This window comes from Vipera ursinii, assembly GCF_947247035.1.
Source record: "Vipera ursinii genome assembly, chromosome: 4".
NCBI lineage: Eukaryota > Metazoa > Chordata > Lepidosauria > Squamata > Viperidae > Vipera > Vipera ursinii.
Window position 1 is genome coordinate 18,365,745 of NC_139514.1, and position 284,097 is coordinate 18,649,841.

At 38.8% G+C, this 284,097-nt stretch overlaps 7 protein-coding genes across 12 annotated transcripts; 4 read left to right on the forward strand and 3 right to left on the reverse strand.

Moving 5' to 3' along the window:
* Positions 1-5,905: 5,905 nt before the first annotated feature.
* On the forward strand, positions 5,906-10,834 carry RAB39A (RAB39A, member RAS oncogene family; the record flags this gene model as incomplete). The annotated part of the gene is made up of 2 exons (XM_083362815.1): positions 5,906-6,237; positions 10,290-10,834. 2 exons carry the CDS (start codon positions 5,906-5,908, stop codon positions 10,714-10,716), a joined length of 759 nt encoding a protein of 252 aa, XP_083218941.1. The 3' UTR covers positions 10,717-10,834.
* A 9,729-nt stretch (positions 10,835-20,563) lies between these two features.
* Positions 20,564-51,481, forward strand: CUL5 (cullin 5). Of its 2 annotated transcripts, XM_083361864.1 has the most exons (19): positions 20,564-20,942; positions 25,835-25,944; positions 26,552-26,651; positions 27,738-27,914; positions 28,961-29,102; positions 29,829-29,974; positions 30,056-30,136; positions 31,588-31,681; positions 34,589-34,719; positions 36,077-36,184; positions 37,350-37,414; positions 38,089-38,221; positions 39,386-39,517; positions 40,088-40,211; positions 40,414-40,589; positions 40,698-40,859; positions 43,286-43,404; positions 45,784-45,907; positions 47,686-51,481. In XM_083361864.1, exons 1-19 carry the CDS (start codon positions 20,919-20,921, stop codon positions 47,878-47,880), a joined length of 2,343 nt encoding a protein of 780 aa, XP_083217990.1. In that variant the 5' UTR covers positions 20,564-20,918; the 3' UTR covers positions 47,881-51,481. The 2 variants fall into 2 exon arrangements, with proteins under 2 accessions (XP_083217990.1, XP_083217991.1); XM_083361865.1 differs by lacking the exons at positions 45,784-45,907; positions 47,686-51,481 and adding an exon at positions 45,199-45,758.
* An 8,076-nt stretch (positions 51,482-59,557) lies between these two features.
* On the forward strand, positions 59,558-75,333 carry ACAT1 (acetyl-CoA acetyltransferase 1). The gene is made up of 12 exons (XM_083362834.1): positions 59,558-59,723; positions 63,311-63,358; positions 64,238-64,355; positions 65,644-65,739; positions 65,931-66,031; positions 67,296-67,439; positions 67,708-67,858; positions 68,485-68,580; positions 71,401-71,514; positions 72,274-72,338; positions 73,273-73,430; positions 74,782-75,333. The coding sequence occupies exons 1-12, from the start codon at positions 59,688-59,690 to the stop codon at positions 74,900-74,902; spliced, it is 1,248 nt and encodes a 415-aa protein (XP_083218960.1). The 5' UTR covers positions 59,558-59,687; the 3' UTR covers positions 74,903-75,333.
* Positions 75,334-77,025: 1,692 nt separating this feature from the next.
* Positions 77,026-95,629, reverse strand: NPAT (nuclear protein, coactivator of histone transcription). 4 transcript variants are annotated; one of them, XM_083362837.1, is made up of 18 exons: positions 95,400-95,629; positions 92,744-92,862; positions 91,526-91,586; positions 90,935-91,007; positions 90,396-90,436; positions 88,923-89,153; positions 87,984-88,062; positions 87,450-87,594; positions 86,727-86,818; positions 86,558-86,645; positions 86,178-86,277; positions 85,376-85,501; positions 82,882-84,486; positions 81,725-81,840; positions 81,526-81,628; positions 80,625-80,682; positions 78,732-79,818; positions 77,026-77,751 (listed from the first exon to the last, which is right to left on the reverse strand). In XM_083362837.1, exons 1-18 carry the CDS (start codon positions 95,434-95,436, stop codon positions 77,674-77,676), a joined length of 4,239 nt encoding a protein of 1,412 aa, XP_083218963.1. In that variant the 5' UTR covers positions 95,437-95,629; the 3' UTR covers positions 77,026-77,673. The 4 variants fall into 4 exon arrangements, with proteins under 4 accessions (XP_083218963.1, XP_083218964.1, XP_083218962.1 ...); XM_083362838.1 differs by having other exon boundaries at positions 77,026-77,748; positions 87,984-88,065; XM_083362836.1 differs by having other exon boundaries at positions 87,984-88,065.
* A 139-nt stretch (positions 95,630-95,768) lies between these two features.
* Positions 95,769-165,826, forward strand: ATM (ATM serine/threonine kinase). Its single transcript, XM_083362835.1, has 64 exons — positions 95,769-95,882; positions 97,721-97,832; positions 97,913-98,025; positions 99,045-99,190; positions 99,918-100,082; positions 100,257-100,422; positions 101,109-101,347; positions 101,973-102,136; positions 102,604-102,773; positions 103,313-103,684; positions 105,482-105,676; positions 107,593-107,688; positions 111,059-111,281; positions 111,592-111,717; positions 114,385-114,510; positions 115,430-115,519; positions 116,651-116,810; positions 118,387-118,586; positions 119,382-119,464; positions 119,544-119,699; positions 120,056-120,131; positions 120,245-120,375; positions 120,591-120,711; positions 121,528-121,710; positions 122,486-122,646; positions 122,951-123,197; positions 124,246-124,364; positions 125,657-125,783; positions 126,405-126,604; positions 127,215-127,389; positions 128,349-128,513; positions 128,872-129,004; positions 133,159-133,248; positions 134,488-134,659; positions 134,768-134,909; positions 135,886-136,062; positions 136,718-136,892; positions 138,217-138,304; positions 138,610-138,759; positions 139,674-139,782; positions 140,897-140,985; positions 141,068-141,170; positions 141,602-141,750; positions 142,267-142,371; positions 142,876-142,995; positions 144,230-144,464; positions 145,410-145,577; positions 145,794-145,913; positions 146,046-146,263; positions 146,759-146,966; positions 148,817-148,921; positions 150,066-150,224; positions 150,451-150,589; positions 151,057-151,139; positions 151,292-151,432; positions 152,075-152,191; positions 156,371-156,520; positions 157,715-157,880; positions 159,250-159,336; positions 162,369-162,483; positions 162,714-162,777; positions 163,988-164,124; positions 164,205-164,382; positions 164,858-165,826. The coding sequence occupies exons 2-64, from the start codon at positions 97,761-97,763 to the stop codon at positions 164,957-164,959; spliced, it is 9,261 nt and encodes a 3,086-aa protein (XP_083218961.1). The 5' UTR covers positions 95,769-95,882; positions 97,721-97,760; the 3' UTR covers positions 164,960-165,826.
* A 663-nt stretch (positions 165,827-166,489) lies between these two features.
* Positions 166,490-189,730, reverse strand: LOC310640636 (protein MFI). Its single transcript, XM_083363051.1, has 10 exons — positions 189,723-189,730; positions 188,657-188,704; positions 187,633-187,750; positions 186,111-186,203; positions 185,040-185,093; positions 181,222-181,422; positions 178,522-178,655; positions 173,412-173,582; positions 172,894-172,949; positions 166,490-166,811 (listed from the first exon to the last, which is right to left on the reverse strand). The coding sequence occupies exons 2-10, from the start codon at positions 188,683-188,685 to the stop codon at positions 166,729-166,731; spliced, it is 939 nt and encodes a 312-aa protein (XP_083219177.1). The 5' UTR covers positions 188,686-188,704; positions 189,723-189,730; the 3' UTR covers positions 166,490-166,728.
* Positions 189,731-205,230: 15,500 nt separating this feature from the next.
* On the reverse strand, positions 205,231-268,977 carry EXPH5 (exophilin 5). 2 transcript variants are annotated; one of them, XM_083362640.1, is made up of 6 exons: positions 268,785-268,977; positions 245,998-246,155; positions 240,430-240,610; positions 220,048-220,105; positions 214,759-214,870; positions 205,231-212,271 (listed from the first exon to the last, which is right to left on the reverse strand). In XM_083362640.1, exons 1-6 carry the CDS (start codon positions 268,901-268,903, stop codon positions 207,518-207,520), a joined length of 5,382 nt encoding a protein of 1,793 aa, XP_083218766.1. In that variant the 5' UTR covers positions 268,904-268,977; the 3' UTR covers positions 205,231-207,517. The 2 variants fall into 2 exon arrangements, with proteins under 2 accessions (XP_083218766.1, XP_083218765.1); XM_083362639.1 differs by lacking the exons at positions 240,430-240,610; positions 245,998-246,155; positions 268,785-268,977 and having other exon boundaries at positions 214,759-214,876; positions 220,048-220,074.
* Between the last annotated feature and the right edge of the window lie 15,120 nt (positions 268,978-284,097).

The window sequence follows — 284,097 nt, forward strand, 5'->3', positions numbered from 1 at the left end:
CCTTCGCTTTCTTGTGAAGGTTGTTGAGAGTGTGGTGGTGCATCAGCTCCCTCTGGTTCTGGATGAAGCGGATTATCTAGACCCGTACCAATCGGGCTTCAGGCCCGGGTACAGCATGGAGACGGCATTGGTCGCTCTGGTGAATGATCTCTGGAGGGCTCGGGACAGGGGATATTCCTCTGTCCTAGTCCTATTAGACCTCTCAGCGGCTTTCAATACCATCGACCATGGTATCTTGCTGCGGCGTCTCAGGGGATTGGGAGTGGCAGGCACGGTTCTTCAGTGGTTCTCCTCCTATCTCCTGGGACGTTCACAGTCGGTGTTGGCAGGGGGGCAGAGGTCGACCGCGAGGCCTCTCGCTTGTGGAGTCCCTCAGGGGCCGGTCCTCTCGCCTCTCCTGTTCAACATCTACATGAAACCGCTGGATGAGATCATTCGTGGTTTTGGAGTTGGGTATCATCAATATGCTGATGATACCCAGCTTTTCATTTCGACCCCAAACCACCCCAGTGATGCCCTCGACATGATGTCCTGCTGCCTGGAGACGGTTCGGGTCTGGATGGGGAGGAACAGGCTTCAACTCAACCCTGACAAGACCGAGTGGCTGTGCGTACCGGCATCTTGGGATATTCAGGATATCCCATCTCTCTCTATGGGGGGTGAGTTATTACCCCCTGTAGATAGGGCTTGCAACTTGGGAGTCCTCCTAGATTCACAGCTTTCTCTAGAAGACCATATAGTAGCTGTGACTAGGGGGGCCTTCGCCCAGGTTCGCCTGGTGCGCCAGTTGCGGCCCTATCTAGACCGGGATGCCTTACGTACGGTCACTCACGTGCTCGTGACCTCTCGTCTGGACTACTGCAACGCTCTCTACATGGGGCTACCCTTGAAGACCACTCGGAGGCTCCAGCTGGTACAGAATGCAGCCGCGAGAGTTGTGTTGGGAGTTTCCCGACACTCCCATGTTACACCTCTGCTCCGTGAGCTGCATTGGCTTCCAGTTGTCTTCCGGGTGAGATTCAAGGTGTTGGTAATGACCTACAAAGCCCTACATGGCATGGGTCCGGAATACCTTGGGGAGCATCAACTTCCCTCCGCCCAGTACGCTCCCACAGAGAGGGCCTCCTCAGGGTGCCACCGGTCAAAGAATGCTGACTGGTGGCCCCCAGGGGGAGGGCGTTCTCTGTGGGCGCGCCAGATTTATGGAACCATCTTCCGGTCGAGCTCCGGATGGCGCCTGACCTCCGCTCCTTCCGGCGCGATCTCAAAACCTACCTTTTCGAACAAGCTGGCCTGGCCTGATGGGATGGGGTTGGGTTTTATTAATGTGTTTTAACCTACTTTTAATGTGTTTTAACTTATTTGTGGGCATTTTATTTAATCGTTTTTAATTTTTGTATCTTGTTTTTGATATGTATTGCCCTGTTCACCACCCTGAGTCCTTCAGGGACTAATTAATTAATTAATTAATTAATTAATCTGCTGACATTTCTAATTTAGCACTTGGATTGTTAGTCATAAGAAAGGTATCCCTATAGAAATTCAGCCACTTGCCAGAAATAATACATATATCATCCTCTTATTACTTCAGAGCCTTTTTACAAAAATGTTTAGTTTTAGCTGATTCATCAGTGGAGTTCATTTTAACATGAAGGATACACAATTTTGGTGCAGTTCAGATGCAAAGACTTGGTCATTTATTGCTTCTTTAGTTTTGAAATACTCCTACGCAGAAAGCAAAAATAAAATACAAACCATGGCCAACTGTTTGATCTAAAAATCATTGTGAGCTTTGTTTACCTGTAATGAAATGTGGTTGTTATGTGCCACACAACTAACTGAATAATTAAAAGCTAGATGACTCAGCAAATAAATCAGTTTGATATATCAAATATTTGGCATATCACTCTGATACTTTCCAGATAAACTTATTTAGCTCATGTGATAAAGAAAGACACGTGGTCTTTGGTCTTTTGCATATCTTTTAGAGTAGATAAGGATGAGAGTAAAGAGAAAAATAATACTCTTGTGGATTCCTCCTACGTACCATTTTACTAGCAAGTGTCTTAAGTGCAGCAAATCCAGTTTTCCAATTGGGAACATTAGTTCCTTTTTTGTTCTGATATAACACACACTGCTCCATCCAATAGGCATAATACAGACTCTTTAAACCCCCATCAGGTCTTAGTGTTTGATGTCAAATATCAGATATATGATACAAGGTCTCCTGGAATATGTACAAGAGACTTTTGGCTGAATAAATATAATCATATTTGTTCTCACTGTTGTGGAGAAAATGTAGAAGGCAGGATACTTTATGTGCCATCTACAGCTTCTGGAGGAAGGCAGAACATAAACCTAATAAAATAACAAATAAAATGCCCGCAGTAGGAAGAAAGATGCAAAAGATTTTCATGCCAGAAAGGCTAACGTTTAATCTGGTTTGTGGCTCTGCCATATTTCACTTCCAAAATCAAGTACAAACCAGCAAGAAATCCTGTTTCCATCATGCCCTCCACCCAATGAGGTATGATGGCTCAGTGATTAAAGACACTGAGTTTGTCAGCTGGAAATCTGACAGCCCAGGTTTGAGTCCTAGGTTCTGCACGACAGGTGAACTCCTGTTCATGCCCCAGCTCTGCCCACCTAGCATTTCAAAAGCATGCAAAAGCAAATAGATAAACAGGTATTTATTATTGATTGAATATTTATTTATTGAGAAATATAAAAATATTTATTGAAAATAAATAATAATACAGAATAAAGAGGGATGTTTCATTGTTTAAAAGCTCCTTTATAAGGGAGATGAGTGGCTAAGAAGCTTGATATATAGATATCAAACACACACACACACTCACATGCACACATCATAGTATATGTGTGTATATCAAACTTCTTAACCACCCATCTTCCTTATGGAGGAGCTTTTAAACAATGAAACATGTCCCTCTTTATTCTGTATTATTTATTTTCAAACATGTATTATATACTTTTCACACACACACACAATCCCAAGTGCAGTTAATTTAACTCAAAACATTCAATAACCTTTCAAAAAAAAATCCCATCTGTTGAAAAGCCCCTAAAGCAACTTCAGACCGACAGCCCAAGGCAAGAATAAAAGTACAGCCAAGTGACTGATGATGATTAGTTTTCTTTTTAATGGTCACTGATGGTTGTTCCTCTTTTGATGTAGAAATGTTCCTTCTCTTACTGCATACTAATTCAAAAAGTGCAGACGGGGATACCAGCTTGCAAAACCTGAAACCAATTTGGATTTTACTTGCAGTTTCTTTCTCTCTGTTCCCGCCCCCCCCCCACACTTGTATTAGGCACACAACCAACTTGTTCTCAGAAAACAGACTGTTGTGTTTTGTTGCTGATGATGCATCCAGTTTTTAAGTGAGCGCACCAAGAGGGTGCTGAATGGATAGCTCCCCTGCCTTTAACCTCTGCTCCGTCTGCCATAGCCAAGTTGTTGTTGTTTTTCCCTACTTAAAAACAGCAGCATGGGTGTCAGAACATGTTGGCAAAAGCTTAAGAACCAGCCTACACACACACCATCCATTACACAGTGACAAAACAACTGTTCAACTTGTGATGCAATGGGCAAGGAGATGAATCAGGATAGGAAACAAAATAGACTCATTGTATTAATTATTGGGACATAGACAACGTGGGTTTATAATGCTGAATGCAATATGTTTAACAGAGGCTGGGCTTTCTTTTAATGTAGTGAAATATTAAAAAGCATGGACTGACATGGAATTTGAACTCCAGTCTGCACAGACACCTTCCCAAACGTGATACTGTCCAGATGTGCTGCATTACAGTGGCCATTATTCCCAACTCTACAAGGTGGAGACTTCCATTCAAGATTGTCCCAGGTTCTCTACCAATGAACATGGTTCTAAGAAAATCTCTGTCTAAGATCTTGAAGAGTGATGGGGGCGGGGTCTGTGTTTTAAAGTTTCTCACTGAATTTGCTTGTATTTGTGTAGTTAAAACCTTTTTTGGCAGCTACTATAGCATCAAACACATGCAAATAAGGAGATTAGGAACCAATCCCAAGCATACTAATTCTGGTCTTCTTTTTCATCCCTTCTTCCTTGTTCTCCACTTGTAGTAGACCAGTGTTTCTCAACCTTGGCAAGCTTAAGATGGGTGGACTTCAACTCCCAGGATTTTTAAACTTCTCATTGTTGAGAAACACTATACTGGACATCCCAAAGATGCTTTTTTTTCATGACGCAACAGGACTTTCTTATTTTTCTTTGAAGACTTTTCATTTCTCACCCAAGAAGCTTCTTGGAAGAGAAGCAAAACATCTCAAAGAAAAACAAGAAAGTCCAATTTCCTTGTGAAAAAAAAGCATCTTTGGGATAACTATTTATTATTTATTTTATTTTAATTCCATTTATATCCCGCCCTTCTCTGAAGACTCAGGGCGGCTTACAAGCTTAGCAGTAGCCTTCATTCTATGTATATGCCTGCTTATTAGGGCTTTCACACACACCCCAAGCGGCATTATTACAAAGTCAGCTTAATTGCCCCCAACAATCTGGGTCCTCATTTTACCTACCTCGGAAGGATGGAAGGCTGAGTCAACCTTGAGCCTGGTGGGACTCGAACCTGCACTAATTGCAGGCAGCTGGTGTTACTTAAGGAGGCATTAGCCCACTGCTCCACCAAGGCTCTATGACTTGGATGACTGAGAATTTCCATACACTTTTCGCTATACTAGACAATTTGTCTGCAGCAATGCAGTTGCTCTAGAACAGGGGTAGGCAACCTCGGCTCTTTTATGACTCATGGACTTCAACTCCCAGAATTCCTAAGTCAGCTATGCTGAGTCAGGAATTCTGGGAGTTGAAGTCCATGAGTCATAAAAGAGCCGAGGTTGCCTACTCTTGCTCTAGAACAAAGGCCCCCAACCTTTTGGGCACCAGGGACCGGTTCCATGGACAGCGATTTTTCTGACAACCAGAGGATGCATAGTTTTGGGCTTTGCTTGTTTGTGTGGACCAGTTGCTGGCATGCCAGAGCCCATTACTGGGCCATGGACTGGGGCCTGGGGACCCCTGCTCCAGCATATGTCAGAACCTCCAAGTCAGACCTCTCATTTTCCATCAGGCCATTGGAAATGCTCCTGAGCAAGCTCCTGATATTTTGCTGAGTGATGGATTTAGAAATCTTTCCTGACCTGTCCAGGTCTAGATCCTGAGCCTATTCCCAGGACCTCTGGTTGGATAGATGAAGTAATGTCTGAGCATAAACAAAGCGCCTTCTTCTGGCGAAGCACAGAAGCACAGATTAAAACAAATAGCACAGAAGAAGGGGACACTAAACCCTGCTATTTCCCATCCCACAAAGGCTGATCCCTTAGACCCACCCATCAGTCAAGAATGAACAGCTTGCCTTTCATTTTTTCTTTCTTTCTTTCTTTCTTTCTTTCTTTCTTTCTTTCTTTCTTTCTTTCTTTCTTTCTTTCTTTCTTTCTTTCTTTCTTTCTTTCTTTCTTTCTCTTTCAACCCAAGAATAAGGGCTCTGGACAAGCCCCGCCCTCCTCCTCCCTCTCCCCCTCCTGCAACCCACCAGGGACAGCCCCCTCCCCCCCGCTGCCCCCAGTCTCCCTCCTCGCAACTCGCAACGTGCGGGGACAAAGAAGCGCTGGGCGAGAAGCAGCGTGGCAAGACGGGCGGGCGGGACGGCGGACCAAAGGGAGAGGGTGAGGGTCTGCAGCCCGACCGATCACCCCCACGGCCTTCGGCTGACACCCGGGCCGTAGTGCGGGGAAGCCCAGCCGCCTCCGCCCGGGGAATCTCCCGTCTTTTCGGATCGAGCCCTCGCGCCAGATCAAAGGCACCTCCCTCCCTTCCTTCCTCCCTTCCTTCCTGCTGCGCCAATGCCTGGGATAGGGGCCGTCGGCGCTCGGTGCAGGCACCGCCCGAGAAGGCGCCCCAACCAGGCCAAGGGGAGCGGCCACCAGGCGGAGGGCAGCGGGGAGACCGCCATGGACGCGGCCATCTGGATCTACCAGTTCCGCCTGATCGTGCTGGGCGATTCCACGGTGGGCAAGTCCTGCCTCTTACATCGCTTCACCGAAGGCCGTTTCCCGGGCCCGATGCACTGCGATCCCACCGTCGGGGTGGATTTCTTCTCCCGCCTGGTGGAGATCGAACCGGGCAAGAGGATCAAGCTGCAGCTCTGGGACACGGCGGGCCAGGAGAGGTTCAGGTACAGCCGGCGCCGGCCCGGTGCTTCAGCTTCCCGCCCCGCTTTTGCTGGCTTCGCCTTCCATGGTCTCTCTCTGCTTCCCCCCCCCCCCCCAAGCGCCGAGTCCAGAGGAGAAATAAAACGGATTCCGCATCCTCCGGAGCGTCTGAGGATGTGCAGAGTGCCACTCCCTGGCCACGCCCACTTTTGCTACTCGCGTGTTTTGTGTGTGTGTGTGTGTGTGTGTGTGTGTATGCGCGCGCGGGTTAATTCACAAGTATGCTTGCGGCTAACTTTTTACTCGCTCTTTGAATATGCGGGTTCCTATCTGAGATTCCACAATCGGGGAAATTAACTCCGTCAAAGGGATAATTCGTGGTTTTCGTGTGATCCCCGAATTCTGTGCTTGTCTGGGTGTACGAGTGTGTACAACTAAGGGGGAAGGCAAGTGCAAACGCTTTGCAGCAAGAAATCTTTTTAAAGGAAAGGAAACCCTTATTTCTCTGCTTGGTAGACTAGAGTGGCTTCTGAAATGAGGTGAGCTTGTGGGCTGCTGGTCAAATGACTTTGTCACCAGCCCAAAGCCTCAGCTTTCCCCCAAGAGTTTTATTTGAACAAGCAAGCCTTGTTCTTTGCTTTGCTCCATCCTTGATAATTTCCGTGGGAAATTCCATGCAATGGGAAATGTTAGTGGGGGTTTGCTGAAACACTTTGAAATAGATCAATTCACCAAGTGGCTGTTAGTTCTATTAGCTATAGTTGTACAATGCTCAGAGACATAACTCTCTCTGGACACTAGCTGGCTGCAAAATACAAGTGAAACTTGAGCATCTGCAGTGGAGGAATGGCGTCACACATGACATCAGTTATGTAATTTGTACTCATTGTGGCATGATGACATCATCACAGCTTTGAGCTGTGATCCAGCTCGCAGCTTGGAGCTACTAGATCACAAGTGTCAAACTTACCACGTCATGTGACGTGTCGTGACGTATCACGACTCTTTTTGCATTGCCGGCAATGGGGTGGGCGAGGCTTCGGTATAATGAAATCAGCCCATGGGCTGGCAGTTTGACACCCCTGTATTAGATTCTCTAGAAGCAGGAAATCAACAAAATACTGTATGTCTGCCTGCCTGACTCATATTTACTTCACACAATATACTAAGTCCCAGTTAACTGAATTGCTGTTTGTGAAATTAATCCTAGCTTCTAATCTAATTTATTTATTAAGTTTACACATGTACAGGTAGTCCTTGACTTACAACCACAACTGAGCTCAAAATTTCTGTTGTTAAACAAGATAGTTAAGTGACTTTTCTTGCTGCAATTATTAAATATATCTGATTTCCCCCTTGACTTTGCTTGTCAGGCATTTGTAAAAAGTGATCACATGACCCTGGGACACTGAATCTGTCATAAATATGAGTCAGTTGAGGGATGCTGCAATGGTCGTAAGTGTGAAAAACAATCAGAAGTCATTTTTTTCAGTACAGTTGTAACTTTATTTATTTATTTATTTATTTATTTATTTATTTATTTATTTATTTATTATTTGGTTTTATATACCGCCCTATTCCCGAAGGACTCAGGGCAGTTTACAGGGCAAAGTTAAAAAACAATATAAGTTAAAATAGAGTTAAAATAAAATTAAATAACAATTAATAGCCCAAAAAGTTAAAAATTTAAAACCCCTCAGTCCAGGCCAGATAAATCAAAGGTCACTAAACGAACTGTTGTAAATTGAGGACTACCTGTATCATAGATTAACCACATGGAATGAGTTTGCACAACACCCTAGAGCACGGGTGTCAAACTTGCCGCATCATGTGATGTGTCGTGATGTATCGTGACTTTTTTTGCATTGCCAGAGCTGGGGTGGGCATGGCTTCCAGATGATGCAACCAGCCCGCGGGTCGGCAGTTTGACACCCCTGCACTAGACTAAAGGGTAGTGGCTGATTTGTGACTTGTGACTAAGCACAGTCAGGGAGAAATTGCCCTTTAACCAAATGAGAAAAAAATGCCAGGTTATTGAACCAACTAACCCTTCAGGTAAAATACCTGTAAATGCAGTTCTTACATATTAATAATATGCACACCTCTAATTCTTGCTGCCAAAGCCAGAGTGCAATCTTGTGGGGCTTAGATGATAATCTGAATTAGGCTTGTGGGTTTGTTTGCCCATTCCTGAGAAAGGCCAGCTTCTTTTCAGGTGCTACTCTTCGTTTGGGGAATTACACCTTTTTTGCTCTTTTGGTGGCTAACAAAGGCTAAAAGCATTTGAAAACTTTTTTTTAAATGCAGATAAATAGCACTAGGCACCAAATCAGCACAACAATGCAATAATAAAAAAAATATAGCAGTAGCAAACTGAAGCAAAGCTGGAAAGTGTCTGATTTCTTTCTTCTTCTTTTTGAAACAAAAAAGAAGTTTTATGGGATGAGACCTGTGAACAAATCATAGGTTATTCATCATCTTGGATGTGTGAAGCACTAGTTGCAGGGGTAGGCAACCTTGGCTCTTTTATGACTCGTGGACTTCAACTCCCAGAATTCCTGAGCCAGCTATGGAGTTGAAGTCCACGAGTCATAAAAGAGCCAAGATTGCCTACCCCTGCACCAGTGAGAAACAAAGGGATTTGAATACATGTAAAGAATATTTTGCTCATAATTAAGCAATTGTAACCAGTCATTCACAAGCGGAACTTTGGGAAAGTCCATTTTCCTTTTCCTTTCTTGACAGATACAGGTGCCCCTCAACTTATGACCATAAACTGGGACCAGAATTTCCATTGCTATGTGAGGCAGTCATTAAGCATGGTCATTAAGCAAACCTGGCTTCCCCCATTGACTGCTTTGATTATCTTAGGCTGACTGGGAAGGTTGGAAATGACGTTCAGCTGACCATAGGACAGTGCAACCATGGTACATACAGGACAGTTACCAAGCGCCTGAATTTTGATCATTGTGATTATGGGGAAGCTGCGATGGTCATAAGTGTGAGGACTGATCATAAATCACTTTTTCCATTGTAACTTCAAATCACCACTATTTTTTTCTAATAATGCTTCCAATGCCTTCCATGTATATCAGGTGTTATGTACTGGGCTCATTAGTAATACCACATGGGTTGCTGGAGCAGCTAACCGCTCTCCAGCAACCCAGACTACAAGTCTCCAGCGCTACAATTGGCTATCCCTAGGCGGCAATGGTTGCTTCAAACCTATTGGCTGCCACCTAGGGGCTAGACTATATATTGTGGCTAGTTGCAGCCATTTGCTCAGTACAGTTTCTGCACGAAATAAACGATGAGTTTCCCTGTGCTCAGTTACCTGGTCTTCATTCCTGTGCCAAAGAACCCGCTATTTAACAAGGGGTATCCTGGTTTAGGCTGGGTGCTTTGTTTTGCAGCCTTTTAGAGTCCTTTTTTTTAAAAAAAAAATAAAACTACTTTTTTTAAAAAAAATGTGTAGAAGTAGGAGTAAGGAGCCTGAGATACAACAGATACTCTAAAATCTAATACATTTTTATTTGATATTTGCATGAAGAAGTTGAGAAATTAGGCAGAAGACTAGACTGAAAATATCTATCCCAAAGGCTAATTTTAGTTAAGAAGCTGGCTTATGTATTTCAGCATCATACAGTATATGATCTGGAGATGCAATTCTCCAGAGTAGCTGGCACTGTTATCCAGGGCAAGTTGGACAAGACAACAGAATTGTCTGTTTTCACTTTAGTTCTATCCAGCTCTATTGGAATCCATAGACGTTGTGTGCATGTGGTGATATTGCACACCATTTCAGCATTGATGCAATTCAAGACCAAATTTTGCACATGTAGGGAAGGAACAGAGTATGCCACGTGACATATCGTGACATTTTTGGCCTTTGTGGAGCCGGGTTGCGCATCTGGCCCACGGGCCACCAGTTTGGCACTATTTTATTATTTTGAAAAAAGCAGCACGATCCTGCAGGTACTCCTTGTTCCCCCTCCCGCCCCCACTGCTTTTGAAATGTACACATTAAAAAGTGTAATATTTCCACTGAGCTTGTCTCTCCCTTTTTATTTTACAGGTCAATCACCCGTTCCTATTACCGAAATTCAGTAGGAGGCTTGCTGGTTTTTGATATCACAAACAGGTCTTCTTTTGAACATGTATCTGATTGGTTGGATGAAGCAAAAATGCATGTTCAACCTTTCCAGATTATCTTCATCTTGGTGGGACACAAATGCGACTTGGAATCAGAGCGCCAGGTTACAAGAGAGGAAGCTGAAGAACTGGCATCAGCCTGTGGCATAAAATACATAGAAACATCAGCCAAGGATGCCACAAACGTTGAAGAATCGTTCACTATTCTCACTAAGAACATATATGAACTTGTGAGAAAAGGAGAGATTTCAATACAGGATGGATGGGAAGGGGTGAAAAGTGGTTTTGTTCCAAATGTTGTACATTCCTCAGAGGAAGCTACCTCACTGGGAGAACAATGCCCTTGCTAAATCTTTTGCATGCCATGCAGCCTAACGAAGGGTTGGAGAATAAGGTAACTGTTTGCAAAAGATCATTTTAAAAGATGCATTAGATCAAAAATTAGTGATCTATGCCTTCTGAGATGCTTATAGCTCCTAAAATACTTAAGTGTGGCTTGCAGGATTCTATAAGGATCATAAGAATCAACAGCATTTGCTTAAAAAGCAAAGCAAGCTTCTAATAGTTAATTATGGGAGTCAGCCAAGTCAGTGGAAGCAAAAGTGCAGGTTTTTCTTTAAAGGAAAGGAAGTGAGAATTCTTTGGTTTTCATCTTTTGCAAGTTTTTGGAAGACATATATACCTATTTTCTACAAGGCCGACTCAGGTTGATTTATCATTTGTTGCTAACCATTTTTCTGAGATGTTGTAATTATGAATATTGTCAAGAAAAGTGAAGCATGGTCCTTCACAACCACCACGTGCATGAAATAGGATGTATCGATCATATGAATGCTCCATATTTTTTTCACTGTGGACCTCGGGGGTACCCATTCATTTATCTGTGTTTTAACTTTGCTCAAAAGAAGTGCCTGTCCAGGAGGGGCAACCTTTTGGGGATGGAAAGTTGGTGAGATTGGTGGTGGGGCAAGATTCACTAATTCATTCACATTCCCTTGTGCTTTGACACTCACTCCTCCTCCAATTGTGAGAAGTATCTTACACCAATTGTCTTTCCGAGGGATGACAAATCTTTAACCATCCCGAAGAGGCTACTGGGTTGGAAGAAAGTAAAATCTCACTCCCAAGTTAAAGATCCCTCTGAAGGTTATTCTGGTAAACAATGAAGTTGCACACAGGATGCCCATATTATCAGCATCATTAACTGAGGACCCATTTCATCTCCATGGGATTGGTTCCTCCAGATCGGTCCAACTGATGAAACCTCCTTCAGATCTGTGGAGATTCTCAGTCATCCAGGTCACGGTTGTCTCAATGGTGATTTTTTTTTCTTCAAAAGGCAACTGGACTGTTTCTCTTCCTTGGGGAAGAAGAAGAAGAAAACGATTTGGTTCTCAGGAGAGAAGCGAAACATTTCCTTGCCATCAGAACTGATGAAGCTTCTTGAATGAGAAGCGAAACGTTTTCTTCATCTCCTTCAAGGAAAAAAACAGTCCAGTTGCTTTTTGGAAGAAAGAAAAAAAAGCCCCTTTGAGATTTATTCAGATTTTGCCTGCCAAAGAATTTTGTCTGGCAAAGTCTAAGGGAGACTTTTGGACTGTGGCCCCCATCCTTTGGAATATTGTCCTCTATCGGTCGTCCCCCACACTTTGGCCTTCCAGAAGAACCTTATAACCTGAGTCTGCTAGCTGACCTAGGACCCTGATAGGGACGCTTAATGCTGGGGGTGCCTGAGGGGGTCAAAAGAAAGTCCCCACTCCCATGTCACCTGTTCTCTTGATATTTTTTTTAGTCTTTATTTAATCTTTCTTCATTTAAAATTCTTTCGTATTATCTTTTTATTATGCTGTAAGCCACCCAGAGTCACTGTTACAGTGAGACGGGTAGCATATATGTTTAATAAAGAAATGAAATAAATAAATAAATAATTGCAGCAGAACTAGAGGAGGAGCAAGAAGGACAATGTAAAAGTGGCAGTCATGATTTCCCACAGAGGAAGATAGGAGAGATATCACAGAACTAAGGTCATCAAAATTTAATTAGATGTCCTCTAGACAAAGAGTTCCCCAACCTTTCCAGCTCTGTGGACCGGGAGTGGGGGGTGGGTGGGAGAGGGGATGGTTCATTGTGAGTGGCGGGCAAGTATGCGCACTTCTTTTGTGTAAGCACCAGGCAAGCATGCCCGCTGCTCATGTAACTGGAGTGCACACGGACACACTTGGACACTGCTTGCCCGCAGCTTCAGTAGCCCAGTTTCGAACAGCTCATGGCTGGTTGTGGGGTTGGTATCCAACCTTGGTAACTTTTAAGACTTGTAGACTTCAATATGGCTGGCTGGGGAATGCTGGGAACTTGAAGTCCACAAGTCTTAAAGTTGCCAAGGTTGGACACCCGTGCTCTAGACCATCTGCAATAGAAACTTTGGAGTGTCAACCAAGATTTGGAGGGAACTTAATGCTATGATCCTTTGCATTAAATGTTGGCATCTAGTGAGAGCCAGGAAGCGTGCGTTTTCCTCAGTAGTCCCTGCCCTGTGGAACATCTTTCCCTTGAGATCTAACAGGATCCACTTTCTTAACCATAAAGAGGTAGTTTGACCCCAAGCAATATGATAGTAATAAATAAAAATAAATGATTGGAGATGGAATAATGGAGAAATCCCCTCAGTTGAGGCTGGCCCCTGCTGCACTCCACATTACTAAAGGGCTATCTAATCCCACTTTTTTTTTGAAGTAACATTAAATATGTAGGCCAAAAGAAGTTTTATGCTGCTCCAAATTCTTTCTTCCCCCAGAATGCTAATTATAATGCAGGCTGCTATAAGATGTATTGGAAGTACAGCTTCGAAACACCCAGCCAGGATGGACAAGTTTGGACCCTCTCAACTTCAAAGTCAGCTTAAATGCCAAACCTTATGTACATTAACTGTGTTCTACAAAACTAGACATTTTATCAGTTGCTGCATACAAAGATTGGAGAAACCAGTCCTTTATTTGCCAGTGGCTCTGTTTCACTTATAGAACATGAGAAATTGTCATTGGAGGATATTATTAGCCAAACACCCAACAAGCAAGGAAGCATCTTTTAAGTCAAAATCTGATAAGCAGTGAGCTATTTTCTACTCTTGCTTATAAGCAACTGCTTCTTAGAATTTATGTGAAACTGAAATGAACTATGGAACATGGGATTCCATTGAATTTCTGCTTTATTTCTGAAAAGCAGTGTAAAATGTGATACCTCTTCCTTCCATTTAAATACTTGGTTACACCTATCAAGTTCTTTTGCTCATTAAAATCCTCCATATATATTGAAGTGAAAAAATTCTCTCCTCCTTCCTCTCTCCCCCTTTCTCTTCTCTCTCTCTCTCTCTCACACACACACACAGATACACACACATACACAGAGCCATATATGCAAAAATTGTATGCTAGGCTAGAACTCACTGGTAGAACATCTGCTTTTCATGGAAAAGGAATGAAGTTCAATGTCAATCTCAAACATCTCCAGGAAACTGAATGACGTTCAATTCTGGTCACGTCACAAGCACATCCATGTTGTTTCTGTGGCAAGCTGATAGCAGCAGTCTGCTATTGTCTTGTTGCGGGAGAGTTTTACCATGACCTAGGTTAGGTTCAAAGGGACGCGGTGGCTCAGTGGGTTAGGACGCTGAGCTTGTTGATCAGAAGGTCGGCAGTTTGGCGGGTCGAATCCCAAGTGCCGCATAGCAGAGTGAGCGCCTGTTACTCGTCCCAGCTTCTGCCAACCTAGCAGTTCGAAAGCACGTAAAAATGCAAGTAGAAAAATAGGGACCACTGCGGTGGGAAGGTAACAGCGTTCCGTGCGCCTTTGGCGTCTAGTCATGCCAGCCACATGACCACGGAGACGTCCTCGGACAAGCGCTGGCTCTTCGGCTTTGAAACGGAGATGAGCACTGGCCCCTAGAGTCGGAAACGACTAGCATGCATGTGCGGGGGAACCTTTACCTTTACCTTTAGGTTAGGTTCAAATAAAGGACTGGCTTCTGCAATCTGCAAATCCTAGCCCTGGGATTTCTCAGTGGACTTCTTCCAAGTACTAACAAGGCTCAGTCCTACGTAGCTTCCAAGACTACTGAAGTTAGGCATGGAAAACTTGTCCCAAACTTTGGATTGCTTCTATTAGTTGGTCAGATGGAGCATAAATCAGCATACCGCATCTTCTTGTTCTTTGCAATGCTTATAATGTAATGCATACTGCACCAGTGGATTTTTTTCAATTGCAGTGCTTTGCCATTGTTGAACTTATATGTAGCAGAGAAACCAAAAAAATGTCACATTAGTAAATATTTTTGATATTTCTTCTGCAACTCTTATTAATAATAAAATGTAATAAACAATCACTTTCTGAATCTTTAAAGATCTACGAAAAAAGTACTGTTAAAAACAACACTTTTCTCAATTGTCTGTTATTCACAGTTATAATCCATTTGGCTTAGGTAGAAAATTGATTTTCCATTTAACAGTGATGCCAATAAAACATAAATCAACATAAACCTGCTTTCCAAAGGGATAAGGACCAATAAATTAGTCACACAGTCGTATTTTTGTTGCATAAACCAATAGAATGCAAAGATTTTTATTGAGCAGATAAAGATGACCAAATCATAATGAAAGATCTTTCAACTTAATGTCAATATCTATTTCCTATATGTCTTTCTCCGTTGGCTCAATCTATTAATCTAGTTATGAATATTACCTGAAGACTGACTTTTTAATTATTATTATTATTTATTAGTTTTCCAATATTACAATAGTATCTTTAAAAAGCAACGTGGTGTCTAGGTTACAATAGTTCCATTTCAGACAAATACATATTATTACAAATCTCCAAATTGTAACCAATACTTTCTCTTTTCCTTTATTACATACTATCTCTTATCTAAATTAACATATTTCTTATTGCTATCCATCAGTCATTTAATAGTTTTCTTGTATTTATCAATACTTTAGTATATTTTATATTTTAACATTCCATCTTTAAAACATCAAACACCTTATATATTTTTCTAGCTTTAATTTTACATTGATATTAAAATTAAAGGTTTAAAATTTCTCATTTTCATATTGCTAAATAATCTCCTTTCCCTTTACACAATTTTCTCCAATACCTAGTAATGTAATACACTTCTTATTTATCTCATTTCCATATCAATATTAGTAGTACAATATTAGAATGGTAGTCATTAGGATACCAATTGCAAGGAGGAGAAAGAGGAGGAGGACAATATAATATTCTTATTTCTCATTTATAGTTTCCACATATTAAAAATTAACCAAAATTTCTTCCGTTTCAACATTTAATACATCCTGTCATGTCACTAAATCCAAGTATATTAGTTACATTCTATAATTTTTAACATATATGCATCTTAATCCATACCATTTAAGGAACTCAATATTTCAGTGTTAGTATTCATACATCTGTGTTTTATTTTTATTTTTTTTAATTAGTATTTTTATCTACTCATCAAAACAATCTCTCGTAATCCCAAGTACAATCCTGTCTATTTTGGTATTATCTATTTCAGGCCTCTTAAGAATGTCCATATTTCTTCAAACTTATTCTTGCTTTCTTCCTTTGCCATGTCATTTTTCGCTTCTTTGCCTCAGGATCATCAAAGCATTCTTGTGTTGTTATATCATATTGAACTGGCCCTCCAGTCTCCACTTTTGAAGGATTGAAGAGTCTGTTAACAGCACCAAATCTTCTCATTATTTTCACCTCTTGATATAATTGTCCTGGTCTGCATAGATTTTTTCCATCTTTTTTCCATTATAATCTTCAAAAGTCTGTATTTGTTGAATATCTAATTCTTCTGCCAATGTATTTGATTGTTCAATTTCTTCTGTTAAGTTCTGTCCCAATAAAATATTAGTTGTAGTCACAGTTTGAGTTTGTTTCTTCAAGATGCTTTCTAGTTCTTTTCCAAAAGCTCTCATTTCATCGCCAGCTGAAGAAAGGAACTGATAAGTTTGGTAAGATATTTCCCACATAGCATAGATTTGTTTTTGAAACTCTTCCATAGTGAAGTTTCACATCTGGTGTTCAAGGTTAATTTTATCTTGTTTTTCTTAAATATTTTCTTGATTTTTTAAAGAGAAAGTCAGATTGCAATTTCAGGTTTAGCCACTGGGTGTCCCCCAAGTACTTTAAAAATTCTTTTCTTTTAGTCAGTTTCTTTTTTCAATGTTTTTTTTAAAAACACCCCTGGGCTTGCTCACTGCTTATTTGAAGGGAGGGTTGAATTTCCCCCTCCCTCTCCACAGGGGGGAAGGTACTTAACAGCTTATTTAGGTGAAAAGAAGAAGATTAAGGTATAAGAGAGGAATCTTACCCCCATCTCTTCCACGCTGCTTTAATGTTGCCTGATGGTAAGTTTGACTTCTGCTGTCTGCAGCCTAGTAACTAGCCATATTACTATGGCCAGTCTTTCATCTGCCAGTACGAAGGGAATGCAGGCACTAATGGGGGGGGTTGCGGCTCCCCGTGTTTCTGCAAAAGCCCCTTCTTTCTGGTCGCCCCTCCAGGGTGACTCTTCGGCCCTTTTAGGACCCCCCAGCGATGCGAAACTGGACGTGGAAGATGAGAGCCGTCCTCCAGACGTCTATGTCGGCTGACTTTGCAAACCGGAAGTCCTGAAGACTGACTTTTAATGCAGTTGCAGGTAATTAACCAAAACGTCTGCAAACTGACAAGATAGCTATAGGAAGCCTGGACAGTTGCTTTTTTGCAGCCTTAGAAAGGGAGACAATGGCAAATAATTTCTGAAAAGCGATTGCTTGCCAAGAAAGGTGAAGGACCTGCAAGGCAGTCTCTGAAAATAAGACAAGATTGAATGGAAGAGGGGGGGGAACAAAGGGTTTGCAGACTGGCAATAAAAGATAGCTATAGGAAGGATCAGTTTTTATATAAATGTTATTGACAATTTTCAATACAGCAATAAAAACTAATACAAATTAAACTCAGAAATTTAAAGTGCCAAGAAAGTGAAAGAAAAAAGCCAAGGAAACAGTGAAATGAAGAAAAGATAGGACACCTGATCTTATAAGTTTAGTAAAGTTACAAACAGATATCTATGTCTTCATCCCATATCCCATCCTTATGTATAAGCTGGAATGTTGGTGTTTCCTTTTCCTTGTATCTGTTCCACGAAATCATTATGAATATGGCACGAGATGAGGCTAGCAGGAAGAAAAATGTCAAGAAATGTCCAAAAAATCCATTTCAAAGGGCCATTCTCATCAAGGACCATAAAGCAGGTTCACTACTATTTGTTTTTTTTAATCTTGTCACTAAACAAATTTACATTTGAGGAGTATCCCTGGAAGACAAAAAAAAAGTCAACATGGAGCTACAACCACTTGATTGAAGTCCTACTGCTTTTCTACATTGATATTCTCAGCTGGGGCTTTGATCAGGCGGTCAGTCACCATCTTGACTTTTTTGACCTCCTTCTACAGATGCCCCTAGTACAACTTGTACAACTTGTATTGTCCATTTCATGAACTCAAAACTCCACTCACTCAACCTACACACACAGAGAGAAAATTATCTATTCAACTCAAAGTCTAATTGACTAAACCAGGTTTACATTCCAGAAGAACTGAGATAGATAACCCATTGTGCAACATTCCTCATTCTACATTATTGTAGACCTACCTAAAGGATAGACTATCAAAGCTAAGCCAGCCCTATCGTCCTACCTTTCATTCTGGTGCATTTCCCCCAGAATGCCTCTGCCCCAGTCAGTTCACAAGGGTACAATCTGTTATTCTGGAAATGATATTTTATTGTGACAAGTGCATGCTGCATCATTTTCAAAATCATAATTCTCTACATAAATGGAAATCTGAGTAAACTTTTCTGGTTTTTGTCCAGCTTTAGATGGAAATGTCATACTATATCTTTCATGAGTGCCAATTCACACAAATGCATGGAATAATGCTTATAAGCATATAATTAGCAGGTCTTACATGTTTCTGACCATAGACTGGCCAGAACTGTATATTAATATACAAATATGAGTCTTTGATTCATTTCTTACATCATTATACATAACTGAAATATTTGAACATAGAAGAAAGTTAGAGAACCGGATTGGCATAGTGGTTTATTTATTTATCAAATTTAGGGACCACCCATTACACTCACACAGTGCCTCTGGTTAAGGGGATTGACAATATGCATATGTTGCAGAATCAAGAGACTCAGACCCTGGAATCAAAAGAAGTTTGTTTTATTTACGCAAAGGTTCAGAGCAATCTAGCCGTAGCAACATCTGAACAAGTTCTTATGGAAAAGTAAGTACATATATTCTTCAAAAGCAGCAAAACACGGAAATGTAACTTATTAGCATTGATTGGTTACCCACATTACAGCCCCCTGTTGCTATGCTGAATTAGCTAAATATCTCACCACTTATCATTTATCAGGGTCACAGGTATCTTGCAAAAGCACCTAAGTTTCCGGCATCATGTTTGTGGTTAGTTGCAAGCGAGACATATGTGGTTAATTGTAACTGAGCTCTGTGCTTGACAAATAGGTGTGAAGACAGATGAGCTTGTGGTTTGACATTTTCCATTTCCTTGTTCTTTCCTAACTAATACACACATATCACTATCTATAAGGCTCATGCCAGTATTTCTCTATTTGCAATATTTTTCTTCTTTGTGTCCTTCTTTATGGCCTGCCTCACATATGTACCATTGTTGTCGCTGGATGTATCTGCATTTTAATACTTTGGATAGCAAAATTAAGGCCCTAGCCTAGTGTATAGGTACATAACGCTAAGCCATAACCTTTTTTGGAAAAGCCACCACTGATAAGGTTCATAGATCACCATCACCAAAATCCAGATGACAATTTGGATTTTTTTGCAGTCCAGATCTAGTAGCCAGTACTGTAGCCCCAAATCAGATGAATAGCTTACTGTTACAAAAAGCCCCAATAGTAGCAGTATTGAACATCCAAAGGTTTCCTGCTGAATCTATCTCAGCAAGAGTGCCCATATAGTAATTTAATCCAAATTCTCAAGGGAGCAAAAGGCGGCCTAATTTGGGGCCAGGTGGGGTGACTTGCCATGAATACTACAGAATATATGCAAGAGCACTTATGACAGTGAAACACCAACTCGCCAACTACGTTCTGGTGTCCTGTGTTGCAAGACTGCCTCATTGCTCAGTTCATGTTGTTGTTGTTAGCTGTGAAGTCGTGTCCGACCCATCGCGACCCCATGGACAATGTTCCTCCAGGCCTTCCTGTCCTCTACCATCTTCTGGAGTCCATTTAAGCTCACGCCTACTGCTTCAGTTACTCCATCCAGCCACCTCATTCTCTGTCATCCCTATCTTCTATTACCCTCAACCTTTCTCAGCATTAGGCATTTCTCCAGTGAGTCCTTCCTTCTCATTAAGTGGCCAAAGTATTTGAGTTTCAACTTCAGGATCTGGCCTTCTAAAAAGCAATCAGGGTTGATCTCCTCTAGGACTGACCGGTTTGATCGCCTTGCAGTCCAAAGGACTCGCAGGAGTCTTCTCCAGCACCATAGTTCAAAGGCCTCAATTCTTTGGCGCTCAGCCTTTCTTATGGTCCAACTTTCACTGCCATACATTGCAACTGGGAAGACCATAGGTAGCCTTGACTATACGTACTTTTGTTAGCAGGGTGATGTCTCTGCTTTTTAGTGTGCTGTCTAGATTTGCCATGGCTTTCCTCCCCAGGAGCAAGCGTTTTTTAATTTTTTGGCTACAATCCCCATCGGCAGTGATCTTGGAGCCCAGGAAAATAAAATAAAATCAGTCACTACCTCCATTCAGTTCATAATTCCCTGCATTTTTGTTCACTAAGGTAAGCGGACCATGCGCGCTTAAATTTGTCAGGCGAGTGCAAGCACAAATCGGAACCAGTTTCTCACCTGGCCTACCACTAACAACTTTTACTATTCACCCACAGGAGTAGGGCGACCAAAACCAACCACCCCAACAACCCACCGGAGACGGAAAGCGATGCCGACATTTCTTCCCGGGTTCCCCCCCGCAAGGAAAGGGAAGAATGGCCTCCGCTCGGTAGATGGCGCTATGGGACCGAGCCGCAGCGCTCTCTCCTCCGGCTGTGGACTTTCCTCTCCTCGGCACCGCATCATGCGGGCTTGGCCGGCCCCTCGCGAAGAGCCGGAACGCTGCCGCCGCCGCCGCTGCTACTCCCGCCACCAGACCCCGGAATCCCGCGGGGCTGCTGTGGCCATGAGGCGCTGAGAGGGACGGCCCTCAGGAAAGGCCCAGAAGGCCGAAGCCGCCGCCGCCGCCGCCGAGGAAGCGGACGAGCCGAGAGTCGAGCCTCGCCGCGCGCTCCTTCGCTCGCCCGCGGCCCCCTCTTGAGACCATGTAAACGGAGACCGGCTTCAGCCCGAAGGCCGGCCCCGAAGAGCGGGCAAGGCGCCGGAGCTGCTGGCTCGGGAAGGCCCCGCCGTGCTCCGCGACGCGCGTGGGCTAGGCGGGGGGGGGGGGAAAAGAATATGGCGGCGTCTAATCTCTTAAAGGTGAGAGGGAGCGAAGCGGGCACCCCCCTCGCCCGGCTTGGCCCGTCCGGCCACTAGCTCCAGCCCCGGGGCTGGAGGAGCTTCATGAGGGAAGGAAGCGCCGTCAGGAAATGGAGGAGGGACGGAGGGCGTCCTAATAAGTGGGGCTTGTGGGAGGACGTGGGGTTTGTATTCGTGACGGCGCTACAGCCCGCGTAGATGAGAAAGTGAGTGAGTGGCTGGGTTCATGTAACGCGCTAACCCCGATCTTGCCTGTGTGGACTCCGTTAACATCACCACAAAACCAACTAAGCTGACTTGAGTTTGTGCACACCTTGATAACACAAATTATCCGGCCAGAATTTTACTTAGTGCAGGGGTCTTCAAACTTGGCCCTTTTATGACTTGTGGACTTCAACTCCCAGAATTCCTCAGCCAGCTTTGCTGGCTGAGGAATTCTGGGAGTTGAAGTCCACAAGTCATAAAAGGGCCAAGTTTGAAGACCCCTGACTTAGTGTGTTGTGTACGCTCAGCCCCTGAAATAATGGTTTATGGATGAGAGTGCTATCGTTGTTTGTCTTCCATCGTGTATATATATTATCTCAAACATGGGTCCAAAGCAGTAATAAGAAATAGTATGGAATAACGCCAAAGTCAAATGTTAAAATGGATCATGCAAAAATATTTAAATATATATATATGAGATTAATTTGCCCATTCAAGGTTAGCCACCTAAAAATTCAATCAATATTTTTCGATCAAGTTGTGCTGAGCATTGTAAAAGAAACCACATGCATTCATGTGGCTCTTATTATATTGCCATCCTGTTCATATTCTTCTAAATCTAATCGGATGGATGGATGTTCATAAAATGCATTAGTTTCTCAAAATTTCAAGTGTTTATGAATAGAGTGGATATGCTTGAAGATGCCAATCTTATGCAGCTTGGCCATCTGTGAAAATATTGCATGGTTCTGGCTTTTAATCTGGTGGGAGGAGAACCAAATGGATTTTGAGAATTTATCTTGATAATATTCCAGATTATCTGGAAACAGAAGCCTACTGATAGTTGCTTCTAGATTTCTGAGTGTCCTAATTCTGGCTAGCTTAATAAAACTGTTAAAATGTTAATGTGCACAAAATAAAATTAATACCGTTCTTGGCATGTATCCAGCAACATGAGTTAAGGTTCCCAATAGGTGTACTAAAGTTCACACATCATGTCAGGCCATGACTTACTTAACCATGGTTTTAGAACACCTTACTATTGACATGATTTATACATGTGCTATGGGTTAATGTGATGCAGTTTGCAGGAGAACTGTTTTTAGGTGCTCAGAAGAGATTTAGGTGAGCAGGCCTCCCTGACATTGATTTTAACTTTCATGCATTAATTCCTCATGCATTGTGTTTCAAAATGGCCTACACTATTATTAATACTAGCTTTTAGAAATAATCATGTTGAATTATCTGAATTTACAAATTTTGTTAGCTATACGCAACTAAATCTAGATAAATATTTGTTATTATTAAAGGTAAAGGTTCCCCCGCACATGTGTGCTAGTCGTTTCCAACTCTAAGGGCCGGTGCTCATCTCCGTTTCAAAGCCGAAGAGTCAGCGCTTGTCCAAGGACCTCTCCGTGGTCTTGTGGCCAGCATGACTAGACGCCAAAGGCGCACGGAATGCTGTTACCTTCCCACCGTAGTGGTCCCTATTTTTCTACTTGCATTTTTACGTGCTTTCGAACTGCTAGGTTAGCAGAAGCTGGGACGAGTAACAGGCGCGCTCACTCTGTTACGCGGCACTCGGGATACATCTTTTTTAATATTGCCTTTTTCAAGGGTTTTATTTTGTTTCTACAGTGAACAGGCTGATTTGTTGGATCAAACCAATTAATTTATCTACTGTGATTAGTGAAAAAAAGTTGGCTGCTGGTACTAATTGAGTCTTCTTTCTGCAAGGAATGTTGAGTTCATCAACCCTTCCCCCCTTCCTCTTCAGTCTGTTGAAGATAGAGCATTTAGTCCCTGCTATCTTCCTGTCTCTTCCTTCCTTCATCTCCTCCCCCTTCATATTTTCTCCACCAATTATCTTTTGTACCCTTCTTTCTAGCGAAGGAAGCAAAGGTGTGTGTGTGTGTGTGTGTGTGTGTGTGTGTAAGTAATCATCATAGTGTCATTCGTTTTGGTTGAAATTCCAGAGTGTTAAATTAAAACATATTCTTATGGCTAACATGCGTTGGCTGCATTTTTATAAATATTTTTTTTAGAATAAAAGTGGAATCAACAGGCATATGCTGTGATGTCTTTTTTTCCCTTTTCCATGAAGCCCATATAGGTGGTGTTACTATAATATCACTTGTCCCAGTTTCTTTGTAGCTGTATTATCTGTACCTCTTTGTTTCTTTGCTTTATTTGTGGGTCCAGGTGGTCCTGTAAATTAAACAGCTGTTGTACTCCTTCTACCCTCCCAAGTTTCCTAACTTCCAAGATTTGAAAGGGAGAAGAAAGCAAGTAGAAACAAAGTTCTAAATTGGGCTGATATGAAGTCCTTGATTATAGCACCTCTTCTTATCTTCTTGCAGTAGAGCTACACTAGTGAAACAATTTTCAATTGCCAAGTTTGCTCAGTTTCCTAAGGTATTATGAAATCTGTTTAATGTCTTATGTGAACTCAGTTATTTTGGTTAGTAGACTTTGGTTTATAATTTAAGCATGTTTTACAAACTCATCCAATTGTGATTATTCAGTAAAATTGTATTAAGCCATATTATTAGTGAGAAATGTTGAACTGATCACACTGTTGAAAGACCAGATTTGTAGTGCATATTGTAATTATATTCAATAATCTTTGGAATTATTTTTCATGTCCATGTAGGCTCATAGTATAATCTATTTCTAGAAGTACATGCATCCTCACTATAATGTAGTAAACTTTTGAGAGCTAAAAATCCAGGAGTATCACTGGGATAATGACAGCATAACATGGCTATTTAAAGGAAAGAACATAACATTTATAAAATCTTCCACTATATTAATTTAGCTAAATAGTAGTCTTAGTGTTTACATTGTCTGCAGGCAGTGCTCAAAATATGGTAGCATTTTTTCTTAATCTTTGTGACAGTTTATGATTTATGTTCATTTCAACTACTGATATTTAATTACCAGTCATGAATCTTATTTACTAATGTCTCTTTTTCTGAAAAAAAATTTCAAGTTGAGCAATGAGCTTCTATTCAGAATCAGGTATCGGCGAAATGCTCAAATCAAACGAGGAAAGAAAGGCATTCTGAAACATGGTCTATAAAAGTACTTCATAAAGAGAATAGTGGAAATCTATTAGAAATCTTGTTGTGGGCAGTGTACAATGGAACAAGCTGGTGGAAAATTGTTATATAGGTACAGTATGTTTACCTGCACTTGCACAAAGAACCTAAGTCATTATTAAGTAACGATAGTTTACTTAATAATTTATAATGGCTTGTGTAAAATATCTGCATAGGTAAAAGGGGTTAGGCAAATTAATTCATTTCATGAAGATACTCTGAGAGTCTTATCTTAGATGTTTGTTTGTTTATTTGTTAAATAGATTTCTATGGCTGCCCAAGTCACACATGGTGATTCTGAACAGCATTAAGAAAATAATAATTCATACACTGTGTGCAGTGCTGAATTTGAATGTTCCTAGTAGACTTTCTCTGTCACATTGAGGGAGTTACCATGATGCTAATAGGTTGTAGAAAGGTAGCATGATCGTATATTGCTTTTGAAGGAGTATTTATGGGACAGAATCGGTAAAAGACCAAGAAGGATGATCGTATATGTAGAAGCAAATTTATAAATACAATAAGTGTAACTTGTCATTATTATATCTGAACATCTCACTGTGTGTGTTCCTTTAATTATGAATTTTTTCTTGACCCTTTTCTTAAACTGAAGATTTTTTTTTAAAAAAACTAATCCACAAAGAAAAACATGTAAAGAAAAACATGATAGGAGGAAATAATTAGAAATATATAGCAGGTTCCATGTTTTTCAGAGGCAGGTCTGTAATGAAATGATAATAATTGATATCACTGGTTATTTTTTGTCTAATTACATACTATTTTTGAATCTAAAATTTCAATAGAATGGCAACATGTTACAGCAATTATTAATCTTTTCTGTCTTTGAGCGGCTCAGATATCACTATATAAACATTATTACTGTCAGCTATTTAAAATGTATTTTCCTTTTCACTGTATATTATAATATGGAGATAGCAGTTTTTCAGAGAATGAGAACAATGCGACATTAGGTCTCTTTGTGTTTATATGGATCCAAAATGATTGCAAAACACTGCTGATATGTATGTTGGATTCATATAAAAATGGTAGATTCCTAGTGCTGTACTTCGTAGTATAACTATTGTCTAGTCATGAAGATTACAATGTTATTATAAGTATATTTGTTTCTTTTATCATTGTTTCATTATGATTTAATAATATTTCCCCTGGATAATCCAATTTTACATAATTATTTAGGTGGGGAATCATGAGCTAGTCACTCAGAAGAAATGAGAACTAATTTTCTTTCGTGATATTTTTAAACAGTGGCATATTTAGCACATTTGAAACAAAGCTGTTTATTGTTATTCATGTATATATATATATATATATATATATATATATATATATATATATATATATATATATATATATTTGCAAGGTATGCAAACAGCATTTTGTTTAATCATGGGATTTCACATGATAATCTTCTATAAATTATTTATAGTTGTCTAACTTCAGTCTTGTTCTAGTTTCAATACTATACATACTTGTTTGGAAATAAGTTCCATTGGGAAAGCTTCTGAATATTGCTGAGGTGTAATACTCATTTCCATTCAACTAAAATCTCTTTTTCTCCTTTTAAAGAATAAAGGATCACTTCAGTTTGAAGACAAATGGGACTTTATGCGCCCAATTGTTCTGAAGCTTTTACGCCAGGAATCTGTTACTAAACAGCAGTGGTTTGATCTATTTTCGTAAGTAACTTCTGAAATGTCTATTCCTTGGAATAGAAAAATATTTATTTTTTGTTCTGCAGTGTCTTATCAGAGCAGTTGTTCAAAGGAAGACTCTGTGATAGATTTCTCATGGGAATTTGTTTTAAATACTTCTGTGCTGACTGTTAAGGGCTGTTGAAGATCTTACATTTACAACCAAAGCAATTAAGATGAGGCATCATGTACTAAAAGGGATAATCTAGGGGGGGAAAAACAGCCTATTAACATATAGGATATTAACTTTCGTATCTTTAGCTTCAATTGTCATAAAAACTATGCTTGGGTTTTTATCTGCAAATGAAAAATATGAGAATCTGATTACTTCTTTAATTGACCATTCAAGCATTAATAGTGAATTTACATATTCATTTCTTCTAAGATGTGTATTAAATTTCAGGAAGATAATATTGTTTTCTCCTTTCCCCCACCTCTAGTTACGATCAGCACAGTATTGTTGACATTTTATTTAGTTAGGTTTTGGGGATTGTGCATTTTTGATGCACAATCAAGCAAGCAATTTATTATAAAACATGTAAAATAAACTCAGAAGTTATTTTAACTTGATTTGAATGTGCATCTTTTCTAGAGATGTCCATGGAGTTTGTCTGTGGGATGACAAAGGCCCAGCAAAAATACATCAGGCCTTGAAAGAAGATATCCTTGATTTTATTAAGCAAGCACAAGCTGTAAGTTAAACATAATTAGCAAATATTTTTAACAATATTTTTTTAGATTTTACATCCACATTTAAGAACTCCCAACACATTCAGATGCCTCTTGATAGAATACTGTGTATTATGCACAAAAAATACTCAGTATTGTAACAAGTACAACTATAGATAACTCAAACCAAATTAGTCACTGTAAAATCAGTATAGATGTTTGTCTTAATCTGGGCTCAATTAACAGGAGTTAGGTATGGCTAGTTTAGTCCATATATATTTCATATATATCAATATCAAACAAATTATACTGCTATCACCGTATACATGTTTGCTTGAGTTTAAGCCTCCAAAATACAATTAAGACTAACCTTTCAACTGAACATTCTGATTGTGCTGTATGTGTGTTTTGCCTGGGAAATTGTGTGCCTTTATTTTCTGAATAACTCTTGATAATGCTTCTATGTCAATAACATCTCATTTTAAAACTCAAATATTACAGAACCACATTTTTATATTGTTAATTCTTCATTTATATTCAGTAGCTTTTTACACATTTTGATACCCCTTCTCAATTCATTTATGTTATCTGTTTAGAAAGCAGTCTGTGAAAACATTAAATGCCTGCATTTTGATTGGTTAAAACTATAATTTTCTATTCAGATGCACTGGGACTAAATACAGCTAAGCATCAAAAATTCTCAGAACATGCTTCCAAGTAAGCATGCCTACTATCGTGCCATACAGCTAAATTCACAGTTTTGAATACTTTTCAGATTATTGCTTCAGTGGCTTGATAACTTCTAAGACTTACACATAAGAAGCTGGCATCTTAAGCTCTCTTTCATGTTCTTGATATATTTTTTTAGTAATTGTTTCTTTAATTTCAGGCACATTTTCTAAAAATATGTCATATTAATATGTTTGTGTTTATGTATGTGTGTGTATACGTATGTATATGTGTACACACACACACACACACACACACACACACACACAAGTTAAACCTCAATATCCAAAATGAAATGGTGGGGGAGCGTAATGTCTATTTGTTCACAAAGTGGAAATTCTTTGTAAATGTATTCATATTTGCCCTTCTCTTGCTTTCAGAGAGTGCTGAGCCACCAAGATGATACTGCATTACTGAAAGCCTATATTGTAGAATGGCGTAAATTCTTCACACAATGTGATATCTTACCCAAGCCATTTTGTCAGTTAGAGATTACTCTCATGGGTAAACAAGGCAGCAATAAAAAATCCAATGTAGAAGACAGTATTGTACGGAAGGTAAGTGCTGGGTTTCGTTGTAGCCTTGTTTCATGATGAAGCAGAAAAACGAAATGCTGTACCCCCTCAGTCAGTAGGGGGAACTGATGAGATAGGACTAAAGAGTATGCAGGGTTTGATTCATCCAGAATTCTTCTTCATGCAGATTTTTTTTTTTTAAAAAAGAAAAAGTAAATAGTAGGAGATGGGAAAAGTTAAGTCAGATGTAACAACCCTGAGGTTGCTGCTGTTGGCTGACATAAAGACTGCGACTTATTTTTAGTGCTTTTGAATTTTATCTATGGCAAGGACAAATTACAAACTTGCAGCTGTTTTCTTTTCAGAAATGAGTAATTTCAACGAGAGTCTTCACCTCCAGGGTAATTAAATACTAATTGTGCCCTCTACTTATAAATGCAGACTCAATTTTGAATTATTGAACCATAGACCTCATAGCCATGGCACACTTTTTTACAAAAATTATATCATTTTTTATCTCTTAGGAAGACATACATATCTTGAATGCATGTTTTCTGCCATTTTGATTAATTCCAGTAATTATTCAGCTATAGCATTTATTTTCTGAAGAGTCCAGATAGCTCTAGTGATACTGCCATCTTTTAAAGTGTGGTCACAGTGATTACCATTCTACTTTTCTTTCCACTGTCAAACATAGTTATTATTTCAGCATTTACTGTACGTAGTATTGAATATTTTGTATGCTTGTTTGCATGTGGTTATGAGTGATACGTACATACAAGTTGGTGACTGATAAAAATATATTGTAACGAAACATAAAGAATGAGGAAAATCCTTTGGTAGAAAGGTCTTTATGTAGTTTTATGCTGAGTTTCTTAAAATACATTTTTACTACCAGACTATTTTAATCATCAAAATAAACATTACTTTAATATGCTGATGTCAATATTTGTTACTGGTTGAGAGAGAAACCAAATTTATTTTAAATCTGCCAGATCTTTTAAACCTAAAAATAAAATAAAAGTTATGTTTTGTGTTTTAAAAATTGGTCCATCATGTTTGCTGTTTAATTATTATTGTATTTTTAGCTCATGCTAGATACCTGGAATGAGTCCATATTTTCAAACATAAAAACTCGCCTTCAAGACAGTGCAATGAAGTTGGTCCATGCTGAACGTTTAGGAGAAGCATTTGACTCTCAACTTGTCATTGGTGTTAGAGAATCTTATGGTATGTCTTGTTATTGTATATGAATATTATAGCATTCTTCAGGTAGGCTTACACTAGTAAAAAGATTGCTGACAAGTATACTTAATAGGCAAATAAGTATCTTTAATTTTATTAGAAATGCTTAGGAGTAATACATATGTACAAACATACATATATATGTGTGACTGTGTATAATGATTTAAGTCATTGCAATAAAAACCTCAGTAAATTCTTAAATTTCTTAAAACTGCCATGCCAAGTTAGAACTAAGTCTCTGTGTAAGTTTAAATTTCCAGGAAACTTCAGGGTTTTTCACATGCTTCAACTTTGTCTTTTCTCATCTGGTAAATAAGGTTTTACATCAAGCACTTCAGTGGAAAATTTTTTAAAAATTACATTATTGCTTTTTGCATAGGAAAAAAGTTACAAAATGGATGTAAAAATAAATTAAACCCCATGGTCTGGGAATATGAATTAATTTAAGGTAGTAGTTATGAATGTAATGTAGTCAGTCCAAAAATCTTCAGTTTACCTTCTAACTTTAAAACATCAAGAACAGCATCTTCAAAATAGATTTTATTATTTCCCAAATTGCTTGAGAGCCATTTTGACAAGTAGTAATTTTATATTCAAATTATTGTAGTTTATACCACTCCTGTTGTCATTGTCTTAAGAAGATTAAATATATTTCTTATATTCATAAGAATTGACTTAGCAATTACTTTAAGTTGATATTTCTTGTTACAGTTAATCTGTGTTCCAATCCTGATGATAAACTCCAGATTTATCGGGATAATTTTGAAAAAGCATACCTAGATTCAACAGAGAGATTTTACAGAACTCAAGCCCCTTCGTATTTACAACAAAATGGTGTACAAAATTATATGAAATATGTAAGTGAGAAGGTGTTCTTTTGAAGAGGTCTATTTGTTAAATATTAATATTTTAAGAGATGATGTTCTGTTTCTGCACAGGCAGATGCTAAATTAAAGGAAGAAGAAAAAAGAGCACTACGGTATTTAGAAACAAGGCGTGAATGTAACTCTGTAGAAGCAGTAAGTACTCTTTTAATAGTACCAAGAATTAATATGCTAAAAGGTTTAGAATATTACACTATTTATACAAATCTGAAAATATTTAACCTTGTTTTTTAAATATCTGATTGAATTAACATAGTAACATATATTGTATGCAATTAAAAGCAGAAATTCTATAAGGTGAGAGATAATTCTCTGTTGCAGAAGTTGACACAAGATAACTATTGCTATTTCCAAGTAGATTTTTCTGTTTCTGAAAGTGTAAACATATAGTTGCTCTTTCATAACCATGAGCAAATTTGTGTTTGTGGTTCTTTGTTGAAAGGTAACCGTGTTCTTTTAAGAAAACAATGCTATGCATTGATTGATTTGTAAATTTGAAAAAGTGTGACCATCACAATAAAGACGAATATACTACTAGTAAAATCTCGATACTCTCATGTTACACCTCTCCTGCGCGAGCTGCATTGGCTTCCGGTTGCCCTCCAGGTGCGATTCAAGGTGCTGGTAATTACCTTTAAAGCCCTACATGGCTTAGGCCCGGGGTACTTGTGAGACCACCTGCTGCCAATGTCAACCTCCCATCGCCTGGTTCACTCCCACAGAGTCGGCCTCATCAGGGTGCCGTCGGCCAGGTAGTGCCGGCTTGTGACCCCCAGGGGAAGAGCCTTCTCTGTGGGCGCGCCGACCCTCTGGAATGATTTGCCCCTGGAGCTGCGGACGGCCCCTAACCTTTGATCCTTCTGCCGCGACCTGAAGACATGGTTGTTCCAACAAGCGGGCCTGGACTGATCATGGTTTTTTAAATTTGGGTTTTATCGGCTTAAATTGTCCTTTATTTCTTGTTTAATTCTTTTTTAAATTTTTGTATTCGATGGTTTTAAATTTTTTTATTGTGAGCCGCCCTGAATCCTTAGGGAGAAGGGCGGCATATAAATTTAATAAATAATAATAATAATTGATAATTGTTACCTAGTTGGGTAATGAAACATCTGCAAGTAAATATTCAGAGAGCACTAAGAATTCTGTGGTATACTAAAGACTTTTATACATGCATTTTGGAATATGGTGTCCTCTCTCAGCCTGGTGCATTATAGGACATATGGGATATTAAATATGTTAGGAAACTGCCTGTCCTGGAAAAATCAGAAAGTATATTGTTCTGCTTGGTAGATCTGCTGACTTAGATACCAGAATTTTGATGCCACTTGTGTTATCTTGGCAGCTAAGGCTTTCATAGTCTCCTTCAGATCTTGGAAACTTAAGAATCACTATTTTATTTACCTATGCAGATGTGTTCTTAATATTGTAATACTTCTCCATGGTCCTTGCCATTCTCCTCTTTAGATATTGTATACATCTTGGGTGGGAGAGGTTAGACTCATTGTTTTGTAGTACAGCATGAATTTTCCCTTTCCATGCAAATGTATTGAAACAGTAGTATTTGACCACTAACTTTTTCCCCCCAGCTCATGGAGTGCTGTGTGAATGCTTTGGTGACCTCCTTTAAAGAGACAATTTTAGCTGAATGCCAAGGCATGATCAAACGCAATGAAATGGAAAGTAAGTGAAGCTTGAAAGTAAGAGAAATGGGTTCCCTATAGATAGTTGGAGTAAAAATGGATTACTATTCTTTTGTTATAAGAGACATAAGGAGAAAATACTACAGTACACTTAAAAGTTACTCTCTGCCCTATTACATTTTGGTTACATATGTTAATTTATAATGCAGTCTCATTTTCATTTTTGCCATTACTTATAATCTGCCCTTCTTGGAAGATGTTAGAGCAGTTGGTCTTTAAAACTGGTAGGTAAAATAGATAGGTCTGGTCTCATTAATGAAATAAGGATTCAGTTGACTTGTTCCTAGTCCAAATCATCTCTTGTATCACATATATCCATTTAATGCAATTCTTGTCTAGCCTTGTTCTTGAACATGAGTTAATCTAGTAACATCTGGGAACACAGTTCCCTTCTATACTACTCTATTATGTATTTTCTCTCTTTATTTAAATATATTGGTTTCCTATCTTGAGCACATGGTAGATCCAGTGGCCTAAATGGCCTCTTCCAACTCTATAATTTTAATCAGCCTTTCAGGATTACAAAGAATTTGCTGTTTAAATATACAAGTATGTCTTTAAGCCCTAGGAATCCTATTAAGCTATGCATCTTTTTGTCCAGGGCTTGTCTTGAGGCCGTTTTCTCTATATTATTTTCCTTTTTTTAATATGAAATTTGGGAAAAGTGAATTAGAGAAACTAAATGTTTATGTTACAGTTCATAAATATACCCTATGATTACACCATGCATTCTAGGTAATAAGAAAATTGAAAGGTGTTCCTGATTTGAAACAGTTACTATTACTTCAAAGTGCATTTCTAGTTTCCAGAGTGTAAGCATCTGACCTTAAAAATAAGTCTGGCTCCCTATCCTGACAGCAGTTGTTTGGCATTCATCCAGGGCTGAATATAGTAAGATATTCTACCTTATGCAAATATATTGCTTTCAGCTCTCAAGGGGAATGCAATTTTATGGAAAGTGGCAACAAGACAGCTTGGTGACCCAAATAGTCTTCATTGCATAGCTTTATAAAAGGCAACGTGAAGTTGGTGCATAAAGCAGCATTTCCCACATAGTGTCTTCTCCGAAGCTTGTCTTGAATAGTAAGCCATTAAACATTCCTGTGAAGGTAATTGGATATAATAAACAGGGCTGTGCAAAGCAGTTGCACTAATGCTTTTCAGAGCAGTCCTTGAAGCACTAAAGCAGCCATATTCTTTGGAAGGCTCATGTACCTGCTTTGAAAGCTGTTTGTCCTGTCTGCATGTGTAGCTCTAACAACAAAGCATCATGTGAATGCACAAACTGCCAGGACAGACTTCAAAGCAGCTTGGAGAGGGTCTAGTCCATTCTTTAAAATTCTTTGCATAGCCCCAAATTATGAGCATTGTGTCTGCTTCCTAATCCAAATGGTTTAATCATGATTTGTCTTACATTTACCTAGCAGAAATACATATCAATCTGCCACAAATTTGTTGAAAAAGCCAGCTCTTTGGTATCCTGTGAAGGACTTTTTTAGGATGGGCCAGCAGCTGTGTTTCTGGTTCCTGTCACTGACTCTCATACTAATTATTATATTGTTGGAATTAAACTGATTTATCTTTGAGCAACAATGCTGACTCCCAGTTTAATTATTTGTACTAAATCCTGGGTGACTTCAAGGACGTATATAGTTTTCTTGGTACAGAAGTAGTTTGCTGCTGTGTTTTTCTGGGCTTATTGCCTCCTTTCCCAAATATTAACTAGAACTGATTTTGCTTAGCTTTTCAACATAAAAAAATGGATATACATTCCTGAAAAATGGATATACATTCAGTTATGTTGAATTGATTATTACAGAGATGGTGTTTAATAAAAAAAAAAAACCTTGGTCGTCTTAATTCCTGAAAAACTGAGTTATGTCTGCTAAGCAGTCCATTTCTCAGAAATTAGCTGAATACCAAATTTTCTTAGCATGTAATACAAGAATGTCTATATAACTTCTAACCCCTGTTAATGATCACTGTATCTTTGCTGTTTTGATTCCTTTTATAATTTCTCACCTTCCATTTACTATTTGGGTTCATGTGAGTTTATTTGTATTATTTCTTCAGGCCTATATTCAGATGAATGTAGTTTATAAATCTTGATATAGTAACAAATACAAGTATCATTAAAGTGCTAGAAGACAGAGTAAAAATAGTCCTTGAGAAACTGGAATTTCTTAGTGTGTGTGTGTGTGTGTATGTATATGTATAAAAAGGTAAAGGTTCCCCCGCACATGCGTGCTAGTCGTTTCCAACTCTAGGGGCCAGTGCTCATCTCCATTTCAAAGCCAAAGAGCCAGCGCTTGTCTAAGGATGTCTCCGTGGTGATGTGGCTGGCATGACTAGACGCCAAAGGCGCATGGAACTCTGAAGTGTGTGTGTGTGTGTGTGTGTGTGTGTGTGTGTATAGAATCACTAGTTTCTGAGGATTGTGGTCTGTATTGTTTTATATGTATTGCAGTAATGAAAGTGTTACCCTGGGGGCGGAGAGAGGAAATTGGTTCAAGGACAAGAGCATGATTTTCAAACCAAGCTCTTAAGTTTGGTAGTTAGGAATTTCAGGAACCAGAAGCTTGTAACAGGCTTGTTATTTAATTTCAGATCAGACTTCCTAGAATTTCTTTCAGTAGTTTGTCAAGCTCATTAGAAAGTTAGGATAACATGAAATTAACATTCTTAAAAGAGAAAGTGTTCTTTAAGTCAAATTCATTGCTAGGGACTTTTTATGTAGTATTTTTGTCAACAGTGAACACTTTTACAAATCTCCTTGAATTGCTCATATTTGACAGTAAACCAGAATAGTACATAAAGAAAAGATTGGTGGACAGATGAATTATTGCTATGGATTGACCTGTGACTCTTCAATATGTTTTGTCTTCAGAATTACATTTAATGTTTTCTTTGATGGATAAAGTTCCTAATGGAATAGAGCCTATGTTAAAAGATTTAGAAGAGCATATTGTTAATGCTGGATTAGCAGATATGGTGGCAGCTGCTGAAACTATTACTACTGTAAGTGAGCACTTTCTATTTTTATCCCTTATCTCCTAATAGAATGTTTGCTAGAAATACCAAGAATATTTGGCAAAATAAAATCTTACATTGCTGAAATTAATATGAAAAAATGAACGTTAAAGGTCCACTAAATTAAGTAGGAAAGTATTACAACTTTAAAAATTAGACTGCAAAATCACAAAGGACTCTTCATTCAGGGTTTGGAAGCTAGACTATCTGAACAAGACACTCTTGCTTTTACCTCATACTGGAAAGCAGTATTTTATTTCTCTGGCTTGTTCTGAGAGCAACAAGGAAGAATCCTGGCTTGAAACATTTTGAAACATCCTTGCTTGCAGAAGTAGCCAAGCTATCAATTGGAACATAGTCATTGAAGTGAAGATTGGACGTAATGTAATGCCTTATATTGCTCTCCGTTCCTTTGCTTAGATATTCCTACTGTGAAGCCAGTAAGTTGGTAGCTTCATCCAGTGATTCAACCAACATCAGAGTGTTGCCATCCATAAAGAGGGAGCAACCTCGTGATTTTTTACTGTTTGTTATAAAACAATTATTATATCTGAATTAGCTGCCGAAATAGAACAACAGATAGCTGAAATAGATAAATGTGGATTTATCTAATCAGGATATGAAACAGGTCATTTCTCCAAGAAATATATTTTTGTGGCAACTTCATATGATTTTTTTCTATTGATTAAAAGAGACAGGTCAAAAAGCCAGTGAAGTAATCTAAGACCATTTATTCTATGTATCAAGATTAAACATTTTTATTTTTAATTTGCCATCATAGTTGCTCTATTCTGACAGAGCAGTTTAGCCAGAAATCTTCGCAGCTAGTGCAGCTAATTTAATGAAATTAAAAGTCTTCTGTGCTTCTCTCTATCCCCACAAATTTTGCTTAACATTTAGGCTGTCAAAGAGTCAATAAAAACTCTTAACACTACCATGGTATCTTATAACATCCTATGACTTTTAAATAAGTTTGGGTGTTCTGTTCTAAATCTGAATAGGTGGCAATTTGAATTGGGTAATCTGGTAGAGTTCATGCTGATGCCATGTGGAATCATGGTTAATGAAAACAAGAAAGTTGAAAACAAGTGGGAGAATGTCCCTATTGGGCTGGCAGCTGGTAACTTTTCTGGAGGCTAACTTTCACAAAGTGTGATTTTCTGGAACATAAACTACACCTTATTGTAATATTCATGGGCTCATGACTACTGTACCAGAAATGCAATTGAAAGAGGGTAGGAGTGGAAGGGAAAGAGGGAGGAGATTTCAGTTGATTATGATTGTTTGTTATTTTTTTTTCTCACAGGCTTGGCATTTTATTCTTTGTTTTGGTTTTCAATTTTAGGATTCTGAAAAATATGTAGAACAATTGCTTACACTGTTTAATAGATTTAGCAAATTAGTTAAAGAAGCTTTTCAAGATGATCCAAGATTTCTTACTGCCAGAGATAAAGTAAGTTACTAGTTGATTTTTGTTTCACTTTTTGATAATACGTGTTTACGTGTATTTGGTTTTTTAAAAGTGACATACAAATATTTTAAATAGTAGTCAAGATGTTTATGAAAATCGCGTCATGCTAGTAAATTACTAGAAATTGGGCTTTCTGTAGAGATTTAAGTGTTATAAGATAACTGCAAGTTTTTATTTATATATTTGCATTGCTGTACTTGTAATCTTGCTTTAATAATAAGATTCATCAGTATCTTCGTGTAAATCATTATTAATTAGAGAGTTCTCAATCACAGGGTTAAATATTATAACACTTCAAATTTCACAAACAATAAGCAAATGCCTCTAGTATGACATAATACCTTACATCTGGAAGCAGTGGTGGGATTCAAATATGTGAACAACCGGTTCTCTGCGTGGATGCCACTTCCGGAAGTCCATTCTGGGCCTGGGCAACAAAAAATTAGCTACCGGTTCTGCCGAAGTGGTGCGAACCGGCTGAATCCCATCATTGCCCGGAAGTAATATTTTAAAAGATCTTGATAGAGAAAATGTCTCAAATTAATAATGAAATGTAATGCCTCCTAATCTGGCAACAATAGTTACAAAAATTATTTTGGAACATTAGTTCATTACAAACTAAATAAAAGTAGTGATACCTTCCAGGGATAAGACATGGCCAACCTTCCCCCAGCTGGGAAGTTAAGTAGAAACAGACCTTGTTAGTAAGTGGATGAGACACCATCAGGGAGTCCCACTGAGATGTTTTTACAAGGGATCACAGAAATAATAGTTCTATTTTATACTTTATTTCACCTCGAAGATCTAGAAATATAAACAGATTCCAGCAGAGTAACAAGATACAGAAAAATATCTGAACTTGTCGGCTAATTTGGTGTAGGAACATACTGCAGGCTTACACCCGTGTCCCCTTCCTTTCTTTTGTATCCTTTTCCCCTTTCTCATGAGCAAAGGTTTGAAGCAGCAGTAACCTTCAAACGTCCCCAAAAGTTGTGAATCTTAGGGACATTTTCTGTGCTTTGCCTATTTTCCCAATGTGATACGGGAATTTTGTTCTTGAGTGATTGTTTTAAAATTACATATTTTTGTTTTTAAGAACGTACTTTGGTATGAAAAAAGTAAATTGAATGCCTTATTTTTATTTTAGGCATATAAAGCAGTTGTTAATGATGCTACAATATTTAAACTTGAACTACCATTGAAACAGAAGGGGTAAGTAATCTGAGTACTTGATAATAACAGAATTTAATTTTTGTTTATATTTTGAGTGAATAGTATTTTTCTTGTTTTTTTTTGTATTGCTTAAACATATTTATTTTTAATCTAGGCAATCTCCAAACTTTGAAATAAAGTGCACAGAAGCATGCACGTAGTACTAAACCGTAGATACCACTATTGAATAGGCATACCTATCTGCTCCTAAAACAGCCAAAATCCATTATTGTTCTAGTTCAATGCCTTTCCAAACTCCATTAGTGATAATTTTGGTGATAACAATTCTTTTAAGATTGTTCAAAAAAGAAATGTTTCTAGATATTTTTGCTTATTCACCTAGAACTATGATTGTGTTTTTGAAGCACATTAAATTGGCAATAATGTAGAAAATGTCTTGACAATTCTTTCAGGATCTTACAAAATTTTAAGTTTTCATTTCTCATGCATATTGAAGTGCTTTTCTGTAGCTTCTCATATATATTTTATTTTATATTTTTAATTATATGTAAAAATTAATATAGTCACTTTGAAATAAATGTAAAATGTGTGAAAATATTGATTATTACATAAGGCATTTCCCCTTACTTGTTCCTAAAAGTATGAGTTTATATAATGGCATGAAACCACACTGGTGATTCTGTATAACTTTTGGCTACTTTTTTTCCCCTTAGTGTTGGATTGAAAACTCAACCAGAGTCAAAGTGCCCAGAGTTACTTGCAAATTATTGTGATATGTTATTAAGAAAAACACCACTAAGCAAAAAATTAACCTCTGAAGAAATTGAAGCAAAGCTTAAAGAAGTGGTATGTTCTTTTTCTGTTTCTTTTTATTATTATTTGAGAGAAACAAATGTGAAGATTAGGTAATTTCTCCTCAATGCCTTTCTGCTCTCAGAACATTGCTCTGTTTCTTTAAATCTGAATTAATAGTAATGAGAGGTCAGTCACGATTAGAATGCAGTAACAGGTTGATTTAGTCCTTAAAATAATTGCTGATGAGAGCAAGGTGTCATCCATAATATAGCTAATGGCTATACATCATTAATAATGCAGTCCTGTTCTTGAACATTCAAAGGTTCTACTGAGTGTATGATATTCCCCTATGAAGTAACTTTATTTTTTTTAATCTTCACTGGATTTAAAGGAAACTTTCAATCCATTAGTTGTTGCCGAAGTTTAGTTCAAAAGTAAATTTCTAAAGAAGTAATTTTTCCTTGTTCTTAATATTGTTAACATTCTGTTCCTCCCTGAAGAAAGAGAAAAAGGAAGAGAGGAAGTCTGCTATATCTAAAATTAAATTTTATCTTAGAATATTGCATGCTCCAGGTTGGAAAGATGCTTTAGCGAATGGCCATCTTTCAAAATTGCTTTTTTAGAGAAACTATTTCAATAGATTTTATTTAAAGCTATGTTTTTTTTAAAAAAAATGTGATATAATAAAGTTTGTTATATTTGAATTTTTTGGAAATCAGATATTTTGATTTTTAATTAAAGGCGACTATCTGATCTTAATAGGAGATTGGTACTATGAAATTAGCGGAATTTCAGTATATTAATGTAAACTAATTTGCTCCTCAGAACATTTCCTATCACTAGTGATCACAATCCTTATTGGGGGAAAGGATTAGCAACTGTGTTTCATTTTGGTACTGTTCATATTCAAACATTTTAAGCCGTGGATATTGTATATTGCCTTTTGAACACAAACATATTTTTGCAATTTAAAATATCTTTGTGATCAAAAGACAGTAATATGGATGTATCATTGTAAATGAAGTGATGATATATTTTGTTCCATGGTAATCAAATAAATGTGTTGATACATGTAGAAATTTTTGAAGGGTGGGGTTAATACAGGAATACAGGAATATACTATTCCTGATAAAATGTATTCTGGAAATGCTGTTCTGCAATAGGAGTAAATACTAATGGCAATTATAAAAATATGTCTAATCCTTTTTAAAACAGCTATTGGTACTCAAGTATGTACAGAACAAAGATGTTTTTATGAGATACCACAAAGCTCATTTAACAAGGCGTCTTATATTGGATATATCAGCAGACAGCGAAATAGAAGAGAACATGGTTGAATGGCTGCGAGTAAGTTTATCAATCCTGCTGTCTACCCTTTTCTTTAGAAAGCATAGCTTTTAATTTAAAATCATACATACTATGAATTACTGAATTTTAAATTATCTTTGACCTAGTCTTTAGGTTCATGTTAGCAAGTAGTTTATTAAAAAAAATGGTAAAATAAGAATTGATCTTAGAACTTTGTATGTTAAGGTCCTAACGATGATTTAACAAAGATTTATATAGACAAAATAGCTTCGTTGGTCCGTGGTTTGAATCCAGCCTCTGTTGCTTTTCTCTGATGCATGAATGTAGTGAAGCACCAAATAATTTCTTTTCCAGTTTGGTACATTTTATGTGGGAAATGAATTGTTCTTATGTTAGTATGTGGATATTGCTAGTTGTAATACTAACTCAGAGCTGTACAAAACCACGCAGAGGGGCTTTTTAATGGTTCAAGTGGCGGGATTGAAGGGACACTTCACTTGCTTCGCAAAGTGTTTTTGCATGTTAACTAGTAGTTAATTAAAAGGTCACTAGTAAGTATTTGCTATATTTAAATTATATAATTATTGATTCAATCCTCTCTCTATGCAGGAAGTAGGTATGCCAGCAGATTATGTAAATAAATTGGCAAGGATGTTTCAGGATATTAAGGTGTCTGAAGATCTTAACCAGGCCTTCAAGGAAATGCACAAAAATAATAAATTGGCCCTCCCAGGTACTTTTATACTTGTCTCTTTTTAAAATTCTCAGTGTTATAGCAATCCAATATTATTTATAATTGTTTATCCTTTTTATCATTAATAAATCCAAATTGAATAACTATAATACAAATATGTGCATTCAGTTTCTTTGATTCTGTTCATATATTGATAGTTTTAGTGTTACTTGGCTGAGCTTTCTGTTTGTTTTGTGTACAGCTGATTCTGTGAATATTAAAATTTTAAATGCTGGGGCTTGGTCCAGAAGTTCTGAAAAAGTTTTTGTATCGCTGCCAACGGAATTAGAAGACCTTATCCCTGAGGTTGAAGAATTTTACAAAAAGAACCACAGTGGCAGGAAGCTTCATTGGCATCATTTAATGTCCAATGGAATTGTAAGCATGCATGCGTCACTTGCTTCCATTTTGTATTTCTGTTTGGTTTCGGCACACTGAAAGCATGAGTGTATTTAAGCTTACTTGGTATTGTTTGGTCATTGTCAGATAACTTTCAAAAATGAAGTTGGCCAGTATGACTTGGAGGTTACTACGTTTCAATTGGCTGTGCTTTTTGCATGGAATCAAAGACCCCGAGAAAAAATTAGCTTTGAAAACCTCAAACTAGCGACGGAACTTCCAGATGCTGAGCTTAGGAGAACTTTGTGGGTAAGTCTTCAGCTCTTCAATCATATTATAACAGCATTACATGCATATTAATGTGGGAAACAAAACACAAGTCTTAATCTTTTCTACTTTTTAAATAAAATCTATCTCTGAAATATGAATCATAGGAAGGAAAGATGGGAAGTTCATTACCTGTTATATAAATTATTGTATTCTTAACTCAATTTATAATTTACATTTTTCAAAGAAGCTACTATTTTGCTTGCTTCAGTTTGTTAATGCATGACAATCGTGCTCAGAACTACTGCATTGCTCTAAATGGGGCCTGACCAGAAAAGCAATATTAACTTCCTTTGATCTGAACTCGTATGATTCTGTTGTGCAGTCATGTTTAAACTTTAAGAATACTTAGGTTCTTTTTACATGCTATTAAATCAGTTTCTCTCATCTTATATATGCCCTTTCATTTTTCTATCTAAATGAAGAACTTTATAATTTCTGCCTGTTAAATTCCATTCTGTACATTTAAGCCCATTGCACAAGCTTGGCTAGATGTTTTTTAATCTTTACTCTGTCCTGCAAAGCATTAGCCCTCCTCTCCAGCTTTGCATTGTCTATAAAAATGTTAGCCCAAGGCCCAGAACAAAGCTTCTTCTCAAAGCTTCTCTCCAAACTGAAGTTAATAAACATTCCTGGCATGGAATTACCGTATATACTTGAGTATAAGCTGAATTTTTCAGCCCACTTTTTGGGCTGAAAAATTCCACTTCGGCTTATACTCCAGTCAACAAAAAAAACTTACCGAGGACTTGTGCGCGGCCGAGGCTTTGGTGCTTCCGGGATTGCGCGCACCTCTCCCAAGCCACTGCCGTCCGGAGACCTGCCGAGGTTTGGGGAGGTGCGCGCGCACCTCCCCAAACCTCCCCAAACGTCGGCAGGTCTCCGGATCTCCGTGCCTTGCCTGCCTGCTTCTTTCCGCTGCGGAAAGAAGCAGGCAGGCAGGTCACGGAGATCCGGAGACCTGCTGACGTTTGGGGAGGTTTGGGCACTGCTATGCTGGCTCGGGAATTCTGGGAGTTGAAGTCCACGAGTCATAAAAGACCCAAGGTTGCCTACCCCTGCACTACACCAAACTGGCTCTCAGCCCAAACTACCATTTCTGTGTTGTTACTTTCTGGTTGCTTATGTAGAAGCAATTGATAAATCCTTAAAAAGAAAAACCTGAGTACAGTGTGTGCTGTTTTATTGCATTAGACAGTCTAAAGTACAAAAGAGTGCAAAACCTAATCTAGTATCATATCTTTAAAAGACTGCATGAGTAACTTAATGTAACAATCTTTTTAAAGCATATTTAACAAGCTGATAAATAATTGAAACATTCTACCAAAATGCTTTTAAAGTATCTATTTTGTCAGCATATGCTCTATGAACAGTAGTTTTCCATATATTTTCACTATATTTTTTCTCTAGACCAGACATGTCAAACACAAGGCCCGGGGGCCGGATCCGGCCCGCAAAGTGGTTTCATGTGGCCCGCAAAGCCATCCTGGAAACTGAGGGAACGGCCCCCACTGCATTGGCCCTGGTGCAGAGACCCTCCTTCTGCCAGAGACCCTCAGATCTGTCCCACTCCTACCCAGGCCCTCATAGGCACCCTTGATGCAAACGATGTAGAGCTGGCCACGCCCACCCAGTAGGCCATATGCACTCTAGCCACACCCACCAAGTAGGCCACGCCCACCCTGGCCATACCCACCCGGCCCCTTGAGGGCAACCGCAATGATGATGCGGCCCTCAATGAAATTGAGTTTGACACCCCTGCTCTAGACGTATCTGGAATTGAAATGGGATGTTTTGAATAAATAAAATATATGTTCTGCCTTATTTAACATTTCTTTGCGTTCTTATTCTTTAAAAAGCACTGACTATTGCACTGATTCTGCATTCAGTTCAGATAGGTTATTCAGAATTATTTTCTTAAAGCTTGGATAAATGCATCTGTCACAAAATAGTTTCTCTAAAGTTTTTTTCATTTATATGTGAATAAAATAATATTTTGCTGATTCATTGCAGTAATTAAATTATAGAACAATTCTTAAGATGCTATATTTATTCATATTCATATTGATAGACCAATATTTTTTCATTTCAGTTATAGCTTTGTGAAATATATTTCAAGAAGTTATATGTTTTGTTGTCTTTTTGCTAATATATGCAATTTTACATTTATATTTTTGATGTAGTCCAAATTGGCTTGCTGATATCAGGTTATTATCAGGTTACATTTCAGAATAATCAAATGTAATATGTAAGGCTTTTCTTTAACATCTAATTAAGATAACTAAAATTAGTAGCTTTTGTTTATGAAATTAAAAGAATTTTGTCAATGAAGGCATGACAAAGTAACAATAGTTTCTCTATATTTGATCTGATTTTTATGGCCTTTTTCTCTCTCTCCTAATTTACAGTCTCTTGTAGCATTTCCAAAGTTGAAACGTCAGGTTTTGCTGTATGAACCTCAAGTCAATTCACCCAAAGACTTTACAGAGGGAACTCTCTTTTCAGTGAACCAGGAGTTCAGCTTAATGTAAGAAGTGATAATTGGCTTACTCCCAAATGTTTTATAGATACCCAAGATAACTTTCAATGGTTCAACTGCTCTTAAAGTTGAATTGTGAGATAATGTCATATTAGAATTAAACTACAATTTTTTACAGTTTGAAATTGTAAAATGTTTTGCTATGTCCGTACTCAGCTTTAGAAATACAAATCTTTCCTTTCCTGAAATTTTAGTTTGTTAAAAGAATTATATTGACTGGAGACTGGAATTTAAATATTTTTTGAATTCTTTTAAATCAAGCAGATTTAAATTATTTACAAGTTTTATTGAAATAAATTGCAACTATTTTCATTTATATATCTCTTGCTAATGAAGGATCTTTGCAAATACATTTCTTTAGTAAAATGACTGAACATCTGTAAAGCAGAACTGTAAAACATATGGTTGTATAGTGTAAGTAACTCCATCTCCCTTGTAGTCATCACTTAAGTACTCCAGTAATGCACTATTATCCTATGGATTGCCTTCCCTGGACCATAATCTTCTGCTTCTGAGAAAGTTATTCTTAATCTGCTAGAATTTTTAAAATAGTACTGTAGATAAAAATTATTAGTGATCGCAACTGGTCTCAATTGCAAGCTGGTTGTCAAGCACTTGAATTGTGTTCCTATGACTGCAGGGCTGCTGCAATGGCCAAAACTTCGAGGAAAAGTTATAAATCCCTTGCTTCAGTGCCATCATAACTTCAGACAATCTCTTTATGGCTTATTGTAAAAATATGAATGCCCAAAGAGATGAAATACTGTGCACAGTATAGTTTATATTAAATGGCCATTCATGTAGCAGCAGCGTTTTTTATGTTTCTAAGGTAGAATAATAGGACTCCTGAGTTCAGTTTGAATTCTGAAATTACATGGGCATAACCATGCAGTAAGGGACGCGGTGGCTCAGTGGGTTAGGACGCTGAGCTTGTCGATCAGAAGGTTGGCAGTTTGGCGGGTCGAATCCCAAGTGCCGCATAGCAGAGTGAGCGCCTGTTACTCGTCCCAGCTTCTGCCAACCTAGCAGTTCGAAAGCACGTCAAAATGCAAGTAGAAAAATAGGGACCACTACGGTGGGAAGGTAACAGCATTCCGTGCGCCTTTGGCGTCTAGTCATGCCGGCCACATGACCACAGAGACGTCCTCGGACACGTGCTGGCTCTTCGGCTTTGAAACGGAGATGAGCATCGGCCCCTAGAGTCGGAAACGACTAGCACACACGTGCGGGGGAACCTTTACCTTTACCTTTTTTTTTAACCATGCAGTATTCTTGGTAATAATACAGAGCAATTCTTTTTGATATGTTCTTACTTTTCAGTCTTTCCCTCCGCTCTGGTATTTTCTGATAGTCTTATATCCAGTTACTAACCTGGCTTGGCTCTCTTAACTGCCAAGTTAAATAGATTGTGCAGAGAAGAGACAGGCTCAGTAAACAGGCTTAGTTGTTTCCATGCACTTGCCACATTCTCTGCTGACACTAAGGACAATGTAGTCATTTGTGCAACCAAAATCATTTTGTTTGAAGTTTGCTCATAAATTGTTGCTTATATTGTCTTGTGGAGACAGCCCTGTGCCTAGTTAGAGTTCTCACTAAAGATAGGCCAGATGGCATGGAATAATAAAATTAAAGTACTAAGTACTAAATCCAGCAGTTCTCAGCTTGAAGTTTATTTTTGCAATGAACTGTTTTTCAATTTTACTTCTCTTTCATATATTCTGTTGAGATTGTGTTGTAACAAAAGTTTTGTAGGCAATATGCAATATTTGCAATTAATTATAGCGTTATGAAGAATACTGGAGAAGAGCCTAATGCTGGGAAAGATTGAGGGCAATAGAAGAAGGGGACGACAGAGAATGAGGTGGCTGGATGGAGTCACTGAAGCAGTAGGCGTGAGCTTAAATGGACTCCAGAAGATGGTAGAGGACAGGAAGGCCTGGAGGAACGTTGTCCATGGGATCGCGATGGGTCGGACACGACTTCGCAACTTAACAACAACAACGACGATATTGGTTATAGTATTAGAACACATTATTTTGTTAGTAAATATTAATTTTCTGTTAGTCTTCAGAGTGCTTTCATCCATAATAATACGTATAAATATAAAACAGTTAAATCTTTGTAAGCAAAATATTAACAAATCATGAAAAAGCCATTAAGTATTCAAATAAATAGAAAAAACAGGATTACTTTCCTAAAAATCATTGGAAATTGTATATAGATATAATTCTTAATGTCTATTCAGTTTCCATTTTCTGTAGTCCAATAGCTATGTCTCTCAAATCTTCAAGAACTTCCCCCCATTAAGATTAACCTATGTGCGTTTATTCTTGTTTTTTTATTTTCCCTTTGTTGTTTTTTTTCCAGAAAAAATGCTAAAGTTCAAAAAAGAGGTAAAATAAATCTTATTGGTAGACTGCAGTTAACAACAGAGAGAATGCGAGAAGAAGAGAATGAAGGGATAGTCCAGTTAAGAATATTACGTACCCAGGTATGTTAACTGATTCTAGGTTGTTGCTTTGTGTAATTCTGGAACCTGAGAGAGATGATTTGCAATTACAGTATGCTGTTCAAGAAATGGTATTTTGAAGCTTGACAACCCCCCCCCCTTCCTTCACAGCATATAAGTAGATGAAAAGTAGAATTGACACTATAGGCCAGGCATGTCAAACTCATGATGTCATGTGATGTATTTTTCCCCATTGCCGGCAATGGGGTGGGCGTGGTTTCAGCATGACACATCTGGCCTGTGGGCCAGCAGTTTGATATGCCTGCTATAAGCTGTGGAGATTGATACAATAACTGTCTCACTTTGTCATCAGAAGGGCTCCACAAAGCAGGCAGGTGGAAAATAGTCTTTCTGCTAAGTTACAAGACACAAGCTTAAAACAGGCAATCTCAAGGAGAGAGTTTGTGCAGATTTCACTATATACAGTGCAGGAAAGAAAGAGTAGCAAGAAATCCCGGTTTATTTTTTAGTACTTCCACTTAAAAGTTCTTAGTTGATAGGTTCAACAATGAAGATGCCAGAGAACCATTTTCAAGATGCAATGCATGTCAAAATTTTACCAAGTTCTAGCAAATGTGCTCCATCATTACTAGGCACATACTATATGGATGACATTATAAAGGCATTACTAACAGGTGCCTATTATAGAATCTGGTGTGTGGGGGGAACAGAGTGTAAGATATAAAGAAATATAAATTTGTAAATTGAAAAAAACCTAAAATACAAGTTTCTTGGCTTTGAGGGGTATGTTTGTATGTAGGTCTAGGAGAGGAATATATTGGCCATTTAGCAGATAGTCATTAGCCTGTAACTGGTAGCATTTCGCTCTGCAGTGCCATATTGATATTCTAGATACCTTTGTATGTTGCAAACTATAACTTAGGAAATGTTTGCCTTCAGCTGTCCAAATGACAATTCTGAGTGCTTCTTTCTGCAACCCTTCTATCCCATTTTGCCCATATGCTGGATATAAATAATGCCAGTGCTTTTTTTGTAAAAGAAAAAGGTGCCGGAACTCACACGTCATACAACCCGCTTTGCCTACCCTACAAGGTTCCATCCAAAAAAGGTGCCAGAACTCCGTTCTGAGCATTCTATGAGAAAAAAAGCCCTGAATAATGCTATCCCTACTTAGCAGAGATTAACTAAACCTTCCCTCAGGCTGGCACCTTCTGGTTGTGTTGACATTGCAGCCACCAGAATTCCAAGACCACATGGCTTAGTGAGTGCCAGATTGAAGAAGATGTAGAGAGGACAAGGAAAATGACCTTAACGGAAATATGCAGGCTGTGTTGCCTAATCCAAAGTGTCTACATGTATCTTTAACAAGGTCAATTCTTTATTTTCTGCATTGGAATAGCTAGTAAGACCAAACAAAAATTGTCTTCTATATTCGCTCACAAGAATCCAGTGTTATACAAGCAATAGACTTGTATGATATAAGGTTGCATTTTTTGGGTTATGCCATATCCTTGTAGCTTTTTCCTGCATGACTGATAACCGTAATGCTAAAAAATAACCATATGCAACCAGGCTGGTAAGTATGTATATAAATGGGTTCCTTTATCTAAGCTGGTCAGACTTTTTCAGTTATTAAAACAAACTATTCTAGTTTACAGAAGATTAAGACAGTGAGCTAAACAGACGCTTGTGCAATTGTATATATGGTATCTCTTTCAACTTGTTTGCTGGATCTATTTTGCTTGTTTTGGACAAATACATCCACAGTGCAATTTTCCCTTTTTCTCCCCCTTCTTTAGGAGGCTATCATCCAAATAATGAAAATGCGGAAGAAAATTACTAATGCTCAGCTTCAGACTGAATTAGTAGAGATATTAAAAAATATGTTCTTGCCACAGAAGAAAATGATAAAAGAGCAAATTGAATGGCTTATAGAACACAAATACATCAGAAGAGATGAATCTGATATCAATACGTTTATATACATGGCATAGCCTAAGGATTTACTGGAAAATGCCAAGAAATGTGCATTGGGAGTGGTTTGGGCAGAAAAAAAAATACAAGAAGACTGTGCTGTAAAAGGACTTCACCTGCATTACTTAAATTCCTGCCTTACCTTACCAGAGGACTTTATTTTGTCAGTCTCTCTTTTTTTTTCAGTTAGCATGATGGTGTTCCCCTCATCTTGTGCACATTTTTAACAGCATGTTGGTTTTGTGAGGAAACCACATTCATGGAGAGCCCGTTGTGAGAATGTTAGGATTTAATTTGCACCTGGAAGAGAACAGATCTGGGATTTTTATGTTACAGAACTTGCACAAAGAAATTTTTTCAGATATTCATGCACTGAAAAATTTGTTAGTTTTCATTTTCACATAAAAAAGAGAGAAGCAAATAGATCAGATGTAGCACTTCATACTTTGTTTTTTGGAACAATTGCCTAAATATATTATCCTCCTTTTGATCTCTTCCCCATGTATAATAGTTGAACCACACACAAATGTATCACATCTGTAGATACATATTTATCTGTTAGCTTAAACGTTTCAGTATGAAAATTGGATTGGAATACTGGGATACTAGTAATCCTAACAGGATATATTACATGTGTCACACAGTTTGCTTCATTCTCCCCCTCCCCCTTTATTTTTTTTTAAATATTCACTTTATTCATGGAAAGATCTGTTTGTGGTGGAAAAATATTAAATGTATTTGTTTATACATTTAATACTGGCATTCACTATTTTAGTATGCTTGCAGAAATGCAATGCATTAAACATAACCAGTACACAGTTCCCTCAAAATAGTAACATTTTGACAATCCTTTTATATACCTTTCATTATTTATTTGAAAATAACTAAACTTATGTTTTACATGTAATTATACTCTGGGGGGAAAAAGTGGAAGAAGGCTTTTTTTTGTCCAATTTGACCAGATGACAGATTGATCAATAGCATAGGCTGTTGACTTACTCTACCAACAACAGTTATACAATAGCCCCATAAGCTTAGTGGGATGTATCAAATCCACCACTAGTTGAAGGCCCTTTTCTCTTTTCCTTGAAAAAAAAATCTGCCTCAGATTTGAAGTGAAGAAACACATACTAAGGCTGTGAAAAAAACTACTATATAGAGAGGGCAAAAAGAATACAGAATTTCAGATTAAAATAAATGCTAGTAAAGGACTCCGAGTTTTTAGCTTCTCCAAATGATTTCCTATTGTGCCATATTGCTTGCACCTCTTTGCAAAACCATGTTTGACATTTTAGCAATGCATATGAGTTTTCTTATCTTTTAGTTGTTACATTGGACTATGGCTGATGATTGGTAGAAAAGTAAAATCCAGGCAGACTGTCATTGTGGGCCAAGGATTTAGCAGGCTGTATTTTACATAACAGACAGTACCAGAAGTATAATCCAGTGGAAATGGATATCAGTTCAAGCTGTAAGATTTTCTTTTTCTGATTTCTCGTCTGTACTCCCTTGTATGTCCCCTCCCCCAAATTGGAAACTGATCTTTGAATTCTGCCTCAAAACCTTGCACTGATGCACACATGCAGATTATAACTACCAACTGCAATGAATGTCCCAGGGCTAGGTTGAGAGAACCCGAACATGATACAGTGGAGAATTGCAGACATTCATGGTTAAAAAAAAAAGTAAGTAAACGAAGACAGGGTGCTGGCCTGAAGTTTCAACTTGTGTACTTATGTGCATTTTTTATTACTTGTAGAACAGAGATTAATATTTTTTAAAGTGTTCACTGCAAACTTAACATAGGATTGTTAAAATTTCAATTTGAAAATGTGAATAAAAGTCAGAAAAAAATTGTACATATTATCCAACTTTCAATATATGTTAAAGGAAAGAGAAGTAAAATTGATTTACCAGAAGTCTTTTGTACACGCTACAGGATTTCTAAAACTCCGCATTTGATTTGGAAATAAAGTTAGAAATGGGTAGAAAAAGACAAACTTTTTTTTAGAAAGTATGTACATATTTCTAAAATTCTTTGGTAGAGTCTATTTGACTTTGTTTCCTGTTACTTTGTCTTGAATGAAGCAGGCATGCGGCATTGAATATCCAACCAGCCCTAAACGTCATATTTGATGATGTCCAAATGCTAGCAATCTGAATTCCAGAATGATTTCATTTCTTAGCAGGACAAATCTTTTAAAAGTTAAATTTTGTGTCTGACTTCTAACTTCCTTTAGGCTTAATGAATAGCTCTTCAGAATTACATCTCTCTGCACTTCCTTCTGCCTCTTGAAAACAGATAACATGCAATGTAAGAGATCATTTTTTGAAGGGAAAATTGCTAGATACCCCAGGTATACATGGAATCATTTTAAGAATACTCATGTGCCTGGATGTTGCTAATGGAAGACTGTCCTTATTTACATTAAAAAAAATTGAGTATTCCTGTCTCACCTTTTATACCCATTTCATTCATAATTTAAGTGGGTTTAAGGCCAGAAAATAGAATGAACAATACGCTATAAACATTGTTCAATAATACTTATGCACATTGGAATACTTGCCATGTGAAACATGATTCAAAACGCACACCAGCAATTTTCTTAACAGCTGCAGCATCACATTTAGCATTTCTGCTTGGACATTTTCAACAAGGCTAACTTTGTTATGAAGGTAGATATATATGGCTTAAAAATATATGCAGAAGTGTGAAAACTTTCACATCTAAAAGTAAATGAATCAGTCATTGCAATATGGCACTTTTCAAGCTGATTTTTTTAGCTTTGGTATTTTTTTTGTTCCCTCCAAAGACCTAGAATAAAGAGGTGCTGCTTCTAGGGGAAAAAATGTCGCCACAAGCATTGCCACTGTGGTTTGTATTAGGTTATATTCTAAATGTGAAAAAATATTCTATGAAAAATAATGTGAGTTGCATTGATTTTCACTATACTTAGAAAATGTTTTGTCACAACTAATGAGATTCATACTCTATTTTGAAGTCTTCCATTTTTTCTTAATCCCACTGATGTCTTTGTGTACTATCTATTCATTTATTGTTTTTCTTGGAGCATAGTGTAGTTAAATTTAAGTTTTAGGGGTGGTTCTTTCCCATTTTCCCGTTTTTAAAAAAAAGTTAACATGACCTGAGTAATCATAAACTTTGGATTTTATTTGCATTACGGTATCAGTTGTGAAAGGTACACATATAAAAATACAGAGGGAAAATTTTAATAAGTTCATGGACAAATTTTGGTATCTTGAGTGCAAAATTATTTTCATGGAACTAGTTGGAATGCTGTGTTTGTAAATTCAAGGTTCTATGTGTGAAATAAAACAGTACTCAAGAACATTTTTGTTAATAGACTATATGTAGCCTGGAGTGCAGAACAAACTTGAGTTTCCAAGGTTGTAATATCTATCTACATATGGTAATTTACAGTTTGAATGTATGCCACTACATATGAGATAATGCTGTACAATTTTGACTGGTAGCAGTTTCTTCTTGTATGGCAGTCTGGCTGAACTATTTTGATGTACTGCTTAATTTTTGGATTTTATTTTTTAAGTTGTATAATTTATTTTCATGCAAATAAAATGTAATATAAAATATTCTAAAAACAATATCATGACTTTTTTGTTCTAAGGATTTCTTTCATTTATAATTCTACCCCACATCAGTAACTATTATTAACCAAGATCTGAAAATTTCCATGTTTTGTAGGATTAGGACCTACTTGATTAATGCTTTAGTAACAGTTTTGTTCACATGACATGCTAAACCATGATTAAGTAAGCTGATTAACTTAACCTAATTTTCTAGGTTCACACTGAACCATAAATTAAGCAGATGTCCTGGATTTGTAAATGACTTTAGATTACAGTATGGTTACCTAGTTTTTCTTTTAACAGTTCTTGAAAAGCAACCGACATATAGAATAACTTGAGTTTACTAGAAATAGGTGGAATACAAAATGTAGATTTTGAATCCCAGAAAGGGGACTATATCCTCAACAGACTTTCTTAAAATGTGCCTTTTCAGATGTGATATAACAGCTCTTCGTGAGAATTCAAGCATCAGCTTCTTCCCAAGCTAATAGTAAACTTCTAAAATGGAAGATAATTTTCAGGGTATTTTGTAACATGGTGCCCAGCTAGACAGCTAAGCAGGTCAGCCCTACTTATTACTTGGGTGGGATCCAAGTGGCAAATCCCTTTAATATTATAACTCAAGGCTTTTCAACCTTTTCACCCATTGTACCACTTTTAGGATATGGCAACATTCGAGTACCACCAGTTGCCTAGCATCAAAAACGTGATGACCAAAAAAAAAAAAGGAAAAAAGTGATGAAGTACAGGTAGTCCTCGACTTACAACAGTTCGCTTAGTGACTGTTCGAAGTTACAATGGCACTGAAAAAGTGCCCCCCAAGCCACAGCCGAGCAAGACACCTGCCTGCCTACTCGGCGGCGCTCTTCCTTCTGTCCGAGGTTTTCATTGTGAGCATTTCTGTTGAGGATTAGCAGCGGAGGTGGGGGTGTTTAGTTTTTATTTTCCCCCCCCTCTGCTGGGTAGTTGCAGCAGGTTTTGGTCACTTCACATGACCCTGGGACACTGACCGTCATAAATATGAATCAGTTGCCAAGCATCTGAATGTAAATCACAAGACCCTGGAGATTCTGCAACATACCAGCTGATCGGCGCTTCTTCTGGGCTCAGCAGAAGCGCCAGGATCAGCACCGAACTCCAGCTGGAGCCTGGCGCTGATCCTGGCGCTTCCACTGAGCCCTGCAGCTCCAGCCGTCTGTCATTCAGGCTTGTGCGGTGCTGCCACCGGTTCAGCTCATTCCCCTCCCCCGCTACCACTTTTCTAAGATGGTCGCGTACCACCTGCCAGGTGCCAATGTACCACAGGTGGTACCCGTACTACTGGTTGAAAAGCCCTGTTATAGCTAACAACAAAAAAAAGAGCATGGATGGATAGTCAGCAAAGTTTCGTTAAGGGTTACTAAAGATAGCAACATATCTATTTTAACCTGATTCTAAACTAAATTTATAATCCTTCCCTTTTAACAATCTTGGTCTTTAAGTCCTTAAAATAATGTTCTAGAGAATTTTATTTCATTTTTCCTTCATTCCTTCTCACAAGATCTTTCATAACTTTAACAGATCTCTTATAAATCCCAATTATTAAGACAACTGGTTTCATTTCTATATCCAGTATATCATCTTCTTTCTTAGCATTCTTGTAACCTTTTATTTTTAAATTCACTTTCAGATTAGTCATATTCTTCCATGTATTCATACATTATTTAAAATGGCAAACATTTTAAAAAGTAACTTCCGAGTCCATTGTTCACAAATATCCTTCAATACATCCAATGTTAAAGAATTTTGCTACATTCTGTGTTAGCAAGTAGGATTTAATTGTTCTTCTCATTTAACTGTAATATTTAGTTACTTCCAGTGCCCTCTGATGTCCAACCTTCAAAATAGTTTCCTTTTTTTTAAAGAATTCAAAATAACATCATTTTTCCACAGGAAGAATTCTTATAATTAATTTCAAAACTTTATTTCAAATCCAGCTGGACGCTTAGTTCATTTATAACTTTCTAAAATGAACACTCCAATCACCTTTTTACTGTTTATTCAAAAAAAATTCTAAGTCCTTGCCTTAAACTCATATTTAAAAAATTACTTAACTGAGGATTGAAAGAACCAGTGAATGTCATAAAATTTACCATTAATATTTGAAAAGTAGTAAAAAAAGTAATTCCAAAAGCGATTAAGAATTTTTTATTTTATTTTAATTCCATTTATATCCCGCCCTTCTCCGAAGACTCAGGGCGGCTTACAAGCTTAGCAGTAATGAAGTTCAATGAAATTTTATCTCTATATAGGCCAGAGGTTCCCAACCTTTTCTACACCCTGCACCCCTAGAATGCTTCTGATATATTCGCACACCCCTTACAAAAGTAATATCTGGTTATGCATATACACTATAATTTTGAAACTTCTAAACTCAAGTTTTCATACCCCCTGGAATATTGTCTTGCACCCCCAGGGGGTGCAAGCAACTCCAGTTGGGAACCCGAGATATAGGCTATGTTACAAGTTGCAGTCTCTCAATTCCCAGCTATTTGATTCACAAACATACCATAAAAACCTCAGATCCTACAGTATATTCATGAGGAGGAGCTATCCAGAGGACTACCCACAGAGAGCAGTCTCACCATTTATGGTGAGTTTTTGATGGCAAGGATCCACCTTCTGGTCCCTTATCTCAGCCATAATGCTCCTTCAGGGATGTCTACTTTGCCATATCCTCACTAGAATTCATTGAATCTTTTTACAGTTGGATAGTTACCTTGAGTGCTCATCATATTGGAAAGTCACGGAGTAAATCAAGTAGACACACACACACACACACACACGGGAGGGGGGAAGGAGAGCATTTACTGAATACATTCATAACTGGAACCCACTCTGCTCCTTTTTCAAAGGCCCTAAATATATGGCTTTGTCAGCAGGCCTTGGGATCACAAATGGAAATGGAGCCTATCAAGTGGCTAATCTAGGGGGTGGAAAAAGTTTTTTTTTTAACACTGTTAGTATATGGTGGAATTTTCCATCGTATTTTCCAATTTTTAAATGATGTAAGCTGTCTGGGGTCCCTTATGTGTGAGCTGGTGGCTATATAAATTTGTTTAAATAAGGAAAAGGTGGAAGAGATAGGATCAGAAAAAGGAAAGGAGGTGAGTTGTCGTGCAGGAATACAAGCTAATTTGAGGGCTAATCCACATGGAGCTCTGTTTCCATCTGTCCTGTTTGCCATCGTTCGCTCCCTAAAGACTCAAATGGAAGATCTGTAACTTGAGCTAGCCACGAACAAGGAGTGTATATGGGAGTTGGTGACCCTTTTGAGAGCTGTATGCAACGAAATTTCATTTTGATGTATGCCGATTGGTGTACATTCAAGGTGACAATAAAGTTGTATTATTATTATTATTATTATTATTATTATTATTATTATTATTATTATTATTATTGTTATATGTAAAATAAAGCTGCCATCCCAACAAAGTTTCCTGCCCAGCATTCTTCTAATATCTAAGGGGCTGCCACAAAGAAGGAAATCAACCTATTCTCCAAAGCACTTGAAGGCAGGACAAGACGGATGGAAACTTACCAAATAGAGAGCCTTCAGAAGTTTATTTATTTATTTATTAATTCAATTTGTATACCGCCCTATTCCCGAAGGACTCAGGGTGGTTTACAGGGCAAAATTTTAAAACAATACAGTATAAAATTAAGTTAAAATTAAATTAAATTAAATATGGCCCCGAGAATTAAAATCTCAATTTAAAATCGTTGCCAGTTGTGCTCCATCAGTGGAGATTTTTAAGAATAGTTTGGACAACCATTTGTCCAGAATAGTAAGGTCTCCTGCTTGAGCAGAGGGCTGAACTAGAAGACTTCCAAGGTCTCTTCCAACTGTGTTATTCTAGCAGAGGCTAAAAAAAAGCTGAACTGTTTTGTCAGACTCTTGGACTTGAGTGAGGGAATTGTACTATGCTGAACGACTGATTTATGTTTGATCACGATTTGAATCATCTTTGTTTTTATAGTTTTTATTGTCTTTTTCTAATTTGGCTAAAATAATATTGATGCAGGTTCAAACACTTTGTAAGTAATTCTTACATGAAGCATTGTGCTTTTATTACCCAATCCTCTTTTTATAACCTGTAATATGCTCCTCTGCTATCAGTGTGCAATCAAGTTTAAAACTGTGGTGAATTATGTACTAGAATGTAATTTGATAAAAACATGTAGAAAAAGAATGAACCTAGGGAAGTTTCCCTAACTGTTATCTCATTATTCTTTTGTTTCTAAAATCTGCTGTGATATCCAGGCTACTGTAAACATACTTGGTGAAGAGACCATGAGTAAATGATTAAAGCTGGAGCTCATTGTTTTAAGTGAAAGAACAGGGAATAATATAGATCCTCTACTAATTTCAGATTATGTGATTTTTATTAAACATACATGTGTGTGTGTGTGTGTGTGTGTGAGAGAGAGAGAGAGAGATCTGTATATATGTGTGTGAGAGACAGTATGTTAAATCACTTGAGGAATCAAAATGAAACTGCAGATTACATCACACTGTCTTATGTCTGCACAGCCCACTGATTGACCATGTTTCCTCATTTATTACATTTCCTGCATGATTTAATAGCCTCTATGTAGCTTCAGAATATGATGTAAGCTTCAGTGCTGCTGTTTTTATACATATCCACTGGGTTTCTGTATTTCCTTTAGACTTGAAAGATGTCAAATTTGGAGGGAGGAGGACAAGCAGACAAGCCATCTAGAGAAGAAAAGCCGTTAAGACCACCACTGTCTCTGGTTGATGCTTATTCTGCTGCATAAAAAGTCAGAGGAGAAACACCTTGCATTTAATAAATGTACATTCACAAATGTGCATTCACAAAACGGACAACACCAATCAGCTTGTCAGCTCAAGATAGGCTAGTAAGGAAACAGACTCCTCAAGAATAATGGAAACACTACTTTTTGGATGTTGTCCAGTGTGTTGGCAGTTTTAAGATTTCAGATTCCAATACCCAGAATTCTCCAGCCAGCACTGATGCGTACTGGCTCAAGAATTCTTGGAGTTAAAGACATCTTAAAGTTGCCAAGTCTGGAAAACACTGATCTAGGCTATAGTAACAGAATCTTGGAAGTCTGACTCAGTTTTCCCTTTCTTCCTTTTTATATCCCAGGAGGTTAAGGCAATGGTAGTCAGGATTTTTTCCTAATGTTTTACTTTCCAGGCTTAAAACATGTTTTTACATCTGTTACTGCATAATTTCTTCACCCTTTGACTGCTACACGGTGTGGGAACTCAGCCCCCAGAGAAGGAAATATTAAAAGGGCAGAATATTGTATTTCCTCAAAGGATCTTAAAGAGGCAGCAAAGCATGCCCAGTTTTTCTTAATACCCACAAGTCTCCCTCCCACAAGCAGAAACCAGCTCTGTAGAAATGTAGATTTAATAATCCATTCAGGAAGGTTGGGGCCCTCCAGCTAGAAGCTTAGGAAGACAAAAACACCTAAAATCTACATATGCCACCCAAACTCTAAGACAGTACATAATAGGATTAACCCACAGATGCCAAAGGGGTACACTCAGGTCAAAGTATATGACAAACAGGAATAGGAAACAACTCCAAACAAAAGCCCAAGAGATTATAAAACCCACTCCCTACTATATGTGCTCACTCTTTTTTTCTTCCAGAGCCATCTTTCTGTCTGGCTCTCCTCTTCAATAAACTGCAACCTTCTTTCTAAAGCAGTCGCCATGTTGTTTATTCCCAGCTTGGACTGAACCACGATGAAGATTTTTCTTCAGTGGCGTAGCGTGGGTTGTCAGCACCCGGGGCAAGGCAAGTAATTTGCGCCCCCTAACCCGTGGATTTTAGCACTCGAGTCTCTTCCACTAGCTCAGGAATTCTGGGAGTTGAAGTCCATGAGTCATAAAAGAGCCAAGGTTGCCTACCCCTGAGTTAGGTTCAAGGCAAAAAAGGGTCTCTGGAGAAGAGGGAAAATGCTAGTTTAAAACTGAAACAAGGCAACTTTAAAGTGCCTCAGCTGTGATTTAGGATGAGACAAAGAGAGGACATGGCGTTGAAAATGGTTAATGGGGCATGTTTGTTCCACTCTTAGTGGACGTCAAGATAAACCCCACGAGAGAATGACCTTACAACAGATGTGAATAGGCTTGGACTACGTTTGTAGATTGAGTGCATACATCACATGGAGCGCTGATGGGCTTCATCAAGATTTATGATCCCACAATTGGCTAGTTTTCTCCATCTTGTCCTAAACCCTGGATACCAACCACGGTTTATGGCTTAGCATGTGGCGTGGGGTTGACCCAACATGTTAGGCGACAAACAATGACTTTCAACTTACAATGCCTCAGCTTCCCAAGGTTATTCCAAAGCCGGAAAAGCCAACCAACCCACCCTGCAGCTTTGCCTGCTTAGGCTGAACCCCAGGAGTTCATACTTGCTGCGGCGCCCGACCTATTTTCTGCCCAGACGCTGCTTATCCAAGCCAAGCCGCCTCCTTCTCTTTGGCACCTCACCCCAAAGATTCGCCGGCCTAGCTGGAAACTCTCGCTGCTGGCGACGTGTGTCGGGGGGGCAGTCCCGATCGCCTCCTGCAGGGGGAACCGAGTGGCCACAGAGAGTCAATACGGCAGGAGGAGGAGGAGGAGGAGGAGCAGCAGCAAGCAGCCGCAGGTGCGGCAGCTGCAGTTGTTACCTTTACCTCCGGGAAAGGAGACGGGGGCGGGAGCTGGGTCGGGGGGGGCCGGGCTTGCAGGTTGAGAGCCAAGCAGAGGAGAGCCGCGGCAGGAGAAAGAGAGGGAGGCGAGACGCCGCCAAGCCTCCCCACCCCCACCCGAGAAAGGAAGCAATCCGCAGCCGCGAGAGGACGGGATCCCACTCTGGCTGGGCGCAGCGAATGCGGTTGCTTTCTACGCTCCGCTCGCTCGCTCGCTCCTCCGACCCTCGGTGAAGCAGAATCGTCCCCCTCCGGCGAGCTTAATGGGCGCCCCCCCCAGATGTTGCGGCCGGCCCCCCCTGCACCCCCCACGCTACGCCACTGTTTTTCTTTCAATAACAGCAAGGACTGAAACAAATGCCACAGACTCAGATTGGCAATCAGAATCCATATTGTTGGTTTCTGTTGAGTTTTCTGGCTGGGGGAAGGGCGGGAAGACATTTCTGCCTTTTTAAAGATCTTCTCCATTATTCCTTTGGAGAAATATATTCTGCCTTTTTAATATTCCCCCAAATATTTCTTTCTCTGGATTCTTCCCACAATATGTTATGCTGACAGGTTTGTGCTAATCTAAGAAGAGGCACAGAATATTTTTACTTGCGCGTGGGTACCTGCCTTTACATCAGAGTTGACTCCTGTGACTGCTTGGACAAGTCTCTGCAGTTTCTTTGGCAAAGTTTTTTGGGGGGGAAGTGATTTGCCAGTTTCCCACGACTCAAGAGAGAGGAACAAGCTCAAGGTCACGCAACTGGATTTATGTCTAAGGCAGGACTAGAGGCAGAGCTTTTACTTAGCAATAGGGACAAGATGTGAGATGCGGAGATCATCCCCGTTCTATTCAGCATTGACCTACACCTGGATCCTTCAGAATCTGTTAAGACTGGTGATTTTCACATTTGGCATACTGGCTGGGCAATTCTGGGAGTTGATGAACATAAGGTCACCACGTTTGAAAGAAACGGTGTTAGGTTTACACCAGGGGTCTTCAAACTTGGCCCTTTTATGACTTGTGGACTTCAACTCCCAGAATTCCTCAGCCAGCAAAGCTGGCTGAGGAATTCTGGGAGTTGAAGTCCACAAGTCATAAAAGGGCCAAGTTTGAAGACCCCTGGTTTACACAATCCACGTAGTCCAGCCACATTGTCTCTTGTAATCATAGCAACTTTAATCTTTTTTTTTTGTTTTAATCCTGCACGGCTTTCTTCAATTTCCTACTTCTACAGTGGTCTGACGTCACTAGCTCCCGCCGCTTTCCACAGGCTGGCTCTCTTCTACCGCCCGCCCTTTTCTCGCGCGCCTCCAATGATGACGCCTCAGGATCGTGGCTTCGAAGGGAGGGCGATTGGACGGAGACGGCCGTCCTCTCCGCCTTCCCGTTGGCCGGGCTAGGAGGCGTGGCGGTCGTGCCTGGTGAAGGTGACGGCGGAGCTTCTCCCTTCGGGTTCCAGTTGGTGAGGTGGTTGAAGTCGGCGCCGGGATGCAGTGCGGCCGGCAGGTAGCGAAGCCCCTTCTGGTGAGTAGCGGCCCGTGACGTAGCGAGGAGACCCGGATACTTGGAGTCTTTCCCCCCGAGAAGCCTGTTTGGGTCGTGACAGGTTTGGGGCGGCCCCTCCCTCCCTCGTCGTTGACCGCCACGCCATCCTGCCTCTAACTCAGGGGTCTTCAAACTTGGCCCTTTTTAATGACTTGTGGACTTCAACTCCCAGAATTCCTCAGCCAGTCACGCTGGCAGAAGAATTCTGGGAAATTTAATTTAATTTAATTTAATTTAATTTAATTTAATTTAATTTAATTTAATTTAATTTAATTTAATTTAATAATTTAATTTGTATACCGCCCTTCTCCCGAAGGACTCAGGACGGTGAACAGGGCAATACATAATAAAAAACCGGATACAAAAATTAAAAAGTAATTAAACAACAATGCCCGTAATAAATTAATACATATTGAAGTTAAAACCGATTATAAAAACCCAACCCCAACCCATCAGACCAGGCCAGCTTGTTCAAAAAGAAAGGTTTTGAGATCGCGCCGGAAGGAGCGAAGGTCGGGGGCCGTCTGGAGCCCAGCCGGCAAGCGGTTCCATAGGTCTGGCGCGCCCACAGAGAACGCTCTCCCCCTGGGGGCCACCAATCGACATTCCTTGATCGGAGGCACCCTGAGGAGGCCCTCTCTGTGGGAGCGCACTGGACGGAGGGAACATAAAAAGGGCCAAGTTTGAAGACCCCTGCAAGTCTGTCTAAAACCCTGCTGGCCGGAGGAAGAAGAGGTGTGGGGTGGGTTCCTTACTGGACGCCTCCCTGCGCGGTATGTAAGGTGTGCAACCTCTGGACTCGTTTGTCTGCCGGAGGGATGGAAGCGGGTCTCTTGCATTTAAGGAGCAGGGAATCTGCCCGCTTTCACGTTGATGGGAGAGCAAAGCAAAGCGTGACTTGCTTTGACAACGACAACGAAATAAATTTCTTGGACGGGGGGGGGCTTGGGACAAGGCGCGTGTCCAAACCTGATGTCTCTGCTGAACTTGGTTGGCTGGTTGATTGATTAATGTGCCACCAAAATGTTTTCAACACCTAGCGAATCAGATAGATCGATTTTGCTCCATGAGGATCTATCCCTCGCCCATACTTTCTAGCAAAGGGCCACTCTCCAGTTCGACCACCTTGCTGTGGTCATCCTCTTCTCTTTCCTTCCACCTTTCCCAGCCTCTTCCAGAGAAAGAAGGGGTTTGCATAATGGATCCAAAGTAAGATAACTTGAGCCTGCAAATTTGGGTCTCAGGCAAAAACTTTGGGTTGATTTGTTCAATGATACATTGGTTTATTTATATATATATATATATATATATATATATATATATATATATATATATATATATATATATATATATATATATATATATATATATATATATATATATATATATCCCCAACCACACACACACATATATATGTGTGTGTGTGTGTGTGTGTGTGTGTGTGTGGTTGGGGATGCAGTGGCTCAGTGGGTTGGGACGCTGAGCTTGTTGATCAGATGGTCGGCAGTTTGTCGGGTCGAATTCTGAGTGCCGCGTAGCAGAGTGAGCGCCTGTTACTCGTCCCAGCTTCTGCCAACCTAGCAGTTCCAAAGCACGTAAAAATGCAAGTAGAAAAATAGGGACCACTACGGTGGGAAGGTAACAGCGTTCCGTGCGCCTTTGGCGTCTAGTCATGCCGGCCACATGACCACGGAGACGTCCTCGGACAAGTGCTGGCTCTTCGGCTTTGAAACGGAGATGAGCACCGGCCCCTAGAGTTGGAAACGACTAGCACACATGTGCGGGGGAACCTTTACCTTTACCTTTATATTTGGTAGTCCACAGTATTCTCAGAAGTCTTTTCCAGCACCAAAGTTCAAATGCATCAATGCTTTTGCTGAAGTGATTTATAAATTCAGATTTCAGGAGGAGGAGAAAATGTCTTTCACAAAGCAATTGGAATCCAAGACTGGTGATATATTATTGGAAAAATATAAATGTTCCACAAAGTGACTGGTGGAAATAAGGAGGAAGAGAAGAGAACAAAGGGGCAATCTTTTGCTTCTTCCACAGTCTGTTTGGATTGACTGTGATGTTAGAGAGCACATATTTAGCATGCTTTATTTTTTTTTAAATGGAACAAGTTCTGTTTGAGGAAAGTGTGTGCAGCATATAGTATTTATGTTAGGAGAAGACTGAACTTGTTTCTTAGCTTCTGATTCAGCTGTTTAAAGAAAAATAAGATTGGCTTGAGGTGCTTTCTTAAATGACAAGTATATAGTGCTCATTGCTTCCACTCTTGTAATAAAAAAGGCAGTAATCTCATATGGTGGTCCCATGTGCACGGTATATTAATGAGACATGACACCTCCCCTTTTTGGTAAGAGGTGTTCTCTATTTCTTGTCTTGGTAGTTCTCAAAATTGCTGCTGTTGTGGTTCTGTTTCTATATCTGGGATCATTTATGAATAGGACTCTTGTGTTTATCATTTCTATGCAAACAGATAAAAAATTAATCAGTAAACCCTTGGTGCTGAAATGTTTGCTATGGCAAAACAGTTCAAATAAACTAAGACACAGAACAAGCCTCTAAGTTTTAAATAACAGAGTGACAATAGGATAAATAAGCAGCATTCATCCATCTAGGCAACACTCAAGGACATTTTTGCCATTTTACAGCAATGGTTGCTTAGCTGATAAGAATCTAAGATTTGTATTTATGTGGCAATCCTACAGGTATCTGTTTTAATATGTGAATAGGTTGAAAACTTTTGGAATTTGTGATGCAGGGTTAGGAAAGATCACACAGAACCACGGAAGCTCGCACACAAAAAGAACCTGTAAATAACAAGATTTGATCAATGGACAAGTACAAAATAAGTGCTAAGTCCAGACAAAGGTATCAAGTTGGAAGAAATGGGTGAAAGGTCAACAAGAACAGATAGTGTATCAGGATATTGTAAGGAAAATAACAAAAACAGCATTCTTCCATTAAGGTCAAGTTGAGAAATCAAGCTGCTGTGCAAGGTCTAATGAAACACACTGGATTCCTGACAATTAGCTGTGTAGCTCACAGGCCAAAAGAACCAACCAGAACTAAGAGGGCCTGCGTGGACATAGTGTGACATACCTAGAATTAGATACAACCCTAGGGGATGGCAAAGCAGAGGTCAATAAAAATTCTAGCCTTACAGAGGGTGAGGGCGGGGAAAATGAGCATCAGTAGCTGTGGGACAAATAGTGTATATGTTCATCCTCTGCTTTACTGTCATTTTGGGCTACTTTACCCAAGTGTAGGAAATTTTAATGTATTAATGAATGACTTTCATTGTAACAACTTTGTTCATGTTTCCTACTCTATATCCCCTGCCTCTTTGATGCCTGCTTATGGATTTCTATGCATTTTATATTACAAAGCATTATATATCTTAACAACAACTGTGTAACAGTTTACGTATCACTGATTCAGTAGCCCAATATCTTTCTGGATGCTCTTTAGTCCAAAAAAGGCTGACAGTAGTATAGACTTAATCTTTTTGTTCTGCAAGTTATGCCATGTTACAATAAATGCTGTAATCTCTTTTGCAGGCATTAAGATTTTCAAGCCGAAGCTACTCAGCACAACGTGGTTTAAATGTGAGTATTGCTAAAATAATATCATGGAATAGTGGCTCCAAACTATACTTATTTTATAAAGACATAATGTTACAGATGCTTTTGCTACTACAGGAAGTCTAGACTACTTATAATTTGACCCACATATATTGTCATAAAAAGTTTGCTTTTTTTAATCCTTCAAGCTATTAATACATTTAAATTATTATGCTTTTTGACCTTCTCGCAAAAGAGCAAAAGTATCAGACCCTCAATGTATTTCTTTCTTATGCTTTTATTTTTGGGTTCTGCCATTCTATTGGGGAGGACCGACCTAGGGGTCTTCTGTATTTCCTCTGCTTTGTTCTATCCTCTTTGAAGTATCTTACTTTGGGGTGTGAAAGGAATGTGCCTCCAGCCATCTACCTTATCTCCAGTCGAATGGGGAGAAGCCACAGAGAAACCTGACAGCCTTGAGAACAGCGCCTTATTGGTTCTTTCCCACAACAACTTAACACCTATGCATTGGTTCAGTTCAAGCTGGCTGGATGGACATTTGTGGTGGGGTTTGAAAGAGTTCATTTAATGTAACGTTTCATGCGGGAAATCCTCAGATCCTGCCTTACTCTCCTGCTATCAGTACCTTCCACTAACAGTTCCTGTTGAGACAATGTAAGTTTCAAGAGTTCTGCTTTCTTGGGAGAATTAATTGAGGCAGACTTACAAAAAGGGAAGCTTTCTATTCTAGGGTTTAGGTTGTTTAACAGCTATAATTTTGCTGAGAAGTTAATGTTTGCATTTGAATACATAGAGTTGTATTGCTTCTGTAACCAACAGTATGCACTGAATATTCTTAGAATCTAAAGCATTATTCTGAAATCACTTTTTTAGTTAAACTGATGTAGTGCTTTTGCTTATCAGGAGGTAGTTATTGTAAGTGCTGTCCGGACACCAATAGGATCTTTCCAAGGTTCCCTTTTCCCACTGCCAGCCACTAGCCTTGGCTCCATTGCAATTAAAGGAGCAATAGAAAAAGCAGGTACGTAAAGAAGCTCTAGTCTTGCTTTATTCCCATTATTTAATCTTCCTGATTTTTACCAGTGAAAATGATGGAGCTAGTTGAGATGGTGAAATGGATAGTTTTGATTAGAGGAAAGACATTAATTAATTTAACATTGATTAGAAACCCATTCTGTACTTATTGTGTGAAACAGAAAAAGTGAAATTATGATAATGGCAGAAACAAAGTTGCAGGTAGTCCTTGACTTATGACCGCAATTGACCCCACAGTTATGATCGTAAGTTATGATGGTAGTTAGTGGGCTATCATGTGACTGTGCCTAATTTTATGACCTTTTTGTGGTGGTGGTTAAGCGATTGTTAGTCAGTAAGCAAACCCATTCTTTACTATGGTACATTTTTTTGCCAGAAGTAAATTCTGGTTTCTGGCAAAATCCGAAATCACAGTCATGTGGCCATTGTTGCAAACAGTCATTAATGCAGGCTGATTGCCAAGCACCCAAAATGCAGTAATGTAACATGCTAGTGGGAGGAGTGGGGCAGCTGTCAAAACTTCAAGTTCGGGTTGCAAGTACCATTTTTGGAGTCCATTGCAATTTTTGACTGGTCACTAAGCGACCAGTGGAAAGTCAAAGACTACCTATAAACTGTAACAGAGTAAGGTCAATTTAAATTTATAATTGTTGTAGAAGAAAGTCAAAAGTAATTTCTTTATATTTCTTTTTGTTTGTTTCTGCATTTTTGACTTTCTTTGCTCTTTGCTTTTCTTTCTCTCTTAATTATTCTTGTTTTTTCTTTAAAAATTCAATACAATTATCCTTAAAAAATCTTATCAATTTTACCGGTAGCAACACCAAAGATAGCAGTTGTAACTGTATATACTTTAGTATGTGCTCCTAGATTCCTTCCTTTTTTCTCACTTTTTTTTCTGGATTATATAAAATAGTTGGTTTACTTGAAGGGGAAGAATCAGTCTTGACCTCCCTGTGTTTATCTGAAAGGTAAGAAAGAAATATGAATGTCAGTGCATTGAATTTTTAGTTTTGAACCAAGCTTTCTTAACAGAGCTTTAGATAGCAGAAGACTCCTCTAGCTGCATTCAGGTGAATGCAGTTGTACAGATGCTTAATATCTTTCAGAGGGAGTTTTTCTGGAAGCTTCTACCCTTGAATAGCTGAATTTTGCATATCCTGTTTCCTGAGGAAACACAGGTTACAGGTGTAGAGAATTAATTTTGAATCTTTATTGGATTTATGTTACAAGGCTATCCCTTTCATAATTATAAATATTTCTCTGATTGTTATTAGGTATCCCTTCTCAAGAAGTGAAGGAAGTATACATGGGAAATGTTATCCAAGCCGGAGAAGGACAGGCTCCTGCAAGACAAGCGACCCTTGGTGCCGGTACTAATTTTTTTTTTATTATTTGATATATATATCAGATTTATTTCAAGAATTAAAAACTTTTTAGATGAAGTTAAGTAGTTTTCCAATGTCCATTTGTATATGCTAAAAAAGGAGACATTCTCGTGATATATTTGCATTTTGCTTGCAGTTCTTTTTATTATTGTCTTCTTTATTTTTATTTAACACAGGCTTACCAGTTTCTACTCCTTGCACAACTGTCAACAAAGTTTGTGCTTCTGGAATGAAATCTATTATGATGTCAGCCCAGAGTTTGATGTGTGGGAGTCAGGTAGGATATTGTATACTTTCAGGATTTGTGGATATACGAGGGCAATTTGAAAATAAACCTCCATTTGGTTATCAATGACAGACACTCGCAGATACGGAACTTTTAATTAACATTACATTACTTTTCAACATAATTGCCATTCAAATTGAGGCACTTGTCATAATGTCTTACAAGATTTGAAATTTATTTTATTTATTTATTTATTAATTTAATTTATATAATTTAATTTATTCCTTAGGAGTAGTTGCTCGGCACCAAATCTGGGCTATGGGGGAGGGGGGTGGGTGATCAAAAACATCCCAACGGAACTGCTTCAAAAGTTCTTGGGTGCGTCTAGCAGTGTGTGGGTGAGCATTATTGTGAACCAACACCACACCGGAAGTAGTGCCATAGAAAATCCCACCAAATGTATGTGAAGACACCAAAGGAGTACTGCTAGTGAAGTTCATAGAGCATGGTTTGACCATCAATTCAGAAGTCTACTGTGAAACATTACAAAAACTCAGACGAGCCATCCATAACAAGTGTTGTGGCACGCTGACTTCCAGTGTGGTGTTGGGAATAGTGCTTCTACACCATATGTTGGTGACTGAATTTTTAAAAATGTGTAATTTATCCTTTTTTGGAAAGGCTATTTTTATAACTAATCAAATAATGAAAAATATTTTGGCATTTCAGAATTTACAAGAACTGACAACATTTTATGTACAATTTGATACTTTGTTGATAAATTACCATTTTATATGTTTAAGTGATTTTTAGATTTTTTTTCTGTTCATTTGGTACTTCTGTTTTTTATTTTGCTACACTGTTTTTGTGTATTGTTTTATTGTTTTTTCAAAGTGTTGCAGTAAAATAAAATAAGTCTTAACATTTGTTTACATGTATACATGCATGCACACTGATAATTTTAATATATGTCTTCCAGTTTTTGCCCGCAAGGAGATATAAAACTTAAATCCTTCCTTGCACTCGTAGACTTCTGTTAGTGCAGTGGGCTCTTTATTTAGGTCCTTTTCAATTTCAGCATCCTCAAAATCTTCTGCATAAGGTTGAGGGATCTCTGGAGTAATCTGGAAGTGGTGTGTTTCCCCTTTCTGCTGTGTATTGGAAACATTTCTGGTGGTGGAAGTGTACCACTGGATTCAGTTCCAAGTATCTTTTTTCACATTGTTACACCCGTGCGTGTGTGTGTGTGTGTGTGTGTGTGTGTGTATGTGTATGCATGTATGCGTAGTAAGCAACTGTAAAATTTTCTGAACAGGATGTGATGGTAGCTGGTGGGATGGAAAGCATGTCAAATGTCCCCTACACAATGACCAGAGGAACAACCCCTTATGGAGGAGTAAAGCTTGAAGATTTGATTGTCAAAGATGGCTTGACGGATGTTTACAACAAGATCCACATGGTAAGAGCTAATGTCTTGCGGCTATATTTCATTTTAAACTTTTAAATACTTTTGAATCTTTTTTGAATAAAAAGAAGTTACTATACTTTATCTGCAGTGGTTTTTCCCAATCCTGCTGGCCCAGAGTATGGTTGGGCAGAACTGCATCTTATAGAACGGTACCTTGCCCAGAAAGCAACATGCACTATAAAAGTGATTTATATGAAGCATGGGATATATAAATGATCTCTACAAAGTGTATCTTTCCTACTTTTTTCATTGTCCCCAGGGTAATTGTGCTGAGAATACTGCTAAGAAATTTTCTATCTCACGGGAAGATCAAGATACTTACGCTATAAAGTCCTATACCCAAAGCAAGGAAGGTTGGAATTCTGGCATATTTGCAAAGGAAATTGTGCCTGTTACTGTTTCTCAGAAAGGTAGTATGGATTAATATGCAATACCTTCTCCACTTTAAATTGTTTTGACACGTGGCATGCTTCATTTTCCGAATGTGAAATCCAGTAGAGTAGAGAGGTAGAATGGATAAGAGGACTTTAATTGTTTTTCTTAACTGTTTTTTAAATTATCTTCAATGCAGTTAATTGACTTATTTGACTGATCTCCAGCATTAATAAATATTTGAAGAATTATAAGTAAAACGTAATTTAAATCAGAATTTTCTATGGATGATTTCAGTGCCTTGATCTAAATCAATCCACTCATGCTAGCTCAGGGGTAGGCAACCTCGGCTCTTTTATGACTCATGGACTTCAACTCCCAGAATTCCTGAGCCACCTGGCTCAGGAATTCTGGGAGTTGAAGTCCATGAGTCATAAAAGAGCCGAGGTTGCCTTACCCCTGTGCTAGCTAGAGCAATGGAACATGAAATGGAAAGTGCAAGAAACGAGATGGCGCAAAAGATCCTTGTATGTTCAGCTGTCCTTTGGAAAAATAAGAAAATTTTAAAACCCAGCAGCTCACTGACAGCACTTTGCAGTGCTGGATTGGACTTTTGAGGTCAACATTTCAAATCTTTTTTTTACTAATCAGAATCTTACTTTAGGAAAACCAGACACAGAGGTTAAAGAAGATGAGGAATATAAGCGTGTTGACTTTAGTAAAGTTCCAAAATTGAAGGCGGTTTTCCAAAAAGAAAATGGTAAGATTTGATGTCCATTTTTAATGTGCTAAAATTTATTTCAGATTTGATTAATTGCATTTTAATTTTATATACCTGCATTTCTGATTGATTAAGTATGTGGCGTCAGATCATTTTCCATTCAAAGTGAGCATAGAGATTGGGGTGGGCAATTAATTTTTCCCAAGTGGCCACAGGAGAGAATGGGATTGTTGGGAGGGCTACTGCCCTGCCCTTTGCCGCCACTGCCCTGCCGGCCCACTGCCACTCCTGCACTGCTGCCCTGCTCTCCATTCATGTGGCTCCTAATCCTTGCCCCCAACACTGGGCCAGACCAGGACTGTCTGCGGGCTGCAAAATGCCCAGGTCTGATATTGATAAATCTTCTCCATGATGCTCTATCCCTAACCAAGTCTCTCAATGGTGCACTCATCACAACTTAAATTGAGTCCATATGAGGGTTCTTTGTTCTCCAAGGACTGGATACGCCACAATGTAGCAAATAAAGCAGAATATTTTACTGCAACACACGCCTTCCTCAAATCTGCGTGCAAAGGGGCACGAGGGCAGTCTTTTCCCCGCTGCCCAGATGCCATGTCCTTGGCTGTGCTGCTCCACGTGGGCTGTGCTCAGGGCGAGACTTCTCCGGGGGGCTGCTAGTGAGGAGGAGGCTGCAGGAGGGGGGGAGGCGGGTCGGGCGATGGTGCGCGTGCCCACAGAGAGGCCTCTGAATGCCGTCTCTGGCACACATGCCATAGGTTCGCCACCGCTGCTCTAGGTCAACACCACCCTTCTAGGCTTTGGACGGTGCCATGTCTTTAATAGTTAGTCCTTTAATGCTATTTTTTTAATAGTTTAAGCTAAAGTCTCAAAATCTATGAAGTAGCAGTATTAACATTCACGCAATATTTCGGATGAGGTGCTGCTTCAGTGTGGTTGTTCCTTTTTCTAGTTGCTACTAAACTCTTGGCAAAGCTGCAAGCTCAACTCTCTTCAGGATATGCTGCTCCCCATAGCTTGTGGTCCTGGCAGTTGAATGAAAGTTCTCTCGTTTGCTTGTGATAGCTGCCAATATCCAGATGTTGCCTCTGCTTCCTTGTCTGTGGGATGTTTGCTTTCATCAATCTCAGTTTGTCTTAGCTTTTGCTTTTCCGAGATCAAAAGATTAGGTGAGATGAGGTTGCCTCTGGATGTTAGCACATCCTTGGTCAGGCAGCTGGGATGCCCTCTTGAATGTCTATGGGTACAGTTCTGAGGAAGTGGATGATTGCCTGAGGGAGGTGGTGTGAAATTTGTTTGCAGGACCACAGCTACTTTTGAAAATCTGACTGCTTCTATCCCTCACAATCCGTCCACCTTGTTGTTGATTATTCTCTTCCTCCTCTTTCCTTACAAGACCTTCCATCTTTCCCAGCATTAGCATCTTCAAGAGAGAGCTGGGTCTTTACATAATGTGTCCAAAGTACCGTATTTTCTGGCGTATAAGACGACTGGGCGTATAAGACGACCCCCTACATTTCCTGTTAAATTATAGGGTTTGGGCTATACTCACCGTATAAGACTACCCCTCTTCCAACGCACACCAAATAAAAATTTAAAAACATCAGATTTGATTTTAATATGGTAATTTTAATTCAAATGTTTATGACATGCAGGTACTTAGTAGGAAAACTGTCACTTATAAACATAAGGCTGTTTGTCATCAAACATGTAAACATAAAACAGTGCAAGTGGATTAAACTTTTCCTAATTCACTCTAAAGCTTTCCCAAATGGGAGATCCGCTCCAGGTTTTTCAGCCAGCCCGCCCAGTTCCTGAGTCAAATGTGTCCTTAGAGCTAAGCAGCTGCTCTGGCTGCTGCATTCCCCACCTGCCTTTCAAGTTGGGATAGACTGCAGCTGCTCTTCAGCTTTAGAAGGAAAGACGCCCAGACCCCAGCCTGTAAAAAAATCACAGACTGCAGCTTCTTCTCCAATTGGTCCCGCTTTCCCTGCGCAGACCAAATGGGAGATCCGCTCCAGGTTTTCCAACCAGCCCTGTCCCTAAAGTTTCAGCACCCGGCTTATAAGATGACCCCTGACTTTTGAGAAGATTTTCATGGGTTAAAAAGTCGTCTTATACGCCAGAAAATACGGTAGGATAATTTGCGTATGATCATTTGTATCCCAAGTGAGAACTCTGGGTTGATTTGTTCAATGATTGATCAGGGTTTTTTTTCTTGGCTGTTCATGGTATTTTCAAGAGTCTTTTCCAATACCAAATTTCAGTTGTATCAATATCTTCCTATCTTGCTTCTTCAAAGCTTCCATAGAGTGCCACAGATTCCAGTATTTGAATATCTTTTGCAAAGCCTTCATGGCTATTCTGCAGAGTGCTAGTTTGTAGCGTATTTCTTGATTGCTTGTTTAAGATTAAGCCAAGCTATGTTGGATTTAGGCTGCTGTAGATTTTATGACCATCATTGGACACCGGTTAACATAGGAATCAATAACACTATTAATTCTTCTCAATTTTTTCCTTTATTACTCAAAGCCAGTTAACAGAAGGCCCTTATTTATACACCCCTGCTGTGATTGGATAATGGGTTTGTGTGTCGCTACCCAAAGAAAAACCACTTTTACCCAATTTTGGTTACAGGATCCAATCTGGATCGGTCATCGGGACTAGAAGTTTTTTCTTCCAAGCTTTCGGACTTGTGCTGGAGCCCCCATCCTCTGGGAACTTCTCTCTAGCCAATTTTGTTTAATTTACCCAGATTTGGGAAGCACCATCGTAGAAGAATGCATTGTGCTTAAATTCTTCTTCCTAGTAAATTGTTTTTCCCTAATGAATTTTTTTCAGGAACAGTCACAGCTGCCAATGCTAGTACGCTGAACGATGGAGCAGCTGCTTTGGTACTGATGACTTCAGAAGCAGCCAAAAGGCTGAATGTGAAGCCACTGGCAAGAATAGTAGGTGAGGATTGCCTTTCCCTTTGGTGAAATTGTCGTATGTATATATTTCCCTGAGTAAGACTGGTGGTGGATGACAGACTTCTTCTCATTTTGTTTTCTCTGTAGATTAGGTAGGACCCATTTTTGATCAAGCAGTTTCAACAAACTGGAATTTTGCCAAAAGCCAAAGTTTAAAAAAAAAAGAGGAGGCTTTCAGTGCATTTTTCTTGCATGGACTTTTTAAAGTACCTTTTAAGGCAGAGTTCTCCAACCTTTCCGGGCTTGTGACCTGGAGAGGAGAGCAGCTTCCAAATTACTGCATGCGCATGCACGCATGCAAACGGGGCCACGCCCACTGGCGCAGGACTAGCAGCCGTGGTTGCACATGTGCTGGTGCCATGTGCATGCACAGCCACGCACCCCCGTGGTGGCTAGCACCCGTTCACGCATGCGCAAATGGGCCGCGCACCCCCCCAGCACTAGTGTTCCTGTTCGAGCCCGCACATATGAGCCAACGGCCGTGAGTGCTAGCGCGAGTGGGGAGGGTGGTAATGTGCACCCACACGTGTGTGCCCTGGCTAGCCATTTCTGCGGCCTACTGGCCAAGAGCCTGCAGGCTGGTACTGGCCTGCGGCCCATAGGTTGGGGACCCGTTTTAAGGAATGAACTGTGAAATTGTGCTCGATAGAGAAATTGTTGCCAGAATAAAATTCAATATTAAAGTAATCAAAGCACATTTGACCAAATATTTCTTTTCTAATTCATGTTTCTGTTCTTGCAGGTTTTGCAGATGCTGCTGTTGATCCTATTGATTTTCCCATTGCACCAGCACATGCTATTCCTAAGGTGACATTCTCAACCATTGTTCTACCTTCATTTAGTTGCTCATTTAATTCTGCATTTAGTCTTCAGTAGAAGTGTAATGTAATGTAATTTAAAATTAATTTCTCAAGTAGATTATCTGCTTAAGTTTAAAAACAAAACTAAAAAGTTACAAAAATGTAGAATTAACTACTTTGTGTTGGTGGTTTGGAATTGAGTGAGCCATTGCATTTTAGTTCTGGTTAAGTTTTGGAGAAAATAATGGCAGACTGTATTTGAACAACTGGAATAAATAATAATAAAATAATAAAGTTTCCATTGTTAAGTGAATCCTACACTGTTGTTATTCAAGACATCTTGTGCTCACCATTTTTGACCTGCTGGCTTCCCCATTGACTTTGCTTGTTGGAAGTCAGCAGTGAAGGTCACAAATGTAGAGATCATGGGGACTGCGGGATGCTGCCAAGTTGTAATGGCAAGCTGGTCACTGGCCCCTTGACTGTGATCAGATGACCACTGGGACACTTTGAGGACTGGTCATAAATGCCACTTGTTCAGTGCCATTGTAAGTTTGAATAGTTGCCAAATGAGCAATTTTTAAGTGAGGGCCACCTGAATTCCCTTGTAATTGAACCATATCCTCATAGATTTTGGCTTTACAATTTTGCAAGGGTGAGGATATCTTCTGACTGCCTAGTTTTAAAAAGTAATGGATTTCCGCTTAGATAGATGGTATAGATAGTTCTATAGCTCAGAGCTATTCTATTTTTCCCCTTGTAATTATGTTTCAGAATCTGTGTTTTTAGCTTTGAGGTTGTGTTTGTTTTGTCTTTTCTGCTTTTTACTTCTGTGTGGGTATGTCATGATCTGCTCATAAAATTCTGGTACTACAGCAAATAATATAAATGTTATCTGTACATACATACCATTTTTTAAATAATGGCATTTTTCCTTTCAGGTACTTGCTCAGGCAGGACTCAAAAAGGAAGATATTAATATGTGGGAAATCAATGAAGCATTCAGTGTTGTTGTCCTAGCTAACATTAAAATGCTAGACATTGATCCACAGAAGGTAAATGTTCACGGAGGAGCAGTTTCTTTGGGACATCCAATTGGGTAAGTTAAAAAAAACACACAACATTAACTGGTGGTGGGAAATAACCGATCCCTGTATAAGTAGACCTTGTAACATATGACTGTAATTGACCTGTCATAAGTCATGCTAGTTTTTAAGTGGTTAACCACGTGAATGCATCTAATTTTACAACCTTTTTTGTGGTGGTTTTTTAGCCAATGAGTGCTTTTTGAAAAAAAAAACAACTGGAAGGAAATGCCAGTTTCCAGCAAAAAACTTCATAAATTATAGTCAAGTGCCCAAAATATAATCACATGATCTATTTCACATTTTTTAACTGCCCATCTCCCTGAAGTCCCCTGCCTCTCTCAAAAGCTCCCTGACTCTTTAATACAAGAGACCCACACTGGGTTTGTATTGGGAGCCTTGCAGTGTATTTATGTAAGTGACAATTAGCATGTCTTATACTGAATTTATCTCTGAGCAACATTTGAAGTACAACTCGTATTACGTACTTGTTCTTAGCATATTGTAAAATGCTACACAGAAAATATTCACAAACTATTACTCAGATTTAAAAATCTTTTTAGAGATTAGGCAACCTGGTGCCTCCAAATGTTTCTACCACAAAATTGCATTTGCCCCCATCAGTAGTGACAACTAAGTAGTAATTATGGGAGATGTAGTCCCAAAAGATTGGACAGTAGCAGGCTGCATATATCCTAAGATATTTCAAGGTGTATTGGAAAATAAAGTTCCCAGTTGGGAAAACTAGTAGAATATTAAGAACATTGACCATTACTTGCTAGACTTTGTCTTTGAACTCAAAAGCAGTTGAATGATCTTTGTAGGAGAGCTATGACCTTCCAGACATTTTTAGACTGCATCTTTGATCTTAAAAGTCTTTGAACTTGCCACTTGAGATGATAATAAGAATCTAGTAGTTGTAGGTTCTTCACCCCCACTCTAGTGTATCTCGGCTGGGAACATGGTTGCAGTATACATGAATTATCTTAGAATCATTGTTTTTCAGACTATTCAGTTCTGCATTAGATAAAGCAGTAATCTCACCCAGTACAAAGCAGTTTTATTTCAGGGCTCCTATGCCCTGTCATTCTACAACTTTGACTTAATAGCTTTAGCATAGTAATCTTTATTTCCCCCCCTCTATCTTTCCTTTTGACATACCTGCATCTCATCTTTTCCTCCTGGTGCCCAAGACACACTGTTAACACCCTTGTGAGAGAAAGGAGGTTGAACTAACTGAATTAAACTCTTTGTGGGAAATATGTACTTAAACTGAATAACAGCACCTGTTTACACAGCATAAGCTGAAAAAGCTAAGCAAAGACTGTATTCCAACTTGAAACTCTTTTCTTTTCTCTATTTCAGGATGTCTGGTGCAAGAATAGTTGTTCACATGGTTCATGCCTTGAAGCAAGGAGAACATGGCCTTGCGGGGATTTGCAATGGGGGTGGCGGGGCATCTGCAATACTGATCCAAAAGTTATAGGTTCTGATCTCAAGCTCAAGGCCCAACTTATTCATAGCTGTTACAACCATGATTGGAACTGCAGTACAGAGGATCATTTCAGTCTGCCATTGTTAAATGAAATTATGTCTTTTTATTATGTTTTAATGCAAAGTGGTTTTTTTATATCTTGGACAGTAAAATATGTTCACCCAACGCTGCAGATATCGTAACTACTTTAGATACTTATACTTTATATTGTCCTGCTCTCATCACTGAATTGTAGGCATTCTTTTGCTCTTCTCCCTTAGCCTCCTAAAATGAGGGCAGTGGGTACCATGTGTATTTTTGCCCAGAAAACTACTGCTTGTTTGGAGGAAGATAGTATAAAAGTAATACTGGATTATGTTTCCACAATTGGCAGAAACAAAACAAAAAGGGCTACTGAATAAATATTTACCATACAACAATAATGAATTGGTTTCTTTTTCTGGCTCAGGGACTTAAGCCAATCACAGCTTGTGTTATTTAAGTATCAAGTTTTTAAAAATTAGCATTTTCAAGTTAGAGTATAACTGAAAAATTGAAAAACAATCTTTGCCACTCTTAAGTATTGCAGCTCTTCTGAAAGTTTACCTGTATGTACTTGCTTATAGTCGAAACTGAGGAAAGTGTAAAGGAAAACTTTTCAACTTGTAATAGCAAAGCACATTCTAGAAAAATAATTCAATAGTTGGATGGCAATTGAACTATAAACGAGTTAAAAGAGCAATTAAGATTTTATATCCAGAGATGTTTTCTGTGCAGCACAGTTCCAATCTGATTTATATAGGATTGCCCATAAAAAAATAGCGATGAACTGTTACCTAGCTACTTTGGTCGTTCATCCTCATATACGTTTCAGTATAGCAAAAGAAAGCAGAAGCAGGGTTTCAATTTTTAACAGGTACAACAATATTCTTTTGGTTAAGCAAACTTTGATAAGAGTCTTTTGGTGAAAGATTAAAATTGGGTTCAAGACAGCATGCTGTCCACTGTGAGATATGAAACAGGGTCTTTGTATTGCTACTCTACAACCTCTTGAAAAATATTTTCATGGGTGAAAGTACACAGATTGAATTGTTAAACAGCTGGAACACTATTTTTGAATTCTTGGTAGAGTCACTTTTAAATATCTGGTAGATGTTGATTATAAATAGCCAAGATTCAAGGTGCTGGTGATGACCTATAAAGCCCTAAATGGCTTGGGTCCGGGATATTTGAGGGAACACCTGCCAGCATCAAACTCCCTTCGTCCAGTGCGCTCACACAGGGAGGGTCTTCTCAGGGTGCCGCCGGTAAAAGATTGCCGGCGGATAACACCCAGGGGGAGGGCCTTCTCTGTGGGTGCACCTGCCCTTTGGAACCAGCTGCCCATGGAGCTTAGGACCGCCCCTGACCTTCGTTCATTCTGCCGGGACCTGAAGACCTGGCTCTTTCAGCTCTCCGGCCCAGGCTGAGAATTTTTAACTGAGGTTTTTAGTTAAGGGATAATTTAATCTTTTTAAATTGTTTTTTAACTTTTGTATTTTGTACTGTTTGATTTTAAATACCCTGTAAACCACCCTGAGTCCTTCGGGAAAGGGCGGTATATAAATTTAATAAAATTAAATTAAATTAACTATAAGGCAAAATGAACCTGATCTATATTTAAAATATCCTTGTAGTTTTAACTGAATGCAAAGGCGTCACTGCTATTACCTTTGAGGCTAAAAAAGAGAGAGAACCTTACTCTAGCTGTATATACATGCCTGACAATTTAGAACCAGGGAAATGAGGATTTTACATTATATGAGAGACTGAGTAGAAAGATTCGTAAAATTTTCCTCAGATTCCTAAGGATTCCTTCTCCTGCAAGGACATAGGTGGAGGGTTGTGCAGCATGCACCAAGAACTATACTTTGAGCCAGTTCTGCTTTTCCATGCCGTTCTAATTGTGTGGGATGCCCACTACTGCAAATGGTGTCACATCCTCAGGATGTGTATTTAAACGCTCACTTGCTTAAACAAGTTAAGCAAGGTTTTATCAGAATTCAATCTGTTTTCCTAAAGGCAAAAAAACATATCACTAAATAAAATTCTATTGTGTAAATGAGAAGTCTGTTAAAATATCTATGTATAGTAAAGAGAGTTGAAAACTATTTATTATGATAGATTACAACTAAAGGGGAAAAAACAGACAAAAGGAAACAGGAAAGAGTTTTCAATACAAAATCAGCTAAGGCTTTCTGATACAGACCAAGCATTACAGTATATACTCGTGGATAAGCTGAACCCAATTTTGGGGGTGCTTTTTTGGCACCTACTGTAAATTCTCAGATTATCTGCAAGTATATATAGTAAGTCTATTCATCCAAATCCAATTATATGAAGTTTGCTTTGATTAAACCATGGGGTCCAATCCTAGGCACACCATCTAAAAATACTCCACAATTCAGCGGACCTGGTTCTAGGCATCTTTAAGATAAGAGGTGTTTGACACCATGAAAACCTGCTAAAACAATTCTAGAAAAACACAGTCAACACCTGGTGTTAATAAAAGTAGCATTTTGTTCTTTTGCAACTTGAAAATCTGTACAATAATTACATGACAAAATAAACTACAAATTTAACATAGAATCCTCACTCAGAAGAAATCCATTAAGTTCTTTAGATCTAGGGTGATTTCCGTTTCAGAAGTTGAATTTTAATGGATTATGTAATATAATCCTAAACTTGTTCTCTTTCCTCCTTCATCGTGCTGAAGAACATCTGTGCTTGGATACAGCTGGCATTTATTCATCATAATGCAATGATAATAAAAATTTATCCACATCCATTTCTGCAGGAAAGGCAATTGGTAATTTCTTCTGCTGAAAAATAAAATATTTTATGGCCAATGAAGGTTCTTTAGTCTCTAGTTCTGCAGGACTTGACTCAGTATTAATTTATGGCTAAAATCTCCATAGAACAGATCATTTAAGCTCCCAGCTCCAATCTCGACTGTATGCAAGAGTATCAAACTTTTTTTCTTCTGATAGTAAAACTGCCTCATGCCCCAATCTGTAAGATGTTTGCCAGGTAACACAGGGAACCATTCTTCATAGGAGATAAACAGCAGGTTCCCTTACAGACACTAAACTGGTTGCAGATTTAAGATTTTAAGAATTAAGGTTTAGCCTTAAGCACTATTATAAATATCATAAGCAGTAAGCCAGTTTAGTGAACAGCTGCTTCATACCAAAGGGGAGTGATATAGAATATTATCACTATAAGTAAACACACTATCAAAAGTATCATTTTTTTATTATTTTACTTCTTTTGGGAAGGAGTTACTTTTAGTCCCATCTTGGTCAAATCCTTATCCTGAAAATGGCCTATCTTAATGGATAGAAAACAGAAAGGATGTATGCCATAAACAGTGACAAAGTCAAGAGGAGGATTTTCTTCCCCAAAGTACATGAATACAAGTAGGATTTACAGGGGAAATGTTTCTTGTCCACATGGCAGAATACACTGGGAAGGGATGGCCCTCAATATTGGCTGTTCAGGGATTAATTGAGCCAATTTGGTACAATGGTTAAGGCACTGGGCTAGAAAGCAGAACCCCTGAGTTTTAATCCTGCCTTAAGCACGAAGCCAACTGGATGATCTTGGTCCAGTCCCGCTCTCTCAGCCCTAGGAAGAAAACAAGGGCAAACCACTTCTAAAATCTTGCGGAGAAAACTATGACTCACAAGGCACTCAAGGACAAAATGAGGGATTCATTTGCTATTCTTCTATACATAATTCTCTGCCGGTATAGCAATAATGTCACGCTGTTAAATAAATTTTTTAAAAAAAACCTGCTTACCTTTATCTTCTTTTTTTTAATTGGCAATGCAAAGTTCTGAATATCCTTTTTACTGGGAGTCCTGGAATTCTTTTCACAATCAACGGAGTCTTCCTGCTTTCTTTTTTTAGCTGCACTTCTTAAAGACTTAAACTGTTGAGTATTGTCCTTCAGTGGAGTAGTGGCATTAGTCCTTGCGATAGCAGCACGTGAAAGTATCATCAAAGTGTGGGCAGCCATGCTAACACTGTTTTCGCTACCCGTTTCGCTTGCTGGGCTACAAGCCGGCAGATCAGGAGTAGCTGGAGGAACCATGATCCTTGGTGTTGTACTATCCTCGCTATACCTTTTACAGGTTGGGGTCCTTATATCAAAGGTATCGTCTGATTGTCTGTCACTAGTACCTGAAGGCGTCCGGGGTACTGGAAGTTCCCCATTTTCAGGTAGTTTACTAGTGGGACTATGCCTTTGAATATCATACAGCATTTCCACAGCTTGCTTAGTTAAAGGACTGGTCAAGCTGTTGACTTGACCGGGAGACTTTGTTTGTTCTTTTTTAGGATCCTTTGAGGGTAAAATGCCTGCATTTTTATTGTTGGCATTTGGTTGGAGCCCCTGCTTTTTAGTTACTTCCTGAGTTGAGGAACAATTCTTCTCATGATGAAGACTTTGTTGGCTGTTGGATAAGGCTGCCACCTCCTGAGTTTGGGGCACAATATTCCTTTCTAATTCATTCTCTTTATTTGCCGTCTGCTTTCTTAATATATCCGACGCTAGTCCCGGACCCGAACCTTTTTTCTCCAGCTGGCTTTCCTTTACAGCCAAATTTTTGCTACTTATATCTGGCTTACATAAAATTCTTGGCAGAGTTCTTTCACGTTCCCTCTTGCCAGGCTGAGTTTTTGTTGACGAAAGCACAGGATTAGAAGAGCTTTGACAGAGCTTAGAATTCTCAGTCTTTTCTCTTTGTGATGCTTGGGCGGTATCAAAGCAAAGCACTCTTCGGTGACTGCCATTTTGTTTGAAACTTGGGCTTGTAGTATCAGCTGGCACAGTTTCTAGTTTCTTTTTCAAATCCACACAAATATTTTTGTCTGAGTTTCCAATTCTGAAAGAAAAAAAAATAGTATTTGACAATTTCTATTTTAATTATTTTTAGTATCTAAAACTACTACTCAGTGCTTAAATTTTTTGGTAATGGTTTTCAAGGCCCTACATGGCATGGGTCCGGAGTACCTCGGGGATCACCTGCTGCCAGCGTCAACTTCCCTCCGCCCTGTGCGCTCCCACAGAGAGGGTCTCCTCAGGGTGCCACCGGTCACAGAATGTCGTCTGGTGGCCCCCAGGGGGAGGGCCTTCTCTGTGGGCGCCCCGGACTTATGGAATCAGTTGCCGGTTGAGCTCCGGATGGCGCCTGACCTTCGCTCCTTCCGACGCGATCTGAAGACCTATTTATTTGAACAAGCCGGCCTGGCCTGATGGGGGATGTGTTGGGTTTTTTTTATTGTGGTTTTACATTATTATTTATTGTTTTAGCTCGGGCTTGTATTTAATTCTCTTTTTAATTTTTGTACTTTGTATTTTATATGTGCCCTGTTCACCGCCCTGAGTCCTTCGGGAGAAGGGCGGTATACAAATATAATAAACTAAATTGGTTTGATCTTAATCACCTCTAATAAATAGATTTAAGGACAATATAAAAAACATTTTAAAACTGATTATTTTGCCGTACTGAAATGAAGAGAAGGATCCATAACAACATATTTTGTTTAGATTTCTATGGAGATTCTCAATCATCCAGGTTATGGTTGTCCCAAGGGTTACATTCTGCAATTTTGTAAACTGAAATAATGGCTGCTGGTTATAATGATACATTTCTCCATGTCCAGCAGTAATACAAACAGAATAACTGACCTTTGAATTCGAGAACCAGGATGATGTACAGGTTCTGATCCGCTGAGCACTGGCTTTCCTAAACGATTAAGGGAAAATAAATAATTTTCATTAATAGCATTCAAGAAGGAGTTAGTTTTACACTAAGTCATAAAATACTTTAGGATGCCTTTTTTGAGTACAGAACCCACTTTTTATTTCTCAAGGCTTTTAAAAAAATTGAAGTGCACATAAAAAAAATCACCTGAGGGAATAAATGAGACCTTACAGCCTTCCTAAATGATTCCCTCCTACTCTCCAACCTGACTGCTCTGAGGTAGTAAGAGAGAAGAGCCTCTTGCAGATATGAAGATGTGGATGAAACTGCACGGGTTTCAAATAAGTTAATGCCGAACTAAAATAAGTACTTGGGAATATAGTTGCGAATAATCTGTGTGGCATGGTATAAATACTCTCAAGTCAATCATATAATTCTCAACATTTGGGCAGCCATATTTCAGCACCCAGGGAATTTTGTCCTGGCACACACCGGTCATCACTGGCTGCCTTGAATGCTTTCTTGGTACAAAAACAGGAAACACATGAATGTTAAGTCATATGCAGCACTTTTCTATGCTTTCGATAGTCAATCTTATAAATCCCAAACTGCCTTAAAGCATTGATTCAAGACTCCCTTGGACAGAGACGATAAACAGAGAAACAATATAGAACCGAGCATTAACTGCATTAACCCAAACCCTTTGACAGCTTACTTCAGTAATAGTAAAGAGCCTGAAAAGGACAGAAGACAAGGTAAAAATTTCATAAATGGTCCAATGACTACAGGATGGAACACAAGCTCCCCAGAACTGCCACCTGAGACCTCACCTTCAGCAAATACTTGAGCTAGTATAACCTTGTGCTGCCTATGCCCTCTGCTTACCTCCATTGGATTTACTTCTTGGTATCCTATGAGATTTTGGAGGAAGAGGAAGCTTAGGAGCACCTCCACTGCTCAATGAAGTCTGGAATGGCATATGCAGAATCTTTAAAAAGTGAAAGGAATAGAAATTAGTCTTCTGAAAGCTTCTTTAGCTCAAAATAAATAAATAAAAACAATATTTTCCAAAGACAGCATTTACCTGTCGGGAAGGATCTGAGATAGCATTTCCATTTTGCCCCATTATAGATATAGGAATCATTCCTACCATTCCTTGCAGTACAGGCTGTACTGGAGAAGCAATTATAATTGCGGACCCTAAAAAATTAAGGTATCCGTGTGAACTATACAATTTTACATTCCTCTGACTCTTTCTCTCTTCTGTGTAAGTCAGTGAAAATACTGAAGACAAATATTTATAATTGAAGTTAAGTAAATTTAACCTAGTAATCTTAGAAGTTATATCTAAATAGGCTTTAAGCAGTCCAAAGAACTATGAGCAGCAAAAAAATGTAATGACAACTAAATAAACTAATTTCAGTTTTGATGCTACAGTGAAAGGTACAGCTTTTCAAAAAAATAAATGAACAAGTACGTTTTTAATTCACTACATTGGGTTTTCTTTAGTTTTAGGATTTGTGTGGAAATTGTTTTAGGTCATATTTATGCAGAAATATCAAACTTTCAAATGAGTCCACAAACTTTAAGAACTACTGTATTTATACCTCAGTTATATTATATGCTTCTTAGTCAAAATATTGCATATTTAAATCTAGGATCTATTAGAATTCTTAAAAATATTGGAAGAATGCTGAAGAAAACTATCAATTTGAAAACAACTGAGCATTAGCTACCAATAGTAGAGATTAAAGGATTAGGCAATCATTTACATATTGTTATTGTACCTTATTCTATTAAATCAGGATATGACTTTCAGCTTAAGTTTAGTGGCTGTGAAAACAAAAAAAGTGAAGCCTTAGTGCTTGAATAGACTTCTCTTCTATATGAATCTTTCTATGTGAACATATTACTGAGTCTTCATGGTCCTTGATTTTGACCAAGTAAGAATCTTAATTTACTCACCAAACTTTGATTTTTTTTTATTAAAAATCTAATGGACACTGGTGTCATCATGCTAAAAATTCCAGTTCAGCAATTGCCAATAAAAGCCAATTCGCTTACAGCAATTGGTTGCAACTCATCTACGATTCAATCACCATCATATAAATTTTGCCCATATGATTTATTTTTATTATCAGTCTCTATAGTTGTACTTGACTGTTATAAAGTACCTTCAACCAACACATTAAAATCCAACTGTTTTAAAACCCAAACATTTAGTTGCCCACAAATAATTACCCTGTGAAAAGTTTGGAGACATTGGTGGGTTTATGGCAAACAAACCGTTTGTCCTAGGAGGTGTCCGTAACTGTGGTGTCATTGGAACCTGTGATGCAAGAGAAGTTGAACTGCCAGGAAACACGACTAAATTTGATGGAGTAACGTTAGTACTCAAGGCTGTTGGCTCAGATATACAGGAGGTAATATAAACACTGTTGGAGCTGCCAAAAGATGTGCTTGTGGCTGGCATCAGTTGAATAAATTCTCCATTCTTGGAAACATTACTTGTGCCAGCAACTGAAAATACTGCACAGTCTTCGTTCTGTATGTTGAGTGAACTCACAACAGCATCTTGAGATCTGAGAACCAAAAGATTCTGTTCTATCAAAGCTGAATCTCCAGGCCTTTCAGACTCTTCGGCTGTTATAGACTTAGATGTTCCTGTCATCTTGGATGATGATTTAGCTGGAGAAGATAATATTATAGTTGGTACATTCTCTCCAGTGATGCTGGAAACAGCATTGTTTAGTTCAGTGTCTGATGAAATGAATGGATCATCGCTAATAATAATATTTAAGGAAACAATATTAGAAGGATCTACACCAGTGCCTTGATTACTAGATGAAACACTCCCAGCAACTTTGTTTCCTGGACTCGATTCACCTGCTGGATCTGAAAGTGGAGAATGACACTCACTAGATGTAGTGGGATTGGCCTCAGTAGTTGTTTCTGTAGGCCTCTCATCGTCAGGAGTTAAAAATAAGCACTCGGCATCTGCTTTTGTAGAAGATGATGGCTCTTGCAATTCTACCTGTGTTATTTCAGACTCCTCCAATTTCTGGTTTCCATATCTTAAGCAAGGCTTTGGGTCTGTAGCTGGATCATCCAAATTAAGACTATTGGAAGTACCAACAACTTCAAGCTGGAGCTCTACTACATTTGGATTGGATGCTTCAACCACAAGTGTTGCAGCAGGTTCTGATTCCAGTTTATCTGAGCCTTGACAATCAGAAGAACTAGGGCTGTTTCGGTTTTGCTGGACAGATACAGGAAACACCGATGACTGGTCTGTTATCTGCTGTAAATTTTCAGCAATTTCGTGTGAATGGCTGCAATTCTCATTAAGTTTGTTCACAGCTTCACTTTCATCAGATTTCAAGGGAGCAAGCACTTTTGCACTTGTTTTTTCGGCTAGCATATAATTTGGCAAAGAACAACATTCAGTTCTATCAGATAAAGCTGTTTGTGAGGTATCCAACTGACTATATGGCAAATCAGGTAAGTTCTGAACACCTTGACATAATACATCCTTATCAGTTCTATAATTCCTCGTAGCAGTTCCTTGTTTGTTGTAAGAATCTACATTGTGCTCAGTACTAGGAAACTGAGTTTGCCCAGATTCAAAGGTAGATTTCTGCTTGATTCTTTGGTCAGGTGTCTCCATTTCAATTGATTCACTTTGATTTCTCACTTCAGAGCCTGAAGGAAATTCTCCAGACACTATAGTTTGTATCTTTAGATGCTGTTCTAAAGTCAAATCATTTTCACTGCAATCAGTCTTTAGGATACACGCTTCTTTTGAATGATCATCTGTGTATGATAGACTCTCATGGGAATTATCATCTACAATATAAAAATACAACAAATTTAGGACAGATCTTCTGTATGTTTTTGTCAGGATAATGTTTCTTGACAGTTATTTTCAGCCTTCTGTGTTCTGATTTTTAATGAAAGCTTGAACTAGAATCTCTAAAGGATAAGATGAATAATATGAGAAGGATAAAAAAAATATTCCTGACTATCTTTTTCAAAGAATATATGACAGTGTACAGAATAAATCTGCACTGCTCATTCACTGAATGTATTTGAAACGTTGTGTGCAGTTATGTCACTACATCTTAAAAGAAGGATATAGTGGAGCTGAAGACTTTCTGTAAGAAAGTCCAAGAATTGGTAACAAATAATCGAGGCTACATATACATGCATACAGTAACTAGATATAATGCATACAAAACTATACATATGAAGCAAACAAGAACTCTCCTTTCTTTTGCCTTAATCAGAAACGGATTTCTTTCTTTCTCCAATTATGGAAACACTGATATATTATCACTAAAGTCAACATTTTAAGCAATGACAGGCATTCTAAGCTGATTTATGGAAAAGAAAAAAGGTATTAAAGAGAAGTTATCAGGCTGTATAAAACAATCCTTGTGTTTTTAAAAGGACGATAGAAACTTAATTGTAACTCAAATTTCAATTCATCAGTTTGCAGCCTGACTTTATGTGGATTTGCAAAAAGGTAATTCTATGTATTTCAAAAGGAATTACTATCCTTTACATAGTAAAGACAAATTCAGCATATTATAGCCATTATGAAATCTTCTGAACCCACAGATAGCATTCAATTTTATAACAGCCATTACTCCAAACATCCACAATAGTAAGTCTTGAAATCAATAATAGTCTTATATGTCAAGGAAACCAGATACTGGATTTTAGAAGTGCTTACCAAGTTCCTTAGTGCCAATATAACTTTCAAGCACTTCTAGGTTTTCTTCGTCCACCAACATTGAATTATCTGTTCCATTCTGTGTAGGAATACCCTGAGAAACATTTCTACAATTCTTGGTTTTACCTATTTAAAATAAGAAAAAAGTCTTAATTTCAACATGAGGTGGAAGAATCCAAATCAATTCCGGTTTTTGTCATCAACATCACAGTTCAAACCATTCTTTAGGAATTATGTCAGGCCCAAAATAACGATATTTGTAGATGGTCCAATATAATCTATTTGATATCCTAAAATCTCTAAATTAATATGAACTGAAATCCTAATACAACTGTTTTGATGGGATGGAAACTCCTTGTTTGTATGACAGAAATGTCTGACCAACAATAAAAAATATCTTTTCAAGTCTCCCCCAGTTATGTAATTTCGAGCAACATATGTTGGAATTCTAGAATTTGCAGTCAAAATATATTTGGAAAATGCAGGATAGGAAAAACTGATAAAGTATGAGAATCTGCACTGGAACTGGGAAAACTTGTCATTCATAATCATATGTCAGGAAAACTATAGTATCTTTTTAATGGAAGAGTTCAATCAGACTAGAAAGCTAAAGTTCTTGAGAGTATCTGTTTATCTTTTCTGTTAAAATATATGGACACAAAGGGCTGATTTAGTCAAAGTGCAAATCTTTCATACACTCTTAATACTTTCCCTCTCAGTCCCACTGAGTTCAATGCAGTTGACTGGAAATAACTCACCACTGTAAAAATTCATAATATTTAAAGTGAGGAATAATCCATACCAAAATCAAATATATCAAAGAGTCCTTGAAATGCTGGATCTGATTCTGTTTGCTCTAGAATCTCCTGGATGGCTTCTTCCGTCATGTGAATTTCACCTTGCTGGTGTGTAAAAATAATCAGATATCAGTTAAAACATATTCATTTTCTCTATGTGAACAAAAAATATCCAGAAAGCTAGATAGGTTATCAATCAAATTTTCAGATCCACAGGAGTACTGCTCTTTGCGGGCCTATCTTAATCAGAACAAGAGAAAAGAAGAAAAAGTAGGCAGACAAATGCACAACTTGAAGACTAGCAATTTATGTAGTTCTTTGAGCAAAGCCTTAATTTATCCATTATAAGACCTAAATATTGTATGTATTAAAATCAGGCTCTTACCTGAAGACCAAGAAATTCATCAATCGAAGACTCTTGTATTGTTGGACCACTTTCTGTCTGTTTTACTGTCTGAGCCATATTGCCATCACTGGGAAAAATGTGTAAATATTTAGTATGATTCAGGAATAATCTAAGACTGAATATTTTTTTAAAAAATGAGATCTATTACCTGCCCAAGAACTTGTTAATATTTTCAGCTAGCTTCTCCTGAAGACATTTGTTGCTCAAAATTTTCTCTCTGGCATTTTCAATAATCATTTGCTAGGAAATAAATTTGAAGTAGTCCAAGTTTGTGTTTTCATAAGTTTACAATGTTTACAAAAGAAACATTAACCCCACCAGCACTCTTAACAATCTCTCCCCTCTGGTGGATTTATATTCCCATACACTGTACAATTTCTTAATTGGGGCATCAAATATGGCATTTGTGCAATGATCAGCTAAATCTTAAAAAGTTAGAAATTGGTCCCCATTTTCTTAATTTTTCTATATACCTCTAAACTGCAGATGGGGTTCCTTAAAAAGGAAAAGACCCAAGACCATATTTGTACCACGCATGTACCTATGTAGCAATTTGGATGATGAAAGCAATCTTGAAAACTCTCAACCATCTTCTGCCATAATTTTTTTGCCATATAGCTAATGGGGATTTATTCACTTTGGCCACAGCCTTACATTTAAACGCTTAAGGATTAAAAATATTTGCACGAAATGCTTTAGAAATCCCATCCCCAAAGAAAGGAATAGTAATTCACGGAAATATGGAAAGTTTTTAAAGGAGAGAAATCCCTGCACTCCAAGACATATCCAAAACTGGGATAATCACACCAAAAAGGGGGAGAGGGTGAAAAAAGAGAAATATGAAGTTTGTTTTTTAAAAAATATGTCTTACAGGAAGGTCACCATCAATAATTTCTAGTTTCTCACTTTCTTCTTCCATGGGAGAGCTTTCTTTTTCCACTACAGGAGACTCTCGTAAGCTACAATTAGACAACTGTGGTCCTGATGATGCGCTACTTCTTTTCTTCTGTGAGTCACTGAAATATTTTAAATACGAGATGGGAAGAACACGCAATTAAGGCTAGGAACTTCATGGCTCCTGCATTGTCTTATCTATTCATGCTTCATGTTTAGTTCAACATTAACATGTTTAAAAGGAATCAATGAATCCAGTGGAACTGTAATGGAATTAGATGCATAATTTGCAGTCCAAGAGGACAATGAAAGAAAGCAAAAGTGAGATGTAATGACTTGATCCAAATTCATAAACATGTCAGTGGAAATGTAAAACGAGATTAACATGAACCGAGAACCACATACCTTTTCTCTGCTTCTCATTTTTCACACCTTTCCTTATGCACAAGATCTAAAATCTGAATATGCAAGAGATACATACACTACAAGTACTTAAGCTGGGAACTGTTACCTTTTTCTTTTTCCTGGAGACAATACACTTGAGTTAAGCTTTCGCTCTTGGAGTGCAGAAACCAAAATGAGGGAATCACCTGCTTTAAAAAATGCAGTTAAGAACAAAATTATATTAAGCTTTGATTTCTTCAAGATGTTTAGGGTATCAATAATGAATTGTCATTGTCAGTACTAAGAAAATGAGTGTGACACTGATTGGAAAAAATATAGCACTCTCTTTTTGAATTTAATTCAAAGATGGGACTGTGAAAAACCTAAATAAGAAGAAAACAACTATTTTGTGCCAGCTGAGAATGCAGCAGTTTAATTTTCCATTGGAGAATGTAGGGCTAGGAGCTGGTATTACAGGTCGAAGCTGTAGGAAAGAGGATAAAGAGAATGGAATTGTAAAGCCTAGCTGGTAAGATAAAGCTAGACAAATCTAGTTGCTGAAGATTATTAGCACGGTAGCATATAGGCCAGTAATCCTAAAACGGACTCTCTCTATATATTTCCTGGGATGGTGGCAATTATCTGAAACAGATGTGGGCCCAATGCAGAAAAGGAAAATGCAGTAAAAGACCAAATGCTGATGACCTGTAGGAACTAAAGATGACAAAAAAGGTGCAATTTTCACACAGAAAAATACAATTGACTGAGTAAAGGAAATGTTGACTAGTTTCTTTAGGCTTTTCCTTAATTTTATATAGCAATATTTAGATATTTAGAAACAGAGGGGAACATGTATAGTAAGCTAAAATATGTCTACAATATGAACCCACAGGAAGCCCTGGTACACGAGAATGAACATATGATGTTATTTTCAATGGAAACAGTTTTTATACTACCTATATTTAGTGGCAGAAAGGAAATTCTATACTGTAATGGTCATATCACTTCCTCAACAGTTTACTTATAGTTTGTGTCCACTATTCGAGAAATGGTTCATTAAACTTACTGTTAATTTGGCTTTCCTGAATTTGGCCCTGATATGTAGAAGAAGGGTTCAATCTTGTCTGAGCCAGACTTGAAGATATAATTGGTTTAAGAACAATCTGTGTGGCGCTCATTGCAGTGGATGTTAGTTGTTCTGGCTGATAAACTGCAGGTGATGATCCTAAATTAGAAGAGGCTGACTGTTGAAGGCACTTCTGCTTTTTCATATCTGCAATTGCACTTCTAGTGCGACCTTGAAGTAAATATTTTAAAAAGGACAAGGAACCTTTCATTACTTATTTGGTAAATTTATATGACTTATGTACATGACTCTGAGCAAAGTACAAAGTTTAAAAATGCATAAAAGAAACAAAAATAATTAGATGCATCTAAATTAGATGCATGATAATTTCAGGGGTCAACTAAGTTTTAGAGAGTTGGCTTTGGCATTGAAATAAAGGCCATTGTTTTTTGTTCCTTCTCTCATGTCTAATTTTGAGCCAGAAAGCATTAATTCTTCTGTTGGCAAATATAACTGGCATCAATGAATGCTATGCTGTTTTGATACTCAGGTTCAGGAATGTGTGCCACATTCTAGAATAATATAATCTAAAACTAGTGAAAATATACTGAATTAGTACATGGCATTTTTCTGTATCACTTCTAGATGTGAGTCACAGGTATATCTCCTGCTCCCACACCTTCTGATTATTATTGTGGCAAGAAGTGAAGAAAGTATGTTTGCTTGCTTATTTATTCATTAAATTTGTATGTCAACACAATTTCCAAGGACTGCCTGTAGTAAACAGCAATAAAATATCTAAATATACAATATTTAAATATCCACAGTAAGAAAATGATACAGTAATGATATGGAGTCATAAAGACCTCAGATACCTTTATCATGTCATTTAAATAGCTTAGATCAGGTATGTCAAACTGCTGGCCCGCAGGCTGGAGGCGTCATGCCAAAACCATGCCCACCCCATTGCCGGCAATGGGGAAAAAGTCATGATATGTCGCTGACATCATGAGTTTGACATGCCTGGCTTAGATCATGTCAATTATCTCCAAATACTCTCAGGAAAAGCTGTTTTAATCAAATTTTGGAAAGTTTATAAGAGGGAGCTTTATCTAACTTCCAGAGGGAGGGTGTAGATACTATTATTGAAAAAAAAGCATTTTCAGGTCTTAGCATTCCTCACCTCATGGATGTAGAAAACTAAAAAGCTTTTCACAGAGAAATGGGAAAATACTGCATACAGATGATCGAAGAAAAGCTAGGGAAACTGCTGGTAAATAAATGTCTAACATCTGGATCTTGTATCCAATATCTATATCGTATAGTCCAATATAAAGCAGCTGCACTAGCATGCTTTATTAGAACAGTCTTTGTGAAATTAATGAGATTGATTTCTAAGTTAACTATGATTTAAATGTATGAAAGGCTTTTAATAGTAAACTCTAGCCACATAACATAGCTTTGAATACATACTCCGTTGATGAGCAGAAAATCCACCTGAATTCTGCATGCTCCTGCAAAAATGGAATTGTTAAATTTCTGTTAAAATGAAGCATATAAGTATATAAATATTAAATGTAGAATACTTATGTGACAACCACATGTTCAGAAATAAATGCAAAAAAGTTTCAGTTGACAGTTTTCTTATTTGTTTTATGCTGTTTCAATATCATATAACATAGGAGAATCGGTTCCTGACAGCAAGCACAATCCTGTGATCATGCACAATATTGAGATGGGAAAATGCTGAAATTATAATGGACAGAATCCAATTTCATTTTTTTTCTGCTAATGGAGCCACATTTGTTAGTAGTGCTGCAATTTCTCCTGTTCCCCACCACTGCGCTCTTAACAAGAACCACACTGGTTTCGTTCAACAAATTAGGGCTGTCCATGGGACATCAATATGAAACAGACTGCAGTATCAAGAAAGCATGTGAAAATTGAATTCTCAATAACAGGGATCTAAGCAGAGCCAGATTTACAGAGTATTTGCACTAAATTCAAATTACCTGATTTGAGAAAGTGTATAATCTAACTTCTTCCATAAAGATGACATCATTGCTGGAACGTCATTTGTTGCTTCTTTAAAAAAAATTATATATAATTTTGTAAAAAATGTAAAGATATTACAGGTGAAAAATCTGTGAATCAACTGTTAACCAAGAAACTATATGTCTAAAATATCTAATTTATTTGATATTTGATCTTTATTTATTTCAGTATTTTTCATTTAATGATGGCTATTGAGGCTCTTTTCCTTTCTGTTGTTTACAGTTCATCAATGTTAATTTTATTTTTCTAATTGATATGCTTTTTTCTACTCCATAACTACAGATAGTCCTTGACTTACACCCGTTCATTTAACAACTGCCTTGCTTAGTAATGGAAATTTTAGTCCCAACTGTGGTCACAAGTCGAGAGCTACCTATATGTTTAAGTCATATTAAATTTATTTAAAAAGCATAATTTCAATGCTACTTACAATTCAATAAATACATACATTGAATTGTATAAGATCAATATTGTCTCAATATAATCAAAGCAAACCAATTCTAGGAATAAAATGTGGCACATATTTCCCACTCTTTATCCACACCTACCTTTTGATTTCATTGCTATGTACTCATTCAATATGGTAATTAAGTTTTTTCCAAAGAGAGACTGAGAAGAGAAAGAACAATATTAAACTATATCATACAACACTGCAAAAATGTCACTTCCCCAAAGAATTTAAAAACACTGAACACCTACCCTATCTTTATGGCAAACTGTAGTTGAAGTGGTGCCTCTTGGGCAGGGGACTTGGGTCTCTCTGGGATGCGCAGTGTGTCAATGAGGGATCATTGCATTGGGCTGATGTCAGCCACTTGGCCTAACCTTTAACTTTGTGTGTTTTGGACAGGATTTGTCATGTGTGTGAATAATTGTGAGGTATATGTTTATATTACCAAGTTCCCTCTTAACTAGGCCTCTTGACTGCTGACTCCTAAGGGCAGGTGTACTTGGTGGAGGCAGGACTTGAGCATAGGGTGCAGGTGCAAGTTGGAAAAGTCTGATGGCCTTGGGGAATGGAGAGTTTGTTAACAGAAGCTTTGATGGGCAGGTAGCGACAGGCAGACGATATCAACCACACGAAGACGACCAGAAAATCAACTTCATATGAAAACTATAACCTGTTATAACAGAATTTTGCAAATCTGATTATGCTATTTCTCTTCTTCCTATACTCTAAATCAGAGGGGCATTGTGAACTGCTTCTAAATATTATGTGCTTCCCAGGAGTTAAAAGAATGTTTCAGCCCTTTCTGCCTAAGTAATGGTTCTTGCATATTTGTAACAAGGTCATCTCCTTTACTCTCTCTATGTTATGGAAGGAATTTGAGGGAGGGCCACTTTCAGGGTTGGTCGATTCAATGGAAAGATTGCTCCTGTTCGCCAGCCCTCAACGTTTATCTCTGATGCTAAGTCATTGGATCTTCACTGTCAACATACTGGCTTCTTCAAACAGCATCCCCCTAGAGATTTGTACAGCTCCCACCTTGCCCATCTGCAAGCGATCTCTAAAAACTTGATTTTTCCCCTAAGCCTTGGTTTATAGTGTTTGGATGTGCCCCTTTCAATTGGCAATGATGTGGAACAAAATTGCTTTGTTCCATCAGACAAATGTTGTCTTTTATTTCTGTAAAGCCCCTTTGAGTAATTGTGGAGTTGGTTAGGCTAGATATTCAATAAATAAATTACATCAAATATTAATTATTCCAGCAAGATTTAAGATTATAAAGAGAAACAATCTCTTTTAAAAAATGCATGCTACTTACCAGTAAGCAGGCTGGAACAAAGCCTTCTCCTGTACAGTGCTCTGCATATTCTTTTAAATCTGAACTTTCCAATATAAATGCTCTGCATGTGGCTAAAAGCTTTTCTTGTTGTAAATAACCTGAAAAGAGAAGTATTTTTTTCTAATCTGTGCATCACTATGAAAAGATAACAAAGTTTAACATTTGTTAATGTCAAGGTATATGTGTTTGATTGTAAATAAAGATATATGCATCGTATTCCCCATATTACTTCAAACATCTTTCTGTGTATGAATGTTTATCAGTTTTTATTAGTTTTGTCTTTTTCTTTTTTCCCTTCTTTCCAGAATGTATAGGTTTTAATCTACTATTACTGTATTTTATATTTTGTAAATAATTTCATATGCCTTAGTATAGGAAGTGACATTCAATATATTTAATAATTTATGGTATGTTTTCAGAAATACTCTCCCTTTAAATGTAAACAAATCTACTATGCATTATTTAAGGTTGTGTAATTAAACAGAACACCTCACTTGATGTGGATTCTGAATGATTTTGCATTTAACAGACGGTGACAATTATACAAAAAATTATAGTAACATTTAAATAAAGTTATACATGGATTATCTTTCGTACACATGCACAGTGTTATATTTTCTGAAAGATGTGTGTCATAGCATAAATTGTAATCCGTTAAAATATTATTTATAGCCTTTTAAAAATTATGTTTCTGTCGACAGTGGACTGCCAACAGTGACAGAAATACTACAAAAAGAAGCATAGCCCAATAAAACAACAAATGGATTCTACATAATTTAGCCATAAATTCAAAATCTTTGTGGTGGAGATATACTGCCCTAATTAGACAAAAGAAAACAAACAATATTGTACAATGCAAATGTCCCAAAATATAAAAAATTATTTCAGCTATCCAGCTGCCTCTGTTCAATGTGAAAGCTTGCACCTACTATTTTATACACAGGCTAATTCTTCAGACTAATTGCCTGCATATTGATTATTGCATGGTGAAAAATCTTTGACCTTTTATATCATTTTTCCTTCAAATAATAAAGATTTCAAGAGGAGGGATTGAAAGGGATCTCATATCTTATTTTCTTTCCTATAGAAATACAAGAATAGCAACAGAGCTGTGCTCAATTATGCCAAAGCTTTAATTATTCCATGAAGAGCCTATCTCTAAGAGGCTTGCAAACAGGATATGCGTGCAAGAAATACTTTATTTTCACTTTCTGGAAAATGGGGATTTAAAGGCATCCAGTATCTAATACAAGTAGTTGTCAACAGAAAGTTGCAAAAGGTGACCATATGACCCTGGGACACTGCAACTGTCATAAATATGAGCCAGTTGACATCTCTGCATTTTGATCATGTGACCATGATTCTGCAATGGTCATAAGTGTGAAAAACAGTGATACGTCACTTTTTTCAGTTCCATTGTAACTGAAATCGAGAACTACCTGTACTGGAATCTTTTCCACAATACATCCATATACAAATGAACCTGTGAAAGTTAAGCCACAGGGGACTGCACAGCTCTAATATCTCACGATGAAAGTGATTTGGAATGGCATATTACAGGTAGTCCTCAACTTATAACCATAATGGAGTCCACAATGTATGCTGCTAAGCGAGAAATTTGCAAAGTGAGTTTTCCTCATTTTGCAACTTTTCTTGCCACGTTTGTTAAGAGAATCAGTGCAGTTGTTAAGTTAGTAGCGCGGTCGTTAAGAGAATCCGGCTTCCCCATTGACTCTGATCGTCAGAAGGTTGCAAAAGATGATCACGTGACCCCAGGACACTGCAATTGGCATAAACGTGAACCGGCTGTCAAGCATCCGAATGTAAATGACATGACCACGGGGATGCTGCAACGGTCATTAAGTGTGGGGAAAAAATGGTCGTAAGTTAATTTTTTCCCAGTGCCCTCGTAACTTCAAACAGTCACTAAACGAACTGTTTTAAGTCGAGGGCTACCTGTAGGTAAAGAAGAAGAACCAACTGCTCAAACTCAGTACGGTTAGGCACCAAACGAGGCAAAACCACGTCGGGCTTTAAGGACGCGTCAGGCTTGGCAAGGAAAGCAGATCCACAGCCACGCAGGCTACTGGAGGACGGAGCTCCGGGGAGAACAAGTTCGGGAGGGAGAAGAGCGCGAAACGTCAACCACCCTCGGGGCGATTCCCAGCAGACGGGCCGGGCGCCTCGGGAAAGTTCCCCCGTCTTTTCTTTGAAGAAACGGCGGCGGGGTCTCTCTTCCAAACGGCCTGCCACTCCCACACCGGCGCTGCCCGTCTTCCCAGCACACGCTGAACCCCGAATCGGCTCCCTTTTCAGCCTAGAACCAGGGGTCTTCAAACTTGGCCCTTTTATGACTTGTGGACTTCAACTCCCAGAATTCCTCAGCCAGCAAAGCTGGCTGAGGAATTCTGGGAGTTGAAGTCCACAAGTCATAAAAGGGCCAAGTTTGAAGACCCCTGGGCCTAGACTCTCTAGCCCGTTAGGCGAACCCAGGCCGCGGGGTCAGCACTGCGTCCAGCGCGGGTCGTGCGAATCCATAAACCTGGGTCAACTGAATAAATCAAGAAATTCGACTCCCGACGGGCTAGCTAGCCTCCCGGGCGAGCTAAAACGAAAGCCCCCTCTTCTCGCTTACCTAGGACCAGACGGGCCACGTCAGACGGCAGTAACATGGCGAGGAAAACGGGCGCTCCCGTCACCTCACCCGCCGGCGGGGCCGAGAGCGGCCGCGACCCACTCGCAGCAGGGCGACGGCTTCTCTCTCCGCCGTCCCCGATTCCTCAACTCGGAAAGGCGCCCCAAAGCTCCCCTCACGAGAGCCAGCGCCGAAGCCCCAAACCCGCCCCCCTCGCTTCGAGACTTCCCAGCCGAGAGCCACAACAAACGCTTTTCCGCTTCCGGGTGGGGTGAAAGCTTTCCCGCTTCTCGCTCCGCGGCTTTTTTGTTTTTTGTTTTTCCTTTCCCTTTCCCTTTTGTCTTGTAAACCTCCTTCAGGCCACGTGGACGACGGGAGAGTTAAGAAGTAGACGAGCGCGCGCGCGCGCGCCTGATGGCTCGGAGCGATCGGTGGCCGGAGTCGCACGAGACACCCCCCCGAACCCTCGCGGGTGACATTCAGGTCCGGGCTTCGCTTTCCCGCGCGAACCTCCCCGGATAGTTTTCGCCTTCCTCCTTTTGCCGCCCTAGCGTCGGTTTCGTCTTTCTCTTTTCTTCCCCGCCTCCCCCATCTCTCTCTCTCTCTCTCTCTCTCTCTCTCTCTCTCTCAGTTTCTCTTTCTCAGTCTCTCCCTCTCTCTCGTGTCTATCTTTCCCCCCCCCCGCCCCTCAGGAGAATGAAAACAGTTTTTGTTTTCTTCTCTCTCCTCAGACGAAGCAATAGCTCACTCTCTCTTCTCCCAACCTAGCCTTCTCCCCAGCTTGCGGGAGTGCAACTCCCATCATCCCGGCCTGACAGGCACAGTCGTAAAGGGATGATTTGGAATTGTAATTCAAGGTGACGGGTGTAAAATGGTTAAGGCAGGGGTCTTCAAACTTGGCCCTTTTCTGACTTGTGGACTTCAACTCCCAGAATTCCTCAGCCAGCAAAGCTGGCTGAGGAATTCTGGGAGTTGAAGTCCACAAGTCAGAAAAGGGCCAAGTTTGAAGACCCCTGGGTTAAGGCATCAGGCTGGAACTCTGGAGACCGTGAATTCTACTCCAGCCTTAACTTGAGTGACCTTGAGCTCGTCATTTTCTCAGCTTTAGGAAGATGGCAATAATAGCAAAACGCTTCTGAAAAAAAAACTCGCCAAGAAAACTGCAGGGCTTGGAATTCCAACTACTCCTGGCTTGGAGAGCAGGAGAAACGTGGAGATTTTAAATAGCTTTACTTCTGTATAAAGTGCTGAATTCCAGGGATTTAAGGTTTTAAGGATTTAAGATTTAAGGTTTTAAGGATTTAAGATTTAAGCTTGTCGATCAGAAGGTCGGCAGTTTGGCGGGTCGAATCCTGAGTGCCGCGTAGCAGAGTGAGCGCCTGTTACTGGTCCCAGCTTCTGCCAACCTAGCAGTTCGAAAGCACGTAAAAATGCAAGTAGAAAAATAGGGACCACTACGGTGGGAAGGTAACAGCGTTCCGTGCGCCTTTGGCATCTAGTCATGCCGGCCACATGACCACGGAGACGTCCTCGGACAAGCACTGGCTCTTCGGCTTTGAAACGGAGATGAGCACCGGCCCCTAGAGTTGGAAACGACTAGCACGCATGTGCGGGGGAACCTTTACCTTTACCTTTAAGGTTAAATTATATGTAGGGTGGAATGCTACATATTTGCTTAGAATGCTTAGAAAAGAAGCATAAACGGGTGAAAAAACAAGAACGAATGATGAAACGGAAAAATGACACTCAAAATGTTTGATTAATAAAAAGTTTAATTCTTTTTATTGATCAAAGCAATAGGTACATGCTTTTCAGTGCCATCAACTTGTGCAGCCCATTTGTTCAGGTCACTTGGGCCAAAGTTGGCTTCTTCTGACCCTTGTCCATCTCTTTGATCTCAATAATAATTATAACCAAGAGTGACAGATCTGTAATATGACAAACCATGTTCGCTCACATTTATACAAATTGTACCATTATATACAAAAGAGGTTTTAAGAATATATACAAATCTAAGGGTTTGTCTGTTGACCAGAATCTATCAAATAACCAGAAATAATCATTCCTAAGAAACTATGTGTAGTAGATAAAAATACTTTAATTTTTTAAAATTAATTTAATTATTTAACTTACCGGTATGTGAAATAGATTATCATGGTATGGGTGAAAATACTCTCCTATTTGAAGAAAATCAACTTGGTGAAAAGTTAGGTGTACATTTTGGAAGCAATGCTTTTTGCTAGCTCAAATATTTTAAATGGGTTAATTCAGTGAAATTCTTACATTTTGTTGTTAACCTTATTGACATTTTACAAACTTAGGTTCATATTGGATGTGCATTCACAACACGTTGATTGAACCATGAATCTTGCAATTCATAATCTGTTGGCTTGCTGTCATCAGCTTGGAAGTGACAAAGCTATGGAAAGAAAGGTAAGCTTAATTCCTTTTCAAAAATATGACATTGCAGTAAGGGAATATTACATATTTTTTGTCTTTCTGTTCAAATACAGAAGGAAATTGAGAAGTTTAAGCGTCTTATCTGTGATCCAGAAACAGTTCAGCAGCTGGATCGGAATTCTGATTCTAAACACGGAAAACAGATGAACTGGGATGCTGTATTCAGGTAAGGTATTTATTGTATATCAAAACAAGCAGGTTGTCCCCCCCACCCTGCCTCTTATAAAGAAATAATAAAATAATAAGAGTTGGAAGCAATTATTTAGACCACTTCTGCCAGAATTCAAAGATTATTGACAACAATAATAGCTTATCTTGATCCCAAAGAACTGTGTGCAGCATACAATAAAAGACAGAAATAAAACATCAAAATAAAAAGGAATAAAAACCTAAACAAAGTAAAATAAAAAAAAACCAAGAGGGATCCCCTCAGTTGCAGTAGGTGGGTCTAAAAACACATGCACACATTACACATTTCTCATTAAGAGAAATTTCCAACAGTTCCTCCCCAAATGAACAGATTAGGTGATTTAATTCTGTGGTGGAGTGGGAATCAGGTCTAACACCTGTAGGAAGGTGGGAAGGAGGAAAAGGCCTTCAGAGACCCGGTACGGGAGGAGAAGGCCTGTGGGGACTCAATTAGCAGGAAGTGGAGCATAGTGTTTCGGGAGGGCCTTCTCCACCCTGAGACCATCATTCTTCACTTAGTGATCTGCACCTTCATTTAATGGAATAATAGGGAGAGCAGGAAGTGAGGGTTGTTAAGTTAGGCCATTTTGCTTAACCACTCTCAAGACATGCAGTTGTAATGGGCAGGCTCCATTATGGTCATATGTTAAGGACTACCTGTTTTCAGATTACTGGATCGTCTCTCATTTTTCTTAGTCTCATTCCCTGGTTGCCTGAAACTTTATTACCAATGCTTTTTTTTTACCAATTCCATGTATAAAACTATACTTCACCCTGAAAAATGTAGTGCAATGTGAGTAAGACACTTACTTAATTTATGATTAGTTATCAGGTGGATTTGTTATTTTGCCGAAGTGCAGGCAGTGGAGAATTACATGGCACTTTGATAATAAAGGAACTGGCAGTATTGGACAATAATGTATACTGAAATATGTGAGTGAAATTTTAATTTAAATAGCTCATGTATCTATTGACAATACCTTTTTATTTTTGCAGGTTTTTGCAGAAATATATTCAGAAAGAGGTTGAGAGTGCCAGAGTAGCAAAATCAAATGCCTCTGCATCAAGCCAAGCAACGCGTCAAAAAAAGATGAAACAGTTCAGTAGTTTGGTTAAGTATTTCATCATGTGTGCCAATAAAAGTGAGTGTCTTTTCTGTAAAAATACTTAAGACTTTAAAGAGTTGTGATTGAGACAATATCTGTATAATAAATAATTGAGATTGTGTCACTTGTAATAATTTATATTGTTTATATTTTACTTTAGACTTTTAATTGCCTTGTGTATTGTGTTGTTAGTAAGATGATGTATTGAAAATCCTGTGGATAAAAAGCTGGTGTAATAAATAAAAGAAGTATGTTTGCTTTTTTGGGAGTTTGGGAGCTGCTCCACTTTTTTATGCTTGGAAAAATATAGTTTTGCAGGAAGATTGGTGGCAATGGCAGGAATGTAATTTGTGATTATTATTAAAATAAAATTCAATTGGATTTTGCATTCTGTATTTTCAGTTTGGAGAATTGGAATGTCTAGATTGCCGTTTGTTTTTAAGATAAAATATTAAACATTTTAAAAATTCTAATACAGTTAAATTATTAATCCAAAATTATCCTGTATCTTTGCAAAGGTGCAAGAGGTACAAAGGTGGCAAAAACTATTGTTTTTATTTTATTTGGGTAATTTGAATAGATTTTGGACATGATATAGTTCCATTCCATGAAACATTATACACCTATAATTTATAAACCTATCATTATACATCTAAAAAACATGATTCTTTTAAGCTTTGCAGATATAGTGGATCTTTTCACATTTAACTTGTACTATTTCTATTTTGCTAAAAGCTCATATTTATCTTTTGTTTCTACACAGGAGCCCCCAGAATAAAATGTCAGGAGCTTCTGAATTATGTAATAGACACAATCAATGAGTCATCAAGATATGCTATTTATGGGGCCGATTGTAATAGTATATTACTTAAGGACATTCTGAAAGTGAGGAAATATTGGTGTGAAATATCACCACAACAGTGGTCAGGTTAGTAGATGTAACTCCAGCCTGATATTCACTGGACTTGTGCAAATGCTTAGCAGCAAGTGCCCCTGAACTCAAGCAATTCTGACATACAAGAATGAATAACTGAAATGCATGCAAAATTTTTATGTTGCCAATTATTTATAATCTCATTAATGAATTTGATTGCTCCTCTAGATCTCCAAAATCTGTACTTCAATTTATTTCTCAATCCTACTGGAGATGTTAACAAAGTTTTGGTGGCTAGAATAATCTATACATTAACTAGAGGTCTCTGTTTCCAAACTGACAAGTTCAATTCAGATATTTTGAACTTCTTCTCAAAAGTTGTACATCGCGCAAGGTAAATAGCATTTTCTTTTGCTGAGTCAAATTTGAATGTACCTTACAAAACATTTTTTGATTTTAATTTTCCATTAATCTGATAACTGCTGAGTTCATTTTAAGATTTAAATATTTTCTGTATCATACCGATAGGTCAAATGTTTTCAGTTTTGTAACTAGTTTACTTTCATGTTTCTATTGTGGCCAAATTTAAAATTTAGAAATTGGAACTCTACGAAATGAAATGTCTTTAAGGTCTACTTCTTTTCATGAAGAATTGTTGTCTTGAGACCTACTTGGTCTAATGAAGTAGTTTATTAAATGCTTCTGAATTCAGGATGCACTATAGTTTCTGTTTGATCTTTTCTAAAAGATAGAATGTATTACGTTTAGTCAGTTCTGTAATGACAATCTACTGGCACCTTTCTTTTCATGACAATAAAGAGTGACTTTAGATATCTATGGAATTATTTGAAACTGCTGATCTGTCACTAGCAGTTTTCAATAACTAATCTTTTCTAAAATTTTATGATACTTATGACTCCTGGATTCTTTACAGTAATAATTGTCAAGGTGTGGTGTGAGATGTATGCTGCCATAGAGAAAGGGAAACAAATAAAATACATTGTAGTTCCAAGCTTAATCATAGATCCTATGGTTGGATTCTTCAGCATCTGATAAAAATATGCCTTATTTATATTGTAGGCAAGAAAGAAACCTTGCAGGCCTTGACCACATTTTTGCAGCCATTAATGTGTTTTTCCCCATTTATGGAATGAATTACCGCATGCAAGTTTGCAAAATAGGAGAGGAAATTCTGTCAACTGTTTTTTTTATATGGGCTCAGTACAAACCAAAAGATGCTTTAAAGGAACAGATCATTCAGTTCGTTCAGTTTCAGATCCGTGTTCATCATCCAAATGGAGCTAAAACTCAGGAAGAAGGTACATGGAAAGCTTTGAAATAATATGGGTTGAATTCTTCAGGGCCTTGTGTAATTTTTATATGTTGGCATTGGAAAAGTATGGGAGGATTCTGGGTCAACTTGCTGAATTTGTATGGTGGACCTGGTTAATGTTTTGTACAGGAGATCATCAAGAAATCATCAGATTAAAATGGGAAAGTATTCTGGAAGAAGATAATGCAAACCATTTATACAGTGGTGGTCTGTCTGTCTAAGTCCCTGCAATTTTTTTGGGAAGATTTTGGAAGTGGCTTGCCATTGCCTACTTCCTAGGGCTAAGAGATAGTGACTGGCTGAAGGCCACCTGCCTGGCTTCATGCCCAAGGCATGACTAGAACACATGCTCTTCTATTCTTTAGCTTGATGCCTTAACCATTACCCCGAATGGGCTCTCTGTATATCTGATCACCAGGAATACAGCTTGATCCAGAAATGATAGGGACTATATATGTTTTCATATGTCATATTTTTTCACAGTATTGTTTGCTTAAGTGTTTACGTTTTTGTTGATCGTTTTAATGGACATCTATATGTTGCTAATTAATAATGATCTTTTAAATACATATCTTTTACAAAATTATTTTTTCTAATTCTTGCACAAACAGGAGCATACAGTTCAGCAAAATGGCAAAATACTTTATACAACCTCTATGATCTGTTAGCTAATGAGATAACACTTATTAGCAGCCGAGGAAAATATTCTTCAGGCTCACGCTGTATTGTTCTAAATGACAACCTGGTTGAGTTAATGGCTGATTCTTGTCACCAGGTAAACTCTCACTGTATTTTCATATGGTTATTCTAACTTGGGTTTCTGTTTAACCGATCAGTATACCACATCAGGGTAGTACAAGGGAGATCTGTCTGATCTTGCACAATTTGGCAACCTTTTTTCTTAACTGATTAAAAAGAAAAGTCTTCAAGAGTTCCAGGGGGCGTGGTTGATGATACTCTGTTGTTAAATTTGTGGAAGTTTTTAAGAGGCAAAATTGATTTGTTAAGCCTCATGGAAACTTAATAATACACAACTTATCTTTAGTTTACTGCAAAACCTACAGAAAATCATGAGAATTAAATTTGCCAGTATGATCTGAAGATATTCTAGCTATTGTTTTACCGAGTGTCACAGGATAGCCCATTTTGTGATCTTAATATTTTATTTTGTACTGCACATCTGTTGTAAAATATGTAACAGTATTTTTCTTTAATTCTTTACATGCCTTTTTTTTAAACAAGGTGTTTACTGAAGACACCAAAGTCTTGGAAGTAACCCAGTCATATGCAGTTATTACACAAGGAGATGGAGATGGAGAAGGACCATCCAAACGTAGAAGGATTGAATTAGGATGGGAAGTGATTCAAGAACATTTGCAAAAATCACAGAATAGTTTTGACGTCATACCCTGGTAAATAAAAATGAAAGAAAAATAGTTTAGTTTATTTCTGAAACATACTGTATTTCTCCGAAAGTAAGACCTGCCCCATAAATAAGACCTAGTTTGGGGGTGAGGCGCATGCCTAAAAATCAAGGGAGGGTGGGGGGAGCTTACCATTGCAGCCAGGCCTCCCATGGATTGACATTTGCCTCTCCAGCCGAAGGAGCAGCTTCATTCTGCAGCTGAGAATGGAGCTCCAGCCTGCATTTCGCAGTTGGATTCAATCCATAGCTCGGTCCTCGGCTACAGAGGCCTTCTGGAAAGGCCTCTGCAAAATGCCGGCCGGAGCTCCATTCTCAGCTGCAGAATGAAGCTGCTCCTTCAGCCGTGGAAGAAGTGGGCTGGCTGGGCGGGGCTGTTGGTGCTGTTGCCACAAGGTGAGTGGAAAAGACAACCCCCAAAATAAGACCTGGTGCCTCTTTTGGAGGAAAAAAAGACGGACTTATTTTTGGGAAACATACTATCTATTATTCATTTCCTCTTACGATCTTTGGTGTTTTGTTTTCAAGGCTGCAGATTACCACCAGATTAGTATCCAAGTACCCAAGGAGTCTTCCTGATAATGAGTTGACTAATTTACTTAATATACTTTACCAATTATTACTTCAGCAACGTCGAGGAGAACGGACCCCTTATGTATTAAGGTGTCTTAAAGAGGTTGCTCTGTGTCAAAGCCAAAAAATAGATCTCAATGTCACACAGAAGTTTGAACTGCAGCGAACATGGTCCAGAATTTGGTCTCTGGTAGATCGAAGTCTAAACCTTCGACAAACTGAAATGGAAAGCTTTGAATTGCTCGGAGTCCTATTTCAAAGCAATTTAATAACAACGGACAGGGAAATTTGGAGGATATTTGCAGGTTCTATATGCAAACCATCAAGGTAAAGTGAAACTGTTACTCAATTATTAATTGTATGTTAATTGTAAAGGAGTAAACGCATAAGCAACTCATGTCCTCCAGAGCTTTCGACTCTTGTTCTGGCCAATGATGAAACATGAGAGATGTAATTCAAAATATGTAACATTATTAGATGGTCTGCCCTTGCACTACAAGCACTAGAAATTTTGTAAAAATTTCTCAATTTTATATTTAGCAAGTTGTTTTCAATCATTAGTTCTGTTTAGCATTAGTGCTAGAAATGGAGGAGAGTGATTTTAGCATGATTGTAACTTCTACCAGTCAGAATAATAAGCATATGCTTATCTGGTGGAAACCCCTTTTGGATAATTTGGGTATTTAATCATTTACTTACATTAGGTGCCATCTTATAAGCATAAATTACACTTCATGCTACATTATAAAATTTAATTGGATATGACTTTGTGAGCTCTGTGAACTCAGTTTGTTAACCCAAGAATATTGTATAAAATTATTAAGACTTAATAGAACTTTCTGAGTAAACATATCTGTGCTAGCACTGTTTAACTAGGGATTAGAATCTGAGAAGTGCAAGCAGAAAGGGGAATTTCCTACCTGGCTATTTTTTCTTTCAGTCTAAATGTCCTAGAAAACCTGTTCCAAAAGTAGCTAAGTTGGGAAGAGAAAGATTGTAAAAAAAATGGGAAGAGGAGCTTTTTGTGAGTTGGAGTTAATACCTATGCAATTTAGGTTCACCCATTTCCTCCATTGCATAATAAAATAAGATCTGGAAAGTTAGTTTCTGGCCAGTCCTGGATAGGCTTGGATCTTTGATTAATCTATAATTAAGGTCGTATTTTAGGTAAAAATTCTACTAATGTTTTGCTAGAAATTATATAAACCAATTTGTAGGTATTTAAAACTGAGTAAAAAGAAATTATATGAGAATTTATAGATACTTTCATTCTTTTAAAAAATATGTAGATGCAGAGGGCAGAGGAAATAGCCTTGAAGGGCAGGAGGAATTGCTGCTACCAAAGCAATAGTCAGATAAAAGAGGCCTGATCCCCAGCCAAGAATGCAACATGAAAAAATATCTCAGACAAGCCCTTCCTTAGTTCACGTGAAGATAAAGAAAAGAGGGGGTGGGGATATTCAGACTTGTAAGATTCTGTTATTAGAGCTTTACCATATAAGTAATACTGGCCTATATATCAGTGGTATCCTAGTCCGAAATACCCTGAAGGGGTGACAGAACTACAAGAAAGCTATATTTCAAATAATGAATTACTGATTAGATAGGAAGGAACACATCCTGGGCTCACACAGTGTCATAGTATTTTTGGTGTGTTTTTTTAACCATTGTTGACTAAACAAAATGGCTGATTTCACCTATTTTATATAGCTACTAAGACACTACATTTTAATTTGCCATATTCCTGATATCTTAACTATAGTATGGTTTAGATTATATACTTTTTCTCTCCTTTCCAATCTTACATTTATTATCTGTAACCTCTGATTTGATCTCTTCTAGCCTAATTTCACCAGATACATGAACACTGTCTAGACTAGCAGAGTTGATGAGAAGTTTAACTACTATTCTTTATTTATTTATCAAATATTTTAATTAGATTTTACAAACCCATTTAAAATTCTGTTTACCATTCTAATGCTGATTGGTGAAATCTTAATTAAATTTGATGTGTTTTTGGCCATGATGAGAAGAATGTTGGAGCCTGAATTCACACACTGGTGACATTATATGAATATTAAAGCTGTAAATCAAGCGCTTGTACTTACTGTTATTATTTGTTAGTTTTGCTGTAAAGTGTTTAGCATCAGCGATGACAGCTTTGGAAATACCAGAAACTTTGAAAACTGGATCATTTCAAAATGATTGGGAAGGAAATGGAACTTATACACTAAAAGAACGAGTTGTGAAATGGCTTCTCTTCTGCTGTGTGGAGGAAGGTATGGAAGACAGCATGGAACTCCCTCCAGTTTTGTTCAGGTATGCCCATGAAATCAAGCAACCTAAAAAGTATTACTTGTTTATCGGAGGAAATCAAACTTCTCTGTGTTTGTTTGTTTTTAATTTCACTCTGGTAAGTGAGTTTAGAGTATTACTTTGTGGAAATTTCATAGTGGATTAGAATTTAAATCACTTTGCCTTAAAATGCTCTTAGTTTTAACAACTTGTAACAAGTAATTGGTTTGAAGTCAAGTTTACAAAAGTAATATAACAAATCTGCATTTTAGTGTGAACTTTTAGCAGAACAAACTTATCTCACAACAGTTTGCTTTCTGTGTTGTTATGCAGTTGAATGGCATGTAAATACATAGTGTTTTATGAAGAATATAAAATATGTTCCACTTTTAAGGAAATAACTAAACATACCATAGAGGAAAACCTCTATAGGTGCAAAATAAAGGTCCCGGGATTTAGTTTTCTTCTTTAGCTCTTGTGCTGCAAAATGTCACTGGTTCCACCCTACCCTAATCAGGAAAGAGTTGGCTCCTTCTACCTCCTCCCACTGTTTTTACTTTTCTTTTTTTAGTTCCATTTTCTTTTGGTTTAGTGTTTTGTAAACTTTTAGCAATTTGTATCCTTTTTCTTTTCTTCTGTGTAACTGAAAAAGCATACTGTATTGTATCCCAGTCTACACAGATAAAAGGATCTAATGTATTTCAAGTCTCAGGCTCACAATGGTCTGTTGAAATGGTCACACGGACCTTTACTGCTCATAAAAAAAAATGCAAACCTGAAGTCCACATTTGTTGAGTGTAATCTTTTTCTGATTATCCAGGAAAAAAAGGATACTTTTTAATTCAGTCTAACTAACCTAATTGTTCTGTACCAGCCTGCTACCGGCCCTGCAGCAAAAGCAGGGACAACCCCTTTACAAACGGCAAGAGGCTGGAATAAAGCCTGCCAAATTTATTAACATAAAACAGACACCGACCATGAAACAGGAGCTATGAAACAGGAACTATCTAAGCGGTTGCCTTCAGCAAACCAGCCCTCCCACACATTCCCCTTAAATACAGTTCAGGGCGTGGCCTCTCTCTGCCTCCTTCCGAGGTGCCCCATTGCCTTCCTCTGTTTACTCCTGGTTGACTGCCTCCTGCGTCGGGCGTCCTTGAACAGGGCCAGCTGTGGGTCATCTTCATCCACGCTGTCAGGCTCACACAGCTGGGTCTCTGTCGTGACCAAGTGGGAGGGGCCCGGCTGAGGGCTCTGCGGAGCCTCAAGGCCATCATCAGCAAGCTTTTCAACACCCCCCTCCTCCTTCTCTGAGTCGTCCGACCCAACTGCCGAACCCACAGGCTGACCCTGAATCACAACACTAATAGCATCTCATACATGGATATACGTTTGGCCACAGATTGGAATTGGGGAGAATGTTTCAGTCCAGGACCTTGTAAATGGAACTGAATTTCCCCCCCTCAGTTCATCTTTAGTTGTTTTCAGCTTTTCATAATACGATGAACATCATTTACTTAGGATTTTTTTCAATAACTGCTTCCTTGAGTTCTTGCAATTTCCTGCTTCTATCCCCCGTGATCTAGCCACCTTGTCTTCTTTTGACCTCTTTGACGAACTTCCAAACATCATGGGCTTCTTGAATTACTCTTGCCTTCATATAATGTATAAAGCACAGTTAGTGCTTTCAGTGAGCAATTTAAACTCTCTTCCTTCTAATAACAGATGGATTATATGAAAATTTGTTCTATGAAAAATTTAATTGGGAGGTGATGTTCCAAGTACTAGGCGAGAGGTAGCAAACAAGTCAAACAAACAAAACAAATACTTATCACAAATACTTGATGCACATCCTCTATTAATCTATTAACACTGCAGTATTTAAACATACAAAAATACTGGTATATTGCATCATGAAAAATTTGTGTTTTGTTTTTTTTCAGTGATTTTCCTAAGCTAGAATTACAGAAAATCCTTGTAAGTCTGACTATGAAAAATTGTAGAGCAGCAATGGCATTTTTCAACAGTGCACCAAAATGGTATGTTTTTTAAAAATTTATGAAGATATTTTCCATAACTTGAAAATTATTTTAAATCTATGAAGTTACAAAAAATTGAGTACCATTCTAGATTATTTGATAGCATGGGCTTATATGACCATCATATAGTCTGGTTAAAAACATTATGTATGTATATCTTCTAATATCCAAAAGGTATTCACAAAGAGTTTGCATTGTCTTGCTTCATCAGAAGCATTTTATACCACATGGTATTGTAGCTTTTGAAATCAATATTTGAAATGAAATATTTATATGTAATTGTTTATATTAGATGCAGATAGATATAGATGCAGATGCAGACTTGGACAAATACATATATTCTCTCTCTGTGTGTGTACACATATGACTTGATTGAGAACATTTATTTTCTGATACTAATACTTAATGTTTGCTCTGAAAAAGGTGGAATAAAAAGTTTTATCTTTTGTTGGACACTATATTTTTGTCCAAATATATTTGGAAAAGGTAAATTTAGTCATACTTAATATTTGTTTTTTTCTTCTTTTGTTTGGTTCTGTTTTTGACTCTAAAGACATCCTTTTAAGAATGTGGAATCGTTTTATTACATATAATACATGCATGAATACTGTTCTCATACACAAATAGGTATCCCCAAAATGTCGGATATAATATAAATTTTATCTTTAAGTTTTTGCCCTCAAAATTCTGTTCTTCCTTTCCCTTTCAGAGGACAGAGCTGTTTGTCTGTGTGTTTGTTAGAATTATCCTCTGCTTCTTTCCAGGATCTTAAGACAGTATATGGGAATTTCTACTCTATCGCCTGTGAGATAGGTTGGACTGAAAGAGAGAGTGATGTCTTCTAGAGCAGGGCTTTTCAACCTTTTCACCGATTTTACCACTTTTAGGATATGGCAATATTCAAATACCACGTAGCAAGGTGTCAAAAACTTGATGACCAAAAAACCCCAACAACCCTGTTCAAAGTTGCAATTCCACTGAAATGAAATGACTTATGACCATGTGACAGGGTCATGTGATTTATATTTGGATGCTTGGCAACTGATTCATATTTATGATGGTCACAGTGTCCCAGGGTCATGTGATCCCCTTTTGCAACCTTTTGACAAACCAAGTCAATGGCAGGGCTGCTGGTGGCCAAGTGCTAAGGCGGGACTTCCTTCCCTCTCTCCCTCCTTCCCTTCCCTTCCTCCTCCTTTCTAATTCCCATCTCTTTCTGAAGAAAGAATTTGAACACCTCCACCCCCGTATTTTCCCTCTCCCATGTATTCATCAAACAAGGAAAAGCCTCCAGAGACAGAAAAGACAAGCCACTGAGGGAACTAGCTTAGAAAGGTGCATTCCCCTTTAAGAATTAGCTACTGGCTAGAAAGGAAAGTTAAGGAGCCGGCAGCCAGCACTTAAGGAAGAAAAAAATGCAGTAAGTACTGGCTGCCGGCTAAGGCAACCTCCCCAACTGGCTCCATTCATAAGTAAAGGAATACTGCAGGCAAAAATCCATTCAGAAGAAAAATATTTCAAAATCCCTTGCAGCAAAACGTACAGCTAACAATAGCAGAGCAATAGAATCTAACACAAGACATCAGACATCAGCCAAATAGAAATTGCCAAACCCTCCTTAAGAACACAAAGGCCACATTGCACAAATCCCAGAACTTCAAAGTCACAAAAGCACGTAAGAGTCCTTCCACTCTCCATCTCCGTCCCTCCATGCCTCACCTACAGCTGATGCTGCCTTTCTTCATTGCTGCCCTTCTTCATTCCTCCCCCGCTGCATTTCTTGCCTGTTTGTTGTTGCCAGCACGGATGGCTGCCACAGAAGTTGTAGATCGGCTCATTGCCGGCCTGCTTGATCTCCTCTCCTCTCCCCCCACTCTCCTACTTCTTTCCTTTCAGTGCAACTAGAGCTGACTCCGCCTCCTCCCAAGGCTGTCTCTTTTTCCCTCCCTCTCCCACCCAAATTGCCTCCTTTTATAGCCTCTCCTGTCTCTGCCCCCCCCCCCCTTTCTCTTCCGGGTGAGCTGGAAGTGAGCCTGGGGCCTTTGCCTCTCCCCCGCCATTCTGCAGCTCCGGAGGGCTCTCTCACAGTAAGTCCTGCGCTGCGCTGGCTCGTTCCCTCCCCCACTACACTTGGCTGGGCAGGGCCACGTACCACCTGCCACATGCTAATGTACCACAGGTGATATGCGTACCACCGGTTGAAAAGCCCTGTTCTAGAGCCACTTAGTGAATTTCCATGGCTGAACCTGGATTTCCCCAGTCAAACACTATGAACCATGTTTGCCCAAAATGTTGATCTTGCCTGGGCTGCACTGAGTGAAGAGAAATTGTCTTGAGGTGTATAAAAATATAGTTAATTTATATAAATAACAAACTTCCTGTATTTTTTATATTTTTTATTATTTTCTGGGGTCACATTACTAGCTGTTTAGGGCCCTATGTGGTCCGTGGGCCACATGTTGGACACGCCTGCCCTTAGACAGTACCTCACACCGGTTCTCTCCTATTTAACTCCTCTCTGTTCTAGATACGTTGCTGTAAACCAGGATTTTTAAATATAGTGTGTCATACAGGCCATTAAGTTCAGAATTTTGAACCACAAAAGTTATTTTAGATCTAAATATAAAAGCCAGCCAACTATTTTAGGGCTGAACATTATTTTTCACCTTAGTGTCTTCTAAGCCGCTGTTACTCTCTGGCCCTATATTTTTATCTTGGTCGTCTTCTTTGCATATACTTTGCACTCCTTTTCTTATAAAATACATGTAATCCTCAATTTACAACCACAATTGAATTCTAATTTTCCATTGCTAAGCAAGATGGTTGTTAAGTGAGTTTTCCCACAGTTAAGTGAAACACTGCAGTTGTTAAGTTAGTAACACAGTTGCAAAGTGATCTGGTTTCCCCATTAAACTTGCTTGTCAAAGGTTTGGAAATGGTGATCACATGACCCTGGGACACTGCAGCCATCATAAATACACGCCAGTTGCTAAACGACTGAATTTTGATCACGTGACCATGGCAACAGTCGTAAGTGTGAAAAATGGTCACAAGTCACTTTTTTCAGGGCCATTGTAACTTTGGTCATTACATGAATAGTGGTCAGTCATGGACTACCTGTATCTCCACAAACATAGTTTAAAATGAATTATTGAACTCTGATAATAAAGTTTAATGTGATTGAGTCATCCATTCCATAACTTGTTTAGGCCTGAATAAGTATAGTGAGTGCTGAACTCTGCACAAATTTCATGTACCAACTTCAGAAATCATAGAACTCTTGCCTTTCTGGATGGGAGGGGAGTTTAACAATTATTGGATGCTTATTAACAAGTGATAAATAAATGAAAATAAACTTTGTTTTATTAAGCGTGGAACATACCCAAGAAAAAGAAGAAACCAGTCTTTCAGAAATTGAAACTTTTTACCTGCAGACAACCTTCAATGAAATCAATAGTCTTACAAATATGGCAGATGTATCAGAACACAAATCTTCTAGTTCCTGCCTCATTGTCAATCAGAGGCTTGAAGAAACCTTAAAACACGATCTCCTGATGATGTTGGAGCAGCTACTTAGCAACGTTTCTCTTGAGGTAAGCCAGAAATAAAATTGAGCTCTGTGTCCATTGTGATGGGGTTATTAAAGTCTGACTTGTTTCCTATATATTTATGAATAGATTTAGGTGTTGGTAAAAATACTAAAATAGATAATGGATAGACAGCTTTTTAGGCCAGGGATGGGTATGGCAATTTGAGAGCAAATCCACTTACAACTTGCTCTCAAATCAAAATGTTCATGGACAAACCAGTCTCATCCAAATGTGGATGACTGTGACCAGTTGGAAAACTTTAGCTTACCAAAAATGCAAATTAAACTCCAATGTGGGTTTGTTCATTTTTCAGACTATACCTGTGGAAATTCTGATGCGGTTTACCAGCATATTGACTGGTGTTCTTGGCTGCTATTGTTATGCTGGCATTCTTACAGAAGAAGAAGCATGTAAACTGGATTTTTTTCAAAAAGCTAAGGTAGAACGTTTTGATTTAAGCTAAAGTCATTGTTCCTAGTAGATATGAGGAAGCATTTATATGAGGATTAATGTCCAGAATTGATATAATCTCAAGCATCACATGAAGATGTCTATAGTGTATCATCTCCTTCAGTTTTCATCATCTTTTCAATTCATTTTCTGCCTTCATCTTGGATAGTTTTTCTTCTCAGTCCTTTATAGACCTCTGTTGATATGCTTCTTTTCAATTTCCAGTTGGGGTAATGGTGGGAAAAGAAAAAGACAAGGAAGCAATGAATTTGCAAATGAGATCAAGGAATGCTGTGACCTTTGGAGAAGCATTAAGACGGTGTCTGTGTTTTTATTGGCAGTCCTTGCTTAACAATGGTAATTGGGGGTGGAATTTCCATTGCTAAGCGATGCAGTCAAAAGTGCAATGTCACATGACTACATTGCTTAGTGACAACTATCCTGGGAGTCCCCGTTGTTATTATTAAGCAGACCTCCTTGCAACATCCTGTCAACATTCAAAACACATTCAGTGGGGAAGTCGGCAGGAAATTGTAAGTCCCAGGAGGTTTGCCAGCAGTCTGATAAGCAGGAAAGTAGCAGCTGCCAGGTAGGGGCAGGTGCATGGGTGGTCAGTATGGGAGGGGCTACTGCCAGGTCTGGGAAACTTACCAGTGCAACCTGCTGACTTCCCTGCATTGACTACTTGTGGGAAGCCAGCAATGAAGGTTGCAAATGGCATGGGATGCTGCAAATGTGAGCAAATTGCCAAGTGCCCATATGAACATAGGGGTTTGGGGATGGCCAGAACTTTGGGAGGACCAGTTGTAAGATTCATTCATTCATTCATTCATTCATTCATTCATTCATTCATTCATTGCCTTTATAACTTCAAACAGTCATTGAATGAGTAGTCATTTAACTGAGGACTAGTTGTATTGTTTTGCAAAGTAATGGTGACCAAGCAAAAATCAGCTTAACTGCTTATTCGCTGCAATAGTAAAACAATTTGATTTATGTTGTAGAAAAAATACTCAAGAATTCATGTTGTTGCATGTGTATGCTGTATAAAAATTATTCAAGAATAAATATTTACTGCAAAATATAAGCATGAATAAAGTGCCTGTATGAAATACTGTCCCCAAAGTCTTGAGAGCTAAATTGTCTCCAGTCATCCATGAATGGAATTTCATTCTCTTATAAAAGTTCTAACCACTTATCTGAAAGTGTTATGAAGACATGGTGTGAAGAAGAGGAAATTAGGTTTTAGACGCCTTAAGGAAAGAGTGATTGGGTAAACCAGGCCTTTCCATGCATTCTCGGTGGCCTGAAATCTTAATTCCTAACAGAAATCGTACTGCCAATTAATACATCCAGCACTCAGGAACGTAGATGCAAATGCATTGAGTAATTATGCAAAAATCTAGTTCTCTAGAGAAGACTCTCATGTTGGAAAGGGAAGAAGAGGAAGACCAGCTACAAGGTAGATAGATTCAATTGCAGGAGTGATGATCATTTCATGGAGAAAACCCATCTACATGATTGCCCAAAAGTTGACATTGACTTGATGGCACATAATTAAATTAGCAGTGAATAAGAACCTGATTCTTGCATTGTTTTTGCAAAGTGTTCAAAGAACCAGCATTTTAAGAGGTAAAATATAAATTAATTCAGCTTACTCTTCTTTATTATTATTTTTTATTTTAATTCCATTTATATCCCGCCCTTCTCCGAAGACTCAAGGTGGCTTACAAGCTTAGCAGTAGCTAAGAAGAAGCTTCTTGAGTACAAACTGAAAATGCAGTGGCTTTACAGAAACATTGTAGTTTAGCCTTTTAATTTCATATGAAAAGAATTGACACATGAGTAAAGCCTACCTGAAAAAAGCTAAGAAATTTTTAATATTGGAGACATTGAATTTGTTCCTTTGTTCTTTCCTTGACAAATCCTATCTGTAAATCAATGCTTCTGGGGAAAACATTAATTTAGCTTAACAGCATAATATTTAAGTGGTGCTATATCCTTAATGAATCAGAAGAGCAAGGATTAGTAAATATATTATTCTGTCTAAGCCTTTGATAATAGAAGGTTAAAATTAAATATTGTTTAACATTGTTTCTGGGCTTCCACTTCACCTATATATGTGGAAAACAGTTGTCTACAATTTTATACTTGTCACGAATCATTAGTTCTCATTAGCTACGTAGGTAGTGATGATGATTGGTTGCATTTTCCAAGTTAGATGTGGAAATTCAGTTTCTGGAACTGTCTAATGAATATGTTCTAACATAATTTTTTGGCTTGCATAAATTTTATCCTTGTAGACTTTAATTTTTTATTTTGACAGATAATAATTGGACTTAGCACACAAATGTGAATTATAATACTGGCTAAGTAGATAGGCCAACATTTGAGTTCATTGTCAAAATATTCACTAATTGTAGATAAATGCAGTTTGAAGGTTGGACCTTTTCAATCTCTTTTTAGGGATTCTTTTGACAAATTAAGATATCGAGCAAAATATGCCACATCTTAATGCAGTTAATTTATTAACAGTTGTAGTTGGTTCTGTTTGGCAATGGACATACTGAGTAAAGGCAATATACAGAATAACCATATATGTCTATATCTATTTAAAATGAAAACTCTTAAATCATTTCATTTTATTCCTTTACAGCTATGTTTTAATTATGTGGAGGAAAGCATTTCTCAGTCTAAAAACAAGCTAAGTGAAGATTCTAGAATTGTTTCATTGAAGAATTTAATATTGAAGTGCACAAGTTGTTTATGTAACTGTAACCAGGTGAGACTTTTGTTGGTTGTAGGGCAATCTTGAGTGTGAGCAAAATTGAAATCTCTGTATTTAAGCCTAATTACTGACATATGTGGATCACTTATAAAAGAATATCCATATATACATATACACTCCCAGTTATTTTGTAGAAAAATGTGGAGGTATTGTTTGATATAATATTGAAACTGCTTTATTATTTTAGTACGTGCAATGAGATTTTTGCAAGTTATTCCTTCAATTACTGATTATATAAGACCTAAAAAGCCTAGGGATGTTTTTATTTCTTGTGAGGCTGAATCAGTCATATTGACTTCAATGAAATTTAGGCAGTACTGATTTGAAGAAAGGATATTGATTCTGAAATTGATCCTTGCTTCTCAGGTAGCAGTTTATTTCAAGCTTGAAAATTTCTTTTTGATAATACTTTCAGTCTTTCATTTAGTGTAATTTTACTTGGGTTGTTTGCATTTTACCTGAGCTATTTGCTTCTCATTAAAAGCAGTTTAATCAAGTTCTCTAATCTTGTCAGCATGGTACTGACCTTTCAGGAAAATGATGTTCCCCAAGATGCACGGGGAATTGATTACAGGTTACTGTAGATTATTTTACATTGCAAAAAGCCAAATACTTCATTATAATTTTTTACAGTTATTGTATCTTCTGTTTTTATTTGTTTGGGTATTTAAATTTAATGGCTGCCCAACTCCAGCAGATGCAGGACAATGTACAAAACTAAAAAAAGACAAAAACAGATAAAAGTATTAAATCAAATATACAAACTAATAATAGCAAACTCAACAAAATAAGGACCATTGAACAAATAATAAATATCAACCCTAAGTCTTCAAAGCCAGGTTTTCAAAGCTTTCTGGAAGTCTAGGAGAGATGGTGATACTTATCTCTTATTCTTCTTACTCTGTTTTAACAGAATAGTCCTAAAAAGAGTTTGTCTACCATCTTCTTGCATTTGTTAACATCCAAGTTGATGAATGATCTTGCAAGTATCTGCAAACTTCTGGTGAGTAGATATGATGTGAGGTTTGTTTCCCTCCCAGAGACTGTATATGCAATGCAACTTTTATTGTTCTGAACATGTTATTTTTAAGATGAATAATTCATTCTAGTCAGTGTTTGGAATTCATACTGTGATTCCTTCATTTTCTTTAAACAAATGGACAATAATCTTTCTCTGTCCTTTTCCACATCTTTCTCTTTACACTTACATCACTCTATTTGCAGACTTGTATACCTTTAACCGTGGTAGGGAGCAGCGGTACTTCATTGCTATAATTAATCTCTTTCAGTTAGATAAGCATCATGTGAGCAAGCACAGATTTTAAAGTTCATTCTGCTTGATAGAAAAGTACTTAATGAAGAAGAGTTAATGCTGTGGACAGCTTGAATGGCAATATCCAGTGTCTATATTCCTCTTAGGAACTGTACAACTGTGTTTCCTCTACTGCCACTTACTTGCTTTTCAAAATAAAAAAAATAATAATTTATCTCTGGCAAATGGTATATTACCTAAGTACAGTCACAATCTCACCTACGACTATTTTCTCAGTAACAGTAACTGCTATGAAGTAATTGGTTACAAAATGTGCAGCACATCAGGGTTAATAATTTAAATCCTTATAAACAGTTTATTCTACAGTAGTTTTATATAAAGCACAATTAAAAATTCACTAATTTTCATATAATTATAATAAGCTGTAGTCATATTGGTTTTATTGGCTTTAGGTATTAAAAGCAGGAAAACTGAACAGAGATTTTGTTCCTGTGTACATTCCCCAGCCAAGGAAAGTCAACATGAAAAACGTAGCTCTATTGCTTTGCTTAAGTTGCTTAAATTATATTAATTACTAAATTCTAACCTGACTTTCTTTGCAAACACCCCCCTTTTATGGAAACTTTTTTATACAAAGTAGCCAACCGACATTCAAACATTAATGAACATGTGGAAGTGAAGCTTCTACACTGAAGCAAGACTTTAGCAAAAAGATCTTGTCTAGTTTTTATCTACTGGTATTTGTAGGGAAGAGGTAAATGGATGTTATTTGTAAAATTATATTTATTTAAATTTATTACATATTTATTATAATGTATTGCTCTCATAAGAGAGATGGTATAAATAAATATCTTCTATTAGATGTTTTCTGCTGGAAAGTCAAGTGAAGCTGGAGAAGTGGACTTAATGGAAGATCTTCCTGAAGAAAGTAGAATGGAAGAGGGAAACCAAACAGTCTTTGACCTATTTGATGATGAATGTGGTGAGGTGAATGAAGTTGGAGATTTACACACCTTGACAGGTATATTTAGTCTGTTTGATGTATATTTTTGTGTTATTGAATACTTTCAGAAAAAATGTGTTTGGGAAGTGAGGAATTATAATTCAGGTACTTGAAGCAACTTCAAAAAATACACCAGAAATTACTGTGATACAATGATTTGTATGATTTATAAAATTAAGGCTTTTGTAATGCCATATAGCATTCACAGCTGCTTCTTGGACCATGTTACACCCTTAATGACCAAAGAGGAAGTAAGGTCATATAGAAAGTCCAGTTGCACTCACATGATTTTCTGCTTAGTGATTGAGTTGCTGTTCCCAAATGTGGTCACTATGTGAGGAATACCTTAACTTGTGATTACTGTCTCTTTCAGAACTCAGTTTTGTGTGTCCTTAGCTGACACTTCATTACAGAGCTTACTTTTAAAAAAGAGCACATGATCACCATTTTGGAATCTGTTCAGAGTCTTCTATTTTTTCTGTTGGAGATTCTCAGGATGTTTTTTGTGATATGAGCAACCCTATAACTTTCATACATTGAATTATAAGATAGGGCATAATAGGGCAGTGAGAACTATCAAGGCAAGCATCTACATCAGTATCAAACTGCCGGCCCACGGTCCGGATGCATCATAGCGAAACCGCGCCCACCCCATTGCCGGCAATGGCAAAAAAGTCGTGATACGTCACATGACGTTGCAAGTTTGACACCCCTGATCTACATCTTGGGTATGTAGACACAGAAGTGTAATTAGGGTGTGTAGACCAAAGACTTGTTCTGTCATACCATAGCTCAGGGGTGTCAAACTCAATTTCATTGAGGGCCGCATCAGCATTGCGGTTGCCCTCAAGGGGCCGGGTGGGTGTGGCCTGGGTGGGCGTGGCCTACTGGGTGGGCGTGGCTAGAGTGTGTATGGCCTACTGGGTGGGCGTGGCCAGCTCTACATCGTTCGCCTCAAGGTTGCCTATGGGGACCTGGGCAGGAGTGGGACAGATCTGAGGGTCTCTGGCAGAAGGAGGGTCTCTGGGCCAGGGCCAAGGCAGTGGGGGCCGTTCCCTCACTGTTTCCAGGATGGCTTCGCGGGCTGCATGAAACCACTTCGCGGGCCGCATCCGGCCCCCGGGCCTTGTGTTTGACATGTCTGCCATAGCTGAAGACATTGTATATTTCATCCCATGGTCAGTTGTGTTGTTTTGGAGATGCTTAGAAAAATTGCCATGTGGCAGGTTTTGAAAAGAGTGAGGTGATGAGTTTGTTTTCAGTTTTAAAAAACCCTCAAAGCAGGACAATGCTGCCTATCTAAATAAACAAGGTATATTGGTAAACATTAATTCTCTGACTCTTTTAAACTTCTACAGGTTGCTAATTCGCATTATATTTTCCTCATGCCAATGTTATGTTAATACATTTTTGTAGTATTGTTATATTTTTACTTAATTTCATTTATGTAATAGCCAATGTGCTAATTGGTGGAAGGTAAGCAGAAAATAATATGCATTCTGATTAAATGCAATTGGTTATGGCTTCCTGACAGATAATTAAGTATGCATTTTGAGAGCTGTCTTTTCATAGTTTCTATATGTTCATCACACAGGTGCCAAAAGTCCATTATCAGAAGATCATCTGTCTAAGCAGGATTTGCTGCTTCTTGATGTTTTGAAATTCTTATGTATAGCTACCACAGCAACCACAATACAAACAGTTCCCTTTAGATGTTCCGAAATTTGGAGGAAACTCTTAGTGCTAATTGATGGAAATTCATTTGATTTTATTAAACCTTTACATTTACATGTGGTGAGTATAATGAAATAGTATTTTGTTTTGCCTTCTGTTTTTAATGCTGTTGGAGTGTAACTTTTTAACTTATTTTATTTCTATACCAGCCTTTGTTTCAGAGAAATTAAGAGTGACAAAAAGCTCACTAACAATAACATAGTCTTAAACCATCACAATAAAATCAGCTGGGACTACCTTGTAGATGTCTGGGTTCTTAGCTGTTTAGGATTTTATAGACTAATTTCAGCAGTTCAGATTAGGCCTAGTAGTTCATGAGTGATAAGAGCAGCAGATTGAGGACCTGTTTATTTTGAAAATCAAGCAGCTCTGTTCCATTCTAGATGTAATTTCCAGAGGTAGGAGTGTACAGTGCATTGTAGTTATCAAGACGTTATTGGAATACGGATCATTGTACAGGGTTATAGCTGTATACTGCCATATCTGACCATAGGTCTGTTTTGAGAAAACATGTTGACAACTGAAGGATTCTTTTTGGTATACTATCAACCATATTTTTGTGTGAATCATACATTTTTGAATAATAATATACTTAAAAGTATATATAAATAAAAGTATATTTTAAGAAAAGATTGGACATCCATTTGTCTGAAATGGTATAGGGTTTCCTGCTTGAGCAGGGGTTTGGACTAGAAGACCTCCAAGATCCCTTCCAACTCTCTTGTTCTGTTATAAAAAATTATATCTTCAATATATATTTGCTTACATACTAAATATAAATGCAGTATAATTTTGTGCATTCATACAGTTGTACATAAACATTGATATTATGTCTTTAATTGTGGTTTCTACTAGTATTTAGTCTTGTTGAAGGAACTTCCCAGAGGAGAAAACCCCTTGCCAGAAGAATATGTTGCCTCTTTACTCAAGCCTCTACCGTAAGAAAATAATCTTGCTTTAATAAAACTAATTTGCTATATTTATTTTGAGATTCAAATGTTTAGTTATTTCTTGTAGGGAGATATGTTCCTTTTATCGTCGGGATCAAGATGTTTGTGCAGCAGTATTACAGAATCTTCTTCCAATGGTTACTATTTTGGGAACCTTCAATAGAATTTCCGAAGATCTAAGAGAAGCCCGGTGTCAAATCTTAGCTGTTGTTGGAGCATTTTGGTAAGTTAAGTGTAACTTCAGCTCCAGATTACTTGCTATTAGGGAAAGATTGAATGGAAGATCTTCCTGAAGGCTCGGTTTAAAGACACAAAGGTAATTTATTTAATGCAATTCATGCTGTAATACAGTGGTGGAAATAGATACCTTTTAATAAAATTTAACAAATGGCAGTTGAACAAGTAGTCCCTAGGCAAGCCGATGATTAGTACAGTTTAGTTTAACTTTTCTGAAATTTAAAAATCCTTTGAAATGTTAAAAAAACAGTATATTTCAAAAATCCTAAAAACAAATTTGTATCTTTTGACTTTTTTAAAAAAAAGAATAGGTTGTATTTTATTAAATGTTTTCTATTTCAGGCATTTAGCAAATGAAGGGAAATGTTCAGTTCTTGTAAGAATTGCTTTAGTGAATTGTATGACAGCCTTCCTTCACGTAAGTAAAAATCCAGAAGTATTTAAGAACTACTATTATTGCTATTAAAGTGCTACTTATTTAGGTTTCTAAATCTGTAAAAATACAGTTCCTTTTTTCCATTTTTTCCCTAGGCCGACCTTTATTCAGAATGGGCTATGCTTACAGTTAAAAGTGAAAATTTACCCGTGAGAGATGCTTTTCCTCAATTCCTTGTAGATAACAACTTTCAAGTTTGTACAATTGCAGCTAAGTCAGCAATCAGGTATACATGTACAGAGTCTTAGAGTTACAGTTTGTCTCTAGTTTAATTAAAATCAACATGATTAAATTTAAGCTGATAAATTTTATTTTGTTAAAACATTATTTCAGAGGAAAAAAAAACATGAGAACAAAATAGAAACAACACAAATTTATTTTATTTTAGAAAAGAATGTACACATTAATTCTAAATTTCCTTTCTCTCTGCTTGATCGTAAGTTTTTTCCAAGATGTGAAACTGAGGGATACTACTGGTTTAGTGAAAGGTCTTCCTTTGACGTTCCAACAACAAGCCTTTGAGAATTTGTACATGGAAGTTCAAGAAGGAGCAAAAAATTTGGTAATAATTATTGAAGATTTCAAGTGTGAGCATTTCCCTCACTTATTGATCCAAGAGGATCTATTTGAAAAGAGTTTGCGAGAACTGTATCCATGGCTCTTCCATCTCGTTTTTCCATCTGGTATTTCTTCGTTGGTTTTCTCTGCTTGTTCTGTGGTTTTGTGCCAATGTTCCCTGCCCAATCCTCCCCTTCTCTTACTTCTTACTGACCTTTTGTTCCTACTTCTTCCTGTGTTTTTCCAGCCAGCTTACTACCTTTTTTCTCCCTTCTATCCCCCCAACTCCTATCCCACCTTTTCCACCCACACGTCTTTACCCACAAATGTACATGTTTTCATTCCCCTCAAACACTTTCCCACTAGCCCCATTCGTCTCCCATACTATTTCCAATCTGTTGTTGTCCTACTCATCCTCAATGCTATTTTTCACTATTTGTACCATCCTAAGCTTCCCATGAGATCCCCCTGGCTTGCTGTTCTTTTTTTTTCCTTCCCTAGAAAGCCTCTTGGGAAAAGACACCTTTATGGCATTAGCAGATAATTCAGTTTTAAAGAACAGAGAACTAAATACGAGAGAAGGAGGTGCATGCGAATAAAAGAACATTTTGTGCCATGTCAGACTTTACAAAACAAACATTTTAAAAAATATTTTGAATATTTTAGACTGATTATTTTATGTTTATCAAAATTTGATCCATCTTGGTAGAATCTCTTTGATCATTTGTTATACCTGTGTTGGAATGTTGTTTTAATAAAAGCATAATTAAATCTGTGAGTGTAACTAAAAAAACATTTCTTTCACTTTGTGCTTTGTCAGTTGAAGGCATGTGATACAGGGAACCAAAAAAGCTATCCTGATGAAGAACATAATAGAAAAACGGTCCTACTCATGTTAATAACTATGATTTTGTACAGCAGTCCTGTCTGTGAGAAACAAGCGTTGTTTGCTATTTTCCAGTGTATTAAAAAGAATGGATTAGATCCTCAGCTTGTAAGGAAGGTAATTACTGAATTAAAGAAGTTAAGTTCAACTACCTGCAGTGAATATTATTCTACAGATTCCAAATAAGTGAAAGTAGGAATCTTGTTTTTTTTTTAAGGAGGGATATAAGCATATATTTATTTCTCCTCCCCAAGATAGTCAGCGATTACATGGCCTTAATTGGCTTGGGGTTGCAAAGCTAAAACAAACAAACCCCCCAGCTCCCTCCACTCTTTTTGTTCATGATTCCAGTAGGGAATATAAACATATAGTCGCTTACAATGGCTACATAATCAGAAGAATGGCATGACCTTACCAGATTAACAGAGCTTTTCCCAGAATTTATGCATGTTGGCAGTTGCTACTGTGGGGAAGAAGGCAATGCAGCATTTCAAGGGCTTCACAAAAATAAAAAAATTCATACTATCTGAATCTGATTAAAGAGTGGCTTGAAGGTGGGCAGATTATGCTTCTGTCTTTACAGTAACACTGCAATGTATCATTATCACTGGGGGTAAGGGGGTACTTTCTTGTATCTTTATAAATATGCAGTAAATGCGCATATGGATGGATGGAGGATACATAGATAAGTAGATAGCCCCGAGGACAGAATTATTGAATTCTTACCCCTAATGTTACTTGTCTGTTCACTGAACTGAATGGGAACATAAATACGAGAGGCATTAGTAACAAATGTTAAGCATCTGACCCTTACCTTATTGACACCATAATACTGTGCTATTAATGGAATTATTTTTGACTATTGACAATCTTATTTATTTTTCAAACACAGGTTTTAGAAAATATTTCTGGTTCTTTTGGCTATAAAAATACAGAAGATTTAATGAACACTCATTTAGATTATCTTGTATTTGAGTGGCTGAACTGTGATTACAGCCTGTCCGATTTTCCATATGTTTTGCTAAACTGCTCTACTTTGGAAGAGTTTTACAGGTACGCTTCTAAATCATAGTTTCTCGTTGTAGATTGATTGCTGCAGCATTTATTAACTGATGTGCTGTATTCTGAAATAAGCTTAAATTCTGCTTTAGCACAAGGAGAATGTATTATTTAATTTTGGAAGTGATTTAATGGATTTAAAACAACGAAGCATCCTTTTCCAGGAATGGAAAATAACATGTATCTTCATTGTCTAATTTGAACTGACGATTAGAGTAATGCTTTGAGGATTGCATAACAGAGCTTTTATTTTTCAAATGTAATTTCATCACAATTCAAGGCGATTTTTTAATTACAGATCCTGTTATAAAATCTTGATCCCACAACTAATAATTAGAGATCAGTTTGAAGAGATAAAATCAATTGCCAGCCACATTGATACAGAAGAGCGCCACCTTCTGGCACAGTGCTTCCCCAAAATCCTTGTCAACATTCTTCCGTATTTTGCCTATCAAAACCATGAAGATATTGAATTCACACAAAAGAGCAATACAGCTTCTAGAGTCTATGACATGTTGAAAGATGAAAATTACTTAGGAAAGCAGGTATCTTTAAAAATTAAATTTGATTTTTATAACCTGTCATCTTAAATGAAAAGAATTTGAATGCTACATGATCCTAAATTTCAAAACATCAATTTCTAAATATTATTTCAATTCTTGGGTAGAAGTGAATAATTTCCACATCAGAAATATAACTGAAATTCATAGCATTCATATTTAAAGTTATTTTCTTGATATATTTAATTTTAGTCTCATTTTTTATCATACTCCTTGACTTTTATTAGTAAACCATGTGGATCCTTTGCTATTATTGTCATCGGAAGCCTAGGCTTATTCTTCAGTTTCCTTTTTTCATTCCTAAAATTAATACTGTACTGTATCAGTTTAAAATAAAACTGGATTTCATCCTAAAGATTTCTCCCCAGTCTAAGCAGCCAAAAGTATAGCTGTCCAATCTATTTGTATTTTAAAGCAAATTTATAGAAAACATCCTATCTACAGATAAACAGTTTCCAAAAGACATCTTGAAGAAACCTCATCATTACCCTGGTAATCACTGTCCCAGAAAATGTCAAGAACTGTACTGCCTGGTTTCTTAAGCTTTTGTTTCAGCAAATCTTTCCATTTGTTTTTCATTTGACTAGTCACAGTTAGTACTTCATTAAGTCCTGGGATTCTGTTTTCACATATTGCTTTGCTATTTAGTGCAGGCTCCATTTTAATATTTCCCAGTGCTTGAGTAACAAAGAATAACATGCAGAAAAAACAACAAATGTGGGTTGGGCTTTCCTCCTATTTTTCCTTTTTAAAGTACATTTTGAGTGGAGTAATTCCTTAATTTTGACACTTAACACTTTTTCAACTTGATTTCAGGGTTGTTTTTTTAATTAGTTTGTGCATCAGGCAAAGTGTTTTTTCAAAGAACATCTTTTTTTCTGATTTGTGGGAAAGCGTTGTAGCAAACAAAGAGGAAACTAAATAATTTGTATATTTTATTAAATATAAAACCAGGAGATTGAAAAATCAGTAGTCTCCACGTTAATTGTCTTTCATCATTTAAACCTATTCAACCTGTATTTTGTTTTTACAGCTGATAGATAGTTTATTTCATAGCAGCTTACCAGAAATTGTGGTAGAGATGTTGATGATCCTACATGAGCCAGCCAATATCAAACCAGAAGAGAATTCTGACTTAATTAAGTTTACAGGGTACAGTTTTCCTTTCTCTGTTAATGTGTTGTATATTGTAATGTAAAGAGAAGTTTTCTTTATTTGTAAACTGATTGTCATGAGGATTGAAAGCAAAAATAAAAGAGATAGTCCTCTTTTAACAACCATTTGTTCAGAAACTGTTTGAAGTTATCACAGTGATGAACAAATGCTAGTTACACCAATATACACTTATGTACATTGCAGTGGCCCTATGGTCGTGCGATTGAGGGACATTTGGCAGGTCGCCTGCATTTACAACCACGGGGTGTTTCAATTTCTCCCACCCACCTATCTATCCCTTTTGGCAGCCGTGTACTCTACTGACCCTTCCCTCCCTGTTTACCCGTCCCCCCCAAATCCCTTTTTCTTCTTCTTCTCCTGGCTGCTGACAAAGAATGCCTGGCCGCACAAGGCCTTCCTGAATGCTCCCCAAGGCCTCACTAATTTCAGTTGTATTTAAGGTTGTTAAGCAAGGACTTAAAAAGGAATGGTTGCTTGAAGTTTTGCTGCAAACTGTTTCCTCTCATGTCTGATATCATGTGGGAAGGGGACACATTTAGAAACTGGAGATCTGTTTCGTAAAATATTACTGTAACAGTCATAATTTCATTTTGGACAACAAACATCACTGTACTTTTTAACATATACAAGAATATGTTTTTTTCAATCATACTTCAGTGCATTTCAAGTTTATGTCTTCTGTGATACTTCAGCTGATGGAATCTACATTCAGGAATGTCTTTATTGGGACTGTTAGCTAGCCAAGCACATTTTAAAGCAACTCTTTACCTGCCTGAGATTGAGTCCTTCAGTCATGTTTTTTTCTTCTGTTCAATTGTGTTCATTCTCAAAGACTGCCTGGACAAGTCCATGTAATTTTCGTGGCATGGATTTTCAGAAGTGGTTTCTCATTGCCTCCACCTTAGGGCTGAGAGAGAATGATTGGCCAAAGGCCAAAAATCATGTAGGTGACTTTGTGCCTAAGGCACATTATCTCCTGGTTTCTAGCCTGATGCCTTAACTACTATGCCAAACTGCCTCTTCTATTATAAATGGATACTGATTATTTGAAAATAATGAACTTCAGGTCCTGATTAGATGAACTATAGTAAAGTAAATCCTATTCATAAATTAAAAATGTGTGCTGAAGTTACTCTAATATAGATTAATCTGTTTTCTCCTATGAAAATAGAAGAATTCGTTCTCATTGAATTCTGTTTACTGTCATTTGAACTATATTCTTTTCTTCAAACATTTTTTAAAATGTGTGATCTTTTCAATTCTTTCAGAGATCTGGATCCTGCTCCAAATCCTCCTTATTTTCCATCATTTATTATCCAAGCTACCCTGGATTACATTAATAGATGTTGTAAAACTAAGTTCAATAATATTATAGCAATCCTTTCTAAGAACCCTGTAAGTAATTGATGCTCAGTTTTGTGTCACACTATTTCTGTATAGTAGTTATGGCATTTTAAATTACTGCAACTATATACATTGTATTTGTTAATAGTGGACATCCCTCTGAGCGTGGAACTTACTATAAATGTGCAACATAGGAAGAAAAAATGTACTAATTTCTACAAAATCAGGCTATGCTATTATATAACCTTTTAAATCTAAAAAGTCATCACACTATTAAAATAATAAGATAGCAATGACTGTTTCTTGCCTTCCAGATATCCTGCATTCATGGTCTCGTATATAATCATTAAACTGACTGTTAAGCAAATTAAAATCAAAGAAGATAAGAAATTTTAGTACATTATTTGTATGTTGCTTGTTTGGACAAGCAGAATTAATACTGCTTTGCTTTGGCTTTATGTCCAAATTAAGTTAATAGGGATAATTATTTAATGGTATAAGCAATAGCTCAGATGTGTCAGAGTTCTTGTGATTTCAATAATTCTAGGAAGATAAGAGATGGTTGAAGCATAGTCATGAACAGTGACCTAATAAGTCATGTTTATTTAAGACTAAATACTTGAAATAAATTGTATTTAAAGATTGATCAGGTAATATTTTCTTTTTGTGTAGGAGTCATTCCACAAAATTTTATTTGCTGTATGGAAGCAGGTATCTGGAACAAGAAACAATTATAAAAAACATAGAATGCTTATGATATATCATTTTTTTGTAAATCTGCTGTTGAAAGAAATAAAGACTGGCTTAGGTGGCGCTTGGGCTTTTGTATTGCGGGATGTGATTTATTCTATGATTCACCACATCAGCAACAGGTATGGCCATTCTATGTTATGCTGTCTTTATGTGGATTCTATTCGATTCTATTTTATTCATTTGAAATGGTTTTTATCCTGGTTAGTCATCTAGTGCAGAGCTTTTTAATATGATTGACATTTGATTTGGAGAGCATACTAAACAAGATTTTCACCTTATTATGTTTGAGCTTAGACTAGCTAATCTCCTTGTCAAAATTAATTTCCCCAATTCTTGACATGAACCAGGAATTATGGTTTAAGTAAACACTAGTTGTTAAATAACCTAGTGTGGGGTTTTTTGTTGTTGTTGCTGTTGACCCAATTAGCAACTGATTAAAGCCTATTTGTTCATAGCTGAGACATACATGTACACCGCCCTGAGTCCTTCGGGAGAAGGGCGGTGTAAAAATTTAATAAATATAATTTAATAAATATAAAGTGAATGTTGTATGATCTCAAATCTTTGCTTCAATATTTAGCCTCCATTATTTTTATTTGAAAAGATATATCTAAGATCTTTGCCTTTTGTAAAAATATTTGTATATTTTGTCCTTATTATGGTCTATTCTATAACTGAAGCAAATTCATTCTTATGTGTTATTAGCTATTTTTCTTGTGTTCCTCTTAGGCCAAATCCTTTGAGAGGAGTATCCCTCCGGAGCTTCTTGCTCTGTTGTGATCTTCTCAAGCGTGTTTGTCACACAGCAGTACAGTATTGTCGGGATGCCCTAGCGAGTCACCTCCATGTTGTCGTGGGTACACTAATACCAATAGTTGGAGAACAACCAGAAACTGAAGAAGAGGTATGTTTCTGAAGGAACCACTTACTAGGCATTTCATTAATCTAATTTTTGGAAAGCAATATTGTATTATTAACTTTTCATCTAAAAAGTGCAACTGCTTCATTAGGTTTGTATTTCACCTTTTGAATGATACAGAAGCATGCTTGATCATCTTTTTTCCTTTGAAAGTAAAATCCATGTGTGTCATCAGAATTATAAAACTGAATCATGATTTATGAAAAAATAGCTCAGGAACCGATTAAAAATTGTTTCAATTGTGTTGCAGTTATGAATGTTGGAATCATATTTGGTAATTTTACCTTTATAATTTTTGGAGGGCTACAAATTTATGTTTGCCTTAATCATTACCAAAAATTATGGTAGCGTTGCCTCTCGTACATGGAATTCTTATTTATCTGCACTCACATGTTTGCTTGAATGAAATGAGCTGCCAAACTGAATCATATTGCATTGTTGAGAAATTGCAGCTGTAATTTTTGTCTTCAAACAGACATTGGGGATCTTTGGATGTTCTTTCTTTGTTTTGTACAATAATATGAGGAACAAGCTTTGTCTTTTTAAAATCTAATTTTTTGCTTTGCTGTATCAACTGAAATATGAAGTAAAAATAGAAAAATATTTAGTCCCAGAATTGTTCGTAGAAAGGATGTTTTTATTCAGAAATAATTCTGAATAAAATAACTCTTTAATAATATTTATTCCAGAAAACTATTCAGAATTGAAACCTAAAAGATTCAAGAACATTCTTACTTAGCTTTCTGAGTGATGAGAGAAACAGAGAGAAAAATCTGCCTGTGCACTTATCTATTATTTCCATAAAGTTAGTTTTGGTAGAAGTAAAATATGGACTGCTAATATAGCAATCATGTGGTTGAATTGTGTGTTAATTCTGTTTAAAAAATGAAAACATGGTTGCTACAATTAGTATAATTGTTGTTGTTCTGCTATTTTATTTTTAGGTCTTGGGCTTATTAAAGTATCTAGTGATAGATAATCAGAACAATGAATATTTGTACCAAGCAATCAAATTAATAGATCCATTTCCTGATCATCCTCATTTTAAAGAACTACGGGCCACTCAACAAAAGATTAAATACAGCACTGGAAAATTTTCTCTTTTGGAGGTAATATCTTCAGGTTTTAAAAAATGGAATCCAAGGCAATGTTTCATATTGCTAATGGATTCTCTTCATCCTATTTGAACTAATATTTTTATTTGATTATTTATGTCAAAGCTCTTACATTATTGATTTTGATTATTATTATTATTATTATTATTATTATTATTATTATTATTATTATCATTATTATTATTATTTATTAAATGTATATGCCGCCCTTCTCCCTAAGGATTACAATTGCATTATATATTTAAAATTAGATTTGTATCTCAGATTTTAAGGATGTGTAATGCTTTGCAATAGTTCTTTATAGATGATTAAATTATGAATTATATCTTCATTGTCAAATTTATGTTTGCAGGAAATTAACCATTTCTTATCAATAAATATCTCTGATTCACTGTTTTTAACAAGACTTGAAGGTTTAAATGATCTGCACAAACAATTAGAAGATCATAAAGAACAAATAATGGAATTTATGAAAAAAAATCAGGGTATGGATTTTCTAATTCTGATATATCTTTATGTTTTGGTCCTTTCTTTTGTTTTCAAAGATCTAAGAAGTAAGTTAAACATGTATACTGTTTCTTATGTAAGCTTTACATATTCCTAATTGATTATTAGCATAATACTAGAAAATAATATCAGTATTTCCTAATGAGTTTGTGGAAAAGAATGATCTATCTATCAGTATCTGTCGGCTTGCCCGCCTATTCTATCTATCTATCTATCTATCTATCTATCTATCTATCTATCTATCTATCTATCTATCTATCTATCTAGTCTATGAATGTGTTTCTTTAATCATTAATTCTTTAATCTTATAAAACAAGTTGCTTATGTGATGCTGGTAATCTTCAACTTAATTGGTCACTTAATGACTACTATTATTAAGCTAGTAGCTTCTTTTTCTTGGGCCTTTGTGAGTCTGTTAATTTTGTTAATTTTGCTTTATTCCAATACATAGCTGCTGATATTATTACATTTTATGGGTATTTTAGTCTAGATGTTCTTCATTTACTATTTATATTTTGCAATTGATTGTAAAACGTTATAGTATTACTGCTCTTGTTTGGACTGCAATTAGTTACAGATGTATGATAAATAAATTTATTGCTACTATTACTTAGTTGATGCCTGGCAACGGGCGGCTTCGGAGGCTCTCGACCGTGTTGTGCCTTTGCGGCCTCTGAGCCGGCGCAGATCCCGGCTCGCTCCTTGGTTCTCCATGGACCTGCGGGATATGAAGCACCGGAGAAGGGGCCTAGAGAGCATTTGGAGGTCCAGTCGGTCTGAGTCTGACCGAACACAGTTAAGATCCTTTTCTAGATCTTATCTTGTGGCAATGGAGGTGGCGAAGCGTGCTCACTTCGCCACCCTCATTGCATCCGCAGATAACTGCCCGGCCGCCCTGTTTAGGGTGATCCGTTCCCTGTTAAATCAGGGGACGGGAGAGGACCCCTTGCAGGGATGGGCTGAGGAGTTTAGTGAGTATCTGGTGGATAAAATCGCTCAGATTCGGGCTGGCTTGGACTCTGACTGGGCAGTGTCTGACGAAGGGGAAACGACGGGTTTGGCCGATAATATCTGGGAAGAGTTTGATCCTGTGACTCCGGATGAAGTGGACAGGATCATGGGGAAATTAAGTGCCGCCATGTGTTTGTTGGACCCGTGTCCCACCTGGCTGATTTATGCGGCCCGGGAGGTTACACGAGGCTGGCTCCTGGCAGTTATAAATGCTTCCTTGAGTGAGGGGTGCTTCCCTGCCGCCTTGAAGGAGGCGGTGGTAAGGCCCCTCCTCAAGAAACCTGCCTTGGATCCAGCTATCTTAAACAACTTTCGTCCTGTCTCCAACCTTCGCTTTCTTGCGAAGGTTGTTGAGAGCGTGGTGGCACGGCAGCTCCCTTTGGTCCTGGAGGAAACTGAGTATCTGGATCCGTACCAATCGGGTTTCAGGCCCGGGTACAGCACGGAGACGGCATTGGTTGCACTGGTGGATGATCTCTGGCGGGCCCGAGACAGGGGTTATTCCTCTGTCCTGGTCCTTTTAGATCTCTCAGCGGCTTTTGATACCATCGACCATGGTATCTTGCTATGACGTCTTGCGGGGTTGGGAGTGGGAGGCACCATTTTACGGGCCGCTCGCAGACGGTGTTGACAGGAGGGCAGAGGTCAACCCCTAGGCCCCTTAATTGTGGGGTGCCTCAGGGGTCGGTGCTCTCGCCCCTCCTGTTCAACATCTATATGAAGCCGCTGGGTGAGATCATCCGTGGTTTTGGGGTGAGGTATCATCAATATGCCGATGATACCCAGCTTTTTATCTCCACCCCGAACCAAGCCAGTGATGCCCTTGATGTGATGTCCCGTTGCCTGGAAGCGGTACGGATTTGGATGGGGAAGAACAGGCTCCAGCTCAACCCGGCTAAGACTGAGTGGCTTTATGTACCGGCATCTCGACTTGTCCAAGAGGTTCCATCTTTGGTTATGGGAGGAGAGGTGTTGCCTCCCGTTGATAGGGCGCGCAATTTAGGCGTCCTCCTGTACTCACAACTCAGTTTTGAAGATCATATTGGAGTCGTGGCCAGGGGGGCATTTGCCCAGGTTCGCCTGGTGTGCCAGTTGCGCCCCTATCTGGACCGAGATGCCCTACGTACGGTCACTCATGCACTCGTTACCTCTCGGATAGATTACTGCAATGCTCTCTACATGGGGCTGCCCTTGAAGACTACCCGGAGGCTTCAGCTGGTGCAGAATGCGGCTGCGCGGGTAGTGATGGGAGCATCCCGATACTCCCATATTACACCCCTCCTGCGTGAGCTGCATTGGCTACCAGTTGTCTTCCGGGCAAGATTTAAGGTGCTGGTACTTACCTTTAAAGCCCTACATGGCTTAGGCCCGGGATATTTGCAGGACCGTCTGCTACCGGGGACGACTTCCCATCTCCCAGTGCGCTCACACAGAGAGGGCCTCCTTAGGGTGCCGTCGGCCAGACAATGTCGGCTGGCAACCCCCAGGGGGAGGGCCTTCTCTGTGGGAGCACCAGCCCTTTGGAACCAACTCCCCCTTGAGCTTCGGATGGCCCCGGACCTCCGGTCCTTTCACCGCGACCTCAAAACTTTTTTCTTCCATCAGGCTGACCTGGATTGATGATGGGTTTTTAAATATGTTTTAATTTTTAATTTTTTAACTGTGTAGTTAATTTATTTTGGGGCTGTTATTTAATTCTTTTTTAATTTTTGTATTGTTGTTTTTATTGTTAGCCGCCCTGAGTCCTTCGGGAGATAGGGTGGCATATAAGTCCCAAAAATAAATAAATAAAATAAATAAACTGGAACTACTGTTATATTGTTTCTATTAGAGTACAGGGGGGAATAATTTCAGCACATTTCTCTTGCCTTTTTTTCTTGAAATATATTCATTAAGTTATAGACTAATATCAAGGATGGTTTGGGACTTTATTATATACTTAGTAGTAATATTCAGATTACAATAACTTCAAAAATAAACATTTTTAACTTTGACTGAATACTAGCCCTGGCTATTGAGTCTCCTTTGTTTGGTTTTTTTTTTTTGCCAGTCTGTATAATATGGACACCTGGATAATAAAACTCCAGCTTGTTCTTTAAATAAGCTGGTGTTAAAACTCAGAAACAAATCATAACTTTTGATTTGTTAGGGAAAATATGACAGTCAGTCAGTCTGCTTATTTTTGTAATTTTATAAACTTTATTTATGTAAAAATATACAGGTAGCTGTCACTTAGGGATCACCATTGGGACCAACAACTCCGTTGCTAGGTACTATTGTTAAACAGAAAATCTTGTGACTATAACTTACCTATAATGAGGGCTACCTGTAAACCTACCTAAAACATCTGCCAATCCATTACAAAATTAGAAAGTAGCGTTAACGTAGATCAGGGGTTTTCAAACTTGGCCCTTTTATGACTTGTGGACTTCAACTCCCAGAATTCCTCAGCCAGCATGCCTGGCTAAGGAATTCTGGGGTTTGAAGTCCACAAGTCATAAAAGGGCCAAGTTTGAAGACCCCTGAAATAGATAAACAAAGTGTGCAATGTTATAGGCACTTTTCAGGAACTGAAACTTAATGAAATCAAGAATCAACTTCTGAGTGGTTTGCTCTGAAGCTAATATGAACTAGAGAAAGGGAGAAAATTATTTGCTTTGCCTTTTAATAGAAACTGATCTAATTTGTACTTCTAGCCAATGAAAGTGAATGTAGATTACTGGGGGAGGCGGGGGAGGGGGCTTCTCCAAATGTTTCATCCATCTTTCATCATACATGAATGCTGACAAATGCTTTTTATAGAACGTTATTGAAGCAAAATGGAATATATGCGCCTTTTTAAGATAAAATTAATCATGTCTAGTAAAGACTATGTTTTCAAAAGGAATAAGAAATGGATTGTTACCTGCTTTCTAAAGGTTGTTGAAGAAAATGCCGAGATCAACATCCTCTGAGGACATTTTATAACAAGGTTGCCAATAAATGTGCTGTCTTTTTTCATTTGCTTCTGTGCTGTTTGGAAAACAGTATCAGAGAAGACAAAGCTTTTGTAAGTGCTAATATATAATTGACACCCACGATATTACAGATGCTTCTAATATACATTTCTTTTAAATGTTAGAAAATCCAAGGGACTGTATTATAGTAAAGCTGATGGCATATCTGTTACAACTTTCAAAAACAGCTGTACATTCTACTGATACTATCTTGGGTAAGTCATCACTTGTTTAAATGGGTGAAGATTTTTAATAGCTTGCTTCATGTAATTTCATTGTTTCTTATAGCCTTGCATAATTAAAGAAACATGTGAAAAAAGTAATTGCAAAGCAATACGTGCTTGAGTAAATACTGTTTTTAGTTGTATTAATATTGTATTTTTTCAAAGTTACTTGATTTGTGTAGTTATTAAACTTTGGGAATTAATTGTCTCCCTAAATTGGGAAATATGGTTTTATATGCAGAAAAAGTAAGCTGGAAAAGCTTGGAGGAGTATATCTGGTTTAAAGCTTGGAGGGTTGTCTGGTTTACATCTTCGATTCTGCGTACTGTAATTTCCCTGCCTATTGCATTTTCTCCAGTGGATATCAACTGTCACTGGTCTGTACAGTTCAATTTGAAAGTAATGTAAAACTTGCTTCAATTTAGTTACTGAAAAAGTAAGAGATGGCACTGAAAGGAAAGCGAGTAGTCTACGTTTGTGTACAATCACATAATGTTGGCCATAAATATCCATTTCTATAGCTGTCAAAAGCACTGCATCCATATAAGTTTGCCTACCGTAGAATGCTGAGTAATATTTCCAAAAAGAAGGATATTAAATGACTGTACTGGATCAGGATTCCAAGTGATCCACATTTACCAACCGCAGTTGGGACCAGCAACATGGTTCCTAGTGATTACTAAGTGAAATCACAGCTGTGCTTATGAACTTTGCTTTACAGACCTGCGACGGTTATAAATATGAGGATTGTTCATAAAGTTACTTTTTCATGATAGTCGTAACTGAACAGTTGCTAAATGAGAACTATCTGTGTAGAACATATATTCCAATGCATATAGAGGGCAGTATTCAACTTCCTAACTAGGAAACAGTTGTCAAAAATATATATATACTAAATTCTGAAAATTATCTTCTAGTTCTCTTTTTTTCTTGTTCTATATTCAATTAGTTGAAGTTCATCCAATACCTGCTGAGAATATAGCTTCTGCCAAATCCCCAGATTTTATGTTATTATGTTTCTTAATTCACTGAACAGGAAGCTAACCAATAAAGTATATATAAAAAGAAAATGCACTTCTATTAATATATGATACATGCGTACATTGTAAGCACTATGCAGCTTCTTCCCTCAGATTCTGCCAAAAGTTTTTCTCCTTGCTTATTGATTTCTTTTTGGTTTCAAGTAATATGCAAAACCCACCTTAATAATGTTAATGTTTATATTTGCAGAGGCCGTTGCAAGTTGTTTGGGAGAAATTGGTCCTATAAATTTTTCTACCATAGCATTGCAGCACAGTAAAAATGGATCTAGTTCCAATACATGTGATCTGTTTGAAGACAGAGAACTTCAGTGGGTCTTTGTAATCTTAACTCTCATAAATAATTATTTAATAGATCAATGGTAAGTGTATAGGGAATATTCAACACAATATGAATGTATTGTTGGTTTGGGGATATTTTTGTATGTGGGTAGTATTTAATTGTGAAAAAAGGCTTTTGCTACTTTCAGTATTGAAGTTCGATCAGCTGCTGCTGCCAGTTTGAAAAACATTTTAGCTACCAAAACAGGACATACATTTTGTGAAATGTACAAAACCAAGACAGATACAATGCTGATATACTTGAATCCTTTCAGAACATCCAAGAGAAAGGTATTGTATTTTACACCATTCAAAATTAAATGAAGAATTGTACATTTTCTTCCTCGGTTAGAGAGAACAACATAGATTAGGGGGCTAATTTTACCCATTCAACACAGGTGTGTGCAGCATTTCTTCAGTTGGCTCCAATCCTTTCCGTGTTTTAGTTAATCTAGGGTAGGAAGATAAAATCAGCTCCTCCTCTGAAACTTGAAAACTGTCTGCTCCATATACAAACTTTAGGACACAGTAGTCATTCTGTCCTCCAGTAAGAATAAGCTGTGCCTCTTTCAGCAAACCAGATGACCAGTTGTATCCAACATCCAGAATAGGATTCTCTGTGTTTTTCTCAAGGCCCAGTGTTTAAAAGGTAGATTCTTGACTCCAGGCTATTCTTGCCATCTTGTTGTTCCTTTTTCAACTCTCTTCCAAGCAGTAATAAGGGAAAGAAAGTTAAGCAGCTGCTTGTTGCCTTGTGATCTTTGTGGCAATCATACAAGTTGGATGCAGATGGAGAGGAGAAATGTATGGGCAATAAATGAAGAGTATTTTAGAATCATAGGATTGAAAAGAGGCCCTCAAATCCAACTTCAGGGTAGTAATCCAAATTAAAGCATTCTTTACACTTGATGGTCCAACTTCTATTTGTGCACATTTCAGTTTTGAAATCTGAGGAGAAAAAATATGGACACTAGTAAAAAGGATTTTCTGTGCAGGGCAAGCTATTTATAAAATGGCTACCAAGGAAGAAAGTTGTAATCTCAAGTTGCAATTGTTGATCTTACAGAGCAAATAGAACACCTATTTCAGAAACGGAAACTTGCTCAGATGCAAGCACACAGAGTAGAGAATGTTTTATGCAATGTTTTGTGTTCTCATAGTGGTAGTGTGTGTGATATTGTGACAATGGGAGAGGTAAGTAATTAAAGGGACATTAACTAAATTTAATTTTTTCTCACTTTTGTTTCTAAACAATAATGATATTTAGCTCTTGGAGGTGCCTGGAAAGGTAAGAGAGACTCCTCCAGAAGATCTCGATCGTACAACCTTGTGGATTCCTCACAGTGAAAGTCATGAAATTTGGATTAAGACCTTGACTTGTGCATTATTGGATAGTGGAATGATAACAAGTGAAATCCTCCTGTTGCTGAAGCCTTTGTGTCAGGTAAATTAGATTGACAGGACTGCATGCTATAGTAAAGGTTCCATTTGTATTATTTTTAAGAGTGGTCTTCATAGGGGTAGGATAAAAACACTTGAATTAAAGAAATTAAAACAGTTCTTTCTATACTGCTTTTTCAGTGACCAGTTGTCAGCCTTGCAGAGTAAACCAAATAGGAATCACAACCAAATGAGCTAATTCTAATTTATTGTAAGGTTACATTTTGACAGAAACTTGCAAGTCTGAAAGTACAATCCCCCCCATCTTTCTTACAGCCCATGAAACTAGGGAGGATGTCTTCTGTACCTCTTGCCCTGCCCTCTATTCAGTTGCAGGCTACTCTGTCTCTTAAGTGGTCATTCTCTTTGCTGTGTCTCTCTGACCAAATTCCCAAGTCCTTTCCCACATACCATTACACCAATATTTCATTTTATTTTCATAAAGAAATATGCATTTCTTAGATCAGATATGTCAAACTCGCAACGTCATGTGACGTCGCACAACGTATCGGGACGGTTTTGCCATTGCTGGTAATGGGGTGGGCGTGGCTTCTGGATGACACGTCCGGCCCGTGAGCCGGCAGTTTGACACCCCTGTCTTAGATAATCTGATGAGAAAACAAGTGGATTTTCAAAACCTTATTTTTCATTTGTTTTAGGTTCATGCTGATTTCTGTCAAACTGTCCTTCCATATTTAATTCATGATATCCTACTGCATGACTCAAATGAATCTGGACACAGTCTTCTGTCTGCACAAATTCAAACCTTTTTCATGACCTGTTGCAAATATTCATCACCCAGTAAATCATCCACGCCTACAAATTTAGATTCAGGTATGAGACTGAAGCTTCTCTTGTGCTAGAATCTGACATAAACTATTGAAATATTTCATTTTTGTGGTGCAGCTGTGGTTGTGTCAGCTACAAAATAGCTCCTGCCAACATAGCAGTTCAAAAACAGGCACATGCAAGTAGATAAATAAGTATCACTCCAGTGGGAAAGTAACAGCATTCTGTGCCCCCTTGGCATATTGTCATGCACATGACCACAGAAGTATCTTAGGACAACGCTGGCTCTCTTGGCTAGGAAACAGATGAGCACCACTCCCTAGAGTCAGACATTATTGGGCAGAGGAAACTTTACTTTTAAACAACATAAAAGTGCCAGGCACACATACTGTAATTCTGGCAGGAGATTATACCAGAGTGTAGGAATTGTTAACATATTCATATACATTGATAATGATCTATTTATTGGTAATTTCAATGCCTATTCTCCCATGAATACTTGAAGTTTAGAAAGAGTTCTCTCTTTAGAATTTACTCCAAATTGGGCTGCCCTTGAAGACTATCTGGAAGCTACAACATTTCCAGTATTCAGCATTCCTAGGTTCATCCAAATTACACTCAGTCCTAGAGGAGATCAACCCTGACTGATCTTTAGAAGGCCAGATACCGAAGTTGAAACTCAAATACTTTGGCCACTCACTTGGAGAAGAGCCTAATGCTGGGAAAGGTTGAGGGCAAGAGAAGAAGGGGACGACAGAATGAGGTGGCTGGATGGAGTCACTGAAGCAGTAGGCGTGAGCCTAAATGGACTCCAGAAGATGGTAGAGGACAGGAAGGCCTGGAGGAACATTGTCCATGAGGTCACGATGGGTCGGACACGACTTCGCAACTAACAACAACAAACAGGCCTAGGAAGCATGCAACAGAACACCCCTATGCCCATGGAACACTTCCCTTGAGATCTGGCAGGTCCCTATCCTTTTAATGTTCCAAAAACACTTAAGATCTGATTTTTCCCTCCAAGCACTGGCATAGGCCTAGGGAAGAGTGTGTTGTTTGCTGCATCACAAAGTTTAGCTGTGGTGTCAGGTATTTCTTTTTGGGGTTTACTGCTTTTGTCTTATTGATTATATCTCTCTATCCAGAGAGTTAGCTTTAAGATGGGCTGCCATATAACTTTTTAAAATAAATGGATTCATTTAATAAATTGAATGAAAGAAATTCAAAAGCACTTTGAAATTTAAAAGTAGCATTCCTTAGGAACATTTTGCAGGTTCTGCATGTTATAATGTAGGAGTTATTTTTCAATTTATGTAAGGCTATTGTTCATTAATGAATTGAATTACTGTGAAGATATTCTTTAATATAGAGTCAGAAACTCTAGCTCATGGACATTTGGATAAAATATCTCGGAGAACAATGCTTGCTGTGGTTGACTACTTAAGACGGCAAAAAAAGTAGGTTGAATTGTTTTGTTGCCTATATTTTAATCTATTATTCTTTTATTCAGAAAGATAAGACCTGTTATTTGATAGAAATAGAAGTTTACAGTAATAATTGAATCTGCCAATTAAAAATTATTCTATTTGAATTTCTTCTATAGATTACATTAATCAATTTCTTTTTATTCTGGCATTATTTTAATTTAAAGCAATAAGTATGGCAACATCATGATGAAAACAATGTAACTAACATATGTGACTCTTTCATTTGGAAACAGTTGTAAAATGAGACTATTGTGTTTGTCTGATATTTTATCCAGGAATCCTTCCAGTACCATCTTTGATAACAGCTTCTGGCTGGAATTAAGCTATCTGCAAGTTGCCATGGTTGCCCAGTCTTGCTCAGCTCACTTCACAGCTTTGCTCTATGCAGAAATCTATGCAGACAGGATAGGCAGACAACAGGAAAGGTAGTGTTAATTGCAGTCTATTCACATTTATGCTAAATCTGTGATACAACTTATACAAAAGTGCATGGCTTACAGACATCTCTCCTCGGAAAGAATAAACCAGCCCTGTTTTTTGTAGTTAAAGTGATATGCAGTGCTTCAGTTTTGAAGAGCGAAAACTGCTTTGGAGTACTTGTTGACAGTTCTTTAACCAAATGGAGCTTTTCTTGGGATCACACTGAAGCCGATTAGGGCAATCATGTAATCCTGGGGAAACCCAGAGTTGCTTGATGAAACTGAATAGATCAGGCATGTCAAACTGCCGGCCCACGGACCGGATGTGTCATGCTGAAACCGCGCCCATCCCATTGCCGGCAATGGGGAAAAAGTCGTGATATCGCACAACGTTGCAATTTGACGTGCCTGGAATAGATATTCTAAGTGGCATGCATACTCCAAAGCTTCTCTATTTCTTTCTTTGAATCCAAAGGGTTGCAACTGCTTAATTTCTGGTGCTATTGGTTTGAATCATTGACAGTTTCAGCCTATGGAAAATACTATATGGAAGCAAGTATGGCAAATAGTTTAATATGATCAGGAAAACCATGAATTTCACCTGAACCAAGATTCCTCATCTGGTCCTCTTATAATGTCAGAATCATTAATTAGTTAAAAGGAGCTTTTGTTTTAGTTTGTAGATTTCACAAAAATATTTTTATTTCACTGATATTTCACAGTTAAAAGAGATATATTATTGCTTTATTTGTTGTAATTCTAACAAGTATAAAATATATTAAATACAACAGTTCATTTGCAGACCTCACCTAATACATTAAGTAAATGGACATAATTATTAGTTATGATTTGTATTTTCTGAATGCCCAGACATAGTATCAATTCCACTTGGACATCAGTTTTTAATTCCTTTTCTGCAGGTCTGCTTCTAAAGCAACTAAAAAACTAACATTTGAAGAAGGAAGTCAGAATTCAACATTTACTTGTTTAAGTGAGAAGAGTAAAGAAGAAACTGGGATAAGTTTGCAGGTATAGAATTTATTGTGCTGTACTTAAAAGTGGTCATTGAGATTACTTAGAAAGGTTATGTTTTAATGTGGTTTAATAAAAATAATGCATCTAATTAGAAATACTACATTGCAATGGCACTTATAGACAAATAATTGTCATCTTTTAATGGTGGCAGGATCACTTCCATAAATTAGCAACCTTCCCCAGATATATTAGAGTTAATTCCAATTAATTCCAAGCTATTACTGTCTCGTGTGTTCCAAAATCTAATTCAGTTTAACAACACACTACTTAGAAGTGAGGTAAGGTGTTACTCCCAATTATGCTTATTTGAGGCATAATTTGTAGGTTCTGCTAATATTTATTGCAAATTGTGGGATCCAAATAGATATTTTAGTACATATAAGAGAAATATTATACAGTGTTTCTTTGAACAGCAAACTCTTTGCAATAGCACAAACAACTTTTTAGACTCTTATCTGTTTAACAAGTAATTCACTAGATGATAGGATAGTTACTATTCAAGAAAAAAGTCCAAGAATACAAAGCGTATCTTTTACTAGTCTTTTGTACATGAAATAATGAAGTTATTAGAGGCTTGTCCATGTGCTAATAGTTTATAAAACAGTCAACTGCCAGTATTGTTTGTACTTGCTATGTTGTTGATTACTACAATGTTTTTAAATACAGGTCTTAAAGTAGAGGTAGTCCTCGACTTACAGCAATTAGTTTAGTGACCGTTCAAGGTTACCACGGCACTGAAAAATACAACTTATGACCATTTTTCACAGTCACGACTTTTGCAGCATCTCCGTGATCCAAATTCAGATGCTTGGCAACTGGTTCATATTTATGACCGTTGCTGTGTCCCAAGGTCATGTGATCACTTTTTGCGACCTTCTGTAAGCAAAGTCAGTGGGGAAGCCAGATTCACTTAGCAACCAGGTTACTAATTTATCAACTGCAGTGATTCACTTAACAACTGTGGGAAGAAAGGTAGTAAAATGAGGCAAAACTCACTTAAAAATATCTCATTTAACCACAGAAATGTTGAGCTCAATTGTACTCATAAGTCAAGGACTTAACTCTGTATTCAAGACTTATTTTTCAGATAGCTTCTTTTTCCCCTTAGGAGCTTCTTATGGATATATACAGAAGCATAGGAGAACCAGATAGTCTCTATGGCTGTGGTGGAGGAAAAATGCTGCAGCCATTGCCCAGGTATTAATTATATTAGAAAATTAACTTTATTGTTTAAAAAAACCTAGGAACTAAGGTTAATGTTAGTAATGTTTTTAACCAGGATAAGAACATATGAACATGAAGGGACATGGGGGAAAGCTCTGGTAACTTATGACCTTGAAATCAGCCTTCCACCATCAATTCGCCAAACAGGATTGGTAGAGGTAATTATAAATACAAAGTTGTTGCTAAGTACTGCTAATGGTGTGTACTTCTGTATTTTGTTTTATAAAATATGTTACAGTTTCAGCTTAGCCTTTTATGCTGCCTCGACTCATTTTATTCTGAGATGGATGCCTTTACTGAATTGTTTAAATAAATAAATAAATGTACATACGAATGAAGCAAATTAGCACTTTATTAATAATCCAATTCCATTAACCTAAAATAGTTGTTGTAAATTCTATGACCTATTTCATTTAAAAAGAAATCATTTAAGAAATAATTAAGTACATTGATCTTATAAATCTTAATATAATTAATGGTAAAAATATTTGCAACTAGTAAATATGTGTTGTTTCTAATATAGATTGGAAATGTTTTCATAAATCAGACTTCACATATTATATTAACATTAAGTTTCATTGATTAATAGGCTTTGCAGAATTATGGGCTATGTAATACACTCTCCACCTACTTAAAAGGATTGGAACAGCAGAATGAAGAAAGCTCCATAGAATTACAGGAGATTCGTTACCAGGCAGCTTGGAGGAATATGCAGTGGGATCAGATCTCCTCAGTCAAGTAATGCAAGTTATCCTGAATTTGTTTGTAATTTTTAGTGTGTGTGTGTGTGTGTGTGTGTGTGTGTGTGTGTGTGTGTGTGTGTGTATGTATTAAAATTACAATACATGAGAAACAGTCAATGGTTTTTGTCCATGATTGTCAGTTAGTGATCAACAATTTTTTATTTTTCAAGGCACCAAGCATTATGCAAAGAATTTCTTAATTTTGTGAAAAGGGTGGGAAGAAACAGCTGTAATTCTGAACCATCATGACTATAACAGAGAGTAATACCCATACTGGCATTCAGCTGTTTCACTTGATTTATCTTTGCTTGCAATAAAGTTTCTTATCTAGTCAAACTGTATCTGGGAAATGTCTGGAGGTCTAACCTAAGAACTATGCTTAGCTGTGTAAATTCTATGATTTAAAGCTTGGTTCTGATACGGGAAGCCTTATAGAATATGTTTTTAGGCCTTATAAAGATGATTGTTGTAAAATTTAAGTCAAAAACTATACTGTTGCTTTTACTTTAAGAGATGAAATGGAGCAAAGAGGCTACCATGAATCACTGTATGATGCTCTACAGTGTCTACGGGATAGAGATTTCTCTACTTTTTATGGAAGACTGAAATGTGCCAGGTAAGAAACCAGCTTTAAAACTGTCATGTATATGTTGTTAACAAATAAAGTATTGGCGAATGTCACATTTTCTTATGTGTTGCAGTTTAAATTAGCAAACAGATATGCATCATCAGCAGAATGTTCTTTCGGAAAACTTTTGCAGCAATTTTTAAAAGTTAAACCTTTTACTTACAGTGTGAATCAGAAAGCAATGGAAATCTTGACAGAAAATACATTTGGAAAATCAGCAGTAAGGCATAAATCTTTATGAAGGTGTAAATTGACTTTAAAAAAGGTTTTCCAGACTAGACAAAAGTATTAGTTGTTGTTCTGTATGCCAAATCAACATCAGCTTATAGTTTGCATGTGTTTTATTCAATAACATGCAGGTTGATATCTGTGTTCTTTTCAAAGTTTCTTTTGTAGTTAAATGAAATATTCTTCATAATTTCTGCTTAATGGCTTTTGAGTTGGTTTGCCTATAAACAGTGTATTATAATTATTTCTTCCTTTTATTTGTAGAATCAAAGAAGTAGAAGAGCTATTGAAAGGCAGCCTTGAGTCTGTATATTCATTACTGCCTACGCTGTGCAGGCTTCAGACAATTGGAGAGCTGGAATATGTAGGACAACTTTTCTCTGGGTATTTTACTATTTCTTTATACATTATATTAGTCCTCTGAAAATTTTCAGTGCTTCGACTATGTAAAATCAAAGTCTCTTAAATGTGTGATGCTTCGTTGTAAGCCTAAATAAAAATTTTAAAATATAAATAGTATAGCAATAGCTTTTAGATTTATATAATGCTTCACAATGCTTTATAGTTCTCTCTAAGCGGTTTACAGAATCAGCATATTGCCCCCAACAATCTGGGTCCTCATTTTACTGACCTCGGAAGGATGAAAGACTGACTCAACCTTGAGCCAGTGAGAATCGAACTGCTGAATTAAATTAAACTAAATTCTAACCACTGTGCCACCATAACTCTTTATATTATACTGTTTTCTGAGTAATTTAATGATCTCATTAAGTAGCATTTTTTGCCATTGGGCTGGACTGAAACACAGTCATGCTTAAAGTGAAATATTTAGCTCTTTATTAGAGTAACATAGATGAGATAAGCGGTGTAGAAATGTGATAAACAAAACCTAGTTGTTGTTGTTTTTAAAAAAATGTACCATACAGTACAGGTTAGTAAAGCTTTGGAGGCTTATTCTTCATTGATTTGCCTTCAAACGCCGAAGGACTTGGCTCAGATCTTAAGACTTTAATAATTAAAACATTTCTTTATTCCAGCTTGGTTCTTATGTACATTTCCAAACAAAAGTATGCCTAAACCAGATTTCTGAGCAAAATATGAGTATGAATGTGAAAGGTATAATTAGTTTCCTACATTATACTTCTATATTAGATCTATAAATAAATAAAGTCCCCAAATGATAAACATATGGAGGATCTTGTATATTATTGTTCTCAATGACTGGCTAAATGTAAGCATTATGATCAGAAAACCTATAGTTTATTTGGAATATTGCTATGGCAATATAGCAACACTTTCCAAGCATCAACAGGCTCTCTTTGCTTTCATCAGCATAAAAGCACCATTACAACCACTACTCCTTTTAGGAGTATGTGCAATACTGTGACACATGTAGGAAGGGAGTGGTGTTTGCACCCTCCTTCCCTCACTGACACTGCATTCTCCAAAAAACTCCCCCAAAATTAATTCATTTAATCCTGGTAGTTTTTCATGTAGATATTTTAATTTCTCAGCTGCCCTTTAGAGCTTGAGCCTAGGTTTTAAACTAAGGACTATTTGTGGCTAACACTTTATTAATGTTTAGTCAAAGCTTCTTAGTTTTATTCTTTGCTTTCAGGTCAGAAACTAATAACCAATTGCATAATTTGCATCTGAAGTGGCAGAAGCAGTCGCAACTTCTTCAGGATAGTGACTTTGCTTTCCAAGAGCCTATAATGGCTTTACGTACAGTAATTCTCAAGATTCTTCTGGAGAAGGAAAATGAGAATGACCAAAGGGAATGCATTAAAAACATCCTCACTGAACATCTTGTGGAACTATCCAGACTGGCTCGAATGGCGAATAATTCACAAGTAAGAATCAGCCGTAAACTATTTCCTGAAATAGAGGCTTATACTTTTATTAACATGCAAATATTGGATGAATAAAGGATTTTATGTTTAGGCGATTATTCTTCATAGAAACTGAGCTTGTCACCTGGAAAATTAACACCCTGGGTTCAAGACTTGAGTGCAGCGCAACAGAGTGAAGTCCTGTTACTTGCCCAGCTCCTGGCCACCTAGCAGTTTGAAAACATTCAAATGCAAGTGCATAAATAGGTACCACTTCAGTAACAACGGTCCGTGCGCCTTTGCATATAGTCATGCTAGGCACATGACCTCGGAAATGTCTTCAGACAATGCTGGCTCCCTCGACTAAGAAATGAATATAAGCACTGCCCCCTAGAGTCAGAACAACTGGACGGGAAATCTTTACAGTCACTAGCATACTTTCAGAATGTTTCATTCCACAAAAAGTCATCATAAATGTATCTTTATGCCAAAAAAAGAGGTATTTATTGTAAATGAAATACTTTGTTCTAGTAACCATAAGATTCTGTTTTGGTGTTTGTCCATAAGTAATGTCAGTAAATATCCTTGTATCATGAAGTGAATATCTCCCTTCTTCCCTCCTTCCCTCCCTCCCTTCCTTCTTTCCTTCCTTCCTTCTCCGTCTGTCTATCTGTCTCTGTCTACCTACCTACCTACCATCAAAATGTTATCACCAGCTACCATTTTCCTTTTTGTGCATGAAGGCATTATAGGCCTTGAAGCATGTACTTGTCTTCACTCAAAGCTTGGCACTGTTCATAGAGTTGTTAATTTTCTTTTCTGGATTAAACCATAAAAATAGTTGCCAAATGTAACTTTTTTATTAGGAAAAAAACATTGTATAGGCAAAGGGCCTTAAATTCTGTGGTGCCATGATTCTCTAAAATTGGAAGGAAACCACAAAGAGTTCTTTGTGTTTATTTTCAGCTTGCAGAAAGAGCAATATATGAAGTTAAACAGTACAGTCCAGCTAGGCACGGAATATCAGAATGGAAATTGGAAGAAGCTCAGGTGTTCTGGGCTAAAAAGGAAGAAAGCTTAGCCCTGAGTATTCTAAAAGACATGATCAAAAAATTGGATGAAAATTGGTTTGAGGTAGTATGGTTTATTTGATTGATGAGTTTGGTAGTAACAAAATTGCTTTAAATTCATGCTTTGTTTTGTTTTGAGAAATATGTGGTTCTATTAAATTAAGAAGAGCAAAGTATTTGAAGAAAAAATATCAAGGTGAAAAATAAAGGAGATGCTGGGAAAAAAAGAGTTGCTTAATATTGTAGTAAAATATCCGCTCTGCATTATTCTTATTCCAAGGTTGAGAAAGACCCACATCTGAAATTAATTTACACAGAATGCCTGAGATTATGTGGAAGTTGGTTAGCAGAGACCTTTTTAGAAAATCCTACCATCATTTTGCAGAACTACTTGGAAAAGGTAAAGGATTTGGAGAGAATCCTATAACCTATGCTAAATATTTGAAAATTAAATTTGGTTTACATTGTTCTATTTGTTTAATTGTTACTCTCTTTAATGGCCATATTTATCCTGTTCCTAACATCGCTCCAGGCAGTTAAAATTGCTGGGGATCACAGTGATGACAGCAGTGATGAGCTGAAGAGAGGAAAGATGAAGGCTTTTCTGTCTTTGGCTCGTTTTTCGGATACTGAGTACCAAAGAATTGAAGATCGTATGAAATCATCAGAGTTTGAAAATAAGCAAGCTTTGCTGAAGAAAGCCAAATATGAAGTTGGCCTTTTAAGGGACCATAAAGTTGGAATTAATAAGTAAGTCTCACAGCTGAAACCAGCCAGTGTTAGTAACTTGATTGAAATTTCCAATAAGTGATCATGGACACCGTAGCATTTTGCAAACACTAAGATGGCATCCATGCCCAGGGTTTAAACAATGTTAATAAAATTGCCACCCTGTGAGATAGCTAAATCTATGTTCTCAAGGTATCCTTAAGACTTTAGCTGTTTAAATTTTTTACGTACAACTTTTTTGTTCCTATTTTTGGGATATATTTACATGATACTGTCCATTCCTTTGAAAAGCTGTAAGTATTCAAGCCAATGCTATTGTAATAAAAAGGAAATGGCCCTGGTCTTTTTATCTTGGAATTCTTTAATTTCACTGTATTATCCTGATATTCATGAAACAAGTAGTTTAACAATGAGTTTCTTGCAGGATAAATGTATAATTATCCTTTGTATAATTATTGGTATTTAATCAGAGGAGTTTTGGGATGGAGGTTTCATTTCTCATTTTGTACTGCTTAGATACACTGTGAAAGTTCAGAGGGAGCTGGAAATAGATGAATGTGAAATTCGCGCTCTGGGAGAAGATCGCAAGCGTTTCTTATGCAAAGCAGTTGAGAACTACATTATGTGTTTATTGAGTGGAGAGGAGCATGACATGTGGATCTTCCGCCTCTGTTCTCTCTGGCTTGAGAACGCTGGACTTTCCGAAGTCAATGACATGATTCAGGTTGGTCTTGCTGAAGTCTTATTTTTCTATTTCACGTTGGGGTTGCTTCATAATGAGAACCAATTTGGTACAGTCGCTAGAAAGCAGGACACGGAGTGCTTGGCCTGCCTTAAGCAGGAAGCCTCTTGGTTGACCTTGGGCCAGTCACTCGCTCTCAGCCCTAGGAAGGAGACAGTGGCAAACTGCATCCTTTGGAACCGCTTACCAGCTGAAATCCGGATGGCCCCCGACCTTCGCTCCTTCCGGCGTGATCTAAAAACTTATCTATTCCAACAAGCCGGCCTGGCCTGATGGATTTGGGTTTTAAAATTTTTTTTTCACTTTATTGCTTTATTGTATTCTTACTTTATTGCTCTGTACACCGCCCTGAGTCCTCCGGGAGAAGGGCGGTATATAAAACAAACAAACAAACAAACAAATAAATAAATAAAAGACTCACTTCAGTGAGATGGCTGATATAGAATTAGATGATAGATGGATGGATGGATGGGCAGGCGGGCGGGCGGGCGGGCAGGCTCACTCAAAAACTGCTGAAATTTGTCCAGAAATCAATGTTGACTCGAAGATGTGTGCACGCACAAACACATATTTGAGGCTAAATCTAGGGCCAGCTGCTTTTATGTTGTGAATCTTTGATTTGGATCTAAGCTTTTATCATGTAAATCCAGCTTTTGTAAAAGACTTGTGCATGTTGATTTGGATTTTACACGTTTTGTGCATATTTATGCTACATGTACAGTTTCTCAAAATCAGAACAAATTTTGTATTGCATTATTTGTTGTTTGTTTCACTAGATAAACTATAGTTGGTTAGTTTGAAGGATACTATCTTGTTTTTCTCCTACATAGAGAAATGATTAGAAGTAAAGCATTGCATTTGACACACTCGTCATTTCTTCTCTCACTCTCATTATGTCTGCCTCACCTCATTAGCTTTTGTTTTTGGGATATGTGGCATGGTTATCTGAATTAATTAGCATCAGCTTGCCATCTTAATAGTGTTTTTGACTTAATTTTTCAGCCTAGTAAAAGAAAGTATCCAACTTGCATAAACATCTAATTATGTTTCATATTGATTCTTTTTTTATATACCAAGCAAACCTTATCTTTTGTAGCTTTATTTGTGTTTTTTTTTACTTTTCAGTCTGGTCTACAAATCTGGTAATCTGGGGTGCCTCTGTGGCAAAGGGAAAGAAAATATCCAGAGGGTGGTATAAAAGAGATATAGTTAGCAACGTAGTATTATATTTGCATGGCTTTCTTAGGAATATATGTAGTCCTTGCTTAATGACCTTAATTACCAATTCCATTGCTAAGTGAAGCAGTACATGAATGTGCCAACTTACGACAGCAGTCCCAGTTGGGGTCCTTAAGTAAAACATCACATGACTATTGACTTTGCTTGTCAAAAGGAAAGGCTGAAAATGATGATTATATGACCACAGGATGCTGCAACCCTCATAAATGCTTGAGGGTTGCCAAGGACCTGTATTGCAGTCATGTGACCATAGGACACTGCAATAATTATAGTGTGAAGACAAGTCATAAATAATTGTTTTCAGTACTGTCATAACTTTGAACAGTCACTAAATGTATGGTTGTTGATCAAGGGCTATCATTATATTCGATCCCAAGATCAGATTAATATAATCATTTTCTTTTGTTGAAAAGATAATGATACTTCCATATTTTATTGGTATTAATAGTAATGGATTATAGCCATTCTGTTCTGGCATTCATAAAGCTTATACAAACATCTTACACTGTAAAAAAAAGGTCTGCCTGTGTTTAAATACTAAATGCACTTTCCTATTTTGCCTCTATTTTACATGCTCTTCTGCTGCACAACAGAAGGAGGCACAGAAAATCCCAACTTACAAATTCTTGCCACTGATGTACCAGCTGGCTGCTCGAATGGGAACCAGGATGAGTGGTTTTCATGAAATTTTGAATAATGTAATTGACTTTCAATTGTCATGTATCTTCCTCATTTACAAATATAGAGGTTTTTGTTTGAATTTTAAACAGGTATGATAGGAGAATGGTGTAATTTTTTTTCTTAGAATGCATGTAGACTGTTGAGCTAGTAGAATTCTTTCTACATTGCTTTAGATACTTCGACAGTGCTAAAGGATTTCCTTGACTTATAATAGGGTCAAACAACCTTGTCAAGAAGTACTCACTATGACATATGTTACATGTTAAATGTTTTGGGGTGGGGTGTGCCAAAAAAACTAGATAGTCCTCAGTTTATGTCCACAGTTCAGAGTTACGGTGGCACTGACAAAATGGACTTAGGGTAGGCCCTTGAAGTTCTGTCTCTGTCATGGTGTCCCTGTGATCTTGTATCCCAAAGATCTGCTGCCCATCATCCCTCCTGCCCTCTGTAGTACACACCTGTTTGTGGCATTCTCCTACCCTGGTGGCTTCTGCTGGCCCATCTGCAGCCTCCACTGGCCTTCCCCTGATTCTTCTCTATCTGTGGTACCCACACCCATTGTGACAACTGTACTCCCCACACGCCTTGACTAGGACTCCCACCTCTTCCCACTTAATGTCCCATGCACCCTGAGGTTACGATGGCGGCACCCAGGACTGCTGACATTGCTTTTGCTAAGCTATGTGGTCATATCATGTCGCACTTTAAGACTGCATCACTTGGCAATGGCAATGGCAGTCCTGGTCCCCATTGTTGTAATATCCTGCAGACCGCTTGTAAATGGGATTAAAAACTAGCTTTCATTTAATGTAAATAATGTGAAACTTATATTAAATTAATTAACAGTGAATGCTCCAACACTGGAAGTTTTTAAGAAGAGACTGGACAGCCATTTGCCTGAAATGTTATAGGGTTTCCTGCCTGAGCAGGGGGTTGGACTAGATGACCTCCAAGGTCCCTTCCAACTTTATTATTATTATTATTAAACTATAGCAAATATAAATCTTTAGGGAGGAGCCATACATAAGGCTTTCTGGGTCCATATATATACTTTTGAGTTAAAGCACATTGGACATTATTGATGAAACTTTGATGCTTGTTTAATGTTCAGTTCGTATTTTATTTTAAATAATCAACTTTTAAAATATTTTACTTGAATAGCTTATAGCAAGAATTTCTCTCGACCATCCACATCACACTTTGTTTATAATTTTGGCATTGGCTAATGCCAACAAAGATGAATTCCTGGCCAAGCCAGAAGTGACTAAAACAAGTGGACTAATAAAAAATGTGCCAAAGGAAACATCTCTTCTTGACAAGGTACTTAAATTTAACTGTATTTGCATTATTTCAGGTTGTAAAAAAAAGTTTTGTTAAAGGAATCATAGAACATTATCAGCTTTGAAGATAAGGATAAAAAAAATTCTTCTGTAATGTATTCTGTTTCCTCATATCAGATTTATTTTAAGTTTTTGATTAATTTTATTCTTTGCATTTGAATTGTATTTTAACTTCCTTTTTTTTTAAAAAAAACCTCATCCTGCAGGATCGAATGAAGGCTGCTAGCAGTATAATTGACATTGTAAAACGCAAAAAACCTGATATGGTGGTAAAGGTTGAAGCCCTTTGTGATGCTTATATTATTTTGGCAAACATGGATGCAACTCCCTGGAAAAACCACAGAAGTAGGTATTTGGGGAATTGGGGATTATTTGGATGCTTGGAATCAATTTATTCCTAGTTCAAACCCTATAGTAAAGGGGACTGTTTTCTGTCAACAATTAATTTTACTTGGAGTATATTATCTAGGAATGCTGTATGTTGTAAATATTTTTCCCAACTTGCTATGCCTAGTAGATCAGATTGATTTGGCAGGGTATAAATCCAATAAATACACAAGTAAACTTAATTTGGCAGGGTATAAATCCAATAAATACACAAGTAAACTTAATTAAAATAAATTGTTCAGTAGTTGCTAAGTAGAACCTCTGAAATAACTTTCAATAGTATCAGAAATGTATTCTGAACTTCTTCAAAGACTGTTCCCCAAGCATTGACTTTTCAGTATGACAAGGAGTGCTGGCCTGATAAGTTATATTGACTCAATGAACAGCAAATATTTATTAATGTGAGGCATGTATTGTTTATCCAGGAGCCATAAATATTCCTTCCGATCAACCTATAACTAAATTAAAGAAACTAGAAGATGTTGCTGTACCTACCATGGAAATTAAGGTAACTCAATTTAAGTTAAATTTAAATCTCAGTGTGTTGTGGGTAGCAGAGAAATGAAAACATCCTTTATTGTTCAATTGAACATTTCATTTAGGGAAGGGACAAATGGCAAGAAATAGCTACATTTCATCTAAATTTCTGTGTGGTTTTAGGTGGATCCTAGTGGCAAATATGAACATTTGATTACAATCAGATCATTCAAACCAGAATTTCACCTAGCAGGCGGGATCAATCTGCCCAAAATAATAGATTGCGTTGGTTCAGATGGACAACAGAGAAGGCAGCTTGTGAAGGTGAGTTCTCTATTTCATTATGAAATATGAACAGGATTATACATTTGGCACTTTTGTATACTGCTGAGTTCTTCACATCAGAAAAGGTATGATAAAATATTCAGTCACAAACATGCAATCAGCGGAAGTACACACCTTCACTGTTAAGCTTATTTCTCATTTGAGTAACATTTTAGTATTGGAATGCATACATAGAAAAATGTGTTTCTTTGTCCAGTATCATTTTGAATTTGCACTGTTGGGTCAGGACTCTACCATGGCAGCTTCTGTATATTTTTATTTCATTGTATGAGAATTTAGATAGTAACAGTTGGCAGGTGATAATGGTAGTGAGTGAAAAGTTTTTAAGCAATTTTATTATTATTTTTGCAATGCTTACCAAAGTTTTTCCACCCTGTTGGGCAGTTCCAAAGAAAGAAGGTTCATCTGAAATTGCAGTTTCATTCTCACTCTCATTTAGAATGCAAAGGTTGTGGGGATGTGTGGAGCCTTTTTTTTTTAATAATAATTGCTGTCCTTAATACACTTACATGCATGAAGTTTCCATTTGCTTCTCTGAATGCATGTAGGATCAGGTTATGCCTTTATGTTCATTCTGGAGACAATGTTATTCCTGTTGCTTTTTTAAAAAATCTCTTAAAGGGGCGGGACGATCTGAGACAGGATGCCGTTATGCAACAGGTTTTCCAGATGTGCAACACTCTGCTACAGCAAGATGCTGACACCAGAAAGAGAAAACTGACCATCCGCAGATACAAGGCAAGTTTTGCATGAAAATTCTCTGCTGTGGATATAATGTTGATGCCTTGAATGCCGGAGGAACTGCCTTGTCGAAGACCATTCATTCATCTGCCGTTTCTCATTAATGGCTTCTAGAATAACTGGCGATGGCAGAATCTGACCCCCAGGCAAATGGGTTGCCAACCTTTCTCCTCCAACAGAATAAGCGTTTGCCTAGTTTCAAATGACGACCGCAGGGTAGTAGTAGTTTTCCCAGAGCCTTGCCCATCCTCTGATGCTTGGGAACCTGCTGCGAGTGTAGCCTGGGACTCTTTATTTATTCTCTCTCTATTTGGAGCAACAACCAAACAGTGCAAAAAATGATGCAATTAATGCAATTTAAAATAGATGTAGTGCTCGACTGATATCCATTTGTTCAGTGACTGTTCAAAGTTACAATGGCACTGAACAAGTAGTGGTTACAACTGGTTCTCAAAAGTTCCAACCCTCTCAGCACATGGTTGGAATCTGAGTGGTTGACGACACATTCCCTCTTACAACTGGTTGCCTTGCGCCCCAGGATCTTGTGATTGCCATTTATAACCTTCCTTATTGGATTCCTTTGAAAATCTTTGGGGAAGCCAGCAGGGAAGGTCAAAAGATGCTGGGGAAGTCTTCCCTCCTGTGGACCCCCATGCACACTCTGGGCTCATGCAGTGCCTTTCACACCACCCCCAGCCACCATGCGGTGCTTCTTGCACACCCTACCTGACCTGCATAGCACCTTTCACACACACCCTTGTGAACATTCCGTGATCTGCACCTCTTAAACACCCTCCCCAACCCTTGTGGTGCCTCTTGTGCTCCTTCCCCATCCTTTGCAGTGACATACCCTTGTACCCTCACTAGCCTCCCTCACATCCATGCCTTACCTTGCATACCCCATTGCTCTTTGCTCATCTGCCCATGGACCTAGGACTTGCAGCTTTCTGCCAGCTTTCACAGTGGCTTGGGCTGTGGGAAGCCAGCACGAGGTTACCTTGCCTAACAACCATGGGAGTCAGTTAACAACATCAGCTGAGGCTGCAGGGATTGTCATCACTAAGCCATGGGGTAATGTTTTATGACCGCACTGCTTAGTGATCAAAATTCCAGTCCCAATTGCCCGTGTAAGACAAAGACTACCTGTGTAATGCAATTAAGTAAGAGCACAGAAAATATGAGTAATACTCCCATATTACACCCCTCCTGCGTGAGCTGCATTGGTTACCGGTTGCCCTCCGGGTGAGATTTAAGGTGCTGGTACTTACCTTTAAAGCCCTACATGGCTTAGGACCGGGATATTTGCAGGACCGTCTGCTGCCAGGAACGACTTCCCATCGCCCGGTTCGCTCACACAGGGAGGGCCTCCTCAGGGTGCCGTTGGCTAGACAATGTCGGCTGGCGACCCCCAGGGGGCCTTCTCTGTGGCCCTCTGTGGCCGCCCTGAGTCCTTCGGGAGATAGGGCGGCATATAAGTCCCAATAATAAATAAATAAATAAACATTTTTTTTATTGAAAAGTTTTAACATACAATTTTTCCCTTAAAAATCCCCCCTCCCCCTCCCTTCTCCCTCCCCCCCTTCCTCTCCCCCCTCCCCCCCTCCCCCCCGACTTCCCAGAGCTAAATACAAGGTATATATAAAAAAACAATCATAAACAACCATATACTAACAACCATAAACTCTAAAATCTATCACTCTCTAGCTTATATAGGATAAAACAAACCTTAGTAATATTAAATATATATAAAAAAACTAAGATAGAAAAAGAAAAAAAGAAAGAAGACTTATTCAAATACTACATAAAACTTCTTAACCCTATACTTATTCTGGATAAACTCAATCCATTTTCTCCCTTCCATAATATAGCGTTCTTGCAAGTAATCTTTCAAATAGGCCGAAATCTTCGCCATTTCAACCAGGTCGGAAACCTTTAAAGTCCACTCTTCTATGGTCGGCAGTTCCTCTTTCTTCCAGTACTGACCTATCAAAAGTCTTGCTGCCATAATTAAATTCAACATCAACTTAGTGTCCACAACTGTAGCATCTGTAATTATTCCCAAAAAAAAAAAAGTTGCGGACAAAACTTTAACCTCTGTTTAAAAATCTTCTGTATGTTCCACCAGACTTTTATCCAAAAAGCCTTAACCTTTTTACAAGTCCACCATATATAAAAATATATTGCGTCTTCATCACCGCACCTTCAACATTTAGGCTAATAATTCAGATACATACTTAGCTTTTTAAGATCTAAATGCCATCTATAAAACATTTTGTAAAAATTCTCTCTTAGATTTCAAGCTTGTGTAAGTTTTACATTCCTCACCCAAATCTTTTCCCACCTCCCACTGCTTGGCTGTAAGTACGTTGTGAAAGTTCCATAGACTTCTGCTGATCTTGTTCTTTTATCTTTTTTGATCGTTTTAAAGCAGCACGCGTCACCCTCTGTTCTCTGGGATCATCCAAAGAAGTTGTAACTTGATCTCCTCCAGCACCATTCTCCTCTGTCTGTCCATCTTCAGCCTCTTGATGTTCTCCTTCTCCAGATCCCTTTGCAGCTTCCAGAAGTGTTAATGGGGTTGCTTTTAAAACATTATTGTAAAAATCACGCGCTTGCATCACAGTAACCAGACGGTACCTTTTACCTTCATGCATCACCATCAACCCAGCTGGGATCTCCCATCTGAACCTTATATCTCGTTGCTTGAGCTCTTGCACAAGAAATGTAAAATCCTTCCTTCTCCTTAAAATCTTTGGAGGAATTTCTTTTAGAACCAGAACTTCTTGATCAGCAATCACAACTTTAGTATCATAGGCAGCTTGTATAACTTCATCTCTAATTTCCCTTTTTGCAAAATAAACCACCACATCTCTAGGCAACTTTCTCTGTCTAGCAATCCATAAATTCACACGAAACACTTTATCCATGCCTCCTTTTATTTCAGATGCTGGCTGATTCAATACCACTTCGAGAGCCTCAGAAACCAGCTGCTTTAGATCTTCCTTAATATTCTCCTTTAAACCTCTGATTCTAATGGCAAACTGCATCTGGAAATATTGAGCAAGACTCAATTCTCTATCCATTTTGTCTCTTAAATCTTCATTCTCCAATACTTTTGCTTCTAATATGGCATTCTTTTGAGTCAAATCTTCCACTTTTTCCTCCAAATCTTCCACACATTCAGCCACTTTATACACTGAAGACAAAATGTCTACCTTCATCACACTGAACTTCTGTTCCATCCTCTCCTCCATTCTCTCCTCCAACTTCTCCAATTTCTCCTCCATCTGTGCAAATTTATCACCCATTGATTCCAAAATTACCTGGGTATGTTTTTCAAGAGCATCTTGTAAATCCTTCGATGTCAATACATCAGGAGGATGCAATGCCTGCAATGATGATTGTTGCACCGGAGAAGTTCCAGCACTCCGAAGAGTTTTAGGGGGAGGTTTAGCCGCCATCTTTTACTTTCAATTGTGACGCACTTTCACTTTAAGTTTAAAAAGTCCATCAAGCTCGAGAGTAAAATAAAATAATCCTCTTCACCTTTTCCTCTTGTACCGCTCTGCCTGCTCTTTTTATTCCATAGTCCTTCCTTCAGGCAGGGGTGGTCGCAGACGCCTGGCTCTGCTCCAAGAAATCAGGAGCAGAGGCGCTGGCCAGCTGGGAGCGACCCAGGCTACGGGGGAGTTCGATCCTTCAGCCGCCCAAGCTACAAGCTCAGGCGGCCCCGGAGAACTCGACCCCTACCTGGGGCCTCACCCCCTCCTCTTCTCCCGAGGAGGGGGCTTCAAATTCGCCCGAACAGCTGATCGGCGCTGTTTTGGGCGAAAATCACTCAGCTGAGCCGCGGGCAGCCCGGGAAGGCTGTCTCCGGCGCCGCGCAGCCACCGGAAGTCCCAATAAATAAACATTATATGTTGTTTTATCTGAAGTAGCAAATGCACTTCTGAAATGTATTATGTGCTTTACAGCTGAATCCTTCCCCTTATTGCAGACTAGCTCTAAAACAATTAATCAGCTTGTGCATGTCCTCTTTCCTTCCTTTTGTCTTGAGAGTTTTCTTCTCTCTTTCCAATGATAACCCCAATTCTGTGTTAATACGTTCTCTAGCACTTTCCTGATTAAACAGAGATGGCACAATTCATAATAGATCTGCTTTGTCTACCTCTTTAGGTTGTTCCCCTTTCTCAGAGAAGTGGCGTCTTAGAGTGGTGCACTGGCACAATTCCTTTGGGGGAATTCCTCATCAATACTGACAGCAGTGCGCATAAACGCTATAGACCACAAGACTACAGTAGCTTGGACTGTCAAAGGAAAATGACTGTAAGTCCGCCACATTAAATTATGCCAATTAATACTTCTTCCTTCGTAGAAACTGGTCACAAGAAAATAGATGGGGTAGCAGAAATACGGTTGTCTTATGTGAGAGACAATCATTTCGTCGAACAGTGGCTCAGGATACACACAGAAAAGTAATACGACCTCAGAGACTTTTACCATGTAATAGGAATTCAGTTTTTAAATCCAATTTAGCTAGTGGTACAGATGGGTCGAGCTGTCAGGTATAATGAGATGATGACACACTGGCACAGTGAAAGCAAAATGAAATCATCAAGAAGAAGAAGAAGAAGAAGAACATAGCACATTTGAAACCCTGATTGCGAGAATTGTTTTCAGATGGGATTCCCACCCTTGGAAAAAAAATACTTTCTTTTGTAGTTACCTGCTTTCCCTCACTTTGCAAAGTATCTTGAAGAGGGCTTCAGATGATACCCTTAAGAATCTGGAAGCCATTTTTGGCAGATGATCATTACTTTTCATGTCTCATTCCGAGATGTTTGGCGGTTAAAGCTAAAACAAGCACTTTGAGTTGACCCAGAAATGGCTCCCTGACAGTGCAGAGGGGATCCTACTAATCAGTTCCAGTTAACAGCCGTGTGCTGTGAAATATCTGTACAGTTTTCAAAGGCAGGTAGCGCTACATATAATCCCTGCAATAATCCAGACAGCACTACCAGGTTGTAGGGCTATTCTGTCTTAATTGCAGAACTCTAGAACAGGGGCCCTCAATCCCTAGTCCGTGGATCGGCACCGGCCACAGCATGCCAGAAGCAGGTTCGTGCAAACAAAGTCCCGTCGGGATGCAGGCAGCACGTGAAGCCACGTTTCTTCAGGACCGTGGAAATACCTCTCCACGGAACCGGTCTCTCTCTAATCCCATCTGCTCTGCTTGTTTGTTTGTTTGTTTGTTTACCTGTTTCAAAGGTTCTTTTGCTGTCCAGATGAGAGAGCCCTGCCAAATTTAGTACTTTATTCACCACGTTGTGGTGTTTATAATGTTTATCAGAATATCTAGTGCTCATTTTCGTGTCTTTTAGGAAAGAGACTTTTATTTTCTTGCAAGACTAATTGTATTTGAAATCCATTTTTCATACCATCTCTACTCATACACAAAAGAACCTACACTCAGGAGAAAAGAAATAAGTATCTCTAAACTATTTGTGGTTCCCTTCAAAGAATGCACAAAAGAAAGACTTCGAAGAAAAATACACTATTTTCATGGATATATGCCAGAATTTTCAACCTGTGTTTCGCTATTTCTGCATGGAAAGATTTTTGGATCCAGCAGTGTGGTTTGAGAAAAGGTTGGCATACACACGAAGCGTTGCCACTTCATCTATAGGTATTATAAAATATAATAAACTGTTTTATCAAGCTTTTTATCATATTTACTATTAAATGAAGGAATTTTATTAATTTTTTATGAAAATTTCTTTGCCATTGGAGTTGCTGTAGGCAAAGAGTAGGCAATCTAGAGATAACCCTTGGCTATAAATGGAGAGAATATTTTGATAATGTAATTTTTGGGAGTGGGGAAACACTAATAAGATGATTCTTTGGAGACCTGGGCAAAGGCAAATTGTTTCTTTTTGTTCTTCAGAATTGGGGGAGGGGGTATTAAACTAGCACTGGCAACTTTTAGATGGCAGAAGCGGTCCAATATTTATCAGAACAGCAAGGGCCACAGTTGTAGGAAGGATGATGCAGAGGGCATAGGGGAGTATCACACAGATGTTGTGAGCCAGAGTTTTTTTCCCTGTAGTTGTTTGTATCTAGACGTTTGTTTGAGTGATTGATTCCATCTCAGCAAACTATTCTTTTAACATATAAAACCTACTTTGCAAATACACTGTCATTTTTACAAATCTAAATGTTGGATATCCTGCCAGTAATAATTAGCAGTTGTGATTGAAAGAGTTTCTGGAATCCAGATTAAGAAGGGCACATGGTGCAACACCACAAGTTGCCCATCCTTCCTTTTTTTGATAATATTTGTGCCTTTCCCCTTCAAAAGGCAGGAAACGTCACTGCTGATTTTTCAGATAGGATTCCAGAAACTCCAAAATGGGTTTGCAAACTGTTAACTTAACCACTTTGTGCTTTTTTTAAAATGATGAACTCATTTTTGGTAAGCTGAGTATTTTAATAGATTGTGTAGTTACTTTTATTATCTTCCTATTTTTATTGAGGTGTGCTATTCTGATTGCAAATGAAAAATAAAATATGCTTTACTTTGTTAATTTTTGTATCGAGCAATGTGGCTTGAGAAACAGTTGGCATAATTTTTGGATCAACAGTGGGGTTTGAGATAATACCTACTGCATTTATTGTAACATATAGAAAACATATTGAGAATATGCTTTCTAATATTTATGTTAAAACCACATGTGCTTCTCAATATGTTTTCTAATATTTGTGTTACAGTAAATATATGTATTATTGATACAAAAGAATAATTATATGAAAATATTGGATATTCTGTACCAGAGCTGCATACAGATCTGTATATTAGTTACTAGCTGTCTGCAGCTCTTTATTCCCCTTTGAAAAGATATTTTTGAAAAACAGGGCATTATTGCAGCATGGAACTGATTTGCTAGATTATGGCGAGGAAGGGGAAGAAACCTAATCTTTGTATTTGCAGTAGGCTTTCAAAAAATAAAGACTGGGTGCAAGTACATCTGGATTAACTTTGGATATTTCGATTTCAGTTGGCTATATACTTGGTCTAGGAGACAGGCATGTGCAGAATATTCTGTTAGATGAAGAAAGTGCAGAACTCGTACACATTGATCTAGGTATGTAACCAAACAAAGGAATCCAAGTGTTTAGATTTTGATGTAAGTCCCATTCAAGCATTATAAAAACAGGAGGGTTCATCATTCTGATTGACTCTGCCCTTACCAACCTCTTTCTCCTGTGTAACTGAATGGTTGTCTGAAGAAGAAAACCCTCTCGTATGAAAGTGTGCATCATTGCTTGTGCTAAGGCTTTTTGCCTGAAGGATAAAGACATCCCACGAACAATATTGATGTAAGAGTCTCAGCTTCTAAACATCAGCATAGGGCTTTACCGTTGATTGAGTCATAAAGAAAGGAGCAGTGTAACACGATAAAAGAATGAAGTAAAAAAAATGCAAAAATTATATCATGAACTGCAGAAACATTGACTAGATTGGTTGTATTCTTGCCCCTGTTTTTGAAAAGACACAAGTAGTGCTCAATTTACAATGCCAATTGGGGCCAGAATTTCCATCCCTGAGCAGTGTAGGTGTAAAGCACAATTGCATTCTTTATTGACAGCAATCCTTGCACTCCTAGTTGCTGTTGTCAGTTGAATCTCACAGTCATTAGGTGAGGCAACTTCCTACCAGCTTCTCACAACCAAATCAGTGGGCAAGCTGACAGAAAGTTGTAAGTGGAAGGGAAGGTCAGTGGCTGCTGCCAGGTGCAGAAAGACCCAAAGATGCCAGGGAGATGCCATGAGGGTCAGGGTAGGGGCGCAGGTGGCAGGGAGATGCAGCAAGGATCCAGGAGTGTGAATCCAGAGGACCTGGGAGGGTGCATGAATGTGGGAGCTTTACCCCCTTGACTTGACCTTCCCTAAAAACCTTCCCGTTGACTTTTTGGGGAAGCTGGTAGGAAAGGTCACAAATGGTGATCAACAACAACAACTTAATTGATTAGCCCTTGGGCCATATCAAAGTGCAAAGTTCCAGCAACAAACCGTCACCAAAACTTGATAAAAGCAATCCAAAATGGAATTTGATAAAATACAATTTAAAATGGAATTAAATAAGATACAATTTAAGATGAAATAGTAATAAAATACAAATTTAAGATATAGATAAAATATAACATTATCTTTCGGAGTCGCCCTTACAATCTACCCCAATCAGTCCCACATATGCAGATCTTAACCGGATCATTTTGTTTAAATACTGTGCTATGTTAAATGTTATTTTCAAGTTCTGACCGGACATAAGATAAGTTATTTTGATATGGGGATCCCAATGGGTCATTCATTTGGTATATAGACCAAGATACCTGTCTCTCACCCTCTTATACAAACAACAGTCAAATAGGATGTGAGCCAGGTCCTCTACCTCTGCCGCTCCGCAAATGCAGAGACGCTCATTGTATGGTATAGCATGAAATCTCCCATATCTGACCATTGTGTCAAGCTGTTCGAATCTCGCTCTCGTAAATATCTCCCTAAGATGTTTTGGGAGTTGTGACTTCAAATAACTGTCCACTTGAAAAGTACATTTGTATTTACTCAGCCATTTCAAGTTACCCACCTTACTAAGGATAGCTATATCAGTTTGTGCTTCTATATCCTTAATTCTTTGGGCAACTCTTTTTTTATATTGTTCTCCTGTTACGCAAGAAACAGGAAGGCCACAGCTTCTTACAAAATTTGTTAGTTTGGTGATCCAGGAGATTTGTGATTGTAGTTTTATTTGCTCTAGTAGGCATAATTTGGGGAGTCTATCAGTCTCCATTTCATTAACTTTGCACCAGTAGTTATAAGCTCTAATTTTAGATAATGCCTGAATTGTATGAATTCCCAATTCAGCTCTAATTGCTGCAGCAGATGTTCTTGGATCTACACCCAAAATACATCTCAGGTGCTGGGACTGTGTTTGTTCTAAAACTGTGGTTGAGTAAAGACCCCAAATTTCTGCTCCATACAAGAGCATTGTCGTAACCTTAGCCTTATAAACCTTGAGTAATGGAGCTAGGGACCCTGGGTAACTATGGTTCTTTAGTTTGAGCAATAAATTCAAACGGGCTTTTGCTCTAAATGTACTCCGTTGATGATGGCAGGCCCAAGATCCAGTCTTGGAAAAAGTTACTCCCAAATATACAAAGGTATTAACCTGCTCAATTGGCTCACCTTCTAATTGCCACTTATGTTTCTGATGGTTTCTTCCAAACACCATTATTTTCGATTTAGATTTGCTAATGATTAGGGAGTTATCCTGGCAATAAGAGCTGAATCTTCTTAATAGCCTACGTAATCCTACTTGTGAGTATGATAATAAAATCATATCAGCATAAAGCAAGCTGTTACAGTAAGTATTTAGGATCATCAGCATGTGTACCATGGAATCCTTCATTAACCCTGGCAAATCATTGATGTATAAATTAAATAATAATGGGGCCAGGATACACCCTTGCCTTATCCCTTTATTTGTGTGAATCCTGTTAGTCAGGGCCCCATTAACCCCATACCGCACCCTCAAACAGATACTTGTGTAAAAGGCTTTAATCAAAGCCAGGAGTCTGGGTTCTATTTTAAGAGATGTCAATTTACTCCATAGTACGTCTCTGTTTACCATATCAAATGCTGCTGTAAGGTCTATAAAAGCAGCAAACAGGGGTCTCTTCTTATAGGCATATTTGGCAATTAGATGGTCCAAGACAAAGCAGTTATCAATAGTAGATCTGTTTTGTCTAAAACCTGCTTGTTCTTCTGTGAGGATGTTATTTTCCTCTAAATGGTGATCACGTGATCAAGGGGCAGTGCAATCAGTTGTAACTGCAAACCTGTTGCCAAGCACCCATATTGTGATCACATGTCCAGAGGGATGCTGCGACACTGGAACTAAAAAAAACACCAATTATAACCAGCAACGTTACGCTAAATGAACGGAGGACTACCTGTAATTTAATAATCACTAAAGTATGTATTTTTACCTCATTGCTGCCATCCATTGTATTTCCTGCCTTTTAAAAAATAGATTCTAATGCTGCGTTGGTACATGAGGGTTGGGGAAGGTGCTTCATCTAGTGATCTTCGACTTCTGCTTTCTTTCCTCCACTAGGAGTTGCTTTTGAGCAGGGCAAAATCCTTCCTACTCCAGAGACGGTACCTTTTAGGCTAACAAGAGACATCGTCGATGGCATGGGCATTGCTGGTGTTGAGGGGGTCTTCAGGAGGTATGTTACTCCTTTCAAAGCATTTTAGCATCACCTATGCCAGAATTTCTGTTTTTACAGTTTGGGAAATTTGAGTTGGTAAGAACTGTTTTCATTTATAAAAATGTGACCTATGTTGAGCTGATTATAAACTTTATTACTGTCTAGAAAAATACATTGTAATGTTTTCTATAAAAGTTAAAATAGTTAAAACTGGTTTTGACATTAAATTCTGCTTGGAAATCATTTAGATGCTGTGAAAAAACTATGAATGTTATGAGAAATTCTCAAGAAGCCCTGCTAACTATTGTAGAAGTAAGTATTTCTTGGCTAAATATAAAACACTGTAAGTAATTTTTATATTAAATATTATTTGGTGTGGGTTGGACTACTGTACTCCATATTTATTATTTTCCATGCCAAAAGACAACTTAGTTGGTAAGTAGCTTAAAAATTCTGATTACTCCTATCTCAGTGAATATTGAAATGGAGGCAATGTACAAATAGTGCATTATTACCGAAACATGTTAGTCATTCTGAATTCATGTTCGAATCAAGCAAACTTATAATATTAGACTGACATTCAATCATTTTAACACAAAGTAAAAGAATAAAGCAGTAGGCCAACCTGGAAAGGCATTCAGAAAGCTCTTCATGTTGTATTGCTTTGGACCTGATAATACAAAGATATCGTAAATAACATAGGCAAAGACTCCAGGAAACAGGTAATAGTTTATAAATTTACTATGAATCATGTTGGAACTTTGAATTAAGTGCTAAGAGGGTCTATCTGTCCATCTAAATTGCTAAGCAATGGATAACTTGAAGCACAAGGAGAGGGCAGTATTTGGAGGTATTGGGGATATAAGAACATGTGTAATGGCTTGCTGGATCAGACTTCTGCCCATCTAGTTCAATGTTCTTAACAGTAGCTACCCAACTGCACAATGAAGCCTACTAGTCACCAACAAATGGCTTTCAAAGTCAGTCACAATGCCATCAAAGGTGACAGCCCTTGACCACGACTCTAATAAATTGGTGCAACCTTTTTTTGAAACAAACCATGCTGGTTGCCAGCACCACATCTCAAGGTAGCAACTTCTTAAGTGAAATTATGTGTTGTGTAGAAAAATATTTATCAAGTGTTGGTTTGGGAGGGAGTTGCAGTCTCCTTTCCAGAACCCCGTTTCTGTACTCCCAAAATAAACAAAGTCCACGTACTCTACAGCCATAAAATCTTTGAATGAGCATTTTTCTTCCTGTCAGTCAACAGAGAATAAGAGCCAATAACAAAATATAACACTTGGGATAGCAGATTGATGCAACATTATCTCTATTTATTTGATTTGGTTGTTGGAGGAAATCAGAGTTCAACAGTTGAATTTATGGGTTGAGCAATTCTAAATTTGGCCTAGAATGCCAATTTATAAATTATGCGACACAGATAAAACTAATACATTGTTCTAAGAGATGGGCAGTGGAAAGCTCTTTTCAGAAACATAATTGTGTCTCCTTTGATATTTAGGTTCTTCTATATGACCCTCTGTTTGACTGGACCATGAATCCTTTGAAAGCTTTATATCTGCAGCAAAGGTCAGAAGATGAAGCTGATGTCAGCTCCAGCTTCAGTAGTGCTGATCAAGGATGTAACAAAAAATCAAAGTAAGGACAAATTTGATTATTTTGTATTTTTGTATTTATTAGAATCTGTATGCTTCCTAACACCCTTGTTTCCTTCTCAGTAATGAAAACCAGTTGTTCAACAAAGTGGCAGAGCGTGTCTTGATACGACTTCAGGAGAAACTTAAAGGAATGGAAGAAGGTACAGTGCTCAGCGTGGCCGGCCAGGTGAACTTCCTCATACAGCAAGCCATGGACCCCAAAAATCTTAGCCGCCTCTTCCCAGGATGGAAACCATGGGTATGAAAATATACTGTAAAGAATTTTCAGAAGCTGTAACAAACATTTTAATGATTCCTAAGTAAAATAGAATCTAAAAATATTACATGGAGACTGTTGAATCAAAAAGTGTTACTGAATTGTGCTTATTCCAGTGTAATGAAAGCAATATCGGTGTTGTACTGTAAGCCCTGCCCCTTTTTTATATGTATTTATAAAGATCCTGTGGATGTCCCAAAAGGATTTGTCTTTTGCTTGGATTGGTATAACTACGAACATGGCTTCCTGGTCTTACCCCCCCCCAACACGAATTTCAGGAAATTAACAATATTACAATTTGCTTTAACAAAAGCAAAATATTTTTCAGTAAGCCCCACTACTTGTTTGGCTTAAGAATATTACTACAGTATGGTAGTTCTTATTTCTGCTCTGTTTAAAATGATCAAACTGGCATTAATCTGGTTACTGCAATATGGTCACCTTGCCTTTCTCCTAGACAAGACAAGAATGTACTCAAGATAAAAACATGCATCATCCATGCATGTTGATGATGCTGTGCATCCTGCTATATGAAGAGTTAGGAATTTCTGATTTATAATAATATATAAAGTTGTGGGTTTTTAAAAAAGCGGATAACATTAAATTATATTGTTTATATATAATGTATGTGTGGTCCTGAAGGCATTTCAAAAGAAAAGTAAGAAATCAATAATATGTAGAATCAGAAATAACTGTAGTGTTACATAGTGCGTTTCTTTTCATTATTACTAAAAAGTGCAGTTCTTTGGCTTGACAAGCAAATTGGCATAATCTATCCACTTTATGCTATAATAAGGGGAGGGGGGATTTCTTTTTTTAACAAATAAATATGGATATAGATTTCTTACAAACGGAATAATTCCATTAAAAAATTTAGTTTATGCTAGCAAGAAATTCCTGTGTCCGACCAGCACATTAATCTTGTTCTATATCATGGAAAGAGTAGCCTTATTCTACATTTCATTATTGATTAAATTTAGTTCAATAATAAGCTAATCTTATTTGTTATAACTTGTATGTGCACTTTGAAACCTGGAAGAAGTTACTGAAGTAAGTTTACAAATTAAAATATATTGTAAACACTGTTATGGGCATATGCTTTTTTTTTTGAGCATTCATGTACTATGCATGTGGAAGTATTTTTTTTATTTGCTGTGCATTAGATTCTACTATTTGTGTATTGATATGCTATAAAACGCAGAGGTCCCCAAAAGTGCCTTTTTAAATGTACAATAACACCACATTCTTTTGAACATGCATTTCTCTTCAGATCTACTTATTATAATTCATTTTTACAAAAAGCCATGGTGAACTATAGACTGCAAGAATTTTGTCTTGTTTGCCTGTAAATTTATATGTGGAAATTGTATTCATATTGAGAGTAACAAATGCAAAAGCTATTTCAATAAACTCTTGAATGCTCAAATATTCCTGCTACTGGTTTTTATTAATTTATTTAAATGCTTTATATATATATATTGAAACATTTCTATGAAAAGCAATGTCTTTATAAATTTCACTGTTGCGTGGGAAATTTTCTCAATTGTAAGGCAAACACAAGCGTGCTGAATACATACATTCATTCATACATGTGTACAATACAGTACATTTTCTGAGAATCCATAGGAGTTTTATGTTACAGAATGGTAACCTGGTCAAGAAATGAAATCAGACTAGAATGAGACTTTCTACCACATAGTACTACATACATTTTTATATTCATTTTGTCTACTTCTAACGTCAATCAGTGCCACCTTTAAACTGAAAATTTTGACAATCCCTTTCCCACTCCCCTATAAATGAGAAATGGTTCATTCACTTTGGAAACCCCTGATATTTAAATTAACATTCCAACTACGATTTCCCTGGCAATGGCTAAACACAGAAATGTATGGTCACTCAGGTTATTTATAGATTGATGCTAAACCTCAGCAGGGACCTCTTTCTGCCCTTACTACCAATATGTGATTGTGTTGTTTCCACATCCTTGCCCACTTACATGTAATACCTTAAATTTGCCAGAATCAAAATAATTAAAAGTTGAAAATAAATCTTGATGAATTAAGAAATACTAAGAAATTGTGTGTATTACAACAGGCATGTCATCACAAAATAAGCTCACTACAAAACTGAAGAAATTTAATTACAAACTTTTGTATGTTCATTACATTATATGATAGGGCACATTGGCTTCACAAATGCATAGATTCCATCTTTTTATACTGTGTTATTTTTTGTCTTCTGAAGCTTTGTGTTGATAACTGTTGTGACTGCTGAATGTTCACTTGTCAGATGATTTTTTCTTCTTCAAGTGAGTTGATAATATCTCTACATTATCTGAGATTTCACTATTTCTTGGATCTTTTTTGGTATCAATTCAGAAATGTTATCGTGTTGAGTAAACCGGAAAGCTAAAGATAAACATATACATGAAGAAAATTTATACAATAAAACCAAATATTTTATAATAATATAAATATTTTAAACCATTTATAATGAGAAACTGAATTCAAGGTATTTGTTCATAGATAATATTGCATGATAGTAACACAAAGTGTAACTCCCCTGCAAACCTAGAAGGCACTAAATTAGAAACATTAGTTTTCAATTCAGTTCAAATTTACCAAATTCAGATTCATCTTTGAATTATTAAATAATATTGGATAGGCATAATCTTTTTAAAGTTTCTTTTCTACAATAACATACAAACTGGAGCATTTGCATCTGCAGTATTATAATTTAACTCTCAAATTGTATTCTATTGTCTATTTTTAGGGATGAGGTTACAGAACACTACGCACTTTTTGAGTATCTGGAGAAAAGATGGCATAACAGACAAAATTCAATAGTGATATATCACGTGAAGTGTTAATATCACTTTAAAATGCCTTGGTAAGGCCAGACTTGGAATACTGCATCCAGTTTTGGTCACCGCAATGTAAAAAAGATGTTGAGACTCTAAAAAGAGTACAGAGGAGAGCAACAAAGATGATTAGGGGACTGGAGGCTAAAACATATAAGAAACGGTTGCTGGAATTGGGTATGTCTAGTTTAATGAAGAGAAGGACTAGGGGTGACATGATAGTGTTTCAATATCCCAGGGGCTGCCACAAAGTAGAGGGAGCCAAGCTATTCTCCAAAGCACCTGAAGGCAGGACAAGAAGCAACAGATGGAAACTAGTCAAGGAGAGAAGCAACCTAGAACTAAGGAGAAACTTCCAGACAGTTAGAACAATTAACCAGTGGAACAACCTGCCTCCAGAAGCTGTGAATGCTCCAACACTGGAATTTTTTAAGAGACTGGACAGCCATTTGTCTGAAATGGGTATAGTGTTTCCTGCCTGAGCAGGGGGTTGGACTAGATGACCTCCAAGGTGCCTTCTATTATTATTATTATTAGTAGTAGTAATAGTAGTAGTAGTATTCATCATCATCACACAGCCAGATGTTCAGACTGGATTTGGCATTTTTGTCTACCTATTGAGTCCTTACCTGGGATAGGCAGATGTGGAAGTTAGATGGTATTACAGATATCGTCACAGGATGGAAGCAGTTCTTAGTAAGGCCACCCTTTGCAATTGACTAATGGCGAATTTGTCAATGCCAATGGTGTTCAAGTGGTGCTCCAGTTGTTTTGGTATTGCACCCAAGGCGCCTATTACTATTGGTACTACCCTTGCTTCCCTTTGCTACACTCTTTCTATTTCTATTTGTAGGTCTTTGTATTTTGTTATCTTCTCCAGTTCTTTCTCATCTATTCAGCTGTCTCCAGGCACTGCCATGTCCACTATCCAGACTTTTATGTCTTTCTTATCGACAATTGTTAAGTCTGGGGTGTTATGTTGCAGGTGCTTGTCTGTTTGAATTCTGAAGTCCCAGAGCAGTTTAATTTTATCATTTTGTATGACTTTCTCTATTTTACGATCCCACCAGTTCTTGCTTACAGGCAAATGATATTTCTTGCAGATCTTCCAATGAACCATTGTTGCTACTTTGTCATGTCGCTGCTTGTGGTTAATCTGTGCTTACCAGGTGGTCCACTGTTTCTTCAGCTTCTTTGCATAGGTGGCACTTACTGTCTGTTGCTGTCTTCTCAATTTTGACTTTGTATGCATTTGTTGTTAAGGCTTGGTCTTGTGCAGCCAGAATTAGTCCCTCGGTCTCTTTCTTCAATTTTCCTGCTCTTAGCCATTGCCAAGTCTTGTTACTATTTGCTTTTCCAGCTATTTTTTTAATGTATTGGCCATGTAGTGCTTTGTCTTCCCATGATTCTGTTCTTCATTTGGTCTTTCTTGTAGGCCAGTTTGGTCTCTCTAGTAGTCAATAAGCCTTCCTGATATACTAATTTCAATGCATCTTTATCATTGTCCTTCAGATATTCTTCCAAAGCCATTTTTTCTTCTTCAACTATCTGATGTACTTGCAGCATTCCACACCCACCTATTTGCCTTGGTAGATAGAGTCTGTCAATGCCATTGCGTGGCTGAAGGGCATGATTCATTGTCATTTTTCTGGTCTTCCTATCCATTGCTTTTAGTTCTGCTTGAGTCCAGTCCAGTATTCCAGCTGTGTATCTAATGAATGGAATTGCCCAGGTGTTGATTGCCTTCATGGTATTTCCTCCATTGAGTTTGAAGACTTTAAGATCTTCTTCACTCTCTTGATGTATTCACCTCTAATCTTTTTCTTGACTTCAGTATGCTTGATGTCAGCTTGAAGGATACCCAAGTATCTGTAGTAATCTTCCTCATCCAGACTCTTAATGTTATTTTCGTGAGGCATCTTGATTCCTTCAGTTTTCACTATTTTTCCTTGTTTGGTAATAAGTGTGGCACATTTGTCCAAGCCAAACTCTATTGCAATATCTTGGCTCTATATACGGACAGTGTTGAGCAGCGATTCTATTTCAGATGATGTTTTTCCATACAGCTTCAGATCATCCATGTAAAGGAGGTCGGATATCTGGCAGATGTTTTTGATGTTTGATAGCCATGTCCTGAGTTATGCAGTATTGTTGACAGAGGAACAGTGCAATAACAAATTTTAGTGGTGAAAATGAATCTCCTTGAAATATTCCTCTCTTGATATTAACCTCTCCCAGTCTCTCACCATTGACCTGCAACTGTGTCTTCCATTGTGCCATCGATCTTTGCACAAATTTTCTGATGTTTCTACTGACTCCTGTTATTCCTAGGCATTTGATTATCCAGTCATGTGGCAGAGAGTCATGCCTTTTTGTAGTCAATCCATGCCACATTCAGGTTGATCTTCCTTTTCTTGAAGTTTTCCAAGATCATTTTGTCTATTAGGAGTTGATCTTTTGTTCCTTTGCTATTGGGGCAGTTTCCTTTCTGCTCAGGTGGAAAGAGATTGTTTTCAACTAGATCAGGGGTAGGCAACCTTGGCTCTTTTATGACTCGTGGACTTCAACTGCTCAGGAATTCAGGCAGTTGAAGTTCACGAGTCATAAAAGAGCCAAGGTTGCCTACCCCTGAATTAGATGCTGTCGTACTGCATCAGCTACCACACCAGTTAGCAATTTGAAAGTTGTTGCTAAGCAGGTAATTGGCCTGTAGTTGCCTGGTGTTGCCCCTTTTGCTGAATTTTTCATTATTAGGTAGGTTTTCCCAGTTGTTAGCCACTTTTCAATTTCTCCTCCTTGTAGTATATTGTTGAACTGCTTGGCAATGAGTGGGTATATAAGTTAGATGTTTCAACCAAAACCCATGCAGTTCATCTTCACCTGGTGCTGACCAATTTTTGATCTTCCTTGCTCTTTTTTTTACCATTTTTGTTGTTTACTAGTTCTTTCATTTCAACTTCTGTTTTATTTGCATCCACCTCTTTTAACCAAGCCACATCCTTGGATTTCTTTGGGTTATCCCATATCTGCTTCCAGAACTGCACTGTTTCTTCCTTGTCAGGTACTGACTGATTCATTGCAGTTTCTCCATTAATGAATTGGTACAAACCTTTCTGATTGGATTGAAATTGGAGATTCTGCCCATAATTTGCAATTTGAGCTTTGTATCTACTGATTTTCCTGGCTATAGCTGTTATTTGCTGCTTTATTATTTCCAGTGCTTCCTTGATCTTCCTTGTTTCTAAGTGGTATTTCTTGATTAGGTATTCTTTGGTCTTCTTGTTCTTCAGCTTTTCTTTCATCTGTTCTAGCTTGCTTGCATGTGATCTTAACTTGCTGATCTTATTTTCTAGTTTAACCTTCCATTTTTGTGGTGCACTGTTTGTTTGTTTTTCTTCTTTGTTGATTTTGCATTCCAGGTATTCAGTTATAACTGTAGCTGTGCTGTACATTAGTTGGTTTGTTTCTTGCAGTGAATTGGTGCTTATGCTTGATGTTGCAGTATTTACATCTTTTAATGCTTGTGCTAGCTGTTTCTTTGGAACAAGCTTCAGTGCAGGCAGCCTTATTCTGTTGTTTTTGTGCTGTTCTAGATGCTCAGTTATTCTTTGTTTCAATTCTTTTATTTCTTTAGTTAGAGGGTTTTGTTCTTCCTGAGGAAGAGGTGCCTGATTTCCAAATGTTGTATGTCTCTGCTGGACTCCTTCACTGCCAACTCCCCCTGGTTTGCCTCTACATTCTGAATTACTTCTGGCAAGGCTTTGATTTTTTCGCCCTCGGTAAACCTTTGCAATTCGTCCAATTCTGTTTCTGTGAATATTTTATTTCGTATTATAAATCGGTGTTGATCTGCTAGCCTCTGTTCTGTATTCTGGATGTTGTTCTTTCCAGAACTGGTGCATTTGTTTTAGATATCCTCTTCTTGCTGTACTTGATCTGTAATAACAGATCATTATTTGTTTTCAATCATTGTGTATTTGCGATGGGTAAACACCTTTTCTTCCAGTAGTTCTGCAACTGCTGGCCCTGGTTGCTCAGCCAACAGTCCTGAGTCCTGTAACCCATTTTTCACCAGATATCCAGGAACTCCAACATCTACCGCAGACCTTGTTAACCCAGGCAACATCTGAGACAGTATGGCTTTCTGAAATTTACATCCCACCATATTTTATATGGGAGAGACACTCTTTGTCTGACTCCTCTGACAAGACCTGTCCAGTATGGTTGAACCTCTGGCATAGCTCTCATCTTCCTCAGAGTACACAAGCCCTACAACCACGTCAAGGTAGTGCCTCACTGGGGGATTATTTATTTATTTTATTTATTTATTTTATTTTATTTTATTTTATTTTATTATTTTATTTTATTTTATCATTTTATTTTTATTTTATTTTATTATTTTATTTTATTTTATTTTATTATTTTATTTTATTTTATTATTTTATTTTATTATTTTATTTTATTTTATTTTATTTTATTATTTTATTTTATTTTATTTTATTTTATTATTTTATTTTATTTTATTATTTTATTTTATTTTATTTATTTTATTTTATTATTTTATTTTATTATTTTATTTTATTATTTTATTTTATTATTTTATTTTATTTTATTTTATTTTATTTTATTATTTTATTATTTTATTTTATTTTATTTTATTTTATTTTATTTTATTTTATTTTATTTTATTTTATTTTATTTTTATACTGCCCTTCTCCCGAAGGACTCAGGGCGGTGAACAGGGACATAAATACCAAAATACCCAAAATACAGAAATTAAAAACAAATTAAACCCTAGTGCCCAAATGCAGAAAATAAATTACATTAAAAGAATAATTAAAACAAAACCCATCAGACCAGGCCGGCTTGTTCAAACAAATAGGTTTTTAGGTCGCGCCGGAAGGAGCGAAGGTCGGGAGCCATCCGGAGCTCAACCAGTAAATGGTTCCACAGGTCAGGCGCGCCCACAGAGAACGCCCTCCCCCTGGGGAGTCACCAGACGGCATTCTCCGAACAGCGGCACCCTGAGGAGGCCCTCTCTGTGGGAGCGCACTGGGCGGAGGGAAGTTGATGCCGGCCGCAGGTGCTCTCTAAGGTACTCCGGACCCATGCCATGTAGGGCTTGGTAGGTCATAACCAGTACCTTGAATCTCACCCGGAAGCCAATGCAGCTCACGGAGCAGAGGTGTAATATGGGAGTATCGGGAGACCCCCAACACAACTCGCGCGGCTGCATTCTGCACCAATTGGAGCCTCCGAGAAGGGCGGGATATAAATGGGATTAAAATAAAATAAAAATAAATAAAATAAATTCCAATTCACACAATTTGTTTTAATTCACTGTTTACAGAATATGAATTAGTTATGCCATATTTTTTGTTAAATTAATAAACTAAATTAATTAAAATTTTAATTAACCAAAGAGTTGCCTCCATAACCTTAAACACTGAATTCTACAGAGAGGCATAAGAATTATGCATCTGTATGAGATTACACCAGCTGCTCTGTCACCATCATGTGTCAACTGAGTCTCATCTGCTGCAAAAGTCTTAATTACCCATGCAGTTTACAATCCAATGCTCTTATCTTTAGATTAAAATTACATGAAGATTGACCCGCAAAAGTTTTACCTTGAAAACTTTCTGAAGTCTTGCTTGTTCCAACTTCTTTCCATAGTTTAACATATCTAGGTAAACAATAAGCACAGTGAATAAAATGGAACAGTAATAACGAAATTGCAATGCATACTTTAGAGTGATATACATACGTATCCCTAGCATAGCTTTCTCTCTCTTTAAAATACGTGTGCGGACACACACACCTTTTTTAATCTCCCAACTGTTGCAGTAACAATTAATCCAAATTGCAAAAACAACCAAGGTGAAACAATAAAAATAACAAGAGGTGCAAGAGATGTTACAGAAAAGCTTTTATTAAATAATTTCCTATATTACTGCTTCTCTCTCTCATACTTTGTGATTTGATTGGTGTCTGCGTGAGAGAGAAAGACAGAAGGGAGTAGGTGTGAGTTAATAACTTAGATTAACTTATTAATATAAATTGCCACTAAAGATCAAAAGCTAAAATTGATAATTTTAAAACAATAAAATTTAGAAAAGTAATGAAAGGTGAACTTTAAAACCATTACTCGTCGTAATTCAATGCATTTGTCCACTTTAACATTTCATCTACTTCCCATTCCATCACTTGATCTATTCCTTCCTTCTCCAGCGACTTGATTAGCCCTTCTGTTGCTCTCTGAATTAAAACAATTGCCTCAGGATTCTCTGTTTTAACCTGCAGATTTTCTCCAAAATACCTAGAAAATAGAAATATGCACTTTCATTCTTAATAGTTACAACAGTCACATGGAATATTATTATAATTAAATTTATTTGCCACCCATCTCTCAGTTTGTGGCAACTATATGTCCTTCTCTTCCCTTTCAAGGTAAGCAACATTTTTCAAAGAGCAGAAAAAGAGGAAGAAACAAAAATTAATAGAATTAGTTTGATAGATTAATAGAAATTAATAGAGCTGGTTTGGTCTAGAGAGGAAGGCTGGTCTAGTGGTTAAGGCACTCGTTTGGAAAGTGGGAGGCTGTGAGTTCAAGATTTGCCTTAGCCATTCACTTCCATCTGCCCAAAGGCACGTAGAGTCATTTTCACTTTTTCAACAAATACTGATTCCTTGCAACATATTGTGGTACCCAATTCTTTTTTTATTGCCATTAGCATTTCTTGAAATTTCTACTTTCTCTATAGTAATAATTAATCTTTTGTCATTTATGGATAACTTTAATCCATTTTGCCTGGAAGCACAACTCTCTTGACTACAGTAAACTTCATATCCATATTTACTACATTATACAACCTAACATTTGTTGCAAATCATTTGTGTTTTAGCCAACAAAACGGCTTCAGCTGCACAGAAAAATACACATTTCTCAATAAAACATCTCTAACATCATCCCAAGCACTGCAAAAACATAAAACAACCAAGGGGACATTATATATCATTGGCTTACTCCTTATTCAATATTAAACCTATTTCCTAACCTTTCTGTTTATTCTCACATATGCGTTCCTTCCCTCATATATTGTTCTTACTGGATTTGAGAATAATTTCCAAATACCCCTTGCATTTGTGCAAAACAAGGCTATTCATGATTTATTTAACTCAACAAAACTACGATAAACTTACTTTATCACATTCATATTTTTTTCAAAAACCTACAGAAGAGCAAAACACTTTCCTGTGCTTCCCTTGCTCAACATAAAACTTCTCATATTTTGCCCATTGTTATTTCTCACATCCTTTTGATCAAAATTCTTCCAAATACCTTCACTGGCACATAATAAACTAATCCCCTTAAGAGTTTTTGTATTAATTGTGGTGCTTTCCTTTGTAGTAGAGTGTAGAGCAGGGGTGTCAAACTCAATTTCATTGAGGGCCGCATCAGCATTGCGGTTGCCCTCAGGGGGCCGGGTGGGTGTGGCCAGGGTGGGCGTGGCCTACTGGGTGGGCGTGGATAGAGTGTGTATGGCCTGCTGGGTGGGCGTGGCCAGCTCTACATCGTTCGCATCAAGGGTGCCTATGGGGGCCTGGGCAGGAGTGGGACAGATCTGAGGGTCTCTGGCAGGAGGAGGGTCTCTGGGCCAGGGCCAAGGCAGTGGGGGCCGTTCCCTCACTGTTTCCAGGATGGCTTCGCGGGCCACATGGAACCACTTCGCGGGCCGGATCCGGCCCCTGGGCCTTGTGTTTGACATGTCTGGTGTAGAGTGACCAGGCACAGGTGCAGTTTACACAGATACCTTACAAGTTGCACAACCATTTGGTAAGAAAATCAAATTTACATTTAACATTTCTTTTGCTATGTCATGGGGAGCACTATTTCTCAGTTGTAGCAACTTTAAACATGGCTGGGTGTATGTGTGGAATTCTGGGAATTGAACTCTACCCATCATAAAGTTGCCAAGTAAAGTCAACGGGAAACCAGCAGGAAATCACAAGTGGTGATAATACAAGGTCCTCACTTATTGACCCTTGCTAAATGATGGTAACCAGGACTACCTGAAGTGCCAGCACTAAGTGGCACAGACACAAGGTTTTTCCATTTATGACAGTGTTGCTTAACAATGAAATTTTCAGTACCAGTTAGCATTGTTAAGCTAAACTTGTTCGGGTAGCCCTCGACTAATAATCGAGACCAAAATTTCTATTGTTAAGCAAGGCCATTGTTAAGTAAATCACACACAATTTTACAACCTTTTTTTTGCCATGGTTGTTAAGTGAATCACTTGCAGTTGCTAATGATGATTGACACTGACTCTGCTTGTCAGAAGCCATCTGGGTAGGTTGCAAATGGTGATCACATGACCCCAGGACACTGCAACTGGGACACTGTTACCATCATAAATAGGTGCAAATTGGCAAACACCCAAATTTTGATTACGTGACTGTGGGGATGCTGTGACAGTTATAAGTGCAAGTACCAGTTGTAAGTCACTTTTTCCAGTGTTGTAACTTTGAACCATCGCTAAACAACAAAGTTGAAGACTACCTGTACAATGTATTCAGTTCCAGGGTAGATGGCAAAATAGTTTTTGTTTCTTTGAAACTATGTTAATAATAAAACATGCAAGTGTAGTTTTCTAAGACATGGCTAATCAGCCTTGAAGAATGTACTTTGCAAATTGATTAATGTCTTGATACATACTTGGTAGCAATTAATTCATTTATACAATATAATTCCTATACAATGCGATGCAAGGTGAAAAGTGAAGCACATGTACAACAATAATATCTATTATATAATCTCATTAATTTAAAAAATGATTCTGAAAAAACTATTAAATTATCAGGACTGATCTCTTGACAAGAAATTCAAATGGTTGCCCAGGAAAGGACGATTTTTAAGAACAACCATTGCACAAAGCACAATGTGACAGATGGACTGCAACTTTCTCTGCCATTAAAAAAAAGCCTGTGGCATATTCCAGTAAATGCATGCCTGTGTAATGGAAAAATCTCATTCTCTGGTTTCTTCTCTACCAAGGTCTATTGACTGGTTCTGATTCTGCCCCAAATCTCTGGCAGAAAGAATGTGTTCTTTGTTCAAGTCAGAATCACTATCTAGTACATTCTCTGTGTGCTACTATGTAAGTTAGACAGAAACCTGTGATCTTCAGGTTATACTGAACTTCACAATTCCTGAGAACTCCTGGAGCTGCAACTGACAAGATACTATCTCAAAAGCCACAGAGTTTTGATGCCACCTGGCCTCTAATCTCTTAGGAAAACACCTTGTTCACCTGTCATGTTAAAGAACTGGTGCTCTAAGTTAGAAATACCCACAGCTACTCACAAAATACACACGTGGAAATATGTAATGACTTCAGGCTCTAAGGAAGGCAACTTCAATTTTAAACACTCCACCCAAACTGTTTATTTGTGTATTGGAATTAATTTTGCCAGTTGACTGACAATCAAGGTATCTAAAGGAACCCCCAAAGCACTGGAGGGCACTATTGTATAAGAAGTGGTCCTCTTACGAAAGACCATGCTAACATGGAAGACAGTCTTCCAATGCCGATCCAAACCTACACTTTTTTCTTTTTCCATTTAGACATAAAAAAACAAACACGCAAACACCTGGAGAGCCACTACATTTGACTAACATAGTCTCTCCAAATTTTTGTTTATTTCAAAAAATGTAAACTTATTTTAAAAGTTTAACTTACAATTTTTTAAGTTATCTCAGAACACATCATATATGGTTTAGTTAGCTATTGTGGAAATACAATAGTTAAAATATTTTACATGTCCTCCAATGTGTTAGGATTACAGGTAGTCCTCAATTTATGGCCACAATTGGGACTGAAATCTTGGTTGATGAACAAATTGGTTGTTATCTAGGCAAGAGGCCCACATGACTGCACCACTCAATGACTGCAATCCCAGCATTTCTGACTGGGGTCATTAAGTAATCTCCTGGGTTTTTAAATGGAGCAAAAGAGCTGCCTGCTGAATTCAACTCCCCTCTGTTCATGGAAGAAACCATTCCAGTGGGTTGCAGGAATGGAGCTCGGATCTGCACCATGCCAAAGAAATTCGGCTTCCCTTAGTGTGCAGAAAGGAACTGCTCTCACGGGCTGTAGAAACAGAGCTCACATCTTCAGGTTTGGTGCTCATTTTCTGTACCCCACCAGAGGAATTCAACTCCCCTTGATAGACAGCTATTTTAGCCAGCCCCCAGAGACAAGACAGAGTCCTCTCAGCAGGCAACAGCAACTTATAACCTTCCCTGTTGGCTTCCCCACTGACTTTCTGGGGAAGCCAGCTGAGAAGACTGCAAAGGGTCATCATGGGGTGCTTGGCAACCAGTCATAAATGCAAAGAGTTTGCCGAGCACCCAGAATACTATCACGTAACCATTAAGATGGGGGAGGGGCAGCCTGTACATCGCCCTGAGTCCTCCGGGAGAAGGGCGGTATATAAAAACAAACAAATAAATAAATAAATAAATAAATAAATAAATGTAAGTAAAATACCCTCTTTTTGAGGCTACTGTAACTTCGAACACTCATTAAATGACAAGTCATAAGTTGAGGACTACCCATATAACTTTTAACTAGCTTGACTGAAATTGAATCAGTATGAGTTCAGCCTATTCGGCTGGCATTAAGTAGAGGAAGATTAACTTGGAGGGATGGTTTGCCTTAGTTCTGTTGGTCTATCTTTTAGATCACAATTTTTTGAACTTTTGCAAAAACCTGATTGAGTAGAAGGGGGGGGGGAGTTCATTCAAACACTGCCAATAGTTTACCACTAGAGCAGTGGTAGGCAACCTTGGCTCTTTTATGACTCGTGGACTTCAACTCCCAGAATTCCTGAGCCAGCATGGGAGTTGAAGTCCACGAGTCATAAAAGAGCCAAGGTTGCCTACCCCTGCACTAAAGCCTTGCCTCTTGATCAGGGATTATAGAATTTTTTTTAAAACTGACAGGTTCCCTGGCCTGAAAAGTTTTACACTCCCCAATCCCGATGAATACAGCCAATAGAATTGGCAGAAATGGTTAACTTGTGATTTATGGCAAGCTATTTCCAGCTGATGAATAGCTCTAGCTTAATAATGATGGATTGCTATTGTATTAGCGTGATATGGCTGAATGAATGATAATTAAAAACCACTAAGTTGATGATAAAATGAAAACTGACCAATCCCGTGCTCAGAATTTCAAGCTGCTGTAACTCACATTTTTTTCAGCCATTCAATTTTTCTTGCCTTTCTTCTTTTTACCATGTTCCGTTTCCTCTGTTGAGCAGAATGATGGAATTCCTGTATTTTTGTATTGTCTTTCGTTGTTAAAGAGTCCACGCCCTTCCAATACTGAAATATATGGTTGAAAGCCATTCACATTTATCAGAATTTTTTTATCACTTGTCAAGGCTAAGTGCTTCTAAGACAACTGCTGTTCTGCCCCAGCTCCCCTCTCTCTTCCAATATGCCTTGGTCTTTTTAGAGCCCAGCTCAATTTTAACTGGTTGATGCTCGCAGAGACAGAGAAAAGCTGGACCCTGGCAATGGCTGCATTTGAATAGTCTGCTATGTCAAAAAGGTAGGTTGCTAAACAGACGTTGATATTCCCTCTTCCATTCTACAGTGCACTTATTAGGTCGGCAACTCTTAACACTGCTTTGAGTCAGTTGTGAGTCTACATAAATAAAAGGAAATAGAGTAAAGGTATCCCCTTTCCAGTTATGTCAGACACTAGGGGGTGGGGCTCATCTGTTTCTTAATCAAGGGAGCCAGTGTTGTCCAAAGACATTTCTGTGGTAATGTGGCCAGCATGACTATAAGCCGAGGTCCATGGAATGCTGTTACCTTCCCACTGAAATGGTACCTATTTATCTACTTGCATTTGCAGGCTTTTGAACTGCTAGGTGGGCAATAGCTGGAGCAAGTAACAGGAGCTCACCCCATTCCATGGCACGTGGATCTCAAACCTGGGCTTCAACTTCCCAGCTGACAAGCTTAGTGTCTTTAACCACTGAGCCCTTTATACTAAGTTTAGCCAGACATTGTGGTTGATTGGAATTTGTTGGTTGGAATTTTTAGAAACTTTGACAAAATTTGCCTGTAAACTAAAAGTAGTAGCCTTTGGGATTCAGCTACCCTATGGAGATGCATTTTATTTAACCTTTTACTTAACAGGCAAAAGTAGCCACCATTGCAGAGAAAAAAGAAGAAGGCAATGTTAGCTAATTATATGTCCTTTCAGAAACACCTGAAGCAAAATTGTAGGAAGTGACAAGAACCTTTCTCTTTCCGATCAGGGTTCTCTGATATAAAACTTCTAAAAATATCCCTACATTCTGAGTTAACAGCCTAATGCAGCCTTTTTAGTATAAGTAGTCCTCAAATTACAACCATAACTGAGCCCAAAGTTTCCATTGTTAAGTGAGTTTTGTCCCATTTTTTTACTTTTCTTGTCAGAGTTGTTAAGTGAGTCTGCAATGGTTAAGCTAGTAACATAGTTGTTAAGCGACTCTGGCTTTCCCATTGACTTTGCTTATCCGAGGTTCGCAAAAGGTGATCACGTAACCCTGCGACACTGCAACCGTCATAAATACATGCCGGCTGTCAAGCATCTGGATTTTTATCACGTGACCATGGGGAAGCTGCAACAGTTGTAGGTCATAAATCACTTTTTTCAGTGACCTTGTAACTTTGAACAGTCACTAGATGGATAATTGTAACTCAAGGACTACTTGTAGTGATGTATACTTAACAAGATTAACCTATAATGATGTGCACTTAATAAGATTAACCTAGCAATAGGTTGATTTGTAAATTAAAAGCAAACTCAACTTTTAAAATAAAATGCCTGACATTAACCTGTAATATTTCAGAAGACATGAGAGAAAAAAAGAGTTGAGACAAAACATTAAGAAGGCAGAAACAGGAAAAAAAGGATAGATAGGAGGAGTTGAGATGCAGTCGGCTGAATTAAGCCAAACAATTTATACAACGAAGTAGAACTGGAGCAAGGATAGATGGAATAGCTGAAAGGGAAGATAAATTTCCTGGTCCCAGAGCCGTATCACTGTTGTGATTCAGGGTCAGCCTGTGGGTTCGGCAGTTGGGTCGGACGACTCAGAGGAGGAGGAGGGGGGTGTTGAAGAGCTTGCTGAGGGGATTGGACAGCTTGATGAGAGCCCCCAGCAAGGCCCCTCTCATCTGGTCACGATGCAGACCCAGCTGTGTGAGCCTGACAGCGTGGATGAAGATGACCCACAGCTGGCCCTGTTCAAGGACGCCCGATGCAGGAGGCAGTCAGTCAGGAGTACACAGAGGAAGGCAATGGGGCACCTCGGAAGGAGGCACAGAGAGGCCACGCCCTGAACTGTATTTAAGGGGAATGTGTGGGAGGGCTGGTTTGCTGAAGGCAACCGCTTGGATTGTTCCTGCTTCTTAGCTCGTGTTTTATGGTTGGTGTCTTGTCTTGCTCTGTTTTATGTGAATAAATTTGGCAGGCGTAATTCCAGCCTCTTGCCGTTTGTAAAAGGGTTGTCCCTGCCTTTTCTGCAGTGCCGGTAGCAGGCTGGTACAGAACAATCACAAGTATTTTCCTCTTTATGAATTGTTGGGTAGTTGGTGATCTGTAATACAAAGTGGAGCAGTTCTACTACAGAACTTGTCTCAGCCCACATATCCCCTGAAACCTGGAGATAAATACCAACTCCTTGACGCATTCTTTGAGAAGACTGGAAGACACCCCAACATCATTTTGCAGGTTTTGTCTATGCTTTAACAATAAGAAACACAGCCACAACAAATCTTTGAAATGTGTCAAGTGGGAGTAAGTCGCCCATCACAACCTATGCAAACAATCAGTTTGGGGATGGCAATAATAGAGGAACCAAGTGAGAAATTAAATTATTTATTATCTTACTCTAATGGAAAGAAGTCTCCAGCCATTATTCTCGATGCGTTTATACCAGTCACTAGTACTTTCATTGACGCTCCCTTTCTGCAACTTTCTTGGATTTGGTTGGGTTGCCATCTTCGCATAGTCTTTGGGACTATTTGCACACAAATCCACAATAGGTCTATGAGTAAATATTTTATAATATATGCTGGGAGGAAACGTTTCCTGCAAGGAAATGTCCAATTTAAAAAGAGGTAAATGGAAAACATGTTCGGGTCACTGGAATTTGTTTTTACAGATCCTTAGGGATATTCTCTGTAAATCTCTATTTATTAACAGAACAAAAAAAATTTCTAAAACAGATCAGAAGCAGATTGGAATTATTTTTTCTTAAAATGCGCTTTTGTGGGCCCTGAGACAAATCATTCTAATATGAATTTGGAGGTTCTATTATTTGCACAAAGGGCAAAACAGCCGTATGTTTGTTAAGCGTGAAGCAATCCTGAACTGTATATATACGGAAGGAGGTAACTGACAACGCTAACTACAGTACTCTTAAACAAGTATTCTGACCTTCAAAATCTTTTCAATTCTCCCCCCGCAACACATATAATAAAATGGAAATGATTCTAAAAATAACAGAAGCCCAATTTATATATATATATATATATATATATATATATATATATATATATATATATATATATATATATATACCGTATATATATATATATATATATATACCGTATATATATATATATATATATACCGTATATATATATATATATATATATATATATATATATATATATATATATATATATATATATATATAATGTGGATCCTTGGTTTTTCGGGTTTTTCCCCTCGTAGAACTAAAGGTGTAGGCGCAACGTTTCGACGGAATCCCATCCGTCATCATCAGGCTTTAGCTTCCTTCTTCTGGGAGAAGCATGTGGCTGTTTGTTCCTCTTTTTTAAACTGCCAGAGGGGGTGTGTTCTGTGGAGGTGTGCTCTGATTGGGTAGGGGACCAAGTGTGTTCTGATTGGGTGGGAGTGTGTTTTGAATGGTGGGTGTGTTCTGATTGGGTGGGGGGGGGGTGTTCTGAGTGGATGGGCTGGTCTCAGCTGCCAGCTCCAGACCTGAGCTGGTGAGTTGTGCTGCTTTTGTTCGGCTTCGTGTTTGTGGTGGTGCCATGTTTTTATAGTGGGTGTCAGTTTGCTTATTGTGTGGTTTGGAGGGGTTTAAAGTGGCTGATGTTGCAACTGTAGTTAGGTTTCTGTTTTGTGGTTGTGTGTCTTTATCGTTGTGGGTTCGGATTTGCTTTTTGAATGGTTGTGTGGTGGTGATGTCATGTGATGTTATCATGAGTTTGGGTCTGGTATCATTCTTGGTGGTTGGGCCTCGTCTGTCAATCAAGGCGGGTTTCCAAATGGCTGGTAGACGAGAGGTATCATCTCGTTTATTCATGCTGTGGGGGCGTTTTTCTATCTCAATGGCTTCTCTGATTATTCTGTTGTTAAAATGTTCAATTTTGGCGATAGTTTTGGTTTTTTTAAAATCAATTTCATGTCCCGTGGCTTCAAAGTGTTGGACCAGGGATGAAGTTTGTTCTCCCTTTCTGAGTGAGTTTTTGTGCTCTTCAATGCGTGCACTTATTCTTCTGTTGGTCTGTCCGATGTATGTGGTGGGGCAGGTGGTGCATGGGATTTCGTATACTCCTTGGTTTTCTAACCCAATTATGTCCTTGGGATTTCTTAGGATGGTGGATATTTTTCTGACTGTGTAGAATGCTGTTTTGATGTTGTGTTTTTGGAGGACCTTGCTGATTCTGTCTGTGGTCCCTTTTAAGTATGGGAGGAGGGCTTTGCCATTTTCTTGTTCTCTGTCTTGGGTTTTTGTGGGTGTCTCTCTTCGGATTAAGTTGGTAATCGTGTTTCTTTGGAATCCATTGGCTGTTAGTACATTAGTGAGAGTGTGTAGTTCGGTTTTTAGGTGTTGTTCGTCAGCTAGGTGTTTTGTTCTGGAGATGAGTGTCTTGGCTACGGAGTTGATCTGTGCTGGGTAGTGGTGTGAGAGTGCGTTCAGATAGCGGTTTGTGTGTGTTTTTTTATGGTAGATAGTGTGTCCTAGGGAGCCGTTGGATTTCTTGTAGACTAAGACATCAAGGAAGGGAAGTTGATTGTTAGCTTCTGTTTCCATGGTGAATTGTATTTTGGGGTGTAGGCTATTGAGGTGTATGAGGAAGTCATCCAGTTTTTCTTTGCCGTGTGGCCAGATTATGAAGGTGTCATCTACGTATCTGAGCCAGAGTTTGAGTTTGTGGTTGGATTTTTCTAGAGCGAGGGTTTCAAAGTGTTCCATGTAGAGGTTTGCGATGACAGGTGAGAGGGGTGATCCCATGGGTGCTCCTTCCATTTGTTTGTATTTTTGTCCATTGTAGATGAAGTATGTGTTAGATAGGCAGTGGTTGGTCAGATCTAGGATGTGTTTTGGGGGGTTGTATTTATTTAGGATAGCTGTCAAGGCTTCTTTGATTGGCACTTGGGTGAAGAGGGATACAACATCGAAGCTCACAAGTAGGTCACAGGGCTGTAAGTTTAGTTTACTTATGATCTCTATGAATTGGAATGAGTTTTGTACGTGTGAGGTGATGGAATTTGCATAAGGCTGTAGTTGTTTGGCAAGAAATTTGGCTAGATTTTGTAGAGGTGAGCCTATGGAGCTGACTATGGGTCTGAGTGGGGTTCCTTCTTTGTGTATCTTGGGCAGACCATAGAGCTTAGGACATCTGGATGATTTTTCTCTGGGAATGATTGTTTTCTGGATTGTGTTTTTTTATGGTAGATAGTGTGTCCTAGGGAGCCGTTAGTTCTACGCGGGGAAAAACCCGAAAAACCAAGGATCCACATACAGGCACCCACGAAAACCTCAGAAAACATATATATATATATATATATATATATATATATATATATATATATATATATATATATATATATATATATATATATATATATATATATATATATATATATTTCAAATGTTAACTATTTAGATTACCTTGCTAGGCCCCAAACATGGGGCAAATCTTTATTTCCTGTTTTCAGCCTATCTTGAAGGCTATCGAACAGGCAGTAGTCACACCGGACAATTCATATATTTGTGTAAATTACTAACAAAGAATTAAAGGGAAACTGAGATGCATTTCTGACTCCTTAGTCGTCATCAGTCAGCTATACCCTTCTGAGATTCGAACCTGGGCTGATAACACTGCCTCATATGCAATCAGCCCAGGTTCGAATCTCAGAAGGGTATAGCTGACTGATGACGACTAAGGAGTCAGAAATGCATCTCAGTTTCCCTTTAATTCTTTGTTAGTAATTTACACACACACACACACACACACACACACACACACACACACACACACACACATATATATATATATATATATATATATATATATATATATATATATATATATATATATATATATAATAGCCAATAAAAACGAATGGCACTTTCTTGATAGTCTGCACACAAGGAATTTGAATCTCTTTTGGAACCTGAATGAGATGGCGTTCTCCCTTCCGCGTGAACCTCTCAACCACTTCAACTAGACCAGTACTGATAGCTCATGACCAAGTCTATGCCCTTTTACTAAGACACTGCAAGAATGTACATTGTTTCAATGAATGCCAAAGCAGTTGGGTGCTCAAAAAACAATATCTTGATTCTAATAATGAAAGCCAGTTTGTTGTAGTGGTTAAGGAAACCAAGAGAACAATTAAACTTATTTTAATTATTATTAAAATATAATTGTTAAATATATACTTACCCCACCTAGTCTGAATTTAATATGAACTCCTGCTGCAGCATCTAAAAATTCTGCCTGTAGTTATATAAGATCATATATGCATTAGCATGCAAAAACTTTAAAAAGTTGATGAACTTCATTACTCTATATCAAATAAAATAGTGATAGAATATTGATGCTTTCTAAAACAACATTTTTTATTATAAATAAAGAATTAAACAATTGACTTTAAGAACTCATTTTTTTAAACAGGAAGGATGACCTTGCTTCATTTTGCATAGCCCCTGAAAGCTGGCTTTTAAGTTTTGAGACTGCCATTTATATTTCTCATTCTATATTTATTCTGAATCAATATTTACAATCACAGAATATCCTGACTTGGCTGTTGGTTACTCCAGGCAGAGAGTTCTGTCAGCAATCCAGTTGTGAGTGGAATTGACCAGGTTTCCATATGGAAAGCCAGAACACTATCAGAGCATCCTTTAGGACAGGGCTGAGCAACTGTCGCCCTTTGACGGCCTGTGGACTTCAACTCCCAGAGCTGTTAAGCCCGCTGGCTCAGGAATTCTGGGAGTTGAAGTCTACAAGGTCGTAAAATGGCCATAATTGCCTACCCCTGCTTTAAGGTCTCCTTTCCACTTTCTTTGGAAGTCCGCTTGTCAGTTAGAAGAGAAATCTGACACTGGTACAGCTTTATACAGGTAAAAAGAATGGACTGTCAGGAGATCCAAGCAAGCCAAGTTCATGGTGGTTTTCCATGCAAAGCTGGAACCTTGTTTGAGTTCACTCCAGTCTTTCCACAGAAAGCCAAATATCGATTTGCCCAGGCTGAGATGAAGTGAGTATTGGCAATAATTATGATTTGAACATACAAATTTGAGAACTCCCGATGTAAATGGTAGTTAGCAGTAAAAAGAGGGGAAAAAAATAGGGTTAGTACATAGATATATAGTTTTTAAACATTTGCTACAAACTTTGATTATACCAGTTTAAGCCATATTAAATGGCACACTGCTGTTAATGTTAGGCACGTCATGGATCAATTATAAAAGTGTGAATGCTTAATACTTACCACTTCACTTTAGCCCTTACCTCTCTAGGCTCAATGTACTTCATAAGATGGCAAGGTTCCCCATATTGTTTAAAGCCTATAAGCTCTTTATAATATTCAAATACACTCATATCCTGAGGGGGAGGGAATAGATAAATGCAGTCTAGTTATAAATTCAAATATTACATTTGCTGTCACTTTGTGCACATAACATTTTATCCTGGTTTCTCCTGACACAATTATTCATTCATATTGTGCTGATTGTTATCTTAGGGGATGGCCATGGAGGTTGTGAGTCCTCTTTCATTCGATTTATTTGCTTGCATGTTTATTCAATTTCTATAGCCGCTCATCTCAACCAGTAACTCTTGGCAGCTTACAGTTCTAAAACTATAAAAACAATAAAAAAAACCATTTTAAACAATAGAAACTTCCAAAAATAAATGTGTACAGCAGCCAAGATAATTAACCAATTAAGAGTACAGCCACAAATGGGGCCCTAAACACATTCAGAGCCCCAGGCTCAGGTACACAGCCAAATTTTGAAGTCTTAAAAAAAGATAGTAGGGGAAAATATTCCACACAGCAGGGGCTACTCTGGAAAAAGCCCGTCTTCTAGTCCCCACCAACTGACACTCTTTGGCTGATGGGATCTGCAGCATGCCCAATCTGCTGGATTGAATTGGATGGGGAGAGATTCTTGGAAAAAGACAGTCCCTCAGGTAATCCTTCATGTGTTCAAAAAGAAGCTCAAGTTTGTAAGCCGCCCTGAGTCTTCAGAGAAGGGCGGGATATAAATGGAATTAAAATAAAATTTAAAAAAAGTATTAAAGAGAAGGTTGGAGTCAAGACTGTAGATCAGTGCTCTCCAAACTTTCCAGCTCTGTGGACCGGCAGCAGAAGCCACAGTGAAGGAGGGGATGGTTTCACACAAAAAACCTAATCCCACACCATGCGTAAATGGAGTTTCACGTGCTCACCTACTGTTTGCGTGGCCAGGTTCCCAATGGGTCGCAAAGCGGGGATTAGGGACCCCTGTCGTAGATGACCCCTTCTGACTATAATTCAACTCATCTAAGCTTCAAATTCTCCAGATTAAATGGAGCTCTTTTTTATTTTTAAAATTCATCCCTGGTTGCCATATCAGGAAGATGTGTCAAATGTAGCCATTGCTTGATTAACCATAATTCATTGAGTAAACCATACTTGCCTGGCTTCACACATTTTCTTAAACCATCAACCACAGATAACAAACCAAAACTACTCGGATCACATATCACACTCAGCAAAGAACTACAACCCGCACAATTGTTGATTATGATGTGTGAATCCCTGAAGTTATGGAAAGGATAGAGGTTTTTTTTTATAGATATACCGTAAGTTGCTCCCTTCTTTTGCAGCTTCAAACTTTCAGCCACAAAAGAGAACAAGTGTGTAGATGCAATATGACATCTTGTCCCTTAAGAATGCAACAATCTTGGAACCCACAGGTTCCAATCCATCCAAAATGTGTAGACGTCTACATAAATACATCTGAAAAGCTCAAAAAGCATGTTAACTTACCAGCCATCTTTTCCAGGTTTTTTGAATGACATGTGCTGCTTTATCCCTTTTGTCTTCTTTCGTATCACAGAATAATTCTATCACATCCTTTTGATTTATAATACGTTTTCCAGAATTTCTTAAAATAAAATTTCCATGATACCATTTATGCTCTATTATGAAATCATTATTTGCATAATAATGTTGGATTTTTCCTTATTTTAAAATTCTCCCTAAATTACTTTTAAAAATGCAAATAAAAATATGCCAAAACCAAATCTAGATGTATGAAATAAGGACCACCCTGGTGATAAAATCACAAACAATAGCTTAAACATCAATCTCTCATACATTGTATTGGGGACATTGAATACAGATCTATAGAGACAACTTAAAAATTTTACACCAAGTATTAAGTACTACCAATCAGCTGACCATGCAGGAAGTAGGACCAGTGTACATAAAACCTAAAGGACTCCTAGAAGAGAGGAGTTGAGACCCACCACTTTTCAACTTACTGTCCTAAACTTCCTCAGCCACTAGAGCAGGGGTAGGCAACCTCGGCTCTTTTATGACTCATGGACTTCAACTCCCAGAATTCCCCATGCTGGCTAGTGAAATTTGAGAGCTGAAGTCGATCTATTTTAAAATAACTGTAGTTGAGAAACAGCGCACTAGAGAATTCTTTGCTTAAGGCAGTTGAAGTCTATGGCTGAAAGTGAGATCTCTTATTTTGCAGCCTTCTGAGCGTTCAGTTATTGCAGCTGGTGAAAACTGAATAATTTCCCATGACACTTCAGCAGGAAAAGACCAAACATTATAGTTTTAAAATAACCCTATTACAATTAACAACAAACAAAACTTCCCTTTATCCAAATACCCTTGGCTTTTTTCACTTGTATGAGATGGCTCCAGCAATGTAAACGGTCCACCCCCTCAAAATTATACCATGCATCTCTCCACAGTAAACACCAAAAGATTGCCCCCCCACCCCCTCGAAAAGATGTAAAGATACACTCCTGCTATGGGATAATTAAAGTCTTACCCATATTTTTTCTTGTAGTCGGTCTGCATTGTAGTACTATGTTTGGTGCTGGGGAAAAATAAATCAAAACTGTGGATTACTATGCTATTCATGACTTAGGAAAAAAAATGGTGATAATTTCCATGGTTTGGTATTTTATAGTTTGAAGGGGGAATAGGTTTAGCACTCATTCAGGAATATGAATACTGCTGATCATCAGCACATCTAAAAGGGATGAAAAGGGGGGGAAACGAAAAGCTATATCATATAAAGTCTTTAATACTGACAGAAGAGAATATTGGTAGCTCAGAGTTGAACAGAGATCCTTGGTGCTCTCTGTTTTCTTGCAGACGTTTCATTACCAAACTAAGTAACATCATCAGTGCTCGACTGAAACATCTCTAAAAATCAACCAAGTTCAGAGAGAACCAAGGACCCAGCAAACTGTTTAGTCTATGGCAGTATTTATTAAAGTGTGATCCTATGAGAGGTCCTAGTCTCACAGAGGCCTATGAAATAAAAATGATTTGCCAACCTATGTTGAAAAACAATGCATTAAAATTCCATCAAACAATTGTGGTATGTGCTAGCAGCAGCAAATCACCAAGTTTAATTTTTAATACAGTAAATATCGATAAATATAACCCATACAAACAAAAAATCTTTTGAGGTTCCTTCATAATTTTGTGTCCCAAGAGGAAAAAAGGTTAAGAAGCTTGACCTATAGGTTCTTGAGTTTCCAACAGATTTCAGCAATTCCACTGTAAGAATTCTTTTTATTAGATTTTTAGCTCTTACTTTGAAATGACATTGGCAATAAACTGGTACTTAACCAATACCTGGTTTTATTGTGCTTCACTTCACTGAGCTTCGCACCTCCAGCAGCAAAAAGATTATGCCTCGTTGAAGGCTCAGATAATGATTTTTAGGAATATTCAGATTATAGAACTTTCTAGGAATAAAGTATTTTTAAATTGTGGTATGTATATTGGGAAGGGAGGTATAGACCTAATACTATTGTACATTTAAGAGACTACAATATAGTGTAAATGTAACTTTTATATGTGCAGGAAACCAAAAGACTCACGTTCCTTGCTTTATTGTGGTAGTCTGGACCCAAACCCGCAATACTTCCCAGGTATGCTGTGGTTTAAAAAGACGTGTGCAGTAATCTAGAGACAAATAAAAGCGTTCACAGCATATTAAATGGAATTCTAAGTGTTTAACCATTTAGAAAACAATGTAGAAAGATGAAACTGAACCCCAGACATATCTATATTAGATTATTCTTGACATCAACTGAACTATCTTTGAAGATGGTTTTCAACTTTCCATTGGTTAAAATCAGATTGCATGCATTTGTTAATTCTTTTGTTATTAGGTCATTGCTATTAAGTACTATGTTGCTGCCAACCTCCATTCACAATTCTGCTTTCAAACTTCAAGGCCCAGAATAGGCAGCTAACTCTGTTTTCCATAGGAAGCTGGGCGCACTTTACCCAGAGTACGGTTTATTTTCTGAAAACCAGAAATCTAATAGATAAACATGAAAGACCAAGTAGGATCCTCTTTTGTTGCAGATGCCATGGTGAAACACTTTTCTGAGAGGTCTGTTTCATCTTCAGTGTTATGGAGTTGCATAATACAAGCCAGGAAAACAAACAAACAAACAAACCCAAGCACCAAGTATGCGAATACAACAGATTAAGGCCCAGGGGTCTTTAAACTCGGCCCTTTTATGACTCACGGACTTCAACTCCCAGAATTCCTCAGCCAGGCACGCTGGCTGAGGAATTCTGGGAGTTGAAGTCCATGAGTCATAAAAGGACTGAGTTTGAAGACCCCTGGATTAAGCGCTGCATAAAGCTGTTTGCGAGTTTGGCAGGCGAGTTGATGGACATTTTAAACCATTCCCCCCCCCCCCCCCAAACTTGGCAACTTTTAAGATGTCTGGACTTCAACTCCCAGAATTCCTCAGCCAGCCAGTTGAAGTCCATATATATCTTAACATTGCCCAGTTTGAGAAATACAGTTTTAACCCTCCCTGGCTGCAACCCTGTCCCCGGGCCTCGCCTCGGCCGTCCCACTCCCTGCTTCCGATCCCGAAGCCTGCCTGATTAAGGTGGAACCGGCCCGGAGCCCAGTGATGCTCTTCGATCTCCGGCGGTGGCGACTTTAAGCCGGTCGTGGAACGCGTTTCGGTTGCCACAGCAGCCACCTGGCGGCCAGACGCAGACGGCAGGCCGGGGAAAGGCAGGCGGCTGGCCTGGGAGACCGACGCCGCAAAAAAGAGTCGGGCGTCAGCTTCTGCGCGGTTTTTGTCCTCAGCTACGAATGCAATGGCCTCTGCCCTGCAGCAGCCCCCTCCGATTGGGCTGTTTTGTATTCCTCCTGCAAAAACAGCTCATAAGCTACTTGCCCTCGGTGGGGAAAGGTTTTATTTTTCTCATCGGCGTTCTTTGCTCTCTTCCTGTAGTGCTTTTGCCTAGATCCCAACTGGAAGAGCTCTCTGATGCTGCAGTCTGTCCACCTTTACAACCACCTTAGCCCAAAAGGCATTTATCGGTGAATAATTTTAATAAAGGTGTTTTGTTTTTTTTCTGGCACGGTTTTGTGTTTGTGTACATTGCTGCAAACGCTTGTGGTGAATGTGTACCGTAGTCACCCCTGCATTCCGAAAAATGGGATCCCTACCTAAAAGACCCCGTGGAAAGCCATCTAGCAAGAGTAATTGTGGTGTAATAATGCTGGCAAATGACAGCCTTTAAAAATACAAGCTCATTGTATAGTCTTGATCGGAGCAGGGATAAATCAACAAAAGAGGAAAGATCAATTTGTAATTTATTGCTATAAAGATCTAAACATTTGGGACAGTTTTAGTGAATGTAAAAAATTATTTCAATAAGTCTGTTAATTAGAAACTGAAGAATCTAAAATCACACATTGTACCGTCACTCAAAATATTTCTGAAAGTGTTATTTTCCTTAAAGATGGACTGTTGTCTGTTCTGATGCTTCTGTACAAGAAATCCTCAACTTACAACAGCTCGTTTATTGACGTTCAAAGTTACAACGGCGCTGGAAAAGTGACTTATTACCATTTTTCACCCTTAACGAACGTTGCAGCATCTCCATGGTTATGTGATTGAAATTAACATGCTTGGCACCTGACTCATATTTATGACAGTTGCAGCATCCCAAGGTCATATGATCCCCTTTTGCAATTTTTTGACAAGCAAAGTCAATGGGGGAACCAGATTCACTTAACAACCATGTTACTAAACAACTGCAGTGATACATTTAACAACTGTGGCAAGAAAGGTAGTAAAATGGAACAAAACTCACTTAACAAATGTCTTGCTTAGCAACATAATTTATGGGCTCAATTGTGGTCGTAACTCAAGGATTACCTGTACTAGCCTATTGGTTAACATAGTTGGCTAGTGGGAACTCATGCTGCTTTCATCAGTGCCCCAATTTAAAACCTTTTTTTGAGGCAGTTGTTAAGTGAGCACTGCAGTTGCCACACTTGTTAAATGAATGCCAAGCCAGTATTTCATTATGGGCCTGGTTTTGCCAAAAGTGTGAAGGAAACCGTTGTAAAAATGTGGTGATGTGACTATGGGGCATTGCAAATGACAATGAATACAACCCACTTGCTGAGTTCCTGAAAGGCAGTGACATGACCACGTGTTGGGGGGGAGCTGTTGGAACCTCAGATCTGGATTTTAGGTAAATCCCCCCCACCCAAACCTGGTAATTCTATCAGAATTTAGAACAATCACTTAAGCAATGAGTTGTAAATCAAGGATTACCTGTATGTAACATGATTCAAAATAATTATTTTAGTGGAGAAGATTTTAACTTGTCTTCTCTCACCAAATTAATTTATGAGACCTGCAGCCAAATAATGTTCATGTAGTCTAGCAAAGAAGCATTCACACTTGCAAGGTTAAATGTAATTACGTTGGGCTGTATTGTCACTGGTGCTCATCCAAATATTTACTATTTTAATAGCCTTGGCAACTTTAAAAAGACACTCCCCCTGAATTAATTATGAGAATTATGCAGCCAAAAGTTTGACGTATTAAGTGAAACCTTTTATTGTTTTAGTATGGCCACTTTGTTTTTAAGAGTTATTAATTTAAACAATGTCCAAGAGGCAGAACTGAACCAATACTATCTGGATCAATGACCCACACTCAAAGAAAACAGGAACTTCTTTTATTTGAGATAAGTAACCACTGAGCACTATTTGCACTATTAAAAGTATGGATAAGTAACTCTGTACGTACCTTTCAGGAAGGTAAGCTCAAATGAGCTCACGCAAGTTACTCTTAAGAAATCAGTTCCAAGTTACAGTCTTATTGTTTTTTTCCCCATGTGTATTTCCTGTGCACAGGGCAAAACAATATACCACAAAGCTTTTCTCATAAATCAGAAGTTGCTTTTTAGGTTTGACCAGATTGTATCTCTGTAAATCCTTTTTGATGGTAGGAAATTATTTGGCTCCTTTGAACCAACACATAACTGCTGTGGTTGCTCACTTCCATTACCAAGCTTCAAGGGATGGCAGATTCATGCAAGTTTTCATTTCCTGTTAATGGGAAAGTGGTCTAGTCACTGAGCAACTTCAAAAGATGTTGCTATCCAAGGCAGAGTGACCTAATTTATAGAGCCTGTTGGGCAACTTTTGGGTAGGTGTGTGTTTGGAAATCAAGATGCAACTTGTGTACAGAAAGAACACTGGGACCCACAGACACTAACTCAGGAAGCTGTCATTTCACCTGCCTACCAAGCTATTTGTAGAGAATGCAACTTTCATTTGCATGGCCTGCCAAACATGCTAATCAGGCTTTTCCGGAGAGTTGTAGCCCCAGCATACCTGGAAGCTAGCAGAATAGGGAAGACTAATTTGGATTTGAAATTCCGAGAGGGAATAGATATTCTGCCCTTTTCTAATTGGGAGCTTTTGTGTATGTGCGCACATGTGCCACCAAGTTAGTCTTGACTCTTGGTGACTACATGGAGAAAGCGATACAGCTGCCACTGCCTTCTTCCTACAGCCAACTCCAAGTCACCCTCCAGCAGTGTTTCTCAACCTTCGCAACCTGTAGATGTGTGGGCTTCAGCTCCTACAATTCCTCAGCCAGCCATGGGAGGTTCTGGGAGTTGAAGTCCATACATCTTCAAGCTGCCAAGGTTGAGAAACAAGGTTGAGACATAAAGTCTCTTAATTTTTACTCTTTAAAAATAACTCTATGTTTGGCTCTCTACCTTAAGAGCTAAAATCCTTTAAGCTTTGTACCAAGATGCTAAACAGCAGCTAAGTCAGGGGTCTTCAAACTTGGCCTTTTTATGACTTGTGGACTTCAACTCCCAGAATTCCTCAGCCAGCATGCCTGGCTGAGGAATTCTGGGAGTTGAAGTCCACAAGTCATAAAAGGGCCAAGTTTGAAGACCCCTGAGCTAAGAGCTCTACAAAGTCCTTATGGTTATGTAGTTCTTTTAGAATAAATTCTTAATCTGGAAAATTACCTTTAACTCACTTTGAAGTGCTAGGCTACTTAACAGCAAGTCCTTCGTAAAAATATCAAAACAATAGCCTTGATACAGACAGCTATCAGTAAAGTCAAGCCAAGACTTTTGTTTTAAAAAATGGTATAAAAGGAACCTCTCCGGTTTATTCTTCCTTAGCATTTTACAAGCTAGTGGGGAAGGTTGTGTTTTCTCAGTTAACAATGCAGCAAGTTCAGCTTCCCAGTCTTGGTTTACAGGCATTACAATTCCCTTTCTCTCCTACTTGTGATGGGCAGTGGTGATTGGGATTGAGTGTAATCCAACATCTGAGGACTCAAGGAGTTACTAATTTAAATCAGCAGTCCCCAATCTTTTGGGGGTCCATAGATAGGTAGTGGTGGTAGCAGTAGGGAATGGTTTCACACATGCAACCTAATCCTGTTCATGGGCAAATAATATATAGGTAGTCCTTGTTTAGCAGTCACAACTGGAATTGGCAACGTGGTTGTTAAGTGAGGCACATTAAACCACATTAAACCGCATTCATGTGTAACATTGTTTTGTAAATATTTATCTGTGCTAGATTTTAGTGCTTTAAATGTCATTAAAAATCTTGCATCACTGTTGCAACACACACTTTGGCACCATTTACTTAAAAGTTCTTCCCTAGAAGGCGTTTTCCTGTGGCAATTGCAGTCCTGTCATCAAGCTGAGGTATAAATTCTCGTATTTCAGGTTTACTGGCTTGGTGTTGAGCATATTTTTGAAATAAGTATATCTGGCTCAAAAGGAACTGAACAGCACATTATTAAAACAAAACTTTCCCCCTTTTTTCTATCTGAATGTTCTCTTTAACCATTATTCTTTACGCTTTTTCACTTTTTCATTTTCATCTTATATTTTTTTTCTAGTAAACCAGTGGTATCACAAATACAGATCTTACGAGAGCAAACATCATTAAAGGACTTCTGATTAAATTGGAGTTGTCGTGCTGTGGGATTAAAAAGTTGTTAGAAATTCATGCTCATGTTTTTTAGGCATTTTCATTATTTGCAACTCAACAGAATGTGGGAGGGAAATTACACAAAAGGACTGTGACTCTGTACCTGCCCATCAACACAACACAAGCTGGGGGAGGAAGGCAGTGAGAAGGCTGTGGCCAGGGAGTGAAGGTGAGATGATGAGTGGACTACATCCGCTGTCTGTCACTAGATACAGGGATATGGGGCCTCTAAAGGCCCATCTGCATCCTGACAGATCTTCAGGAGAAAGCTTCCATCTGCAAATTCTGCAACATCCGAGGATAGCAAGATAGCAGCCCACTGATCAATTCATAGAAAAGCCATTACAAGTAGGCCTTGACTTATGACTAGAGATGGGAAGGCCTAGAAAAAACTGGGAAAATTGAAAAAAAAAGTTTTTCCAAATGGCTTTGGGAAAAAGGGAAAAAAAACATAAAAAAAACCCATTTCCCCCCCCTCTCCCCAATATTTCTGTTTTTCCCCCCTAGGCTTTCCCATCTCTATTTATGACCACAACTGAGCCTGAAATTTCTGTTGCTAAGTGAGACAGTCACTTTTTTCAGTGCCATTGTAACTTTGAAGGGTTGCCAAATGAATATTCCAAAAGTGCCTTTCCAAAAGGCAACTGGACTTTCTTGGGTTTTTTTTTCTTTGAAAATGTTTCGCTCCTCATCCAAGAAGCTTCTTCAGTTTTTTTTCTTGGATGAGAAGTGAAATGTTTTCAGAGGAAAAAAACCAAGAAAGTCCAGTTGCCTTTTGGAAAAGCACCTTTGGGACAACCATGACCTGGATGACTGAGAATTCATTTGCTAAGTGAATAGTTTTTAAGTTGAAGATTGCATGTAGAAAAGACCTGGAACGCACTTGCTGTGCCAGAACATACCAGATGCGTAGAGACAACTGGAAATACCTAGGTCCTATGCCATGTTGCAATGTTAGTTCCAGTCTTTTCATATTTATGTGTGCAACCAACTCTTCAATATGACTTGCTCCAGAGCAATAGTCAGTTGCACTTTAAAACAATCAAGGAAAGGGTTTTCATAATTTGGGGGAGCTAGCATGGAAACACGTCCAACTTCTCTCACATAATTTTGAACACTTAGAATAAGGCTGTAATTGTCTTTTCATTGATATCTTCTTGTGCCATATCCGTTATTGGACGTTGGCGATCATGTTGGCGATCCTGTTTTTATCAGGAGCCGCACGAAAAAGTACTGCTGAGTTTTGTCCAAACCAGTCCCTTAGATTTTGAAGCCATGATGTTCTTCTTCTGCCTGGACCACATTTGCCTTCAGTCTTTCCATGGAGGATTAAATGGAGTAGGCTGTATTTTACTGGGTGTCGCATCACATGTCCGAAATATTCTAACTTTCGTTTTTTAATTGTTTTGATGATTTCCCTTGGCTTTTCCAGGCGGCTTATCACCTCCTCATTTCTGATCTTGTCAACCCAGCTTATATGTAACAGACGCCTGTAAATCCACATTTCAAATGCTTCCAATCTCTTCGGGTGGCCTTCTGTCAGAGACCAACTCTCTACTCCAGACATGTCAAACAGAAGGCCCGGGGGCCGGATCCGGCCCGCGAAGTGGTTTCATGTGGCCTGCAAAGCCATCCTGGAAACAGTGAGGGAACGGCCCCCACGGCCTTGGCCCTGGCCCAGAGACCCTCCTTCTGCCAGAGACCCTCAGATCTGTCCCACTCCTGCCCAGGCCCTCATAGGCACCTTTGATGCGAACGAGGTAGAGCTGGCCACGCCCACCCAGTAGGCCATACGCACTCCAGCCACGCCCACCCAGTAGGCCACGCCCACCCTGGCCATACCCACCTGGCCCGCCGAGGGCAACCGCAATGCTGACGCGGCCCTCAATGAAATTGAGTTTGACACCCCTGCTCTACTCCACAGAGCAGGACAGAAAAATATATAACATCTGACAAGCCTGATTTTCTATCTTAGGCTTATGCTATGCAGTTTAGGCATGGTTTATCCCTGAAAAAAAAGAACTAGGTTTTAGAAGATTGAAAACAGAAATGTTAGGAATCTCTTTGGTCTTTAGTGGTTCCAGTGCTATCTTTCAAAGGTCACGTTGTCTTTTATCTGGATCAGGAATTTTTCAACTGCAGTATTTAGAAATAAGTGTAGATAAATATGTCTTACCATATTAATGTTACTAAGTTGCATATTACCTGTTTTGATATATTGCAGTTGTGATCTGCTCAGATGGAGTTTCATTTCCCAATTCCTTTTTCTCATAGGAAAGATGAGAAAAGAAATTTAGACTCTTTCAACATTGTCTATAGCTAGACAATGCTATTTCACTCTTCTTTTCTGGCAAAGATTTCCTGCCAAAGACCTTTTCTAGCAAAGACTTTTACTTATCAGTTGGCTCATGGTATATAATAGCTCCACAATGCCAGATCCTTATAGAAGTGTTCATGGTATTCAGAATCCTCCTTAAATAGAAGGCTGTCACCCAATAAAAGGTATGGGAACTGACAGGCTACAGCTGTTCCATCTAAACTCATGCAGTATTTATTCTGTGGGAAAAGTAGAAAGGGGGTCAACAGCATTAGCAAAATGTATTTTGATTCTGAACTATATTCTGACCATACTGTGGTCAATCCCCATTTCCTAGTAGGGCTGATGATGTTGCCCAGTTTGGTAATGAAATGTCGGCAAGAAAACAACCAAGCTCAGAGAGCACCAAGGACCCCACAGTTCAACTCTGAGCTACAAATATTGTCTTCTATCGATTCTGACCACAATAATTACACAATTTTATCAGATATTTCTTTTCTGGATGTCTGGTACTTTTTGCCTAGGATTTCAAAGAAATACAAAGGAAACATCCAGAAGCCCAATTAATTTTGCAAGCTTTCTTTCATATCATAGCAGGTAGCCTCCCTGGCCAAAGATTACATGTTTGGGTGATGCACTGATCCAAATTCAGCAAGAAAAGGTGATTCAGAACATACATAGAAGTATCTGTTGACAACTGCTTCAAGAAACTGCATCTTTTCCTGGGCTCCAGCATAATCTCACAGGAAAAAAAACATTTGGAACAATATAAGAGATCTAAGGGAGATAGCATATGTTTAAAAAGTCAAAGAATCCCATCAGTTGATTTTCTCATGAACCTTCCCCCTTTTTTAAAAGTAGAAATATTTTCTTATTCGGGCATCTGTTAGTTCTGGGTTTTCCTTGGAGAGCTGCATCAACAAACACTGCTCTTCTTGGCTCTTCCCTATCTCTAAAAAAATTACACTCAGGTTTGTTGTCCCAGAAAAGTCCTGGAATTAACAGAAGTAAACATAAAATGTGAGAGGGACATAAGCAGAGAACAGAAAACTTAGAAGTCTATTATTTCAACTTTAACAGTTTATTTATTGGAGGCCATTGAAGTTTTAAAGATAAATCAAACATTAGGAAGAAGTATCTTTTTCAAGGATACTGTAATAGATGAGCTCTCACAAGGTGAGTTAGATGTGTATAGTCTTATGTGAAGCAGGAATTATTCTTCTCTGGAAAACACACCCTCCATTTTATTATTACATATTCGGAAGATTAACAACTGAACTTGGGAACATCTTACATTTGCTAGGCTCGCTTCTATCATAGCCCAGATCCCAGATGAAGCATCAGGTTGTCTCAGCTCGCCAAAAGGCTAATAGCTTGTAGTACACAAATCATTTCCTAGTACTTTAAAAAGCAACATGCAAAGAGAGCCTCAAGATAGCAAATCAGTGAAAAACACTCAAAAATAATCCAATTCCTTCCCCAACCAAATGGAAAATCCAGGTGGCACACACTTGAATGGCAGCAACTCATCCAATTCTAAGTATAGCCCTAGTCAACAAACTATTAAGATCCTTGAAACAGTCTAATATTTCTTCCTTGGATATTTTAATTTTGTAGCCAAAATTATCCTTCTTACAAATTTGTTAAAATAATCTGCTGCTAACTACAGCATTGTATTTTCTCTTAAAAAAATACTTTTTCCCTTTTACCTTTGTTCTCCTGCAGAGATAACTAATAGCTTGTGACACCACGCAAAGTTTCAAGGCTTGAACAGATGACATCCTAAGTTGGAAGCACTATATCTGCTGTGTCTATGGATCCACAAGTAGAGGACCAGGTGTGTCATTCATCTTTCGATGTTCAGCAGGCCAACCCATAGCACTAAGATAAAATTTCACATCAGGGAGACGAATGTAAAATGAACCAGTGAATCATTGATCAGATATGCTCTTATCCAAGGTCTGACTCTAGCTTTCATGTGTTGTGATTGTAGTCACTGACATTCAAGATACTGGTTCTAGGAGTAAGGGAGCCAGTGAGATCTTATGGTTAAGGTCTTGGATAAGGGATTGGGTTCAAACTCTTTTTAAGACACTGAAGCTTAGATGAAAACTTTACCATACTTTCACAGGTCACCTTTCCTTACATGGTTATAATAATAATAATAATAATAATAATAATAATAATAATAATAATAATAATAATAATAATAATAATAATAATAATAAGAAGTTGTAAGGGACCTTGGAGGTCATCTAGTCCAACCCCCTGCTCAGGCAGGAAACCCTATACCATTTCAGGCAAATGGCTGTCCATTCTCTTCTTAAAAACTTCCAGTGTTGGAGCATTCACCGCTTCTGGATGCAGGTTGTTCCACTGGTTAATTGTTCTAACTGTCAGGAAGTTTCTCCGTAGTTCTAGGTTGCTTCTCTCCTTGACTAGTTTCCATCCATTGCTTCTTGTCCTGCTTTCAGGTGCTTTGGAGAATAGCTTGACTCCCTCTTCTTTGTGGCACTGCTACCATGTCACCCCTCACCCTTCTCTTCGTTAAACTACACATACCCAATTCCAGCAACCGTTCCCTATATGTTTTAGCCTCCAGTCCCCCAATCATCTTTGTTGCTCTTCTCTGTACCCTTTCTAGAGTCTCAACATCTTTTTTACATCGTGGTGACCAAAACTGGATGCAGAAGACTTCAGCTCTTGGAGGGAAAGTGCAATATAAATTCAACCAGCAATTAAATGAATGTATGGAACAAGTATCTGCATATGCATAAAGGCCAACTAGGATTTTTTCTGCCACATATGGCCTTGGGATATTTTATCTGAAGTGTTTTATATAGCCAGAAAAATCCTTTAACTTCCCTTCCTTCCTTCCTTCCTTCCTTCCTTCCTTCCTTCCTTCCTTCCTTCCTTCCTTCCTTCCTTCCTTCTCCCAAAGAATGTTTCTGCTTTTTAAAAACATGTTTTAGTTTTATAACACATTTACAAAAAGAAACATGAAAAACATTGCAGAGTTAAAAAGATCTTACAAGGTAGTAATGTCGAGTTTATTCTCTTTTCTGGACCCAATTCAGCTAAGAAGATGCCTTTGTGTATACTGTACATTCCTCTTGTATCACTCATTGACTTGAGAATCAGAATTTAAACTGGATGGAAATCAAAGAATGGAAAGTATATACAATTATATGCCTTTACAGTGAAAATGAGTATGCAGGTTTTAATGCGACTTAATTTTTGTCCTGTGTCTGGTGATGCAAATATTTGGAGTACAGAAATATGGAAACAGACTGGAGGCAAATCAAAATCAACAGGATATTGAAGAAGGTAATATTTCTTGCAAATGATCTAGACCAGGGGTCAGCAACCTGAAACAGTGAAAGAGCCACTCGGAACCAGTTGCCTCACAAAAGGAAAAACTGGGAGCCGCAAAAAATGTGTGCACATGCATGTACATGCGTGCATGTGCAGAACAGGGTTTGACTGAAGAGTTGGGCCAAGGCGAGATATGCACCTACCCTGCATATTTGAATTGATAGGTTGAACTTTTTTTAAGTCCCACTTATTTTATTTTTTTGGACTGCACATGGCAGAGGACTGGGAGCCGCAAGAGATGGCTGAAAGAGCCGCATGCGGCTCCGGAGCCGCGGGTTGCAGACCTGTGATCTAGACAGTGCAACAACAGTTCAATTCTTCAACCAACCTAACACTAAACTTATTGCTTGCAATTGAAGTGAATATATTTCAGCCAGCTTATGTTATGGTCTAAAATGCTATGTTTATTTGCAGACTGGGTGTACCTATATAAAAGTTTCCTAATATAAAATTTCCCCTTTCAAAATTAGAGTCCTGTCTCTGAATTTGAAAGGAGGAAATATGACTAAGCTTATGGCTACAAAAATAATGTTTTTCTTAATATGAAAGGAACAGCATTAGTTGAAAAATGTTGTGGCATATAGGAATATCCAATGGATTGAAATGTTGTATTTATATACCCACCTATTACATTAGGCATTAATAAGTACCAGTAAAAAATACTTTCTTTGCCAGTGAAAAAATAGCATTTAATCTGAAAATATTTCGAATCCTTCTTCCCCAAGGATTAGTGGATACATGTAATTATTATGGACAGTATATTGAACCATGTAGTGTGCTATGTTCCATGGATTCACAAAGAGTTGGATTGAACGTAGTGATTGAACAATAACAATAAACCATGGCTTGGGTATTTTGGCCAAATTTGGATGGGGCTTGTTGCATAACAAACTTGTGCTGAAAACCAATACTAGGAAATGCAGCAACATCCTTACTAATGTTCCAATAGACTTGATAAAACACTTCCCCAAATCTGAGATCTTCTAGACATTTACCTTATTTGGGATAAACTGGACCTGAAAGAGGCAAAAGACTTAATGAGGTTCCGAACAGAGGCTGATGCATCAGAGTTTCTCTTTTTAAAGGAGAATTTAATTATGTAAGATTAAAAGATTTATCTTTAATAAGAGTCTGATTGTAAATATTCAGACTTACTCTCAACTCTGATTTTTGGATTTATGCACTCATAAGTTAAAATCATAAATGTATTTAGTAGAATAGGGACCCAGCCAATTAACCTGTTATTCCTTGAAAATAACTATAATAAAATACTCTAAAAAACAACCATATACTTGTATGTCAAATGTATCCACTATTAAAACATTTAATGATAACACTTCAAGTTGCAGAAGAATATTGAGATATCAGAAATATTCTGGAACTCTGTTGGTTAAATCACTGCATACAAGATTTAGAAAAAAGCAAAGCCTTCTCCACCCAGATTATCTTTTCTAAAATAATATTTTTTATAATTAACACCTTTTATAGACATGCTATAAAAATCATTAAACAAGAAAATAGCTTTCCAGATGGAGCTACATATCCTCCCACGCATTCAAAATTAGCATTCACCCCTTCACTAATATATAAAATATGGTCTTTCTTGTTTTAGAGTTTCCACAAAAGGTCTAATTATGTATAAACCATTAATAAGCGGGTGTACTACAGCTGTGTCACATTTGGCTGTTGGATGACATGGTAGGGATTGCATGGAAAAACATGGGCAGAGCCAAGACCAAGAAGTTTGGTATAATTTTAACTTACAATTATAAACATACAATTAAAATGAATTTAACCATTTTCTTCTTTACCTACACATGTACAATGTAATGGTGACTTCTGGAGTAACAGGAGAGAGAGAGAGAAAAGAATGGAACAAGAGAAAGAAGGAGAAACAACTTTATTTTTGTTGTGATTCAGGGTCAGCCTGTGGGTTCGGCAGTTGAGTCGGACGACTCAGAGGAGGAGGAGGGGGGTGTTGAAGAGCTTGCTGATGATGGCCTTGAGGCTCCGCAGAGCCCTCAGCCGGGCCCCTCCCACCTGGTCACGACGGAGACCCAGCTGTGTGAGCCTGACAGCGTGGATGAAGATGACCCACAGCTGGCCCTGTTCAAGGACGCCCGACACAGGAGGCAGTCAATCAGGAGTAAACAGAGGAAGGCAATGGGGCACCTTGGAAGGAGGCAGAGAGAGGCCACACCCTGAACTGTATTTAAGGGGAATGTGTGGGAGGGCTGGTTTGCTGAAGGCAACCGCTTGAATAGTTCCTGTTTCATAGCTCCTGTTTCATGGTTGGTGTCTTGTCTTGCTCTGTTTTATGTTATTAAATTTGGCAGGCTTTATTCCAGCCTCTTGCCGTTTGTAAAGGGGTTGCCCCTGCTTTTGCTGCAGGGCCGGTAGCAGGCTGGTACAGAACAATTTTACACGTAACTGGCAGAGCTACGAGTGGCTTCATTCTGGTGCCAGACTATTGCTGTTTTGGGAAATGCATGTCAGATCAGAATATATAAATAAAGTAAAATTGATAAATAAATAAGCAGTATTTCTTGGATTAGGAGACCCATCAAATGTTTGCTCTTACCCTCACAAATCAATAATTGCAATGTGCTATACATGGATCTGTCCTTGAAAATTGCTTGGAAACCATAGCTGGTCTAGAACGTGATGTCATGGGCACTAATGGGGATGTCACAGTATGGGCTTGTGACAACACTGCTCTGTGGACTACATTGCTAGCCATCTGGCTTCTGGATGCAATTCACGATCCTGGTTCTTAATAGATACCTTTATGGTACAAGTTCTGGTTATTTGAGAAATCACCTACCTCCAATCATTTCTACCCATTCTTTATGATCAAGTAGAGGGGGTGCCCTCTAGGTCACCCCAATTAAACAGTGTCACTTACTGGGATTTCAGTGGTATGCCTTCTCTGTTGCAGTGCCTGCCCCGTCAGGCATCATCCCCACTAAGTTTGATATGGCTGCCACACTGATGATCGTCTGAAAGGCACTGAAAACCTGGTTATTCTTCCTTGGGCAGGTATGTGAGCCTTTCTAGTTTTTATGCTGTTTCATATGTTTTGCTGCTGTTTTTCCAGATGCATATCTTCAATTTATTTTACTGCTCTGACTTCTTATTGGGATGTTCAAATTCTAAAGTTCTGAACTTTCTCATTCTTACCTTTCCAACTGAATTTTTTAAAAATGGATTCCACGCAAGAGCAGAAATGACAGTTGACATTAAATTGCCTGCAGAATATGGTGCAGGTAGCCTTCAATTTATGACCAATTTATTTATTTATTAATAAAATTTATTGGCCACTCATCTTACCATAGGCTAACTCTGAGCAGCGTACAATCATAAAAAGGTAGCTTGTACATATACACTAAACCCGCGGTGGCAAACCTATTGCACGCGTGCCACAGGTGGCACACAAAGCCCTCTCTGTGGGCATGCGCGGTCACCCCATTCCTAGGCCTTCAGCTGGGTTTTATAAAACCTTTTTGCTTTAGGCCTCCGCCACCATGGGCAAAAAAAAGGTTCATTCAATCAATCAATTTCAACTTCTCACAGGAAAAAAAAATATCTCGCAAAATTGGAATTGATTGATTGAACTTTTTAGTCCCACCCAGTCTGCCATTACCACCGCAGCCACGTCCCCCCAATGGGCCACAGCCCCCAATGGGCCACACCCACCCAATGGGCTACACCCACCTGGCACCCAATGATACATAAGTGAGTTTTGGGTTGCAGTTTGGGCACTCGGTCTGTAAAAGGTTCGCCATCACTGCACTAAACCATAAATACATTAAAACCAAACATTAAAATCTAAGGACCTGTGGGGAGAGCAGGGGCCGAATGTGTGGAGATGAGACCAACCACCTCCACAATTGAGCCCAAAATTTCTGTTGCTAAGCAAGACATCTGTTAAGTAACTTTTGTCCCATTTTATGACCTTTCATGCCACAGTCGTTAAGTTAATCACTGCAATTGTTAAGTTAGTAGCACGGATGTTGAGGGAATCTACATCTTAATTTGGTTTATAACATTTGGTACTGATCTAATGTATTGTTTACTGTTTAGAGTTTTGTACTATGTTATCCAAGTATATTCCATTTAAAGTTTTATAGGGATAATTATTTGCACCACTTTTTACATGTATTATACTTTTCTTTCTTACATATTAGATATATTACATAAAGCCAAGAGAAGATGACATCTTGTAATAACAAAATAATTGACTCTAAAGACTTGAATCCATTTTTGATGTCACAACTGTAAACAGGCTGTTCAGGCATGTCTGCCCTGAAAATTAAGCATTTATTAAGCATTCAAAATTAAAGCAGAACACAAACAAGAAAACCACTTTGTGAGTCGGTCATAAATAATGTCCATTTATTTAAAATATTGGTAGTCAATATTAATAGCTTATTTCAAATAATAAAAAAAGTTTCCCTGGTTATATCTAAATATACTTGCATTGCAATAGACTGGCAAGGAATTCTGGGAGTTGTAGTCCCAGCACACTTGAAGACACAAGGACTAGGGAAGGCTCACATAAAACAGGGGTGGTCAACATAAGACAGAAGAACATCAAATTTCTAAACTATTTATAACTAAATGCCTAGTTTCAGACATCCAATATACTGCCTGCTGCCTTGTTTTGCAAACAAAATTCTATGAAACTGTAGAAGGGGCTTCTTATATAGTGCTTTCTAAATAGAGTGACATTTTTTCATACTTTGGACTTGTCTACTGCCACTCACTCTGAAATTGCCTTTCTGGTAACCAGTGAAGATATGGTTTAGAAAATGCCACCAATCAAATCAGTCTTAAGGTCCAAAACCCATGAAATTTATATATTTTTGAATTTGGGAGGTTTAGAACTATCTGGATCCTGTTCTCCAAACAAGGGAGAAAACACACAAGTCTTGGAGTTAAGACATTTCTCTTCCCATCTGCTCCTCAGTTCCAGCCCTGTAACACTGCTCTAGCTGGACTTTGGAACGGGCGGTTCAGTTGCCATATAGATTGACCTTCCCCGTCTGAACCTGATTGCTCTGCAATGGGATTGTACCTGCCCGTGCGAGCAAGTAACAAACACTTTTTTGCATTAATGAGATCAGGTTGCAGTGAAGGAATTTTGCTCTTCAGTGGGATTACAGTTTTGTTTGTACAGGTAGCGTACTGTTAAAATGCCTGGATACATAGAATAGAAATTCACCAGAAGTTAATATGGTCTGAAAATTAATCTCAAAACAAACAACCTATTTACAATGTACAAAAGAACAAAGTCATAAAGGCAAAGCATAAAAAGAAAATACTAAAGAACAGTTTTGTACTGTATGTGTGTAAACATATGCCTGTGCATGACTTTTTGACTGCACTCTGAGCTTGTCACATAGAATTATTTTCAATAAAAAAGCTTCAATAAAGCCTTACAAGTTTCAAAGTCTTTTTCCAATGCAAAAAGCTGTACAACTTCATTAGGCCATATGCGCAATTAATGCACAGATTTTTTTCCAAAATAATTCACATTTAAGGAATATATTTTTACATGAACAGATAATTAGAATCTTACCAGAATGGTTCCATTTACATGAGCTAAAATAAAAATATATACTGTAGAAGTACTTGCAAGTGTAACTGCCATACTAAACGAATATTTAAAAGTATACTGTACATTCCGTACATACATATACTTCTTTAACGAAGTATTAAGCATTTCCGAATAAACAATTTTGTACATATTAATAGGCTAATTTTAAAAACTAAAGTGGAAATCAGTGAACATGTAGTATTTTAAAGTTTCACTGTTATGAATAAGAGAGTCTCTTACAATAGCTTCAGCATGATTTGAAGCTTAGGGATAGTTACCTCATTGAAGTACTGTAGCTTCTTTCATTTTAATAAGATTTCTAATAAGCACGCATTTTCCAATTCAAGGAATATATTCTCAAATAGGATATTAAATATACACATATGCTGAATCTTCCCCTTTTCCCCTAAAACGTAGAAATTTCAATTTGTTCAAACACAGAAAAGCTATGGATGTGTTGAATGCAAACATTTCAATTGCTGATGAAAGCAGCCGTGTTAAGATTATGTGCCAAAGTTAACTTTGAGATCTTGTTCTGCAAAAGCAGGCAACCTCATTTAAGAACCAGTAGGACATTTCCTTTATTCTTTCCAATGCCATTGGAGATTCAAATTTAGGGTGATTTTTTTACCATTTAAAAACAAATTTTTGAGCTGATCACTGTAGTGGCTAGGTTTAGATAACTCTTAAGTTACAGCTTACCTCACCATGGTTTATTGAATGAACCACAATGGGTTGGATTTAAGCAACACACAAAAAAGTACACCACAGTTTATAAGCCACAGTTACTGAGTTCATACGGCACCCTACCCTAAAACCAAATGTATTACATCTCCGCAGAGCTTCTATAACCTGAGCATTCCCTAGACATGTGGATCTTAATTCCAAGAATATTTGAGAAAAGCCAGAATTGTGGAAGACTAGATTAGCGGAATATGTCCATTTAGTATCTGAGTTCAAATTAGCGCATTTATAGAAAGCTAGTCAAGTTTTCAGTCCCTACTTTTTTATAAACTATCAACCAGCAACTCAGCAAGTAGGCAGTCGCTTTCTACATCTGTTGAATTCCTCATAGTTCTGATTCTTTCTCATACTCGTGCAGATAATATTCATCATCTGTGGTGGTGTCAGAGTCAGAATCTGAAGAATATGCAGAGGCTTCTTCATGGAAATCAAAAGATTCATTTGGGAACTGTTCTTCTGTAGCACTTGATTTCAGCAGCTCCAACCCATTTAAGGAGTACCCATCTTCCCTTTTAATAGAGCTGAAGTTCTTTAAAAGACATGGATTCCACAACCGCCCTTCCGTGAGTGACCTCTTTATATTATCTAAGAAAGCCTGCTGTTGTTCTTTTCCAAAAATACCAAATTCAATCGAGGGATACATGATAGGTCGCGAACCAAAGTTCCTATTATTCTCATTGTGTGTGTCCCAATTCTCATTTTCATCACAGGACAACAGTTCAGAATAGGACTTAAATTTCCGATTATATCCAGACTGTGTCAGATTGTTTTTAGGGGGCAAATAATCATGGAGTTTTTGTGTATAGGAACATTCAGAAAAATGTCGTTCACGCTGGGTTTTGCTGAGATTTAGAACTGGCTTGGCACAGGATTGGTTTACATTTTTAAAGATGTCTGACTGCTCACTATCTTGATAAACGTCACATTCTGCTTGAGAAGTCAACTTTTGCAGTGGACAAATATTTGCTTTTGAACTGTTTTTCACGTATGCATGTTTATCAGACAAAAGTGGAAAAGATGAAAGCTCGCCAACATTACAGTGACCTCTTTTTGGAGGGCAAGCATCCATTCCTGCACATTTGGAGAAAATGGGATGGCTGTTGTTTTCTAAAACTCTGCTACCTGTCTGTAAATTGTTGTTTAGCACAGGCATAATTGATTTTGAAAATAGGGTGGTAGAATTTTGGATGGTCTTTATATTTTTATCACTTTGCCCAGAATGTTCTCTTTTTTGGTTGCACAAGGTTGTCAAAGGCCTCCTATCTTCACTAATTTGCAATTTCTTAGTTTCAACTTTACTCAGCCTTGGAATATCAAATTCACCAGGTAGAGAAACCTGATTCTGATTCTCATTCCCTGTTTGCTGGGAATCATCGGGTGAAATCAACATTGGATGATGGCTGCTTTTCTCTAATGAAAGTGCATCGTTTTGTGAAAATATGCAACTTACGTGTGGTTTGGGACTTGAGCTTTTCTTATTTGAAAATTTTCGACTTGCTCTGCACATGGCTGCTAGTTTGTTTTTAACTGAAGGCCTATTTTTCCTTTTTTCTAGGTCATTAACTTTATTTTTAAGGCTATCCAGGACAAGCTTACTTTCAGGCAAGTCCTGTGTAGGACCTGATTGCTTACCTTTAGAGCTAAGCTTCTCATTGTCTACAAAGACTCTTTCAGACCTCTGTAAATGTGTGCCAACTTTGCGGAGTGCAGGATTTTGTGGCATCTCTTGCTCTTCAGGCTTCGAACATTCTACCACATTCCCTTTTGGATGAATAAATGCATTAGCTGAAAAAGCAGCATCCCCTGGCACCGTTAAATTCTGGGAAGCTGAATGCATCTTGATTGTTGAAATGGATGTTTCATTTCTAACACTTTCATTTCTTGGTGGAAACCGATGTCCCCTTTCAGAAATAATGCGACATATATAACGAGCCCTTTCTTTGATCTCTGCAGCATTTCTAATTTTTTCTTTAGTGACATTTACTCCGGTGCTGACTTCTGGGCATGCAGTGAGTTTTCCATCCTGGATAACGTCAATTAAATTGGAAGGAGGAATGCTTGTTGATGCTTCGGCAGATGGCTGTCTATAGCCAGGACTCCCTTTATGACCATTTCTTGCAGAAGAAACTACAGAAATATCCCCCAGAGAGGTACTTTTGGAATTCAGTGAGTTAAGACGTAACTTTTTATCAAGTTTTGAAGAGTCTGTCCATGGAGAAGAGTGCCTGCCAACATGCAGGTTGGACAAAATATTGGTGTTAACTGTTTCAACCTCTTTTCTGCTGAGTTTGGGGCCACCTGGAGAACCGTCCACAGGTGGCCTATTGGAAATTGCAAGTCCCAGCTCTTCTGCTCCTGATACAACTATTTCTTTTTTATTATTCATTGAACAATGTGCTGGAGAAACGTCTGCTGTTTCCACAATGGGATTGGAAACTTGGAGAACTTTAATAGGATTGCTTATATTTTTTGAATCCTGTTGTATATCAGGAGCAGGCATTTTGTCAGGAGAAATAACTTTTTCTCCTTTTTCTACGCTGGGTGGAAAAGCTACAGTTGTCATACTGACACGAACTTCATACTGCTTTTGAGGAGTCTGCGATTTTTCTAGGGATGAGGATGAATCTGCCTTTTCGTTATCTCCTCGGAAGACATTGCACAAAGCTTGCGAATGTTTCCGTGGTAAAGTATAATAAACTGAAATCAGTTCATGGTATTTTACGTTATCTTCATCTATGCTTACTGTCAATGTGCTGGTGGTTTTATATTGCTTTACAGGATTTTCTGCCTCCGTTTCCTCGTTTTCAGAAGAAAGAAAAATTGCTTTCTCTGCACCACGCATCTCATCTCTTTTTTCCCGTTTGCTGCCAATTATATTAGTACTCCCTGATGGGCAGTTGGGAGCTTGAATTAAATGTATGTGATACTGTTTAATTTGTTTATTTTTTTCTTCAGCCATTTCTTTGGACAATATGTTTAAGGATGAGCAGGATGAGCTGAACAAAGAGCTTTTATCTCCCTTATTTGAATAAATATTCCCAAGTCTGTTTGGTACATGAGCTTCTAAGCTATCCTCCCCCGTCCTCTTATTTCTGAAAGGGATCTTCCTTGTAAGGGGAGAGATGCGTTTTTTAGAGAGATCACTTCCATCAATACTAGCTGATTTTTGATATAATGTCTTATGTGTTTTAGGAGATTTGAGAGGGCTGCTGCTGGGTGGGCCACTAATACTATTACTAGTTGAATATCTAACAAATCTATTTGGTTTATGGAGTGTTTCAGCATAAGAAACTGGGAAATCATTGTTTGGAAGTACTTTGGAGTCTTCAATGAAAACAGGGTTTAACAGCTTGTCAGGGTTAAATGCTTTCAAAGTTTCCAACCGGTGCTCCTCTTGAGGGTTACTTTGAAGAATTGACATCTTTGAAGGATTAGCAATAAGGTGTGGGGGACGTGTTTGATTTACACCGTTGCTTACAGTACCGTTTTCTTCATTTCTTTGGCCATTTTTACTGTGAATATTTGATAAACAAACGTTTTCAATGCGCCTTAAGGGATTTGCCTTGGCTTGCCTTTTTGAATTTAATATAAAAGGTGGATGAAGAGATACACTCATAGGAGGAGAAGAGACTTGAGAAGAGACTGTCGGAGGAGGCATCTGAGATTCTGTTGGACTGTTTGTTTTTACTTGTCCAAATGCTTGAATTAATATTGGCTTTTTTATGTCCATACTATCCACTTTATTTGACTGATCAGCACCAATCATCTCTTCCATGCCACTCATTTTTGAGTTTTTCTTGGATTGAAAGGGTTTAACAAATGTCTTTGAAGGCACTTGACTATCCCCGCTAAAATGACTTTGACTGGGCACTGCATATTCAGTTTGGTTCTCCAAAGCAGCTGAGACACAAGTTGGACCTTTTTGCACGCCTCTTGAACCCTTTACAAGCAATTTGTTAATTGGTCTTCCTGGATGGTCCCTACTCTTTGTGTATGCACGGTCATGCATATGTTCACTTTGCCATACGTCTCTTTTTTTTCCATAGTCACTTCGTCGCTCAATCAGCTGTTCAAAGTTTACATCAGGGACATGATTAGCATCACTGAAACACTGATGATTATTACGTCTAAAAGGATACTCCTCTGTTCTTCCAAAAGGAAAGTTGTTTGGGGACCAATTCATTTTACCATGAAGTGATGGGTATCTGTAACATGGCTTTGAAACATTTTTCAATGGATGTAACATAAAATTCTCCCGACTGTCGAAACACAGAGGGTCTATTTGTCTCTCAGTGAATAAAGGATGGCTCTTATTTGGTATTACTTGTCTATAATTCATTTTTGACCTATAAAATTTATACCTTGTATTTTCCTCTGGAGAACAAGGATGGAAGTCCTCGAACGCTGAGTTAAATTCTATTAATGACTGTGTTCTACGAATTCTGTCTGGATGTAGTGAATGCCTAGAAGACTGTGGCACATTCCATATAATAGATGAAAGAGGAGTCCGTCTGGACTGATGCTGGAAATTAAATTTTGTGAAGTCCATATTGCTTTCCAAATTGTGCTGTAAGCTACCAGTGGAAAACATGTCAGCAGACATCAAAGAAGAGCGCCTTGTAAGGCAAGACAAAGAATAACTTCTGCCCATTTTATTCTTGAACATGAAGTTCTTAGGACCAAATCCATTACTGTATGATCCTGATGGAAATGGCAACCTATCTTCTGAAGAATGTCCAAGAGAACAAGCAGAAAATCCTCTCTTCAAAACAGAAGATCTTTCATCACACAAATCCCCATATGGATATTTTTCTATGTGATGTTGCTTTGTATAGGTGTTATAGAGTCTCCATGGTGTTAAGAAAGTTTTGTATTTATCTCTGGCTCTTAATGTCCTTGTTCTATCTGGGGAAAACAAGTTCTGGTCATTTCTTTGTACTTTTCCAAGGAAATTTGGTTGCACAACAGTGGAATGATGATGGATTTCTGGTGCTGTACCATCATAGTTAGTTGGAGTCCTTGTATTCATAGTATCTTGAGATTGTTCTTGTGCCAGTTGGCTATCCAAACTGTCCAAAACTAGTGAATAGAGAAGAAGGAATTAATTTTATTTTTCAATTTTGACATAGATATATCAACCTGCAGTGAGTTATTGTTCTACACAAAAAAATCATATATATATGTATATATGTATACACACACATACACACACACATATATATACACACACACACATACACACACACTAACATAACAACAGATATACTTAAAAGTTTTCAATACACAATGTCAGAGTCATTTATTAAACACAATTTTTCCCTCTAAATTATTCAATGAGAATTTTGTCATTTTTATTGAAATGCAATTTTCTTACAAGTTAAAAAAGGTTAAAATCATAGAAAACATTACAAAATTAGTAAGTTAGATTGCATGAATGTTGCACCGTGTGTTACTGATTTTTCTCTAATCTGAATTCAAAGCTAAATATGCACATTCTGTTGAAAGCAGATTGCAGAATTCATATTCAGATTGCAGAATTTGCCTCCATACAATATACTTGGATAAATGAATATACAATTGCTTGCTGACTGTTCCTTTGAGTTAAATATTAAACCTAATTCCATTTCAAGAACATTTTCTAACTGCCAAGAATGTGGAGAGAATAATTTGCTGAGTATTTTCACCTTGGGGATACAAGGTATAATTATAATTTTTTGTGCTGCATGTGTTAGCCTGCTTCTATCATTCCTTAGTTCACTTAGGGGGGAAAAGAATAACCTTTTTCATATCAATTATTTAACCAAGGTATAAAAACCAACACCTTAAGGGAGCAAAGTCTAATTCTTCTACAATGACTTGCTGTGGCCTCTGAAGCACCATCTAATCACACCACCGAAATTCAGCAACAACCAGACAATACTGTTGGTGAAATTTTATGTGCTTTTCAGTGCAAATCAAGGATCAAGCCAGGCATCATTTCTCCATGAATGGAATTTTAAATGTTTATTTTACCCTTTATCTTCAACCCCAAAATTGAAAATAATGGACTTATTCTGCGTACTCTGGTAAGGTCATCTTATCCCTAGCCATAATGTCTATGGCAGTTTTCTCCACCTGAGCACCTTAAGATATGTAGGCTTTGCCCTCTAGAATTCCTCAGCTAGCCTTGGGGAGTTGAAGTCCACATATCTTAAAGTTGTTGAGGTTGAGAAACACTGCTGTACGGACTCAAAATCTGAAAACATCAGCACCCAAGTGGACAGTATTTTTTTTGTCTCTGCTCTGTGAGGAAAATTAGGAATATTTTAACTCAGAGAAAAAAATTAAGGAGAAGCATCAGAAAATTTAAGAGAGTCCTGGAATTTCTGGGGAGACTGTTTAGGTTGCCCCCACATCTGAACTTCTCCACTTGCTTTTAGAGAGTGCGTTTCCTTCTTTACCTTGGTGGGTAGTGAGGATTACAAAAGCGCTGCACAGAATGTACTACGGAAACTATACACAACGTTAAATAACGGGTAGATGAAGCTTTGAGGAAGCAGAGCCAGTTATCCCCCTGGGATGGCAAGGAAGAAGATGAACTACATTTCAAGGGCTATCTTTTATTCTACACTGATTCAACCTTATAATTCAGTGTAGTCTTTTCAAACAACACTAATACCACTACTGTATGTTGGTTGGTGGTGGGTTGCTTGGTAGCCTTCCTGGACAATGAGACCCAATTCATGTCCCCATGCAGTGACAGTAGTGCCAGTGTAGCTAACCAAAGGACATACTCAAACTTTTTTACGAGTGTCAGTTCTTGTCTGAGTAGATTGCGTTAATGCCTGAAGGTAAGCAGGATAGCTATAGATAAATTGGAAGGTAATAATTCCACTAATCCATTTCTTATTCCACTCAGAGGATCTAAGAGAAACTACAGGGCAGTCTGCCCCAGGCTATTGTCCTATAGAGACATTTACTTCAGCTGCCAGAATTCTTGGAAAGCGTTGCCAGTAGACTGACTGGAAACTGAAGTTTAGCACGTTCGGAAAGCACCAGCTTAGGCCATAGTGGCATTACAGGTGGTCCTTATTTAACAATCACTTATTCAGCGATTGTTCTGAATAATGGTGCTGAACAAATGGCAATTACAACTAGTCCTCACACTTAATAGTCATAGTATCCCGGCAGTCACATGATCACAATCCAGGCACTCAAAACACCAGCGCACAATTATGTCACAGTATCCTGCAGCCATGTGATCACCATTTGCAACCTTCTTTGCAAGTTTCCTACAACCGAATGGGAAACCAGCAGGTCACAATTGTAGAATAAGCATTATAATTATCACGTGACACTCTCGTTTAATGACCCACGCTTAATGACACATGCCATTGTTAATGGCAACTAGAAGTGCCAGATTTTCTGTTGCTAAATGCTATATTCACGTGACATTGCACTTTTTGACCAAGTCACTTAGTTACTATAGTTAATTGAGGACTACCTGTATATAAGAATGTTTTATACAGTTTTAGCACTTTCATACCCAAGTTTGCAGGTCAATGCGGAGCAGGGATATGAATTTACCTTTTAAAAGCTCATTTTCCAGCTCCTCATTCCATGTTGATGTGCTGTCCATCACATCAGCGATGTTTGCATCGAGGCATTTATTTGTAGAGGGCAAAGAGGAATTGCATATCTGGGTCTATGAAGAGAACAGATGAAGAAAATAATTTTTTTTTTCAACCAAGCAAAGCTAATAAATACCTGTCTCTTATTACAACTATCTTTTATGGCTAGAGGTAGCATTATTTCAATACTTGCACATTATTCTATTTTTTCAGATAAACTGCTTTAGTAAACCTTAATTTAGCTCTAAACTCTCCAATTAAAGCAAATGATGCATAAATTGACTACATCTGCAACAAATACGGAGTAGAAATTCATAATTATGGTTTCTCATAATTGTTGAAAAGCAATTTTCTGAATGAATAGGCATGCTCTTCTTGAATGGGAAAAAATCTTCTTGGATTTATCAAAATTAAATTAAACTATACAAATATCAATAATTTTTCTAAATAAATGCTTTCCTTATTTCTAGTATATAATTGAGAGAAAAATACCAATTCAGGTATATTATAACACTGGGTCCAAGAACCAACAATATTTTGTTAACCGACTATAATCAAACATCTTCATGGACTCTTGCGATACAGAACTTTGATCTTGTAATTAAAGCACTATTAGAGAAAGCAGGAGACTGTAAGTTCAAATCCAATCTTAGCCATAAAAGCCAGCTGGGTAACCTTGGGCCAGTCACTCTCTCACAGCACAACTCACTTTACAGGGTTGTTGTGGGGAAAATAGGAGGAAGGTATGTTGGATACGTTGAGTAGTTTGTAAAAATAATACAGGCAGGATACAAATAAATAAACAAGCAAGCAAGAAGCAAACAAATAAATAAGTATTGTATTCTTTAGTCTGATCAGGCTTAAAATTTGGTTTAGCCATGCCTTCCTTCCGTCCCCCCTCCCTCCCACCCTCCCCATCTTTATTATTTTTACAAATAACTCAAAGTAGCAACCACATACACAATCTTTCTCCCTCCTCCTCTTTTCCCCCCTCAACAACTTTGGCTACATTTCAGTCTCCTACCCATGATAGCATTTTAAAGTCCCCCCCCCATTTTTTTAAAAATTATTGATCTTCCCTCAAATTCTCTTTTTTGTACAGATAGTAGTGTTCTAGTCAAACACACTACAAACCCACACTCCACATTGACAACAGTATTAGAGGGATGTATCTTCAACTTCTAAGGGACGCGGTGGCTCAGTGGGTTGGGACGCTGAGCTTGTTGATCGGAAGGTCGGCAGTTTGGCGGGTCGAATTCCGAGTGCCACGTAACAGAGTGAGCGCCTGTTACTCGTCCCAGCTTCTGCCAACCTAGCAGTTCAAAAGCACGTAAAAATGCAAGTAGAAAAATAGGGACCACTGTGGTGGGAAGGTAACAGCGTTCCATGCGCCTTTGGCGTCTAGTCATGCCGGCCACATGACCACGGAGACATCCTCGGACAAGCGCTGGCTCTTCGGCTTTGAAATGGAGATGAGCACCGGCCCCTAGAGTCGGAAACGACTAGCATGCATGTGCGGGGGAACCTTTACCTTTACCTTTTATCTTCAACTTCTAATCCCTGAGGCACAATTTCTCTGGATTAAAGCAGGGGATATACACCAGAGTTATGTACATATGCAACAGGCAACCAACATCTTCATCTGCTCTCAAAGCAACTTCTAGGTATCTTCCTTGCCATTACAGGCTACTTAAGTAATTAAATTTGCCCTGCTTTCCATTCTGTTTAGTCAGCAGAGTTTAGGAATCAAATTGCCCTGAACATGTCAATGTTCAGGAATTCTTCAGTGCCTGCACCTTACAGAAGACTTTAGCAGGAATAGCAGGTGGCAACCACAGTTGAAAGCCATCTCCCAGTTTCGACAAATACAATATTTTACTCATTTATTTAAAACACTTAATACAGCCACTCATATTTCAGGCAACTCTGAGTGGCTCTCAATCAACTATTAAAAGACATATAAATCCCTCAAAAAATTATAAAACCCAACCAATTTAAAACATAAAGCATTATAAATACAAAAACCTGGGGCCAATCCATGCTGACATGCCATCATGTAATCTTTTCCCAATATTTGGAGGGAAAAGCCAGGTCTTTAAAAGCCTTACAAAAGGCTAAAAGGGTATAAAGCAGTGGTGGGATTCAGCTGGTTCGCATCACATCAGCAGAACCGGTAACTAATTTTTTGTTGCCCAGGCCCAGAACGGGCCCAGAACTGGTAGAAGGGCTGGCTAACTTCAAAGGGCAAGATGTTCCATAGGGCAGGGTCTGCCACAGAAAAGGCATGCTTCTTGGTTCCCATTAGATGACAATATTTAGGGGAAGGAGCCAATATGATATATTTCCAAAAGGTAACCTTAATTTTTAAAGGCAGACTTTAGTCTTTGGCCCACAAATGAGGGAATCACTGTACATATTAGATTAAGGTCAGACTACTGAACCAACTGTGTTGATGATTTCCAAGGACGGTCCGACAGTTCTTTTAAAATGAAGAGGATCATGACAAGCCCAGGTGGGTAGAGTAATTTCTCTCTAGGTCAGGGGTCAGCAACCTGAAACAGTGAAAGAGCCACTCGGAACCGGTTCCCTCACAAAAGGAAAAACTGGGAGCCGCAAAAAATGTGTGCACATGCGCATACATGCGCGCATGTGCAGAACAGGGTTTGACTGAAGAGTGGAGCCAAGGCGAGATATGCACCTACCCTGCATATTTGAATTGATTGGTTGAACTTTTTTAGTCCCACTTTTTTTTTTGGACTCCACATGGCAGAGGACTGGGAGCCGCATGCGGCTCCGGAGCCGCAGGTTGCAGACCTGCGCTCTAGGTCCCTAAAGCCCTAACGTGAAAGAATTGTGCTCCTAATTCAAGGCTTATAGATATCTTGCAGTTATGGCATATGCACTGTAGTCATCAAGAGAGTCTAGAATTATGACTTGGCCTTGACAACAGTCAGTGACAGTGACTGGGTGTACTTACATGTACGACATAACAACAACAACAACAAAATCAGAGCTACAAACAGAAGAAAACACCTGAAGAGCATCTCCTTCATTCTATGGGACCATTTTCTTCATGTCAAAACAATGTTTGTTTCTCTGTCCCCACCAGTGAAATCTTATGAGTGGAAGAGAGAACAAAAAAACCCCTAATAGCCTAAGGATGTTTAAGCAATTGTTTTAAATTTATACATTTTTATCTTGTTTCCCATTCATCCTTAAAAGGTTCACAAGCAATTCATAAAAAATAAAATAATGGAAACAACAATACAAATAACAGAATTGGAGGATGAAAGATGAAACCAAAGATGAGATCAGAACAAAGTAACAATTATAACTAATTAATAAAACAGTGGGCTTTATTTAAATAAAAAAGGCTAGAAGAGAATATAATTTAAAAAATACTGGAATGTGCAGAAATGGATAGGTTAACATTGAAAATTAAAGAAATAGAAGAAACAGAATATTATATGACATGGGATTTATTTTACCAATGGCTAGTTGACAAAAGCAGAGGTTAGAAAGTTGGGAATGAGAATATGTGGATTATGTAAACAAGACTTATAATTGATTAGTAAATAATTTGATTGTTATATAACTAATGTTAATGTGGGTAATACCATTTTTAATATTCTGATTGCTATTTATCTTAGTATATGATTGAATCTTGATAAGATTATGGATGTGATGATTAGATCTTAATACCTGTATACCTAGACAACACACTGTTCAATATAGAAATGAAATTTTTAATAATAATAATAATAATAATAATGCTAGATATATTTTTTAAAATTTACTCATTGTATCACAAATATTATATGTTGGTGCCATAAGAAAACTGTTCTTCTACATCCTCTTTCTGCTGACATCACAACTTTTGGAATAGAGTCAAAAGATCTTGTTCATGCATACTCACCAGAGTATGTTAGTTCTAAACTTTAACCCTGTATTACATATTTAAAAGGGACTGGGAAATTGGATACAGAACTTATATTTTATTTTTTATTTTCTTTAAATGGCATCAATGAAAGTGCAATTCCTACAGGTAGTTCTTGATTTAGAACCCTAACTGGAACCAGAATTTCCATTGCTAAGCAAGGTGGTTGTTAAATCACGCCCTATTTTATGGCCTTTATTTTGCCTTGGTAAAGCGAATCACTGCAGTTGCTAAGTGAATCTCATGATCATTAAACAAATTCAGCTTCCCCCATTGACATTTCTTGTTGGAGTTCATCTGGGAAGGTTGCAAATGGTGATCACATGACCCCAGGATGCTGCAACCACATGTTGCTTGCCAAGCACCCAAATTATGATCACATGACTGTGGGAATGCTGTAATGGTCCTAAGTGCAAGGATTGCTGTCAATCACTTTTTCCAGTGCTGTTGTAATTTCAAATGGTCACTAAATGAATGCTTGTCAGTTGAAGACTACCTGTAACTACATTACTCAACTGGGTTTCATAAAGAACAGGCACTATACAATCAGGTTTTTTTAATTTCATCTATTAAGAGCAATTCTGGTGTAGTGATTGATTGAATAGGATAAAGACTTCTGATCTTCACATAGCCATGAAACTCAGTGGGAATATTTAAACCAATGGAAAATATTTAAGTTTTCATCTAACTTACCACATGAAAAAGGATAAGGCAGACCATATTTATTCCACCCTTACCCCACAGAAGATACAAATGTAATAATAAAGTGTCTGCGCTCTGTACATTCAGAAACCAATAAGAACAATAATATGGCTCATACCCTTCCCACCAGGCACCAGAACCACCCATACTGTTGCTTCCCAACTCAACTTCATCTTAGCTCAATGTTTGGGAGAAGAGCCAGGTCTTCATGGCCTTCTGGAAAGCTAAAAGCATAGGGGGATGGGGAGCTGAATCTCAGATGGGACCTGTTTAAAAGTTTTGGAGTGGCTATGAAGAAGGCGTGCATCTGAGATCACACCAGATGGCAACATTTAAGGAAAGGGATCTGGAGTATGCCCACTCTATGTGACCTGGTAGAACGGGCCAATACGAAGACTCCTTCCTGCTAATTTAGTATCTTTCTTATCCTTTAAAGAAGTTTCAATAAGTTAGGGTCAAATTGGCAATGCTCCCCAGTGTACTGTATTAAATGTGCCGTATTATCATGTCTTGATCATCACTTAGATTCTGAAACACAAGGAAGCAAATATTAAATGAATAATATTGCTTCCAGTACTTGGATCATAAAACTATTAAATGACCGACCGTTGCCATTTCTTCTGCTTTGAAAGATGTGTGGGCACCCGAAGTCATGTGGTCATATCTGTAAAGAAGAATTTGAAGTGTTAATTTATCACTGCATGCATCAAGTCATGCCAATCAGAATCAGAATTGAAAACTATATAATTCCATGAATATCAAGAAATTTCACATTAAACCACCCTGATAAGATAGTAAGATTCCATCGCAATCCTCAGCTTATCTTTTTGGAATAAGTTCTATAATACACAATGGATATTAAAACAGGCATTCATAAAATTGAATTTCACATGAATTAAGTGTTTATTTTTATTTTCCTTACTGGATTCATAGAAAACACTATTCTGATTTGTTAAATAGCAATGCTTTATTAATTGAACACTATTAGCTTAATTCATGCATGTAAGCCATAGTACAATTAGATTTTGTTTAGCATTGTAGACTATACATCTTGGCTATCATTGTAGGGATGTAAAGTTTCCTGCCATGGATATCAGTATTTATAGAAATTACAGTTTTATTACATCCATTTAATGATTCTGACATTTCTTAAGTCCAGGAGAATTTCAGGATATTTGCTAATGCAAATATACAAAATAATACAAAATAATACAAAAATCTCAACAACACTATAATGTTATAGTGTTATAGTGTGCTGTTGTAATATTATAATTCATATTATATTATGAATTCACATTTTCTTCATTATGTCTTTATTATAAAATAGAATAGGTCACCATAATGGTGATACTGCAACAGTTTTTAGCATGTGAAAAAGCATACTATAATGCATTTATGCTGATTTGGAATAAAATAATTACTACAATCTGGACTAGAATAATCCTGGTATAACCGTAATCTAAATTTTTGAAGAATGTATATTATTCATATAGAATGATAGAGATGCTTACTTTAGATTCCTTCTGGATGCTGATCACATCTTTGTAACTGATTAATAATACATCTCAGTTCAAACTCTTTTGTCTATCCAAAAGTCCATGGCAACAAAGTTAACATCGATTTTACCATAGTTATGATGCACAATTATATTTAACCAAGAATAATTATTCCATCTGTGTATAGAAAAGTTATAGAAATATTACAACCTAGGTCAGGGGTCGGCAACCTCGGCTCTTTTATGACTCGTGGACTTCAACTCCCAGAATTCCTGAGCCTATGCTGGCTCAGGAATTCTGGGAGTTGAAGTCCACGAGTCATAAAAGAGCCGAGGTTGCCGACCCCTGACCTAGGGATAGGTAAATGGCAGCCCTTGAGGAGTGAGGCACAAAGTCCTTCAGATTCAAAACATTTCAAATGTACTGTACTGTTCAGAACACCCTGCTCCATGTTTGAAACATTTGTAATGTTGTTCTGACTGCTCTGGAAAAGTTTCAAGCTCCAAATAGCAATAATTCAAGGTGGAAACACCTGTTTTTAATAGAAAACAGGTGCTTCAAACTAAAAGCATTTCTGGAATGATTGGAAAATTTCCAATAACAGACAACCCATCCTGAACCTGCAACAATTGTGATGTTGAACCATTTCATGCTCAGGAAAAAAAAAACAACATCACCAGAGCATTTTGCATACATTCCTGTGCCCTTCTTTTGTGGCACTCACAGAGATTCTTTCTGACCCTCAGAGCTGAAAATGAAAGCAGACCCTTGCCATGTGGACATAGAAAATAGATGAAAACTGTATTGCAAGTCCTAAAATAGACGTATCACATTTAGAATAAAACTTTCCCTAAAAGCCTTGAACTAGAAAGCAATTTTTGGAGCTCATCCACATTATAGCACTTATGAGGCCCACCCACACTGCAATTTTTATCCAGGCTACTCTAATGAGCAGGCTAGCTAACAGGCAGGTAGCCAACAGGCAGGAATATGGACTTGCTGTACCACAATTAGCACAAATATATTCATGCCTTACTCAACAGTGTGCTAGAATTCCCAGAAAGCCTATAGACAACAGTGAAGTCTGCTGGATGTTATTATTAAGGAAAACCTGGAAGGACACTAGTTGCCTCCTTTCCAATGGAAATTATGTGAATCCTTTTCTAAACAATACCTAAATATATTTTTTTTTAAATATTGTGCAGTGGAAACTATCAAGCAGTTCAAGATAATGCAACTTAGAAAGCCCTAAAAATAATACTTATTGGGGTTTTTTTAAAAAAAGTTGGATTAATTAATTTCAAGAGGTCTTCAGCTAGATTGGGACTGTCTCACTACCTTCCTCTTTGGCTTTTATTTAGCAAAGTCTGCTTTTTGATGTTTAATCCTATAGAAATGGAATGATAAAAGTTTGGCAAGTCATGACTCACAGCTCAAGAGGAGCATAAGATGGTTATTTTGAAGTAAGTTTCGGGATCCATTTAAGCACTCCCAGCAAACATTTTTCCTGGTCTTTATATTTCTATTTTCTAGCTGGTTTAGAAGCACCTCATACTGATACTGATACCTATCCACACAGACATATGTAGGATTGGCAGAATAAACTTTGACAGAGAAAAACAAACACTGGCATGTATATCCAAAACACATGAAAGCTAAGTGTAAAACAACATGTTGCAGAATGGAATTTGAAAACTCAGGATTCCAGCCATTCCTTTTAATGTCTCCCACTTTTTTCAAGTTTTATCCCTTTTTAACTTCCATAACGTAATTGGCAAGCCCAATTCCCAAAAATTGTTTCATTTCTGATTTTCCCATCCTGCTAAATAGTTATTTGAACTTCTGCAAAATTTGGTATTCCTACAGTACAGCCAGTCCTTGATTTATGACTCCAATTGAACCCAAATTTTTTGTTGCTGAATGAGACATTTGTTAAGCAATTTTTGCCCCATTTTATAACCTTTCTTGCCAGTTAAGTGAATCATCGCAGTTGTTAAGTTAGTAACACAGTTGCTAAATGAATCTGGCTTCTCCATTGACTTTGCTTGTCTCAAAAAGTGATCACATGATCCTGGGACACTGCAACCGTCATAAATATGAGTCAGTTGCCAAGCATCTAAATTTTGATCACATGTCCATGGGGATGCTGCAACACTTGTGTGAAAAACGGTCATAAGTCACTTTTTTCAGTGCTGTTGTAATTTTGAATGGTCACTAAATGAACGGTTATAAGTCAAGGACTATCTGTATACTTCTCTAAAGGAAATTATACACAGACCATACCTCTCCCCACTTAATGGGAAGTTACAAATGTATGCTTCCTCCACCTCCAGGAAGGCAGTTTGACTAGACTCATTTTTACAATCCTTGCTTTTTTTGTTTGGCAACTAATACAAATCCTTGAAAGTTTGTGAGTGGGATATAGTTTAGATTCCTTTGACAGGGAGGTATTTGAGGCCGAGTAAATGATTCAACATTTAAACTTATTGCTCCTATGGCTTTTCTGTAGATCGATAGTTAGAGATATTGATGGCCTCAGTTGGTATGAGTTGTGGCAAGCAAATTACAAATATTAAATATTAAAGCTCTTGTGAGCCTTTTTATAACTGCTTTTCAGGAATTACACTAAGAAGCTCTGCCTTAAACCAGGCAGGCTGTCCAGATAATGCAGCTTCTTGCTTCCCCTGTGATCAAGCAAATGTCCTTTTAGCCATTTCCCAGAGAGAGAAAAATCCATTTACTGAATTTTCACTCATCTCATAGTTATTAGAAGGCAGAAAAAAAATCTTTAATTCCTCACAGTGGGAAGTTATACATTCCTAACATTAAAAATAATAAATCAATTATTAACTGAATATTAGTTCAACAGCTGGCTAGTCCCACTCAGTTTATCCAGGCAGAACACAGGTTAAATCCAATAAAACGGCTGGGTCCTTTCAGAGTCAGGCTAAGCAGATGTGAAAATTGCTTATAAGGTGAGTGCTTTTAATACTGTTTCACTTGGAACTGTTATCTATCCAAGCTGGTGAAATGAAATTAACAAGAGTAATGAATTTAATCTCATCCTGTAATCTTTAAATCTATAGAAATGTTCATTGCCTAATTTTTCTTTCACAGGTCTGCTAACTGTCGAGAGAGACCATACTTACAGAAGAGGGGGGGAAATAACAACAACAACAACAACAGCACCCTACACAGACGCTGCCAGCACAACTTATACTTGCCGTAAACATTTTTAATCAATATAGTGTCACTGGACTAATCCGTTCTTTAATTTCACTATTTTAAAACGCACCAAGGAAATTAACTGGGCATGCTACCTTTTCCTGGTGGCTATTTACTTAATCACAAACCCAAATAAAAAAAAATAGATGCCATGGTTTTAGAGGGCATAAAGCAGGGGTCTTCAAACTTGGCCCTTTTATGACTTGTGGACTTCAACTCCCAGAATTCCTCAGACAGTGTGTCTGGCTAAGGAATTCTGGGAGTTGAAGTCCACAAGTTATAAAAGGGCCAAGTTTGAAGAGCCCTGGCATAAAGGATAAGCAACAGAATCAAGATAGAAGAACCGTAAAACTGAGGAGAGATAAATGTAACCAGACTAAACACAAAGGACAGTCCTTACCCCACCCCCACCCCACTTTCAGTGCCATCCGATGATTAACTTAATTTCATAGTAAACACAGTGAAAATGAAGCACATTGCTTAACGGAGCAAAGTAGGACAAGCTGGAGTTCTAGTTAAAATCCCCTGCAATATGCAGACAGACCGAAGGTGCACTTTCTCCCGCCCACCTCTCCGTGTTGAAAGGGGTTTTGCTTACCACGTCAACACTTTCCTTGCCAGTAACAAGTTTGTCTTGCCACTCACATGGCCGGTTCTCTTTTCTTTACTTGCACTTTTGCCTTTCAAAGCGAAACCTTCCGGGCTCTTTCGGCGGTTTGCAATTCACACTTCAGACCCTTCGCGACCCCTTCGTCGCCAGCCTCTCTCTTCGTCCTTCGGGAGCCAATTGTGTATTCACGGAAGCTCGCTTTATTATGCTCCAGCAGCAAGTATAAACTGGCTTGTTGGCATGCTTGAGGTGTCTGAATGAATTTTCCCTCCCAGATTGCTATGTCATTTATTTGTAATGTGCTCGCAGGCAGGGAAGAACAAGTTGAAAGGTCCAAGTGCCTGCAATATTATTATTATTATTATTATTATTATTATTATTATTATTATTATTATTATTATTATTATTATTAGCGGGGGAAACTGATGGACAGATAGGAAAACCCGGCTAGGTTTTTTTTTTACACCTGCAGATCTGTGGTTTCAGCTGAGAGAAAAGTCCTCAGAACATTTTACAGCTGCCCGTTTATTCCTAAGCTTCTCAGACAGAAAATCAAAAGCTTAAGTTTCCTTTTCATCCCTAAGATTTCCTTCATGTAAGATCTGTTTAAAGGCAGCAGCCCTGGTACTCCTAGAAGATGGAGGCACCCTGCCCCAGAACAGGGTTCAGGATAGGTAGTCCTCGGCTTACAACCATTTGTTTAGCGACTGTTCGAAGTTACAACGGCACTGAAAAAATGCGATTTACAATCATTTTTCACACTTAAAAGAGTTGCAGCCTCCCCGGACGCCTGGCAACAGACTCATATTTATGACGGTTGCAGTGTCCCAGGGTCACGTGATCCTCTTTTATGACTTTCTGACAAGCAAAGTCAATGGGGAAGCTAGATTCACTTAACAAATGTGTTAGTAACTTCACCACTGCAGTGATTCACTTACCAACTGTGGCAAGAAAAGTCATAAAATGGGGCAAAACTCACTGAGCAACTGCCTTGCTTAGCACCCGAAATTTTGGGGTCGACTGTGGTCATAGGTCAAAGACTACCTGTACTTCCTTAAGTCAGTAAAATACATTCATCTCATGATGACCTCAAGAAATATGTTTCCAGCTCCCCAACCCTGAATTACTACACTGAGTTACTAACATCCAACAGACAAAAGTGCATGGCAAAAGATGGAGTAAGAAATGATTATGGACTTCGCCAAAGGCTTTAAGTAAAAAAAAAAAAAGGTAGTCAGGGGAAATGAGCTCCTACTTTCCAGGCACAGGTTCAGCTTTCACTCTGGCTTCTCTACAAGAAAGTAGCAGATATTTATTTATTTTATTTTATTTTATTTATTTTATTGGATTTGTATACCGCCCTATTCCCGTAGGACTCAGGGCAGTTTACAGGGCAGTTAAAACCATGAATACAAAAAATTAAAAACAAATAAAACAATTAAATTAAATTCAAGCCCCAAGAGTAAATCTAAAACCCAGTTAAATTAACAACCCCACAGTCTGGACCAAACAGCTCGAAAAGCCAAGTTTTCAGGTCCCGGCGAAATGAGCGAAGGTCGGCGGCAGTCCTAAGTTCTGTGGATAGTTGGTTCCATAGGGCAGGCGCACCCACAGAGAACGCCCTTCCCCTGGGAATAACCCGCCGGCATTCATTAACCGGCGGTACCCTGAGAAGGCCGTCCCTGTGGGGGCGCACAGGACGATGGGAAGATGATGCCGGCAGCAGGTGTTCCCTTAGATAGTCCGGACCCAAGCCGTTTAGGGCTTTATAGGTCATTACCAGCACCTTGAATCTCACCCGGAGGGCAACCGGAAGCCAATGTAGCTCACGAAGAAGAGGTGTTACAGGCAAAGGGAAAAGATCTCTGGAGAACTGGTCTCAGAGGAGACCATTTTGAGTTAGATGGACAGGATGGATGGATTGGTATGGAGGGTTTCTGGAGTCAAGGCTACTAAAAAGCTACTGAAATGTTCCTCTCAGAGTAAGAGAGTTGGAAGGGACCCTGGAGGTCTTCTAGTCCACGGCTTTTCAACCTTTTCACCCATTGTACAACTTTTAGGGTATGGCAACATCTGAGTACCACCAGTCACCTAGTAAGGTGTCAAAAACTTGTTGACAAAAAAAGGGAAAAAAGTTATGAAGTACAGGTAGTCCTCGACTCACAACTGTTGAGGATTGGCAGCGGGGATTGGGTGGGGGTGTTTAGTTTTTATTCCCACCTGCTGGGTGGTTGCAGCAGGTTTTGGTCACTTCACATGACCCTGGGACACTGTGACCATCATAAATATGAATCAGTTGCCAAGCATCTGAATGTAAATCATAAGACCCTGGAGATGCTGCAACATTCCAGCTGATCGGCACTTCTTCTGGGCTCAGCAGAAGCGCCAGGATCAGCGTCGAGCTCCAGCTGGAGCCTGACGCTGATCCTGGCACTTCCGCTGAGCCCTGACAGCCCTGCAGCTCCAGCCGTCTCTTGCTCAGGCTTGTGCGGTGCTGCCACTGATTCAGCTCATTCCCCTCCCCCGCTACCACTTTTCTAGGATCGTCACGTACCACCTGCCAGGTGCCAATGTACCACAGGTGGTACCCGTACCACTGGTTGAAAAGCCCTGTTCTAGTCCAACCCCCTGCTCAGGCAGGAAACCCTGTACCTTTTCAGACAAATGGTTGTCCAATCTCATCTTAAAAACATCCAGAGATGGAGCACCCACAACTTCTGAAACTTGTTTTACACAGGTATCACAATGACATTCCACCAACAATTCAGTGAGACGTTCCTGAGAACAGTTTCTCTGCTGACCAGGGCTGGATGTTTGAAAGAATGCAGGCTGCAGCAACCTCCCCCACTTCTATTAAAGCAAAAACCTTGGCATGATTTGCCTAGTGTTCTCCTTTCTGCCTAACTCATTGCAGCTTCCCTAATTACCTCTTCCATTCATTTCGAATGAATGTAGCAGGAAATCTACCTTCCTCTGGGTTTAGTCTTCCTACTTTCGGAGAACATTACAGATTATTACAGTGATGTGATGGGTCAAGTGAGAGCTATCAGGGATCCCGTTTCCAATGCCAGAAGCCAGGAAACAGGTGCCAGTTTCCTACTCCCCAGGTTGATAGCAAAACAGAAACTACGACTGCTGTTCCTGAGTCAATCAATACCTAGGACGTTTTTTCAGCAGATCAAAGAAACTAAAGACTCTCAGGCTTCAAGGCCTGTGCCACCCATCAATTACTTTAATAGCAAACTGAGGTCAGGAGAGCCAAAATAAGCATAACCCAAATGGCGGTATTGAAGAAACAATAACAATTCAGTGGAATGCTAAGGCTCAGGGAAGTACAAAGCTTTTTTTTTTAAAAGACCTTTATGGGATAATGATGCCTTTGCTCCCAAATTAATCAGAAACCTATGAAGATTTAAAATGCCCAGTACATTGCAGTAGAATAGTGAATGTTTATCTTGGAATACACAGTATTTTCTTGAAGAAGGCATAGTGTATTTTCAAAATAAAAATAAGAATGTGAAGATCTGTCATCATCTTCATGTCCTTCCAGCCACATAAACTATCCTCATATTTTTTTTCAAAGCATAAAATAAGGCTGCTCGGATAACCAATATCAGCACTAATGCAGAGTCCAGAAAACAGCTGATTTCCTTAGATTTGCTTTTGTTGGGTGACCTCTGCCAAAGACTACAACTATTGATTCACAACTATTTCTTTAGTAACAATTCAAAGTTATAATGCCACTGAAAAAGTGACCTACAGCAGCTTGTCATGCTTACAACTGTCACAGCATCCATACGGTCATGTGATAAAATTTCAAACACTTGTCATAAATAGATGCTAGTTGCCAATTGCAGTGTCCTGGGATCATGTGATAAACATTTGCAACCTTCCCAGCCAGCTTCCAACAAGCAAAGTCAATGGGGGAAGCTATGTTCGCTTAACAATCTCATGATTCACATAACAACTGCAGTGATTCACTTAACATCCATGGTAAAAAAGGGTCATAAAAGGATGACCTACTTAACAGTCACCATACATAGCAACATAAATCTGGGTCCCAACTGTTGTTGTTAAGTTGAGGACTTCCTGTACTTCGTAATCATGGATTTCTACCAGACGTTCTATCCTGGCTGTATCACATTATAGAACTGGATGCTAAATAATCAAAACTGGCCACCATCATCTCAGATTGATCTGACACAGGCAAATTAAGCATCTTCTACAAAGTGGAATTTGAAAGCCAGCATTGAGCATTTATCTTCCAAAGTTTGCCCCTCCTGTAAGAATTATTTTCCCACCGGTTTTACCTAGTATTATACAATTAGAAAAGCCATTTAGGGCGAGGTCAACATTCTATTCAACCCAACAAACTAAATTAAAGTTTTTTAGACAAATGTCTATTTAGTCTCTGCTAGAAACACATCTAGTGAAGCAGAACTCATCACCTCTCTGTAATTGCCTCCATTATCAAATTGATCTTAATATTAGGATGTTTGCTTAATGTTCAACATGAATTTCCCAACACCAGACAAACGATCAAGCAGAAAATAATACCCAAGCAAGGAACTACCAAGGAGAAAACCACACCCCCAACAACATTAGAAGGGCAAACTTACAAACAGGAAGCAAATAATAATAATAATAATAAACCTTTATTGTCAAAGTACAACATGTGTACATTGAGATTAGCTGAGCCTCCCCCTGTGCTCTCTCCCCCCAACACACAGTGACAACAAACCCTCCATCCCACCACACTATGTGAACCAACTACACCACACACCGGCCTCCCAAGTCAATTCTGCATAAGATTATGTCCCATTTAAAAGCCTAACAGTCCACGGATAAAAGCTATTTTTCAGCCTGTTGGTACGGCTGGCTATATTCCTATATCTCCTACCGGATGGTAGGAGAGTAAAGAGATACCGTCCAGGGTGTGAGTCATCCCTGAGAATCTTCCTCACTTTTCCAAGGCAACGAGCCCTGGCGATGTCATCCAGTGGTGTCAGGGAACAGCCCACAATGTCTTGTGCTGTGCTCACTACCCTCTGTAATACTTTCCTATCTGTGGCTGTCAGACCAGCATACCAAACCACAATACCATACGAGAGGACGCTCTCTATAGTAGACCGGTAAAAGAGGGTCATTAGCCGTTGTTCTACCCTGTTCTTCCGCAAGACCCTAAGAAAGTGAAGCCTCTGTTGGGCCTTTCTAGCCACCTGGGTTGTGTTAACTTTCCAGGTCAGATCTTCACAGAGGTAGACTCCCAGAAATTTAAAGGAGGAAACTCTCTCTACACAGTCCTCCCCGATGTAAAGTGGGGCAGGTTCCTCCTTTTTTCTCCGGAAGTCTAACACTATCTCTTTCGTCTTGCCGATGTTTAGGTGCAAGTTGTTGTTACTACACCATATGGATAGTTTTTGTACCTCCGCCCTATATGCTGTCTCATCCCCACCTGTAATAAGACCCACCACAGTTGTATCATCTGCGAACTTGATTATCGCAGTGGATGGGTTAGATGATACACAATCATAAGTGTATAAAGAGTACAGGTAGGGGATAAGCACACAGCCCTAAATCCTACACTTACCAGCAGTTACGATGCTACAACCAAACAACCAAGCTTAGAAAGCACGAAGGATTTGCTTCCTATAAGATATGATATTTTTTTCTTATTGCAGAAAAGTTCTGGGTCCTTTCTAAAAGGTTTACACTTAGCAGTGTAAGAATATCACCCTCCCCTGCTTTTAAGGAATGTTCTTTAAGAAATAAAACAGACTCATATTAGCTGCTTTGGCCAATTAGAGGCAGAACAGTGAAAAACAAAATTCCCTCTACAGCCAAAGTGGTGAAAGAGGAAGTTAAGAATAGTGTTTTTTTTTTAAAAAAAACCTTAATGGTTCGGTTTTGCTATTTCTCCTTTATATGAAAAACAATCTAAAATCTACACTGCAGATTTTGCCTATTTCATCATGATATGTATATTTTGGGGAAAGTTTAAAACTTTGGAGATTGTTAACTATGCATGTTTTTTCTGCTATCTTGGAAACAGCCATTTTAAAAACCAAACCAAATCAAACCCTTATGAAGAGAAATATTTACAACCTATTTCTAATTCAGCCTTCCTCAGTTTTACAGATTGTGGACTTCAGTGCCCAGAAATCTCAGCATGGCCAAAGCCATTTATTTCATACAATTTTATATCCCTACGGAGCACAATACAAAATATGAACATCCAACACAGTTATTATTATTCCACTGTTTGATTCACGATAGTATCAAGAGATACTTTACACTGGCATCCTTATGATATTTCCTTTCAGAATCCTTTGGAAACCATCCTTCATTTGTGCCCCAACACTTTCATGGTTCTCTCTTTTGAACTATTTTTTGCAAGTGTTTTAAAACTAAAATCCTGTTTATCAGTGAGCAAATATTTAATGACAGGGAATCCAAGAATATCTTAGCTACCCTTCTATTTCAGGGCATCGTGTGCTATTATGAACCTGCCGCTCTCACACACTTTTGGTAGATTGAAATGCATAAGCTTGTCTGCCACTTTCCCCCAAAAGAAAAATTAAGAAAACAGCAAAACAAAGCAAAGCAAAACCCAACCCAACCCAGCAAATGTTTTGTTTGCTCTGAAAGAGAATTGATAATGCAGAAGTTGGCAAGTGTAATGTGGTCATGGTGAATAAAATGAGGTGGTTTGGGGCTGGTTCAAGAATTACAACAGGTAGGTACAAAACACAGGATTAGAAGTAGCACCCTCTTTCAGGAATGTATTTTGTGCAGTTTCAGTCAGAAGAATGAAAGTGGTTTAGAAAAGTTATGTAAACAATATCAACGAAATAAATAGAAGTCCCACTAATATACAGTCCAGAAACACTAGGAGTAATAACACCAACAATCATAATAACCATCAACTCACAGTCTAGGTCCATTCTCTATTGACCCATTAATTCTCACGCCCATTTTAAGATATTAACAGTGGGATGCAGATCTTATTTCTCAGGATAAGTGATTCCACAGGAGGAATCTATAACAGGTATTATCAAATAATAAGATTTAATAACTTTACAGGATCAGCTCTGCCTTATCTTGACAGCTTTGTTCAGACTTTTTGCTTTCTGGGTATTAATGTCTTCCTGACTTCTTAGATAAAACTAGACACAGAGAACTTAGTGGCCAAGATTGCCTACTTTTACACGTGTGTGTGTGTGTGTGTGTGTGTGTGTGTGTGTGTGTGTGTGTAATAATAGATCTGTTGAGATTCTGGTCACAAATCTGGGAACAAAAGTTTACATTTTCTTTGTATGCCAGTCTCTCCAATTTGTATTTGTATTCACAATCCCAGCCAAGTTATTTGCTTTAGCAGGGAAATACTGCCATTATTTTCTGCCAGCTCCACAGAAATGCAGCTTTTGTGCTAGTTTCTAGAACTTTCCATCCACACATTGTCTTGGTCATTGCACTTGCACTCTCAGGAATTCCTCTATAGCTTTGAACTTGGATATTTGACAGAGTCCCTGCTCCATTATGTGCTTGCCCATCAATAAGATCTAATGTTAAATCACCTCTCGAAGGTGCTACATATGCCAACAAATTTTACCTAGTGACTCGAGAGAATATTTATGATGTAAACAAGCATCATATGGAGTTCCTTCCCACCTCAAATGGTTCAAGTTTAAGCAATTAGATTATAAGATTATCTGCCCACCCAGGCTTTGAGTAATGACTGCATTTCCATCTGGATTCCATGGTTGTCCTGTGTTAGATGAGAGGAAGATGAATCCCACCTTCATTTTATTTATCTCCATGACGGATTCCAGTACTGATTGCAGAATTTCATGTTTTTAAAAGAGCTCCAACCTCATAAGAAGCAAAAAAGGCCCCTTCACGGCTCTGTCCTCTTCAAAACAAATTTCACAGTACGGTAGACAAAATTATTCTTCCAGAAGATGTAAATAAAGCATGTTGTAATCAGTGTAGTGATAGCATTGTTTATTTATGCATCACATGACACTCTATGGGAATTGTTTCAGGCAAGGAAGGATTGCATCATATGAGGCCTGATAAAGTACCTGTAATCAGTAAGTAACACCTTCCCACACAACGCAGGGGAAGTCCAATTTGCTGTAGCAGAGTGTTTCCCAAACTTTAAGATGCATGAACGTCAACTCCCAGAGTTCCCCAGCCAAGTTCACTTATCATAAAGAAATATTGCTCTAGCAAATACTCTGTCTCTGCACTGTATTGTTGTTGTTCAGTCACTAAGTCTGCCAGATTCTTCATGACCCCATGGGCCATAGCACACTAGGCTCCTTTGTCCTCCCATCTCCTGGAGTTTGCCCAAATTCATGTTCATTGCATCAATGACACTATCTAACCATCTCACCCTCTGCCATTCCCTTCTCCTTTTGCTTTCCATCTTTCCCAACATCAGGGACTTTTTCAAGAATTCCTCTCTTCCCATTTGGTGGCCAAAGTATTTGAGCTTCAGCTTCGGTATCTGTCCTTCCAAAGAACAGTCAGGTTTAATTTTCTTTAGGGTTGACTGTTTGATCTCCTTGCAGTCCAAGGGACTCTCAAGAGTTTTCACTAACACCACAATTCAAAAGCCTTCAGTTCTTTGGTGTTCAGCCTTCCTTATGATCCAGCTCTTACAGCCATACATTACTACTGGAATTTCTGACTATGTATAGAAGCTAAAGAAAAAGGAATAAACATTTTGGCAGGTGCGGCAGCAAAGATGTTGTTTTGCCGAAGGTTGAGAGAGATCAAGGGCCACAATAGGGTCTATTTTGGTTTATTGTTTGGAGGGATTTTGAAACAACTCTTTGCTATTTAACTTTGTTACACCCATTCTAGTACATATAGTAGTGGACAAAACTGTGGAAACCTTTTGGGAAAAGTGTACAGTAGAAATGCCACATTTGGTTAAGTTTCCACCAATTTTTCGTCTAATTTCTTTATAACTGTAGTCTTGTTCACTTAATAATACTATTTTACATTGCTTTCTTTGCACCATTGCTTTAATTTTATTACATTTTACAAGCTCACTAACTGAAAGAACACAAAAAAACCCCAACCAACTTGATAACGATCACATAACACACTGACAAATGTCCTCCTCTCAGCTTCAATACATGACATAAATAACTGAATCCTACTGTGATCTGATCGGCTCATTGCCAAAACAAGATGACACCTGATTGGCTCTCTAAAACACTCATGCTGATTGGCTACAATCAGATGGAGGAAAGCTACCTGACATCAACCTAAGCAAGTTGTGCTTCCTTTTTCTGGTTATTTGGCTATAACTTTTCATAGAATAAAGTACAGATAATTGAACAAACTACGGTACGTTGCATTAAATTATCTTTCCATTGATATATAATTCTATGGTACTACTCAAAAAAAAGTGGTGTTATTAGCCATCAAACCTCAAAAATACACTTTTCCCAAAAGGTTTCCACAATTTTCGCCACTACTGTAGGTTACATTTTCAGGTGTTTCAGGTCTCAACATTGTAAGAAATTATACTGTCAGTTGTCAGCAGTTCTGGTCAGGTGGGCTGCAGGGAACACAAGCTAAGTGTTCAGAACACTGCAAGTTATCTATCCCTAACAAATAATAATAATAATAATAATAATAATAATAATAATAATAATAATAATAATAATAATATAATAATAATAATAATAATAATAATAATAATAATAAGAAGAAGAAGAAGAAGAAGAAGAAGAAGAAGAAGAAGAAGTTGGAAGGGACCTTGGAGGTCATCTAGTGCAAACCCCTGCTCAGGCAGGAAACCCTATACCATTTCAGACAAATGGCTGTCCAGTCTCTTCTTAAAAACCTCCAGTGTTGGAGCATTCACCACCTCTGGAGACAGGTTGTTCCACTGGTTAGTTGTTCTGTCAGGAAATTTCTCCTCAGTTCTAGGCTGCTTCTCTCCTTGATTAGTTTCCATCCATTGTTTCTTGTCCTGCCTTCAGGTGCTTTGGAGAATATCGTGACTCCCTCTTCTTTGTGGCAGCCCCTGAGATATTGGAACACTGCTATCATGTCACCCCTCACCCTTCTCTTCGTTAAACTACACATACCCAATTCCAGCAACTGTTCCCTATATGTTTTAGCCTAACTTTAGGGTTATGGTTCCCTATATGTTTTAGCCTAACTTTAGGGTTATGGTAAAAATAAAGCAAAACTCATACCCAGAGCAAACTTGAAATGTCCATCAGAAGTATACTGTAATTAGGCTTTAAAAAAAAATCTCTTTGGACATAATTGGAGCTTTGCTGGAACAGTCAAAATCACCATCTGCTTCAGGCTTTTGTTTCATTCACAATGGCACTAGAAAGCACACAAAAACAAAGTTTGAAAGCAATAGCGCCACCCTGTGGCTTGCAGCCAACTCAGACACACAGCCTCCTTCCTAACACCGGTATTTCTCAATCTCAGCCATGTTAAAATGGCCGAGCTTCAATTTCCAGAATTGCCCCAGTCAACACCAATTTTGCTAATAGCCTCCTTTAATAACTCTGAATGAGCAAACTGTGAGAGGAAGAGAAAACAACCCCCACGCTTTGTGACCTTTACAGATAAATTCTTTTCCTTGCTATAAACTATCTTCTGAAAATCTGCTACAGAAACATTCCGTTGCAATGCAAATATTTGCAATAAAACCGTAACACAAAATCCCTTGACTGCTGTGAGTGCTAAGATTCCATCAAGTTGTTTTGACCATCTCCTCCCTTTGTTTTTTTTCTCTAAAACACGCATCTACTTCTGCATAATTCATACTTTTTCAAACCATTAATTGGCTAAATGTCAAAACATGTTTGACTATACAACCATGTAAATGCCGTGATTTATGTACAGTACTTGTCTCAGATAAGGATGGTATTTGTATGATGTCACCATGTACCTGTTATCATTTTGACATTATTGTGATATACTGCAGATGCCGATCTGTCATCACTACACACAACTTTGAAACTTGCAAACAAGGTCATACTAGCAATCTGAGTTCATATAAAGATTAAAGTGCATCTTCTTAGGCATTAAAACTTGGCTGAAATAAGGAACTAATAAGCAGGCATATACATAGAATGAAGGCTACTGCTAAGCTTGTAAGCCGCCCTGAGTCTTCGGAGAAGGGCGGGATATAAATGGAATTAAAATAAATAAAATAAATAAAAATAAATCTTCTTAGGCATTAAAACCTGGCTGAAATAAGGAACTGTTTGGTGCTTATTGTACTGAACAGCCAGTTGGCACTGACAATTATAGTTATAGGTAGGTCTCGATTAGTTAATGAATGTCACGTAATGGTTTGCATTATTTGAGTATCTACTATTCAAAGTGATACTGTTATGGAAATTAGTTCCAGCCCAATGGAAATAGGCAGTGAAAAATTTTAAACCATAATTTTTATGTGTTTGTTAATAAAACATTACAGTAAATGATAAAAAGGATATATTTATAATATAGGTTTATGGTTAATTTTCTAGAGAGTAGTTACAGAAAGCAAAATAAAAACAAAAAATTCAACCACAGATTCACTTATCTAGACATGTAGACGGTCCCATTTCAGCCTTGCTGTGACCACATTCACGTTGTTCAATTAGATCAAATTTTTGCTCCCATGTAATAATGAGCCTCCTCTTTTTAAAACGTGTACTGTTTCCTCTAATTGAATTTTCTTTCTCTCCATTTTACAAACATGAAGATTAGTACCTTAAAAACCCAACTGCATATACACTAGCCTTATTTGCATACTCACTAGCTTCGCATTCACTGAATTTTGGCTCATGTTAAAAGCACCTGGTATCAATTTATAATTCACACTATATCAAATACTGCACTATTTGAACTTGCCCTAATTGTGACTTACCTGTACTTCAATCTCCTTGCCAATCTAAATTTTCTAGACAGTTTCCAAAACCGAGGGAGAGCCTTTTCTCAAGGATGGCTTTAACATGTACCCTCAGGAGGTTCCTCACCCCCTTCGCTTACTAGGGTCTGTTCTGAATCAGAAGCTAAAGAGGGAAGTCGGATGGAATGTTGGCCAGATGAACTAGGTGACCATGAATATAAGCAACCATGAACCTAAGCAACTTCAGAATGATTCAAGTAATGGGGCACTGTGATGATAGCTACGGAGACAAAACAGAAAGAATCTGCTCTGTAGTACCAAAGAGGGCAGCCATACATCGTCAAACCACAGCAGTGACTGGCACGATAGAAGCCCAGTCTTAGCTTTTAAACTTCCACCACCTCTCCAACTCCAGACTTGTGTTTCTGTTGCTCCTGTTCCTTGCCCTTCATTTGGATCAGCTCATGGAATTCTCAGAGCTTAGAAGTTTGAGAGTTCTCTCAGGAAGGTTATGACACAACAGTTAAGGTTTTCAAACTGTATTTGCCTAGTGTTCTTTCTGCATCAACTGCCACAGGACAAAATGGCTATTTGTTTAAAGATAAAGGCAGAATTTCAGGAACATGGAAGAAGACATTTCCGTGCCTGAATTGAGGCATGCAATGTATCTTCTCCCCAACAACTCTGGTAGGGCCCAAGAAATTGTGGGATTGCCCAAGAAGCAACCAGGTTTGCCTTGGGATTCAGGTTTTCACTGAGGAAAAAATAACTACCCTAATTTAGACACTGTGTTTAGTTCTAATTTATTTTGTTTATGCTTAAAGCATCATTCACTTATTCTTATTTCTCTGAATAAGTACAGCATTCTGTATAATTTTAGATTGGTTTCCAGCATATTTGTGCTATTATTATTATTTTAAGTAAAATTGAATTTGGAAGCAAAACTCTTCCCCAGCTTATTAATCATAGTGAATCAATGCCATCTTTCACTGTGTTAAGTGAATCACATAGCCATTAAGCAATTCTGGCTTCCCCCATTGACTTTGCTTGTTGGAAGCTAATTGGTAAGATTGCAAATGGTGATCAAAAAACCCCAGGATGCTGCAACCTTACATGTCAGTTTCCAAGAACCCAAATTTTGATCATGTGATGCAATGATTGTAAGGAGCACCAGTTGTAACTTTTTCATTGCTGTTGTAATTTTGGTCGGTTGTTAAATGGTTGTAAGTCAAGGACTACCTGTACTGAGCAATGAGGTTAAAAGATGCCGTTCAACAGTACCTGCAAGTGCATAGATTCTCTGCCCAAAAGGCAGAGAGATCCCATTTTTTTCTTTCATGCAAAATAGCAATTTCATATTTGAGGACTTAATAAAAGAAACACAGGTTTGTATTATAAGTCATAGATTAATGAAACCACAAGTTACAAAAAAGCATGGCTTCAAGAATTATGGACTAATCTGAGGGTTTTTAAAAAAATATTTCCTTGTACTTGTTGTTGTTGTTGTTGTTAGTTGCAAAGTCGTGTCTAACTCATTGCAACCCTGTAGACAATGTTCCTCCAGGCCTTCCTGTCCTCTACCATCTTCTGGAGTCCATTTAAGCTCACGCCTACTGCTTCAGTGACTCCATCCAGCCACCTCATTCTCTGTCGTCCCCTTCTTCTATTGCCCTCAATCTTTCCCAGCATTAAGCTCTTCTCCAGTGAGTCCTTCCTTCTCATTAGGTGGCCAAAGTATTTGAGTTTTTTCCTTGTACTATGTTCATCTATTTTATTGTTCCCAGCCTCACGACATCTATGAAAAATTTATATAGATATATTGTTTACAACTATCCATTCTAGCCATTGTCTATCCACTGCAGGATGAAGGCCTCTTCCACGTTTCCAACCAGTAAGGGCCTGAGCTTTCTTTTGCCAATTGGGCCCACAATACTTGCTGATGTCATTGATCCACCTTGTTTTAGTTCTCTTTTGTGGATGCTTTTTACCAAGCGGGATCCATTCTATGACTGCCTTAGTCCACTGGCCATCAGTTCTTCTTGCTATGCTATTGTTTACAACTATGTTTAATATATGCACTCATATAAATTAAAGCTTTAGAAAAAAATCTAATAAAAGATCTATTTGCAAGTTTTGCTGACAACTTGCAATTCAGAAGTGATAATTCCTTCGTGGCTTTTATACAGTCTACCACGTCTCTTAAAACGCCTGACATTACTGAGCAGCTATGCCATAACAGTTTGAGATAAAATGACTCAACTGAGTAGTAAAATACTTAGCTTGCATGCAAAAGACATCTGGATCCAAGAGGTAGCATCTGCAGATTTAGCTGGGAAGACCTGAAAGTCTGCAGATTTACTGCTATTGCTATATACTATAGGTCAGGGATGTCAAACTCAATTTCATTGAGGGCCACATCAGCATTGCAGTTGCCCTCAGGGAGCCGGGTGGGTATGGCCTGGGTGGGCGTGGCCTACTGAGTGGGCGTGGCTAGAGTGCGTATGGCCTAATGGGTGGGCATGGCCAGCTCTACATCGTTTGCATCAAGGTTGCCTATGGGGGCCTGGGCAGGAGTGGGACAGATCTGAGGGTCTCTGGTAGAAGGAGGGTCTCTGGGCCAGGGCCAAGGCAGAGGGGGCTGTTCCCTCACTGTTTCCAGGATGGCTTCGCAGGCCACATGAAACCACTTCGCGGGCTGGATCTGGCCCCTGGGCCTTGTGTTTGACATGTCTGCTATAGGTAATATTGAGCATGATTAATGAGGTAGCTTCCTCTCGTCCTGAGTTAGATATTTGAAAAACTATTGTACAGTCTTCAGTATTTCTGCCTCTTCCAATGGGGTAACTTAGAGTAATGGTGACAGCATAGAAGGGCTAAATAGCCAGGTTGGTTATTACCAGTGCTTTTTTTTGTAAAAGAAAAAGGTGCCGGAACTCACACGACATACAACCCGCCTTGCCTACCCTACAAGGTTCCATCCAAAAAAAGGTGCCGGAACTCCGTTCTGAGCGTTCTATGAGAAAAAAAGCCCTGGTTATTACAGAATTTGCCCATCAAGTGTCCTTCAGATGTGTCAGTGAGAAGTTCAAAAACGTCCTGCTAGCCTGGTCAATGCAATGGAATTCTCTGAGTTGTAGTCCTAGATGTCAGGATAGAGAAAACTGATTGCTTTATGTCCTTAGACTTGTGAAAGTCCTTTTAAATATCTCACCAGAAGTACAATGAAAGTATAGATAATCCTTGACTTACTGAACGGGCACTTAGCGAATGTTTGAAGTTAGAATCGAGCAAAACAAAACAACAACCAGTACTTATAGCCCAGATTCAAACTCCTGATGGCTGCCCCTGCTCAAGAGTTGTGTAAACGCATTTTAGGTGCTCAATCACCAACTCGCCTTTGTGGAGCATCTCATGGGTCACATGGCCATGATTTATGACATTTTTTGCTGAAACCAGCATTTACTTCTGGTTTCCCACAAAAAATGCCCTTTGGGGAGAATGGGTTTGCTTAATGACTGCAGCATTCATTTAGCAACTGCCACAAAAATATGTCGTAAAATTAGCTAAATGATCAGCATGAGTTGCAATTGTAATTCCAGGCTCAATTGCAGCCAGAAGTTGAGGACTTACTCTATTTTCAACATATATATTGCAGGTCCATTGGAAAAAAAAACACCCTCTCTGAATAAAGCCTCTTACAGAACAAATATGAGGAAGCGGACCAAATAACAGAATGGATCTTCAAATGCAATAGCACATTTCTCGCTTACTGTGAAGAGTTCTGCTGCTGCTGCTGCTGCTTGTGGGGATGCTTTAGGTGCTGCTTCTTGGATTTCTTGAAGGACGAGAACAGAGAAGCAAATGGGGTCCTCAGTCCTTCAAGGATGGAAGTGGATCCAGGCTTCTGGGTTGGTGGGACTTCCAAAGCAGAGCCCTTTGTGTTTGCAGAATCTGAAAAAGAAAAACTACAAGTTAATAAAAGAAGTGGCCGTGTATTTTTCAAAACTGTGATATTGTTCTGTTCTGATTTATTTATTCAGTTTCTATAGCTGCCCAATTCAAACAAGTGACATACTGATGTGGTATAGTATGAAGATTTTTTAATAGGATGCCCCTAGTACAAGTAACCAAATAAAAAAAAATTAATGTCCAAAATCTTATAACAACACCTAAAGCTCATATGATTTTGTCCTTATTTTTGGAAATGTATGTATGTATACGTATGTGTATGTATGTATTTCTCTTCCTTTATTATTTTTATAAATAACTCATGGCAACAAACATACCTAATACTTTTTCTTCCTCCTATTTTCTCCACAACAACAATCCTGTAAGGTGGATTGAGCTGAGACAGAATGACTGGCCCAAAGTTACCAAGTTGACTTTCATGCCTGAGGCACGATCAGAATACAGTCTTCTGCTTTCTAGTCTAGTACCTTAACCACTGGAGTGAATTTAATTTAATTTAATTTAATTTATTAATATTTCTATACCGCCCTTCTCCCGAAGGACTCAGGGCGGTGTACAGGGCAAGAATAAAACACAGAGATTTACAAAAGATAAAAGATAATTAAATACATGCCCGATAAAAATACAATTAATACATGGTAAAAACCCCAATAAAAATAGTAAAAAGACCCCACTAATCCCCCCTCAGGCCAGGCCGGCTTGCTCGAACAAGTATGTTTTCAGGTCACGGCGAAAGGAGCGAAGATCGGGCGCCGTCCGGAGCTCAACCGGTAACTGGTTCCATAGCTCCGGGGCGCCCACAGAGAAGGATCTCCCCCTGGGGGCCACCAGTCGACATTCTCTGACCGGTGGCACCCTGAGGAGACCCTCTCTGTGGGAACGCACAGGGCGGAGGGAAGTAGACGCCGGCAGCAGGTGTTCCCTAAGGTACTCCGGACCCCTGCCATGTAGGGCTTTAAACACCATTACTAGCACCTTGAATCTCACCCGGAAGACAACTGGCAACCAATGCAGCTCACGGAGCAGAGGTGTGACATGGGAGTATCGGGAGACTCCCAACACAACTCTCGCGGCTGCATTCTGTACCAGTTGGAGCCTCCGGGTGGTCCTCAAGGGAAGCCCCATGTAGAGAGCGTTACAGTAGTCTAGACGAGAGGTCACAAGCGCGTGAGTGACTGTGCATAAATCATCCCGGCTTAGATAGGGCCGCAACTGGCGCACCAGGCGAACCTGGGCGAAAGCCCCCCTAGTCACAGCCACCATGTGCTCTTCCAAGGTGAGCCGTGAATCTAGGAGGACTCCCAAGTTGCGAGCCCTATCTATGGGGGGTAATAATTCACCCCCCATAGAAAGAGATGGAATATCCAAATAGACCCGGGATGAAGGTATGCAAAGCCACTCGGTCTTGTCGGGGTTGAGTTGAAGTCTGTTCCTCCCCATCCAGACCCGAACCGCCTCCAGGCAACGGGACATCACGTTGAGGGCATCACTGGGGTGGTTTGGGGTAGAAAGAAAAAGCTGGGTGATGATACCCAACTCCAAAGCCACGAATGATCTCACCCAGCAGTTTCATGTAGATGTTGAACAGGAGAGGCGAGAGGACCGACCCCTGAGGAACTCCGCAAACGAGAGACCTCGCGGTCGACCTCTGCCCTCCTGTCAACACCGACTGCGAGCGTCCCTGGAGATAGGAGGAGAACCACTGTAAGACCGTGCCTCCCACTCCCAATCCCCTGAGACGCCGCAGCAGGATACCATGGTCGATCGTATCGAAAGCCGCTGAGAGGTCTAATAGGACTAGAACAGAGGAATGACCCCTGTCCCGAGCCCTCCAGAGATCATTCACCAGCGCGACCAATGCCGTCTCGGTGCTGTGCCCGGGCCTGAAACCCGATTGGTACGGGTCTAGATAATCCGCTTCATCCAGGACCAAAGGGAGCTGGTGCGCCACCACACTCTCAACAACCTTCGCAAGAAAGCGAAGGTTGGAGACCGGACGAAAGTTGTTCAATACAGCTGGGTCCAAGGCAGGCTTCTTGAGGAGAGGCCTCACCACCGCCTCTTTCAAGACGGCAGGGAAGCTACCCTCACTCAAAGAAGCTGATATAACTGCTTGGAACCAGCTGCGTGTCCTCTCCCGGGCTGCATAAACCTGCCAGGAAGTGCGCGGATCCAATAAACATGTGGTGGAGCTCAGTCTCCCCATAATCCTGTCCACTTCCTCCGGAGTCACAGAATCAAACTCCTCCCAGGTGATATCAACAAGACCGCCCATGTCCTGATCGCCAGACTCTGCCCAGTCAGAGTCCAGACCGGTCCGAATCCGAGGGATTTTGTCCGACAGATAATTATTAAACTCCTCGGCACGACCCTGCAAGGGTTCCTCCCTCACCTCCTGATTAAGGAGGGAGCGAGTCACCCTAAACAGAGCGGCCGGGCGATTATCTGCGGACGCGATAAGGGTAGCGAAGTGATTAGACCTCGCCACCCTTATCGCAGCGAGATAAGACCTAATATAGGTTCTTAGTCGCAATCGGTCGGATTCGGATCGGCTGGACCTCCAACCGCTCTCTAGGCCCCGTCTCCGACGCTTCATCTCCCGGAGCTCCACGGAGAACCATGGAGCTCGACGGGATCTGCATCGGGTCAGGGGCCGCAAGGGTACAACTCGGTCAAGAGCCTCAGTGGCTGCCCTTTCCCAGGCTTCCACTAAGGCATCTGCTGAGCTGTGAGTGGGGGAGGCAGGTGGGGACGCCAGCGCTGCCTGGAACCTCTCGGGATCCATTAAGCGTCTGGGGCGGTACCATCTAACTGGTTCCACACACCCACGGCGGGGGGTAGCAAAACGGAAGACCAGCCGCAGGAGATGATGATCGGTCCATGACAGGGGCGTAATAATTGGAGAGCCCCCACCAAGATCATCTAACCACCGACCAGATAAGAAAACTAGGTCAAGGATGTGGCCTCCCTCATGAGTCGGTCCTGAAATTACTTGCGTCAGGTCCATGGCCGTCATGGAAGCCATGAACTCCCGAGCCAACTCAGATGATCCTCCCAGAGATGGTAGATTGAAGTCCCCCAAAACTATAAGTTTCGGGAACTCAATCACCAACCCAGAGAGGACATCGAGGAGCTCAGGCAGGGCTGCTGCTGCATGACTAAGCGAAAGGTACACCAGCAGCAAGCCCAACTGCGCACCAGGGCCGCATCTCAAAAAGAGAGACTCACATCCGACTATCTGGGGAACGGTGGCCTCCCGCGGACCCAAGGTCTCCCTCATAACAACAGCCACTCCCCCACCCCTACCCTGAGCCCGAGGCCGGTGTAGCACCCGGAAACCTGGTGGGCAAATATCAGCCAGAGGAATACCGCCCTCTGGACTCAATCAAGTCTCCGTGATGCAGGCCAGGTCCGCCTGCTCACACTCGACCAAATCACGGACGAGAGGAGCTTTATTAACGACAGACCTGGCATTCAAGTACACCAGCCGGAGCTCAGGAGGCTGCACATCCTCACTCCCGGGACCTCGGGGAAGAACAAGAGGGTCGGAACGCCTCACCGCTTGCAAGTAGCGGAGAGGCCTTCCCTGAGATCGATACGGCCCTCTGTTCCTGCACCTGCTGCCATTCCCTAACGTCGTGGGAATGGGCACTCCCACGACTTGCCCTGGAGCCCCGGGAGCAACCGACCCCTGCTCCTCCCCTCCGCGATCAATCCCGGCCCTGGCCTGAACAACCGTTGCTGGACTGCCCCCCGTATCCGAACAACCAAAAGAAATTCCCACCCCCCTCCCTAACCTCCTAAAAATTTAACCAGAAAACTAATCAGGGGCCTCTTGTTTGGTTTATATCGGCGGCCCCTACCCGTGCCCAACCATCTCTCAGGGTCCCAGCAATCGGGCCCTTCATCAAGAGGAGGTGTAAAGAATAAGGCGTGTCGCTCCCAGGATGGGGGGGACCCCCTGAGAGCATATAAGACCGTGCTAGAATAAGTCAGACGCATGATCTTAAACAGGTCCGACAAAAAAGATAGCAAGGCAGACCAGATCAACACGGGAGGATCTTAAAATTAAATAAGTCGAAGGCAAATGACCAGAAAGCCAGCCCAGCTCCACTGCCACTAGAGCTGGGAAACCCCGGAGCAGATCGAATCCCGCCCTCTCACGGCGGTCGAGGCCGGGGAGCAGCCTGGTACATAGAACCGGGGAAGCAATACCACCCAGAGCTCTCACCTCTGAGAGGCAGCAGGTGTAAAATCATAACCACTCTCCCACAGTGGTTATATTTTACTATTTACTATTTTACTATTTTACTATTTACTACAATTTACTATTGTTACTCAGTTCTGTGAAATATAAATGGAGCGTCCATGGATACTTGGGTGTGTGTGTGTGGGGGGGAATTGCCTGTGTCAATTTGCCCAAAGTCATTCCACTGCCAACTCCTATTAATATGGCGGTCCTAAAAAAGTTGTGATGGGTTAACATGGCCCACATAAAGGGTGAGTACTCCACCAAGTTGATTTATCCAATAATTATGGTCAGTGCTTTTTTTGTAAAAGAAAAAGGTGCCGGAACTCACACATGTTATACAACCCACCTTGCCTACTCTACAAGGTTCCATCCGAAAAAGGTGCCGGAACTCTGTTCTGAGCGTTCAATGAGAAAAAAAAAAGCCCTGATTATGGTTAAACAATCTGTGTGTAGAATAAAAAATAGCTAGTTTGGAACTTACTAAAAGCAACAGAACCACAGAAGTGTTTCTTACATCTTTATTAGTGCTGAGTAATCGTCTTTTTGCTCTGATATCTGATTATCTTGTCACTTGCATGTTTCTGAGCTCCCCATCTGTCAAATTCTATCATCCATTTTATCTATCTAAATTGAGTTTCTGTTCTTTGACAAGTAGATAGGAGAAACCCATTGTTTTATCCACAGTCTGATTTATCTAAAGTGCCTTTGTGTCTTATCTTCCACAGAATGGCAACAGAACCTGAATGCAGTAAGTCAGTCACTGTTCTGCAAATATACTTGTGATACCCAATTTATTATTTTCCTCCCGGTAAAACTCTTTTAAAAGCATGATTAGTGACCCCATTAGAATGTATTTTCTGTTGTAATCAGATTAATGTCTTCACTTGATGGAAAACCAAAATTAAGTTTCAGCATTGTCTTTTAATATTGTTTTCTACACTAGAAAAAAAACTTAATCATGTTTTAGAGCTTGTGCCAAACAAAAGCTCAATTATGCTGGCATATACATGTTGGCAGGTATCCATCTATCTATCTATCTAAATTAACCTTTTCCTTTACACATTCCATAGATAACATTGTTATTCACTGTGAATAAACTATGGTAGTGACAACTCACTGTTTCCCATGGCCTTTTTAAACCGGTGAACTAGTGGTTGTTTTGGAGTTCTGCTGATATCAGTCTCACTTTGAAATTTTCTCTTCTGGAAATCTTCAGGCCATTCTCCTCTCATGCTTGGATACCCTGTTGCATCTTCATTTTTCCTTTGAAATTTGCTAAAACAAAGAGACATATATTACTCAACAGCTTCTTATTTCCCTTCAAGGCCTCAGTGATGTCCTCAGAAGATTTATGGGTCTTTAAAATAGGCTGTAGGAAATCTTGTTCAGTGACCATAACTGCACATGGTTGCTATAAGAGACAATCAGTAAATAAGAATTACCTGTATTGTCAGTGGAAAAATAGTGTTTCAAAATTCCATAAGCATATATCAATTTGGTCTTGGGGGAAAAACCATTAATAATTTAGTGTTAATTTACAGTTTGAAGTTACAACAGCAAAGAAAAAAGTGACTTTATGACCTGTTCTCAAAGTAATGACTATTGCATCAATATGGTCACAGGATTGCAATTTGGGTGCTTGGCAATGAGCTTGAATTTACATCAGCTGCAGTATTTATTTATTTAATTTATTTATTTATAAAATTTATTGGCCACCCATCTTACCATAGGGCAACTCTAGGCAGTCAACATACAGTCATAAAAATGTATTTATACAGTACATTAAAACATAAATAAATTAAAAACAGATGTTCAAATCTAATGACACATGGGGAGGACAGAGTAGAGGGAGGTGGGATCGGTTGTTATTTAATCAACCACCTCCATTGTGCTGTTCCCCCATTGGGGCCCCAAGCCATATGGCAGATCCATGTCTTGAGGCCCTTACAAAAACAGAGGAGGATTGGGGCCAGCCTCACATGGGGAGGGGGGCAAGATGCCCCAGAGGGCAGGAGCAACAGCAGAGAAGGGCCCACCTCCTGGACCCTGTCATCCAGAATAATCAGGCTGACGGGATCCACAACATGCCTCCTCTGCCAGCATGGGTGGTATGGACCAATCCCAGTGGGGTGAGACAGTCCCTCAAGTAGCTGCCGTCATGTGATTGTGACCTTCCCAGTCAACTTCCTACAAGCAGAATTAATTAGAAAAACCAGATTGGCCTAATGACTCCAGTGATTAACTTAACAACCATGTAAAAATGGTCATAAAATTAACTCTGATCACTTGATGTTCCACTTAACAACCATATCACTTAGCAACCAACATTCTGGTCCCAACTGTGGTCATAAATCAGGAACTACATGTATGTATCACAAAGAAAATGGATGATCAGTTACACTATGCTTTGAAAAAGTCTGGTCTTCCTTTATTCCAGAAACATTCCACTAACCATTGTCAAGTGTGTTTACTCACAATTTCCATTCAAGTCATTTGTTGATCATTTAAACCCGTGTTTTTCAAACATGGCAACCTTAAAAAAGTGTGGACTTCAATTCTCAGAATGTCTTAGCCAGGTTGGGGAATTCTGGGAGGAGTTGAAATCAACACATCTTAAAGTTATCAAGTTGGAAAAACACAGATGTAAATCATGGTGCTGCATCTAAGTAATTGGTTTTGGAGAGTAACCTATAGTTGGCCCTCCATCTGGTCCCTGGAGAAAAATAGGGATGCTAATAATTCTTCTGTCAGTGAACTAAGGGAGTCTGACTGTGCTGAGCCTCAAGTAACCTTCATGGTTTGTTTTTTACATAACTATAAAAGAAGAGCAAAGGATCCATCTCCACAAAGGTAACTGTGATATTAAGCCAAGTTGATCAGTGGATAAGTATCTTATTGATGGTTACCCCTAGAAATACAGAATAACGTTACAGCAGATTAACAGAATTGGAAGGGATCTTGGAGGTATTCTAGTCCAACCTTCTGTTCAAGCAGGAGACCCTATGCCATTCTGGACAAATGGCCGTCTAATCTCTTCTTAAAAATCTCTGGTGATGGAGCATCCACAAGGCAAGCCGCTTAACTGGTTAATTGTTCTCACTGTTAGGAAATTTCTCCTTAATTCTAGGCTGGATCCCTCCTCGATAAATTTCTTGTTCTGCCCTCAGGTGCTTTGGAGAATAGGTTGAGGCCCTCTTCTCTGTGACAGCCCCTCAAATATTGGAAAGCTGCTATCATGTCACTCCTAGTCCTTCTCTTTGTTAGACTAGACATACCCAGTTCTTGTAACCGTTCATCATACGTTTTCGCCTCTAATCCCACACTATCTTCATTGCTTTTCTCTGCATCCTTTCTAGAATCTCATATCTTTTATCATAGTGATCACAACTGGATGCAGTATTCTAAGTGTGGTCTTACCAAAGCAGTATAACTTTACACTTTAGCATGTCATATAACAAGATGTAGATACTAAATGAAAAAGCAAACCTACCCCCAAACCCTGAAGTTATTCTTTTCTGAGCATGATTCACAAAGAAACTTTTTAGAAACAAAGGGATGGAATTCAAGAGTTACAGCAACTTGATGGTTACCCATATAAAAACCAGTACAGGTAATTCCTGAGTTGTGAATTACAAATGTTACTGCACCCACGGCAGTCGTTCACCCTTATGAATGACTGAAGTGGCACTCCAACATTCACCCTGGTTATCCTCCCCACCCCTGTCCTGGGTCTTCCTAGGCACTAAGCCTTCAATACTGACCCTGCAAAGATTGAGATCCTTCGCTTTCTTGGTTGCTCCAGGCCTTTGGTGTGTTCGCAGAGAATGGAGGCCTAAAGTAACACAAGATCACGTGAGATCAGTGGCATGAGATCTCACACTACTGATCTCGCATGATCTCATGGTACTTTAGGCCTCTGTTCTACCTGCAACAGACACTGGAACCAAAGCCGGGGGATGCTTCCATGTGCCTCTGGAGGCTGGATCCAGGTTCTGGAGGCCCTTTTTCAGGCCACTGCCACCCAGAAACAGAATTAGTACAAGCTTCCAGAGTGGAAGATTGATCCCGCAATCCAAAGTTCCACATTTTTGTGCAATTTTTGCATTAGAGGTTCCTCTCCTTCTTCCAGCCTCCAATATTCCATTTAGGGAGAAAATTTTGGGAATGATGTAGGACCAACATGGAGATGTTTAGAGCAGTGTTTCTTAGCTTTAGCCACTCTTGTTTAGCAATAAAAAATTTGGGTTCAATTGTGGGTAATAGGTCAAGGATTATCTGTAAAGTCTGCTGTACCATGACACCAAAGTCACAGTTTGTTTATCAGCAATCCTGCCTCTATCCAGTGGTGGGATTCAGATATGTGAACAACCGGTTCTCTGTGAGGATGCTGCTTCCGGAAGTCCATTCCGGGCCTGGACAAAAAAAAATTAGCTACCGGTTCTGCCAAAGTGGCTGAATCCCACCACTGCCTCTATCCCTGGTGTACTTTTTTAAAAAAAAATTATTGCATTGAACACTTCTGTCTCTAGATATCTATGGAAAAATACATTGCTTAAATGAGCTGCCCTTCAAATTTGGCATTCCCTAACTATGTCAGACCACAATTCTCATATACTGGGACAGTGAGAATTGTATCCCTGTATCTGATGGGGAAAGACAATTCCCATAGCAAACACAAACCTACCAAGTAAAATGCAACAATTAACACAGTTGTTAATTGTTAAAAACTACCGTAAATATAAAAATGTGACTGCCATTGAAAAAAGAAGGGAATGAGCCTTTGTTACAGATTATATCTGACTGTTGATTCACCCGGAGTGTATAAGTTTCTCTTCGCCTCATTAACTTTCTAGACAGCAAGTTATTACTATAATCAATATAATGAGTCTACGTTCTTGGTGTACCTATCAGAAATACATAGACAACATAAACACGGTATATGTTGTCAAAACATGCTCCTCTTTTTGAAAAAAAGAACTGGATTTTCCAAACCGTTTTATATAATTTCTGCCAGGCATGAAATTTTAAGAATAAAATTAGACTTTCTGTTTAATTAACTAGTTCTCCTTCGGCATCAACTCTCAATGATAAGCCCCTCAGCCAAGGAAAGACTCAAGAGAGCAAACAGATAAACGCTGTGATGTTACGTAAGGTAAAGGTAAAGGTAAAGGTTCCCCCGCACATGCGTGCTAGTTGTTTCCGACTCTAGGGGCCGGTGCTCATCTCCGTTTCAAAGCCGAAGAGCCAGCGCTCGTCCGAGGACGTCTCTGTGGTCGGCATGACTAGATGCCAAAGGCGCACGGAACGCTGTTACCTTCCCACCGGAGTGGTCCCTATTTTTCTACTTGCATTTTTACGTGCTTTCGAACTGCTAGGTTGGCAGAAGCTGGGACGAGTAACAGGTACTCACTCTGTTACGCGGCACTCGGGATTCGACCCGCCAAACTGCCAACCTTCTGATCGACAAGCTCAGTGTCCTAACCCACTGAGCCACCGCGTCCCTATGTGATGTTACGTACTGCATTTAATTAAAATGAAAGCTAAAATAGTTTGTTAACTGGTCACAGCAGGTAGCAGGACTTAGTTGACTTTGACTGATCTGGGGGGTGGGTGGGAAAGGGATCATATCTGCTTAGCGCTTTCAAAGAAACTACCAGGAAATTTGAGGGGTGAGACTGAGAAGGGGGAAAATATATTCAGATATTTGGACTTGCAGTCCAAAGGATTCTTAGCAATGGGCATATTGACTAAGCGCTGTAAGATTTGAAGCCCGGATCGCTAGGAATTGTCCAAATTAGGGAAGTGTATGAAAGCATGCAAATGTGAGTAGATAAAATAGGTACCAGTTTGGTGAGGGGCCTAGAACAACTCGTCATGGCTAGCTCACCAGGGGAACAACTCGCAGAGGGACAACTTGCTGCACAAGAGTTACGCTAATATAAGAGAAATGGCAGAACAGAACCATTAAAGAAAGGATGCGAAGGGAGGGACAAAAAGAAATGCGAATGAGAAAAATGAAAATATTTTAATTTTTTTTAAAAAAATTAAATTGAATTGTCCCATGGTGAGTTGTCTCATGGTTCATTGGCCGTGAAGAAATGTCCAAGAACGAGTTGGTTGCAGCGAATTATTTATTTATTTATTTATTTATTATTGGGACTTATATGCTGCCCTATCTCCTGAAGGACTCAGGGCGGCTAACAACAATAAAACACAATAATACAAATGTTAAAAAAAAGATTAAACTAACCAGCCCCAGTGATAAAATATTAAAAACATTTTTTAAAAAACCCCCTATTCTCAGTCCAGGTCAGCCTGATGGAAAAGAAATGTTTTGAGGTTGCGACGAAAGGACCAGAGATCCGGGGCCATCCGGAGCTCAAGGGGAAGCTGATTCCACAGGGCAGGCACTCCCACAGAGAAGGCCCTTCCCCTGGGGGTCGCTAGCCGACATTGTCTAGCCGACAGCACCCTGAGGAGGCCCTCCCTGTGTGAGCGCACCGGGCGATGGGAAGTCGTTCCTGGCAGCAGATGGTCCTGCAAATATCCCTTTACATCAGTGGAAAGGTAACAGTGTTCCATGCGCCACACTACGGTTGGACGTACAGGGAAATCTTTACCTTTAATGTTAGCCTCAGATGTATGCAAGGTTAAGTACCAAAATCACAGCATGGAAATAATTAAGAATCTACCTCTTGTCCTACACTCTGTCTCTCCTACTGAACCTTCTATATCAGCTTTCCTCAATCTATTGCCTAGCACAGGGGTCCCCAACCCCCAGTCTGTGGACCGGCAGCGGGCCACAGCATGACAGAAACCGGTCTGTGCAAACAAGCAAAACCCCATCCGCGGGATGCAGGCAGCACACGAAACCACGCCCCCTCTGGTTCATCTTGATTACTTTCTACCCACTCAGCTCCCCTCACTCCCCACCATTAAGATATTGACAGAATTTTCAGAATTTCAGAAGAACATTTAGTTTCTTCATAAAGGAAACATCATGAATAATTCCAGTAGGTCCAGGAACATGTTTTTAAAACAGATTTTGACTAATACAGAATCAAATTTTTTGAGGAACAGTATTAGATCTCACTTGGGCTAAATAAAGTTTATACAATGGTTCCTTGTTAGATTTTTTTTAAAGCAATCCAGTTAACTGCTTGGTTCCTATCAGGAGTTTTTCTTCTTTTGAACCAAGCAAGGAAATCAACTAACAAAAAAGTAGTTATTTCAGGGGGAAAAAATCTACTCCTCTGCCTAATTACATTCCTGTTACACAGCAGTTATAATTCTCTATAAATTTCTGTACTCCCCACCCTGAGGATGCAAAGGCACAGAAATGCAACTGGAGTCTATGAGAACAAACAATATCTTAGGTGTGGTTGTTTTTCAACATACCATCTTTGTTTTAAGAATGCTCACTGAACAAATCACAGTCCACGCACTAAGAATATCCTCATTTGCAAACAGTGATCATGACCTATCTCTAACCCAAGGAAATTAGTAGCACATTACAAATTTATGCAACGTAAGATCCATTCAGCTATTTAAATGGAAACACAGTTGAGTCATAAGTGGCAAAGGGCAGTTACTATATGGCCAAAGCTTTCACACATGCTGACTGGAGAATTCTGGGAGTGGAAGTCCACACATCTTCAAATTGCCAAGGTTGAGAAACACCGTTTTGGGGCAATTTCACACTTTGTTTTTCTCGATCCTCTCTTCAGTTTTATTTTATTTCATTTATTTATAAGCTGCTGCAATCAAGATGATTTTGAGCGGCACAGAATTTTCCAAACCGTAATTTGGATTTTTAAAAAAGACAAAAGAATATCAAATCTGTAAGTCCGTAAATCACAATACAGCTATTAGAAATCTAATCTTTCAGAATGACCAACACACCATGCTCCAAGGTTCATGGATCTCTGTTTCAAGAATCCAAATATTTTTGCTCATTTTGATGCTATTCTGATGCATATCTGCATATGTATGGTAAACTACAATTAAGTGAAAGTTGGCTAGAACTATTTTAACAAGTAAAACTTTAATAAGGTGACACTAGAGGATCGTATATTTATATTTAATGCATTCCAGCTATAAAAGGGGGGAGGAATTGAATCCATGAATTTATATTATATGAGTACTTTTTAGCTCTCTTTCTAGCTGAAAGTTATTAACCAGGTCATTTTCCAACCCAATGATTGCCTTTAGTGCTTTTAAACTATTGTCCCTTGTGATTTTTTAATAGTTGTTTATTGTGTTCATTTATCCTAAAGCTATGGCTCAATTCACTGTCAGATCACTTACATTCCACTTCTCTTTTGGGGGGGGGAAATTATTATTATCCCCTAACCTGCTATTTTGGATGCATTAAATTCAAAACATTTTATCTTCCCAGTTAATTTTTGCAGATCCACCCCTGGGCAGGAGCAAAGGATGATTAAATTCTTTTGCGAAGCAGAGTCTGTGAAATGTTTTAACAAGTTACTAAAGGGTGTTAGATTTGAGAATGCAGAACTATCCATCAAATTTGAGCATAGAGATTGCTCCCACAGTTATGAGATATTAAGAGTTTCCAGACAAAAAGGCAAGAATTCCTAGGGTGAATTGATCTACAACTGTTTAGAAACTACCACTGCAATTTCTCAAAAATCTTTTATTTGTTCAAACTTGATCTGCTGATTTTTCTCCTACATTAACAGCAGAGGAGCTTTAACCAAAAAAAGAAATGTTTCCATCTGCCTTTCTGAACAAGCAAGATCACATCCTCTACATGTTCAAGTAGTAGCACAAAAATTAAATGGAATGTGATCATTGATCACTTGCCATCTTTTGTTCTCACAACCACATTGATTTTTTGAAGTTTTTCATTTGTTGGAAGGACACTGGATTTTGTCTTTTTCTTTTTTTCTTTTTCCAACAAGACTCCTGGTATGTAAGACCAACTGCTGCCCAGAAATGGACATGTAATTTCACTATTCCACAAAAGGAAAAAAGCATCTGGATAGAAGATAGAAAAAAGGAATTAAGAGGTTCTAGGACTTAATTGCCTTATCAAGATACTCATGACCCCTAGGTGACCCTTTTGACCATGAAAAAGCTGAACTGGTTACTGGTGCTTTGATGAGAGACAGCCAAAAAATTCTAGACTTGTAATTTACAGCAGACTGGGAAACTGAAAAAAAAATGTTGCAGAAGAAGGCTGTGGCAAAACAGAAACAATTCAAGAAAAAGCAGAACTACCAGAACCACCTATGGACATTCCACCTTCTTCACTTTCCTTAATGGATGCTTCTCTCTCAGAAATACATTCGTCCAGCATGAAAGTAATTAATGCTGTGCTCCGACTGCTAGTCATTCCTTAATTTATGACTTCAAATTTTCTCCTCTTAGCGTGTTTTCCCACAAGTGCAGGGTCTGTTTTTTTCTATCAACCAAGTGTTGATCCATTGGTTGCAACAGGAACTCACCAGCCAGCTTGTTGCCCAACCCTGACATTGTGGGCTGAGAGAGAATGACAGGCCCAAAGTCATCCAGCCAGCTTTTATGCCAAAATGGGATTTGAAGTCATAGTCACCTGGTTTCTAGTCTGGTGCCTTAACCACTAGACCAAACTGGCTTTCTGACTTCAAATCCAATGCTTTCCTCAAAACTTTAAAGTAACTCATTTGATGATGAGTCTGACATAAAAGGAATCTTGCTTATTTCAGTGGGGCTTTTAACTGAATGGTTGCATTGCTGGCTAGGGATAAGGTATTATTTGCTTCATCAAAGTTTTGGATGAGTTCATATCATATGTAAGCATGGCTTACAAACCCATGGCTAGATTTTACAGTATGCTAGGTCACAATAAACAGCACTTATTTATGTGTAAATATGATGTGTGAATCCAGTAACCATTTATCTATCTTAGTAACTTTTTAAAATTCCTTTTGCTTTTTTCCATTCCACTAATTACTAATGTGATCAATACTCCCAAGGCAAGGGAGTATTTTACTCAACAGCAATTAATGACTCTCTCTCTATATATATTATGTTCACTGTAATTAGAACACAATAATAAGGTGCTAAGTATTCACAATGTTTTTAATTGACCTTCCTTCTCATTCTAGCTTTAGAAAAAATAACAATCCCTCTCGAATGTAATTATTACACATTTTACCGTACCTATTTCTTGACTGTGCTAATGTGCATAATGGCTGTATAGACAGATAATTACTTTGATGGAAAATGGTAGCTCTTATCTTCTCCTCTCAAAAATGAGATCTACAGAAAATGGTTTCAGGGAGTTGAGAACTCTGTCACTACACATAGATTGTATGGTGCAACTGATTCTCCAGTTTATCTGTGCAGGGCCAGAGTTACTATCAGAAAGACTTTCTCTAATAAAGGAGAATATGTGTAACTCAGGATTGGAATGAGGGGTCCTTGGTGCTCTCTGAGCTTGATTGTTTACTTGCAAACGTTTCATTACCCAAACTAGGTAAGCTCATCAGGGCTAGTAGGTGGTACTTAGTTTGAGCAATAAAATATTTATAACAATTAAGCTCAGAGAGCACCAAGGGCTTTCTGTAGTTCAGGAACCACTACATCAGTCTTGGACCTTCTGGCTCTAATATCCAACATCTTTCTTGTTAGTTCTTCTACAATCTTTTGCAAGTGAGGAAGCAAAAAGTGCAACAAGAAGAAAAAGGAGATCTCAGCTTTCCTTCTTTTGGGAGAGAGATATTGATCAACTTGGTCCTGAAAAAGCAACTACTGAATTAGCTACATAAATAAGCAGAGGATCACTTTCATTTCAAGGGCTTTCCAAACCCTTGAACCATCATTAAACTCGTGGCCACTGCTTTGGGAAGCCCAACAGATTGCCACGTACCATCTTTAAGGAGAAGAATATGCACTTCCTATCTGAACTGACCTTATGGTGCACATGGAGGGAAAATATTAAAATATTTGATGTAATAGCTATGTTCATGTTATATTCTTAGCCATGACTAACTGCATATAATTTTTAATCATGATTTACTCAAATTTCCAAATTTCTTGGGTTCATAGGAAATTGTCCACCATAAGCATTCTGGCTGATTCTGCACAATAGTCTTGAATAAAATGGGCTTCTCTGTTTTGTGTACAGCATATTGTTTGAACATCTATGCCTCTTGTCTTTTTTTTTTTTAAACTGCAGAAAGGACTTTAAGAGAATTTTTTTTTCTGATAGAGAAGGAGAACTCAAAAGTCAGTTTATGAGAGTGGGGACGCTAATACCAATGGTGGTGTTGATGCTGGCCTGAGCATTTAGACTGATCTTTACATAGAATCAGTCTATTTCTTACGATAATCAGTAGTCTCCATAAAATGAATCCACTTTTCTCTCATCACTTACAGTTGTTCAATTGTCTATATCTTATAAACAATTCTCCTCTATAATCCACCCTAGGTAGCCTCCGACTTATGACCATAATTGAGCCTGGCAATTAGGGTAAGTCATGATAGTTGTAAAACACATCTTCCATGTGAGCAACATGATCTTATGACCTCTTTTGCAGCAATTATAAAATGAATGCAGCGGTTGTTAAGCGAACCCATTGTTTGCTATGGGGCATTTTTGCCAGAAACCAAAAGTAAAAATCAGTTTTCAGCAAAAATGTTGTAAATCAACATTTACAACATGTGACTGTGGGATGCTGCAATTGGTCATAAATGTGGACCAGTTGCTAAGCCCCAAAATGTGGTCATGTGACTGCTGGAGGCACCTGTCAGAACCTTAAAATCGGATCATAAGTACCTTTTGAGGGAGTTTGTTGTAACTCTGAATGATCACTAAGCAATCAGTGGTAAGTAAAGGACTACCTGTATTCAGAGAAATACCAGTATACTACAGTAAGATAGAGTACATATGGACAGGTACATCATGAGAATAATGAAGAGCTAAAGCACAAAGAGAAAGTGCTTAAGTTACTGTTAAAATGTCTTCTCTAACAATAAGACCCAGGAAGATAATCATCCAGTTGGGACTTATAATAAAATTCAGAGGGTAGAGAATTAATATGTATTATACAGCCATTGGTAAACAAGAAGCATCGATTGCATGATCTGAGGATTCAGATCAAATTGGACTAACAATACTTTGGAATCCGTAAATACAATTTGTTTTCTAATGCTTGTTTATTGAAATGGTGTAACTGAGAAAAAAAGAAAGTTATTGTTATAACAAGTTCTTTATTCTCTACTATTCAGCTTTCTAATGAAACAGAAATTTATTATAAGAGATTAAACATTCTCATAGATAAAATATCATAGTTGAACATTTATAGAATATTTCAGCTGTCTTTATGAAATCATTAAATAACGTTAACACAACAGATTTAAGAAAGATAATAATTGCATTCCATTAGTTTTATCCTCTTCTAGCAGTATTTTCTTTGCACTTGATACATTTTAATTCTGATTATGTAAGAAAGCAATTATGTACAGCTCCATAATAATTTTAGTTCCTTCCTTGTCTAGTTATTTTTATTTATTTTATTTTATTTTATTTTATTTTATTTTATTTTATTTTATTTTATTTTATTTGTATACCGCCCTTCCCCCGAAGGACTCAGGGTGGTGAACAGGGACATAAATACCAAAATACCCAAAATACAGAAATTAAAAACAAATTAAACCCTAGTGCCCAAATGCAGAAAATAAATTACATTAAAACAATAATTAAAACAAAACCCATCAGACCAGGCCGGCTTGTTCAAACAAATAGGTTTTTAGGTCGTGTCGGAAGGAGCGAAGGTCGGGAGCCATCCGGAGCTCAACCGGTAAACGGTTCCACAGGTCAGGCGCACCCACAGAGAACGCCCTCCCCCTGGGGGGGGGTCACCAGACGGCATTCTCAGAACGGCGGCACCCTGAGGAGGCCCTCTCTGTGGGATCGCACTGGGCGGAGGGAAGTTGATGCTGGTCGCAGGTGCTCCCTAAGGTACTCCGGACCCATGCCATGTAGGGCTTTCTAGGTCATAACAAGTACCTTGAATCTCACCCGGAAGGCAACTGGAAGCCAATGCAGCTCACGGAGCAGAGGTGTAATATGGGAGTATCGGGAGACCCCCAACACAACTGGCACGGCTGCATTCTGCACCAGTTGGAGCCTTCGAGTGGTCCTCAAGGGCAGCCCCATGTAGAGAGCGTTGCAGTAGTCTAACCGAGAGGTCACAAGCGCATGAGTGACTGTACGCAAGACATCACGGTCTAGATAGGGCCGTAACTGGCGCACCAGGCACAACTGGGCGAAGGCCCCTCTAGTCACAGTTAATATATGATCTTCTAAAGAAAGCTGTGAATCTAGGAGAACTCCTAAGTTGTGAGCCCTATCTACGGGAGGTAATAACTCACCCCTCATAGTGAGAGATTGAATGATCTGAGTTTCCTGAGATGCTGGCACGTACAGCCACTCCGTCTTGTCAGGGTTGAGCTGAAGCCTGTTCCTCCCCATCCAGATCCAGACCGCCTCCAGGCAGCGGGACATCACGTCGAGGGCATCACTGCGGTGGTTTGGGGTCAAAATGAAAAGCTGGGTATCATCAGCATACTGATGATACCCAACTCCAAAGCCACGAATGATCTCACCTAGAGGCTTCATATAGATGTTAAACAGGAGAGGCGAGAGGACCGACCCCTGAGGAACTCCACAAACGAGAGGCCTCGAGGTCGATCTCTGTCCCCCTGCCAACACCGACTGCGATGTTATGCACACACTTCTTTAAGAATAACATTTCAAAGTAATTTTTAGATTCTGTCTACATCTTTCTTAGCTGTCCAGATCGATAAGAAACATTGTGCACTGTGTGTGAGAGAAATGATTTTCCAGTGTGTTCCTAATTACTGTAATTTTTGTAAGCACTTACAAAATTAGTAACATCTGACACACCATTTTACAATTGAAAACTAATTAAAAGTCAGTTATCTTTTCACTAAATATCTGCTATTGCTTCCTCTTTTCTAACATCCATTCTTTTGGCCATCCAGTTCCTTTTTCAGTTTACTATTTCCCAAACTAGTTATCTGTGGTTATAAACCAGAATTCCAAACACATAGAGCAGGGGTGTCAAACTGCCGGCCTGCGGGCTGGTTGCATCATGCGGAGCCTGCGCCCACCCCAGCTCCGGCAATGCAAAAAAAGTTGTGATATGTCGTGACACGTCATGTGATGTGACAAGTTTGACACCCGTGATATAGAGGTTAAGGCATTCAAAGACACTTGACTTTGAATTAACCTTAATCTTTTAGACAGGCTAAACTTGTGATTTCCTACTCTTTCCCACTTCTGCCTCCTCTTAACCTATATTAATGAAAAGAGAGCAAGTGGCTAAGTATCAGTCAGGTAAAACTAATTACTATTTGAATTGAGTGCAACTCCTATTGACCACATAGATCAGGGGTCTTCAAACTTGGCCCTTTTATGACTTGTGGACTTCAACTCCCAGAATTCCTCAGCCAATGTGCCTGGCTGAGGAATTCTGGGAGTTGAAGTCCACAAGTCATAAAAGGGCCAAGTTTGAAGACCCCTGACATAGATAAACCTTGACTGTTTTCTGGGTAGTTACTGTATATGGCACTGAGTGTGACACGATTCAGTAGCTAAAGGCTGCTCCTCTACCCATCATGTAAGTTAACACAAGCTGGGAGCTGAAGAGGCAATACACTTTCCTGTCAGACAGAAACTTTCTTCCAAGAAAGCAGAGTTATTGTTTTGGCAAGGAGAAGAACGGAGCCTGTGAACGTGAACAGAGATAAGAAAGAAAATGATGTTTGGCATCACAAAATGGATTCTAGGCAGCATTGATTAATTGAGACATTTTGATTCCAGAGCAGTTTGGGGGAAGGTTTCCTGACACTGATGGGGGTAGGGTTCAAAGACTACTAAAAAAAGAAGATGGGGGCCAAGGAACATGTCTTTCTGCCCTAGATGGCTTCTGAGCCTACCAGCTCAAAAGACATTTTGCACTAATGTAATTAGTGGAAATTGAGGATTGCAGAAATAACTACATGCATAAAAAGCAAAGTTTACTAGAAGCACAAAGCTTTACTTTGCCAGAAATCAAACAGATAAACAAATTGTGCTTGATCAGGCACATACAAATCAAGTCTCCACTTCTCTGCTTTACTGCCACATCACAAGGAAAAGAGGGTGGGTAGGAGAGTAGAAAAGAGTCTAGCAAAGACAAATATCTTAGGTAAGTGCCGTTTGATTTTCAAATAATCTATTTTCTCAAAAGAAACGCATCTCATCTTATTTATGTTTAAATAAAAGGAAAAATTGCAATGATTTCTGATGTGCACTGAATCAATAAAATATTAATGACAAAATAATTTGCTGCTATTTCCAGAATATTTTTTTTATTTAATCTAAAGCCTTGTGATTTCTTAGTGGTCTAAATACTAAACAGGCCCATCCTTGATTTTTTTTTCAAAGGTAGCCGAGATCAGCTTCTAAGTATTGCCATCATGAGGGCAAAAAGCTACAACTACACAAAATGTTTTGGGGCTCAGTGTAAACCTTGCTTTCCTCCATCAATAATTCTTGTTTTACTCTTCTGTGCATCCCAGGAGCAGATGAAAAGAACAATGCAGAGATGGCCCAAATGGAGGGAGCCTCTGTGTTTGGAGGCCAGAAAGAAAGGTTATCCTGAACTTATATTTTGTTCCAATTCAGAAAGCACTTTAGGTTAGGTCAGGGGTAGGCAACCTTGGCTCTTTTATGACTCATGGACTTCAACTCCCAGAATTCCTGATCTAGCATGGCTCAGCTTGGAAACCTCTCCCTTTTCCCATAATTGCATCTTGGGTGCTTGGCTACCAGCCTGCATTTATGGCCTACAGTTACATGACCACGATTTACTCCCCCCCCCAGAAACTAGCATTTACCTCAGCTTTCCACCCAAAAACGTTTATTACAATGAGCTCACTTAATGACCATGGCATTTGCCTAATGACTGCAGGGTTAGCTTAACAACAGCTGATTTGCTTAATAACCATAGTGATTTGCTTAATGATCGCCACAACAAAAATTAATAAAAACAAATTGGTCACATGATGACCCGCTTAACAACCAACACAATTTGCAACCTTAATTCCTAATTTAATTAGGGTCAAAAATTAAAGACTCCCTGTAAAGTTTCATTTGGGCATGAACCTAATCCAGAAATTAGGTTACAATACAGCTCTTTAACCTGGTTTAAATTGTAAGGTACACAAGAAATGTACATGTTATAATTTTTCATTTCTGTTACAGGAATAGGCATACAGAGGCACTTAGCTAAGGTATTTTTAAGAAAGGAGATGAAGTAAACTGGAGGAATAGAGAGAAACTATATACACTGACTTAAAACATACTTTTAGAATAGTGCACACTATTGTAGAATAGCATATAGCTTATGAATAACATATTATTCAATTTATATAAGGTTTATTCTTTATAAAAAACTGTCTAGAGTTAGTATTTTAAAGTATAACTATGCACCAAAGTGCAGCCATGTTTAACCGAAGCATGAATTCTGTTACACACATAGCTTCTAGATCATGGGTGTCAAACTGCCGGCCTGCAGGCCGGACGTGTCATCTGGAAGCCACGCCCACCCCATTGCTGGCAATGGCAAAACTGTCCCGATACGTTGTGCAATGTCACATGATGTCGTAAGTTTGACATGTCTGTTCTAGATGAAAAGAAGACACTCTTATAAACAGGGGAAGAGATAAATATTTTATAATTGCAATTATCCAGTTTGGGTAACAGTTCACCTTGTAGGTAAGGCTATAACCTTACTTAGCAGGATGTTACAAATCATGCCACAGAAAAGGCAGGGGAGATAAGACAGGAACAAAAGGGGCTTTTGAGCTAATAATTGGAGGGTTTGGTAATTGTAATGGTTGCTAGGCGGTCGGAAAGCATGTGACCAATTCAAACCTTTCAACTGGGTTTCAGTTGGATGTGGTATGATGCATGGGATAGGATATAAAAGTCAATGCTGAAATTCATTCAGTGTGGCCTTTTATTTGCATATAGAAGGGCACACCATCTTTTGCAAAACTTTTAATAAAACTTGTTTTGTTTTCCAACACCCTTCAAGTTGAATTTTTATTCCTCACAAAATGAATGTGGTCTAGGCACATGGCAAACTGATTCATCAGGGAGGGAAATTAATAGTACTTTAGAAATGTTCATTGCAAAATAAACTGCAATGTGAAACAATTGTCACAAATGTACATCATCTGTTTCTGCCATTGGCTCAGAGAAGTTATAATCAGCTTGAATATCAAGTAGAGGAACTCCACCTTTATACAAAACTTTAAATAAAAACAAATAGCCTGAAAACACCCTTCTAATACCATACTCCCATAGACTAGTTGGTACATAACAATATCTGCTCAACTGAAGACTGAATTAATTTCATTACTGCGGTTAACAACTAGTCTCATTAAGCCTAGAGCTTTTTGAAAAAGCTGGTATAATTTGAATATATACATGCTTGTGATTAGAGATAAAAGTCAATGTTCTTCATATCATTATCTGTACACACGACAACACTGCTTAATTTCTATCGTACGTGTAGTCTAGTTAGGCAACTTATTGTCTCTATTGTAATCTTCCAATCTGGTATCTTCCAGATGAATTTGGCCTACAAACAACATTACGCAAGGCAGCCTGTAAGTTATAATTTTAATTGGGCTTTAGGATGTGTATCTTTGAGCGCCAAAGAATTGAGGCCTTTGAACTGTGGTGCTGGAGAAGACTCCTGCGAGTCCCTTGGACTGCAAGGCGATCAAACCGGTCAGTCCTAGAGGAGATCAACCCTGACTGCTCTTTAGAAGGCCAGATCCTGAAGCTAAAACTCAAATACTTTGGCCACCTAAAGAGAAGGAAGGACTCACTGGAGAAGAGCCTAATGCTGGGAAAGATTGAGGGCAATAGAAGAAAGGGACAAAAGAGAATGAGGTGGCTGGATGGAGTCACTGAAGCAGTAGGCGTGAGCTTAAATGGACTCCAGAAGATGGTAGAGGACAGGAAGGCCTGGAGGAACGTTGTCCATAGGGTCGCGATGGGTCGGACACAACTTCGCAGCTAACAACAACAACAACAATCTTTGTTATACTTGCTTACTATAGGGGATAAGTGCCATTAAAGTACTTTTGAGTAAACACATATCAGTGTTTTTCCTTGAAGAAGTTTTGCTTCTCATCCAAGAAGCTTCATTGATTCCGGTAGAATGGTGGGTTGGGAAGGGGAAAGGAAGGATCAGTTCTGACATGATGGGGGTGGTGGAAGGGTCATATTTCTTTGCAGTCATCTGGTCCTTAACATTTAGGATCCTTCCATTCCCTCCCCCTACCCTGCCAGAACTGATGAACCTTCCTGGATGAGAAGCGAAACTCTTCTTCAAGGAAAACCAAAGAAAGTCCAGTGGCCTTTTGAAAAAGTACCTCTGAGACAACCATAACCTAGATGACTAAGAATCTCCATAGACCCATATCAGTTATTATACAAATGAGCCTTTTCACTCAAATTGGAAGAGGAGTGGCATAGCAGCATTTTTGTTTGTGCAACTTGTTTTTTTATGCTAGTGGGGAGAAATCCAGGTACAGTGGTACACAAAAAGGGCCAATTTCCATTTGCCTTGGGATATTGCTGGTAATTAAATTCCAGGCTAAGCCATAAGCCTTAAGGATAAGGAGAAATGTTGAGGTTTGTGAATTAAATGCTTTCGAACACTCCCTTTGTTTCAATGATAGATATTACCAAGTTAAATAAGGGCATATTCAAATCATGTGTATTCAAACATGTGAACTCAATCAGCACTAGTAAATACTTGCCTAATCAAAGCTAGTTTTAATCTGTTATTTTCGTGCCATGTTGATCATTCAAAGTTTTTCGCTGCCATGCTACCTAAGAATTGTGGGGCTTAAAATCCAGCAAATCTGGAGGCAGCAGATTTGAGAATCTATTCCAGACATGTCAAACACAAGGCCTGGGGGCCAGATCCAGCCCGCGAAGTGGTTTCATGCGGCCTGCGAAGCCATCTTGGAAACAGTGAGGGAACAGCCCCCACTGCCTTGGCCCTGGCCCAGAGACCCTCCTCCTGCCAGAGACCCTCAGATCTGTCCCATTCCTGCCCAGGCCCCCATAGGCACCCTTGATGCGAACGATATAGAGTTGGCCATGCCCACCCAGTAGGCCATAGGCACTTTAGCCATGCCCACCCAGTAGGCCACACCCACCCAGCCCCCTGAGGGCAACCGCAATGCTGATGCGGCCCTCAATGAAATTGAGTTTGACACCCCTGATCTATTCTATGGACCAAGTTTATTATAACATACAAGGTGGACAGATCAATGGTTTTGCAACGTCTTTAGACTGTTGAACAGAGATAGAAGTTAATAGAAGATGTACATGTTGATATTTTCCAGTAAACTGCAGTTACACAACTGTTAAAAACAAATCAATATTTTACCGTCACCTAAATTAGTCTGTGGAAATGAATTTTTTTTAGAAAAACAGTGAATTTTTATGGGTTAAGAATTTTGAAGTAGCACCCAGATTTTATTTTAAATTCTACAATCCATAAGCAGAAGGGTTTTTTCATAAATAACACCACTTCCTAAGGAAGAAAGGTAAAAGTTGTCAATATTTGTTGATCTGTCTTAATCCCATTTGTCTAAATTTCCATGTACATAACTTGGAATGCTGAAAAAGGAAGAGGTAATAGCAATATTAATACCTGCAAAATTAATTTATAAAATCATCCTTGCCCCTCCTCCACAAAACACCTGGCACACTTTTATCCTCCTAAGAAAATCTCAGTGGGTCAATGCCATCAGGAAGACTCCTCAACAAGTACAGTACTTTGCAACCTGTTAGATACCCTATGATAGATATTTAAAAGGAGTATTATTAAAAATGAGGATGCAAAATCAATAAGATCCATGATGAATTCCCATAGTATTTATGTTCTTTAGCTGGGTAAGTCCAACACAGGCTCCAAGAACAGTCTATGCCAGGGGTGTCCAAACTTGGTAATTTTAAGACCTGTGGACTTCAACTCCCAGAATTCCCTAGCCAGCCAAATATATTGGGATGACAATTTCCTAAATTCCAAACAACATACCTGAATTCTCAGAGATGCAGCTTTAACATGTTTGGAAGATGCTACACTGGAAAAGGGAGAACAATACTTCCACAGCACTCAGAAAAACTATCTGGACATAACACATAGTTATGTCTATGACTAAGAAAGACTATGAGGAGCTGACATATGTATAAAAACAAATGGAAATATCTAATGTTTAAGTTGGGATAGCTCATGTAGTACACGAGATTTAGGACAAGATGGCATTTAGCTAAATAAGAATCACTGACCTAAGACAAAGCAATCCCATTCTGGCTGCTAATAACGCTACTGAACTCACTTTTTGTTATCCAAGCAAGCTACAGAAAGATTTCGGAGTTTGGGAGAAATTGACGACGGGTTTTAAAATTGTTTTAATTTTTAATTGTTGAGCTAATTTATTTTGGGGCTGTTTGTTTAATTCTTTTTTAACTTTTGTATTTATTTATTTATTTATTTATTTATTTATTTATTTATTTATTTATTTTTGGGACTTATATGGGGACTTGTATTGTTGTTTTTATTGTTGTTAGCCGCCCTGAGTCCTTCGGGAGATAGGGCGGCATATAAGTCCCAAAAATAAATAAAATAAATAAATAAATTTAAAAAATGAAATGAAGTCCAGAAACAAAGCAGTGTATATTCAGAGAAAAGCTTCATTTTATCTTGTTAGGAGCCAATACTAAGTTTATTTATATATTTATTTATAAGCAGGGATTTTTTTGTCATAGAATGCACCAGAACGAGTTCTGGTACCTTTTTTTGATGGATTTTCCAGAATTGCATTCTTTTCCTATTGTTTCCCTTCCTATCCTTGTTTGTTTTTGAAAATGCCCTAGGAGGAGCCATCAGGCACTGGAGCACCACAGCCAGAGCGTGGCTTGATTGGCTGGTTCAGACCATGTGGTGTGGGAGCCGATGGTGGCGGTGGGAGACACATAAACATGGAGGCCCTCTCTCACGAGAGGGTGAGCGAGCCTTTTGCCTTCCCTTACAGAAGGTGGGGTGTGAGGTTAAAAAGAGGTGAAGCAAGAGGAAAGAAAGACGGCTGGCGAGGAAGCTTGCCCGACAGCAAAACTTTGCTGTTTCAGTTCCTTGGGTAGTTCAAAGGCTGGGATGTCTACAAAAATCTCTTTTTAGTCTTTTATACTTTATATTCAAACTGCAGAGGGGAAGAATAAGAATAAAGCCAATGTCTTGTGATTTGGAGGTATTATTATTAATAATAATATATATTAATTCTGTATTGGTCATATGTAAAGCACTGTTTATAAGATTTATAATTTGTTTCATTCAGGCTCTCTACATCAGGGGTGTTAAACTCGCGAAGTCACATGACATCGCGCGATGTATCGGAGCTTTTTCCCATTGCCGGCAATGAGGTGGGCGCGGTTTTGTGACGTGTCTGGCTCGCGGGCCGGCAGTTTGACACCCCTGCTCTACATGGTATTGAAAATTAATGTTATGCACCCTTTAAATGAAGATGACACTTTTAACATGCAAATGAACAGATAATAGAGACAAAGAAAAGATTCTGAAAATTAATGTCGCAAAACTCAGGCTCAAATCTTTGAACTTCCAAGTATATATAGGTAGTCTTCAACATATGACCTATCACAGCCGAGAATCCTGATAAAAATAATTACATGAAAAGCCTCACCTATGATGATTTCTATGACACAATTTCAATAAAACAGTTTTATGATTCCATTCAGCTGACCCAAATTTGACTTTTGATGCTGATGCTTAGGATGGTTCATAATGCTTATATATGCATACAGCTGGCTCATAATGAAATGAGGCGGTGATGCTTACAATTTCTCCAGCAATGGGAACATCAGAACAGACCTTTCCTTGGGAACAAAGCTTAAGGCTCTGTCACAAAGGAAATTACTTCCTTTCAATGTCTGAAGGCTAGTCATAAGAGTATAAATAAGTAGTAAAAGGTAATTTAAAACAAAATCCTATTTTTTTTAAATCCAGCACAAAACCCAGCTGAGTTTATTTCAAATAAATTTATTGAAGCACTCTGTTGAAATTTTCAAGATGTATAAAAAAAAACATGGGAGATGAACCAGGGTGTAGTCAATGCCTTCCCTTCATCCCAGGGGTCTTCAAACTTGGCCCTTTTATGACTTGTGGACTTCAACTCCCAGAATTCCTCAGCGAGGCACACTGGCACACTGGCTGAGGAATTCTGGGAGTTGAAGTCCACAAGTCATAAAAGGGCCAAGTTTGAAGACCCCTGCTTTATCCCGTGTGCTGAAGAGAAAAAAAGCAGCCCAATCAAAAAAAAAATTTCTTTTAAAAAATCTAAGAAAAACAGATATAACTTCATATGAATCAACCAGGAATCTACAAGAGTTGTGGACTGGAAATAGTTTGAATTCAAGTTTTGGAACTATTGTAGAAAGTGAGCACCTCAGAATATGTCAGAGTACCTGCTCCTGTCCTCACTTCTCTGCTGCTCTACTTTTCCTTCTCACCTCTACTGTCAGTTTACCAAGCAGTTGAAATCTGCCTGTATTGCCTCAAGACCAACAGATTTCTTTTTTTAACTCAACAATTTTGCCTTTCTTGTAAAGGAAATGTATGCCGGCGAAGAGATCCGGGAACTAAATGTACGCCCAGTCAGACTGGAGTGAAGCAACCTGCAGATGTGAAAAAGCACTCCGGGCTCAGGAATAAAAACCAGATGAACTAATGTTCCAAAGCTCAGGGACCAAGGCGAGATCCAAAGCGCCGTTACCCACATCATAAAAGGACTGTAAAGATTTAGATAGCATCTCTTTTTTGCCCGTGCCTCTTGGGAAGGGCTCCTTCTTCCAATGTGTTGACCTCCAGATGGGTAGGATTTAAGCTTTCTACATTGGGGGAAAGCAACAGGTTGCAAAGAGGTTCTCAAAGCACCTCCACTTACAGGCATCACAAGCCTTGGTGGAGCAGTGGGCTAATGCCTCCTTAAGTAACACCAGCTGCCTGCAATTAGTGCAGGTTCGCATCCCACCAGGCTCAAGGTTGACTCAGCCTTCCATCCTTCCGAGGTAGGTAAAATGAGGACCCAGATTGTTGGGGGCAATAAGCTGACTTTGTAATAATGCCGCATGGGGGGGGGGCTGAAAGCCCTAATAAGCAGGCATATACATAGAATGAAGGCTATTGCTAAGCACATTTGTTGTGCTTAGATTGTAAGCCGCCCTGAGTCTTCAGAGAAGGGCGGGATATAAATGGGATTAAAAAAAATGACCAAAATTCTGGGCCCAGTTATGGTTGTAAGTTCAGGACTACCTATACTTTCTTCTTGCAATGGACCTACACAAAAAACAGACAAAAAAACAGAGCAAAACAGACATATAACATCTCTACATAATGACTGCTTCACTCAATGAGCCTTGGTGGAGCAGTGGGCTAATGCCTCCTTAAGTAACACCAGCTGCCTGCAATTAGTGCAGGTTCGCATCCCACCAGGCTCAAGGTTGACTCAGCCTTCCATCCTTCTGAGGTAGGTAAAATGAGGACCCAGATTGTTGGGGGCAATAAGCTAACTTTGTAATAATGCCGCTTGGGGGTGTGTGTGAAAGCCCTAATAAGCAGGCATATACATAGAATGAAGGCTATTGCTAAGCACATTGATTTGTGCTTTAGATTGTAAGCCGCCCTGAGTCTTCGCAGAAGGGCGGGATATAAATGGGATTTTTAAAAAAAATCAGTCGTGCAGAACTGCAAAAAGACCCGCCAAGAGAGGATCTCCTACCTCAGCCTTTCTTTTTCGGCTTTTTTGAGTTGCGAGTCCCGCTCCAACACCTTGAGGATCTGCCGGGCTTCCTCGCCATTTAAGAAACTCAGATCTATGCCGCGGGATGACCGACTCATTCTGGATTTGGCGCTCTGGAGGTCAGCCCGGCTGTTCACCTTTGACTCTCGCGCAACGTCACCGGGATCACCCGGCGCGCCCTGCCTGGAAAGCGCAGCTTCGGATCCAACAAGCGACTAAGGAGGCGACGGGGCGGCAATAGTTCGCTCGCTCTTTCTCGTGAGCCGGGACAGGGCGAACTAAAACCGGTAGTCAAAGCGCCTAGCCCCTACCTGCCCAAGAGACACCTGAGTGATTGACACTTCGTTTGACTAATCCCAGCAAGAGCGCTTGAGTCCGAAAGTCGGAACGCGCCAATCGCTAACTCGGAGAGGGGCGGGATCTCCCTTTCTCAAGGTGGCTCGGAGTTAGTCCTTCTCAAATATTTGTTTTTTTAAAGGCTCCGGGACAGAAATGTTTGCTTTGGCTCCGGCCGACGCATTTGTAAAGCTGTGAGAGATAACGCAGTGTAAAGATACGCGAAAGGAGTGAATGCAACTTCAGCTAGTGGCACAAGTTTGAGAGGCGCTGTTATTTTTAACATTCAAAGAGACTTTGGCAAAAGTCAAATAGCTATGGTAGAAATTACAAGTCAGAATACCCTGAATTTGTATTTGGCATATTTGTATCTGACTTGTAAAAGTTTGTGTCGTGGGCTTAGCATAGCCATCCCAACAAGGATGCATCAACTCTCAGAACTCTCAGTAATAACCATGAAGTTGGGGAGGGGGGATTTCTGAGAGTTAAGAACTACACATACAACACACAGATTAAGGAGAGCTAGCTTAACCTGTGTGAATCCAGCCACTCCTGCTTTATTAAAAAAAATAAGCAAATTATCATATGGGTTTAGTCCACCACTAAAGAAGATGGACAAGGAGAAGTGCGGGCACCTGTTCAAATAATGGTTGATGAGGCAGAGGATAATTGAGTAGGTTCACATGCAATGATGCATCTAGAGCTGAATCTGGGAAGCAAAGTCTAGGCAAAAATGCAGCTAAAGATTAGCTAGTAATGAAGGCAAAGGTCAAAAGCTTTGGTAGCAATAGTCAGAGGGTGAAGGCTAGAAAGTTACAGGTTTTCATTTTGATATTGGCACTTTAAAAGTACCCTAATCTTGCCTGCAAAATGAGTCTAAAACAGTATTTTTCAAACTTGGCTACTTTCAAATACGTGGACTTCAATTTTCACAATTCCTCAGCTAGTATGCAGTTAATGTTTATTTTGTCCCAGAAAAAGATGCAGATTTTTTTGCCTGTTTCTTCCAAGCAGTGGCTGATTAAGAAAAAAAATCTCCTATTCATGTTCTAAACAATTATTTTACACTGGAATCTTTTTTTAAAAGTATTTTTTCCAATACATTTTTCCAGACATAAAGTACTGCAGACTTTTACAGAACACAACCTACATCATATACTCTTCACATTTGTATGTCTAAATTTGAAGATTGTATGGATTAGTTTCTGCCTGTAATATTTTTTTAAATGACATCAACATCTGGATGAAAAATCTGATGGGATAATTAGCACCACACATAGTTTAATGTTATTAAAGCAGGTGCAGAAATATGTCAATGAATGAGCCATCTACTTTTATTCTTAGGCTTTCATATTTGATATAGTGCTGTAAATGGAGGGATTTAAACTATAGTGAAAGTTACCAAAATGTTAATGATGGAAAAAAACTAGTTTAAAATACTAAACAAAAAAAAGCACAGTACAGAAAAATTATTCGTAAGAAAAGCAAAAAATTGTGATAACCTCATAGCAATTAGCTCAGAGTTGTTGAAGAATGTAGAATCCAGTCTGTTCCTATTTAAATTAATTGCTCTGGGAGATAACTGTGATAATTACAAGATAACATGCAAGACAAGTTTAATTAAATCAATTAATTAAATTACAGGAAAAGTTACACTATAGAACAAATGCAAACATGCAGTATTCCTTGGTTGTATACTAAAAATAGAAAAGATAAGAAAGCTCTTGATGGAATGCCCAAATCTTTCCCAAACAACCGCTGCCCTGTTATTTATTTAGTTACATTTATTTATTTATTTAGTTACATTTATATACCGCCCTTTCCCTGAGGACTCAGGGCGGTTTACAGGGAATTAAAAAATCCACCATACAAAAGTTAAAAACCAAATTAAAAAATATTAAATTGACCCTGTACACTTAAAACCCCAATTAAAAATTTCTCCTCAGCCTGGGCCCGAGAGCTCAAAGAGCCAGGTCTTCAGGCCCCGGCGGAATGATCGGAGGTCGGGGGCAGTTCTCAGCTCCACCGGCAGCTGGTTCCAGAGGGCAGGCGCTCCCACTGAGAAGGCCCTATCCCTGGGTGTCACCCGCCGGCAGTCTCTTACCGGCGGAACCCTGAGCAGACCCTCCCTGTGGGAGTGCACTGGGCGAAGGGCGTTTGATGCCGGCAGCAGGTGTTCCCTCAAATAGCCCGGACCCAGGCCATGTAGGGCTTTATAGGTAATAACCAGCACCTTGAATTTCACCCGGAGGGCAACCGGAAGCCAATGCAGCTCGCGGAGTAGAGGTGTTACATGGGAGTATCGGGAGACCCCCATTACAACTCGCGTGGCCGCATTCTGCACCAGTTGAAGCCTCCGAGTGGTCTTCAAGGGCAGCCCCATGTAGAGAGCGTTACAGTAGTCCAAACGGGAGGTCACGAGCGCATGAGTAACTGTGCGTAGGGCGTCTCGGTCCAGATAGGGATGCAACTGGCGCACCAGGCGAACCTGTGCAAAAGCCCCCCTGGTCACGGCTCCTATGTGGTCTTCAAAATTGAGCCGTGAGTCCAGGAGGACGCCCAGGTTGCGAGCCCTATCAATGGGGGGTAACACCTCACCCCCCATCGTTAGAGGTGGAATAACTTGGTTAACCCGAGATGCTGATATGCACAGCCACTCAGTCTTGGCGGGATTGAGACGAAGCCTGTTTCTCCCCATCCAGACCTGAACCGCCTCCAGGCACTGGGACATCACGGAGAGGGCATCACTGGGTTGGTTCGGGGTGGAAAGAAAAAGTTGGGTATCATCAGCGTACTGGTGATACCCCACCCCAAAACCACGAATGATCTCGCCCAGCGGCTTCATATAGATGTTGAACAGGAGAGGCGAGAGGACCGACCCCTGAGGAACTCCACAAATGAGAGACCTCGGGGCGGATCTCTGCCCTCCTGTCAACACCTACTGCGAGCGGCCCTGGAGGTAGGAGGAGAACCACCGTAGAACGGTGCCTCCCACTCCCAACCCCCTGAGACGCCGCAGCAGGATACCATGGTCGATGGTATCGAAAGCCGCTGAGAGATCTAATAGGACCAGGACAGAGGAGCAACCCCTGTCCCTAGCCCTCCAGAGATCATTCACCAGCGCGACCAATGCCGTCTCCGTGCTGTGTCCGGGCCTGAAGCCCGATTGGTACGGGTCCAGATAATCAGTTTCCTCCAGGAACAGAGGGAGCTGATGCGCCACCACACTCTCAACAACCTTCGCCAGAAAGCGAAGGTTGGAGACTGGACGATAGTTGTTTAAAGCAGCCGGGTCCAAAGCAGGCTTCTTGAGAAGGGGTCTCACCACCGCCTCCTTCAAGGCGGCAGGGAAGACACCCTCCTTCAAAGAAGCAGTTATTACTGCATGGAACCAGCCTTGTGTTCCCTCCCGAGCCGCATAAGCTAGCCAGGAGGGGCACGGATCCAACAAACAGGTGGTGGTGCTCAGTCTCCCCATGATCCTGTCCACATCATCAGGGGAAACAGGGTCGAACTCATTCCAGATAACGTGCTCAAGACCGCCTGATTCCTCCACATCAGACTCTGCCCAGTCAGAGTCCAGGCCGGTCCGGATCCGAGCGATTTTGTCCGCCAGATGATGACTAAACTCCTCGGCTCGTCCCTGCAAGGGATCCTCTCTCACCTCCTGGTTAAGGAGGGAGTGAGTCACCCTAAACAGGGCGGCCGGGCGATTATCTGCGGACGCGATAAGGGCGGCAAAGTAGTTAGACTTCGCCGTCCTTATCGCCGCAAGATAAGACCTTATAAAGGTTCTTAACTGCAATCGGTCGTATTCGGATCGGCTGGATCTCCAACCGCTCTCTAGACCTCGTCTCCGACGCTTCATCTCCCGGAGCTCCACAGAGAACCATGGGGCCCAACGGGATCTGCGCCGGGTCAGAGGTCGCATGGGTACAACGCAGTCGAGTGCCCTGGTGGCAGCCGTTTCCCAGGCCTCCACCAGAGCATCGACTGGGCTGTGGGTAAGGGTGATAGGTATAGGCCCAAGCGCCCTCTGGAACCGATCCGGGTCCATTAGGTGCCTGGGGCGGAACCACCTGGTCGGTTCCGCTGCCCAGCGGCGGGGGGTGACATGACGGAAAACCAGCCTCAGGAGGTGATGATCTGACCATGACAGAGGGGTGATGGACGGGGAACCCCCTCCCAGATCGTCCAACCACTGTCCAGACAGAAACACCAGGTCGAGAGTATGATCCCCCTCATGAGTCGGGCCCTCAATAACCTGAGTCAGGCCCATGGCTGTCATGGAAGCCATGAACTCCCGAGCTAACTCCGACGACCCTCCCAGTGATGGCAGGTTGAAGTCACCCAGGACTATAAGCCTGGGGAACTCCACCGCCAACCCTGAGAGGGCGTCGAGCAGCTCAGGCAGGGCTGTTGCCACACAGCTGGGCGCCAGGTATGTAAGCAACAAGCCCAACTGAACCCGAGGACCACATCTCAAGAGGAGGGATTCACTCCCGGCCATCTGGACAATGGTGGCCTCCCGGGGACACAAAGTCTCCTGAATAACCACTGCCACCCCCCCACCCCTGCCCTGAGCCCGTGGCTGGTGCAGCACCCGGAAACCTGGCGGGCATAACTCGGTGAGAGGCACCCCTCCCTCCGAGCCCAGCCAAGTTTCCGTGATGCACGCTAGATCCGCACATTCCTCCTCGATCAGGTCACGGATGAGGGGAGCTTTGTTAACTACGGATCTAGCGTTAAAATAGACCAACCTGAGCTCAGGGGCCTGATCACCCTCATCCCTGGGTAAGAGGGTGCTAACCGGAGGGTCGGAGCGCGCCACCGCTCGGAGATAGCGGGGGCGCGATCCCAGATGTTGATATGGCCCTCCGCGCAAACACCTGCTGCCATACCCTATCGCCGTGGGGATTCGATGCCCCACCCCCACATTCCCAGCACCAGCAGCCACCTCCCCCGACCCCGTCCCGTCAGGACCTCTAACAGGTCCAGACTGAGTGCCGGTTACAGGTTCCCTCCCTCCCTCTCCCTAACCTCCTAAAATAACTGGCTAAGAATCTTATCGGGCCTCTTGGCACGTCTTAACTCGAGGCCCCTATCTAAGCCCAACCACCTCTCGGGGTCCCAAAGCTTGGGCCCGTCATTTAAGGGGAGTATGGAAACAGGCGACAGGGCGCGCCCATGAGGCAGGAACCGCCCTAAGGGCATACAAGTCCGCTTCGGAATAACGATAGACCATATTGCGCTCGAATAGTCTCTTAGGGCCGATGTTGTAAATATGTTCAGAGGAACGCTTGTTGATGGTACATAGATGGAGAAAGAGGGAGTCCAGTGGGCATGTCTCTCAGTCTGCAAGGCCATCTCAGCTCTCACCTGAGATGGAAATCCAAGGGACAACCTCAGCCGTCCTCTCACTCCGGCTGAGGAGTCTAACTGGAGCAGAGAGAGAAAAGAGGGATCCTGAGCCAGGCCCACCCCAACTGGTCTCTCACACCAGTGAGGTGGTCGCTGACCAGTCCAAAACCATCCTCCCACCACGGTTCGGTCCCGTCCACACTGGACTATCACTAGGGAGATCTTAATTCCCATCAGGTACGGAGCCTGCCTGTCAACAAAGAAAATAGAGAACAGGCAGGCCAGGCCTCTGTCGATCCTCACACCGCCAGCCAGCGCCGCCAGTCTGTTATAGCTGTATAAAGTTTTTTTTAAGTGTCAATAAATTGAAAGTTGTAAATATAGTTTGACAACAAATTTTATATGCCCCCTAACTCCCAGAGACTCTGGGCAGTTTCAATGCTTTGTTTTAATATTTATATTATTTAACCACAATAACATGTTATTTATTCACAGATACCTCTATAGACATAAATGTAGAAATATATTTTTATATGTCATTCAGTGTGCTTTTCTTGTTTGCAGTGTTAGAGAAAATTGTACATATGCATAAGGATATTTGCTGCCATTCATGAGAATAAGCCTCTAAGGTCTCAAGTAAAATTGTGGTGAATTTTAATAGTAAGAGTATTGACTTCTTTCATCCATGTGATCCTTGCTTTGTGTGAGAGCTCCTGTGATAAAATTAATATGAAGAATGCTTTAAGAAAATAGAAGTCACATCAAAAAGCTAGAAGACAACATGGAAAAAAATGAGGACAGTTGTGAAAGTTGTTGATCACAACCTACAGCAGGGGTAGGCAACCTTGGCTCTTTTATGACTCGTGGACTTCAACTCCCAGAATTCCTGAGCCGGCTGGCTCAGGAATTCTGGGAGTTGAAGTCCACGAGTCATAAAAGAGCCAAGGTTGCCTATCCCTGACCTACAGCAATCAAGAGTCCTGAACTACTTTTGATCTTAATGGGCTGGATTTCATCTCACTGTTGTGCACACAGCACTATTCTTAAATGTCATATGGGTATATTTTGATACATTTCTGAGGTGAGCAGTTGTTGATGGCCCAATGTTATAATTTACACACGCCTTTGAGGTGTTGTAGTACTTAGCAGATGGAATCAGGACTGCAGTTGGGCAGATTAATTATGCTTTTCATCAACACTCTGGCTTTCTCACCATAATCCAACTTGTTTTCAATCTTCTGTTGACTGGGAAGTTGTTTTTCCATCCCCTATTTTAAAGTAAGCTTCAACATGTAAATAAAATAAACTGCCAGCCTGTCAAGCTGCTTTATATGGACTGAGGAGAAGCACTACAGTACTTTGGTCTTTGCCTCAGGCCAATCTTCTGTTTCATCAGCACCATAACATATACTATTGCAAGACACTCCAGTGATGAATATACTAAGAAATTGCTGAGTTGAAAGCATCATCTTTCTTGTTATTGAAGACTAAATGCTTTTTCCTCAAAGATCCATTTCTTTAAAGTTCTACAACCTCAGAATGACATTGGCAATTGTCAAACTAAGCAAACTAGAAGCAGTTCCATATATTTCAATATAAAATTGCATTGACTAGACAGAGCAAGAAGGAAGCATTTTGAAAAGAAAACAATGTATTTATTGGAGGGAGGGTTAGAGCAATTTTCTTCTTCATTTCTGGTCTAAAAATGGAAGTTAACTGGGCAGTTAGAGCAGGGTTGTTATGGGAACAAAACCAGGGCAGGTCTCAGAAGGGTGAAGAACCGTGCATATTATTTTGTGTTCTGTCAGAGGAAAATAAGATGTAATAAATGAATAGATAAAGTATAATGTTCTCTGAATCTTTGGCTTGTTGAGTAGATCAAGAGTGCTTAATCTTTGCTTGATCTTTGCAATGCCATGATCATCTAATACTATATGTATATGTATATAGCTGGATTACCGTTCCCCCACCTCAGTTTTATTTAAATCACTGAACATAAAAATACATACAAAATTGATTCATACAATACTGTAGAATTAAATTAGAATAAATTGTCAATTGAATCTGGCAGGCAATGTTCCATTTAAACAAAATAATCTTCACCTTACAGAAAGTCAGTGATAGGGGTTCAGCTGCAACTTTGGGACCAAACCTAGGGCCGCAGTGGAGAAGGTCCCCATTTGAGTCCATGTTTTTCTTATCTCTCAAGTCTGGCCTCTAAACGTTTCTTTCAGAGGTGATGACACAGAATGGTCAGAATTCATTTGGAGGAGATGTTTCTTAAAGTCATCCAAAGCTGTGTCATTTAAATGCACACTTTGAATTTGTCTCAGGGCAATAATGGCAGTAACAGTATTATGCTGCAAAAGTGGACTTCTCTTATTAGCAATCTAGCCATTGCATTTTGGATCAACTGTAGTTTCTGAATGGTTTCCAAAGTATCCTTATATAAAATGTGTTGGAATAGTTTAAATCCACATACTATTGTATGGATTACCATCATCAAGACCTCCTGGTTCAAGAAAGGTTACAGTTTGTATTTAGCTGGGCAAAATCTCCCGGGCCATGACCACTGCAAGCCATAAATTTAAAAGGGAATACTAAATCATGAACTGTTCCTTAGGAAGAATGTGACCAATCAAGAGATATTACAAGAACTGAAATGAAGCACAATGCATCTGGATGAACAGTAACTCCATCCTGATAAGATTTAATTTGAGCTTTTTTAGCCCATCTAATCCCTCACAGCATCCAAACACCAGTGAATAAGCTCCATGTTATCTGTGGTCTGTCCTGGGGTAATGACACCTGGCACCTCATCCGAAATTCACAGATAACTTCTCAAAGTAGTTACATATAGATGTAAAATAACATAAGGGCAAGGCCAATGTTATGACACCCAACCCTAACCATATGCTTAACTTCTCTTCCCCTTTGACTATCAACTTGGATTTTTTTTCACTTTGATCACCGAGGAATGATTATGAAAGAACGCCCCATACATTCAATCCTTGCAAGCAATTCAGCAGTTGCCTGTTGATGGTAGTGCATGATATTAAGTACTCTAAAAGAGCCAATGCTTTTACTGTCCCATGTTGATGTCTGAATTCTGAATGGAAGGGATATAGATCAGTGATTTCTGTAGCTGACAGTCCTTCCTTTCAAAACTCAAGGAAACAAGATCCATACAGATTTTTCTTTAAAGGGTTTTTAATGGCAAGAATGTGTTGCTTACAGAATGTTGAGAACATTCCAAGGTCTTTTTTTATTAGTGATTAGTTTGCATAATGGACTAAGTCTATTCATTAGATTAGCCTTTACAGCATCCTCTGTCTTCTGATACTTTCTTTCTAAAGATGCATCTCTTTTTTCCCTTAGCTTCAGCACCATCTCCTACATCTGAAGACAGGGCACAAGTTGTCAAACACAGTTGGATTAAGAAATGGCCTCTTCAAGAGAGATTATACCACTGCTTCCTTCAGGGTTGGTGGCACCTCACCCTGCCTCAAACAGGCATTAATTTCTACCCAGATCCAGTCCAACATGTCCTTCCCTTTGCCTGAAGGAATCAGATTGGGCAAGGGTCCGGCCCATATGTGGCAGTGCTCTTGCTACATAGTTCCCATCCATTTCCTCAAATTCCACACAAAAAACCCCAAATAATACTGCCAGACACCCTCTTGTTAAACTCTGCCCAACTGGCATTCAACACTAAATAAAGTATCAGCGACTTCATCCGTAAACAGTCTCACAACCCTGTCCCAGCAGTCTACCTATCCTTCAGTCAGTGCAACTGAATGAGATTCCACCAATTAATAGATACACATTCACTGCTGCCACCACTACAGGATAGGTCCGAATATGAGCATGTACCTTTGTTTGGTCATATTCATTTGTGGTCTTATTCATAACATTAAAAGGATTCAAGATAAAGGATAATGCTCAAATTGGAATCACGATCCCTAAAAGGATACAGGTAAAAATGTTAAGCAGGTTAGCTCAGGTTTCCCTTGGAATTTTATTTTTAGATTAAATTGTCTATTTATTTTAAATGTAAAAGGGCTACTGTGGGCCTTATTTAAATTCGGCTGTGATTTGTAGTGCCTGATAAATGTTGGCAGTGCATCCTACACTACACAGAAAAAGGCCTAATAAAGAGGTTACCACACATTAGCTGGGACCACATTCCTTTCTTTACACTCATTAAGGATGAGTCAGGGAGAAAAGGTGCCAACAAAGCTGCTTTTTTGTTGTTATTTAAGTGAAGACCAATCTTACTCCAGGGAAAGAGGGTGATCTCTCTGCTTATTCAAGGCAGGCAATGTCATAGGAAAAATAAGTCAAAAGCACATATACCATCATTTGACAATATTTTATGTCAGAAAATTAGCATGTACAAATTAGGGAACACCTTAAACTACTGTGATAAAGCCTTGCATTATTATATATAATTCATAAGCTGCCAAATCCCAAATAACTACAGGTAGTCCACGACTCACGACTACAATTGAACCCCACATTTTTTATGCTAGGCAAGACATTTGTTAAGTGAATTTAGCCTCATTTTACAATCTTTCTTGTCACAGTTGTTAAATGAATCATTGCAGTTGTTAACACAGTTGTTAAGTGAATTTGACTTTCTCATTGACTTTCCTCGTCAGGAGATGATCACCATGGCCCTGGAACACAACAACCATGATAAGTATGAGTCAGTTGCCAAGAGTCTGAAATCTGAACACGTGACCATGAGGATGCTGCAATGGTCAGTGGTGGGATTCAAATACCTGAACAAGCGGTTCTCTGTGTGGATGCAGGCCTGGGCTTCCAAGGCCTAGAACAGACTTCTGGAACTTCTGGCATCCACACACTTCCAGCAGGCCGTTCTAGACCTGGAAGGCCTCCTCCAGGCCTCCGAGGCCTAGAACGGACTTCCAGAAGCATTGTGTATTCAGCCGGTTCTCCAAACTCAACAAAATTTAACTACTGGTTCTGCTGAACTGGGGCAAAATGGCTGAATCCCACCACTTGTCTAAGGGCTATTGCTATCAAAATTATTCCTTTGGGTAAAGGGCAGTGGAGTAGAACATTGGAGCATATTCATTGATGGGGGGAGAGGTGTTGAGATGGTTGATGTACATAAAAAGAAAGAGCTTTGATTGTGTAGTTGCAGGAGCTATCCTGACTTTTGATCACAAACACACAGACACCCCACCACCCCAAATATCTCATGTCTGAAATTTGGCAGCATGTTTTTCTGATTTTTTTTAATAACGAATTTTGGCTTATGCACTCACCAGATAAAGATACTTTCATGCTGCTGCCATATTCCCTGCAGCCACTGAAGAGAGAAAATAAATTTTTAAAAAATGTGGCCAGAAACAATCGCCAATTCATTTTTTAAGAGTTGCAGTTAAACAGGCCAGGATAAAACACCAACTTTGCCCAGTCTCATTATATGTCCATTTCTCTATTTTTTCACTCAGTCTTGTGTTGGGAAGTATTCCATTACTTGTTGCATGCCTAACTCTGCCCTGGGTGTAGCATAACCGCACCCATCACTGCATACCCGTGCTTCCAGGGACTCAGGATTAGCAGCTCTTTCTCTTTATTCATCATTCCCTAATTTGAGATAGACACAAATGTTTCCTTGGAATAACATTCACTGTTTTGTTGCCTTTAGCTTGGGAATTAAATATTCTCTAATTTGCAATGTTTTTAGTCACAGCTGAACCATATGCCAGATGGACTATTGCTAAGTGTAAATTATCCTGTTACATTATGTAAAAACAAATGCTTCCCTATTTACCTAAAACTTACATTCTTTTCACTACTAACTTTAGAAAAACCTCCCTCAAATTCAGCTTGACTCATGATGACTCTGGTACATTGACATGTCCAAATTATTATCCTGGCAAGATCACCATCTCCACATTTACATATCACGTAATATTTTTATATTGTTTTATTATGTTGTTGTAAACCGCTCAGAGTCAGGTGAGATAAGTGGTGTAAAAATTTAATAAATAAAATAAACTTTTGGGGAGATTTATTTTTTACTTTACAGTCTCTGAGCTATATATACGTCTAGGATTTCTCGTGTTTTCCTTAGGAATGAAGGCAAATATACGTCTCCTATGTTGCACGAAAACCGAGACCAGTTGTTTAGTTTTCCAAGCTTTTGGATTCATGCTGGAGCCCATCCTGAGGGAACTTCTCTCTAGAGGAATGCACATTCCGCTCCAGCATGACTCCAAAAGCTCGGAAGACTAGACCTCTGGCCCTGGTGACTGACCCAGATTGGATCCTGTTCTCATTAGCTTTTTCAGGATCAGCCAAAATTGACTAGTTGCTGTCATCTGGGAATTATTACCACTTCTGAATATAGACGGAGGGCCCCTTATATTATCTCCCTTGTAAAAAACAGTGCTATTTTTCTCATTCTGGCTTTATTAATGATACTGAAACAATCCTTTCATGTATGAAACCTCAACATGTCACAACTTCCTCCGCAAAACAAGTTCCTTTCCCAAAATTACCACCAACCTTATGTTACCTAGTCTTTATATGTTTTCATCCTACTTTAATGGCCAGGATTTTTTCCAAAACATCCCAAAATTAAAGTTTGGATAGAAGCTCTGAAATCTCCAGTTGAGATCTCTAGCTCTGCTAGCAGAGAATTGTAATTCCTGTGGGAATTAACAGTTAAGTCTCTAATCCAGTTTATGACCATAGAAATTAGCATGACCACTCTAAAAATAATCATGGCATGGATTTCAAAAGATCATGAGAATTTTTTTCTGAGTATGCCATATTTTTGTTTTTACATGATGAAATACATGATCTCAAAAAATATTCACCTAGTAATCTAATGGCTACATTAATCTCATTGATCCTCATTGTAGATTGACCAGAACTGAAGTTAAAAAGTGAAGTACTGATATATGTAAATTGCTATTACAACCATGGTTGCCATTTCTAGATATGGGCCACAGTTCAGCAGGACAAAATATATTTTGTTTCTAGACTAGATCTTAGCAACTTGGGGCTCTCAAACTCTTTTGCAACTTGAAGCTCTTTTCAATTACATTTTTAATGGTTCAGCAACACAACTGCCATATTAATACTGATGTTTGCAACTACTTTGAAAGAGAAAATCCATTGAAAAATTAAAAAGAAGTACCCAACCTTTGCCCCCCAAAAGTCCTAGCCTTGGTGATATGCAACCCCAAACAGCTGACATCATTGCCCATTCACTGTACCTTGGCTAGAGAATTCTAGGAGTTGACGTGCACAAATCTTAAAGTTGCTAAATTTAAAAAAAACACTGATGTCATGAGTAAGGAGGAAGGCCTTGATGGAGATATGTATGTTCCATTGCCTAGACCAGAGGTCCCCAACCTTTCAGGCACCAGGGACTGGTTCCATGGAGAGAAGTCTTTCCACAGACTGGAGAGTACGTGGTTTTGTGTGCTACCCGTATCTCAAGGATGGGGCTTTGCTTGTTTGTGTGGACTGGTTGCTGGCATGCCACAGCCCGGTACTGGGCCATTGACCAGGGGTTGAGGACCCCTGGCCTAGATCAGTGTTGCTCAACTTCAGCAAACTTATGTGGATTTCAACTCCCAGAATCAGCTAGAATCTTAAAATCGCTGCGGTTGAAAAAAACTGCCCTAGGCAAAAGGGATTAAAGCATTTGTTAAGTACTGCACAGAAAAGAAAGGTGACATGTGGCAGCGGCTCAGATATCTCCCTAATTCATCAAACAGGTACAGCACAATTAGATTTGCAAGATTCTGATATTATAGCCTATTGAAATATAGATACCCGATGGAGTTGATTTCATGTAGTGGTCTACCTATTGGGGCTGACGCCCACTGGGAATTCAGCTGAAACCGACTCCAAACAGGTTATGACATAATAGTTGCATAAATCCTCTTGTTACTGATATCAATTACTGTTTCATTCCAGATTTATACGAGCTTTGTTATGAGCATGTAAGAAATGAAGTTAGAATGCCTGTAGCCACTTGTATATTTTTTCTTTCCATATTTCATTTTGGTTGTGAACAATAAAAAGCTAAAGGTTACCTAGAGCTGATAACTCAGCTGATAACATGGGCACATCCATTAACTTTTTTTGGTGATAATATGGAAGTGGTTTGACATCAATGTGATGATTTTTTGATTTCTCAGTTCTATTTCTGGTGGCCTCCCATTCAAATGTTATCCAGGTCCAGCCCTTAACTTTTCTGCCCCCGGAACCTGTAGGAGGTAGCCCTGCTTCAAATTATATACAGGTAGTCTTCAATTTACAACCACAATTGGGACCAGAATATCTGTTGCTAAACAAGGCAGTTGTTAAATGAGCCATGCCTGACTTTACAATCTTTTTTGCATTGTTAAGCAAATCAGTCCAGTTCAGTAAATCACAATTGTTAAATGAATTTGGCTTCCTGCATTGACTTTGCTTGTTGGAAGTTGCCTGGGAAGGTCATGTGACCCTGGGACACAGCAACCATCATAAATACATGCCAATTATCAAGCCATGGGGATGGTACAATGGTCGTAAGCGTGAGGTTCAGTGCTGTTATAACTTCGAATGGTTGTTAAATGAATAGTTGTAAGTCAAGGACTATCTGTATTTTATATTTACTCTACAATGAAGCATAGCTTCAGACTACTCATTACTTCAGACAGGAAGGCAGTGCAGAGAGTGGTGAGGATGGCCCAAACGATCATTGGCAGTTCCCTCCCTCCCATCAGGACATAGCACAGAAGCGTTGCTTAAGCAGGGTCGTAAGATTATCTGGGACACTACACGTTCTCTTCACAACCTGTTTTCCATGATACCTTCTGGCAGGAGGCTTCGTGGTATCCGAAGCAGAACATCCAGATTCAGCCATAGTTTCATTCCATACAGCATTAACCTTGTGAACTCTCAACTTCCTCCTTCTGTTATATATTCAAGATGGACAGTGTTCAATATTTATTTGTTATGTATATGTAGGGGTGTGGGTCTGTACATATGTTGTATATAGTATGTTTAGGTGTGAGTCATCTATAATGCACAATCATCAAATGCAGTGCTTCCCAAACCTGGGTAAATTATCCAAATAAATTATCCAAATTTGGGTAAAAAAATAATTTTTTGGATAATCAATCACACATACACCATTTCCCAGTCACAACAGAGACTTTTAAATTACTTAGTTTTTTATCTACATGGAAAATAGCTTTTATCCGTGGGCTGTTAGGCTTTTAAATGGGACATAATCTTATGCAGAATTGACTTGGGAGGCCGGTGTGTGGTGTAGTTGGTTAAGATAGTGTGGTGGGATGGAGGGTTTGTTGTCACTGTGTGTTGGGGGGAGAGAGCAGGGGGGGGGAGGCTCAGCTAATCTCAATGTACACATGTTGTACTTTGACAATAAAGGTTTATTATTAAAAAGGACTTTCTGATAAAAGTTTACAGATGGGCAATGAAGCAAAAAGTCCGACAAACACCGATTAAATGCAATGCGTACAATATGTCAGATCCAACACAATAACAAGCACAACCATCAGATCTTACATGGCTGTGGTGCACAATATTGGAT

Coding starts and splice junctions, on each gene's coding strand:
- CUL5 (XM_083361864.1), top strand. CDS start 20,919: ATGGCGGCGTCTAATCTCTTAAAG. Junction 40,212..40,413: donor TAATAAATTGGCCCTCCCAG/GTACTTTTATAC, acceptor TTTTGTGTACAG/CTGATTCTGTGAATATTAAA. Junction 45,908..47,685: donor TAAGAATATTACGTACCCAG/GTATGTTAACTG, acceptor CCCCTTCTTTAG/GAGGCTATCATCCAAATAAT.
- ACAT1 (XM_083362834.1), top strand. CDS start 59,688: ATGCAGTGCGGCCGGCAGGTAGCGAAGCCCCTTCTG. Junction 65,740..65,930: donor ACAAGCGACCCTTGGTGCCG/GTACTAATTTTT, acceptor TATTTAACACAG/GCTTACCAGTTTCTACTCCT. Junction 67,440..67,707: donor TTTACAACAAGATCCACATG/GTAAGAGCTAAT, acceptor CATTGTCCCCAG/GGTAATTGTGCTGAGAATAC.
- NPAT (XM_083362836.1), bottom strand. CDS start 95,436: ATGTTACTGCCGTCTGACGTGGCCCGTCTGGTCCTAG. Junction 86,819..87,449: donor TTATTGATGGTGACCTTCCT/GTAAGACATATT, acceptor TTTATTTCCTAG/CAAATGATTATTGAAAATGC. Junction 86,646..86,726: donor ATTAACAAGTTCTTGGGCAG/GTAATAGATCTC, acceptor CATTTTTCCCAG/TGATGGCAATATGGCTCAGA.
- ATM (XM_083362835.1), top strand. CDS start 97,761: ATGAATCTTGCAATTCATAATCTGTTGGCTTGCTGTCATCAGCTTGGA. Junction 97,833..97,912: donor ACAAAGCTATGGAAAGAAAG/GTAAGCTTAATT, acceptor GTTCAAATACAG/AAGGAAATTGAGAAGTTTAA. Junction 151,433..152,074: donor AGAGAAGGCAGCTTGTGAAG/GTGAGTTCTCTA, acceptor AATCTCTTAAAG/GGGCGGGACGATCTGAGACA.
- LOC310640636 (XM_083363051.1), bottom strand. CDS start 188,685: ATGCAGACCGACTACAAGAAAAAATATGG. Junction 181,423..185,039: donor TTAAATTCAGACTAGGTGGG/GTAAGTATATAT, acceptor ATTTCCTTGCAG/GAAACGTTTCCTCCCAGCAT. Junction 166,812..172,893: donor GACTTCAGAAAGTTTTCAAG/GTAAAACTTTTG, acceptor GTTTATCTTTAG/CTTTCCGGTTTACTCAACAC.
- EXPH5 (XM_083362640.1), bottom strand. CDS start 268,903: ATGAGTCGGTCATCCCGCGGCATAGATCTGAGTTTCTTAAATGGCGAG. Junction 246,156..268,784: donor GCCGAAAAAGAAAGGCTGAG/GTAGGAGATCCT, acceptor TCTTTGTTTTAG/CAAATTTCAAAGGAAAAATG. Junction 220,106..240,429: donor CAGCAGCAGAACTCTTCACA/GTAAGCGAGAAA, acceptor TCTTCTTTACAG/ATATGACCACATGACTTCGG.